This window comes from Arvicola amphibius, chromosome 4, assembly GCF_903992535.2.
Source record: "Arvicola amphibius chromosome 4, mArvAmp1.2, whole genome shotgun sequence".
In the NCBI taxonomy this organism is placed as follows: Eukaryota; Metazoa; Chordata; class Mammalia; order Rodentia; family Cricetidae; genus Arvicola; species Arvicola amphibius.
Window position 1 is genome coordinate 118,377,483 of NC_052050.1, and position 288,358 is coordinate 118,665,840.

The 288,358-nt window shown below is 42.9% G+C and overlaps 4 protein-coding genes across 5 annotated transcripts; 2 read left to right on the forward strand and 2 right to left on the reverse strand.

Annotated features, from left to right (window-relative positions):
- The first annotated feature begins 31,901 nt into the window (after positions 1-31,901).
- On the forward strand, positions 31,902-164,249 carry Galnt7 (polypeptide N-acetylgalactosaminyltransferase 7). 2 transcript variants are annotated; one of them, XM_038326729.1, is made up of 12 exons: positions 31,902-32,063; positions 94,239-94,699; positions 136,785-136,951; positions 142,576-142,706; positions 142,965-143,044; positions 144,802-144,984; positions 147,730-147,847; positions 149,417-149,539; positions 153,116-153,334; positions 157,333-157,431; positions 158,112-158,240; positions 161,912-164,249. In XM_038326729.1, exons 1-12 carry the CDS (start codon positions 31,938-31,940, stop codon positions 162,047-162,049), a joined length of 1,974 nt encoding a protein of 657 aa, XP_038182657.1. In that variant the 5' UTR covers positions 31,902-31,937; the 3' UTR covers positions 162,050-164,249. The 2 variants fall into 2 exon arrangements, with proteins under 2 accessions (XP_038182657.1, XP_038182656.1); XM_038326728.1 differs by lacking the exon at positions 144,802-144,984 and adding an exon at positions 145,123-145,305.
- Positions 164,250-170,599: 6,350 nt separating this feature from the next.
- Hmgb2 (high mobility group box 2) lies at positions 170,600-173,290 on the reverse strand. The gene is made up of 5 exons (XM_038327516.1): positions 173,161-173,290; positions 172,351-172,524; positions 171,819-171,964; positions 171,567-171,741; positions 170,600-171,098 (listed from the first exon to the last, which is right to left on the reverse strand). The coding sequence occupies exons 2-5, from the start codon at positions 172,498-172,500 to the stop codon at positions 170,937-170,939; spliced, it is 633 nt and encodes a 210-aa protein (XP_038183444.1). The 5' UTR covers positions 172,501-172,524; positions 173,161-173,290; the 3' UTR covers positions 170,600-170,936.
- Positions 173,291-205,610: 32,320 nt separating this feature from the next.
- Positions 205,611-210,761, forward strand: Sap30 (Sin3A associated protein 30). Its single transcript, XM_038327199.1, has 4 exons — positions 205,611-206,205; positions 208,030-208,155; positions 208,541-208,639; positions 210,431-210,761. Exons 1-4 carry the CDS (start codon positions 205,891-205,893, stop codon positions 210,551-210,553), a joined length of 663 nt encoding a protein of 220 aa, XP_038183127.1. The 5' UTR covers positions 205,611-205,890; the 3' UTR covers positions 210,554-210,761.
- Positions 210,762-218,554: 7,793 nt separating this feature from the next.
- Scrg1 (stimulator of chondrogenesis 1) lies at positions 218,555-222,633 on the reverse strand. Its single transcript, XM_038324703.1, has 2 exons — positions 222,395-222,633; positions 218,555-218,659 (listed from the first exon to the last, which is right to left on the reverse strand). The coding sequence occupies exons 1-2, from the start codon at positions 222,631-222,633 to the stop codon at positions 218,605-218,607; spliced, it is 294 nt and encodes a 97-aa protein (XP_038180631.1). The 3' UTR covers positions 218,555-218,604.
- Between the last annotated feature and the right edge of the window lie 65,725 nt (positions 222,634-288,358).

The window sequence follows — 288,358 nt, forward strand, 5'->3', positions numbered from 1 at the left end:
AAACTTGGGAGAGAGGGAAGGGAGAAGCAGACACAAGCCTCCAGAGGGAGCTGGGGGGAGGGAGTCTGTGCTCTCTTCCAGGGCAGGTTGCCCCAGGGTCCGCATTCACTCACCAGTTCAGATGGAATGTCAGGGCACAGGATCAGGGATTCCAGGCAGCCCAGGGTCGCAGCCCAGACAAAAGGGCCTTAGCCCATATTTTTTTCCTCATTTTTTTATTAAAGATTTCCATCTCCTCCCCTCCTCCTCCCCTTTCCCTCCCCTCCCTTCCACCCATACCCCCACTCCACCCCTCTCCAAAGACAAAGAGCCATCAGGGTTCCCTTCACTATGTTAAGTCCAAGGTCCTCCCAGCTCCCCCTAGGTCCAGGAAGGTGAGCAACCAAACTGACAAGGCTCACAGTGAGCCCGTCCATGCTGTAGAGTTCATGTTCATTGCCATTGTCCTTGGTTTCTCAGTCCTCCTCCACCGTCAGCCACATTCAGAGAGTCCGGTTTGGTCCCCTGTTCCATCAGTCCCATTCTGACTGGACTTGGTGGTCTCCTGTTAGATCTGTCCCACCATCTCAATGGGTAAAAGCACTCCTCGCGGTCCTGGCTTCCTTGCTCATGATCTCCCTCCTTTTGCTCCTCATCAGGACCTTGAGAGCTCAGTCCGGTGCTCCTATGTGGGGCTCTGTCATTTTCTCCATCCAATGCCAGGTGAAGGTTCTATGGTGATATGCAATCAATATTCATGATTATGGCAATAGGATCTGGACATTTCTGGCACCCTCTCCTCAGCTGCCCAAGAAACTAGCTGGGGGTGTCTTCCTGGACACCTGGGAACCCCTCTAGAGTCAAGTCTCTGCCAACCCTAGAATGGCTCCCTTAACTAAGATATATAATTCCTTGTTCCCATATCCACGCTTCCTATATCCCAACCATCCTATTCCCCCAAGCTCTTCCCATCCTCCACTTCACACTATTCTCTCCCCATCCCCCCATCCCCCATCCCACCCCACCCCCATGTTCCCATTTTTTGTCCGGCAATCTTGTCTACTTCCAATATCCAGGAGGATAGCTATATGTTTTTCTTTGGGTTCACCTTCTTATATAGCTTCTCTAGGATTTTTTACGAATTATAGGCTCGATGTCCTTTATTTATGGCTAGAAACCGATTATGAGTGAGTACATCCCATGTTCATCTTTTTGGGCCTGGGTTACCTCACTCAGGATGGTGTTTTTTATTTCCATCCATTTGCATGCAAAATTCAAGATGTCATTGTTTTTTACTGCCGAGTAGTACTCTAATATGTATATATTCCACACCTTCTTCATCCATTCTTCCACTGAAGGGCATCTAGGTTGTTTCCAGGTTCTGGCTATTACAAATAATGCTGCTATAAACATAGTTGAACAAATGCTTTTGTAATATGATTGAAATTAGCCCATATTTCTTATCTACACTCTATCACATGGTGATAACTTTTTTCAGCATGGCATAGTCATCTTGCTTCTCCCCACATCTCCTTGCGACTCTGCCCTTCTTCATCCCAGCAAGCTCTCTCCCTGTCCTCAAGTCCGGCCTAACTTCTTCCTACCTAGCTATTGGCCATTTAGCTCTTTTATTAAACTAATGAGAGCAAAACATCTTCACAGTGTACAGATGGAAGCCCTGGACAGTCTGTGACGTGGGCCTATCAATCAGTTCGAACATTCTACCCGAGACTCTTCAAAGACACTCTCGCAGTCGATCCTAACAGTGTGGGCAAGATGACAGTTGAACTCATGCTATTTGTGCCCAGGGGTTGCTTCTCTCCGGTGGCTGTCTGACTCCTTCTCAGACCTCCTGGGTTCCTCTGACTATGTCTTCTCTCATCTGTTTTCTTCCTTCAGAGACTGACTACTCAACAATCAGTTTCTGCATTTATCACTCTAGCTTCCTCTGTGAACTGAGAAATCTGGACTGGATTGAGTCTCTTCACATGCTGGGAACTGAGTGGAGCAGAGCAGCTTGCTTTAAATGGCTGGCTCCGGCTTCTCTGGGTCCACTCTATAGCCTTTATCGTGGCAAAAGAAAATTCCCATATGTCTTGGATAATTCTCAAGAAACAAGGGCAATGATCACCTCTGGGAAAGCTAGATGGTCAGATCTTCTATATAAAAGTAATAATCAGACCATAAGACATAACTGAACTAAAGAAATGGTTAGGCCTCCTTAGTCAAGGCAACATGAATATTGAACACGCTGCTAAGTATTAAAGCTGAGAGTGTTTTTTCTCCTGTGAGTGATGCAAGCAGATGCTAAACTGCCAGGAAAGGAAACAGAGCCTGTGGACTTATGGGATATATTGCTCTAGAAGTGCATTGCACCTACACCGAATCTGTTAGCTTTGCCATTATGGAAACCCAAAATCTGACTTTCGTCTTCCTGTTTTAAAGAAGCGGTCCATAGAGATGACCATAAACTTCAAAACTGAAGATACTAATATTTTGTCAATGATTGTCTATTAAGAAAGCATTTGTAAAAAGAGAATAGTATAGATATAATTGAAATAGCTCAGAAAAGAGAAAGACTGACCTAGCAGCAGACATCAAAAGGCTTAATAGGAGAGTCAAGACTGGGACCGAAACATACAGAATGGAAACTAGGAAGTAGAAGACAGAATCAGAGCATCACACACAAGCAACAGAGCAGGGACAAACACAGTGTGGGACTGAAGTAGAGGCCTCGATGGATCAACTGCCTTGAATAATTAAGGGAAGGAAAGGCTGAAGGCATAGATCCGCGGGAGAGCACTTGCCTGGTATATCCAGCGCTCTAAGTTCAAGCTCTAGCTTCGGGGGAAGGAGGGGAAGAATGAATGAATACACTAACCAACTGATTAAAACTTCAGAAAAGGTCATACTGCAGAGGGCCACACTGCAATAGTCAGAATAGTGTGTGAAGTCTGCTGGGTCCCAGAAGCTCTGAAGGGAGGACCCACATTTTTTGGAACATGAGCACTGTAGCGCCTTCTTTAACAAGCTAATGAAACACCAGACCTGGAGTCCGGAGACCGGCATTGGTACCCCTTCCCTTTATCTACTTTATATTTAAACTCTTTATGCTTTCGTTGGTCTAATTGCAGAGGGCTTAATACTAAGTAAGGGTCATCTAAAACTAGAATTATTTTTGTTACTTTTCATTTTGCTAAGTAGTTTTAGATTGTTTTCCATATACCTAATCTCATGCTAAGCCTAAGATTATAAAGTCAATCTTATTTTTTCAATGTTCAATTTATGCCATAATAATATGACTCTAGATTGCATGAAAGTAGTCACAAAGCAAGTTTTTTTTCTTACCAACATTTAGTTCTAGAACATGCTGAATTTAGTGTAGCTCTGACAAGAGAAAACGAAAGCACGGGAAATGAGGCAATGCTTCTGACATAATGTATTAATTGCTTTTAGGACTCACACACTTTTAGTTGGCTTAACCTGCATGGTTGTCGTTATCTATCTCCCATGGATCATTTCAATTATATTACTGCAGGCAAAAGAACTAGAAATGGCCTAAATATCTTCAATATAATGATAAATATATATAACACAACTGTAACAGAAGATTTTAATGTAATCACTAAGAATGATTTTTTAGAATAATTTCAATAAGGTGGCAAGTCTTATATGTCTGTGATAAAGAGGAAAAAGTAAATTCAATAAAACCAAAAAAAAAAAAAAAAAAGCGGAAGCACAGCCGGGCGATGGTGGTGCACGCCTTTAATCCCAGCACTCGGGAGGCAGAGGCAGGCGGATCTCTGTGAGTTCGAGACCAGCCTGGTCTACAAGAGCTAGTTCCAGGACAGGCTCCAAAGCCACAGAGAAACCCTGTCTCGAAAAACCAAAAAAAAGCGGAAGCACACATAAACTGAAAAAAAGAGGCTGTCATTTGATGTTTGATGTGATTTTTTTGAGGATCCAAATGAAAAGAAACATTAATCTAAAGGTTAGAAACTATTTTAGAACTTCTAAGTGGGTTGGTTTGACAGGTGGCTGATGAAATAAAATTCTACATCCCATTTTGTCCTAAAGTGAATTTGTTTTGTCATGTGTATTCCGATTCACATTAGAGAAGCCAGTAATCACTCTCCTGTTGCCGCCTGTTTTATTGTGGGAAGAACCTGCAGAAGCAGTGACTGAGCTTTTATCCAAGGCCGGGAATAAATTGCGGTAGAAACAAACAAAAGACTTAATTATAGCCTTTGAGTGAAAGCAGGAATAGCGCCCACGGAACTGAAATTTTATCCTGGTCAAATCTTAAAAAGAAACAGGAAAAGGGATAGAAGAACTGAAGTTAGATGGATTTTGAGCAATTGGAAAACAAAAAACCAAGATTTTGCCCCGTCTATACCATGATCATTGTGGAAACTGAGCTAACGTTTCAGGAAGCCTTGGAAAGGACTTGGAACCAATACTGAGTCTATCTTGTTAGCTTCGGGGCTGACAATACAAACTATTTCAGAAGATATCGTCTTCATAATTTTTATGAAATAAAGACTTGGCTTAAGCACAATTTATCAAATGTGGGATTCGATGTGTGGCTTATGCTGCGCATAAAGGGACACGGAAGGGGAAACACATAGAAATGATCTCTCAGCAGAAGGCAGGTCAGAAGGCAGCAGAGTCATTTTGTAAAATGAGCCGGCCGGAAAACGAGAGCGCATTAATCCAAAGGGCGTTTTTCAGCTCTGCGTACCAACGTGGCAAGGAAGCCAGCGTAATTGTTGCACTTCTATGGCACAGGGTTGCTGAGCAGGCTCCTGACTGGAACAAGGTTTTCAGCTAACCCTTAATTGTTAAGTCATTATAACAGCGACTGGTGTGTTATCCCTGCTATAATTGCTGCAGGCTCTTCCCAACACCTGCTTTGCATTTTCTGTTAGCATTAAGAGACAACGCGAATGTAAAATGAGTCTGTCATTTGTCAACTGTATGTATACATTTGTTACAAAGCATTTTTAAGTGTGTGTGCACATGTGTGCACACACAGAGCATGGTGGGATGTGTACCAACTCTTCATGGACAAGTCTCCATATGCTCTTTTGCAGAAACCAAAAGAATGACAAAGAAAATTCATGTAGTAGATTTTAGAGTAATTTCACTTTTAAAAAACTCCTTGGAAAGAGAAGAAAACAGTTTTTTCCACATAGCCATTTTTGCTAGGGAAGAGGATTTCTTCACCCTGGTGCCACCCCTCCCGAAGAGCATGATCCCCGCTGTGACTTATACAGCCAAAGCTGCTTTCATGCCAACTTCAGGACGTGTGAACAGGCTGCAGAATCAGAGAGTGGAGTTCTTGGATGCTCCTCTTCTCACCCCACCATGGATAGCAGGCTAGACACGTGAAGAAATGAAGTCAGCACCACTTCACATCCCTGTCGTCTCTTGGATTATAACTTTGGCTTTCATCTAAAAGGGTTTAAATTGAATCTATGAACAGAATTTATGGAAATGTTTTCCTCGCTCCTGATTAAAAGTTGAAGTTTATGGCCTCTGACTGTAGAACCACAGTTGTTAAAGCCAAAATATTGGTTATCAGTAGTGTTAGAGTAATCCGTTGCCATCAGAGTATTAAAAGTATATGTATCAGGATGTGGCTGAGACCACATATTTCCAGTCATCTTCTCTTCTCCATCTCTGGGGAGACAAAACTATATCTTCAGTCTGACTAGCAGGCCTTTGGAGAAGTACACACCCCGAGGCTCGCGGTGGCATTTATTATATTTCAGCTGGAGTGACCCACAGGACACATAGAGTTAAGTCAGGCCCACGCTGGTTGCCACCTTTATGTTGATGACCCAGTGTGAGTGTATGGCTCATCCTCTTTGGAGGGAAGGCCTGGGAATCCTTTTAATATCAAAGCTACCCAGAGGCTTGGCTGGTCTCCTCTGCCCTGGAGCTGAAGCTGACACGCTTTCTAGCTGATGTTTCAATTCTCTCTAACCCGAAGGCACAGTGGATGGATGGGGGTGCTGAGTCCGCCTGCAGACAGAGCTACCAAGGAGTCCGTGCCATCCTCTCCTGAGAGCAGTTTAGAAAAGATGCATCTCGCCATTAACAATCTAGGAAAAGAAGGGGTTAAAATGAACAGCTTTATAGAGGAATTACACTACAGAAAAAGACTTTTAGTGGCGATTTAGCATCCTTGGATTTTTTTAATATGGGTGGCAAACAATAATATGAAGTAGCATCAGTCATTAAAAGCCAGAGATACAGACACAGAAAATGAGGCCACAGCACAGCTGTTATCTGAAAGTCAATGAACATGGGTCTCTTAAGACAGATACTGAAGATGGATACAGAATGTTCATAACGCAAAGTTAAGAAAATTCTCTACATTTTTTGGTCTGTTCCTATTATAATAGATAAATGACAGGGTATATTTTACAGAGAAAGGAACTCCCAGGATACCTTGATAATAAGAGAGCTGCTAACGACTACAGAGCAGGGTCACTTTGAATTTTCTAACTGTATTACTGCAAGGTTGTTTTAGAGGTCACTTGACATGAAAGCATGGTTGTTTTTTCTGCCTTCCATATGCTGCCAAAAGGGGGGGAGTTTAAAGAATTCCACTAGATACACTAGAACAGGATTAAGGGTATGTGGGGAAGAAGGGGAGGTGAGCGCTGCTTGTCGCGGGCTCTAGCTAACTGAATGCCCTATAGTTTTGCTCCCTTAATGCTACAGGCCAGTAGAATGCTTTGCTCCGCACATCCCCAGAAGCCAGTTGGAAGAAAACAGAGGGTTTTCCAAGGGCCTTGATAGGGACTTTTTCTGATCTATGGCTCTGTGAAGGATGGGGTATAATCTCCAGCACAGGAATCTGATGGCCAAATCAGGTTAGAAAACAGAAACAGGTGCCGAGAGACAGAAAGATGTGGAGATCAAGCTACACTTGAAACAGCCTTTGAAATTTTTTTTCTCAATCGAAAGCCAAGAAAGGGGCTATTTCCTACAGAGGGGAGCTTAGAAGATGAAAATGCAAAATCGTGGATTTTAGGCTAGAACTGTTTCTCGTTCTAGAAAAAGCTTACAGCTTTTGGGAGACTCTTAAGAGAGAGACAGGTCTTTGATGAAAGGCATGTGAAGGATATGAATTGTTAGGACTGAACAGCATGGCAAATTCTTTTGCTCTCTGTGAGTGGCGTGGAAAGAGCTACATAATTCTGTATGTGGACTTAAAGGGCATCTAAAGATTTATAACTTAAGACAGATGCAAAATGTGAGTCGAGCTAGCAATGTCTGCCTTTTGCAGCTACTGGAGGGTCTGATTTACAAAATGCATCTGGTTGGGGGAAATGCACTTTGTAATTTATCCTCTACCTTTCTGTTCCATCCATTTCCTACACTGCTAACAAAATGCATTATGCTTTACTCCATGACTTGTATTTGGGGGCAGAAGCAGGTGCGTGGGCTGGGGAGATTAGAGATGGAGAGGGTTCGCAGTACTGAAGAGTGTCTTCTAGGAAGTGATGCTGCCGTAGGGCATGATAAAATGGGCAACTAGAGAAGGTGGCTACAGCTATTCCTGTTTGGTTTGCTCAGCCAAGTGCAATAATACTTGACGGTTGGCATTATCAGTACACATGCATAACCATACTGCGTTTCTCTTGGTTTTGCTCTGATCTTATTTAATATTCCTTCATAACTTTCCCCTTAAAACACAGCACAGAGATGTTGAAGGAAAATCATATGGGTGCATAAATAATTCATATGTACCTGAAGGCATGAAACTCACACAAGACAAAAAAAAAAAAACAAAAAAAAACAAAAAAAAAAACCAAGAAGTAAGATAGGCGAACAAGAAGTTAAATGTAAATGTTATTGAGGAGCCAAAATAAAACAGTGGGAATCTAACTGGAGGATTCTGAAAACTAATAAAAATGACACTGCTCTCTCTATGAAGATGTTTGTGTTCTCACTCTTCGGCCCACATCATGGCGGGTGAACTAATTCATCAGCAGTTGTCTTGAACCTGAATAACATGAGCATCTGGGTGATTGTCAGTGTTTAAGAGACAGAGCTGCCACCTCAATGCAAAAAGAATTCCAACTCTATTTACACAGTACTCTTCTTCAGGATGCTGCACTATGCCTTGGCTTCTTAGCAGCATTGGCCAACCCGCCACCATACCTCAGGCAGGCACCATACCCTGACATGGTCAATTCATAAGAGTATTATAAAGATTAATATCTTATTTGTCTTTGGGTACTTTTGAATATCAAGGATAATATAACATCATGCATAAACATTCAAAGCATAGCATGAAGAAAATTTCCTAACAGATTTCCTTATCCTCAAATGGTTTCTTCTTTGCTAATTACTAGACCAACCTCCGAGGACATAAAAAAAAAATGCCTACTCTCTCAGCCACAAAACATTCCCTTTACATTTGAAGGTAGTTATATACATACAGAATCTTTCTGTTTTGCCAAAAAAAAAAAAAAAGCTGCATAATATTGGCGTTCTGTCCTAGTTTATGGAAACTGGAAGAGGGTAGTAAGTGTAGTAAGCCTGCTTCTGTAATGAAAAAAAAAAAAGGAAATTACACCCATCTATAGTCATCAAGGAGATTAAACACGCTAAGAGATGCAGAATGTCTTACATTAAAGGTGCTCAATTAGCATAATTACTTTCATTGTAGCTTTAAGTCTCCCCTCTGAGCTGAGTTGTGTTTCTCTGGATGCAACCTGGCTTCCCAGGATGTCAGGCAAAAGGCTTTGTTTTCTGGGGGGCAGTGACCTTCGTGTACATGTGCACCACACATTTTTATGCTCTCTCCTGAGCACCGCACATCTTAAAGAATGAAAACAGTCCTCTTTCTGTTCATCGTCATCTACACCACATCCCTACATTATCACCGTTTAAGCGCCAGCTTGTATGGGAAGTAAAGGATCATCTAAGGGAAATTGGCTAGTTCCTTAAAATTTTATTTCTTTGTTTATTGAGTGTGGGCATGTGCACCATGGTGAATGTGTGTGTGTCAGAAGACAATATCTGGGAGTCTGTTCTCTTCTTCCACTAGTCTTAGGGAATAAATTAGGCCGCCACACTTGGCAGCAAGTGTCTTTACCTGCTGAGCCACCTCAGAAGCCCATGCTGTTGCTGTCACGTTAGGGCCTTTCCTTGAGTGTAACTTATGGAGGACTCTCATTGTTTAATAAGGAAACTGCCTTGGCTTTTTGATAGGGCAGGATTTAGATAGGTGGAGTAGACAGAACAGAATGCTGGGAATAAGGGAAGTTAGGCAGATGCTTCAGGCAGTCGCCATAGGCAATTGCCCTGCCTCTCCTCTCTGGGACAGATGCCATGAAGCCAGCCACCAGGTCAGACATGCTGAATCTTTCCCAGTAAGACACCACTTCGTGGTGCTGCACAGATTATTAGAAATGGGTTAACCAAGATGTGAGAATTAGACAATAAGAGACTGAAACTAATGGGCCAGGCAGTATTTAAATGAATACAGTTTGTGTGTTGTTATTTCGGGGCATAAGCTAGCCAGGCGGCCGGGAACTGGGCAGCAGGAACACAGCCTGCTGCTCTCACTACATGTAACCAAGAAACCTCCTTTTCTTCCTTTTTTTATTCATTTTTGTCTTACAAAAATTATTCATTTTCTGTGGCCACACTGTATTAAAAAAAAAACTTAGAGAAACATTACAAAAGAATTTGGTAAATATTTTTCTGTGTGTGTCCATGTTTAGCCAAATGTTACAGTCCAAACGACTTATTGGGATTGAGTTCTAGCCAAGCCTCTTGTTTCTATTACTATAGCTTAACATGCCATTTGCACTTTAGAGATGTGAATGAGTCTAGTAACTCGTTTTGACCTTGTAACTAATGAAAACCTATAGCAAAAATGCAGGTGTAATCAGTTCTTGAAATGCTCATTTTGATCCACATAGTGTATGTTCCATTCTAAGATATAACTTTGAATAAGAACAATAAGAACCCTTCTTTCAAAAAATAAAAACAATATCCCTTTAAATGGAGTCAATGGAATCTGCATTTGCATTTGAATTTTTTTAATGATAAAAATAGCTCCTTCATTCCTGTCTTGGTTGATTTTTGGTCAGGAAAATAAATATCAGAGCTGAATGGGAGAGTCATACATTGTTTTAAACAATAAACTAACATTTGTCTTGTTAATTTTAATAAAAGTAAGGGCAGAAGGATATGCCTTACACTGCCTGCCATGGCTAGCATTCAGCTACTGTGTGTTTTAACAATGCAACACCTGCCCTCCATCTCGCCCACCAAATCTCTGCAAATACTGTTAATTGGCACAGTTTGGCAATGTTTTTCTCATAGCAACTACTAGAGTTCCCTTTGCAAGGCAAAGCAGAATGGAGACAGAGAAACTGTCTTGACGTCGCCATTGATTGTGATGCTTCAGGAGTGATCCTTGCATATTTCCGGCTATAGGATTGTGACAAGGTAGGCTCAGTTATGACACCGACAAACTCTAAAATCTCGGTGGCTTTATGTGCAAATTCTATTTCTTGCTATGTTTTATTTCTGTAGCAGGTTGGAAGCAAGACTCTGCCTCCAGTAATCACTCAGGCATCTGGGCTGGTGAAGCCAGCTGCCATCTTAAATATTGTCAATCATGGAGCCCGAGGGGAAGGTGGATGCGACGAGAGAGACAGGTCTCTAGCCACAGAAATCACCTGCTACACCGAATTCCAATTGCACAAGGAAGTCTAATCCTACCATATACTGAGAAAGAGACAGTGTGGCATTTGCAAACTACCACACTGATTGCCACGCTCCTCTGGTAATCTTTACTAATCACATTCTTTCCCAGAGTGACATTCCTTTAAGGTACTCAGCATCTTCTTTTGACAATTATGCTAATGGGATCCATTGTATAATTTATAATAGTGCATTAAATTTAGGAAGTTCTTGGAGTATCTGTCATGTGCCATCATAAATCTGGAATATATTCTCTAATTAGATACTTCACTTTCCTAATGTCAAAGAAGTAAATCATTTTGTACTTGTAATAGAGAATTTGACATAAAATACTTTCTGGGCAAGTCCAAAATGATATGGGTTTTCTACCTAAGGTTCAGTGGCTAAACAGGGTGTTAATTAATATAAAGAGTGATTACGAGACAACCTTTGCAATTTCTCTAACTGACTTCCACCTGTAATCCACCTCCTCCATAATTTGTGGAGACAACCGTGAGGCAGCGTGCTTGTTAAATATATTACAATTTAGTAATTTCTTGATGGTAAGTGACTTTCACTGGCCTGTACAAACACAATAGCAGAACTTATGTGAACTCTTCCTCTTAGTGTTGTATATGGTATTTCGGGGTGTCGGAAGGGGAGAGGTGGAGAGTGTCCTCTTACTTGGACCAGTGTCTTGGTAAATCTTAATAAAAAACTGACTGGCCAAATCTATCATTTATCAAAGTCCATTACAAACAGCATCGTACTTCCTTTGTATCGTGCACCTCCGAAGAGCCTAATTTCGGCCCTCCTCCCCTGGTTTCCTGCAGGCTTTCTGGCTTGCACCTGTTTTGTTTGTATTAACGGTCTACTGGGTGCACATCGGGTAGGAGTGTGTATTTTGCTGCTGTTCTTTGTTTAATACAGAAGGCTGCACTGTGCACTCTCCCAGTCCTTGAATGCTTCTCAAACAGTCTCTCAGAACTGGCACACGAGAACAATGAAAGTAGCTGGTAACTGTTGATGAAAGCTTTGCCACATCTGCATCATACAGGAAAACAGAGTCGTGGAGAACAAAAGCTGGCCCTTCACTGTTCTTTGTATTCTGAGGAGGTTTACAGGAAACTCGGGTACAGCTAAGTGTGCTATTCTCCCAACTTAGCAAACACAATGTAAGATAAAACACAATAAAAATTAACAAGGTGATCTGACAAACAGAGTCTTGAGATGACTGCTGGGGGTAGTGGGGGGAATTAGTGTCTCCCAGAGATGAGTGTCCTTGCTGGTTGTCCAGTGTGAAATGGTCAGCCTTGAAACCACACACATACAAATAACAAAAACAGACCTACAGGATATATATGTGTATGTGTGTGTATACACACACACACACACACATCATATGCTATATGTTGTGTAGCAATAATAATCAAAGAAAAAGATGCTATCAACCCCGGGGTGGGGACACAGAAGGGGTTTGAGGGAGGTGATGGAGAAATGAGAGAGGAAATGGGGAGGGAGATGCTGGAGGAGGGAACAAGGAAAGGGAAAGTGACGTATTCCATTCTATTTAAAAACATAAAAGTGCTGTACACCTGGAATCCAACACTTGCGAGGCAGGAGCAGGTGAATCTCTGCATTCGAGGCCAGTTTGGTCTATAGACTGAGTTCCAGGATAGCCAGGGCTACACAGAGAAAACCTGTCTCGAAAACAACAACAAAACAAAGAAACAAAGACCACATATTTTAAAAGCCTCTGAAAAAAGAGAATATTATCACATGACTGGAGTTTTACTGTTGAGACTCTGGTGTTCGAACATTCCAGAACTGAACGGGTGAAAAAAGCTTAGGCCATCTTTGCAATGACTGATATCACAAAGTCCCCATAAATTTTGTTGCTTATTGCAGAATTTTTGTATTTCTAAATGCAGTTTGTTGGAAATATACCCTAAATCTCGTGATCTATTCAGTCTATTTGTTTATTCCCTGCTCCATCTGTCCATTTGTGTATGAGTCACAGAAATTCTATACCATACACAGTATTAACTAATATAATTTAGGATGAGAAAAATACGATTGACTAAAAATAAGGTTATGACCACAGTCAAAGGCATCTCAGAACCTGATGGTGGCTCTGAACTATGTAGGTTTGCAATGCCAATCTTTCCACAGCCGAGTTATGTCTCTCCTGCCTCCAAACTGGCATTTGGGCAAATGGAGAAAGGACTGGATTGTGCGATATGCTGAGAAATACTGAGTGAGGTTGTGGTGCTATTAAACTCACCGGCAACCTAGTCCTGGGGGTTGTAATAAATGCAAGTCAAGGTAACTCTATAAAGTATAAGCATGCAAATTCAGAATACAGAGTTTTTTAAAAATATCTGCTTGTATCAGGCAGGTGTGAATTATCATTCACAGCCACTTCCATCTCTACAATCCAACCTTTCAAAAATCCATCAAGTAAAACAATTCATATTTCAAGATGTATACATGTAACACCATAAATCAAACATTCTATCACTTAAAACCATCTGAGGAAAAGAGAAACGTAATGCGGAATCCTGATTTGTGATGCTGAGATCTCAAAACTAATGAAGCAAAATAAATCTAAAGTCTCAAAATCAGCTGATTAGCTCTACTATTCCCATTGATTGACTTGTTTTTGGTATTGAGCATTAAATGACTTGTGAAATCAGACATCGCAGATTGCTTTGCAATCATCTATTTGACATAGTCTTAGGAAATAAGGGTATTTCTAGTCACTCGGGAGATAAAATGACTGAAATGCTATCTAATGATGAGCTAAAGGAAATCCAATCAACTATCTCCTCTTGACATCATATCTGATTCAGGATGTTCACAGTTCTTGGGTTATGTAATGATTTTATTCAGACTGCATTGACGATTAACCTCCTATTTTCCCCAAACTTGGTTGGAAATAAATTCTGACTAGTTTGATAAATCTATCTACACACCTCCACACGCCCTTTTCCCTGTATTTCTGAAGTGTTTGTCAAAACTTTTACTTCTGTTTTTCTTTTCTCATTACAGATTGTCACAAAGAACTTTGGGGATATTAATATGGATCCCTCCTCCCCATTCTTTTCTAAACAGAAGAATTCACCACAGTAAATCTCAGCAATGGCTGTTTCAACAAAATTCATGATGTGAGACAGTGTATCATAAAACCGTGGGAAATACACCCAGAAAAGACACTCAACTCTGTAGTGATATTTCATTTGTATTTTAATAAAGCTTGCCTGAAGTTCCGAAAGTAAGACAGCTACACTGGTCAGCCTTACAGACCAGGCAGGGGTGGCACACACCTTTAATACTACTAACCACTTTAGTTTGCCATAGAAACTGGGCAGTAGTGGTGTATACCTTTAATCCCAGCACTAGAGAGGAATGTAACAGGGGAGGAAACAGCTCTCAGACATAGTCTCATTCTGAAATTCCTGGAGACAAGATTGCCCTCTCAAACTGAGGTAGAGGTAAGAGCCAGTGGCTGACTACTTTGTTTTTCTCACCTTCAGGTAGAACCCCAATATCTGTCTCTGAGTTTTTATTAATCGTGCTACACAATCCTACGTTTTAAACCATGGTAGTTGAGAATACTATTAAAATGTGACCTCAACTCTTTAAAATTAAAGATGTGGAGAACGGCAAAGAAAAAACTTTAAAATAGTAATATTAATCATTTCACGGAGAGTTCTCCAGACTATGAAACACCTTGGTATATGATTTAATTATTTTTTTTCTTTTTTTATGGTTTTTTTTCTCCCATGGTTTACTTTTTTTTTATATTTAAAAATTTCCATCTCCTTCCCTCCTCCTCCCCCCTCCCTCCCCTCCTCCTCCCCCTTCCCTACCCTCCCCTCCACCCATACCTCCCCTCCCTCCCTCTCAAGGCCAAGGAGCCATCAGGGTTCCCCACTCTATGCTAAGACCAGGGTCCTCCCAACTCCCCCCTGGTCCAGGAAGGTGATCGACCAAGCTGAGAAGGCTCCCACAGAGCCCGTCCATGCAGAAGAATCAGAGCCCAGAGCCATTGTCCTTTGCTTCTCAGTCAGCCCCCGCTGTTGGCCACATTCAGAGAGATGGGTTTGGTCGCATGATCCATCAGTCCCATTCCAACTGGAGTTGGTGATCTCCCATTAGTTCTGTCCCACCGTCTCCATGAGTGAACGCACCCATCTCGTTCCTGACTTTCTCCCTCATGTTCTCGCTCCTTCTGCTCCTCATCAGGACCTTGTGGCAGTTTCTCAGGAAATTCGAGATCAACCTACCCCAGGACCCAGCAATTCCACTATTGGGAATCTACCCAAGAGATGCCCAATCATACAACAAAAGCATATGCTCATCTATGTTCATAGCAGCATTATTTGTAATAGCCAGATCCTGGAAACAACCTAGATGCCCTTCAGTGGAAGAATGGATGAAGAAACTGTGGAATATATACATGCTAGAATACTACTCAGTGGTAAAAAACAATGATTTAATTATTAGTTGGGCAAACTAGTCAATGCTTGTAGAATAATTGCATCACTAAAATCATGTATGAATGATTATGATAATGTCTCATGTTTTAAATAAAACCAGGAAGTGTTTCATGTTGAAATATGAAAATCAGTGTTCCATTTAGGAAGCTGTGTAAGTGTTCTTATTACTAAGTGCTAAAAGCGACCAGAGATTCCAACAGTCTTCTGCACTTCAGTGACTGCTTGATTTTCTTGAACCTGCGCTGGCAGAGACCTGTCAAATCACATTAAAAATGTCTCTTGACTAGAACTTTGATTTCTGGAACATGATTTGCTACTTTGACTAAAGGATGATTTTTTTTTTTTTGGAATGCACCTTGCTCCTTTTTTTTTTTTTTTTTTTTTGAGTGACAGCTTAATTTCCCAAACAGGAAGTGGATCTTAATATTTATATTTTTATTAGGCATACACTCTGGAAATTTTAGAACAAAACAAGAGTCTACTGGACTTCTGTCATTTTATTTAAAATTGTGTCATTAGAGCAGGGGATACATACTGTCTTCTCAGCATTTGGAAAGTTGGAGGCAGGATGATGAGGTGGTCATATCTGCAACATAGCAAGTTCAAGGACAGCCTGGGTTGCATGAGTCCTCCTCTCAAAAACAAGACAAACAAGTAAAGAATAAAGCAAAGTTGTGTCATTAGAGAAATAATAGAGGTCATGAATTCCCATCCGTTTCCTGCAGAGGAGACCAGCTAAGAGTAGTTAATGGAGCTGTACACACTAACCCCTGGTCTTCAGCCCTCACCATCACTGTCTTTTTCCCAGTCTGACTGCAGGAGGTAATGCATAAAAAGATGCTTGGGACAAGGATCTCTGCTCTCTGCTCACATCAGGTTTAAAACAATATAAAGGGCTATGCTCTCTCTCTCTCTCACTCTCTCTCTCTCTCTCTCTCTCTCTCTCTCTCTCTCTCTCTCCTCTCTCTCTCTCACACACACACACACACACACACACTATTTTGGGGAGTCTGCTCTCCTTCCTTCCCAAGAGGAGCTTCCTTTCCACTCTTCCAAAGAGAGGGAAAAGGGTTTTAGGAGCTGAAACGAGTTTAGAAGCAGGGCCAGTGCTTTGGGAGGGGGGTAAGGTAGCATGAGAAGCCTCAGTAATTTGGAGGCTCAAGGTCACTCAAGGTAGATGTTGAATCTTCACAGGGATCTCGGGTCCCATCTGACTTGTGAGGTTGAATCCCTTTCTATATCACATGTTACTACAATGGATTTCCTCTTGTATCTATAGTTACCACTTGTTTGTAGGCCTCTCAGAAGCCAGGAACAATGTCTTCAATTTAAATCCACAGTACAACGACTGAATTATGGTGTTCGCACCTATTTTAAAGCAAAAAGTAACTAGGCAACACGAAATTGAAACTAGTTCTGAATATTTTTCAAACAACTAAGAAAGAAAACAACAGCCAAACTCTTTTATCTCTGGTTAACACCACATCAACTTGACTTTTTATTAAAACATTGAGCATATGCAAAATGTCTATTTGTTGACAATTCCAGTTGTGTCTGTTTGTTTTGTCCTAAATTCCCTGCCAGATCACAGTAAGCAAGGACCTTTTACCTCCTTCTGGTCACAAGTCTATGTAATGGGCAAGTATTCAGTCAATACATTGAACATACAATCACAAATCACACCTAGGGCAAAGTGGTACATACCCACATACATACTAGAAATTTAATAAAGGAATTTTGAATAAGTTGCAGGATAGCATCATATAAAGAATCATGAGGTTTACTTCCAGTTGACTTGCAGGAAATAAATATCTGTGTATTCCTGACAATGCCAGCTACAATGAGGAGAAGGAATACCATTGGACTCATGCATATTCTGGAGTGTTCTGTGCTGATGTTCTCTGTGACTCCTAACACAGGGAAGTTGATGGTCTAAGAAAATTGCCACTACTGTATGGGTTAAGTTATTTGGAAACAAAGTGTCTCTACACAAGAGTCATCTAATGAAAGTCTGATCTCCAGCCAGGATGGTATAGGGGAGATTCTGGAAACTTCTTGAAGAGGAGCCTAGCTTGAGGCTGTCTGGGGGTGGTTACACACACCCACTTCTGCTTCCTGGCTATCTTGAGAAGCTTCTACTGCATGCTCCTGTCGTCATGGTGTTCTGCCTTACTACCAACCTAGAAGCAACAGAGGAGGAGTCCTCCTCCATCTCAACATAGATTCAGAGATTTAACTGAGGCTGTCAGGTTTGCTGAGTAAGCACCTTCACCCACTGGCCCATCCCACCAGCTTCCCGTATACTGCCTATCCTGTATATTTTGTCATAATGATAGCTTCTAAAGCTCTTGGCTTAATCTAGGCATGATGGGCCAGAGCTGTAACCCAAGCACTTGGAACTAGAGGCAGGAACATTTGGGTTAAAGGTCATTCTTGACTTCATAGAATATATAGTGTGAGGCAAGTCTGAGCTCAGTGAGAACTTGTCTTGTCAAAGAAAGACAAACAAAAATAAAATAAAATCCTTGGCTCGGTTTGCAGAACTTATTCCGGACATATTTCTATTTCTTTATTTCTTCTCAAGCATTCTGTTTGTTCCTTAGCATCCCATCTCCTTCCGTGGACAATACCTATCTATTCATTTGGTAGTGTCTTCTTCAACACTTTTTCCAGAAGGGTTTCCTTGGCTGACCCTGAAAGAACGGGTATCATTAAGCACCTGTAGAAATCCTAGATAAAAAGCGTACATTGTAGAGACACTCCTGAATGTGACTGCTGTGATGTGAACTGTTCTTTTGTATATGTGTTACTCTTATTGCTTAACAAATAAAGCTGCTTAGGTCTATGGCAGGGCAGAAAATATCCAGGCTGGAAGAAATATATAGAGTAGGTTGAGTCAAGAAGATGCCATGTAGCTGCCAAAGAAGAAAGACACCAGATCCTTAGGTAAGCCACAGCCTTGTGGTGATACACAGATTGGTAGAAATGGGTTAATTTAAGATAGAAGAGCTAGCTAGGAAAACACCTGAACTATTGGCCAAACAGCGTTGTAATTAATATGGTTTTGTGTGATTATTCAAATCTGGGCAGCTTGGAAACGAATGAACCGTCTCTGGTTACACTGCTGTCCCTGTAACATGGCTGAAAATACCAACGCCAACAGTTTTTCCACAGAATTTTGTGAGGCCTGTCTCTGGATGCACAGCTGAAAATGATCGGAGTGTAATGGACCAGGCCTGCCAGTCTGCCTCGTGGGTGATTTTTCTAGCTCACTGACTGGAAGGGGCCAAGAGGTACAACTGTCTGTTGCTTTTTCTGCAGTCCATGCAAGACAGAATCATTTCTGTTATTTTATTTATGAATTCTAAGCATTACACTTCAGAGCCAAAATCACTGAGTTGTACATTTGTGGCTCCCTGTGGTTCATGTCTAATGAGGTCAATCAAAATCGAGGCCAAATCCACCGTCTATTATTTATAATTTATATCAGCTTCAGAGCAGATGGGGCATTATAGGGTAACACACGCAGGATACGGTATGTTTAAAGCATGTACAAAGACAGTGTTAGAGAGAACGGTATAGTATGGCATTCAATCCATGAAACTTGATATGGTGAAGAAGGGTCACAGTACAATGAGGAGGGGTCACATGTCTCACACATGTGAAACCTGAGGTAAATGTTACATTTCCTTAGGCCCTTGGCTACAGAGTGCTTCCTTCCCCTATTTCCTCATTCCTCCCCCTTTATCTTGATTAGTATAATCCAAAACACTGGGCTTCTTTCTGGGGCGGTCCCTCCCAATTTCACCTGGTCTTTCTTTCAATAAGTAAAACAACCCAAACATAGAATCATATGATAGAATGACCACACATAATAGAAACCCAGTTACAACTCACTTGCAATGATAATTTAGACAATGTGTTCAAGGTCATTAGTATTCACAAAAGGGCTCATCCTAAAAGGTTGTGTCCAAATAAATGGTAAGTGTTCACCATTTGGCTGCTGATCACTTACAGACTTTGTTGATGGGTTTTTTTCCTCAGTTGTTTTAAAAACAACTGGGTGGTGGTGGTGGTGCATACCTTTAATCCCAGCACTCAGAAGGCAGAAACAGGTGGATCTTTGTGTGTTCGAGGCCAGCCTTGTCTACAGAGCGAGTACCAGGACAGAGCTTTCCAAAGCTACAGAGAAACCCTGCCTTGAAAAATACAAAACAAATAAATAATAGAAAGAAAAAAGAAAAAAATAGGGGAAAACCAAATCTTACTGATTAACCCACCTAGTGAACTTATTAAGTCATTTAATGAATTCTTAGGTATGACAATGATTAAATTGTGGACTTCACCCTGTCCTTTCTGGCTTCCCTCCTTTCTTACTACTTGCCCGTAAGAGTAAGACTTAATCATAATAACCACAAAGCCAGAAATAACCCAGAAACCACATCCGTACTCTCAGACAACCTATAAATCATCTTAAACAAGTTGGTGTCTTAAGGTTTTTCCCAGACACTAAAATTTCCTCTTCTTTCTAAGTGCTCCTGAATCCAAAGCTTGCCTTGTCTTTGACAACCACAAAGAAATCTTCATCCAAAGTGTAAAAGAAATGATGTCTGTGGGATCAGGATTACGACCCCAAGCAGGAGTCCTTACAGCATTAACTTGACTCATCTAGGTTGCATACAAAGCAAAGAATTCTGAACTTAAAAAAATAAACGTCCTTGGGACTAGAGGGACAGCTCAGTACTTGAGAGTGCTTACTTCTCTTCCGCAGGACCAGGTTTTGTTCCTGGCACCCTTATCAAGTGGCCCCAAACCATATGTAGCTCCCATTCCAGATCTGATATCCTCTGGTCTCGGTCACATGCATGCATGTAAACTCATGTAAACAGTCAGCGTGCTTGCACACATACGCACACACACACACACACACACACACACACACACACACACACTTTTTCAATGTTTCAGGGAGCTGAGGAGATAGTTTAGTTGGTAAAGTGTTTGCTGGGCACTGTGTTCGCATCTGGAGCGGCTGCATAAAAGCTGGATGTAACGATGCATGCATGCAATCCGTGATGCATGCAAGTGATATAACAGGGAGGGAGAGACAGGGATTGCTGGAGAGCTAGCCCAGAAGAATTGGAAAGATGGAGATTCAGTGAGAAGACCTCTCATATCAACAAATAAGGTGAAGAGAGAGAAAAGGAAGACCCCAGTGTGGAACACATCGCCTCCACACATGCATAATATACCATACAATCATACATGCACACACATGTACCATTTTCATATGCTATCTAAACTACCAAGTGTTTCAGTAAGAAAAATGAAATATACATTTTATTAGTGAACTCCTACTGTATGTGGATGGTTGAGAAGAAGCGAGAAGCAGAGTATTGATTTGCTTTATTTTTTTAAGGCAGGCCACTCTATATAGCATTCAAATAGCATAAAACATTCATGTTTGTAACTTATATATAAAAAGACAAATCATGCCGGGCGGTGGTGGCGCACGCCTTTAATCCCAGCACTCGGGAGGCAGAGGCAGGCGGATCTCTGTGAGTTCGAGACCAGCCTGGTCTACAAGAGCTAGCTCCAGGACAGGCTCTAAAGCCGCAGAGAAACCCTGTCTCGAAAAAAAAAAAAAACAAAACAAAACAAAAAAAAAGACAAATCATGAGATTAGAGCCTAAGTCATAAAACCAGATGACAGTGGGCAGGAGGTCTATCTCAGAAATAGAAGGCTTGCCTAGCATCCACAAGGCTTTGGGTTTAATCCACAGCATCTCAAAATAAACAAACGAGAGCAAACAAACAAAAACCTAGATGCCCAAACAGACATCGTTTGTAATCCCTAAACCATGCAGGCTTAATTGAACTTAAGACACTAAGTAGGTAAATACAATATGTCATGTACCAGTTACTCCCAAGCTGTGGTAAAGTAGGGGATAAAAAGATGATCCTTAAGAACCCCCAAAACACAAATATCTTTAATTATGATAGCTATATGTATTTATTTATACATGTAGAAAAACAGTACCATTGTCTTGTTGTTTAGCATAGAGCTAAATTTAATACAAAGTTGTGTTATTGATCAAAACAATAGCATACTGCAATTTCAACCATGACAGAAAATGCTGCTACGAGTCCCAAACGAGCAATGTTCAGGAAATGCTACCATTACTATCTCACCAGCATCTCTGCCACATTTACACTGTGCTTTGAGTGTTACGAGACTCAGTTAAGGGCTTCGTGTAAAGATAGTGTGGTCTTTTTAGATGGTGTCATCAGGGAAAGCAGTGTCCCACAATGCTTTCCTTTTCAATCTTGGTAGCACGAGTCTATAGCATTTTTATTCAACGGGAGGGGGGGATTTATCAGGTATTTACTGTGTCTAATGCTCTTTCATGGGCAATTTTGAGGACTGTGAAAATCTTTTTGAATTACCCCATTGTCTTTTTAAAAAACGTATTTGGAGCCGGGTGGTGGTAGTGCACACCTTTAATTCCAGCACTTGGTAAGCAGAGGCAGGCAAATCTCTGTGAGTTCAAGGCCAGCCTGGTCTATAAGAGCTAGTTCCAGGACAGCTAGGGCTATTAGACAGAGAAACCCTGTCTCGAGAAACCAAATAAGTAAATAAATAAATAAATCTTATTTGGGTCATGGGATGCTGGAGAGATGGCACAGTAATTAAGAGAACTGCTCTTCCTGAGGACCCGAGTTCAGTTGCTAGCACCCACAAGGCAGCTCACATCTGTCTCTAACTCCAAATCCAGGACTTCTGACACCCCAACGTGCAAGTAAAACACCAGTGAACATTGAGTTAACAACAAAATCTGTTCTGAAATTCAGGCTTGCAAATTATTAACGTTAAGTGAATCCTCATGAATGTGTCAATTCAGGAAAATATTTAAAACCGAGGAAACAAATTCAGACTAATGTTTAAGTGACTCTCCCCTAGTAGAGATAAGAGAATCGAGAGTCTGAAACTGAGTGTGACTTTGCAAGATAGAAAGCAGGACTCCAGAAACCAACTGAAAAATTTAGATGATTCGAATCTGCAATTCAACCAATCCATAATCTTCACGATTTTATTTTTCTCTTCTGGAATTTGAGAATATTCTCAGTTTTCCTTGTATTTTCAGAGTTCTTTCATTTCTTCAAATGTCTTTCTGTTGTGTCCCTCGCTGTAAGGGCAATTTAAGCACAGTATCATCTTCCTGCCACCTGTACCTCTTCACAGGACACCGAGTGTTCAGGAACCATCAAATGTGACTTTATTTATTTAGTTAGTTTTTTGAGGCAGGGTTTCTTTTGGCACCTGTCCTGGAACTAGCTCTTGTAGACCAGGCTGGCCTCGAACTCACAGAGATCTGCCTGCCTCTGCTTCCCGAGTGCTGGGATTAAAGGCCTGCGCCACCACTGCCTGGCAAATGTGACTTTTTAAATAGACAAGAACAGTACTTTTTTTTTTCAAAGCATGGAGTGATGGTTTTTGAAGATGGACGCTTAAAAGAAATCCCACACTAGCTCAGAATTGAGACTAGAGCGTTATTTATTTAAGGGTAGACTCACAAATCACAATCCTCTGCTGGAATGGAGAACAACAACCGAATCCTGCAGCTGGAAAAGAGGCCATAGGCGCGCTTTACATTGGTGTAAATAGTGTAAGAGGCCACGCCCAAGTGGGAGGGTAACTTAAAGGCTACTGGCTGTACGCATTTCAACAGTTCTTTTTTTATTATTTCTTTGTATGTTTGCCTACACACACGTCTGTGCACCACATGTGTGCTGCCTGGTGCGTGCAGAGGCCATAAGGTGTCAGAGGCATAGATGGGTTTGAGCTGTCACGTGGGTGCTGGGAATGGAACCTAAGTCCTCTGGAAGAGCAGCCAGTGCTCTGAACTACTAAGTTCTTCAGCCCCGCCATGTGAGTTCTTTAAAGATAAATTTTAGTTGGGAGTGGGGGCACACACCTTTAATCTTTGCACTTGGGAGGCAGAGACGGATTTGTGAGTTCTGTACAGGTATCTGTAGGCAGGCACGCGGAAGCTACATAGACATTGTCCCTTACATAAAGGTCTGCAAGCTGGCTCAGTAGGGAGCGGCACTTGTAACCAAACCTGACTTGAGTTCAGTCCCTGAAACTCACCAAGTGGAAAGAGAGAAGCAACTCCAAGGTGACCACTGATCTCCACATGAGTGAGCACACATACTCAATTCTAAAGGGAAGGTTTTTACTGTAGCATGAACTCTAGTTGTCTTAATAAAAACTCAGAGTCAGATACAGGGGTTAGTGCTGAAGGTCAGAGAAGCAGAGAGACCAGCCACTAGAAAGTTCTTTTTACCTCTACCAACGCTCAGACAGAATGGGGGATCCTGTCCTCCGACTGCATCTCCAGACTCCAGCTATCTCCACCAAACCTGAGACTGCAATGAGTTCCTGTCTCCTCTGGTCTTATATTCCTCTCTCTGCCCAGCTATATCCCTCCTGTCACTTCCTTCCTAGTGCAGGATTAAAGGTGCGCACCACCCCTCTGGCTCCAAGAGCCAGGATTAAAGGTATGTGCCACCATTTCCTGCCTTCCAGTGGCTTACCTCTGTGCTCTGATCTTCAAGCATGCTTTATTTGTTAAAACCCAAACAAGATATCACCACACTTTGCTACTCCTATACAAGGTTCAGAGATCTAAGCAGAAAGATTGTAATTACTGGAGGTGGTGGGTAAATCCAAGGAAACGGTATTTTCCATACACAAAACAGCTGATGGGCAGAGACAAGCCTGCACGAATACAAGTCAGACAAAATCCCAGCCCAGAGAAGGGAAGTAGGCACCGAGTTCCACCTCTAAGCAAGAAGCTCCCTGCAACTGATAAGGAAGAGGGATAGTGGGCATCTCAACTGCGCTCTAGGGCAGGCTCAGGCTCAGCAGTTAGTCAACAGAGAACGAGTCCATGATGACTGTGCATGTGTGTTATTTAAGAAGTCGGGAGATGAGAATACATTAAAATACATTGTATGAAAAAACATGGAATAAGAAAAGCACGGAAAAGCAGATTAACTTTTCAGATGCCTCATATGACATTGGTCTGGAATCAATTTTAACTAAATGATTGTTTCTAAGGTGTTTCTAGCTGTCCAGCTGGCTGGCATGCGTGTTAATTGCAAAAGATCGTGAGAAGCAGTTTATGATTATGACTCCCTACATAACGGTGTGGGTGTGGGTATGTGCAGAGATAAGTTTCTCTCCAAGAAACCAGACGAACAGGTTTGTTCTCTCTCCTTGGGTGTCCCTTTGGCCTTTTGCAGACCTATCAAGTTTTCCAGTACGGGGTCAGCTTGGAATCTGCTTTCTTAAATCCATAAATGCAAACTAAATGTTATTCAGGCTAACTCATGTTTGGCCAGGACACTTAATGTAAAAGCAGGGAAGGGGTTCTTCCTTTGTTCAGTCTCTGGCCTTAAAGTTCTTTGTTTTATTATCTCGTGGGTGCATTTTTCTTAATTTAAAAACATATTTTGGGCTGGGTGGTGGTGGCAAACATCTTTAAGCCCAGCACTCGGGAGGCAGAGGCAGGCGGATCTCTGTGAGTTTGAGAACAGCCTGGTCTACAGAGCGAGTTCAAGGACAGGCTCCAAAGCCACAGAGAGACAAGAGAGAAAGCCTGTCTCAAGAAACCAAAACCAAGCGAAACGACAACCCCCCACAAAGCCCCTTCAAAACCATATTTTGCTGCCATCTTCAATTGTTTTCGTTAGCTTCGTTGAGCCTGGCATCTAACCCGCTATTGTTGCACGGGAGATTTAATTAAATTGTTGAGTAATTGCTTACACGGTTTCTTTAAATAATGTGTTTTGCCAGAGTATTTAAAGAGTTGCTTTACAGGTTATTAATTTAACTGCTTACACTCTAGAAGCAAAACAATAAACTAAATTATTTGGAACCATGATAGTTGAGAAAAAATTAAACCCATCCACGGTCTGAGCTTGTGCAATTCCTGCTGCTACAATCCCAGTCCACGCTTCTGCAGTCTTGCACCTGGCTTGTCAAGAGCCTACCTATATAACTTTGCCTTTAGCCTTGGTGCTTTGCATGCCAAACCCAGACGCCAGAGGCTGTGATCTGACTTAGATATGTTAACCTTGGCCACCTCACAGTAAACCTCCTCCGGCTTCCCACCTCACCCATACTGTGTGAGAAGAAACACTTCTGCCCCAGGGCCTTTGCATGTGCTATTCCTTGTGCTTGGTGCTATCTTTTATTTGGCTCTGTCTCCAATCCCCATTCAGGACTTGTTCAAATGTCATCTTCTCAATGAGACCTTCTCCAACTGTCTAAAATGGAAACTTCTCTCCACGCCCATCCAGCATTCTACAATGCAGTCCCCTGCTCTGTTCCACTCCACTGTATTTATCATCTAATACACTATCTCAGTCTGTGAATTAATCTTCATAGACTCTCGGCACACAAGTGAGGCAGCGGTTTACTTGGTAACAATATATAATGATTTATATATGCAGTTTATTATCTGACTCCGTGAGGACAGGGATTATTGCTCTTTTGGTTTATTATTATATGCCCAGTCTCTCAGACGAAGGGCTAACATGTGATGCATGCATAAAAGTGCTTTGAGTAAATAGAAATCGTTATTAATATACAATAAAAGATCACAGAAAAGAATTGTTTGTTAAAAAACTGTTTTCTATGGTTTGAGAAACAGAAGACATCCCAAAAGGCCAAGTCCTCAGTGACTGCTCTTCACAAAAGAAATGTCATTAAAATTCAAATTTTGAAAATCTTTGCGATATTCCACAAGGTACCTTTATCTGAGTGACAGCGTTTTGAACTCACTGCAAAAGCAGTACTTTTGGCCCACAAGCCCCCGGTGTGACTCTCCAAACAGTCATTTAATATAGATCCATGTGTTCAAACAACAGAGAAAATATACTTGTTCATTGTTCAGTTGTGAGAGAATAGCTGGAGAATAGATGAGCTTTTTGAACACCAGTGAGATACGGCCCAGCATACGAAAGCAGAAGGGTTGAATCAACAGATAATGAGTTCCTGTCCAGCCTCTAATTCCTGGATTTGGGATAATCTTCCTGCAGAATCTCTCTGCAGTCTGCCTTCAGATTTCTTCATCTGTATTCAGCTCTGTTTATCGCCTGTGAAATGTCTAAAAAGGCTTATAGGAATAGTTCATTACCAAGAATACCCCACTCTTGTTAAAACTAATCACAAACGTTGGAAAGGTGAAGGGAAGCACAAGTACTTGTCTGTTGTTTCCATCAGCTCTTGCGAAAGAGCACAGAGTTGACCCTCCCTCCTCTCCGGATCTCAAAAGTCTTCCCATCCCTCCAGAGACCTCCAGAGTATCAGGGCTCTGCCCAATATGGTCTAACAATAGCTCTTGTTTTACAAATTGCAAGCATGGGTTCTCTGGGCCTTTTACTAACGTGGTTTTTCTCCATTCCACTCACTATGGAACAGCTGTGCTCTGTATCTAAGAGATTATCAGTATTAACAAGACAGAGGCTAGTTTGTCTGCTAAGTATCAGATCTTCCCATTAAAGACAGCAAGGTTCGGGGCATAGCTGAATAAGCAAGATCTCTGGAGGATGGGCGAATAAAAGGACGTCTGTTTGAAGCCGCCTGCCTGCCCGCTCGCCCGGGCAGGTGTCTATAGGCACACACTGTAACAGGATTTACAGTAATACCTTGACAGAGTTCACTTGTGAAGCCTTTCTGATCACTCAGCCATTCTGCTGAGAACCTGAGTCTTCAGCAAATCTGGAAAAGGATATTAGAAGTTTAAATCTAGTCAACCTCTAGCTCTCAAGGGCAGGGTGGGCTCTCCAGCCTGCAAGTTTCTTTCCATTCCATGCATTATAAAAAAAAAAAACCCACGGTGATTATCGGTATCAGTAAAAATACAGGCTACTTTTTATTTTGTAAATATCAGGTTCTCAATTAAAGACCATAAGGTTCTGGGCAACGTATATTCATTTCAGCAAGCAGATCGTTAGCTTGAATGAACTATCTGTTTATCTAGGAATGACAACACATGTTAGTTGGATAAGGTACAGAACACTGTTCCCTTCTTTCCCAAGACTTTAAATAAGAGAAAAATAGAATTAACAAAATAGTTTTGCGAACATTCAGATACAATTCTTTTAAGGTATTAGTCTGTAAATATGGGATGTGCCCAATTTTTTCAGTGTTTTGCCAGCGAATGCACGAGGCACACGCTCTCCTGTCCACGCCTCACGTACTGAGCGTGTCTTCTGTGCAAAGCATTGCCATCATCCTAGGAACGCAATGCTAAATGACAACACAGTCCTTGCCCTTAAAAACTTGGTCTAATTGGGGTGACAGGTGAACAAACACAAAAGCTGAGCTCTGCTCAGAAAGGGACCTTCCAGGTCACTCTTTCCATGAAGCAGAAATTCTGAACCTAGCAAGGAAGCGAAGTGACTGTAAGAGTTAAGCTTCTGGGGGGGGGGGAGGGATGATGTACAAACTGAAATCTGAATGATTACGGAGTTTATGAGGGCAGTTGGTATAAAAACCAAGAGAGTTTTTTCACCAAAGGAGAAATATGCACGAAGGTCTAGACGTGAGAGAGAACTTGAGCTGTTGGGAAATGGCAGTCAGCATGGCTGTCACTGAAACGGGAAGAGTGGAGATAACAAAGTGGGTACGAAGCTACATCTTCTGGGACAAACCCAGGTGGACAGGATTGATTCTAAGAGGAGCCGAGCGCTAGTGAGGGGCTTCAAAGAAGAGACACAAAAACGTGTTTCGATGACCTTTAAACAAATGCTTAAATCAGAAGAGCCTCTGAATTTCAGATGCTACAAGCGGTACCCAGCTATGAAGAGGTAGCGCTCTACAGTATGAAGTCAGAGGGAGCTTTACATGATTATTTTAGTCTTCAAAACACTGTAGGAGACCATTAATCTAATCATATGACCGCCCTGGATGAGTTTTTTATTCCAGATGTGTACAACATATGAATTATCCATTGTTTATGATATAACTAGTAATCTATCTAGGGAGGAAATCTGAATTGAAGTTGAAATGAGTAGATACGGTAGACGATCAACAGAGTATCTACCTACTATCAGTAGACTATCCATAGAGTATCTACCTACTATCTGTAGACTATTTATAGAGTACCTACTATCTGTAGACTATCCATAGAGTATCTACCTACTATCTGTAGACTATCCATAGAGTATCTACCTATTATCAGTAGACTATCCATAGAGTATCTACCTACTATCTGTAGACTATCCATAGAGTACCTACTATCTGTAGACTATTTATAGAGTATCTACCTACTATCTGTAGACTATCCATAGAGTATCTACCTACTATCTGTAGACTATTTATAGAGTATCTACCTACTATCTGTAGACTATCCATAGAGTATCTACCTACTATCTGTAGACTATCCATAGAGTACCTACTATCTGTAGACTATTTATAGAGTATCTACCTACTATCTGTAGACTATCCATAGAGTATCTACCTACTATCTGTAGACTATTTATAGAGTATCTACCTACTATCTGTAGACTATCCATAGAGTATCTACCTACTATCTGTAGACTATCCATAGAGTATCTACCTATTATCAGTAGACTATCCATAGAGTATCTACCTACTATCTGTAGACTATCCATAGAGTATCTACCTACTATCTGTAGACTATCCATAGAGTATCTACCTACTATCTGTAGACTATCCATAGAGTATCTACCTATTATCTGTAGACTATCCATAGAGTATCTACCTATTATCTGTAGACTATCCATAGAGTATCTACCTATTATCTGTAGACTATCCATAGAGTATCTACCTATTATCTGTAGACTATCCATAGAGTATCTACCTACTATCTGTAGACTATCGGTAGGCAAATAGCAGCTTACCAAGTGATACTGACTACCATAAGGCAATCACTGACCTAATGAAATAAAACCTCCAAAATATTCTTGGAAACCAGCTTTTAGGAAGAGCACAATCAAAGCTGAAGTGCTCCTAAGCCCTCTTCTAAGCTCTATTTTCCCTTCGTATTTGGAATACAACTATTTACTCAGCGTTCCATCAAAAATATTAAACTCTTCGTACACATCAGATGCAGGAACACAATAAACTCCACAGACAAGTCTCCAGTATCATGTTCCTTTTTACTTGCAATTGGAAATTAAGCGATCACAACACAGCAGTAATTAGGATGAAAAGAAGTGGAGGACAGGCTACCTGGACAATGACTTCATGTAAAGCGACATGATAGGATTTGGGAACAAAACCTTTTGTGGCGAACATTGAAGCTTAATGTTAAGGTGTCAAAAGATAGTGCAGGTGGGAAGAAATCCCTGTGCAGAGGCCTGAAGGCAGGCAGTGACATTTAGCCAAGGACCTCAAGCTCGGATACAGGATGAGAGGGTACACTGAGACCCTCAGAGGAGTGCAGCCCCAAGGTGGGCTTAGTTCCTTGTTGGGGGTTCCTCTTTAGCAGAGTTCATGTGGGGATAAATTTCAGAAACCACCACACTTTTAGGTTCTGACCTGTGGAATCCTGACAGCATTTATATAATAAACATGAGCTGATTATACTGTTTGGCAAAGACTGTGCGTGTGTTGGCAAGATGAGAAAACCCGCTCTGAATTCTAAGGACAGTGGACACCAGTCTTGGGCACTATAAGGCTTAAATGACAAACGTGGTTCATTTTGCACAGAACACCGGCTCAGAAACGTTATTCCCTTGCAATCTTACTTCCGAGGCCCAGGATGGCCTTTGAGGTGAAGGCACCACGTCACCATTCACTTGTGACTTCCTAACCTCTGAGACCACTGCTTCTCTGGTTCTCACTCAGTACCTCTCCCACTAGGTTCTAGTCTTTATTCTCTTCAGGCTTGATAAATTGGAAATCGGTCAGAGCAACAATCCCTACATACAGTCATTCACAAGGATTTTTGCCCATAAGCACTGACTCACCCATCGCATCATCTGCACTTCATCTTTTCGCGTGCACTTGGCCTCAGTTATTCCTTTTGACAATATTGTGAAGTATTATAATCATGATTTTGGCTGATAAGGGCTCTAGGCTTCTAGAGGCTAAGCATGACTTTTCTTGTCCCAGTCATTTAATGTAGCTTCTCGTTTTCCCAAGAAGTCTCTAGGAAGGCTGCCTGCCAGCAAATGTGGCAGAAAAGCATGTTTTAAGGTAGGCTTTCAGTTTCTCCTAAACAACGTTAACAACTCAGAGGAACATGGGCTTTTCCAACCATATACCTGTTCGTCAGCTTCTGACTTTCTAGCCTTTCACACATATTCGGGGCGGAGAGGCAGCTCCCATCACTCCTGTGAGGGGGACCACTTCTCACTATGCTCACAAGCATAAAGGGTCAGCTTCCCATTTTCCTAATGAAAAACTATCTCTGACTGAATGCGAGTACATATAATAATGCAGAGGAACTAAAAAACCAAGTTTCACTTGGTTTAAAGCAAAACAGATGCATGCAAACAAGGCAATATTAGGATTTAAAAGGTCAGTTTACGCCGTCCTAAAACCTGCTATCAACAAGCATTTGTTAAACAAATTGGGTAGTTTAGGAGTATGGCACACGCGGTAGACTGCTATAATGTGATTGACATCTTTGGCACAATGTACAAGGGAGAGGCGTGTAGCTAAACATTTGCCAATATCCTTCTCCCGAAAAGTCGGCTGTGAGAGAAGCAATGGTGAGTGTGTGGAATGCTTTAAAAACCCGAAATCCCTTTCCCCCCGGAGTAGAAACCCACAAGTTAATCAACAAGGAGGGTACTGCGTATTAGCTAGTCCACTTGGCTTTCCAATTAGCTCAAGAGAACAGGTAATACTGTATTTCCAAGGGAGCCCTCTCCAGTTCTGTGGTATTTGCACATCTCACCTGGGCCTTTCGGTTACAAATCCACCTCCTTAAGAAGCCCTATGAAAAAAACAAGATCAATAAAAAAAAAATCCAGCTATAAATCAGCCACGTGGAGCTACTGCTGCAGCAGCGGTAGCTGACTTCCTGGTTTGCTTCCTGCAAGCCTCAGGCAGGGGAGATCGGGCAGTGGGCGTCAGGAAGTGAAGGGCCGCCTAGTAAAGGCTGCAGGTCCACCTGAGGGGCGACGGGTGGTGGCGGCATCCTGGGAGGGCACGGGCTTGGTCACGGACAGAGTTTTTAGTCCACGATACTATAAAAGTTTGGGGACCTGGAAGCTTTAGGAAGCCGAGCTGTAGGGCAAAGGCTAAGACCAGACCTGGGGGGAAAGTGTTGTTAGTTCCAAGGTTACTAGGGACTCGCGGGGGAGGGGGGGTTCTCGCGGTCGCGGGTGGAGTTGGGAGGGGGGACTGCGGAGCTAGAGCGGGCAGGTAGAAAGAAAGCCTGGAGAGCCAGCCACTCCGGCCGGTCGGAGCTCTGCGGAGGGCGCCGGAGGGGAGGGGGGTGCAGCAGCGGAGCGCAGAGGCAGGCGCGGGGAGGGGGCGGAGGGGGAGAGCCAGGGGAAGGTAAAGCCGAGGGGAGTTCCGGATCTGGAGCTGGAGAGGGCAGGCGGTGGGGAGGGCGGCGGGCGTAGCGATCCGGGTGGGGGAAAAAGGAGGAGGAGGAGGAGGAGGGCCGGGGGAGGGGGAAGAAGGGAGGGGAGAGCGGTGGCGGCGGCTGCGCCGGGCTGTGTGTCTCTCGCCGCCGGAGGAAGATGAGGCTGAAGATCGGGTTCATCTTACGCAGTTTGCTGGTGGTGGGAAGCTTCCTGGGGCTCGTGGTCCTCTGGTCTTCCCTGTCCTCGCGGCCCGACGACCCGAGCCCGCTGAGCAGGATGAGGGTGAGTGACCCGCCCGGCCCCCCTCCGGCAGCGGCGACCTGCAACTTGTTTTGTTTGCGCGCGCGTGTGGCGGGAGCGAGGGGCGGCGGGGTCGCGGCCGCGTGGGCGCCGCAGCTCCGCAGGTGGTGCTGGCCCGGCGCCGGCCGATCGGGGGCGCCTAGCCCCACACCGCGGGTACCCCCCTTGGCCGCCCGCCGGCCCGCCCCCTGGCCGCCCCTTCCTCCCGCGCGTCCCCGCCCCGGGTTCCGCGCCGTCACCCGCGCTGCTGCTGCTGCGGCGGCGACAGCAAAGGCGGACGCTCTAACGCCGGGACTGCTGGGACGCAATCGCGGGACAGAGTCGGGTCCCTGGAACCGAGGCTGCTCCGTGTCCGATTCGGAGCAGCGAACCCCGCGGTGGCGGCCGGAGGACGCGGGGTTGGTCCCAGCTGCGGCCTGTGGCGCGTGCAGGCCTGCAGGAGGCGAGATGCCGCCGCCGCCGTGGTCCGGTGGAGCAGGCCCCGCGGTCCAGCCTCCCCGGAGGTCCCCGCCCAGCCCGGGTGCTCGCCCCGGGGGCGCCACCAGCTTGTCCGCGTCGGGTTCCAGCCCACAGCGCCGCCTCCCCGCAACTCCCGTGGCCGGGAGCCGGGTGCGACATGCCGCTGAGGCCTCGCCCGGCACCCGCTGTCCCTTCGATTCCCGGACGGGAGAGACACGGGTCTCCACCCCGATCGGCGTCCCCGCACCCGGGCGCCGGGAACCCCCCCCTCCCCCTCCGCTCGCGGAGCTCTCGGGTTGTCCTGCGGATCCCGAGCGGGCTGCTCTCCGCCCCGGGCCCTGGCTGGGCTGCTCCGGCCAAGGACCTAACTTGTGCCGGCTGCCCGTCGCTGCCCCTTCCATCAACCTGACGCCGAGAGGCGCGCTCCGCTGGGACGCATCCGTCTGCCGCCCTCGGCGCTGGTGTTAGCCTTGACAGTGCTGGGCTTTGAGGGTTTAGTCAAGCTGCTGCGAACTTTAGTTACCGGGATCCGGCCGCTGCGCTACACTCACCCAGCAGTTGGAGGCGCGAACTGCCCTGCTCCCACCTCCCCAGGTTGACCCACCCCCACCCTTAGCCAAATGAACCGTTACAGCCCCCGCCCCCAGCCCTCAGTGCCCACTGCCTGAGTCCAGGTCAGACGCCGAAGGGAGTGGAAGACAACTAAGGGTTCCGGGACACAGAAGCTGAGCAGTCGTGGGAGGAGTCTAGTCAGGTGCCTTTAGCAAAATGAGCGTTGCATCTACGCGATGTGTTTGATTAACTTTACTTTTGGAAAGTTAGCGTCAGGAAGTTGAGTGTAAAAGCTTGTGACGACCGTCCAAGAAGACTCCCAGGAGGAGGTCCCCTTATCAGTTGTTGCTGACGTGGCAACTTAGTCTGTAAGTTGCTGTACTTGAGAATGACTTCACTGGAGGTGGAGCCCCACCTAAGTCACCAAAATTGATAAAACAATTAAATTTTCCTTTTCGGTGTGTTTGCAGTGATGGCTGATCTTTTTTTTTTTTTTAAATCATGGTTGCTCTCAAAGTGATTCAATGGGATGAATATTGAAATTTATTTTTTCTCAAGTCATCCAATACCGTTTTATAAAAGGGCTCTGTATAATATAATATATAATATAATATAATAGTGCTGAAACTCCTAACCCCCATTTTTATGAGAAGAAAAAAGGAAAACCTGCCAAAGCTAGTTATGTTCAAAATGTCCTGTAGCTCTGATCCTTTTAAAGCCAAGCTTAGGCCCAGCAAGGTGAAGCCTGCCTATAATCCCAGCGTTTGGGAAGCTGAAGAAGTCACTCTTGGCTATGTATCAAGTTCAAGACCAGCTGGGGCTCCATGAGACTCTAGTCTCAAGAAGCTGGAAAAAGAAGTGGAGGCATTTCATAGCACCCTTCTAGATAGCTTATTAGTGTTGATATGTATAAACTATCGTGCCCACCTGTCTGTGAGGTAAGCATGGCTCGATTTTTTTTTTTGCCCACTGTATTTGATAAGTTTGTCTGTGGATCTAGTATAACTTGTCATTTCTGTAATTTGCCAAAGACAAACTAAGAATTTTTTTCAACATTTACCTGCACATGAAAAAGAATGCTTTGTGTCAGGAGACGATGCCTTACTAGCAAATAGTAGCCTATTCAGTTTAGGGTGTCGATGTCACAAGCGTGCAAATCAGGGACTGTTACTTCCCTATAATAAAATCAACCTAAGGGTTCTTGAGATTCAGTGTTGGGTGAGGACCAGTTAGGGAAGACTCAGATGCGGACTCCAAGATTTTCCCTCTGCCTTCTGGTACTTTTACAGTGTGCCTGCAGGTCCTTCCATCCATTGAGAACCTGCTTCTCCTGGATGTAGGTCTGTACCTGCCCTCTTTGATCCCTCCAGAAGGCCTGAGCTAGGCTAGAATGACCTACCTACCTTGCCAAAAGAAAGTTCTGTCTATGCTGCCACCAGTTTTGCTGGGCTCTGTCCAGCCAGGGCCACTTCTGTCTTGTACTGTTGGTGTTAATGGAACTACAGAGTCCTTTAAAGATTCCTTTGTGTTCATTTTGAGGAACAAGTGAAGTGAAAACAAAATTCTTTTTGAGCCTCTTACTGTTTTTCTGGAGTGAATGATATTTAAAATGACCTAAGCATTTTAATCTGATTTGTTTTATTTTTGGAGGCAGGATCTCTTGTAGCTTAGGCTGGCCTTGAACTCTCTACATAGCTGAAGATGACCTTGACCTCTTTATCTTTCTGCCTCTACCTCCTAAGTGTTGGGATTACAGTCATGTATCAAGATGCTGGGTTTGTGGTGTGCTTTGTCAACTGAGTTATAGCTACAAATCTATCATATGATTATTTTTGCTGATATATTCCCAACGTATGGTGCTAACTAGTAAGGAAACACTTCTTGCTTTAACATTATGGGTCTTGCAGCCTAGAGAGAAATATACATGTTAGTCAAGCTGTCACAAATATACAAATACAACTGTTCCCTGAAAGAAACACATGAATACACGTGTGTTACAACGGAAAACCTTAGGAGGCAAGAATATGGAGAAGTTTAAGCATGCAAGTCTTATTTAATAACTGCCTTCTGAGCTGAACTCTAAAAATTTGGCCAAGAGTAGTTGTTGAACTGGGGGATGGGGCAAGAGGAGCCGCGCGTGTGCAAAGTTTCTGAGAAAAGAAGTAGCCAGGATAAGGTGAGAAGCTGGGGGGTCAATATAGAGGAACCATGGGGAGGGAGACTAGGCAGAGTGATGCTGCAAAGGGCTGGATTTTGGGGACCGTGAGAAGAGTTTACATCTTAAGTGTGGGAAGCCACTGACGGATTAAGTAGGGGAAGGCTTGGCAATATTTGTGTCTTGGGACAAGCACTGTAGCTCCCTGCAGGAAGTGTGCGTGTGCTAGTTTGCAGAGCAGATAGCAGAAGTCTCATAATAATAGTTCAGGTCATGTATGACATTGTTTGGCCAGGTGGTTGTTGAGATGAAAGAAACGGTTTCAAGAGCAGCTGAAGATGCAGACACCGGGAGTTGGTGGATGGATGTGGAAGGGGCCATTTCAGGAAGTCTAGGGTGACAAGTGTTCGTTACATCAGGACATTAGGGAGGCAAGGTTTAGACATTCTAGTTGTAGTTTACAGGAAAGCTTATTCTTAACTGGGTGTTTTAAGGTCGTCATTTATTAAGATCTTGTGTTTAGACTTGAAGAGAGCAGAACATTCTTTTAATTAAATAGAGCGAGTGTGTTTCAGAGTGACACCATTTTCCCCAGGTGTTACCCCTGACCGTTTAATGCTGGATTGTAAGCTCTGGAAAGAGAGGTTTGTAGTGGAAATGTTGACAGACCATAGCTTTAGAGTTTCTGTTCAGATGTTCAGTACTGGGCAGACCTGTGCGCAAAATGATCATTTTTTTGTACAGTGGTCAAGCACCCTAAATTCAGGGCGTTTGTGATAGGACTAACTCAGCAGCTATTTCTCTGCAAGAGGATTTGTGTGAGAAACATGGTGAGAAGATGAAAGTAATCTAGCTTACCTGGGTGTTCCTGGCTGGATTGACGGATCTCAGTGAGGTAGTGCCAGTCACTTCACCCCGTGATGATGCTCTTCACTGTGAGACCTTGTTCAAGTGCAAGTGCCATTTGCTTGAAACTGTCACTTAGCAAGAACAGAGCCTCCAGTGGCCTTCCTCCAGAGAGGCCTTATGTTTTTTTAGCCACTTTCCATTTCCAACTGCCCGGCTCCCACACAGAAATAAAACCTCCAGGTTATTAAGTCTTTGGAATTTGAGTTCACAGATTATCCAAAGGCTGACCTCCACATTGTGTGTCTGTGTGTGTGTGTGGGGGGGGGGGGAGTCAAAAACTTTTTTTTTAAGCTTCAGAACACTGACTGAGCCTGAATCTTGTTCCCTGATCATAAAGTGTCTCTGCTCTCTCCTTGGTGCTGAATTTATGGGAGACTGATTATTGTTGTTGTTGTTGTTACTTTTATTTTGTCAAATAACATAAAGTGAGGTGCTGCATTTATTTCTGACTCCTCTATAAACAGATCCCCAGCTCTCTGCATTCGTTGGTTCTGTGGGAATGGTTTTCTGTTGAGAGACTTGTCAGGGTCGGGTACCACCGCCCTTTCAGCTGTGCCCCCATCTGCCCCTTACTTAGTCCATAGAGGCTGCTCCTGGGATACAAAGTACAAGTCCCCCTTCTCTACTTTGCAAAAAGAAACTAACGAAACAAAGCTGTTCCTTAATCCAGTAGTCATATGAGGAAAAACACCAGGGCGTCTCAAGGAACTGTGTCCTGGTGTGTTTTCCATTGCTGTGGTGAACACCATGACCACAGCAGTTTGCAAGGGAAGAGTGTATTTCAGCGTACCCTTTACAGTCTGCCAGTGAGGAAAGGCAAGGCAAGAAGCGGGGGTCAGAAACTGAAGCAGAGTCTCGGATAAGGACTGCATACTGCAGCTGCCTCACTTACCCTCCTAGGATCAGGAACGACACCGCTCACAGTGGACTGGGCACTCCCACACACATTCATCCGTAATCAAGAAAACGCCCCATAGATTTAACTGTAGGCCAGCCTGATGGAGGCGTTTTCTCAACTGAGGTCAAGTTGACAAATAAATAGGTAAATAAGTAAAACAAAAACGTAACCGGCACAAAACGTTTTGTTAGTAACAATTGGTGGAGGCGGCTTAAAAAAATAGCCCTTTGGAGATTGCACAGTCTTTATAGTAAAGAAGGAACGAGAACTGTGGAACAGCAGTTGGATTGGGATCGCTACTTTGTCTGGTAGGCTGACCATGTGGAATGGGAGGTAAGAGCCGGAGAGCGTGGATTTCTGTCTAAGCTGCATCGTGCCAGGCTGTAGGATATTGGATAGAAAGAAATGAATGCATCAGGAATGGAAGGCAAAATTTTCAATTTGAGCCACTAGTGAACGAGCTGTTTGCAGATTCTAACTTAGTAGTTATTTAAAAAAAAAATGGTCAGCAGAATGTGAATAGCTGAGTGCAGGGAAATTATGATCATTCAGCTTCAAAGCAGATAATTGTCTTTGTTCATATTTTGAATGCTAATTCTTACTCCCGAAGATTGAATGTACAGTCTGACAACAAAAAAGTAGCAAAACAAAGAATTTGGATCTCTCGTGTGCAATTGATGAAGGCCACGAATGGAGCAATGGTATAATTTTTTTATTAAGGTACAAGAGGAGAAGGGTGAAAAAGTTGCAGGAATTGGGAGGCGCTGATATTGTAATAAGCAGGGATGGGAGTCTGAACTGCAGCCACCAAGGTGTTCCAGCACAGTGAACTGGATGAGGGACACACAAGTGAGGGTAGAAACAGGCAGTTTACTAAGGAAGAAAAAGAAATCACTCTTGGACGTTGAAGTGGGATAGCGAGCTGGGGCAGGCTCTCAGAAGCCCCGCCGCTGACAGTTGAGACCCTTTACATTATCCGCCTGGCAAAGAACCTTCTCCTCAGGACGCATGGCGTGAGCTCTTCTCCTACGAGCTGTTTGTTCCCTTAGCTTAGGTGGGGAAGAATTTCCAGTTTTTCTCTGCCAACTAACTGGCTTTTCTCATATGTCAATCTTGATACTCCTCTTGCCACACCTCTAGTCTCTTGCTATCATATTATACACATGGTACTCATCCAACATTTGTATATCACAGTTTTGAGAGTTTACTAAATGTTATACGTTGCTATGGGGGTTGGAGGTGATGTTTTTTTAAGTCTTGACCTGTGTCTGTATGCGTGCGTGCGTGTTTGCATGCGAGAAAGAGAGAGAGGGAGGGAGGGAGGGAGGGAGGGAGGGAGGGAGGGAGGGAGAGAAGGATATAGACATCTTAACACCTCCCAACCCTCAGCTTCCCATTTGCTCAAAATAATTTGTTGAGGCCTTTCTCTGTGCCACCAGGCTGTCCTCTGGAGATGCAGAAATGACAAGAACATTGGGTCTCTTCTAAGAGAGATGAGCCACGTGACTGTGTGGTTGACTATGTAGCAGTCACAAAAAGGAGGTCTTTAAAGTCCAGAAGGAAACAAAGGGGAGAGCCTTTAGATAGCAGCAGAATGTCAGTGGGGTTAGACCGGCTGGAGAGGCAAGAGAGAACCAGACTGCCTGGGCCTGCTGAGACCAGAAAGCAGGTCAGTTTTTATTGGTGAAGAACGGTGGGCTATGATTGGAGAAGAGAGTTCTGGCCACATTTCGAAGGCAATTCAATGAGCAGTTCAGGAACTGGGTGGGGTTTTGTTGATTTAGCCTTCAAAGTAACTTTGGAGGCTTTTGAAGTGAGGAGGAACAGACAGTAACCTTTACATATCAACGCTTATTTAACAATTTACTTTGAATATTTGAAATATCTACTAAGTTCTTTCCATTACTTCTTTGCTCTAGGTCTTGGTCATACTACACTGTTTTAAGTAGTAGCCACAGTAGTGGCTACCACGTATTGAATTCTTATTTTGGATCAGATAAATATTCTCTATAGTGTGTTAATCGTGACAACCTTTGAATGCCAATTTTTATGTAACCTGACTGTACAGATGAAGCTGTCTCAGTGAACCTCTCATTTGGGATTATTGTCCTAACAAGCGCTAGGCCAGGGTCAGCGTTACACCCTCTGTGTTGGTTAGCATTTTCAGCACTGCAATAAAACACCTAAGCTAAGCAACAAGGAAAGATGTATTTTGACTCACTGTTTCAGAGGTTTCAGTGTCATGGGAGGGAGAACAGATGGAGAAGACTAGCTCACACTGTGTCAAGGAAGGGGGGTGGGACGGCTAGGGTCAGGGCTAGTGGCCCCCAAGGGCATGCTCCTGTTAACCTGCTTTGCTATCTAGGTCCTACCTCCTTGTTTCTGCCACCCCCTCAGGATTCACTCACTTCTCCAGTTTATCAGTTAGTCACCAGCCAAGCTCTCGCACTACCCAGGAGCCTGTGCAGACACCCCATAGTCGATCGTCAACACTCACCCTTCACCACTGACCTTAAGGCCTTCAGATGGAGCATAGTGGAATTGATGGTCTGCGAACTATAGCAGGATTGCTGCAGACAAACACCGTGACAGCTAGTCAGGGAAGCCTGCCTTGGGAATCCGAGGTAAGAGTGTTCCCAGCAGAGGGAACAAGAAGCACAAAATCCCCAAGTTTGGAGTGAGAAACAGAAAGGTCAGCGCAGCTGAGAAGTCTCCCTTCGAGGGAGTATGGCACTTGATGAACTTAGAGGTGCAGTCTGAGGTCATGTGGTCTGCTATTAGAATGGTTGTTTATTTCAGTTTATAATCTTTGTCCTTTAGCCATTATTACCCTTTCGCTATCAAGTGTCCTGAGTGGCACAGTAAACGGATGACGATCTCACTTACAAGACCCGATCTTAGATAAATAGAATCACATACACCGGCAACAGATTTGCAGGCCAGATGTGAACAGCTGTACCGGCTGAGAAGAGAACTGTAGCAGCTGACCCCCTGGGTCTGGTGGGGTCACAGAGAACCCGTATCTACTTTCATTTGGACTGGATCTCAGCACGATGCGTGTTTTTTAAAAGGGGACAAGTTGGGGGTACCACAGAGGAACAGCGTGTTTAAAAGCATGAAAATCCATGGCCATTCTTGGAGATCATAGAAAAATGAACAAATCTGAGCCCTGAAAGACTGAGTTATATATATTGTTAGAGCTGAGTGGTAAGGAAAAATCTGGAAACAGAGTCCAGGCTAAATGCCAGCAGAAGATAATCGTCTCTAGAGACTAAGATAAAGTTTACCCAGGAGAGGGGCACAGAGGCTGAGTACAAATGAGGTAAGGTTGTGGGAGGAGAATTGCTCTAGAGTGGAGGACGGATACTTGATGAGAGAGGAGGCCTATGGATTTAAGATTCCAGCCAAAGTGTGGAAAAGGTGATTGTAGGGTCAGGGTCACCAGCAGACTCAAAGGCCACAGTATTGGCATGGGGCTGGCTAAGAAAGACATGCCAGTGGGCATGCGAGTGCTGCTCCCAGTAAACAACTTTCACTGCTTTGGCCATGAGACGCAGGGTCTGTGTAACATCTTCAGCAGATCTCAGTAAATGGATTGACTCGAGAACTGGCTCACATGAAGAAGTTCAAGTAGTAAAGAGTGCATCCTGGGAAATACAGAGGAGACGAGTATTATCAGAAAACTGTTACAGAGCCGGGCGGTGGTGGCGCACGCCTTTAATCCCAGCACAGAGGCAGGCGGATCTCTGAGTTCGAGGCCAGCCTGGTCTACAAGAGCTAGTTCTAGGACAGGCTCTAGAAACTACAGGGAAACCCTGTCTTGAAAAACCAAAAAAAAAAAAGAAAACTGTTACAGTCGTAGAGGGACAGAAGGGTTGCATCTGATAAGGTGCCTATCTCCCTCTGCATTCCACTGTGTACGTATAGACATGTTTATGTGTTTGAAGTTGATGTGTAGTCTATAATTATAATACCATGATAATGCATATACTAGATATTATGATAATATATATTATGCATTTTGTGCTTTTCAGTCAGAACTCCTGTGACTTAAAGCTGTCAAAAAAATCATTTTACTTTTTAAGTTAGAAAGGAAACTTGATGCCAAGAATATAAGGCCAAGTGTTAGCTTCTCATACTTTCGTTTGACTGCTGTGTATTTGCGGGAGGGGAGGGGGCAGAATAGAAAAATGTCCTCAGCATTTCAGCAATCTGGGTTTTTTTAATTATGATTTTTTTGAGATTATGATATAGCAAAGTGTTTTTAAAGCTGGGGTTTACCGTTTCACTACAGTTTAGTCCATTGGGCTTGAGAGCCGCAGGCAGCTTGAACTCCAGCAGCCCAGGGCTTCATAAACCCTTCTGAAGGAGGGAGAACTAACTTGCAGTTACTTCATTTGCTAGGAATCCTGAATATTTCAAAATGAGAAATGCTCCCCCTTCTACCCTATTATGCATTCCCCCGTGAGCTCCCCAGTCTTCCTAGTGCTTCTGTGCATCTCCCAGAGAAGCATTTGACATGCCAACAGGGAAGCTTGCTTCAGTTCACCGGATACAAGAACCCGAACACCGAAACTTGACGGAACAAAATTCGCTTTGCATTATCTAATTGGATTTCGAGGTTTGCTGCAGCGTAGTCCTGCTCCTCAAATCTAGAAGGTACAATTAACTGCAGTATAATATCAATACCAACTAGCCTGCTAATAGGCAGCTAAGCAGAGCAATTGGAATTTGTTATTACCAAGATTTTTTTTAAAAAACTGGTAAATTAAAATTAAATCACACACTACCGGGAGCCATTCTGTAAGAGAATAGAGCTCTAATCATTTTTTTAATCTTTTAATTTTTATTGATTCTCTGGGTTTCAGGATACATTTGACCTCAGGAGATATGATACTCTCTTCAATAGCAAGCTTGCATATTTAACAATTGGCTGGCCTGGATGTAATTTTAGCATTTGTAGAATTTTTTTAAGGGTGTGTGTGTGTGCCTGAATGTATTTATGTGCACTGCATGTGTGCCTAGTTACCTACAGGCCAGAAGAGGGCATCAGATCCCCTGGAACTGTAGTTGTGGGTGGTTGGGTGTTGAGAACTGCACTCTGTTCCTCTACAAGGGCAGCAAGCCCTCTTAGCTACTAAGCAAGCTCTCTAGGCCTCCATTAGTGGGGCTTTGACAAAATTGTTTTATAATATGCTGTAGTGTTTACATACTGACTTCCACACTGTGTGTCTGCATTATATAAGGGCTTGGTATTAGGTAGTCATTCGCAGGGAAGCTGCCTCTGATAGTTTTGTCAACTTGACATGACCTGAACTAACCAGGGGAGAGAGTCTCAATGACAGATTGTCTGGATCAGGTGGACATATGGGTATGTCTCTGGGGGTTATCGTGACAACAGTTTTCAGCCTGTGAGTCACAACTTCCATAGGGGTCCCACATCGGATATGTTGTGCATCGGATACTTACATTACAGTTCATAACAGTAGCAAAATTATAGTTATGTAGCCACGAAACAATCTCATAGTTGGGGGGGGGTCACCACACGAAGAACTGTATTAAAGGGTCGCAGTGTTAGGAATGTTGAGAACCTCTGTCTTAATTGACATGGGAAGGACCCAGCCTAACAGGGGGCCTTCGCATCCCCTGGGTTTGGTGCTGTTTTATGAGGGTGGAGGAAGCAGGCGGAGCATCCATGCCTTCCTTCTCGCTGTGACGCTGTGACATGCTCACTGTTTTAGGCTGCTGGTGCCTCGACTGCTCTGCTGTGACTGACAGACTATGCCCTGGTTTTGTGAGCTAAAATTAACCCTTTCTCCCCTGGGTTGCTCTGTGTCAGGGTTCTTCCTCACAGCAACAGAAACGAAGCTAGAACTCTACCAAACTTCCTCCCGGTCAGTGTGTAAGTGTGCGGCTTTTCTGTGTCCTGGATTGTTTGTGTGTCTCCTCTGACTTCTGATTTTCCTTTCAGTAAAAACACCAAAGAGGAAGAAGCAAGAAAGAAGGGTGGAAAGGAAGAGAGCTAACACTGCAAACATTAGCCCTTCCCTTTAATGATAGGAAGGTGTGCACTTAGCGTCCAGGTGTGAAGGCCTGCCTCCTCCCAGGAGTCCTTGATTTAAACTAACCCAGGGATGCTGGCTATTAAAATACAACAATAGTGGCAAACTCTTAGTGTAACAAAGGAGACACTTGGGATATTTTACAGAATGTTAGGAATTAACAGTTATAAGAGGTAAAACTACAGCCACATCAATGCAGTATCTTTATAGTTGTCTGAGAGTATACATTTTGGTACGTTCATTTAGAAGGCTAAGTAATTTTTTTTTTTAGCACAGACTAGTGAGGCACAGTTATGTATTATGAACAGAGTCCTAAGGCACGTGCTTGGAGTACTCCAGAAACTTTTGCGCATCAGCGTTTACTGTTGAATTTGAGGTAACTCTTTCATACACATCCCAAAAAGATTTTACCTTTTATGTATTCTGTGTGTGATTCTGTGCACGTGTGTACACAGGTATATGTGGGTGTCCTAGGAGGCTGGAAGAGATCATCGGATCCCCCAAAGCTGGAGCTCCCTGCAGTTGGGAGCGGCCCAGCTTGGGTGCTGAGAACTAGGCCCCAGTCCTCTGAAAGAGCTGCAAGTGCTCTTAATTGCTGAGTCAACATTCATGGGCATCTACTGTCTCATAGACAATCCAGCCACTAACTCGGGTGAAAGTAGGCGAGCAGTAGGCTGAAGTGAAGTGGCAGCTGTGTGCATTGGTAGGTCCCTGTGAGCACGTCCAGGTATCAGACGCGACAAGGGGAACATGAGATGGGAGCCTAATTCTTTCAGGCTTGTAGTTTGTAGTCAGTTATACAGACATTTTATAATCCGGTGAGGTTAAGTCAGTTAAGAAATTATACTTGTTTTAACGCCGCTGTGAAATGTGTGTTTGTGAGTGAACTTTTCTTCCTAGAAAAATGTACCCTAGAATGTTTTGTATTGTCCTGGAAGTCTTTGTCTTCAGCAGCCTGTATACGTATAAAGGTGCAGCCTGTATACGTATATATCTGTGTGGCCACTGTTTGTTTTGAGATGGGACTTTATGTATCTCACGGTGATCTGAGCCCCGATAGTGGTCTTGAATGCTGGTCCTCCTGCCTGTAACTCTTGAGTGCTGAGATTACCGACATGCCTCTACACCTGGTTTCTATAGCGCTGGGGACTGAACCCAGGGCTTCCTGCATCCTAGGCAACCACTGTGGGAACTCATCCGCAGCAGCGCCCAGCCCCAGCCCTAGGAGATGGGTTTTACTATACTGACTTGCAATGGTTGAAATGGGTACACAACCTCTACAATGAGTTCTCGTGGCAAATTCAGTGTTTTTGCCTTGCTGCTTGTGTTAGATAATTTGATTATGCTTCTTAAAATCCAACTAATCCTACAGAATTAATATTTTAATCTCTAATACAGCAAGGTAAGCTATGTAAGTCTTAGTATTTGTTTCCTTTACAATTGGGTTGAAAGGTTTTACATCTTTTCTTTGAAAGAATCCATTTAAAACGCCCTGTTCAAACATCTACTAATTCTTGCCAGAGTGATTTAAAATGAATAAAAAGTCCATTAGATTTTGGCAAATATGTTCTCAAATTATGATGTAGAATAAATGACTACAAAGTGCTTTTTAGCGTGGTGGACTAGAAATGACTGAAATGTTATTACTTTATACATTACAAAATTTTTTTTTACTGTGCTAGATGTTTAGTTTAAAAAAACTAAAAGATCACTAAGACTGTGGACTTTGGTAAGTTGAAATCCAGTTGTTTTTTTTTTTTTCAGCATTTTTACTATGGATTGCTAGAGTAAGGAAATGCAGGTATGTAGTTTAATTAACTGTAGTTCCTTGTATGATGCCTTCAGAGGAGACTCTAAGCCTGGTGTCTGTCTGAGAAGGCTGGAGGATGATGTTTCTATAGTAGTTGGCCACTAAACTTGCCCGTAGTGCAGAGAAATGATGATGGCTAAGAAAAAAAAATATGGTTAGCAAATAATTTACATATGTTTAGCAAGCAAATAATTTCCTAAAATTCTCTCTTCGAAAGAGGATAATTTTTAATCTTAGTATTTTAAAGAAATACATTTTCTGTGTGAATTGGTAACTGCTATTCTTTTTTCTTTTGTTTTCTCACAATGCTTTTTTTTGCCTATTTATTATATATTTTTTATTTTACATCCAGGCTGCAGTTTCCAGTCCCTCCCCTCACCACCCCTCTGCCATCCCATCCACTTCTCCATTTCTGTGTATGATTTTGATGGCAGGCCTCTCATGGATGTCAATAAAACGTTTGTCATATCAGGTTGCAGTAAGACTAAGCACCTCCTATTGTATTAAGACTGCTCAAAGTGACCCCATATGAGGAGTAAGGTCCCAAAAGCCAGCAAAAGAGTCAGAGACAGCCCCACTCCCACTGTTAGGAGTCCCACAAGAGGATCAAGCCACACAACTGTCACATATATGCAGAGTGCCTGGGTCTGTCCCATGCAAGCTCTGTTGTGGGTTCGGTCTCTGTGATCCCATGATACTGGATCCTGGGAGGTTTCTTGTGTTGTCAGGTGCCCTGACACATCTGGCTCCTACAATCCTTTCTCCCCCTGTTTCTACAGGATTCCCTGAACTCTGCCAAATGTTTGGCTATGGGTCTCTGTGTCTCTTTCTATCAGTTGGTGGATGAAGCCTCTCTGATGACAGTTGGACTAGGCACCAATCTGGTCACAGGAGATGGCCAGTTCACTCCTACTCTTCTTGTGGTCAACAAATTTAGAATCAACAAAGCACACTTAACATTTATGTCATAAAATAAGTGCAGAATACATGAAAGTACAGTACAATCTTGAAGGGTAGTATCAATCTGCAGGGTCAAAAATACCACACCCTTCCCCTGACCTTGGTGTGGTCTCAGTTTGAGAAAAGAGTTGATGGCATTATGACCAGTCAGAGTACGTTTATATCGTGTGGATTGTCTCACGTTGCTTTTTCCAAGGTTAGACTTGAAAATGGGAAGAGATTTCAATAAACATGGCTTCATTTTGTTTTCCATTAATTACTATCACAGAAACAGTGCAGGCTATTCCCCTGACTCCACTGAAGAAAATCCCAGCCAGAGTCTAATGAATAGATTCACTGTAGTACAATCATGGTTCATAAGAGATGGTTATATCATCCTTGACTTCTGTTCAATTAACGGGTTACACTGAGCAAACAGTGAATGTTAAAGTCTTCTTTATCGGCTGAGGAAAGGGCTCAGTGGGGAAAACGCTTGCTGTGCAATCATGAGGTTCTGAGTTTGAATCCCCAGAACCCTTGGAAAGCCAAGTATGGCAAAACCCACATCAGTCCTTATTCCCAGCGAGATGGGAGGCAGACAGAAGGCCTGTGGAGCTTGATTCAGCTATCAGGAGACTGTCTCAAACCAGGGAGAAGGCAAGGACTGACCCCTGACACTGTCTGGTCTCTATGTGCACCCTGCGATATGTGTGTTGACACAAGCTCGTGATCTCTCCCTCCTCCCTCACCTACACACACACACACACACACACACACACACACACACCACGTGGACATTGGCAGTAATCACATTCTAAAGATACAGCGAATGGCTTGAAACGTTCATTCTGATTTACATCCACTTTTAGCTTGTTTAACAGGTACTTGTGTTTAAAAGGGAGTATCCCTCATGTATGTTAAAAGACCTGATGAAATACAGAAAGCGGAAGGAAGCTTTTATAAATGATGGTAAGGAATAAACCCGTTTGGGGATATAGCAGAGATAATATGACGTTATTCAGCGCGGTTTTCGTTTTCTAACAGATTGAAACACCTTTCCTTCTGGTCCCTCAGTCGTCACAAAAACAACTGCCGTTTGTTTACTTAGTTCTTTGTTTCCATCCTTGGACAGAGGAATTTTTCCTCCATTTATGAGGTCTGGCCTGTGTTGAGTGGTCGATCAGTTTCTTTGGGTCCCAGTGGCTGTTAAATGTGAGAAGGATTCCTTCAAGGTCAGGTGTGAAGTGGAGGGACTTGGAGGGACACAGTCTATTCAGTAGAAAGTCCGGACTTGCCGTTGGGGCACACAGCCACGGGGGTACAGCCACGGGGGCACAGCCATTGGGGCACAGCCACGGGGGCACAACGTGCCTCTGGGCGCTCAGCCCAGCAGGTTCCTTACAATTGCCAGACAGAGAAGTTGCATTTTCGGAATATATCCAGCTCTCTCCCTTTCTCTCTTTTACCTGATTCTTTTTAATTAAAGATAAGTGAACCTTATAGCCTTGCTCACGAGCCAGTGCTAATGAGAGAATGCAGTTTCATTTCTCCAATTGAAGATAATGAGCCTGTTAAGTTTTGCTGTGTGGAATCTCTGCGTCCCCTCACACTCCACTCCTCTTACACTGCCCCTCTTTAAAAAAAAAATGAGACACAAAGCCTGTGAAATACCACGGGGTTTGCAAGGCCCCGGGTGAGTGATGGGAGCCCAGCATTGACTAGGAATAGGGGAACAATCAGAGGTGGTTTTTTTTTTTTCTCTTCACACAAATCCTTTTTGTCAAAGAACTGGATTTTCCTGGGTTGACAAGGGTTTAATTTTAAACTGCCTCACATATGCAGCAATGAAAATCAAATCAAATTTAAATTTCTAAGTAGACTGTCTTGCTGATAATATTTTTAAAAACTGACTTTGAATAGCGCTGTTGAAAACGAGATGTCCTAGCATTCTGGAAGCTGATCACTGCGGTTGAACCCGCTCCTGTCTCTCCGCTCCCCTCTCCAGGAGCGTGGCTCAGTTGCCACAGTTTCGCGTAGGAACTACTTGGGTGCAGAAAGATCTGAAAATACATGGTGTCCTCTCAAGTTCCTGTTTTATTTCTGACATTTTTTGATTAATTTATCTGAGCTACTTATTTCCAGACCCATGAGTCAGTATTGATATTTGCGGTCTTTATTTAGGATATTGCACGTATAGACTTAAACATATATTAGTTGTAGACATACAGAATGTACAAAACAAAACAGAGCCAGGCCGCTTTACTTTGTGGTGACACAAAACGCAAGAGAAATTTCCTGCCCTCAGTGGCAGCCACTGGAGTCGTACCTGTTCTGAATAGATGGGCTGATTAGCTTCTGACGCCTTGTGAGCATGCTGCCCCCTCTCCCTATGTGTGAAGGAAGAGTAGTAAGTATGTTCAGCGGCATTTGGACCCTGTAAGGACAGCCTTTTGGGTATGTAGTTTACTATAAAGGGTACCTACTGCTCAGTGTCTCACTTTGGAGAGTGTAAGCATTTTGGGTAGTGTGATTTAGGATTTCTGTTTGCTATAGTTAGTTCACTGACAGAAATCCCTGATCCTATAAAAATTGGTTCTATAGTTATTTGATTTTCTACCATTGCTAAATGCATCCAGTCCCAGACGGTCTAATGGTTTAAATGTGCTTGATAGTCAGCCAGAGGGACCTACAACTCAGGAATAATAAATTTATGATGTTAAGCTAGTTCCTGCTGCTGGGCAGGTTCCTTAACCCCTGGTGTAAGCCTGGCAGTGCTCTTGTGTTTGCTGCCCTGTGAACTCTACCCGTTTCTCTTATGGGAACCATATGCTATTCAGATAAGGGAGATGAGCTCTATGGGGGCTCAAGAGTCATAGCAATGCGATGATTTGAGAGTCACGTGACATTCTAGAGGTTTTTCTCATCACCGTTTTGCTAAAATTTGAAAACCTCAAACATGTCCATAATTACGTCAAACCGTCCCTCTGGCGTTTACATCTAGTGCGATGATAAGGGGCTTCTAGGTAGGGCGGGGAGAATGTTTTCTGTCTGCAGGAGTGCGCCGCTCCGAAGCAGGAGGGCTTTGCTGCACAGCACAAATTGCCAGTCATCTGGGGTTTTGTTTGGTTGGTTTGGGGGGTATTTTTCCTTTTTTTTATTTTTTTTTCTCTTATTTCTTCCAGTGGTGCCTGACTATATAGCTAAGGCTGGTCTGGACCTTGTTATCCTCCTGCCTCAGCTTCCCAAGTGAATACTAGAGTTTCAAGGCCGTCTCATCCCCCCCACCCACCCAGCCTTAGCCCAGCCATTTGAATGGGAGTTGGAAAGTAGGAAGATGAGGGGTCTACTATTCAGCATTTTTTTTCTCTTAAAAAAATAATTGGATCGGTGATTAGGAAGATTAACCCCCAGCAGTATTAACTACCATGAAGAAATTATTTGTGTTTAATTTCCCTCACAAGCTGACAGATGGTGGATGAAAGCTGATGTGGAGAGGTTAAAGTATCCATGGACTCTCACTGGGTTAAAGCGTGGCACAGCCGCTGTTACTTTATCTTAGTTATTGGTCTTCTCTGTCCAGCGCCTCCAGGACGTACAGGATTTGACATACAATTTCACCCATGCTGTTCTCCCTTCAGCAGCTCTTTTCCTCCTCTTCTTCCCCCTCCTCTTCTTTCTCTTCCTTCCGTTTCCTTTTTTTTAAGTGGGCTTTCCAGGAACCCAGGCTGGCCTCACCATGTTGGAGATACTGGCCTTGAACTCTTGATCCTCCTGCCTCTACCCCTAGGATTAGGCTCCCTCGGGCACACTCAGTTGGCTTCCCTCTTTCCTCTCTCTTCCTTCTTTTATAAGAATAATAATTTGTACAGAGTTTCAAGGGAAAATACTTTTCAAATTTATTGTAAAGTAATTCTTTGAAATTTTAGGTAAAAAGAAGATGAGTATTGTGGGTTTTCTTTTTTCTAGTTCTTTGCCTTAAAAGTAGTAATGTCTTTCATGATCCAGGGATCTCAAATGGGAAAAGAAAGAAAAAACTACTTTTTAATTTTAAAATACATCAGAATGTAAATTTTGTTTATTGCTGAAAGCGAACAAGAATCTAAAATGCACCTGTATAACTATGCAAAGATAGCTATCATTGACCGTGTGGCCTTGCACAAAGATATTTACACATGAGCGCACATCACGGTACATAAACTGCTTTATGGATTGCCTTGTAGAAGATTTCACAGTAGAAATGTTTTCATTTCAGACGTGTTTTCCTACTTAAGCTAACCCTCTTTAAGTACCGGTTTAGCAATGAGGTGCTTTAAAGGGAAGAGGACGTTAAAAAGAGAAAAGAGAAAGAAAGGAAATGGGGGAGGAAAGAAGAAAGAGAGAAGAAATGTGTGTATGTTGGGAATCACATCCGTACTACATTTGCAAAATTATTTGCATCTGCCCTTTTAAAAGTGCTTAGGTATGACTGTGCATTTTATAGGACTTAAAAGATTTTACGATTTACTAGAACAGTAGCCAGCCAGATATAGGGAAAGAGGAGCGGTGTGAGGGAGGGCCTGGCGAGCAAGGGTGTGGAAGTTACCGTTTTCACATCCACTTCCTCCTTTCTCACCCATCTCAGGCCACAGGGAACTTTGACTTGGAGTTCCTGTAACTCTGCGGAGTCGCTGTAGTGGGGTCAGCCATGAGGCCCAGTACATGACTGCCATCTTTATTTAGTCTGAGTCCCCCTGTTCCCCTCCCTTCTGCTGAGTTAACTTCAGCTACTGGGATTTTATGCAGTGTTTTCCTCCATAGTGTGAGTGTGTAGAACGAATCTGATGCCGCTCTGTAGCCAGCTAAACTGATTCCACTACACAGCCACAGACGGTCTTCCAAGTATTTCTCGTTTCTGTATCTATTTGTCGTCTTCAGAGTCTTATGTGTCTGTTTGTGGTACTGTGGTGAGATCTTGTTTGTAAAAATAAAGCTTGTCTAAAGATCAGAGGGTGGAGCGAGCCACTAGCTAACCATAGAGTTCTGGAGGTCTGTACAGACAGACAGGAAGTGATATGGCTGGGCAGAGAGAGGAAGTGATAAGGCAGGAGGAGAGAGGAGCTGACTCTCTTTTCAGCTGGGAGGCTGAGTTGGCTGTGGTTTTGCTCCTTCATCTCTCTGATCGCTCAGGGTCCACCTTCTCAGGCAGGATTTGGTTCGGCCAAGTAGGACTTCCTCAACCATTTCCTATGAGCCAAGATCTGTTAGCATGTTAGCATGTGCTACTTTATTTAAAAAAAAGCCCTTGAGCCACGAAGGTTGACAGATGCTGTGGATCATATCACCCCATCAGAGTCATAGTGCACACTGGCAGATGTGTTAGCAGCCACGGGGAGTCATACAGAAAAGGACCGTCAGCAGCGGAGCTCAGCTGTCACTCACTGACTGGTCCATCCACTTCTGACAAAATGCCTTGTCTTCATTGAAGGAGTTATGTCTCCCGGAAGGATCGTTCGCTGCTACCCAAACTAGTTCCAAGTTACTTGGGTATTATTAGCAGCTGGTGCTGTGGGGACAGATGGACTCTCTGGGGGAAGAATCTAGCTTCATTGGCTGGCGAATTGTCTGTTTAGAGTTTAGAACTCTCTTATGTCTCTTATGTCTGTATTCATGTATGCCATTCCTTCTTCTAACTTTCTCAGTCCACTCAGGGTCTCCCTCTTTCCTGATGCTGCCTCTATTCACTAAATTCCACAGGGATGGATCTGATCTCAGAAAGGCTCCCATGTGGCCCATGACGGTACCAACTGTAATGCTGTTATCTAGGAGTGCTTCCAGACTTGTCCCTAAGCTCCCAGAGGGCAGATGGGTGCTGTTTTTAAGCTGCCTTCCAGGATTCTCTGCTGACTAGTCCCTGGCGGAGGGAGCCTCAAGCCTTGTAGTGGCTTTTGTCTACTTAACAGACCCTCATTATTCTCAGCAGTTATTCCTCCTATATGGTGCCTCATTTGGATAGCACTCTCTGAGTTTGCTCTATTGTTGATTTTTTTTTTAATTTTTTAGTTTATATCCCCATTTAGAGAAGGTATTTCACAATTGCGGGAAAAGCCTACTGATCCATTAATAGGTTTCTTAAAATAATCATCTCTTGTGCGTCACTTCGCCTTTGTCCTGTTGCCATCACAGTTCATACGTGCTTAGTGTTTGTATTTAAGAATTTCTTTTGTACGAGGAACCTCAATGAAGGCTGGGTAGGCCTTGACTTTGGTGGGAGGTCAGGTGGTTTTAAGTATGACCCGTATTAGACCTCTGTTCATATAAACGTTAGGTAGATGTCTATTTCAAAGCATGGGAATACACTAAGCCACCAAACCAACCGAAGCATTTCAAGAATGCAAAACCAAAGCCCTGTAATGCATATTACATGGAAAAGGTTTTCTGCATTGGCAAGATTGAAGTATTAGTCTAATAACATTTGCTCTGAAAACACCACCTTCTCTTTTGGAAATTCCCTACAATAATCACGGGCGCTCTTTCCTGGCTCTGAGGAACCTTTGTGTACAAAATTAACACCATTTGTCTTTGATGCTTTGCTCAGTGTTCACTGTACATGCATGCCTCTGAAGTCCGAACGCTGCCTGATGTGAAACATTAGATGCACTAGCAACCTAGCCCTTCCGGGGGAAATAGATGCTGAGCCAACAGTAGATTCAGTCGTCAGTTGGCTCAGTTGATGTGTTACTGTTAAAGAATGGGAGCTTAAGTATTTGATGCCTAAATAAATTAGAATATAGTTCTGGATACTCTCAGACATCCAAAACATTAGCTTTTTTTCACCCTCCTGTGACTTAAACTGATGATGGCTGCCCCTCACAGTCCTATACCATGTCACAAGGACCCATGCCCGTGACCCCTTACGCTGGCCTTCCTATAGCTGTGCTCATCTAATGGTCCAGGATTTCACTTTTGTCTTAGTCCCTTTTCTGTTGCCATGGTGAAATACCCCTTGTAGAAAGAAGGGTTTATTTAGGGCTTATAGTTCCGTGGGGATAGAAGTCCGTCACCATCATGCCAGGGAGCAGGGTGGCATCTGGACAACAGCTGCAAACTCATCCTGACCCACAGACAGGAAGCAGAGAGCACACTGGAGAAGGCAGGACGCTTTCGAAGCCTCAGACTCTGCCTAGAGATACATCTCCTCCAAGGCCACACCCCCGAATCCTTCCCCTACAGTTTCACCAACTGGAGACCAGGTATTTGAGCCTATCGGGGCCATTGTCACTCAAAGCACAACTCTCCCATTCTCGTTTTCCCGTGGGTGAGTCAGGAAGGGAAGTTTGCTGCTTCACCTTACACATCACCAGATCTCACTAGTGAAGAAATAGTCACTCGGAGAAACGGGCTGGAACTTCCGTTCTGGTGACCATGTAGGTAAAGGACTGTCAACTCTCCCGCCCCCGCTCCCCCCCCCCCCCCCCCCGCTGTTGAGCTGCAGGGGAATGATCATGGAAATGGTCATTGGAGGTAAAAGAAATAGCATGTGAACTTCGCAAGTCCACACACAAAATTCCAGCATGGATAGGGGAGAGGGACACAAAGTACCAACCCTAGTTGAGAACCTATTGGCAGTTGGTAGCTACTGGGCGTTTACGGGTATGGCCTCTGATAGGGAGACCACAATTCGGGAGCTGTCCACTCACCCAGTAGCATATGGACAGCATAAATTAGACACTGGGTTTTACTGTGAGGATGCAGAGTTGGTTCTGTGGGGAAGCAGGGACCTACCTGGGAATAACTGGGAGAAGAGGATAAATATGATGAAGATATGTTGAGCAAAATTCTTGAAGAAGGGAAATAATGCAAAGTTTTAATGTGAAAAAGAAAATCAGACTGGTGGGATGGACCAGCTGTTCAAGGAGTGGATTTGGAGGAGGGGGTGAATATGATCAAAATATATTGTATGAAATTATCAAGTAACTAATAAAAAAGTCCTTTAAAAAGAGGAAGCTTGGGCTGGAGAGATGACTCCGTAGTTAAGAGCACTGGCTACTCTTCCAGAAGTCCTGAGTTCAATTCCCAGCAACCACATGGTGGCTCACAACCATCTGTAATGAGACCTGATACTGCTCTCTTCTGGTGTCCAGGCAGAACACAGTATACATAATAAATAAATAAACCTTTAAAAAAGAGAGAGATTTCCTTTTTAAAAAGAGAGAAAGAAATATATCGTGTGGGATATATTGATGCACTGGGGGAGAAAAAAACACACTGGAAACAGAGAGAAATGAGTCTTAATAGTAAGCCTGCTAGCTCTGAGGCAATAAAGGATAAGTGGGAGCCGGCTGGACGCGTGGCTGCCAGTTGTAGCTCTAGACAGCTGTGAGGCTGGTTCGGGTGGTTGGAAATCGGGTCGGAGGAATGCTGGAGCCTGGCCCACTCCGGCTGCTGTGCCCAGCTGCCTTTAGCTCAAGGACAAGAACCAGCCCTTTCCACCAGATCTCTTGTCTTTCTGTCTCTGGAGCCTCCTGCTCCTGACAGGGAGAGGCTGACAAAGGAGAAAAGCTTAGGAAGTTCCAAAACCACTTTCACAAGGCAGAGCCTGGAAAGTTGGGTGGGGGCAGTTTAGTAACTGGCACAAGGCTGGGGTAGTGCTTTCCTTGGAAAGTTGTGTGATTTTCTTTTTCATTGAACATTACCGTGAGAGAAATTTGAGGGGTGGACTTGGATTGGCATGATAGGAGCAAGAGGGCGTCCTCCTCCATATTGGCAGGAATAGACTGCATTTGCCAAGAGTCACTTCTTTGCATCTGAATAGGACAGTGTGGTCCAGTCAACCTTGTCTTACATCTTCAGCTCACTGCAATTCTTTCTGTGGAAGAAAGCCTATCTTCCAGCCTTCTCTTTGTGGCTTAAGGATGAGTCTGTTGTTACCTCCTTCCTTGAGGAAATTTCTGGGAGCTCTTATTGTATTAAAAAGGTTTTATTTTTAGCCAGACAGTGGTGGCACAAACCTTTAATCAGGCAGCTGGGTATCTGAGTTCGGGTGTAGCCTTGTCTACAGAGTGAGTTCCAGGGCTACACAGAGAAACTCTGTCTCGGGGTGGGGGTCGGGAACCTTTTAATTTTTATTTTTTTACATGTATATGTGTGTGCATTTACTTATTTTGGTGCTGTGATAAGATCCTGAAGATACAAAGTTAACTATCCTGTCCCCGGGGAGGCCACGATCTGGTTTTAATACAAGCTAAATGTGAAGGTATTGATATTATTTTATGTGGGATTAAAGTAGAATTTTCCACTGGGAAGCAGAGACCAGGGTTCTTGGAAGAGGATCAGCCTTTAAGGTCATCAACCCAAGTCGAGCATGGCCAGGCTGGCAGAGGAGTGGATGGAGGTGTGCTTGGGTGGAGGATGGAGTGGGGGAGAGAACCTAGAACTTAGAACTGTAATACAAATTGGAAATAATTATTAAGAGGAAATGCCATATAGTAACCGTGTGTTCATTTGTCCTAAAAATCTGTTGTTTTGGTTTAAGGGTTTCACATTCTAGAAATATGAGCATTATCCTTGCATCTGTGAGTCGTGCGGCTCTGTCCACCATTGATGTCCCCAATGGCCTGTAGATGTGACGTTAGGGTCAGCTGTTTAACTGCCAACTGCCCATAAGGTACAATTGTGGGGGAAGAAACCGTCTAAATCTTGTCAGGGAATTCGGTCTCTGGAGGGGATGTAAAGCAGACTTGGGGACAACAGATAATACAACAAGGGTTCAACTGAAAACAAACAGAAAAGACTCAGCGGGCCGTCTCATTCCCATCACCTGCTACTGATTAGCGTCCCTAATATGGGCCTGAGTTCCTGTAATAAGTGTCGTTTTCATTAAGCCAGCTTGCATACGTTCTGTAACATGCTCACATTGTTCAGGATAGCATCGATCCCACATGGACAGAAGCTCCTATTTTAACCTAGGAAATTCAGTATTACAGATACGTCGTGTGTTCGATAAAAAGGGAGAATTTTGAGCAGAACCCTCAAAACTGTACCTAAGGTTGCTGTGCAGTTGCCCTGTAGTCTTGTGTGTCTTACCCTTCTCCAGCTGCAGCTGTGTCTTGTTTATTGTGTCTTGCAGGTGTGACATGAAAGGAGACACAGCCAGTTTCCATGCCAGAGTAAAAGTCTAGTTTTATATAATTTTTCTTTCCCTATCTGACTTGCTGATCATCTCTTTTGACGAAAAAGGAGTCTTTAATTGTGATATGTGTTATGAGAGAAAATCTGTGTAGATGACTAAGTCGAAGGCAATGGAAGAGGAAAAGGGAATTATTATTAATGTCTCAGATTGTTGCTTTTCAGCTAGTATAGTTACTAAGTAGTGCAGTTGCCTTCTCGCAAACCCCGAAACTTTAATTTTTTCCAAGAATTGTTAAGTATCATCATTAGCCACCTTTCTAAAGGATGTGCATTTAATACATTTGAATAATTTTTTCATTTACCAAAGAATCGGAATAGTTTGTACAACAGCAAACTAAACTGTCGGGCCAGGCTAAGTATGTCCAGTGCCTGACAGTTCTAGGAATTCATTGGTTTTTTTTTCACCTGTCAGTTTTCAGTATTCATTTTGTTCATATGCTGTGTAGGTATAGAAAGTAAAAGCAATTAGACTTTAGTTTTCTCCTTTTTCTGTTTATAAATAGATCGAAAGTTCTTTTGATAGTCAAGGAATCAATTAAATATTTCTTTAATGGCTCAACTAATTGCTCTGTGACCATTATTTCACCATGCTTGCTTAAGGTACAGAAAGTAAAAAGCACTAAGAAATAATAGAGCGTTAAGGAGATTAGTGGTATAAACTAATTGGGGTTCTTATTGTCAGGTTTAATGTAACATGTTAATATATAGCACTTACAGGAGGCACAGTTTGAACATGCCTTGGGTGTTTAAAGGGACGATTTTAAATCTACTCTCATTGCCTGAGGGCTAGGATATAACCACATTGCAACTTTTTAAAAATGTTTGAAAAGCTGTTGGGAACTTTTTTTTTTTTTGCCAGTTATTCCACATTTGTAGAAATACTCTGTGGGTTTGGATGTAAACTGAGGAATTTATTATGTTCAGAAGAAAAGGGAAAGATGATGTTCACTGATAATAATGAAATGATTAACTCTCTCGAACCCAAGCCATTGTTTTGAAAGGTGCTTTGATGTGAATCCTTGACTAGTCTTTATCTATCTATCTATCTATCTATCTATCTATCTATCTATCTACCTATCTATCCATCCATCCATCCATCCATCCATCCATCGATTCATTTTTAGTAGTCTTTTGACTATTTGGTCTTATAGAAAGTTAGTTTAATGTGGCTTTCAGCTATAGGAACATTCAAGTCTGAATTTTGGAAATGTCCTCTGTACTTTTTATTGCTATTCAACATATCAGTAGAAGGATTTGTGAACCTGAGATCTTTTGGCTTGGTTTCCTTTAGCTAAATTTCCATTTGGAACCAGTGGGTAAGTGGCAGGTGTTAATTTCCGGTACTGGCTTAATAATAACTCAGTTTGTTCATGAGACTGTATTTTATATACACAAAGTATTTATAAAGTCACTTATTTCCTTTAATTTCAAGGCAAAAGTGCAAAACCTGCTGGTATGCTTTGGAATTAGTATTGAGGGTTGGACTTGATGAAGTGTCCCTAATTATCTGTCATGGCTCTTACACTTTTTGTTAGTTTTCTTATTCAACCTCTTCTCTAGACGTTTGTGACAACTTCCCATTTTGCTAAATTGAATTATTTCTTAAAAGACACAGAGCCTATCCGTGAAAACAGTTAATCCTTTGAAGACCAGAGGTGCCGAGTCTACATGCATTTCACTTTTGAACCAGTTCTCTGAACCTAATCCCTTCCCATGCCCCGAATGCTTGAGTGACCATCTAATTCCTCCAGAATCTTGGGCCCATTATGTAAAGGAACAATAGTGGCATTGAATTCAACCTTCCCCCTGTGCCTCAGTACCTGAATATAACCCACAAACAGATTTTCTTCTCTAGGACAGCAGAGCCTTCTAGTATGTTAGCTTCAACTCTCAACTCTTTGCAGCCCAGAGTTATCTGAGTGAGTCTCAGTTGAGGGAGTTGCCTTCATCAGGTTGGCCTGTGGGTATGACTGTGTGCATTCTCTTGGTTGATTGGGGTAGTTGTTGTAGGAGGGCCCAGTGGGTGGCACCAACCCCAGGCATTCGGGTGTGGACCTTATAAGAAAGGTGGCTGAGATTGAACCTTAGGAGAGAACCAGGAAGCAGCATTCCTCCTTGGTTTCTGCCTCGAGTTCCTGCCCTGTGGGAGTTCTTGCCCTGATGTCTCTCAAGGATGGGCTGTAATCTGTAACATGACATGAGTTCTTTCCCCCTTAAGTTACTTTGAGTCATGGTGTTTTTCATAGTAACTGATATTTTAATTTCTTAAAATTATGTTTATACATGTGTTTGTGTGGGTTTATGCACTTGAGTGCAGTACCTGAGGGAACGGAAAGAAGATGTTGGGTCCCCTTTCCCCTTGAGCTGGAAGTAACAGGTGGTTGTGAGCCTTCTAACATGGGTGCTGAGAGCTCAGGTCCTCTGCAAGAGCAGTGTGTACTTCCCATAACTGAGCCATCTCTCTAGCCCCTCAAAAAAGAGGAAAACCAGAGTCCATCATGATGTGACATTGATAGATCGACACTTTAAAGCCTAAAATTCAAATGTGCCCCTTAGTCATGTCTGTTAGGTGGTCAAGAATAGCCGCCTTTAAGTTAATATGGACACGACAACCACCTACGCTGGCTTTATTTACTTTCAGATGTGGTAAGTTAAATCTATTTAGTAATGCCCCAACTAACAGGTAGACAATGGGTAATCACTAGTTTCCTGGTTCAGATTTTAATTGTAAAAGGTTTCTTATGTTGAAGTGTATTTTTTATTGTTTAGAACGGAAGCATTTCATATGTTCCTTAAAACCTATAGAAAGGCCTTGGAATTGGAGCCATGACCATTTGGTATGACTTGGTATAGAGATTATCGATGTTTGTGCGTCATGAGGATGGAGTAGTTTTGCGTGACTGGTGCAGTAGTGTGGTAGCTACCCTAACCCCAGAGCCGCCCCCAGGGCCGCTGCTTGCTTTGTTCTGTAAGTGCTATCGTTATGAACTTGTGTTGTCTAACTAGCATGTTTATTCATGAAGAATTGTGTTCTTTGCTCAGACATTTAGAGGTTCCTTTGAAAGTTACATGTACTTCAGAGAAGGTGAAATTTTTAGATCCTGTTATTTCTCTTTTCTCTCTCCTTTCCTTTCTGTGTCAGCCCTCCTCCTCCTTGTTAAATAAAAGAAAGCTGTTCTGCAGGGTTTCCGTAACCCGGGTTTCTTAAAATACATTTCTGTTTCATCAAGATGGTGACTCTGGGACCATTGAACTCTGGCCTCTTTAAGAAATGGAAATAAACCCATGTCTGTGAGAGCAAAGAGAAGGTAAGGGATGGATTTGATGAACTCTGGACCAGATGGTAAAGCTGATTCATCCTTTAATCGGTTCAGCAGTATGGAGAAAAAGAAGCTTCCCTCAGTGTGCACTTCCCTCAGCGTGCGCTGTTAAGGAGTTTCTGGTGGCCCAGTGAAGGGGCTTGTGCCTAAGTCTGACGACCTGAGTTCCTCACTCCGTACTCCTTCAGACACCCCCAGCACACACAAAATAAATGCATAAAATGTCCTTCTCAAATTTTATGTAAGAAAGAGATTAAAAATAGTTATTAGTGACAATCAGAGGGGCTTCTACCATGTTAGACAATCAGGTTCCGTCGTCCCTCATGTTGGTGAACATTAGACAAGCTGTCACTATAGCTCATTGTCTTGGGATTGTTCATGCCACAGTGCCAGCACATGTAGGTGAAAGAAAATGCTGTCCTTGTCTCTGGTCCAGGTTGGCCATCTAAATCAAATCCAGACCCAGGATACTCAAGACTCTAGGTAGAGAGAGTGGAGGGACAGAGAGGACAGCAGAGGAACAGAGAGGACAGTGGAGGGACAGAGAGGACAGCGGAGGGATAGAGAGGACAGCAGAGGGATAGAGAGGACAGTGGAGGGATAGAGTGGAAGATGACTTTGGGCCCAGGCAGTTGCCGATTTGATCCTGCTGTTTCTCTTAGAGGCGACTATGTAATGGGTCAGAACCTCACCCCCTCATCTGTACAGTGGAAGCTGCCACCTGCACAGTGCTGCCTTGAAGGCTAGGGAGGCGGGAGCTCCAATACGAAGCCACACATAGATCACATTTGGTCCTCATGCCATCTTATGTCTTAGTTACTTTCCTGTTGCTACGATAAAACACCACGACAAGGCAACTTCTGTAGAAGGAAGGGTTTGTTGGGGACTTACAGTTCCAGAAGGATAGAATGTGGTAGGACAGGAGGTGGCAGGCAGGCAGGCATGGTGCTGGAGCAGTAGCTGGGAGCTCACAAAGGGAAGCAGAGAGTTCTGGAACCTCAGAGCTCACTCCCAGTCACATACTTTCTCCAGCAAGACCACACCCCTAATCTTTCACAGAAGCCACTAATTGGGGGCCAAATTTTCAAATGCCCGAGATGTATGGGATCATCACATACAAACCACCACAACCTGAGAGGGTGACTCGGCCTCCTTTGACCTGAGCCTGTCTTTCTTAAAACCATTTGATTAGTGAGAAAGACTGGAGAGAAGGACACTTCGTAAAGCTGTGTGTAGGCTCTAGTGGTAGTGCAAACATTACTTCTACTCTTAAACAGTTTCAGAGGATTCATGTGAGAGCCAATAAAAATCGAAACAATTCTCATGGCTGCCTAATTTCTATTACCACCTAAGTTTGGCGGAAGCTGTTTGTTACACTGACTCTTGGTGAGTCTCAAACCTGAAAACACTTAAGGAAATGTCCCTGCCCAGCAAAGGAAAGAGTGAAACATGCCTCGTCTATTTTTATCCATTAACTTTTCGCTGCCCTTCGGTCACTGCCCCGCCCCAAGAGCAAAAGATACTTTGTGATTAAAACTCCTGCTTGTCTCCTGAGTGGGGATGGTGGTGGCATTAGGATTAAATGCAGGATGGTGTAAATCAGGTTCTGCAGTGCGCATTTGCTGGGTTCGGTTGGAGGAGAGCCACAGACTTGTGCCGCCTCTGGAATATCCTAGCAATGGCCTTAGGACTCCAAGAGTTTCGCCCTGTTCTTTAACAGAAAGTGAAATTACCTGAAATTGTTTTCATACATTATTGGCTTCCGAGTTTTTACACAATTACCAATCTGAGTAGAGAACAAGACAATAGCAGTTGCTACAAACACTCTGAAAGAATCCGTTCCTCACTCGACCTTTAGACAAAGGAAAGCTTAAAGTCAAGGAAATTAGTAGCATGGTGTCAGTGCATTGGAGAAGCCATTTAGCTAGCCAGCTGCACATGAGCGTCTGCGGCAGCCCTCTGGAATTAAACTAATTGTGCTCTTTTAAAAGTCAGTCACCTTTTGCATATGACAACTTTATGCCAACAGAATGAAAATGTCAGGTCTTTCTATTACGAGAACCGCTTTTCCTCTAGATTGTCTGAAACAGAAAGACGGCCACCCAGATGAGTGTGTTTAGCTCCGTCATCGGTCATCTGCATGGGTCACCCTTGATGCTGCGCTCGAGGGCTGCCTTGCTCTGAGTGCTTTCTGAAACCAATGGGTTCGCTCTTCAGAAGTAGGCGAGTATTCCGTTAGTGCACTGATACCAGAGATCTGGCAGCCTCCTACAGATCATGGTAAGATGCTGTGCGCAGGGCAGGTAATTGGGCTAGCTGGCTGGCACGTGTTCTCCTTCTCTTTGCTAATAGAGTCCTTTTTTAAAAAAAAAATAGTTTTCTTTTAAAATTTTTTTAAAAATAATTTATTTACTTTTATTTTATATGTGTTGGTGTTTTGTCTGCTTACATCTCTGTATAAAGGTCTCAGATCCCCTGGAACTGGAGTTACAGAGTTGTGAGCTGCTATGTGGGTGCTGGGAATTGAACCCGGATCCTCTGGAAGAACAGCCAGTGCTTTTAACCACTGAGCTATGTCTCCAGCCCTTTATTTGTCTTTCTTGAACTCTGTGCCTCTTGGTCTTCAGGATATGCTAAAGAGTAGGAAGTGGATATGTTCTCACGAAGACTCTGCAAATAGATTTTGCAAGATTTATTTACTTCCCATTTTTTAGTGCTAAGATTCCATAGTCCTGAAATTCTGTATCATATATTGTGTTGTGTGTTGCTTTTTATTTCAGTGGGACCAGAATAATAACCTGAATGGAGCAGGGTTAGAACAGCATTTTCATCAACATCCATTTCTCAAATACCCCTTTTGAGCTCCAGCTTAAATTAAATTTATCATGGGAAGGGAAGCAAGGGCATTTCCGGAGCAGCTACTGTATGCTCTAGCGATTTGCTGGGTGTTTTCACAGGCAGTTCGTGTTGTTGCTAACCCTTCAAGGTTGGTGATGGTGTTCAGATTTGTAATGATTTTGTAAATTATTGTTTGGGTTTTATTTTGTTTCACCATCTATGAAGTTCCAATTTTAACCTATCTTTAGTAATTTATGAGGCTCTTTAGAATGCTTTCTGTCCCGTGTGCTTGCTGTTGAACCTTCAACCTGTGTAAGCTAGGCAAGCACTCTACCGCGGAGCTGTCTACTTAGTCTCTAGAAAACCTTCCGTAGCTACCTCTCTACCCAATCCTTCTTTTCATCCCGACATTTTGAAATGTGTATTTATCCTACGTCTTTTTAGGTATAGTGACCTCATAGCCTCCTTACAGTAAGATACTAGGTCAATGAATGGGCTACTTATAAACTTGGCTGAAGTCGTGCGGTGGGAAATAAAAGAGTCAGATAGAAGGAAGCTCAGGTTTCACTGTACTTGCTGATCCCATTGCATTTTGCTGCCCATAGAAGATAAAAATGAGAACTTTAAGTGCTTTGAAAGGGTTCACAGCTATTGTATGACTTAGAGTTTAATCTATTTTAAGCAAAGAGAACTAGGTTATATGCTATTTCTACTTTGAGCCAAATCCATATGTTTTCGGTCTGCAGACTCCAGTTCAATTCTGTATTAGCATTAATGAAAATGCCAGCTCCCATTTAGAGCAGGTGACCAACAGGTAAAATCAGAGAAGACAGCTTAGGAAAAAAAAAAACTTTATTTTGGTAACTGCTGATTGTGTCCTACGACTTCCTGAGCAAACTGTTAATGTTTCACCCGGATTGTCTAGAACCCCACAAATAGCTATAGATCACCTCTCATTAAGATATTTATATTGTGGCGTTTCCTTGTAGGAAGGTAAGGAGCTTGCCGCTCTGTTTTTCGTGTTAGATGTTGAAGTTTGAGAACAGTGGGAGCTGTCATAAGTAAGTGTACGCCTGTGTTCTGACGCCTGTGTATTCTGACGCCGGAAAAGTCCTCCCCAAAAGAAACCGGCAGATTCTGCGTGTGTGTTGTGCAGCAGGAAGTGCAGTTTGTATGAAAAGAGCCAGGTGGGGTTAGAAAAGTGGTAATACTGATTGCTTCTCTGTTTCCCAGGGACTGCTGCTGTTTCAGAGCCATCTTGATATTGTATATTAGTTTTGTTTTGCCAAAGGGAAACACATGCGTGTTTTTGGAGACGGGAAAGCAGCCAATATTTGGATTGCTGTCTCTGGATCTTTCCCAGTGTCTACCCAGCTCCTGGCTAAGGACGGGTGCTCAGAGCAGGATAAGTGAGAATTCTCCAGAAGAGTGTGTGGAACTCAGGCTCCACTCCAGACATCATAGAAGGCAGGAAGCAGGATCAGTAGGAAGAGAGGGAAGTTCCTAAACTTGGAGGACACGGGAAGGAGCCAGTGAAGCAGATTTCTGTTAAGACTCACGAAGTTCATAGAGCTGAATAAAGACAAGAAAATGTCAAGGAAAGGCGAGAGCGCTGACCTCCTCCTAATTTGGATAGACCTTTCTAGAATCACCAGTTCTCCTCTTTTCTGCTTTTTCCTCACCTGGTTAAGGTTCTACTTCCATTTGAAAGCCTTGCTGTCCAGCTGAAATGGATTTCTTTCTTTGGCCATTTACAGCATCTGTGTGGCCATACTACCTGAGCCTGAGTTGGGCTACTGTTTGATCGCTTTAGCGTTTGAGATTCGGTCTCCGCGTTGCCTGATGCACCAAGTTTTACATTTTATTGAGTAAGAACATGTGCTTGCTTTTGTTCTGTGGCAGCCCTGTCAGGTGCCCTGCTTTCTCAACTAGATATGTTCCCTGTCCCTTTAAGGCAGGAAATTATTTTGGTGGGTTTTGATTTCTTTTTCATTTTTAAGATTCGTGGTTTTAGTTCCTTTCGGGCAAAGAGGATACAGAGTAAGTTAGACAAAGTGGGAGCGAAGCTGAGCTCTACCTGCCGAGGCGGGCGGGTTCCCAGGGACTCCCCTGGGTAGCGTTCCCACCTCCAACAGTGGCATCAGTTATGGAACACATTAGGAGAAAGTGGTCAGGTATTGAGCCTATTGGGGATACTTCTGATGTAAACCATAATGCCATCATTGCTGCAAATTCAGTTTTTACTCTCTCTCCCTGAAAGCCTATTGTTTGCTTTATGTATATAGGTGCATGAACATTTATAGTGATAACCTCTTTATGGACTGTTTGCTTTATCACTATATGGTGACTTTGCCGCCTTCTTCAGGTTTTTTGCATAGATATTATTTGCCAGATACAAGCTTAAATACCCTTTCAATTTTTTTTTTGTTTCCATGTTCAAAGAATATCATCTCCCTGCCCTTTGCTTTCAATGAATTTGTGTTTTTAAAGTGAAGTGACTCTTTTTGTAGGGACCGCTCTATTTTAATACTGTAGATTTCAGAATTCATTTTAATACTTGAAAGGCAGATCTCCACCTTCCCCCATCCTTGTTCTTCTGTCTCAAATATTCTCAGCTGATGTTGAGATTGTTCACCCCCTCCACCCCCGCTACAAGAAGAAAGGTTTGCTGAAGAATGCCGTAGGGCCGTGGTCCTCAGCCTTCCTAACACTGCGACCCTTTAATATAGCTCCTCATGTTGCGGTGACCCCAACTTTAAAATTATTTTCATTGCCACTTTATAGCTGTAATTTTGCTTCTGTTGTGAATTGTGCTGTAAATATCTGCTACGCAGGATGTGTGACCCCTGTGAAGGGTCCTTTGACCCCCATCCCACCCTCCTGGCAGCAACCCATGTTTTTTTGAAAGGGCCACCAAATCTCCGAAGGGGTCACGACCCAAACTACCGCTGCAGCAGGGGTTTGACAAGACCGGCACCATCTTTTGGCCATTCTTCGGTGCTTTCCCCACCTGGACACTGGAATAAACCTCTGCTGTGTGGCTTCCTCTTGCTCCCAGGTTTTGTTCTCACTCTCTTCCAGATCCAGAATTGAAAAGCACAATACGGGCTGATTCTGTAAACACACATCTTCGCTGGCCGTTGTGTGTAGCTCCTTGGAGCCAAAGAAAGCTAATCGCTGAGCTGGATTTCGCTCTCAATACCACAGTCACGCTTCTCCTTCCCAGGCAGCTGCCAATACCTGCCTGTTCCTCCACGTCACCCAAGCTGATCCCCGATCTCTGGCAATCTGACCCAGCCTCCATCACTGCCTCCATCCATGTGTGACCAGCCTTCGGCCGTTTGTCACACTGTTTCCTACCCCTTTTCCTCTTCCTTCCTTGGCCTTCTCTTATCAGCACAGAAGGTTGCTGGCCTCTGTTGCCTCTGGCTCAGACTCAGATAGGGTCCTAGCAACTCAAGACAGACTTTTAAAATTATGCCTATGTAGGAACATTGAAGCTCATTTTATGACAGGTTCAAGCCAGAAGAATGAGTACTTGTTTTCTGGTAGGAAGCATGCCAGAAAACCCTAGCTGTGGATTCTCTGCGGGCGTGGAGCCAGTGTTTGAGGTGGATAGAATTTCAGCCATGAGAAACTCACCTTCGTTAGCTGTTTCATAAACATACTTAGAGCTACATGAAAAATGGTCACCTTTTGCATAATCTCCAGCAGCAACCAAGCAGAATGGCAGTCATATTTATATATTTATTTATTATGTACGGCCTATATTACTCTCAGTCCTTTTGACTCTTCACCAAAAATCAACGCTAGCATTTTCCTGAACCTACTGTGTTCATTAATAAACCGCCATATAGTTCACAATCTTTAAGTGAGCTATTTTGCGTTCTTTTCTGCTTGAAGTCTGGCGTGTATTGCCAGTGCCAGCCCATCCAGTGGCTCTAGCCACGTGTGCAAGCACCTCATTTCTGGAATGTGTAGCTTCTCTTTTCCTGTGTCCTATTTTGAACCTCCACTTCCACCAAATTTACTGAAGTAAAAATCTCTGTAGGAGCACAGGCATGTGTGCTTTGAGAAAAGCACACTGGGCATTCTGACGAGCATCTCTTAATTAAAAACTACTGAGTCAATACAATTTCTTCATCATTGATACGACTAACCAGCTCCAACGTTAATACTGTTAAACAGAGAGTGATAATTCAGACTGTGGCCTTCCATAGGGAAGCCTGCCGTGTTGCTTACTGTGCCACAGTTATTTCTAACACAGAAGGAGAAAACCAGGGCAAGGAATTGGTGCAGTTGTCTCTACAACAAGGGTTAGGGACAAGAGTGTTTTCAGGTTAATTTTCGGAATCTGAGAACATGAAATGTGTCCTGGCACGGGTCCCAGCTCATAAATAAGCTTTGCATACATAGTCTTCTTAGCTGAAGTTTCACTGTGATGATCGTGGCTGCGCAGGTTTTTCTGGGTTCTTCCTCTGTCTTGATTTGGTACCTTGTCCAACGTGCTTCATCAGTGCTTTCTGGAAACTGCTTAAGAAAATACTGTATCAAAGTAACAGTCAAATGGCCTAAACAAAGACGATGCCAATAGGCATGCTAAAATGAAAGGTGGGTTGTGGGGTGGTGGGGATTCTCCGGGTCTCAGACCTCCACAAAGAACGGCAGGCAGCTAAGGAGTACTGAGCGCTGGAGCAATAGTCTTCCCCTTGGAAGAGCCCACCAGTAGTTATCCAATACAAATGGTCAGCCCTGAGAACACTCATCCACTCATACAGGTAGCATTATCCAGACTGAGCAGGTTGTATTTATATATTTAGGACTCTGGGGGCGGGGCGGGTACAATTGGCGCAAAAGAAACCAGGAACTTGAAAGAACAAGGAATACATGATAGAGCTCAGAGAGAGGAAAGAGAAGGGGATGCGATGGAATCTGTATAAAGCTTGATATATATCAAAACCTCTTGTTAAAACAGATAGCTAACTGTCTAAGTAGAAATCCAATAAATTGTTTTAGAAACCTAAAAAACAAAACAAAAATCAAAGGCCGCTGAAGTCACTTTAATGGACCTCTAGATATCTGAGCTAACACAGTTCTCCAGCCTTTTTTTTTTCAAGGTGTCAACCCTGCACCTATCAGATTAACAGTTCATGTTTAAGTAATGACGACCTTGCTGGAAGCCAGCAGCACCATGGCTGCCTGCTCTGGGATTTGAAGGGAGCTCTGCACAGGCTGAGTCACACAATAGCTGCTCTTGGTGGAGCTGGGAAGGGCAGCGCACAGGCTCACTGAAAGGCAGCCAACCTCAGAAAGGTCATCCAAAGGTCATTCAAGACTTAGCCTGGGCGAATTGAAAACACGGAGGAAAAGGTTTGCTTTTTCACACTAATTTTGTGACCAGTGAGGATACTCATGCCCAAGAATAGCTATTACTAAGTTTGTATGAAATGATTAAAGTTTGGTTATCCCTGTTTAAGTCAAATGAAATTTAACAACTGAATATTTTCATGATTCTTTACACTCACGTTTATGAGATCCTGGTTAGATCTGCAGACTGTCAAGTGACGCATGGTCACCAGTCAGCAGGATGGGTATAGCTTCTGTTTAGAAGTCCTGGCTTGGATGGTCTAGACTGACTTCTTTGAAATGGAAAATTCACCCTGAAATAGGAAGGTGTGAGGAATCCGGGCTGGGTAGCCCAAGTTCCTTCCACCACTGGCTCTGACCGACTCTGCTGTCCTTTTTGTCTTTGGCTGCTACGTCTGTTGCTAGACTGTCGCTGTGTGAGCCATAATCTGCTGTTAAAAGGACAGTCGTATGTTGACTCAGAGTCTGCAGGATTTATCAATACACTGTGACAAAGGCAATATACGTATGACTTTGGTTCTGGGGTGTTTCCATGTGTCCTGTGGGCCACAGGGCATTTACTAGAGAGTAATCGTTTCTTCAAAAATAGGATTCTTGAAGATGAAGAGTCAGAAACTTTCAATAACTTTTATGGCAAATACTAATATTTGTAACCACTTTCTCACTTACATGCTCAGTTTTGGACGACGATTGATTTGGGCAAGTGGCTGTTACTGGATGCATAGTGCACAGGGGAACACGCTGCTTTTAGTTTCCTGAGGGAAAGCGTGGTGCTGTTCATATTTTACCGGTCGGTCGTATCTCAGTAACCGGATGGCTAAAATGGAAACCCCTATTGGGATGACTTTGGTTTTTTTTCTTAGCATCCAGTATCTTTATGTTAAATAAGAAAAGATAAATATACCTCTTCTTACATTCTCCCGTCCAGCTTTTCCTCTTCTCACATGGGACATTATTTTTATTGTGAAATTAAAACTGGGGAGCCTGATCCTGAGCTCTGGGTGCTATCCAGGTGGCATTAGTGGAGGCCAGCTCCCCTTGAACCTGAGTTTTCTAAACAGTACTTTGTTCTGGTGTCCGTTGGGCTTAAGGGATTGCTAGCCAAGACAGTTCGAGAACTAGGCTAGAAGTATGCAAGAGAAAGGATTTATTTCTATATTAATGTCTGTGGAACTTCTCAGGTAACAAGATAATGATCCTTAAGGCTCCTGAGCTGTGGTAAACAGTATGGCGCTGGCGGTACTTTGTCTGTAAGAGTCCTAGAGAGATATTTTTGTCACATGTTGTGCTTTGCTGTTTAACGGATGCCATTTGCACATATCCTGAAAACTGTAATTTGATGACTATATAGTGATTATTTCTGAGTACTTTTGAAGGTCTGTGAACTAAATGCTATAAAAAAATTCAGCTTTATGAAATTAAAGATTAAATTACAAAAATACTACTGCAGATAAATATTGAGAAACTGAGAAGCACACAGCATAGCGTATGTATTCATTTCCTGCCCGTTAGGCTTATACCAACTTTAGTTTTAAAAATCTTATTTTTTTTCTCCTGGAGAAAATTATATGAACACCTTTGCCCATTATTACTTGAAAGGATTCCTCGTAATTTTTCTAGCACATTTGATTTCAGACCCAGGGCTTTTAGGTAACCTAACATGGACTTTTCCACCACACTTATCTGAAAAGATCCCTGCAATCTAATGCTTCACTTCATAAAGTTAATGTAGGGGCTTTTCTGTTGCTCCAGACAAATTCAATAAACCCCAGACAATTTCTGATTTGCAAAACAAGGGGTCAGTACATTTCCTGGGTTTTTTTTGGGGGGGGGGTATGACAAGATGCTGTGTAACCCGGGCTGGCCTCAGATTTTCTTTATAGCTGAGGTTGGCCTTGCCTCTTAGGCCTCCTGCTTCAACTTCCCCTGTTTTAGGATTATAGGCCTGCTCTAAAAGTCTTATAACACAGGGGTCTGTATTGTGATGTCTCCACCTTTGGGATCTGATAGCCTCGGCTGTATTGTGAGAAGTCATTAACTTGTGCTTTAGTGGAGATCACATTGTTAAGGTCACAGAAGCTTCCAGTCTCTTATCTCTAACTTGCCTGCCCCTAGGGATGCAGAGTGTGTTTAAGAAGAAAGGTCAGGATCTCAGTGTGATTAAATCAAGCCTATGGGGACTAAGAGAACACAGAATTTTAAGAAGCCTTTGTAAGGAAAAGGGATTGAAAAACTCAGTTTAGCCCTAGGGAAAAGTTAAGTGCTTGGGGCCTACTCACCTTGGGCACCAACAGAGCCCGTCCACCCACTGGTCTCAGTCTAGGTTCCCAGGTCTGGTGGAGTCAGATGACTGGCGTTTGGCACCAAGAGTTTGCAGAACGCTTTGATGGAAAACCTGTCACCCCTGACTTCATTTTTTTTGCTCCCAGGCTTAACAGCTGTATGGATTTCTTTTTTAAGTTGGACGCTTTCTAACGCCAGCCGTTGGAGAGCATTCCCACAGTGTTCTTCAATACCTCTCAACTAGCAGAGGCAGTATCAACTCATCCTGGCGCACGGCCCGCAGTTGTATTTCAGGAATACACCCACTGCCTTGGTGATGGCCATATGCCAGTTTGTGTAGCCAAGTTGTGGTTTGGGCGTGTGGACCCGTTCCTTTCTGTAATCTTATCATAATCTGACTCCTTTTGCTCCACTGGAGTCCAAGCTGGGAGCAGATGCCGTGGCTCTGATTGCTTCTAATTCTATGGCCAGCTACGCTCGAATCGCAGTGGGTGTGCTAAAGAACTTGAAGGGGTAAATCTAATCATTCAAGCTTCTGAGTGAGTCCCCTGCCTCTGCTTTCCCGCTTGGAACCCTTTCAAATCCTTGGCGCAACTGGACTAACTCAGAGCTGTCCTTTGCTGACTCAGAGACCCGAGTTCAAGATGCAGAGCCTCATCCAGCTCAAGGAATCTTTCAAGGTGCACATAAAAACCACTGCTGTTCAGAAAATGTTCTAGTAGTGTTGACAGGTTTCTGTCCCGCCTGGTCCCACGGCTGTTCAGTCCCAAAGAAACACACAGAGGCCTTCATTAAATTGTTGGCTTGGGCGTGGTCTCTTATAGGCTATTGGCTGAGGGAACTCCCACAGCATAGTAGCTAGGATTGGACCAGATGATATCAGCTTCTCTTTACAGACATCCGGCTCCCAGAAACGGACTTTAAAGCAGACTGTCATGCTAGCTATACAGTGTGTCCACTCTGGATGTTGTTCCAACCACTAATTGACTCGAGACACTTTCTTCCTAAAAAGTCCACAGCTATACTTAAATCCCACAGATCGTCAGGCATTTCAAAGTAGAATATAAATGAAATGGTTTATGCAAAAATGCAAATGCTTAAATTCTTTAGTCTGTATCTCTTACTTGTGAAGATTTCGGGAAGGCGTTTGATATCAAAGTTGTCTATGTCTGAACCCTGGCTTTCTCACTTAAGAACTACATTGAGCTAGACAAATTATTTCACCTGCCAAGTTCCACCACCCTCATGTATAAAACTGTAGTTGTCAAGATTTCCGTGAGATAAGTATGTATGAAAATGCCTGCTAGCGTAGGTTCACTGGTAAGCACTTGGCATGGTTCCTCTTCTGACAAATCTGTGATGGGTGTTTTTGCAGGGTTTGGTTGTGAGGGCTCCTGAATCAAGATTGCCATGCCTCCTGGTTTTGTGAATTGTATTTCTTGTATGGTGTTCTTATTGTGTATTTGCACTCAGTTTAGGTAATCTATGGGAAATCTGATTCTCATCTTTGCTCACATTTTCGTATCTGTGAGCCATTTCCTCTGAGAACACTAGGAGAAAGACAGAGCCAGTTAACCCAGTTAACAGAGAATTGTATTTTTATGAAAAAAGTCCACGCAGATTGCGTAGGTGACACTCTTACGGATTAGTTTTTCAAGTGCCACGGTCAACTAGCTAGTGTAGTGTCATTCCCCTTTTTACATATGTGACTTGTAGTCGGGACAAGTGTGTCAATGAGGATAGTTTGGTAGAGTAACTTGCGAAAAAAGTGCTCAAATCAGAAATTATACATCTGTTATGATTTGAATATGAAGAGTCTCCTACTTGTCCTTAGCTGCTCCACTGTTTGGGGAAGTTGTGGAACCTTTAACACTATGCAAAGTTAGGAGCAAGGGGTCAGTTAGGTGTGCCTGGAAGGTGGTGCCTGCTTTGGTTCCTGTGAGCTCTCTGCTTCCATGGAGAGGTCAAGGGCCACTGCTGAATGCTTCTGCTGCCATGGACCAAGCAAGCCCTGGACCGTACCTTTGATACCATGATGTACTCTGAAACCTTCGGCCTGAAGAACGCCTCCCCTGTAAGTTGCTTCTGGTAGGTGTTTGGGCACAGCAGTAAAGGTAATGCAGCTCCGACCCTCTTTTGTCAGAAAGCATGTTTTGCTTCACATGACAGCAGCTGTTAGTCTACCCAACAAAGTTAGCACCTTGTACATTTTTAATATCTATGGGAGACAGAGCTGGTGTCAAAGTGTTTTTTAATTGGGTGGGGGCTAGTTTTTTTTTTTTTTTTTAAGACAAGGTTTCTCTGTGTAACAGCACTGACGGTCCTGGAACTCACTTTGTAGACCAGGCTGGCCTCGAACTCACAGAGATCTGCCTGTCTCTGTCTCCTGAGTGCTGGGATTAAAGGCGTATGCCACCACCACTGGCTAGTTTGTACATTTTTATTCGTTTTGAGACAGGGTCTCTGTGTGTAGTCCAGGATGGCCCAACGTGTAGCATTCTCCCTCCTCTGCTTCCCCGGATGTTGTCCTTCCGGGAATCACCGCATGCAGCTCAAAATAAGTTTCTGTTAGTCTGCCAACAAGTACACCAATTGCTCTGAAGACCTTTCATACTGCAGCTGGGCTTAGTGACTGTGTTTCTCAGAGGGCTAGTGGTTTGTCTTACAGATTTCCTTGATGGTAAGGGGAGGTTTCACCATTTACGATTTTCCTTAAACATCCTTTAAGACACACAGGAATATTAAGTTGGATTCTTATCAACTTATATGCAGATTTGGAGAGGTCGAGATACTTTTCAAGCCCACCACCACTCCGCAAGTTATTAAAGGGTTGGTAAAGGGTGTAAACTTAATTTGTAGATGAAGAAAAAGGAGGGTCTTGATGGGTGTTTATAAAATATTGTCATAGACCATTGAACTCCAAAGACTTCTCTGATTGGATTTCTTAATATCTTTAATTTTTGTAACCCTATCCCTTCATTAAATTTCCTCTTGGCATCAAGAGGCAAGGCAAAACAGATTAGATTCCAGTATCTCTTGCTGTTCGTTAGGTGAGTTGAATTGTTGTAAAATTTTAAATGATAGTACAAGCTAAAGCTTATGCCTTTGCTTCCTGTAAGGCAGAAGCCATTTCATTTGGTATGACACATGGCTTCTGATGCTCAAAATAATAAGCCTTACTTGATTGCCCCAGGCTTGTTTAATTTTTTTTTTTAATTTTAGGATTGAGTGGGTGGCTTTATTCCAATTACCGTTCTAATGGAATAAAGGTGAGAAGGAATGGAACCTAATGGAATAAGGGTCTCTGAAAAGCAAAAAGTTTCTAAGAAGGATTTGAGAAATTGTTATTATTTGGGATAACAAGCTAGTATGAGACCTAAAATTCTCCCTCATTATTCTGTATGTTTTGCCATGGAAACAGCATCCAGCAGTGGCTACTTGGAAGTTTGTGTATGCTCTTTAAAGTGTGTTCCATCCATAAACACCAGAAAGAACAACTGGCCAGCTTTCTCGGCCACTTAAGAGTTTTCTGTTTCTGTAGTTTAACCATTACCATTCATGTTATGTTGAGTGTAGAGAAATTAGCCATGTTGTCTAAATAACAACGGGGAAATGCAATTTCTCCTCGGTTAATTTTAGAATGAATATTAAAACGTCTTAGAGACAAGTGTATGTATTCTTTTCAGTGTTGGCAGTTGCCCAGTGCAGCCAGCCATTCCATTCATTCTGTCTTATTTTATCCAGCAGCATTCTCTCTCTCTCTCTCTCTCTCTCTCTCTCTCTCTCTCTCTCTCTCTCTCTCTCTCTCTCTCTCTCTCTCTCCTTCTCTCTCCTTCTCTCTCTCCTCTCTCTCTCCTTCTCTCTCTCTCCTTCTCTCTCTCTCTCTCTCTCTCTCTCCCTCTCCCTCTCCCCCTCCCTCCCTCCCTCCCTCCCTCCCTCCTGCAGTTCCCAGTTTCCAAACTGACTAGGAGAATGTGACATATGTGGTACGCCATGATATATGTATGAGTCATGGTTCTCCTCAAGCAGCCACTGCTTTCTGTGAGGGTTTGGTCATTTCAGTTGTTTTGTATTTTGTTTATTTTCAGCAATATTCTGTCTCCTCGCTGCAGAAGGTATAGCAGATAATAGACAGGGCTAGTCTTTTCCTTTACGACATAATTCTCTGGCTCAGTAAAAGTTACCATGAGTAGAATAAGCAGTGCTAAGATAAGAGTTTTCCAATGGGAGAGAGCTGTTAACTACACCTGTGCCGAGATACATAATTGGTCCTTAGAGTTTGTTTTTTCTTTAAGACTAACAGGTTAACCACCAGTCGAAAACTATGTTCTATAATTGCTTAACTGTTAGACTTGAATTCTTTTTATTTTTGTGCCAGGTATGTAACCCTGTCTCCAGCAAGCTAAGCATGTATATTGTCACTGAACTAAACTCTTTAAACTTAAAAAATGCTCTGTGATTTACTGAGAACATTAATATTTCAATGTCAGCTATATAAGAGTTATTGATATTTAAACCTTCTTTGAAAAATTAAAAAGTAGTAGATGTGACAAGTTTGTTTTTTTTAAAAATATGTTTTGTTTTGTTTTGTTTGAGACACGGTTTCTTTGTATAATAGCTCTGGCTGTTCAGGAACTGGCTTTGTAGACCAGGCTGGCTTCAGACTCACAGAGATGCGCCTGCCTCTGCCTCCCGCGTGCTGGGATTAAAGGCGAGCGCCACCACTGCCAGCTTTATGACCAGTTTTTATATATGACTTAATGCTAAGTTGCCATAATACGTAGTTTATGGCACAGGCAAAGATTTAAGGTAATTACAGTTCCCACAGTACAATGTAATTCCATCTTATTCAGCCTCTCCTGTGCTCTAATTCCTGCTGTTCAGAGGGACTGCTCTAAAGAGAGATGTGCTTACATTTTAGTGTGGCTTTAAAAAGGAGCCAGAACTTTGTTCTCACAACTTTATTCTCTACAGTGGTTCCCTCCATGAGCTGTTAAAGCAGCGTGTTGGGGGGAGGGTACCTTCAGTCACAAGCCGTTATCTTTACACAATACAATAAAGATGAATTAGTAGGAAGGTAACCTAAGCGCTCAGAGGCAGTGCAGAAGTCTCACTGGTGAGTCTGGCTTTCTGGGCTCAGTTGTCCCCCTCCCCTCCAGGAGCCATCACAGTCCCCGGGGCAGCCCAGCATGCTGAGACTCGGCATCTGTGGCCCCTCGGTGACACACACAGGAATGGAACACTTGTTTCACTGGAAGGATCTTGACATTGGCAAATAATCTATGCCACAGACTTATATTTGATACTGGCTAAAGGTCAGGCTTTTGTGAGATTACGGGTTTAAGTCAAGAAAGGCAGACTATTTCAAATGCTTCCTTTGAAGCTTAAACCCCTGCACCAGACTTTTAGGTAAGATTGCCACACGATCACCTCCATTTTCCAAGAGTCAGCTGCTAAACAATGGAAGATGGTGGTGGAACAGGGATTTGTGCTGACGCTTTAAAGTCCAGGTTAGCCTCTTTCTGTCGTTCGTACCATCAGATGATTTTAAATAAAATTGCCGCTGAGGTCACAGTAACACATAGTTATTGGTGAAAATCTGCTAGTTTCTGACCCTGAATCATTTTGGAAAGTAGCACAGTTTTTTTTTTTTTTTTTTTTTTTTTTTTTTTTTTTTTTTTTTTTTATCTACAGGATTATTCTTTTAAAAAACAAATCTCAGCTGGGCGGTGGTGGCGCACGCCTTTAATCCCAGCACTCGGGAAGCAGAGACAGGCGGATCTCTGAGTTCGAGGCCAGCCTGGTCTACAAGAGCTAGTTCTAGGACAGGCTCTAGAAACTACAGGGAAACCCTGTCTCGAAAAAACCCAAAAAATAAAAAATAAAAAAAATAAAAAATAAAAATAAAAACAAATCCCAAATCCTAACCTCAGCACTGTCTGAATCAGTGCTCAGAACTACCCCTACTTCGTTTCCTAAGGACAGTAAGTTACTGTGTTTTTATAAAAGATGAGCCCTTTAAGAGTTAGCTAACGAGCGTCTTCAAGAATTCCTGCTACTTATATTGACAAGAATCATCAAGCCCCCCAACCAGTGCCTGTACTCAGCACGGAGCCTCCTTTATTACATCTGGACTGCATTAGACTTCCCACCCACCCCTGTTAAGTACCATCCTGCCTTGTTCATTTTTTGTAAGATTTGTTTTTATTTTTAACTGTGTGTTAGTGCCTGTGTATGTGCGTATGAGAGTGCCTACCAAGGCCAGAAGAGGGCGCCCAACCCCCTGGAACTGGAGTTACAGGCAGTTGTGAGCCACCTCATGGGCTCCTGAGAGCTGAACTCAAGTCCTCTACAAAATCAGGAAAAGCTCTCTAAACCTCTGAGCCAGCTCCTCCACTTCCCTGCATTGTTCTGACATATTAAATGCCAAACAAAGGAATCTGATGAATAAGTAGTATTTGAAGAATATTTTTTAATAAATAAACCTTGAGTTATATATAATACCTTGCATATAAAACCACCCTATGATGTAACTCTGTCTAGTAATTAAAATGCTGTTTTTTTTTTTAATTTAAAATAACTGGATCCACGTTTTATCGTGTTGCTTTCTTTAGGAATTAATTCCTTTATTTCACGTTTGGAATAAACCTGTCTCTCATAAAGAAAACCCCATGCAGTCCAAAATTTGACAAGCTAATTGGTTATCATAATCGCCTAGAAAGCTTGTTTCAATGTTATTTTTTTTCCTGTAAGCTTTTGAAGGAAAAATTTGCTTAAGTTCCCATCAGACTGCATTGTTCTGACTACCGCGGTTAGCTGGCCTTTTGTAAAGGGCGGTGTTCCCTCATCAAATAGAAGTGTGTTACAATTACTTCTGAAAAGTCAGGGTAAATACTTAATCCTTCCCTTTAACTACCACATTTCTATTAGGTCTCCCCAATCAGAGTTTTTAGTACCATTTTCTTGCCAGCAGCCAGATCCACCTACCTTACAATTTTCTGCCTCTGACCTAAAATTGCCCAAAGGAGACTTTGTTCCATTTGGTGGGAGACAGTATTTAGTAACTGTAACCTGGATGCTCAGCAGACATAGCCTAGTGATGGCATCGCTTCTAGACTTTTCCAGTGTACCTAGCAAGAGAATATGTTTGGTTCCTTTTCTCATGAATTCACATTGAGATTGCGAATTAAAATACAGCATTAATTTTTAATATTTGTATCTCATCGACAATTTTACTTCTAACTAATGAATTTGTTTATTCGGTTTGAAAGTACAATATTGACATTATTAGTGCTAAGAATAAAACACTGAATAAAGCTTTAAGGTTTCTTTATGGTTTTGTTTAAAACAAAATGTGTCTGGGCTGGGCTGCAGCTCAGTTGGCAGAAAGCGTAGCACTTTCCAGCGCTGGGAACGCTAACCAGGCAGATGGAGCTTCCGGATTAGTGCCACCTTGGTTTCTCCATGCTCTGTGACTTGAATATGGGCTGTCTTCAACAGTGGGACCCTACCATCGAGTCCTGAGGGATGACCAAAAGCAGTGACCGTAGCCATAATTTCTGTGTCAAGAGTTCTACTGACCCACAAGTCTCTTACTGTTTTAACCGTAACTCCGGTTAAGCAATGTCATGAAGAAAGCTGAGCTGACAGAAGGTGGGGGAGGGGCTCAGTAAGGACCCAAGAATTTACCTTCTTTTCAAACAAACTTTGTGTTTTCATTTAAGACACTGTGCTGCACACCTTGGGTTTCTGGCTTCCGAACGCCTTATGTTGAAGGTTTCACACAGTGTCATTCTCTCTGTGTGCTTGCTTTTTGATGTTTGAATGATTAATAGCTTACTTCACAATATCTTATTTTTAGGCCTTTGAAAAACATGCTTAAAGAGACAAGATGAAGGCAAGATCAGGTCATCCTCAGCCATACATCCACTTGAGGCCAGCCTGGGCTGCAGGAGATTTTGTTTGTGAAAAGAGAAAGGCATGAGGGTATTTTTGGTTTTGTTTTGAGTTTTATTGTTATTTTATGGTGGTAGTTGGTTTTAGTGCTGCTTAATCTTATTTTCTTAAATAAAAAAAAAAAGAGGGGAAATAAAATTCCTCCCTATGCCCTGTCTATGAACTTTGAGCCAAATGCTTTCTTACTGGGCTCTTGAGACCTTCGTAATTGCTCATAGAATTGCTTTCTGCTTGGTCCTTGCATTTTGTAGGATGATCTTTTTGGCAGCCAATAAATTTTTGCAGTGTTCTGTGACAGAGAGCTTCCTTACAGGGCTGGGGAGCGGGGACCCTCAGGTCTTTATATAAACTTCCTAAGAAATTTTCTTCTCAATAAATATTTTTCAAACAAGTTCAACAATAAGCTTAGTCATTTAAGAGAGTTGTATAAGTGTATTAAATAAAAAAAGGAAAGCTGGGATAAAAGACAAAGAATTATTTGTAATCTGACCACTGGAGAACGCGTCAAACTTTGCTTCATTTTGTTGCATGTTTGGGGCCATACACTATCAGCATTATATGTAACCAAATATGAATTCTACCCTTAAAATTAACAAAGACTTTTAACAAAAATATTTTTTGCTTCAGTTTTTAAAAGTGATGTACTTAATTGTAGCATAATTTCTTGACTATCCCATTCTTTTGGGAACATGTATACATAATGTCATTTCTGAAATTAGAATTATCTTCCAAAAATATATTTCTAGGTCTACAATTTTATAGTCAAGAGGAATCAAGAGAGCAGAACAGTTAAGAATGTGAGCCCTGAAGCTGGTGACCTTGTGCTTGATTTCTGTCTTTGCTGCCTCTTGATAAGGCTTTCCGAGAGCTAAACTCTACCTGCCTTTTCTTACCTGTAACTGAGGATTTATGGTACCTTCGTCAGGGGGTATCTGACAGGGATGAGAAAAGATGTTATTGACTCTTGGGATGTAGGTCAGTGGGCAGAGAGCACTTGCCTACCATGACCACGGTCCTGGGTTTCAGCAGGCATGCACACACATGCACACTCAGAAGTTTGGGTGACAATAGTGCTGGTTATGTTGCCTCCTCTTCACCCTGTTCAAGCCATTTATGGAGCCAGCTTGTTTCTCCGAGTAATGGACGCATTTGTTCCTGTTGCTCAACAGCTAGTGTCTCTCTTAAAATACTTAGAGTTAGCTGGGTTTTGGTGGCGCACACCTTTAATCCCAGCACTCGGGAGGCAGAGGCAGAGGCAGGCAAATCTCTGTGAGTTCAAGACCAGCCTGGTCTACAAGAGCTGGTTCCAGGACAGGCCCCAAAGCTACAGAGAAACCCTGTCTCGAAAAACCAAAAAAGAAAAGAAAAACAAAATACAAACCCACAATACCCAGAGTTTCCTGGAAAGACTACTCCAATTGTGTGTAAGGTGTTCTAGAAAGAAATGTAAGTATTTTTGAATAGCATTAGAATAAAATCGAAATATTGCTTGGTAGTTAGTAAGGTTAAGGTATAGAAATTAATTTAAAATTTAGTGCAACAAAATTTTCATGTTCTGATAATCTAAATAGAATCTGTTTACTTCCTAATCAATTGGGGATTAAGAAAGCATCCTTTTACAGAACCAGTTTCTGTAAAAGCTATGTCTGGTTTTGTTTTGTTCTTGTTGTCTTGTGATGGCCTCGGATAGCTCCGGCTGCCTTTGAAGTTTCAACCCTCGTGCCTGAGCCTCTGAAAGCTGCCATTAGAGTGGTGTGTCCCTACACCCTGCAAAGGCGGTGGCTTAATGTTGTCTCTCACTCTTCCGTTCTTGTTCTGGTTCTGGTTCTCCTGGAAGTGTCACAGGGACCTTTCTCCCGTGAGGCAGAGAATGGAGGGCTGCTTGCATTTGTAGAATGCAAAGTATCCTGTTGGTCAGTTGGTTGGTTGGTTTGAGTCTTTATCTTTTTTGGGTGAGGGAGGTGCTTTTGTTTCTCTGCATTGATACATTTTACATTACCGGGGAAAAATAAGCAGAGTTTGTCTTTTTTTTTAATCGATTTAATGTGCATTGGTGTGAAGGTATCAGATCCCCTGGAACTGAAAATACAGGCGGTGGTGATGTTCTGTCTGGGTGCTGGGAGTTGAACCCCGGTCGTCTGGATAGATCAATCAGCCTGTGCTCTTGGCGTCTGGTTCTTCTCTTCAGTCCCCAGAACTCCAGTCTTTAGTACTGTTAGCCTGTCCTAAGAAACATTAAGTCCTTCAGGATCTTTGACCATCTTTGTGGAGCCAAGTATTTGATAAGTTCTCTCTTCGAGTAGAATGCAAACAAAGCCCCAGTCACAGGTACGGGCACACTCCTGGCCTCAGCAATCCTGCTGGTCATAGAAGGCTTGGGTGTTTTTTAGCTGTGGGTTGATAGCTCAAAAGTCAGCGTTTCAAAACAGTCAGCTTAAATACGACAAAAAAGACTTTAGTCTTTAATTCTCAGAAAGACTGATTTGCCTCTTTGTGCTGGAAATGTTCCCCTCCCCTTGCTTCGCATGCTGTCAAGAGAAATTATAACCTCACATGCTGGAGGAGCAAAGAGGCTTTGACGAGGCAGATTTCATTGCTCGGTGTCACAGTTGGCTATTTCTCTGGCACGAGTGTATGCCAAAGCCAGACTTTATAATGTAATTAAAAAACAAGACGAAAGATACATCAGTGGATATGCTAATTGGCTTTTAAGGGCTCCGAAAATTAATTATTTGTGTCAATTTCTCAGCTCCTAGAAGTCTTTTCTGAACTGCCTCGCTCTGTTGTTAAATGCTTATAAAAAGGAGGGTTCAGCCAGGCGGTGGTGGCACACGCCTTTAATTCTAGCACTGATGAGGTAGAGACAGGGGGATCTCTGTGAGTTCAAGGCCAGCCTGGTCTACAGAGTGAGTTCCTGGACAGGCAGGGCTGTTACACAGAGAAACCCTGTCTCGAAAAAACAAACCAACAAGAGGTTTCAGGTTTGGTCAGGCGCTTGCACTGTGGAAAGGAGAGAAGAAAGTGTAAGGTTTTACTCAAATAAAGCTTTTGTTCTGGTCGAGGAAGGAGAGACTAACATGAAGGGCAGTTTGGGAGTTAGAAAGGTGTCAAGGAGAGCTGGGCAGGCTGGAGCTCAGCTCTGTGTAAATGACACCTGGAGAGAGGACAAGGGACCTGGACCAAGAGGTGTTGTCTGAGGCTGGGCTGAGAGATAGGCGGGATCCATCATCTTTCTAAACAAATCAACGCAGAGGACTGAGCTTTACTGGGAGTCCCCGAGAAAGCTGGAATTCTCTGCCTGTCAGACCTTGGTCGCTTGGTTAGTTCTCCAGCCTGCTTTTTCTGGAGCGGTATTCATATGCTCATGTGTCCATTGGTTCCAGGTGACCTTTCGCTTTTGGAATAACTTCTTTGCTGGTCTGTGACCGCTGCATGGTCTCAAAAGGGAGATGTTGTCTACATATAGGAGGTGTGGGGTTAACTTGTATTTGCGTTCAAGGTGGAGCTAAATGCTGCTTGTGAAATGCTTGTCCAAGGGCGAGCCACAGCCTGAGCGCCTGCGTTTCACACAGATTGGAGTGACAGAGCAGGACACAACCCGAGGGCCACAGTCATGCCCAGGTTTGTTAGGCCCATTGGACCCGCATTTCTTGAAATTCTCCCACACTGTCTTCTCTAGCATTTTTTTTTTTCATTTTTCCCCCCTTAGGTCTCCAAAATCATCTCACTTATCTTCCCTTCCGGCTTGTCTGCCACAGTAAAGCGCTTGTCAGTGTGTGTCACTCATAGGGCTCCAGTATCTAAGGGTCGCGTCTGGACCCCCTGACACTCTGAAGGGGCCTGTGAGGAACTGTAGTTCTCCTCAGCTTCTGCGCTTTTGCCTTTATCATCACCCAAACACTCTATCCTCACTGTCTATCCTGTCTCCTTACCAGTGGACCCATCCATCTTGTGGTCCCAGGCCACAGGTTTTCCTGGCATAGGCCCTGCTTCTTCAGGTACTGATTCCTCCTGCAGGCAGAGCATCTGACCTATTGGAGAACTGAAATACATAATAGAAGTAAAAAGACGGTTCGTGTGTCTTTTAATGATGTATCTATTCTCACTTGAAGGCCATAGGACACTTGGGACAAGCTAGACAATAATTGGGCAAGCATTTTCTCCTGAGACCAGGCCTGTTGAGAGTTGAAAAAAAATATCAAGATGTTTATGACATAAACAACCTGATGCACGTTCAGATGTTTTGGTCTCCTCTGATTAGGTTACTGTGTCGTATTCCCCTAAGATGGGTTGTGGTCATAACGTGGTAGAACAGCTTTGGTCATCTGTCCAAATGAAGTATTTTCATTTTTTTTCTAGATTTGTAAGAGGAGATTATTTTACACCAATTGAAATGCACGTGTTGCTAAGTTCCTGTTGCAGGCTTTGTTCTTGATCTGTTGTGGAGCCCAGCATTCAGGGCAGCCAGGAACCTCAAAGCAAAGGTGCTTTACCCAGCCGCAGCTGCAAGAGTCCCTGGGTCGTGGGGCGGTGGGGGGGGGGGGAGCATTTTGTTCTGTTCTTGAATTTCTTCCCAGAGGGACAATAGGACATTGTTCTTTTAGTTTTCAAGAAGACATAAAACATTCTCTCCCAGCACAGTCACCTTTGACTTCGTTCTCCTCTCACTGGGTAAAGCGCTTTCCTAAATGTTGTAAGGAATTTTAAGAATTCTCTCGGTGTCATGATTTCCCTATGAGACTTTCAGGGAGATTGGAAATCGTTAGGTAGCTTCACTGGACCCTCCAGATGGGAAGGAGGATTAAGGGGCTAAATTGTCTGCTTGCCTTTTGGTGATAATAAGTTATAAAATTGAGTGTCGTATTGGCATTAAGAGTCAAAGGGCAGGCACGCGCGCGCACGCACACACCCACCCCACCCCTCCACCCCCCCACACACACACATGAGTATGGTCTCCAGGGATTAATGCTGGGGATAGGCTTTGAGAAGATCAGTTATAAAGTGGAGTAAGGGGGAATCTTCCTAAGCAGTTCTGGGGAAGAAAATAGAGTTGATTGGCACACGCTGAAACAAAGTTCTAACACACGATGTGCGTGGGCTAAACGGATGTGGATGTGGCCTCATCTCCACCAGTTCAGCCTGCAGTACTTCCTCCTTCAGGACCTGATGAAATGCCTTGATTGTTGCTAGGAAGGGTCTATTCAGCAGGGTTAATTTCTCTTCTTTCTAAACTGTTTGGTCTTAAAATGTATATTTCTGCTTCTCGTGTGCATACATAATATATATTCACACATACATTATTCATGTCTTAAAATCTTCACAGATTTTTATCTTAAAATCGTTTGCTTTGTTTTAAATTTTCCACTAGACTCTTCACGTTTTCTGAACATCTTTCTTACTTCTTAAACAGCTCATTCTGTCTAAAATAATCTGATAAGACCTATTGTCAACTATTGACAGCTTTACTCAAATAGTCTGTGTAGCTTCCGTATCATCTATAAAGTGAAAATTCTACTTAGAAGCTTTCCTTAAGATTCGACAAACACGTGGCTTCTACACATTGAGAGTTAAAAAATATCTATGCTACAGCTTTCAGTGCTTTATTTAAAAATGACAATTCTCTTTTACTACCGTAGATGAGGTTTTTGAATGACATTGGGATGCCTGGTCTTTATAGCCTTTCTCTAAGAATCTGTGTTCTCAGTGCCGAAACATCAGCATACTCTGGCAGATGCAGCTTTTGACATGTGTTGTGAGATGGCTTATTGATCATTTATTTAATACTTGTGTTTGACTCCTAAAAATATTAATATTAAGTATTCACAATAACATGTCTTCCAATATGTATATTTATGATTCATCTTAAAGCATGAAGTCCCTGAAAGTAAATATTATTGGAGTTTATAAAATATAGTGTATTTTATAGTGTATGTGTTCCTTAAGCTTCTTGGGTATTTTTATTTTATATTTGGTTTTTTAGACAGGGTGTGTGTGTGTGTGTGTGTGTGTGTGTGTGTGTGTGTGTGTAATGGCTCTGGCTGTGCTGGAACTCACTATGTAGACCAGGGTGTTACGGAACTCATGGAGATTGTGCCTCTGCCTCCTGAGTGCTGGAGTTAAAGGCATGTGTCACCACCAGAGAGCTAACTCATGGAAGTCCTCCTGCCTCTGCCTCCTGAGTGCTGGTGTCAAAGTCATGAACCACCACTAGAGAACTCGTGGAGATCCTCCTGCCTCTGCCTCAAGTGCTAGTATTAAAGGCATATGCCGCCACCACTGCCGGCTAGCTTCCTGACAGGTTTCCTTGATAATAACTTTGATCTTGGTCAATTAAATAGTTTTTTGGACACGGTGGAGCACACTTTTAATCATAGCACTTGAGGTTTGCCGGGCGGCGGTGGCTCATGCCTTTAATCCCAGCACTCGGGAGGCAGAGGCAGGCAGATCTCTGTGAGTTCGAGACCAGCCTGGTCTACAAGAGCTAGTTCCAGGACAGGCTCCAAAGCTACAGAGAAACCCTGTCTCGAAAAACAAAAAAAAAAAAAACAAAAAAAAAAAACAAAAAAAAAAACATAGCACTTGGGAGGCTAAGGCCAGTGGATCTCTATTGAGTTCAAGGCCAATTTGATCTACATATAGAGTTCCAGGCCAGTCAGAGCTACAGAGTCTCAAAACAAACAAACAAACAAACAAAACATAGTCTTTTATTGTTAAAAATATCAATTTGTTGCTTGTGGCGTTCCTGTCATAAAAATTAACCATATTTTAGTATTTCGTTTTCTCACTTTTTTTAAAAAAAATATATTTCCTCTTGAACATTACCCCAGAATTTTCTGGTCTGACTTAGAATCTCTGTTTGCAGTATAAAATTTAGCAGGGTGCCGCTTGTCTAGAAATCTAAGACAGGCATCAGTAGGTTTACTTTCTCCTCTTTAAATGACTTGCTGTGTGGCACACCAAGCTTTCAGTTGCAGAAAAGATTTTATCCAGAGCTGAACACAAGAGGAAACTTTGAAAAGGATTATTCAAATTTTAGACGTGGAGGGAAGACCCGTTTGCAGTTGTCTCTTTTAGCTTCCCAAAGCTCTGGCTTAAATCAAGCAAGCAAGCCTAGGATAACGCACCCGAGGTCAGTGTCTATTTCAGGAAGTACTGTAAAGGCAGACAATCCACGTTAGATGATTCCCGTGCGCTCAGTTCTCAGCAAGAATACCCCGGAAACAGCTGTCTGCCAGGTCCTGGGACTCCCAGATGAATACACTGACTTCTGCCTGACCAGGAAGAAACATGTCAGTGGATGCTAAGGCAGTATAGAGTGATGGATGTTTGTGCAAGTCCAAGCACAGTTTTAGCTTGGTGGTACGTGCCTTTGATCTCAGCACTCAGGGGCTAGAGGCAGGGGGATCTCTGAGAGTTCTACAGTGTGTGGTCCAGGCCAATCAGAGCTATGTAGTGAGACCCTGTGACTTTGTTTATTTGTTTTGTTTTTTGTTCTTAAGCATGACTTTCATGAATTTAAATTACTCCAGGTTTCATTTGTATATGCTAAGTTTTGCTTAGAATTGTAGTGTATACTTCTCAATAAATGAATGGATTTGTGGCCCATCATACTTATAGTGCTTCCAGAGATACATGTAAGCAATGCCCAATCACTGGGATAATATAACATTCCAAAATAGCAAGCTTAAAATTGAATTTAAAAGAAGTATGACATAGTAGCTCATGCCTGTAATCCCAACACTTGGATGTTGGAGGATCAGAAGCTCAAGATTCTCCTTAGCTACCTAGCAAGCTCACGGCCAGCCTGAACTGTGTCTCAAAAACCACCACCAACCACCAAAACACAAAATAATATTTTTATATCTCTAAAGGTTTTGCTGTTATTGTTAATATAAGCTGTTATCTCTGAAATATTTTTTAAATCCAATAAATTTATATTTGTCCATTAGGATTGGGTTCTGATAAAGTAATAATAATGATTTCTTGCCAGTTGAAAAGTAGTTTTCCTAAAGCCCAAGGAAGAGATGCTTCCCCCAACACACACAGTGTCACAGTGTTCCGTGCCGTGAGGGAGAGCGTCCAAACCCTACGAGGTGACTCTTCAAAGAGAGATGGCTCTTGAAGATTGAGAACAGCCTGATGTAAAGCTGGAATATAATCACAGCATAGTTATTATCAAAAGATAGGACATACAGAAATGTCAGTAATTGTGTGTGTGTGTATGCATATGTGTGCGCGCACATGTTGTTTATACCTGTTAATGTATATATGTACACCTGTGCACTTGAGTGTGGAGGCTAGAGGTCCATGTCAAGTACATGTATGTATATGAGTGTGGAGGCTAGAGGTCCATGTCAAGTACACGTATGCGCTTGAGTGTGGAGGCTAGAGGTCCATGTCAAGTACATGTATGTATATGAGTGTGGAGGCTAGAGGTCCATGTCAAGTACACGTATGCGCTTGAGTGTGTAGGTTAGAGGTCAAGTGTTTTTTTTTTATTGTTCCCCACCTTTATTTTTCTAAGATTCGTTTCTTTGTATGTTATGCATATGAATGTTTCTCCTGCCAGGAGCGCCAGATTGCCCTGGATGTAGCTACTTACAGGCTACTCTGAGCTGAATATGGGGGCCAAGAGCTGACCCAAGCCTTCTGCAAGAGCAGCAAGTGCTCTTAACCTCTGAGCCTCGCTCCCTCCCCACTTCAGTCTTCCAGGTCAAGGCTTCTCACTGAACCTAAAGCTCATCATTGTGGCTAGGGTGGCTGACCAGTGAGCTTTAAGAATTTACCTGTTTCCGCTTTTTCCTTTCCCACAAGACAGATTATACCTTGTTTTTCACATGGGTGCCAGGGATATGAACTTAGGCCTTTATGCTTGTGAGGTGAGCCTTTTATCCACTGAGCCATCTCCCAGAACTGATGTCGGGCTTAATGGGTTTTTGTACCAAACTGAGTAGTAGGAAAAAGCTTGCTTAACCCCTGTTCAGTTTCTTAGCTGATGATAACCGCTTAGAGGGAGCATCAGTTTTGCACTGGGAGCACCCAGGACTCGTTCACCTGGAGGAAAAGCCTCGGTGGATAAGGAGTTCCTGGGAACTCTGCACCCTTGTCATCTGCTAAGAAGGGGAGCCAGTGTCCAGGAGGAGGTAGCTAAAAAGGATGTTTGGACCAGCCATCAGGAAACGGAGATAATTTTAGATGACTTTAGAGAGTTTATCATCACTCCACTGGTTGATTCCCGAAAACTAATGGGCGTTTTCCTACTGAGTATGTAGTGTTTTCAGTACATTTGATTTTTTTCATGAAGTCAGGAAAATCACAAAGTTTTCTTATCCTAACAACAGAAAAGAAACTGTTAAAGCTAGCGCAAAGATCCAAAGCCTTTAAGTGTACCATCTTGGGCTATTTTGTTGTTGATGTGTGATTGATTACTCGGGTTACTTGAGAAAATGATCGTGTCAGTGCAGAAGGATGCCTCATTTGAGAACAACAAATGAAGCTGAGCTGATCACACAGGCCTATAATTTCAGTGACTCTAGAAACTGAGGGAAGAAGATTATAACTCAAGGCCCGCCTGGGCTCCAGAGTAAGTCCCGGACCCTGCTTGAGCAACTAGTGAGACTCTGCCTCAGAAAAACCAGGATCTCAGTGGTAGAGAACTTACCAACATGAGCGAGGCCCTAGGTATACTCCCTGGTGTCTTTTAAACAAAATAAAAAGAAAGGAATATCAAAAGAGACTTGGGTATACAAGAAAATGCAAAGAAGGCTGGACCCGCTGTATAATGGTGAGACATCTCGGGATGCTCTCATGACATAGCAGGCTTCGTTTTGTTCTGACATTTAAATGTTCAGAAATACAATTTGACCAATTTTGAGGCAGATACCTGTTTTTGTGCTTGTCACACGAAACAGTTTAAGACAACTATAAGACAGACGTTATAGGATGTGTTTTTGTTTTCCTTTGTGTATCTGGAAACTTGGTTAAAAAAAAAAAAACCTTCCCAGTGCTTAAACTGGCAACGTGGAGTCGCACAGTCCTTGGGACTGTGCTCTCTGTAGTGTGTGGGAAGTCTGAGAGAAAGTCAAGCGAAGGGTGTAATGTCTAGCTATGTAACATAACGGGCGGCTCTCTGTCAGGATCTTAACGTTTCGGTCTCAAGGTCACATTTGAGGAAGTGGCATAAGGTACTCAGCCTGGTTGCCCTGCCAAAGTCTTGTCACTCATCTTTTGAGTTCCTAACTGGGATTCTCTGTGGGATGTGATCACTGTAATGTCAACTACAGACTTTTCTCCAGTCTGTTAAGTCTGGTACCTTCACAACAACAAAAGTACACAAACACCCTCCCCTAAGGTAGTCTGTTCCTTTCTCAAGATGATTCTCCTTGCCATAAGGTCAGCCTTTATCTTACTACATCACACCCAAAGCTTGTATGGAATTTCTATGCTTACATAAGTGTCCTGAGTGTAGAAACACACCTCAGTTCTGCCCTAGCTCCTCACGTAGACATTGCCATGGCAACATGTCTCCCTGGTTCAAGAGTCCTGTTTGGAAATAGTCATTCCTTACAAGAGATGATACCATAGAGCCTTCCTAACACTGAGACCCTGTAATATAGTTTCTCATGCTATGATGACTCCTCTCAACCATAAAATTATTTCGTTGCTACCTCATAACTGTAATTACTACTGTGCTGAGTTGTAGTGTAAATATCTGATATTCAGAATATATGCTGTGTGACCTCAAAGGGGTCACGACCCCTTTGAGGGGTCAAGAAGCTAGTAAGTAGGATCTCTGTTTAATCTTGGAGTTATCAATTTTAAGCCCTGATTAAGCACAAATTATCCCCTGCACACACATGTGCAAGCATGCATGCAGATTCTCTCTCGCTCTCTCCCTCTCCCTCTCTCTCTCTCTCTCTCTCTCTCTCTCTCTCTCTCTCACACACACACACACACACACACACACACACACACACACACGCCATCCAACATCCAGTAGGGCCACCACCTGCAGTGCCACCAACGTTCAGTGCTCTGAAAGCAGAAACACTTCAAGGTCTGGTCAGCATATTATCAGATGGGTTAGTTTAGAGTCCAGCTGTTGTTAAGCAGAACACCAAGGCCTGAGCATCCTACATCCCCACTCACATCCGGCCACATGTGTATTAGAGACTGAGGGTCCCTTCCTGCAAGCATCCTGTTTCCTTTAAAACTGGTAGCACTGAGCTGATTTTGACAGTCTCCCTTTCCCTGTTTCTTCCGTTGTGAGTGGCGAGTGCAGCCCAAGAAATAATATGAGTTTTCCAGTTAAAGGAGTGGGTGTTCTTTGTTTTTTAAATTTTTCTTTAGTGTGCTTGCTTGTTTGGGTTAAGAGAGTTTTTAGCCACTAAATAAAGCCTACCGTGTGATACGTTTTAAATTCGCTCATAAAGGTGATGCCGTTCAGCAATGGCCATTTTCTCTAAACTGTTGCTTACCAAGGGGCGTGTGACTACATAAGCTCATTCTCGGGATTTAGGATTTCCCATCCGCTCTAGATTACTGTCATTTGCTCTAAAGACCATTTTTATAGTCCTTTTAGATTAGTGTCATCTTTGCTAAGGCGTGATCACCCGAGGAAAATGGCACACATTTGGATTTGGGGGTTCAGGGCAGGGAGCATTTTATAACGTAAGGTGGATTCTGACTAGTCCGACTTCACTTCTATTTCACAGTGCCGTCTTGTGATAAGTGGTTGTGTTTTTCTGTCCTTTTCCACCTTTGTGAATGTAACCGTCCTGCAAAAGTACCTTCTGGTTCTCTTTGCCTTCCTAGCCAACAGTGATTCATTGACGTTGGCTGTACAGTAAGTCAGCTGCTATTATAGTACCATGAGTCATGGAGGCTTCTGACTCTCATTTACTCCCTGGAAGAAGGAGTGCACAGCTTGCTTCTCAGGGGAGTTAAGAATCACACTGCTTTCGAGCCGCTCTCCGAATCATATAACATTAAGAGCTGACATGATTATTCCTAATTGACATGGGGTTTGACAGACAATTCTAGTATTTGATTCTACCTTCACAGTTAATGACATTCAGGCTTCGAGAAGCTAGTAGATTCCGTTTTTCTGACACTGTAATATATCATTAGAGCACAATATCGTGCAGAGAATGTAGTTACGTCCCCAGTGAATTCATAAACTGCTGCTCAGAAGGGTCTGCCTGCTGATACGAGCCTGTGGGTCCCGATTCTATATTCTCCAGTATGTCTTTTCCTTTTCTTCTCTCCCTGTCTTCCTACAAAAGCACAGGTTTTAGGACTCATTTATTCAGTAAATTTCTATTGAGAAATTCCATACGAAGAGATTCTGAGGACATGATAGACATAGCCTTTGTCCCTCACCAAGCTTCCAGTCGAGTGCAGGGGTCCGAGGGACCTGGTCCAGCCCTTCACCTGTCACTGCATATAAAGTTTTATTGAACATAATCATCTCCATCTATTTACTTAGCATTTGTGAAAGCTTTCACACTACAATAACTTGCATACCTGTAAGAGAGACCTTGTGGTTTGCAAAATTAAAAAAAAAGGTACTGTTTGACTCTTAGATAAACTCACCCCAGCCCCTGCTTCTTAGGTAATAATAGAGACGTTCCATGAATGCAGCCTGGGGTGTAGAAAAGCCTTGTCGATATGTTGGAGAATGTCTACTGAGAGCTGTGGCCACGGGTGAAATAGAAGCAACCAAAGCTAATATCTTCATAATTGATTTCAGGAAAATCTATCTGACGGTTGGGAAGGAACAATGATGAGGGGAGACGGTGTGTGCATGAAGAGGGGGAGCATGAGGGTGGCATGAGGCTCAGCCTCACCAGTCAGGGTGCAGACTCTGCTCTCAGATAATTTAGTCAGCTCGTCCTGTGTGATAATGATCATCCCTCGTTCATGCGATGACACAGGCTCATGGATGAGAAGCATGTGGAATACAGTGTGCACAGTCATCACTGATAACTACTATCGAAATAATATTTCCTAAAGGGGACTGGTCAAAATTAAGTAAGTCACAGCGAGGAAAGCGAAAGCCGTAAAATTCAAGAGCTACCCAGATGACAGACCTGGCAGGAGATCACGAGAGACTGAATGTCGGTGAAACAGATAAAAACAAAACAGTAGGTTGACATGAGTTGTGGCTTTAGACTTCATCGGCCCAATAGAGGGCGGGTGACCCGTGGACTGAAATAGGAAAGACAGCAATGTCGTGGGAGGCGAGCGACCGGTGCACCGCGGGTGTGTTCAGTGGAGAGAACGGAGATGAGTGGATAAGGTTGGGGAAACAGTGGTGTGCGAGAGCTGGAAGTCAGAACTGGGGCGTGGCCTGGGGAATGAACAGAAGCAAAACATCAGCGTAAAACTGATTACCGAGCTTGGGAGGAAGTGAGGTCACCAGGGACAAAGAGAGAACACCCTTCTTATAGAACCCTGAAAATCGCTAACAGCTTGAAACTTACAAATGACCATTGAGTCAAAGGAAAGAGCAAAACGCCTGTTAGTGGAGGGTGCACATGGAGTTAGAATCCTTCTCAAATTCATTTCATGTGCTGTTCCATTCTGTTCTGACACTGCTTCTTCCTAAGAGATGTTAGGTAAGTGTAGTTAGGGTTCCTTTGGCTGTGAAGGGATACCATGATCACAGTAACTCTTATAAAGGAAAACATTTAACTGGGGTGGCTTGTTTGCAATTCACAAGTTCAGTCCATTACCATCATGATGGGGAGTGTGGCGGGGCACAGGCAGACAGGGTGCTGGCTACATCTTGATCAGGAGGCAACAAGAGCTGGTCTGTGACACTAGGTGGTATCTTGATCATAGGAGACCTCAAAGTCCGCCCCCACAGTGACACACTTCCTTTAACAAGGCCACACCTCCTAATACTGCCACTCCCCTGCCCACAGTAAGTTAGTGGCAGCATCGCTCTCCAGAACTCTCCTCCGTATCCAGCGCCATATCCAGCCCCGTTTCCTTCCCCAGCTTTCGCCAGTTCTCACATCGCCAATATGAAAAGTCAAAGGGAGAGAACGCCTGCTTTCTTCTTGTGTTAAATTTGGTTTGATGTCAGAAACGTTCTCACACCCTACAGTGTTTTCTAGTGATTTCTGTTTTGACTCATCAACAATACTGCATGCTTTTGGAAAAAGTCAAGAAACAGATTAGAGAAAGTGGCACTCCCCTATCACACCGGGGCTCCAACGTTTGCCCCTCTGTGGCAGAATCACTCTTACTTAGAATGCGTTCTTCTGATGACTGGCTGATCCTGAGGTCCTCTCCAATCCTTCATAAACATTTTTGGCAACATAGCGTTCTGGTTATTTACTCTTACTGTTTTAAGTTTTATGTAAAAGTAGTGAGCTTCATTGTGGCATTTCTGTGCGTCTTATGTTCCCCTTTCCCACTGTCCTTCTGGGGCCCCTGCCACCCTCTGGCTTGTTCTCTCCCCGCCCCCAAAGTTCCCCTCTTCTGCTTTCTTTTTCCATTGCCCTTTCTTTTTCTAGTTGTTTGCGGCTGACGTTATTAGGGCTCAAAAGTTAGATTCGAGCTAATTCTCTCCTAAACCACTCTGGGGCTCAAAAGCCCTTTCTTCTGGAAGAAAGGCTCCACATTAATACAGTCGAGCTATATTGTACCTTATGTTTCATGTGTCAGGGACAACTGTGTAAAAGTTTAAAGCAACCCCAAATGATGACTGTTTTTTTTTATTATTATCTTTGGGCCATTTTCTAATATATACAAAGGATTCTTGTCCATTGAAATGGAAATTGTGTATAATGGGATACAATTGATTGCTGCCCTGTGTGAGCTAATCTTCTTGACATTTATGTACTTGTTTGTTCTTTGGTTTGACCCTTGAATCCATTGTAACATGTTGCAGGTTCTTGTTAATGGAGTAACTAACATCTGCGTTCCATGTTAATCGTTTGTTATATAAACACACATGTATGTTCATATGCTTCTCTGGAGAAATTCGTAAGCGGCTGGTAGCTATGCTTGCCTCTCAGAAGGAAAGGCAGAAAACTTTGCTTTTCATTGTTTGCCTATTGGATTGGTAGCGTATTGACTACTATGCTTTTACTCAAATAAACTGATAATTTAAAAAAACCTGATTTTGAATTCTCTAAAGTCGGTCCTTAGCCACTCCTTACCTATTCCCATGTGGAATAACTTACTACAGAAGTCTCTATCTCTAATAAATAAAAGTGGACATCATCCTAAACATCCCCCTTGCACCTAGAACTCTCATGTATTCTTTAAAATCAAGTTTTGAACTTTAATTCTCAGGGTCATTCAGTTTAAAAATTTGAGGGGGATTGTGCTAGTTCTATTACTGACCTGTTAGGGGAGGGTGTCATTGAAGTGTGCGGTGACCTGGCAGACGAGCTGGCCTACTTTGCAGTTCACAGGGCGCCTTGTTTCCTACCCAGCTGTGCTGGCCCCTTTATCTCCCATGCCCAATTACAGCTAACACTCTGCCTTTCAGCCAGTAGCTCTTAGTAACTCTCAGGCTTGGGTGCATATTACAACCTGGGGTGCTATCAAAACTCCACATGCCCAGACCAATTAAAACACAGTACCCGGTAGTGGGCACTTTAGTATTCTTTAAGGTCCCCTGAGATGGTGCTAATGTTGAGAAACATCACTTTGTGGAAAGAATGGCAGTGGCTTAGCAAGAAGTTAGCGTATTGTACCTCAGGAGTAAAGAAAGCACTGAGGATTTCTGGCCGAAAGATTTATGTAGGTGAAGAGGGTCCAAACTGAAGATACTATTCTTCCACGTCAGGCCTGCCTTTGCCATATGACCTGGACATGGCAAAGTCAAATACAGAGAAGTTTAAACAAACATGGTGGCTTAGTTACAGTTATTTGGGGTTTGTTTGTTTTTGTAGCTATTCAGCCAAACTCTGACTGAGCAGACAGTTCTGAACTGGGACCAAATGCACGAGTTTACCTTGTTCCTCTGCCATTTGGGGCACAAAGCCAGCTGGCTGATGGGTGACATCCATCTGATATCACTGCTACCATATGGCCATGTTGCTAACAAAAGGTTCTGCTTGTCATATATCAGCTAACTGAAAAGCACTGCTATACCAAAGACCAATTAAGTGTCTGTCTCAATCACTGGGAAATCTTTTAGAGAGTGTTGAATTTATAAAGAGACAAGTAAAAATGTGTTCATTTATTTTGAAATAATAAGGTGAAAAAATAGCCTGTTCGGGATCATACTTCCTTCCTAGTCTAAAAGATGTCTCCCAGTGCAACATCCTGATTAACAGCATGTCCCGCTTGCATTTCACACTTTAAAATGTTTTATACTCACCTCAAGCTTTTCTTGAACATGGTAGTGTGTATCTTGAATTCTGCTGTGGTTGGTGTACTTTTGTGTACTCATTGTATATCCCCTCCCTTTTGTATAGGAAGGCAGAGATGTCATTAACCCCATGCCTAAACGAGGAGGCAATGGATTAGCTCCCGGGGATGACAGATTCAAACCTGTGGTACCATGGCCTCATGTTGAAGGAGTAGAAGTGGACTTAGAGTCTATTAGAAGAAAAAACAAGGCCAAAAATGAACAGGAGCGTCATGCTGGAGGAGATTCCCAAAAAGACATAATACAGAGGCAGTTCCTCACATTTAAGCCTCAGACATTCACCTACCATGATCCTGTGCTACGCCCAGGGGTCCTCGGGAACTTTGAACCCAAAGAACCCGAGCCTCACGGAGTGGTTGGCGGCCCTGGAGAGAAAGCCAAGCCGTTGGTTCTGGGACCAGAATACAAGCAAGCAGTTCAAGCCAGCATTAAGGAGTTTGGATTTAACATGGTGGCAAGTGACATGATCTCGCTGGACCGCAGCGTCAATGACTTACGCCAAGAAGAGTAAGCACATATCCTCTTCTTTCTAACTTGGGGCAGCTACTGTTATTATAGAGCCTTAGACTCAGGGAGGGTGTCAGGAATGAAGAAAATATCTGTGCCTTTGTTTCAGTAAAATAAAAGGACCTTTGTCAGGTGGACGAGGTCTCTATTTTTATCATCATATTGAAGATATGAAGTATTAATTTCTGGGGTCTCCTACATTGGTAGTAGTCAAAATGTGGTCCCATGACCATCACTCTATGATATTTTGTTTCTAGTCCATAATACATAAGTGAGCTTGCACCAGAATGAAAAGAAACTATACTACTAAATAATTTATCTATCGAATGGCAGAACTTTCTCTGTGTGTTTTCATTCTGGGACAAGAAAGCTTCTCTCACGAAATAGTAGCAAATGCTGATGCTGCTTTGGCCATCTCACGTCCTTGATTGGATTTATGCTTCCCAGGACTTTCCCCCCAATACTGAAACAGAAATCCCAATAGTTGCATATATGCAAGAGGGGGTCCTCAGAGAAAACTGTGGCCTACACTTTTAAACTCTTTTCACGTGTTACGGTTTCTAAGTGAAGGATTTTCAGCTCTTAAGCTTTTGATAGACAGCGCTTATTGAGTGAATTCAGAGCTTTCTCTTCTAGTTTATTCAATAATTGGTTCTACTACTGTGGGATCTAAGTAGCTTTCATGAGTGTGAATGCAAATTTAATTCGCTATGACTAGAAAACTCTTAAAAGGTATTCCTGATGTGCTGTTATGGTAATCCTTATTTTAAAAGGTTAACGCAGCAGGTGTACACACCGCTATATCCACCCACAAACACGCATGCATGGACCAGCTTTCTTTACGACTGTGTGGCAAAATTCCCAATATAGTACCATTCCTTGGATTTTGACATTCATACACTTGGTATTTAGACTGAGAAGCGATGAATGAAATATGAAAAACTGTGGCAATGGAGGAACAGCACTGTGATGGCGAGAGACATCCATCTTATACAGAGAAGTGTCAGCATCTCATGGGGGTTATGAAGGAAGACTCTTTGGACAATTTGTTCCTACTGGAGCCTGAGTCATAAGATTGCCAGATTTAACATCTCAAAATACAGTATATTTAGTTTAAGTCTGAATTTCACATAAATAATTAAAAACATTAGAATAAATCGTTGTCAACTATGGGCATAGCTTAAGGTTTTTTTTTTGGTTTTTTTTTGTTTTTTTTTTGCTTATTTGAAATCTAAATTTAGCTAGGCATCCCATGGTTTATCTGGCAACCCTCCCAGTCAGGCATGAGGTGGATGTTGCAAAGGTTGAACCTGCAATGTAAATGCTCTTTATTCGGGTGACAGGGTCTGTAGGAAGCTTGAGTCTGTTCCCATTATCTGAGCATAGCTTTTATCCGTTCTCTGTATTCTTATGCCACTGTTGAAGGAAGGGTAGGGTGGGCGGAGAAAGTGTCCATCATTGTTGTCTTTCTCCTGCATGCCAGGACGTCCTAGTGTTCTGGAGCTGCTAGAATAGTTCTCACAACTGACCTGTGAAAGAGTTCTCACCTGTGTTTATAAAGCCTAAGCCTATAAACCCAAGAAAGTGGCAAAGGTACGACTCAACCAGTAGGCATTTGTGTGTGAAAGTGTGTACTGTGTGTTAAAATACGTGGTGTAAGACACCAGTGCAGCATAGTTAATTTCTGATATAAACTCATGGTAAGGAAATCACATCAGACACAGTTCACAGGAGAGAGGCTTTGGGTTGTCACCCCCGAGGACATATCTGAGCACTCTCAGAGCTATTTTTATATCTCTACCCCCACAGTCTCTCTCCATCAACCATGTCTCTCCTGAACTATTGCAGAAGCTCACTAACTGCTCTATTTCGTTTCTTTATTTTTTTGTTTTGTTTGTTTGTTTTTTGAGACGGGGTTTCTCTTTGTGACAAACCTGGATGTCCTGGAACTCACTTTGTAGACCAGGTTGGCCTTAAACTCGGAGAGCTCCGCCTGCCTATCTCCCTAGTGCTGGGATTAAAGGTGCATGCCACCACCAGCTGCTCTCACTTTTCTGTTATTGCCTGTTATTCACAAAGCCACCAGTGTGATCCTTTAGAAGCCCAAACAGGGTTATTCTGTGCCTTTTCATTGTAGTTGACATAAGCGCACACTTGTCACTTGCACAGCTCTCGCCTTGTGACTCCGCCTTGCAGCCCTCCTCTTGCTGCCCTGCCCCCACCTGTGCGGGCCCTTCTCAAGACCTCTGTGTGCTGTCCTCCTGCTTGCCTTCTCCTTTTTATCTTGCTGGATCCTTCCCGTTCTTTACACCGTACTTAATGGGACTTCTCTACCTTTGGCATCTAATTCTATTGCCAAGTTCTTTCGCTTACAGGACCCACCATATCTCCAAATTAGATGCTGGCTGATTTAGTGAATTAGCTCTCCTATCAGACGATAAGCTGAGATGGAGAACGTTGTTTCCTTCACTAGGTACTTCCAGGTCAGCAGGACCAAGCTGGGAAATACCTTTTGAGTGAGTGAGTGAATGAATGAATGAATGAGTTCTGCCCCTGGCTTTGTTACCAGACATGAGATATTTGATCTGCCATTTACCTTCTCCAACTTTAGTTATTGATTCTTAACACTAGGTTTGACAATACTGATCTCTCAGGGTTGGGATCAGAATTTAATGACATAGTAAACCAAAGATCTTTTGCTGCAGTCCTGTTGATTAAAACCTTAAGTATGATTGGCTCATTTGACTGCTGTGGAGTTTTCCCGGTACCTTATCATCACACTGGGGTGTCTTCAGTTACTGTTTAACCTCGATATTCTCCATCACTCTTCAGGAGACATCACCGTTGCCTGATCCGTCTTCCTTCTATCTGCAATGCCCCTTCCTGTCCCTCTTCGTGCCTTCCATAGGCCACTTGTTTCCCACGTTCTATTCTCTTCCACGTCTGCAGCAGAACCTAGAAATAACACATGCTTTCTTTTCATCTGTCATTCCTATTAAGTATCGTCGCTGCCCATCAAATAAATCTCTCTGACACTCTATCTTTGCATCTGCTCCTGAGCCTTTCCTTGAAGTTTTTTTTTTTTTATTAAGGATACCCCCTTCTTTGAAAATATATTTCAAAAGACTTAATATAATTACCGTCAGAAACATCTTAACTGAATGCAATTTATTTTTAAGATTGAACTCCTTTACACACAAACACACACACACAAACACACACACACACACACACACACACGTGCACACATGCATGCATGGACGCGCACATGCACACACACAATGTCAGAGCTGGGAAGATCAGTCTTCAGGGGACAGAGCTCAGGTCCCTAACACTGGTGTGAAATCCTAGCAGCTGTGGCAGCTTTCCTGTAACCCCAGCACGTCAAGGGCAGAGATAGGCAGGAGCAAGCAACTAGCCAGACTAGAGCTGGCGAGCTCTGGGCTCACCAAGAGAGATCTTGCCTTCATCTTCCATCGGTGGTGGAAAGTGACGGAAGAGGACACTTAGTGGAAACTTCTAGGTTCCACGTAGACACGTGAACACCACATATGTGCAAGGAACCAGAAAGAAAACCATAGCTTCTCTTCCTCTTTCAACACTGAAAACTCAATGTAAAGTGACAGACAATTTAGTAGATTTATGCTAAGTCAACTCTCTTAAGAGTGTTCTCTGTTAGTTCTTTATGTTTTTACAAACAGCATGCGAACAGCATGCATATTGTAGTGTGAAGCGGCGGGGCCGTGTCCTGCCACCCGGCAGCGGCTAGCTTTACACCCAAAATGATTACACGGAAACTGTATTCTTTTAAAACACTGTCTGGCCCATAGTTTTAGCCTCTTATTGGTTAATTTTTACATCTTTTTTTAACCCATATTTAGTAATCTGGGTAGCACCACGAGGTGTGGCTTATCAGGAGAGATCTTAACCTGTGTCCATCTCAGAGAGGAGCAGCATGGAGACTCACTATGGCGACTGCCTGAAGCGTCTCTCCCACTCTACTTCCTGTTCCCACAATTCTGTTCTGTCTGTCTCTTAAAGGGCCAAGGCAGTTTTCTTTATTAATTAACCAATGAAAGAAACATAGATAACTCTCCTCCATCATTTCCCCTTTTTCTGTTTAAACAAAAAAGAAATGCTTTAACTTTAACATAGCAAAATTACATATAACAAAACAGTTATCAAGCAAGAATTACAGTTACAATATTTAAATCTATTTTATCTTTTATCATAACTAAGGAAAACTATAACTATTGAACCATTCTTTAACTCCATCAAAGACTCCAGAAGGATATAATGCTACCTAAGTAAACAAGAAATAAGTAACTTATAAAACTCTAGAAATGACAGAGACAACTCGCTGCCTGGACAGTCACCCAAAGTTCCTCTGTACCGTTGGGGCATCCATCTTTGGGCTTCAGGCCCATAGTATCCAGCAGACATTTCCATGAAGCAGAAAAATTCCAAAGACAGTTCAATCATTTTCTGCTGTGTCCTGCAGAACGTCTCGCAGACTCTTTTACGAATCAGGAACCCTGAGAGACCATCTCACCTTTAGGCAAGTTCAGCAGTCCTCTCTCTGCGGGTTCTTTGTGTCCAGTTTATGCAACAGTCCAGCCAAGAGCAGTTTCTTGCCCAAATGGCTAGCAAACTCCATAAGTAGCCTCTTTGATGCCCATCTTCCTCTCGAAGTAGATTGGTGCTGCCAGGAGCAGACGTGTCTCATTGTCATGAAAAACCCTAAGTTATTAAAACATTAAATGTCATATTCTGCAGTCTTTGAAAGATATGAAGAATGTCTATCTAACTGAAATATATCTCTATATATCTAGAAAATCTAATAACATGACTACAAGTTTGACTATTATCAATGATTATCCATTAACAACCTATATTTCCTAATTATACATTACATTTTTAAATGAACTACACAATCACAATACCTTAATCAGTATCAGAAATACATATACATATAACAAAATTGACCTTAAAAATCTATACCAATGCAAATTATTCATATCTATATCATCTCCCCCTTTAAATGTAAAAGAACATTTATAAACAATATTTGGGAAAATGGGCGCAGTTTTTTCTCTCCAAACTGCTTTCTGCTGAATGGGGGCGTTGTTATTTAGGTCTTTTATGGTATAACCTGTCTGCTAGGTTCATCTCAGTCGGCAGTTGAGCGAAGTAATTTTTTGAGGGTGTTCACAGCAACCTTTCAGGAGGACGTGGTCTATCATACCATATTGGGATAGAAGCAATCCACAGAGTCTCGTCCTCTGTGAAAACAAAAGAAGAAACTCTTTTTTAAAGCATCATGTTTTTAGATCCAAATCCTGAAGTCATATCGTTAAGATGTCCATTTTGGTCTAGACTGGCAGCCCATATAATGAAATGTCTCTCTGTACTTAGCTCCTTTACAGTCAAAAAAATCAAAGAAAACACAACAAAATACATAATCTAGACTCTCTGTGAATTTTTTATTTTTATGTGGCTTATTTTTATTTTATCACTTTATTTTGTCTCTTTAAAGACTTTAGCCTTTTTTTAGGCATTAACTTTATTTTTTATATTTTTTTTCTCTCAAGCCTACATATATTTATCCAACACTGTGACTCATTTAAAAGTCTTTTATGTCTGAATCTGTCCTATTGTGAATCTGTAATTTTTTACTATCCAAGAGCATTTTTTAAAATGTTAACCACTTTTTAAAAACTTAAGTTGCGCCATGTAGAGGTAATACAGTACCGCATGTTTTTAGCCAAGTCTAAACCTTAACTGCGCTGTTATCATGGTAATTATGATAGATCCTGTCCGAGATCAGCACAGTTCAGCATGGCAGAGCAGAGCCAAAGCCGCTCCTGCCTCAGTCATTTGGTGCCCCTGAGCCGCACACAGTTCCAGGCACACAGCAGTCGACATTGGAGCCGCACTCAGCAGTTTAATTTTGAGACTGAGCATGTAGTACAGAAATTCTTTTCTTCCAAGTTACAGCCAAATCTGACGCGCAGAGCACCGTGAAGCCTGGAAACATCTCTCTGTATGGCGGCAGAAATCCGCCATGCTCTCCCGCTCGCCTAAGCCTGATTTTGTAATCTGCTCAGGTGCAGGCAGGGAGCAGGGAGCCATTGGCACTGTCTCAGAGCACTCTCCTTCCGATCCCAAGAGGGAACACAAATATCCAGTCCATAAAAGCCACTGAAATGCTTTAAAGCCAGAGTTTGCACTGGCAGCACAGCACCAGGAAGCCGCGTTTTAAAATGACTCAGCTTTTTTTTTGTCGCTATTGCAGAAACAGAAAATCTCTCTACGGCACGTCCAGGCAAACAGCAAAAAGCTGTGTTAAACTCTCTCTCCTTTATTTAAAGCCCTCTCAGGTTAAAAACCTGAGTGGATTTAGCCCCACATTGGGCGCCAATCTGTAGTGTGAAGCGGCGGGGCCGTGTCCCGCCACCCGGCAGCGGCTAGCTTTACACCCGAAATGATTACACGGAAACTGTATTCTTTTAAAACACTGCCTGGCCCGTAGTTTTAGCCTCTTATTGGTTAATTTTTACATCTTTTTTTAACCCATATTTAGTAATCTGGGTAGCACCACGAGGTGTGGCTTACCAGGAGAGATCTTAACCTGCGTCCATCTCGGAGAGGAGCAGCATGGAGACTCACTATGGCGACTGCCTGAAGCGTCTCTCCCACTCTACTTCCTTGTTCCCACAATTCTGTTCTGTCTGTCTCTTAAAGGGCCAAGGCAGTTTTCTTTATTAATTAACCAATGAAAGAAACATAGATAACTCTCCTCCATCAGCATATGGCACACACCACCCTCTTGCACCCCTCACAGAGAACGGGCTTCTTAATCCTGCCAGGGACTGTTGGACTTCCAACCCCTTGCGGCTGTACCCTTGCCTGTGCCATTCACATAAGCGAGCCGCCTGCAAAGCTTAGTGACCTGCTTTGGGTTGATGGTCCAGCTGTGACATCTAACTCTGCGGTTAACTTGCTCATCCTTGTGGCTGTTCCCGAGCCATCTCTGATGAATGTTCTGTACCCAAGCAGCCGGGGAGAGCTGCCCAGCTGCCAGCATGACTCATGGATGTAATGCTTTGAATTGCATTCGCTGGCTTGGTAATTTACTGGTTGTTGATAGCTTATTAAGAGCCTAACAGTATTTTGAGTGCTCTGGAGCCTCTGTCTTTTTTTTTTAAGACTTGAGCCAAAAATGACCTTTCTTGCCTTCTCATTTATTTTTAACAATGAAGTATAATTTATTGTAGTTCAGCATGTCTTAACTGGTATGTATCTGGTATATCCAGTTAGCCGGCCAGGGGATCCAACAATGAGAAAATACAGCCTCTCTCCCCAAGAGGCTCACCATCTGTCCTCAGGGAGGAATGAAGAATGTTGGAAAGTAAAAGAGCCATCAGAAACATGTGAGCAAAGACAGGGTTCAGAACAGGCAGTGCTCACGTGGGGAGAGGGCCGAGGATCCAGGGAGAGGACACTGGGGAAAACCTCGGAAGTGGGTAGAATGTTCTGAGGAAGAAGGTATGTTAAAACATCACAAATGAGTGGCCAGGCTTGCTTGAATCATGTAGAAAATAACAACAATAAGCAAAGCTGGTGCCGTTGGCAGTTCGTAATTCCGTTCACAGAGTTTGTTTTGAGCTTGGTAGTCAGAAGAAGGGTGATGGAGAGACTTCTAGACCAGAGTCTAGGATGGATCTGGAGCAGGGAGAGGACCAGTTAGGGGTTATTGGTAGTAGAGTAGTAACCCCAGTAGAGGTTGCAAGAGACTCGGAAAGGATGGAAGACTCTTCCATTGGCAGGTGGTGGAGTGGAAGGAAGCATCTAAGATAAACTCATGGCTTTCAGGCCCCATAACAAAGAAATGGAGGCAGTTAGAGATAGATCGGCTAGAACAAGCTGCTCTGTCCGCGGCCCGTTTGCCTAAACGAGTTTACTCCTCAACTCTAGGGAATTCATGCAGCCAGTTAATAAGAGGAACACATCTCTGCTAAGAAATGGAGAGTTCTACTTGTGGTTATAATAAATTATTTTCTAATGAAGTTTGGGATTTCTTTCCAGTACTGTGAATGGCTGATACAGACACATGAAAAAAAAAATTCTATCTTTTTTCTGTACAAGAAGGCAGCCACTCAGAGGTATAGAATCCAAGCTGGCTTTGTTTCAGATAAATGAATTAAAATGTTTTGACTTGAAGAAATTCATCTCCTTCTAATATTTAACCTTGCCTCCCACTTACACGTCTGTTGCATCTCAGTTTATAAAGCTATCTTAGTTGCACTGCGAAGTGTAATAATAGACGTAAAGTGCTCTGAGAACTTAAGAGCTACAGAAAAGTTAATATGATTGTTAATAACATTCTTGAACTTTTCTGTGGAACATAGGAGAGCTTTGGAAATACAATGATCCCCATACCTTAGACATAAGAATTCTTCTCTTACCAGATTTCAAAATAGATACTGATTTTTATACTCGAATTTCTATTTAAGGTGAATTGTATTCATGAGATTTTCCCATTCTCTAGCCACATTAAAAGTTTTCTTCTATCTACTAGGTTTTCCAGGATACCGTGGTGTAGTTTGGGAAATGGTTAGTATTTGAATAATGTCAGTTATTTAAAATGCTGTAGCTTTCTTTTTGAGTTCGAGAAGCAGGATCTCGTGTAACCAGACTCCTGCATCTTATTCCCTTGTGCTGGACTGGGGCAATATCTCCATGCCCAGCCTTGGGCTGTTGTTTTTCATTTCAGTTTCTAATTATTATGACTCATAAGTTTCAATGAGTGCAAACTAAAGTTTGGAGCCACTCATAAGAAATTAAAACGCACATTTTGAGTAACATATGTCACATACAGACACATATGGATGGATGGTTCATGTACATGAACACATTTCAGTACTTTGCCCCAGTTTGTATTAAGCAGAATATAAAATGGGACTATATGAACATCTGAATAGATTCTGAGTCTATATCAGAATATATGATGCATCTATACCAAGAACGAGCTCTCTTGACCCTTTTCTCTAGTAAACTCCAAAATATGTCTCATTTGCAAATTTTGGCTTGTCAGTCTGTGATCTAATATATAGCAATCTCGCTAGAAAGTGGTTTCAGATGAGCGGCAGTGGGTTTTTCCTTCTTTGAATCCGAAAGGTACTTTCTAACTAACTGCCTTGAAATGTCTCGCTCTTGGAAACTTTCTGTGTGCTTAGGGATTTCCCGGGTTAACTTTAAAAGCCCTGCTTCTTCTTTCTCCAGTAAACACACACGTAAAACTAGGAGACTCACAGGGACACACATTGCCCTCGGGACTTTCCCCAGCTGTGACCACAGAGCTGGTTTCTGTTGAAGGCTCTGGCTAACAGCAGGAGGTATGTTTAAGCAAACTTCAGTTGTTACAGAAATCAGAGGGTGGTCTCAAGTCACCCTTATTTCCACACAGTGAAGAAGGTACCAAGTTCACAGGATGAGGCTACAGAGACTAGAAACTGGTAATATGTTGCTCTGAACTCCCATCACCAGAGCACCAGAAATCTTAAATCCCCTTTCCCACTCCTGGCTCGCTTCCTCTTCTATTGCTAGGGCCTCACTAGGTATGCGAGCTTCTTCCGATTTGCTGCCGATGGTCCAGGTTGCTGGTCCAGGCTAGCTGGCTCTGTGTCTTTGCAGCTGGTCTCTTCATCCCAGCCTCCCATCATCCAGTGTGTCTGATGAAGAGTTGGGGATGCCCATTGCTTGGATTGGCTTTTCTCAACCCTCTGATCCCAGCCAGGTGTTTTTAGATTTGCTTTTCTAGAAAACAGTTAAAAATATTTATGGTAGGACTGGAGAGGCGGCCCAGGAGTTAAGAGCAATTGTTTTTCTTGCAGAAGACTCTGGTTAGGGTCCCAGCACCCACGTGGTGGCTAACCACCATGTGTAACTCCAGTCCCAGAGGATCCAACACCCTCTTTTGGTCTCCATGGGCACTACACACATGTGCACAAACATACCTGAAGGCAAAACACACACATAAATATTTTTAAAAGCTTTGAAAAATTATGTGTGTTGGCATTACTAGGTATCTGCATCATCCCACTTCAGTGACAGAATCTCAGGTAAACACTGGCTCTTTTTTCTTTCTTTTCTTGTTGGACTAAGTTTCCTAGTCTGGAGAGACAGAGGATCAAGTGCCTACTTTGTGACATGAGGACGGAGCTAGATCCCCAGCACCCAAGTAACCGCTAGATATGCCCACATACCCAGTTATAAACACACGTCTATCACTCAGGCGCTGGGGTCCGAGAAAAAGAAGCAGATCGCAGGGGCTTGTTGCCTGGTCAGGGAGCTGCAGGTTCAGTGGGTAGCAATAGAAGAAGATATCTGCCATTGACCTCTGACCTCTGACCTCCACATATACATTTACATAACACCCACAACTTTAAAAAGAAAACAGTGTGTTTCCTGCCTATCAGAAACACCAGTGAGACCCTGAGGGATGCCTTTTGTGCCTTCTCTTTCTAAAACATCTCAGACTGGGAAGCTGTCAATCTCTGCAAAGCGATCTGCCTTTGGCTTCTGCTCTAAGGTCAATTCCTCAGGAAAGAGAACCACTTCCAATAGATCCAGACATTCCAGCGTGTGAAGGGCCGCCGTTGTGGAAGCTCAGGGAAAATAGCAGAGTGTAGGCCTGTCCTCTGTGGTTTTTAACACGGTTCCTCTGGGAACTCTCTAGCCCAGACTTGGGAGCGGCAGCCAGAATCGTTAGACACAGCCTATTTACAGTGTGAGATTCTTGACTGTGTATTGGCTCTTGTGTGTTTGGGAAACAGGGAAGTGGCATCGAGTTAGTCTGGAGGACCTAGGGGTCCAGAGGTTTCCTCCTGAGGTTACCGTTTGGTGATCAGGGCCAGGGCCCTAGTGGTTTAAGAGGTGAACAGAGTATCTATGAAGACCTTAGGAAAAAGAGGACCTTACTTTTTGTGTCGCCTGTGGCTTCAGAACCCACTGCGTCTGGCATGCTGTCGAGCTTTCTAGGGAAACTACAAGTGCATCCAGGAAAGCTGGAAGGGAGGTTGATTGACGAGCAGTGCTATCCATAGTTGGGCTTAGCATTAAGGTAAGCCCTTAGTGCTCTGTACTAGAACCTAATGTCTCCCCTAATCTGCAGAACAGAGAAGACAAGCCTGCAGGGATGGGCAGTGGTGTGAAGTACTAATGTCTGGGGATGGGAACTTGTCTTTGCTTTCCTTCAGGATTTGCTCCCATGACTGGAAAATAAGGGGTTTTAGGTGGTCCAGTCCTGTCTGTCTTATTTCCTTAAGTCCAACGTTTTGAGTCATCTGATTTTATACTGGCTTACATTAAATCTTTTCTTCCTGTCTTTTGTCTTTGTTTATGAAAGGCTACCTGGTAATATTAAACACATCTTATCAGAAAGTACTTGACCGTAAAGGACAGTCAAAGCCAGACGACTGGGCAGAGGGAGGTCGTATGGTGCAACTGTTAAAAAAGGGGGGCGTTTCCCACCTCCTCATTTATGGAAGTGACTCCCTGTCACATGTCACACCTCTGCATTTGTTCTAGACCAAGCTCTGTTTCTGACGAACAAACAGCTCCCCCTGAGCAGGGTATTGTCCTTAACAGTTAGTGAGGGGCTCGCTGTGGCAGTGGGCTGAAAAACCGGTGCTGAGAGCCTTCGCCCCATACCCAATGGGAGTTTTTAAGACATTGGAAAGGGGACAATTTGTCAAAGTGGTTTGAATCCGATTAGAGTCCGTTAGGATGCTTTCTCTGTCTCAAGACTAAGTGTGCGGTCTGAATCCTGGGGGGGAAGGCAAGCTGCGGGGAGACCTGGAGGCAGACAGAGGCAGCCCTCTTCCTCAGTGGGGATGGTGGGAGCGGGAGCGCTTACAGGTGTGTACACCCCAAGTACGCTTTGAGTGAGTTAATTGTCTTTGCTCACTGGAAGCCAAACGTGTAGAAGATGCATCAGGAGGACTGTTGTTTTGTCATTCCTGCGATGTACAGAGCAAATGTACTAAAAGGTTAAAAAAAACTCAGCACCAAAGCTTAGCTAATTACACAAGTTACAGTCATAGAAATAACATACTTTAATTACATCTCAGCCGTACCTTTTAGTGTGTCACAGGAAAATGGCCCATAGCTATTTCCTCCTCACTGAATACTGTGGGAGATTCCATCTTTAAAAATGTAGCTAGCTTGCTGGAGGAAAAAAAAATCACAGTTTTAATGACCCAGTAACTTATTTTAGAGTGAGCACTGCCGTTTCAATCAGAGGGGAAATATCTGTTCAGAATAGAAAGTCCCAGTGAGAAAATCAAATACGAGGATAAAGGGCTTTGGAGAAAGATTTGAGGGTCCCAACTCCACATTTGCTCTTGACGCTCTGGAGAGGCACAGCTGTGGTAAAGGGAAGAGTTGTGAGTCCTCACTGAAAGGAGAGGGCGGCCTCAGCGGGCTCGCCTTCCTGCGAGGCAAGAGCGCCCCCCCAGAGCCCAGCGCTACTGAGCTGCCGGCCCTCGGCCTCCTCCAAAGATCTTTTCCCTGGAATGAGACGGCGCCCGGTGGGGTGGGGCTGAAGGAAGACAGAACACTGCAGAAAGCTTTTGGTAAAGCACAATGATTAAGGAAAGAGCCTATAGGCTTTCAAAAACTAAGTCTAGTTTAATCGGTTCGTCTATGCGCTCCTTACTAACAATTAGAATAAACACAAGATTTCCTTTTATTACCAATTTCTGAACCTCAGAAAATTTAATTATCTACTATAACCATTATATTATAACCGAACTACACAAAAATCCTATTTCTGGTTTTTCAAGTTGTTATCATTGTAGGGATAGGGTCTGTTCTTGTTTCCCATGTAACTTCCGACTTCGGATCCTCCTGTCTCAGCCTATTTTAGTTTATTGATAAAGAGTTTGGTGTGATGTTGTGAAGAGCCTTTGCAAAGAGGCCGCCGGCCTGCCGCTATGAAATCTTGTCTCCACACTGATGACATAGAAGTTGTGGCCGCCAGCATTGATATTCTTAGGACAGAAATGGTTTTAAGTGGCATAATAAAGTTGTTGGCCATTGTCATTAATAATTAAAATGAAATTCCTGAAGGCAACCAGGGTTCACCTACAGGATTCAGAGCTCAGCCTTTTGTCGCTTGGGCACTTTATTATAATAGTTAATGTTTTCTAGTGATTGCTTTTGGAAAGTTAACAAGAAAACTAAAAGTTATCCATAGCTCCTAAAGTCTAGAGACAGCAGTAGGGTAAATATCAATATGATGTAAGTATTTATATGATGCCACTTTTTATGAGACATTATTCTGTGACCTAAATTCTAAACTTTTTGAATTCATGGGCTCAGGACCCTGTGTAACTTATACAAGGCTTTCTCTTTTTAGCAAATTACTGAATATAAAAGGGAAAACCTTTTGCCATAGGTAGTATAGACACAAAATAATTTACATTTTTTAATTAATCTTAGCACCACATTTTCAACAGGAAATTTTCAACTGGATGGCATCTTCTCTTTTCATCCCAGGCAATGTTTTGATTTCCAAAGAAAAACATTTGTTGTACAGTTCCCAAGTAGGAAGGTAGCAGGGGCTACAGTCCCAGACACAATGCCGCAGGACAAAGCTAGCTCTGCGAGGTGGTGAAGTCATCCCTGCCCCCTCAGTGGCCGCCACAGAGTAAGATATGTGGGTGCACACACCTTGTGCGTTATGGATCAGGCTTGTTAAGGTAGAGTGCATTATTTCCCAGAGATTGTCTTTGAATCCCAGTTTCCTTATTTTTATTAAAAAGGGGAAGCTATAGGCATGTTCTGACTCAGTTTTATCCGCAAGATCCTTTGGTCCCCCTCTATAACGGTCCTTTTAGACAAGTCTGGACTTTCATTCTTTTTCTCTCCTTGGAATCCTTGTTCCTTAACCCAGTCTAGAAATCAATGCCTAGGTGATCTTCAGAACTCTGTCCTGTATCAAGAGAACTCATCTTCCTGTGTTCACATTCTTACTTAGCTTTTCTGCCACATTCCTCTAGATTCTGAAGCTGAGGAAACAGCAAGCAAGCAGCTTGCGTTCAGCTGAAAATTGCTCAAGGTTGCTACAGCGCCTTCTCTCTCAGTGTTTCTTTTTCCTATATTCTCAGAGGTCTGAGGGCAGCTGGCAGCAGCAGGCCCCTGGGCTGCTGCCAGCTGTCACAGCTCTTGTTGGAAAGCAGCAGTGGCTGCAGAGACTGGTAAGTAGGCTAGGCAGCACCCGAGCAGAGGCACGCACTGTGTCCTATCTGGCACATTAGCAATCCATGCTCATTGGGCAGAACTCACACTTGGTGCCCAGCGACTCACACTCGGTGCCCAGCCACTCCGCTCTGTGTGCAGTCTGACAGAGAAAGCATCAGTCTGGTAGCACAGAGACCAGGCTCTCCCTTCTTTAGTTTTCCCGAAGTAGGCAAGGGATCAGGCTGGATTAGCTAAGAAGACAGTCGCTGGTTGCTATTGCCAAGTTCAACCCTGCCTGCTTTTCCCTGTTAGGAAAACCTTCATGTGTGCCAGCTTGCAGGATGGAGGAAGACCCCTTTGCTCTGTAAGTGGAAAAGGGAGTGATTATCTCTCCCTTCTCCGTGTCCAGCAGCATCCGCTGTCTGGTGAACATTTGTCATGGTCTTCTCCCATGCATTTGTACATTCCTGATTTTCAGGGCCTAAGAACTAATTCGCTGTGCCGAGAGGGTCATCGTCGCTTATGTTTCCTGTGTTTAAGCCTCATCAGTCTTCCCTCCGCGGTGTCAGCCTGTGACATGGTTTGCAGACTGCCTAGCATACACAAAGCGCCCAAACAGACCAGCTCTTGATAGCAGTGGAGGTGGTGTAAAGCTGGTTACTTTCTGGCTCACTCTCCTTTTCTCTCCTCTTCTCCAGCGATAAGATATGGCCTTGAATTCCTTCCATGCTCCTATTCCTAGGACCTTCTGTTTTGTTTGTTGCCTTTTCTGTCTTCTTCCTCTGAGTCCACATCTTTGCTTCCATCCCACTTCTCAAATGCCCCAGATCATACTGACGAGACTCGATAAGAACTGTGCAGAAGAATCAATGTCACATAGGGGCTTTCGGTGGGAATGGCCTGGGCACTTTAAGAACATTGCTCGTAGTATCTTCCCTATGAATCTATGGATTCATAGACATTTAGAGGCTAAGGTGACCAAGAAATCTCTCCATGTTCCCATGTTCCTCTCTCATTTTGAGCACAGGGAATCTCCAAGTGACCACCAAAGAGTAGGTGGCTGCCCAGGGAGAATACAGATGTTCTCAGATCTTGCACCACATCTGCTGTTCCCACACAAAAAAAAGAGGAAAGGCTGTTTATGACAGTAGTTTCATGTGCAATATTGCAGTATTTGTGGCACGTTCACAAGGCATTCTTTTTTTTTAAAGTCTATCAACTATTTTTTTTTATTATTATTATTTATTATTTTTTAATCCTCATGGGTGTATTTTTTTTATATTTAAAAATTTCCATCTCCTTCCCTCCCTGCCTCCCCCCTCCCTCCCCTCCTTCTCCCCCTTCTCATTCCCCTCCTTCTTCCCCTTCCCTCCCTCTCCCCTCCACCCATACCTCCCCTCCACGTCCCTCTCAAGGGCCAAGGAGCCATCAGGGTTCCCCACTCTATGCTAAGACCAAGGTCCTCCCAACTTATTTTTTTTAATATTTAAAAATTTCCATCTCCTTCCCTCCTTCTCCCCCCTCCCTCCCCTCCTCCTCCCCCTTCCCTCCCCTCCTTCTCCCCCTTCCCTACACTCCCCTCCACCCATACCTCCTCTCCCTCCCTCTCAAGGCCAAGGATCCATCAGGGTTCCCCACTCTATGCTAAGACAAGGGTCCTCCCAACTCCCCCCTGGTCCAGGAAGGTGATCGACCAAGCTGAGAAGGCTCCCAAAGAGCCCGTCCATGCAGAAGAATCAGAGCCCAGAGCCATTGTCCTTTGCTTCTCAGTCAGCCCCCGCTGTTGGCCACATTCAGAGAGACGGGTTTGGTCGCATGATCCATCAGTCCCATTCCATCTGGAATTGGTGATCTCCCATTAGTTCTGTCCCACCGTCTCCATGAGTGAACGCACCCCTCTCGTTCCTGACTTTCTCCCTCATGTTCTCGCTCCTTCTGCTCCTCATCAGGACCTTGGGAGCTCAGTCCAGAGCTCCAATGTGGGGCTCAGTCACCTTCCCCATCTGTCGCCAGCTGGAGGTTCCCTCACGGTCCTGACTTTCTTTCTCATGTTCTCTCTCCTTCTGCTCCTCATCAGGACCTTGGGAGCTCAGTCCGGTGCTCCAATGTGGGGCTCTGTCATTTTCTTCATCTATCGTCAGGTGGAGGTTCTATGGTGATATGCAAGAAATTCATCAGTATGGCTATAGGAACTGGCCTTTTCAGGCTCCCTCTCCTCAGCTGCCAAGGAACTAACTGGGGGCGCCTCCCTGGAAACCTGGGAACCCCTCTAGGGTCAAGTCTCTTGACAACCCTCAGGTAGGTCTTTAAATTAAGATATATGCTTCCCTGCTCCCATATCCACCCTTCCTATATCCCAAGCACCCCATTCATCCGAGCTCCCCCCGTTCTCCCCTTCACACTTTTCTCTCCCCATCTTCCCTTGGCCCAGTCTTGCCCAACCCTCAAGTTCCCAATTTTGCCTGGCGATCGTGTCTACTTCCAATATCCAGGAGGATTACTATATCCTTTTTTTGGGAGTTCACCTTCTTATTATCTTCTCAAGGATCCCAAATTTATAGGCTCGATGTCCTTTAATTATGGCTAGAAACCGATTATGAGTGAGTACATCCCTTGTTCATCTTTTTGGGTCTGGGTTACCTCACTCAGAATAGTGTTTTCTATTTCCATCCATTTGCCTGCAAAATTCAAGATGTCATTGTTTTTTACCGCTGAGTAGTATTCTAGCATGTATATATTCCCACAGTTTCTTCATCCATTCTTCCACTGAAGGGCATCTAGGTTGTTTCCAGGATCTGGCTATTACAAATAATGCTGCTATGAACATAGATGAGCATATGCTTTTGTTGTATGATTGGGCATCTCTTGGGTAGATTCCCAATAGTGGAATTGCTGGGTCCTGGGGTAGGTTGATCCCGAATTTCCTGAGAAACCGCCACACTGCTTTCCAAAGTGGTTGCACAAGTGTGCATTCCCACCAGCAATGGATGAGTGTACCCCTTACCCCACAACCTCTCCAGCAAAGGTTATTATTGGTGTTTTGGATTTTAGCCAATCTGACAGGTGTAAGATGATATCTCAAAGTTGTTTTGATTTGCATTCCCTGATAGCTAGGGAGGTTGAGCATGACCTTAAGTGTCTTTTGGCCATTCGAACTTCTTCTGTTGAGAATTCTCTGTTCAGTTCAGCGCCCCATTTTTTAATTGGGTTAATTGGCATTTTACCAGTCTAGTCTCTTGAGTTCCTTATATATTTTAGAGATCAGACCTTTGTCAGTTGCAGGGTTGGTGAAGATCTTTTCCCAGTCAGTAGGCTGCCTTTGTGTCTTAGTGACAATGTCCTTTGCTTTACAGAAGCTGCTCAACTTCAGGAGGTCCCATTTATTCAATGTTGCCCTTAAAGTCTGTGCAGCTGGGGTTATGCGTAGGGAAACGGTTCCCTGTGCCCATTTGTTGTAGAGTACTTCCCACTTTCTCCTCTATCAAGCTCAATGTGTTCAAATTAATATTGAGGTCTTTAATCCATTTGGACTTGAGTTTTGTGCATGGTGATAGATATGGATCTACTTTCATTCTTCTACAGGTTGACATCCAGTTATGCCAGCACCATTTGTTGAAGATGCCCTCTTTCTTCCATTGTGTACTTTTGGCTCCTTTATCAAAAATCAGGTGTTCCTAGGTTTGTGGTTTAAGATCCGGGTCTTCTATACTATTCCATTGGTCAACTTCTCTGTTTTTATGCCAATACCAAGCTGTTTTCAATACTGTAGCTTTGTAATAGAGTTTGAAGTCAGGGATGGTAATGCCTCCAGAAGTACCTTTATTGTATAAGATTTTTTTTGGCTATCCTGGGTTTCTTGTTTTTCCATATAAAGTTGATTATTGTCCTCTCAATCTCTGTGAAGAATTTTAATGGGACCTTGATTGGGATTGCATTGAATCTATAGATTGCTTTTGGTAGAATTGCCATTTTTACTATGTTGATCCTCCCAATCCACGAGCAGGGGAGATCCTTCCATTTTCTGTATCCTCTTCAATTTCTTTCTTCAAAGACTTAAAGTTCTTGTCAAATAAGTCCTTCACTTCCTTGGTTAGAGATACTCCCAGATATCTTATGCTATTTGTGGCTATTGTGAAAGGTGATACTTCTTTGATTTCCCTCTCTGCTTCCTTATCCTTTGTGTATAGGAGGGCGACTGATTTTTGAAATTGATCTTGTAACCTGCCACGTTACTGAAGGAGTTATCAGCTGTAGGAGTTCTTTGGTGGAGTTTTTGGGGTCGCTTATGTATACTATCATATCATCTGCAAATAATGAAAGTTTAACTTCTTCCTTTCCAAATTGAATCCCCTTGATTCCCTTATGTTGTCTTATTGCTATTGCTAGAACTTCAAGCACTATATTGAAGAGATAAGGAGAGAGTGGACAGCCTTGTCGTGTTCCTGAATTTAGTGGGATAGCCTTGAGTTTCTCTCCGTTTAGTTTGATGTTAGCTGTCGGCTTGCTGTAAATAGCTTTTATTACATTTAGGAATGACCCTTGTATCCCTAATCTCTCCAAGACCTTTATCATAAAAGGGTGCTGAATTTTGTCAAATGCTTTTTCAGCATCTAATGAGATGACCATATGGTTTTTTTCCTTCAGTTTATTTATATGATGGATTACATTGATAGATTTTCGTATGTTTGGACCAGCCCTGCATCTCTGGGATGAAGCCTACTTGATCGTAATGGAGAATTTTTCTAATGTGTTCTTGGATTCGGTTTGCCAGTATTTTATTGAGAATTTTTGCGTCAATGTTCATGAGTGAGATTGGCCTGTAATTCTCTTTCTTGGTTGAGTCTTTGTGTGGTTTAGGTATCAGGGTAACTGTAGCTTCATAGAAGGAATTTGGCAGTGACTCTTGTGTTTCTATATTATGAAATACCTTAAGGAGTATAGGTATTAGGTCTTCTTGGAAGTTCTGGTAGAATTCTGCATTGAAACCATCTGGTCCTGGGCTCTTTTTGGTAGGGAGGTTTCTGATAACAGTTTCTAATTCTTCAGCGACTAACAGGACGATTAGTAGAGCATTTACCTGGTCCTGGTTTAACTTTGGTATATGGTATTTATCTAAAAAACTGTCCATTTCTTTTACATTTTCCAATTTTGTGGCATACAGGCTTTTGTAGTAAGATCTAATGCTTCTCTGAATTTCCTCTGTGTCTGTGGTTATGTCCCCCTTTTCATTTCTGATCTTATTAATTTGCGTGTTCTCCCTCTGCCGTTTGATTAGTTTGGCTAAGGGTTGTCAATCTTGTTGATTTTCTCCAAGAACCAGCTTCTTGTTTCATTGATTCTTTGGATTGTTTTCTGTGTTTCTATTTTGTTGATTTCTGCCCTCAATTTGATTATTTCCAGTCTTCTACTTCTCCTAGGTGAGTCTGCTTCTTTTTTTTCCAGAGCTTTCAGGTGTGCTGTTAAGTCACCAATGAGTGCTTTCTCCAGTTTTCTTAAGTGGGCACTTAGTGCTATGAACTTTCTCTTAGCACTGCTTTCATTGTGTCCCATAGGTTTGAGTATGTTGTGTCTTTGTTTTCATTAAATTCAAGAAAGACTTTAATTTCTTTCTTTATTTCTTCCTTGACCCAGGTGAGGGTCAGTAGTTGACTGTTCAGTTTCCATGAGTTTGTGGGCTTTCTGGGGGTAGCATTGTTGTTGAATTCTAATTTTAATCCATGGTGATCCGATAAGACACAGGTGGTTACTAATATTTTTTTGTAATTGTGGAAGTTTGCTTTGTTACCAAGTATATGGTCAATTTTCGAAAAAGTTCCATGAGGCGCAGAGAAGGTATATTCTTTCCTATTTGGGTGGAATGTTCTATAGATGTCTGTTAAGTCCATTTGGTTCATTACCTCCATTAAGTCTTTCAATTCTCTGTTAGGTTTCTGTCTGATTGACCTGTCCATTGGTGAGAGAGGAGTGTTGAAGTCTCCAACTATTAGTGTGTGTGGTTTGATGGCTGCCTGAGTTCTAGAAGTGTTTCTTTTACATAAGTGGGAGCTTTTATATTAGGTTGCATAGATATTCAGGATTGAGACTTCATTCTGATGATTTTTTCCTGTTATGAGTATAAAGTGTCCCTTTCCATCTCTTCTGATTGATTTTAGTTTGAAGTCAACTTTTTTGGAAATTAGTATGGCCACACCCACTTGTTTCTTAGGGCCATTTGCTTGATAAACCTTTTCCCAACCCTTTACTCTGAGTAGGTGTCTGTCTTTGTGGTTGAGGTGTGTTTCTTGTAAACAGCAAAATGTTGGATTCTGTTTTCGTATCCAGTCTCTTAGCCTGTGCCTTTTTATAGGTGAATTGAGTCCATTGATATTAAGTGATATTAATGACCAGTGGTTATTAACTTCAGTCATTTTTAGTAGTAGAGTTTGTGTGTTTCCCTTCTTCTAGTTGTGCTGGTGAAGGGTCGCTAGATGCCTGAGTTATTGTGGGCGTTGTTGGACTCCTTGGTTTGTGATTTTCCTTCTATTACTTTCTGCAAGGCTGGATTTGTGGCTGCGTATTGTTTAAATCTGTTTTTGTCCTGGAATATCTTGTTTTCTCCATCAATGGTGAATGCAAGCTTTGCTGGGTATAATAGTCTGGGCTTGCATCCATGTTCCCTTAGTGTCTGTAGCACATCTATCCAAGCTCTTCTGGCTTTCATGGTTTCCATTGAGAAATCAGGTGTAATTCTGATAGGTTTCCCTTTATATGTTACTTGACCTTTTTCCTTTGCAGCTCTTAATATCTCTTCTTTATTCTGTATGTTTTGTGTTTTGATTATTATATGGCGTGGGGATGCTTTCTTTTGATCCAGTCTATTTGGTGTTCTGTAGGCTTCTTGTACCTTCATAGGAACATCCTTCTTTAGGTTGGGGAAGTTTTCTTCTATAATTTTGTTGAATATGTTTTCTGGGCCTTTGAGTTGTAATTCTTCTCCTTCTTCTACCCCAATTATTCTTAGGTTTGGTCTTTTCATGGTGTCCCAGATTTCCTGAATGTTTTGTGTTAAGAATTTGTTAGATTTGTTTAGTTCTTTAATCTGTGAGTTTATTTCCTCTATTGTATCTTCAGAGTCCGAGATTCTTTCTTCCATCTCTTGTATTCGGTTGGAAATACTTGTCTCTGAAGTTTCTGTTCGTTTACTCAGAGTTTCCATTTCCAGTCGTCCCTCAGATTGTGTTTTCTTCAATACCTCCATTTCATTTATCAGGTCTTGTACTGATTCCCTTACCTGCTTGATTGCTTTTTCTTGTTTTTCTTGTTTTTCTTGGGTATCTTTGAGAGATTTATTTATTTCCTCTACCTTTTTGTTTGTCATCTCCATTTCTTTATGGCAGTTTTTTTACCTCCTGTTTAAGGTCCTTTATTATTTTCATAAAGTATTGTTTAAGGTCGGTTTCTTCTATATCTTCTGTGGTAGGGTGTTCAATTCTTGTTTTTTCGGGATGTCTGGCTTGTGGTGATGTCATGTTGCCTTTCATGTTGTTGGAGGAGCTCCTGCATTGGCGCCTGCCCATCTCTTCCTTCAAAAGGAGCCCGGAGGCGTTTGGTGTCCTAGACCAATCTTTGCTGTGACTGAAACTGGTTGGATCTCCCCAGTGCCAGAGGAGGACCTATTCCTTGCGTCACAATCTGAAGAAGCCCGCACTCCCTTGCAGGAATCCTCAGAGGTGCCTGGAGGCCAGAGTCTGACTCCTCTGGGTGGATGGCCTTAGAACAGGAGCAGGACACCTGAGAACACTAGGGAAAGCTTGGGAGACACAAGCCTGCAGAGGGAAGTGGGGGTAGGGGGTCTGTGCTCTCTTCCAGGGCAGGTTGCCCCAGGGTCCGCATTCACTCACCAGTTCAGATGGAATGTCAGGGCACAGGATCAGGGATTCCAGGCAGCCCAGGGTCGCAGCCCAGACAAAGGGCCAAGGTGGGGGCAGGGCGGGATGGAATACCACACAGCGAACCTGCAGCACAATCTGAAGGAAGCCTGCACTCCCTTCCGCAGGAATCCTCAGACCTGCCTGGAGGCCCAGAGTCTGACTCCCTCTTGGGTGGATGGCCTTAGAACAGAAGCAGGACACCTGAGAACACTAGGGAAAGCTTGGGAGACACAAGCCTGCAGAGGGAAGTGGGGGTAGGGGGTCTGTGCTCTCTTCCAGGGCAGGTTGCCCCAGGGTCCGCATTCACTCACCAGTTCAGATGGAATGTCAGGGCACAGGATCAGGGATTCCAGGCAGCCCAGGGTCGCAGCCCAGACAAAAGGGCCAAGGTGGGGGCAGGGCGGGATGGAATACCACACAGCAAACCTGGCAGCACAATCTGAAGGAGCCTGCACCCCTCCGCAGGAATCCTCAGACCTGCCTGGAGGCCAGAGTCTGACCCCTTTGGGTGGATGGCCTTAGAACAGAAGCAGGACACCTGAGAACACTAGGGAAAGCTTGGGAGACACAAGCCTGCAGAGGGAAGTCCACAAGGCATTCTATAGTAATAAAGAGCAGGACCAGTGAAGACGGGAAAATGTCTAGAGGCTCGGTGGGTAAAAGCACTTGCCACCAAGCCTGGTGATCTGAGTGTTGTCCCTCGGAGGCACATGGTATAAGGGAAGAGCCAACTCCCACAGTTGTTCTCTGACCACACACACACATGCATGCCCCATCCCCACACACACATGTGCCATCCACTCACAATGGAAAGGTAAAGCAAATGCAATAAAACTGTTTTAAAAGCATTACAACATTGTGAAGGAAAATGCTACATGACCCGTTGCATTGGATGCTAATGTAAGAAATAAGTTTAATTTTTTTTTAACATCAAAGCAAAGTAAATATGATATCAGTCCCCACCTGACTCTCTTAAAGTGTGGGCATAAAAGTAAAATTCTAGTTGTAGGTTTAAGGGCTTCTGCTTAAACATAAGGTGAAGAACTCAAACCAAGAAGAGAACAGAAAAGTTCCCCAAGAGCAGAGCCCTGAGGGACTGGGCCAACATAACTATCATGTCACACCTGTCACCGAGACCCCAGATGCTGTGCTGTGGGTCACATATGAGGCCACATAACTAAGTACAGGAGTTGTGAAAATTTTGGCAGTAGCCAAAAAAAAAAAAAAAAAAGTTCTGAACCTGCAACAACCAAAAATTAATTCAGAACTAGTCAATGCAGAATGAGTCCCAAGTGTTTCTGCAGACAGAAACATTCTGTATCATGGGACTTCTCTGCAGCCCTGGCTCTAGACGTGCAGCACGTACATGTAGCGTTCTACACACCATCTTGCAGTGTCTGTCTGGAACATCTCAGCTGTCCCAGTGTATGATGTATACATGTATCATACGGTGTATGATGGATGACCTGTGTTTCACAATACATATGATGTTTTCTGCTTTCATAGAGACAAAATTAAGCTGCAGGAAACAAAGCCAATATCTTTCTGTTGTCATTCATCACCTGTTAACTATCAGATTACCTGGATGGATTGTGTCCAAATGTTTGATTTTTAAAATTGCTGTTTGATGCTGGGAGAGCACCTCGTGGGGACCTAAGTTTCAACGTCCCAGGAACAGGGGAAGAGAAACTTACTGTTTGGTTTTGAGTAGTGGGCGAGTTTCATATAAAAAAGAAATACAATAGACTTTTGTTTGGGGATGAGGATAGAATTTCCAACAGGCTTCTGCCACCCTGTGCTGCAGGCTTCTGTTAAGCAGCTTCCATGGCCTTGGCAACTGTAAAGTCAAGAGTAAAGGTGTGGAGCCAGGTACCTCCAACCCCAGGCCTGGGGTGGCAGAGGCGGGCAGATCCCTGGGAATAAAGAAAGCTGCAGAATGAGTCCCTGCCTTGAAACAAAACAGAACCTTGCAAAGCAGCAATGCTTTGCAGCGGAATTACCACCTTAGCAAGTCTGAGCCTGAGAACAGGGGGCTTGGGGTTCACACACCGCAGAGTCCCATGGAGAGCAAAAGAAAGCAATCAGCCTGACAGCCAGCATTTAGAGATCTTTGATTTCCTCTTCTAGCAAATATGGATCATCAATATGGCTCCTAAAGTTACTGTGAGGAACAAATGTAATAAAGAGCTCAAAAGGTGACTATCCCAGTAGGTAACAGGAGTCCCACTGGTTGGAAAGCAAGATGGTTAGGGACCATCTTTTCCTCCTGTGTCACAGAGCAGGGGTTCTTGCCTCTGAAAAGACCCCCCCCCCCCATTGCATGGCATTCACCCTTATCCTGGAGTGTGTTAGCCTCCTCCTCATCTTTCATCCTTCTTTCCTACAGAGGAGAGTAGGAACGCTCAAGACAAGGAGAGAACACAGAGAGCCTTTGCACCAGCAGAGGGTAAAGAGATGCTTGCTTTTCTGTGTGAGAGATCAACCTCCACCTTGCATCACAAGAGTGAAGAAAATGCATCATGGTGTAGGGCTTAGCATTTCAGTAATATTAAATAAATACTTCTTAGTAAAGAACACCTTTGTCATTTCTGAATACCTAACCCTATAATCTAGCCCTAGAATTCTTTCGGCTAAGCATCTTTGTAGGCTAACCTAGCATCTTGTGAAGAGAGCACATTGTCCTTGCAAGGGTAGGCTGTCATAAAACAGGCTAATTTCCCTCTGACTGCCTCTTGGTTACTGCTGTTGCTAAGTGGCAAGGCCGCCCTCCTCATCTCTTGCTGTTCGTTTGGCAGCTTCAGCTTGCAGGGCATTTTTATGTGTTGTGTCTTTAAATATTTCCCTGAGTGTTCTTGACTTACCCTGACTTCTTTGAAATGAGTCTATTGACTACTCTCTGGCATCGTTTAGGTTCTTAGCAGAGCATACATTTAATTTTAATTGAGAAGATGTAACCCCATCTCTGTCTTTCACATCCTGCATGTAGAAGCATGTGCCTGTGGAGTGGAAATCTGTTTGGCCAGCACTCTTCATCTTTTAGTAAACAGTCAAGAGTGACAAATTCCATAGCTGAGCCCAACTCCCGTTCCTCCCTCAATACAATACTAGGAGTTGAACCAGAGCCTTGATAGTAAGAACGTGGTCCCACCTCCCAATACATGGTTTCAATAACTGCCTGCATGGATGAAATGTCATGTCTGCGCCCTGCATTTTGATGTGTAATTAGTTCATCCCAGGGCTGCTCTATAGTGACAATACTGTCTTTCGGTACTGAGCTATTGCTCCAAGGTGTCGTAGTTAGGGTTTTATTGCTGTGCAGAGACACCATGGCCCTGGCAGTCTTAGAAAGGAAAGCATTGCATTCAATTGGGGCTGGCTTACTGTTCGTCATGGCGAGAAACATGGAGGCATGCAGGCAGACCTGGTGCTGGAGAGATAACTAAGTGTTCTATGTCTTGATCCATAGGCAGTAGAAGCCACGCTGGACATAGTTTGAGCTTGTGAGATCTCAAAGCCCACCTCCACAGTGACACACTTCCATCAACAAGGCCACATCTCCTAATAGTCTCTTCAAGCTATTCAAGCATTCAAACATATGAGTCTCTGGGGGCCATTCCTATTCAGACCCACTCACAAGTGGAAAATACAGGGTTAGGCTTTGCAAACTTCTGGCCACAACATTTTTTCAATACTTCATTTTATTTTATGTATGTGACTGCTTTAAAACACCTCCCACTCCTTCTTTGTAGACTATTGAGTATTTGACAGAAACTATGGCCACGGGGCCGTAACTCATGCCTACACAAACCTTATGGAACAGGATTTTCTTCTGTAAGGCACAGCACGGTGTCTTTGTGCTTCAAAACGCTAGCTAGCACTTTGGTATTACACTTGGGGCCATTTTAAACAACGAACTCCTCAACAAAAAGTATAAAAAGGAGAACAATGGGGCATTAAATAGTCTACACAAGGATACATTCTCTGTACAAAAGCAGAAACAATGAGAGCATCATCTTGCCTGTCAGATAGCTACAGGTTCCATCCTCATTGTGGACAAAGGCTGAATAATGAAGATCCACTAATACAGTAAATATTTTTACTTGACATTTTGTGCCAAAATAAAATCTGATAATGACGTATAGAAATGTCACGAACGAAAAAAGCATAAAATATTAAATTTTTTCCATACGAAGAACAGAAATAAATTGACCTATGATGATGATGATGTCACCCATATGTCATCTTTTTTTCTCTACCCCACCCACCTTTCTTTGTTTTAACATTTTTCAAATGTTTCACTGTTAAAATGGGTTTAGGAGGAAGTTGGAGTCCTCCCTAGCTGTGCTCCCCAGAGGCTGCTGCCGTCTGGGGCATAAGCGATGGAACACTGGCAGCTTTCTGCACTGTCTGGAACATTACTAGATTTTGTGTTGCAGTAGTCTCTGTTGATTAGACTACCCAGTCAGAGTTCCACAGGTGCTGATGGCTGTGTAAACATAGCAGTGCCCTCCCCCTCCCAGGCACTGGGCCCATCACCTTTCCTCAACAGGTGGCTGCTTGAGTGAATCATTCTTGGCCTCAGATGTGACATAGTTCAGCTGACGATGAAGTCTGGTCCTAGGGATGAGGGCAACAATTGGAAAGTCTTATGGCTTGTGTAATACGGAGAACTTGATTCCTGGGGTGAAAATATGTATTTTTGTTTTGTTTTTTAACCTATGACAGTGAGCCTTACAAGTGTCTGTGCTCTCAGAGAAAAACGACTTAGCAGAGAGACATCAGCTTCAGGAAGTGGTCCATACAGTATTCAATGGATCTGACCAAATTACCCATCACTCTTTAAAAGCCAAAGGCCACATTATGTGTTACAGGTGTTTAGGGAAATTACAATTTAGTAGAATTGGTGTTCAGCGTTGTGATGTCTTCGGTACGGAGGAAGCTTCCGAACTGATCTCTTTTCATGAAGGTTTTAGTGTGAATTATGACCACAAAGAGTAATGATGTGGGGCTCGCCCCAGTGGTCATCAGTGCCTGCCACAAGCAAGCTGGCTTTGATGACTGGACTATGAGACAAGCATTCAGACAGCAGAGCTCTGAGGAATCGGTTAAATGCTTTCCATGAATACAGTTGCTTCAGTTACCACAGCATTTTATCTACTTGCAGACATTTAAGGAATTTCAGACTTCCTTACCCATGACATATACATAATGGAGCCCATCCCAATTACTTCAGAATATTAAGGATTTCCGAGGTGTACGCACAAGGTATAATTTTTCTACTGCATGAAGTACTTTATTTCTAAAGTGGTGAAAACTAAGTAGAATTACTGGATAATATTTGAAACATGATAGTGGACCCCTAGTGCTGGCTTTCCAGATTGGATTTAGAGATCAGCAAATGTTAGGACTGGCCCTACGTAAACATCTCTTTCTTCAGAGTTCTGTTTTTGTTTTTCCTTTGTACATGAACACGTTTTTCTTTTCTTTAGATGACATGATCCTTACAGAAACGGCCTTCTTGTGGTTGTGTTGTGTGTAATGGATCTGTTGCATTAGTGCATTTAGCTTTGCAAGGACTATAAATTACATAGATTTAGACAGACAACACTTTAAGCAATGAGTTATTACATGCTTAGTGGCTTCTCCAATCTGTGTGCAAAGGCCATTAAGAAATCCAAATATGTATCAATTGTCACATGCACATATCTTAATTTGCCAAATTCTGCATTATAAGTAACATCCATTTGCCATGAATGATTAGGAAGCAGGCCTGGAGGATTTACTCCCAGATGAGGTACACAACTAAATACTGTGGACATTTTATATCATTGCTTAACAATCTAATGAGCAGTTTCTCTTGTTAACCCAAATTGTTTTCCTAAGCTTTTACTATGTTGATGATATAAAGCATGTGATCACTGAGCAAGCTCAACCTGAGATAAAGTGATCAGTTGAGTAAGTTTTGTAGGTCCTATACATGCTTGCCAAAATTGATTATGATTAATATCATGTACCTGCTGTTTCTGCATTGCGTATTCCACCTGCTCTAGCACCTTTCTAACAGCGTCTGTAAGGTATCTGGTGGAACTGGGGCCACTACTCCCCTTAAGAATTTCACTTAGTGGCTCAAGGTCTCCCATGTGGAACTCAGCCACTGAATATTTCCTAACGATCTCTGAAAATCATTCAGAGTCTGTAAGCTATCTTTTCTCATTTCCAATTTCTGAGGTATAATTTCTTTAGGATATAGCATATGACCTAAATACTGGAAAGGTGGCTGCCTTTGCACTTTCTCTGGGGCGATAGCTAACCCTGCATGCCCAAGACTCTGCTGAAGTTGCCCATATGTCTCAAAGAAAATTTCTTCATTTTTATGGGCAAGCAAGGTATCATCCATATAATGAATAATATAAACTTGTGGAAATTGATCTCTTACATTTTGTATAGCCTGAGCCACAAATTTCTGGCATAACGTAGCCCTGTTTGCCATACCCTGAGGCAAGACACTCCAATGATATCTTCTCATTGGCTCTTTGAAATTAACTGATGGAATACTAAATGCAAATCTGTGACAATCTTGTGGCGCCGAAGGGATGATATAAAAACAACCATTTAAATCTAAAATATTTTTTCTTTGTGTGTGTGTGTGTGTGTGTGTGTGTGTGTGTGTGTGTTTTAAAGACAGGGTTTCTCTGTAGCTTTGGGGCCTGTCCTGGCGTTGGCTCTTGTAGACCTCGAACTCTCAAAGATCTGCCTGCCTCTGCCTCCCGAGTGCTAGGATTAAAGCCACTACCACCTGGCTAAATCTAAAATAATCTTATAGGTGTCTTTTGGTATGACGGTAGGAGAAGGCTACCCAGGTTATAATCCCATTGACTGTATGGTCTCATTAACCTCTCTGAAATCTGTATCAACCTCCATTTTTCTGATTTCATTTAAATCACAAAAATAGGAGAATTCCATGGGGAATTGTAGGGCGTAATGTGACCATTACCCAGCTATTTCTGCACTAACCGCTGGGTAGCTTGTAGTTTTTCTTCTGTTAGAGGCCACTGATTTACTCATACAGGCTTGTCACTTTTCCAAAAATTGAGTCTGCATGGGGTGCAGGCCTTTCAGTGGCCTCTCCTAAAAATTCTCTAATCCTGCCCTGGGAGGCCTTTTGTTTGGTATTTTAGGATCAGTCCTTCCCTCATTCACCTTGCCAAGCCCTTGATTGGGCAACATCCCTTGTTGGAACATTTGATTAAAATAACTGTGTTGGGGGAATATAAATATGCCCCCATTTTGGTCATAATGTCTCAGCCCCACAAATTTACACATAAATGAGGAACAATGGATAGCCGAAAAGTTCCTTAATGCCCCTCTCCATCTCTCCAGTAAAGCTCATTGCTGCTTTGTTCAGGATTTTGAGTCTGACTGATCCCTTGTAACTGTGTAGTAGTCTCTGTTTTAGGTCACCTTCAAGGCCATTGACTGGCAGCTATAACAGAAATACCACCAGTATCCAGAACACCAGAGAAGCTTTTTCCATGTATAAGCAAAGTGAGTTGTGGCTGCTGTGGACCTACGGCTGTAGCCAATAGTCCCTGTCAGTCAGTTGTGTGGGTCTTGTTCTGATGGTGTCCCTGACCCATTTGATTCTTCCTCCCCATCCTCTGCAGGACTCCCCAAGCACCAGCTAATATCGGCTGTGGAACTGTGCCTTTGTTGCCATCAGTTGTGGATAAAGTCTCTCCGGTCTCTTTTATGGCTTTTTCTAGACTCTGGTCCCAGAACACTGCAGGCAGGACAAACTGTAGGTTTTGTGGCTGGGTTGGTTTCTCAGTCCCTCCACTTGAGGCCTTGTCTGGTTACAAAAGATGACTCATTCAAGGTCCGTGCTCCCCATTATCAGGAATCTTTGCTAGGGTTACTCTGGTAGAGTTCATGGAGTTTCCAGTGCCCTAGGCTTCCACCTCGCCCCCAATTCCAGTTGTTTCTCCCAGTTTTTTCTCCCTCCCTCCCCTGCCACCTGCTCCCTTCTTTTCCTAACTCCACCTGCTCCAAGTCCACCCTCAAAATCTATTCTATTTCCCCTTCCCAGGGCATCTTTGCCACCTCGCCCCGCCCCTTAAGCTTTCCTTGTTACTTAGCGTCGCTGGGTCTGTGGACTGACAATATCATGATTATCTTTTACTTTACAGCTAATATCCACTTATAAGTGAGTACATACCATGTTTGTCTTTCTGGATCTGGGTTATCTCACTCAGCATGATTTTTTTTCTAGTGCCACTCATATGCCTTCAAATTTCATGAAGTCATTTTTATTAAGAGCTGAGTAATACTCCATTATGTAATATACCATGTTATCTTTATCTGTTCTTTGGTTGAGGGACATCTAGGTTGTTTCCAGTTTGGGGCTATTATGAATAATGCTGCTATGAACGTAGTTGAGCCTAGTGTCCTTGTGGTAGGAAGGAGCATCCTTTGGGTATACACCCAAGAGTGGTATAGTTGGTTCTTGAAGTAGATTTATTCCTAACTCTGAAAAACCGCCATATTGATTTCCAAAGTGGCTCTACAAACTTGCACTCCCGCCAGCAATGGAGGAATGTTTCCCTTCCTCTGTATCCTCGACAGCGCGAGCTGTGACTTGTGTTTTTAATCTTAGCCATTCTGACAGGTGTAAGCTGAAATCTCTGAGTCATTTTGATTTGCGTTTCTCTGATGGACCCCTAAGGGTGTTGAACATTTCTTTAAGTGTTTCTTGGGCATTTGAGATTTCTTTGTTAAGAATTCTTTTTAGATCTGTACCCCCATTTTTAAATAGAGTATTTAGCTTGTTGATGTCTGGTTTCTTGAGTTCTTTAAATGTTTGTTTGTTCTCTTTGAAGCACTGTTTTCTTACCTGCATGCTAGGCATTCCTCTCCCTGCTTGGCTATAATTCATTTTGTTGACCCTTTATTTAGGGACATTTGGAAATATTTCTAGTTTCTCACTATTGTAAAAACTGCGGTGATGGACAAGCCTGGGCCTTGGTCTCTGTGCCCATTATTAGTTATCTCAGGAGGACAGATTTCTAAGGGAATGTCTGCCAAAGAACCGCTGACCTTCCTTTTACTCGGTAGTATCTTTCAACTCCGGAGCCTCTCTTCCGCTGTCCCTCGTGTTCAGGTTCCATGTTGCATCCACACCATACAGAGTGGATTTGCTTTTCTCTTCGATAACTATCTCCTTCACATATTGGCTTGTCTCTAATTCTGTTAAAAATTCAGGGACTTTGAGGAGAAAACACAAATCCATGGTCTACTGTTCCATGTTGCAGTGGCAGAAGCTCACTTGTAATGTGGACATGCCTTAAGCCCTTGGGTCCCCTTCGAGGTTTTCAGTGAACTAGAACGCTTTCCAGAAGTCTTGAGTTTGAGCCTTCCTGTCACCTGCCTGCTTCCGGGTGAGAATTTACATACCGTCTCAGGTCATAGAATCCCATGCAGCAAACCACTTGACAACCAGCATCAACTCCATCCAAGTGGCTTGGCTTCAGAAAGTGTTCTGCAAAGTTCCTGCAACAATGTAAAAGAAAAATAAACATAGGAAGTAGGAATGTACCTGAGTAGAGTGCTTACCTACCTAGGTTCAGGCCCAAGTGCTGCATGATCCTGGTGTGCTGATTTAAGCCTATAATCGCAGCACTCCACTGGTAGAGGCAGAAGGATCAGAAGTTCGAGACCAGCCTGGGATACATATGACCAGATCTTGGGGAGACTGGGTGGATAGGAAACAAAAGTATAAAGACTCAGTGCCAGAAAAGAGGTAGACTCATGACTTCTTGAAACAGTATTATTAGATTTTCTCTTCTTTAATAGTTACTAAATACTATACACATATATATGTTTATATATTACATGTTAAGTGAACTACTTGGACTCTAATACTTTTAATCATGTAAGTCACTAAACACAGTTAATATAGTCTTGCTAGCTGCAGAAGCTGACTGGTCTGTGAATTGATAAATACTAGCTGTTTTTATTATGTTCTCGTCTCAACATCTGTAACCAAAGTTTTGCATTAGATTCGTCAAAAACTGATGTAGGGCTTCCCTTCATTTTGCAGTTATGGGATTAGTGTGGGCCATGGTGGAAGATTCCATAACTAAGCATTTCACAGCCTGCACTAGCTAACAATTCTCTGTGGGGGAATTATCCACTAACACCAACCTGAAGTTGCCATGCTACCCCTATGAGCATCTACCTCCTCCTCAGCTGTTAACAGAGTTGAAACGTGCTTTTGGAAGTGTGGGTCCTCCCTCCGTATGGGCGATGTGATTTCCACACTGTAATTAGAGCACTAGGAAGTGTCTTGTCGCTCACAGAGTGAGGAAAGGTGACGTGGGAGATGTCTCAAGAAGCAGCTGGAGGGATGTTTGCAAAGTGCGATCTTCAGACTGTCCTCTGCACAACTCTGTTTAATGAGTTGGTATGATGCCACTCATACGGTCGCCGCTGAGACCTTCATGAAAATATAGCTCGGTGAAGCTCATTACTGTTTGTCCCTGCCATAAGGACACTGCACATTTAAAAGTAAAAAATATCTGCCATCTGGACTTCACATCAAGAACATTAGTCACAGGTCTAAAAAACTCTAGTCAAACTGGCAGCCTCATAAACAGCATCTAGAGTAGGGGTGCACCATTAGCAGAATCCAGGCTAGCGCCACTTATTGTGTGTTCTTTGTGGGCAGTACCCTAGAACTGTGCTTGTCCAAGCCCTTCACGCTCTCCCATGCACTTTATAAACTGCATTCTTACTTCTTTTTCTATGCCTTTTTGTTTTTAAAAAAATCCATTTCTTCTATTTTTATTTTCTATAATGTTTCATTCTTTGTCTTCGTTTGCTGCCTGAAGTCCTTCACAGAGTGAGGCAGAGCATTAATTAACTAGCTCCAAGGTGCAAGCCTTTCTTGGCTGCTGATGCCTTCACAACTGTGCGTGGTCCACAGTGGGCTGCTGATCCTTAACTCCTCTTAGTGGTTGCTGCTTTAGCTCAGATATATCGGTGTTTGATAAGGTGGTCTCTCTATAAAATCAGAATATCCTGTGTAAGCACATATGTGGAATGAGAGTCCGATATAGCTATAGACATATGGCTCGCACTGTGAAATGTCCTCTTTCTCTTTTCTTTCCCAGGGGATTTTGAAGAAATATACAAGAACATATGTCCTGTCCTAGGACTCACTGCCAGATTTTTTTTCCCCAAATTGTGGTTTGAGATTTCAGATCATTAACTGGACACATCTGTCTGAGTATGTTTTTCTTTAAATTAAAGAAAAGGGGAAAACTATCCCCAAAACATAACTCAGCATTCTTAGTTTTTTAAAACATATTTAGTATCATTGACCCTTAAAGCCAGGCAGAAATCCTCCACGCTGCGTGCAGTCCTTTGTGTTAGTAGCCATGCATTCCTTGTGTATGGGCAAAAATATGGACTTCATTGGCCTATTTGCTCTATAAGCATGTGTGTGCAAGTGATACTTAGTAAATTGTAGTTTAAGGGAAAAGAACTTAAAGCTAGAACCGAAGGGTTCATTTTTAGACTCACTGCTGTTATTAACTGGCTGGGCAGGACGTTTAACCTAACAGCCACAGTCCCTGTGTGCAGTAAATGAATGCTAAAAGTGTCTCCCTAACTTGCAAGATTATAAGGAAGCTTGGATAAGATCATATGTGTGGGAAAGAGGGAAAGCTCTTAGAACCATATTTCCTGTCTGGGGTCAAGCAAGCCGTATACTTGGTGGCAGAAGTACCAGTTGCCTGGCTCAAACATTCTCCACCCTGCAGGACTGTTAGCGCCCTCCGATTCTTCACGGTGAGTTCTGAGAGCCCGAGCCTGTTGGACCCGTGCTGGGAAATGGATGCGTTAAGATTCCCCACGGGCACTCGTGTTTCTGCTTCATGTTCAGTGCAGTGCTGCCCACTCAGCTAGTGCCCCCTGCTTCTAGCCTGTGTGTCTCTGATGCCACCTGCTTCCTCAGCAGGCAGGCGGATGGCAACCATGTTTCTCATCAGCCCTTTGTTCCTGTCTCTCCCATGTCTTCTTGCACAGTTCTCGAGAATTCCGGCTCATGAATTCTGCTTCTTGTCCGGCTTGCTGGGCACTTTACCAGAGCAGGAGCACCAGCTGGGTGGCTGAAACGCAGCCGCTCTCATTCTTGGAGGTCCCCCGACCCAGGTTACTACAGAGAACACAACCTGAGTTCTTCGAAGATGACACCATATCTCGTTCCTCTCACTTGTTAGGAGCTCTGAATTCTAACCATACCATGAGTTTGACGCTGGATGGGGAACTGAGGGAAAGGGAAGGTGACATCATGGCTAATCACTGGACAGCTGTATTGCACTGTGGGGAGACAGGACACTGCCTCACAAAGAGAATGGAAATGGATATATACAGGATTTTTTTTCTGTTCTTCATTGTATTTATTATTGGGGGCTTTGTGTGTGAGAGAGGGAGGATGGTCATGTATGTTGCACTTCCTGTGTAGAGAACAGGAGTTGTGAGGCTGTCTCTCTCCTTCCACCTTTACGTGGGCCCTGGGGAATCTTACACTTGCTGTGCCATCATGCTGGCCCCCATCCCTCTCAGCAGAGGTCACAGTATTCCAGTGGGGATTCTTGCTCTTGATGTGCACGCTGCAGACGGCTGTGGCTTATACTGCTTTTTCTGTAGCTCTTAGCCCGGGATTCAGCCAGGAAAGGTTCTAGGAACCCTGCTTTGCTCAAACAGCCCCCTCTCCTCCAATCCAATGTCTGAGCATGAACTAACCCTCAAAATCTTAGCTCGGCCCTAGAACAAGACTTTAGTCCCAGGAATTGATGCAATAACCCAGCTATGGCTGCAACACAGGCCTTAAATCTTGTACACATGACAGACAACTGTCATTTGTTGAGATTGAACTTACCTGAGGGGGCAGGCCCAAAGCTGTCCACGGGCTTCACCTTCATACTTGCTCTGTTTTCCAACTGGGGTATTATAGAGTACACCCAAGCAAGGACGACTGTTAGCAGCTGTACTTTGTCCATTGCTTAGTTTTAATATGACAGGGTGATATACTTGAAATTTTTTCCAGGCACAGCCATTAATTCTGTGTAAACCGACTTGATTTTCAATCTCCCCAAAGAATGTAAGATTTATTATTCTCCCTGTCAATAATATTTGATTCATTATTACAGAAAAAATGGATGGTATTCGGGCAACACTGGAATAGAGTAGACCTATAAACATTTTGAAATCAAATCAACAAATATGTACTCAGAATTGACATAATCATGAAATTCTTGCTATTTGAGCAGAACTGAGCTTAGCTTGTCTGATATTTTCATTTTGCAGATAATAGGATGAGGGAGTTCTATTACCCCGGACTCGGATTTGACCTTCCAGGGAGGACTGACTAATAAGAACATTAGGGAAAAGTAATTAGTGTCTAGCAGAGAAGGAAAAGGGTACAGGCTCTTCACGGATGGAAGTCTGAGAAAATGATTAGGACGAAAACCAACTGCAGCTCGATTCCACTGTGCCTCGTCAAAAGGAAGACCGTATTATTAGTAAGGAAGGGCCAGTCTACATGGAGGCTAGACTAGGGGATCAAAGACACGGTGGTCACTGTACCCCACCCAGCTGTCTAGAATTATACCTAGACTCAGTTTGAAGCTCTGCACCCTTAAGTGGACTAAGAACCGTCAGGTCTTTCCCAGGAGCCACACTGATAAAATGCACGTCCAGAGAGGGCTAATGAGGAAGTAGCGCTATAGTTTGTTGTGTCCTTTGGTTGGTTGGTTTTGGTTGGGATTTTGGGGGGTTTTTCTTTTGGCTTGGTTGGTTTTTTTGTTGTTGTTGTTGTTGTTTGTTTTTGTTTTTGTTTTTTGAGACAGGGTTTCTTTGTAGCTTTGGAGCCACGCCTGGAACTCGCTCCTGTTGGTGCCTCAGGGGTCACGCGAAGATGGGGCAGACCACCAAAGCCTGTTAAACCAGAAACAAACTGTACTCCAAGAAAAAAAAATTAAAAAAAATAAATAAATCCCCATGGGGCACAAAAAGCTTATCAGCTAGCTGAGACCACAGCCAGAGATGTGGCTCTGGACTGTTCCCAAGCTCCCCTTCTTAGGGGCTTTATATAAAGAAGCAAGCATTAGGCATAAACAAAATAATTTTTATAATCTCAAGGTAAAACTCCGATACAAATTGCTTTTATTTTATTCTATTTTTTTACACTTTTCATTAACAGAAAGTTTCAGTTAAACTAGTGTTTGCATCTAGCCCGTTTTTTCTCTCTGGTACTTGCTGATGGTGTTTCCCGAAGCTGTGCACTCCCCTGATACTGCCACTTATGTGTAGCAGGGAAGGAGACGGGACAATGCAAAACCAAAACGTCACGTACACCCCATCGTTTAAAAGTTAACTCAGTTCACATCAGTTGCTGGTCGCGAGTGGCCAGGGTGTTATCTAAAAGCGAACCCTCAGTTTGCAGAGGCCTCTTCATCCTTGCAGACCGAGCGATGGGTTGTAAAACAAAGTAACCCACTATTACTAGTTAGTCCTGCTGACGGCCTGCTCTCATTCTCCTAGGTTTACAACTTTAGAGTTCTTTATTTCTACATTCTTATTTTTGGAGTCTACGTTTCTGTATTCTTAATCTTGGACTCTTCAGCTCTGTAGATCAGGCTGGCCTCGAACTTGCAGAGATCTGCCTGTCTCTGCCTCCCAAGTGCTGGGATTAAAGGCATGCGCCACCACCACCCAGCCATTATAGGTATTTTGTTTTGTTGGTGTTAAATTCTGTATTTTTCTGCATATGACACATTTGAAGGAGTAGCATCTATATTCTCCGGTGCTGGCACTGTACCTTTTCACCCAGAGTGCACTGAAACCACGCACTCACACCCCCTCCCAGTCTGTTGAGGTTGATGCACTGGGGTTAAAGGTTATAACTCTCGCCGGGCGGCGGTGGCGCACGCCTTTAATCTTAGCACTCGGGAGGCAGAGGCAGGCGGATCTCTGAGTTCAAGGCCAGCCTGGTCTACAAGAGCTAGTTCCAGGACAGGCTCTAGAAACTACAGGGAAACCCTGTTTCAGGGAAGAAAAAAAAAAGGTTATAACTCTCCATTTCATTGAAAATGGCACAGGCCTGTAATCCCAGCAGAGGCAGGCAGATATCTGTGTGTTTGAGACCAACCTGGTCTACAAAGTTACTTTCAGGATAGCCAGAGTTACACAATGAAACCCTGTCTCAACATCCCCCACACACACATCCGCAGAAAAGAAAATAGATATTTCTGTATGCTAAGTTAAATTTTATGCCTGCATTACTAATATGTTTGGGAATTTGGTGTAAGCGCCATTTCAAGTAGATTCTAAGCATTTTTCTCTTTCTTTAATTATTTAACTAAACAGTAATTTCAGCTGGAGGCTGGGAAAGCTCCATATTTATTTTTAAATGAAAGAAGGTAGTTAATAAAAGAAAAAGTCATTGGTTCTCAAATTATGGGTTTAATTCCTGGGCCTAAAAGTTCTTCCCTGTTAGATTTAGACTTCCTGCAGAATTAACAGGTGAGAGTCTAAAGGTGCAGCTTGTCAAAGTAAGGACTTGAGTGAATAATACAGAAATAAGATGTGGCTCTAAAAGGACACGAGTTGAGCCCCGGGCTCACACAGATACACAGGTGCATGCATGGGGTGCAGTGGATTGTTGACAGTGTGTAAATCACAGCAACTTAGGACCTCCGACTGCTGAGGTTTCCGGAGTCTGCTTAGCTAAGTAGTATTTATTGACAGTCTAATTACAAGGTTTTTAAATTATTCTATTTTAACTATGAGAGAGAGAGAGAGAGAGCACAAGCGCCTGTGTGTGTGTGTGTGTGTGTGCACGCGCGTGTGTGTGCACGCGCGCGTGTGTGTGTGTGTGTGTCTTATTAAGGAACACAGTGTGGGTGTCTGTGGAATGCCAGAAGGCATTAAATTCTTTGGAGATGCAGTTATGGGACATTGTAAGCCACCCCCACGGGTACTGGGGAACCTCACTGGGATCCTCTGGAAGAGCAGCAAGCACTCTCAACTATGGCACCAGCTCTTAGCCCCTATGACAAGGGTCTATATCAAACTACAAATGATACTAGAACTATAGAGATAGCGCAAATACATATTAATATGTGTTTCATTTTTTGGATTTGAAATCTACTTTTGTAAATTGCAGCTGTCATTATAAAATGCCTGGGGCAGGGGGATGCCTGGGGTGAGAATGCCTGCCGCACAAGTGTGAGGACCTAAGCTTGAACGCCTAGCACTCACATTTTTTGAAAATCAATCGTGACCTCACATGCCTGTACCCCCAGCACTGTGTGAGGCATTCTGGACCTGACATAGCTCTCCAGGCTCAATGAGAGACTTTCTCAAAGGAGTGCAGTAGAGAGCGCTAGACCAGGAAACCTGATGTCCTCCTTTTCCTACACAATGCATCCAAAGACGCTTTCTGCATTTTCTCCTGCTACCAAGCACTTGTCTCAGAAGTTACCATGAAAACCTTCCCTAGGATACCAAGGATCACTCCATGTCCCAAGCTTCTAATCTGAATATAAATACTTGTGATCAGAGCAGCTCCACGTAGCTGAGCTACCACTGTACTGTCCTTGTTGCTAAAAGACTGGAGCCTGAGATGCTGGAGAGCAGAAATGAGTCAAACGCACGCAACCAGACCCGTCCACCCAAACGCGGCTTCTTGCTGCAGTTAATTTTCTTTCCTTCACAGCTCCCAGTAAGCTATCCATGAGCATATGGTCAAGACCCCTAGGTAGCTACCTAGATGCACAGATAGTACCAGTCCTGTGTGTGTGTGTGTGTGTGTGTGTGTGTGTGTGTGTGTGTGTGTGCGTGTGTGCGTGTGCGCGCGTGCCTCATCTTTTCCTAAAAGTGTATTCTTCTGATAAAAGGTAGACTGCAAATTAAGTATCCTATAATCAATAACTGATCATAAAATAAGTTTTCGAATGTGCCTCTCCTGATATCTTAACTGTATAGTACTCTGTTACTGAGCCACAAGTAACTAGAACCCCAGAAAGCAAAAACGTCAGATAAAGGGAGGCTACTCTATTACACATTTTCCAGCAGTAAGGTAAGACATGCTGCAAACCTTAGTACCATGGATGGTTCTTTTTCTTCCTTTTCACATCTGTTTATTGTGTGCGGAGGTCAGAGTTCAGCTTGCAGGCGTCAGCTCTGCCTTCCATCGTAGGGATCAAACTCAGATCTTGGGGCACAGTGGTTAGGCACCTTTACCCACTGAGCCTTCTTGCCAGGCCAGGGTGTCGCTCCTTCCCTGGTGTTCATGTAAAAGTATTGTGGATGATGAGCATTCAGTGATCACTGTGCTGTGGCTTCTTCTCACCACAGCAAACCAGGAAAGCTGCCCAAGAGCTAAACTTTGTCAAGAACCTGCATTCAGTCAGCCTGCTTGTGGCAAAGGGAAACCTGTGGTTAAAGAAACCACAATCTGTGTCGCCCAAAGCTCTGGTTGGGCTGGCTCCTTAGCCCAGGCTGCACGCTTCCGTGGGATGTTTCTGTGCTGTGGAGGTCATGTTTCTCTCCTGCATCCAGTGATTGAAAGGCCATGCATTCTTGAGGTGCTGCCTTCTTCGGGCTCTGAGAGAGGGATCCCCTGTCTCCTTGAGTACACTGAAATCTTCATCAGCTTCTGAGACACTGGTTTTAGCCCGTTTTGTGTGACTACAGCAGACCTCAAAGTGAGAATTGGGAAGAAATGTAACTTCTCAAAATTCTGAGGGCTGAGAATCTTTCAGATTGAGGGTCAGGCATCGGCATGGATCTCCCACATCTAATCCCGGGGAAAGGTTTAAGAGCAGAATTGTTCCTGTGTAAATAGATGAGAGGAAGCAATAGGGGGCGCTAAACTCGTGGCTTTGAGAAACCCACTGTGATGGTAACTTTACTCACCCTCAAGGCTCCACCTCCCAACACTAAATGCCAGAGCATTTAGGGGTCAGGTTTGCAACACCTGAGCTTTGGGGACACATTCTAACCACAGAAAATCATGCTGCAGTGGCCTGGTGACTTTGGCAGCCATTGTGACTGGTGGCTCCTTCCTTGCCACCCTTACCCGGTAGCATCTCCAGCTTGGTCCTCACTGGATCCTCTGAGCCCTGCTTGTCGTCTAGAGCCAAACCTTGGCTTCAAGCTTCCGTGCCATAGCTTCTCTGTACGCTCTGATACCGCCTACCACTCTGATACCCAGCAAACAGCAAGCTGTGCACTCTTAGCTACTTTCTCTGCTCCCTACTGAAGTCCTGTGGAAATGTCTGGCCCTTGGATGTCAATCTAGAGCCAGAAGAGGCTGTAAGGAGAGGTGAGATAGCGACGAACCTTTCTCGGCCCAAATACACCTCTGCGGTTAGAGTTCTGCAGTGCAGACACCCCACACTGAGCTGTCTCCTGAAGCTCGGAATGAAATTGAGGCAAGCCTGTTCCGTCATCTACTAGTTTTGATGCTGCTGTGGTTTAGTTCGAGACAGGATCTCACTCTGTGGCTCAGTCTGTCCTAGAACTCACTCTGTCACTGAAGTGGCCCTTGACTTGATCCTGCCTCCACCTCTGGGGCAGATTCCTTACAGGCGTGAGCCACCATACTGGCTCTTCATCTGCTTTTGTTACAATCTGTCCTCTTGTTCTTTCCAGATTTTTCCACCGCTCCATACTAGGAGATCTGCTTTTTTTCTGGAAGGGGAAGGACTCCTCTTCCACAGAATATGGGCCATCAGGACGCAAAGGCTTCTCAGAGTAGGAATATGGTTTGGACATAGAAAGAGAAGAAAATACATCAAGTGGCTTTCAAAACCACCCTCCCCAACCATGGAGCAGCTCCTGTATGTTAGCTGCTAGGAACACGGCACTGAATGGAACGAATGACGCTCTGTCCTTAATGAATTAAGGTCCTGAGCATCTAGAAAGACAGATTCCTAGATAAGGACATAGAGCCAAGTGAAATGGCCATCAATAAGAAAATAATTAAACCCCTTAAGGAACAGCTCATGGTGTGGAATCTTATACAATAATGGTTTAAAGCCATGTCAATACACCCACGCTCTGTCTTCCAGCTGGGTTCAAGGAATTTAACCAGGTTTGCTCAGCAAGTGTCTTTACCCTCTGGTCTGTCCCACAGGCCCAGGCCCAAGATTTATCCTTTCCGACTTCTGTATCATGAACAGTTACCCTGGAAGAACGTGAGGCTCAACTTTGGCTTACCCCGTTCGGATGTGCTCTTCAGGTCTTCCTGACTCTGGAGTCTTCCTTAGACCCTGCTCTGAGATCCTGCTAGGAAAAGGCTTCCAATAGCTTTATTCCCGCTGTCCCTGTCTCAAACATTCTTTTTGTAGAATAACCAAAGGTCCATCTTTCGTCAATCCAGGAGGCCCAGACGATGTTAGAGCTGTACTCATTCACGAGTAAATTTCCCAAAGACTCCCATGTGTTCCTGGTTAGCCTGCTTCATTTTTTCCTGAATATTTCTTACTGTCATATTAGACAACAGGATAAATCTCTTGCACTTACAGCTCAAGTTTCAGAATGGACTATAAAGTGCTCTCTGTGTCGTAGAAAACAAGCTGACAGCTGTAATAGTATCTTCAGCATCCTCAGCATTGATTCATAAACTTTCTCTTTTCTCACACAGTGTGCTGTTACCAAGGAGCTGTATCTAAGAGTAACTTTCAACAACAGCCTCTCTCTTTGATCTTATGTTTCTGCTGAGATCCAACGCTCTTCATACTGTTCCTTAGATAAGGCAATAGTATTTAATCCAATCAGAAAAAGTCAAATCACAGAGATGTGAAGCCAAGTGTTATAGATTCCCTTTAAATATAGATGATGCAATTTTCTTTTTACAGATGCAAGTATTGGCATTATGATGAAAACCTGCTCACATCAAGCGTTGTCATTGTCTTCCACAATGAAGGATGGTCAACCCTCATGAGGACAGTCCACAGTGTGATCAAAAGGACACCAAGGAAGTATTTAGCAGAAATTGTGTTAATTGATGATTTCAGCAATAAAGGTAATAATAATGGCTATAGGCTTGACATCTTAACTATAAAATTCTGGCTAGAAAGTAAGTTAATCAGAAGTAATTGTTAAGATGGTATAGCAAAATAATTAAGTGTTTAAAATGTTGGGTATCTACTGTTCTGTTACTGTGTTCTCACTGTGCCAAGCACTGTATGTGGATCATTTTGTCTAATCCTAACAGCAACCTTTCCGGTATTATAATTACCTCTATCTTATGCAGGAGGCTCAAAGAAACCATGTGACTTGCCAGCAGTCACAGATGTAGTCATTAACTGCTGGATCCAAATCCTTGAGTTCAAGACTGTCATTAAGCATTGTCTGATGCTGTACCAATTCCGTGGGACTTGGATTTCACAAATTGGGTCATAGGAATCACTTACTGACAGATTGAACAGCAGGGTCATGTGTATTTTGCAATGCCAACCACCTGAAGTTCCAGCCATGGCTTCGAAGCTGAAATCCATGTACCCATCTCCCAGTCTTCACTTTACACTTGACCAATGATACACACACTGAATTTGGCCTGAAATGGGGTGGATTAGTCACTTTCCTTGGTGCTGTGGCAGACTACCTGACAAAAGCAACTTAAGGAGAAAAGGGCTCTTTTGACCCACTGTTTGAGGGTGCATTGAGTCCATGGTGAGAAAAAGGGAGATTGATGTTGGTGTTCAGCTCATATTCTCCTTCTTTTCAGTCAAGGACCCAAGTCCATGGGATACTGCCTCCAGCATTCAGAGCTGGATCCCACCAGGCTCCTCCATTAACCATTACACTGGTCATTACACGGGCTACTTCTTAAATATAGAACACATCTTCTGCCACTCATTTTATTCTATAGTTGATTTAAAATAGTAAACAAAAAGAAGTTATGAAGGTTTTTTAACCTTTTTTATTTATTCTTTGTGTCTTTCACATCATGCATCTCCATCTCCATTCACTTCCCCATCCCTTTGTATCCGCCCTCAGCCCTCGCAACTCCCTCCGCTGCCCGAAAATAAAAGAAAATGAAATTTAAGAAAAAATAAAAGAAAAAACCAGTCTCCTCATGGAAGCTGTAGTGTGACATAGTGAATCACGTGATAAACCCCCTTACCCACACATCTTTACTTGCAAGTGTTCATTGCACAGAGTCATTGGTCTGGTTTGAGGCCCTTGGTTTCTGCTACACCATTGGTGTGGAACGGGAACTCCTCTGGGCTATCCTGCTGTTGCCCTATGTTGTGGAGATCCTGCAGCTTTTGATCTGTAGATCCCATGTAGGTTTTTTTGTTTTGTTTTGAGAGGTTGAGAGGGGAGAGAGAGAGAGAGAGAGAGAGAGAGAGAGAGAGAGAGAGAGAGAGACAGAGAGAGAGAGACAGAGAGAGACAGAGAGACAGACAGAGACAGAGACAGAGAGAGACAGAGACAGAGAGAGAGAGAGAGAGAGAGAGAGAGAGCACAAGCGTATGTGTGGGAGACCCAAGCTAGCCTTGAACCCTTCGTGTAGCTAAGGATAGCCTTCAATTCTTGTTCCTGCCTCCACCTCGCAAGCCCTGTCATCACAGGCTGCACCTGGCTTGTCCTTCGTTCTTTTAAAGGAGACAGTTGCAGTATGTAGGCAAGTGTTGGGCCATCTTGGTTCAGCTTGGCAAGAGACTGGTCAAGCGGTGATTTTCTAGAGAAGTGAATTTTTAAAGTTCATTGTGAATAATTTCTTTCAATACATTATTGTAAGTTAAATATGTATTCCTAATTACAGAAATGTGGAAACAGTCCTGTGGCCCAGGTCCTAAGTCAACATGCAAATGAAAATGAATGTTGCTTCTTCAATGCAAACCTGCGTGTTTGTTTATTTTTGCTTGTCACCAAGCAGTTGAAGTGTTTGGAACTGACGGAAGCGCTCAGCTACTCAGTAAGAGCAGGTTGCTTATGCTCTGACAAACACGTCTCAAGGTTTTCTGCATAAGGCGTGACCATTAAGTCTGACGTTAGGTTAGGGTGGAAGGTAGGACAGGAGTACCGTGACAACACCTTCCCGAGTGGCTTTATACAGCTCCCTACATCGAGCTTCCTCCAGCGCAGTTCACAGCTCTCCCAGTCTGCGTGAACTTTCGCTGCTTCTCCAAGGACGGAACTAGAATCGTGATGTGCTCACATAGGCTGGCACCAGAAAAAAGGAAAATTAGGATCTCTTTCTTTCTCTCACTTCTTTGCAGCTGATCACTTTTTTCAGCTCATCATTTTTCATGACGACTCTAGGTGTAGAGCTTTAAATGTTTTAGCTAAATTCAATATATTTAACTTAGCTGTCTTAGCTTGGTTGCAGTTTTCTATGATAGACATGCTTGCTTTTATCAAAATATTTCTTTCTGCAAGACAAACATTTGTAAATCTACTGTAGGGGACTGGAGATGGATCACCGTCATCTCTGATCCTGCAGTTGATCCTACACCCTCCTCTGGCCTCCAGGGACACAGAAGCAAACATACAGTAATTTCTAAGTGCATAAAAAAATCCAAATCTACAAAAATACTTTCTGAAATCTCTTGCCTTGGTACTGATGGTAGGAACTTTATTATTAATATATAATAGGCATTATAAAAGGAACACATACTTTACCTTCCTAAAATAACTTTTTGGCCCCCAAAAGAACAGGGACCCTGAAGCTTGTGGTGTTTGTGCATCTCGTTCCCCTCTTGCTGTCAGTGTGTCTGTCCACACTCTACTCTTCTGTCTCCTCTCAGGCAGGATCTACTTTCCTGACAGTAGGTGGAAACTTTTAGACTCTCCTGGAACCAGAGTCCAGAAGGTCTAAATAGTGTTCCCGATCTCAAGACAACATTAAAATCTTTTGCTACTAACTTCAGGGAAATTGTAGTATTTGGTTCATCAGGCCCAAATAAAAACTTGCTTTGTACTTTACCCCAATAAAATATAAACCTTGAATTTATAACTTTTATTTTAGAGACAAAATAATAGAAAACCCCTAAAAGGATCTAACTACTTTGCATAACCTATAAGGCTTCTGGAAAAGACAGTGTTCTCTCTTAGCAAGATCTGGGGACTTTAAATAGAGCTGGCTTCTCCCACGCGTGTGTGCATCTTCAGATGAGGCTAAGGTTGCTTCAGATGGACCAGCCCCAGACACTTAGAGGTCTGCAGTGACCCAGGGCTTTCTCCACCCTGCCTTACGGTCTGCAGCAGCTCTGTCCTACAGTATGGTCTCCAGCAGCTGAGGGTTTTCCCTGTCCCGCCGGGTCTCATTCAGGGTATCCCTGCCCCTGCTTCTCTGCTGATGCACCTTCTCAGTGGCCTCTGCTGTGCGCTGCCCACACAGAGGTAAAGAGAGGAGCCGATGATGGAACACAGTGGACCGACTCTTAAGGCTTCTGCTCACAAGTGACCCACGGTCTTTCTACACGAGCCCAGGCCATGGACAGTCACAAACCCAGCCTGACATACATGGTTTGTAGGGAGGCAATATTCCCCCTAGAAAGTGACAGTTGGTATTTTGAGGCCTAAATAAATACAGTCTACCACAGTGTGAGGTCACTAAGAAGCCATTTGTCTTGACTGAGAGGCTAAATCTGAAAACACAGGTCACTCACTGTACATTAAGATGTATTTAAGATATGTTTTTGAGTAACATGCCCCAAAGAAATCCCTAAAGGAATTAAGAAAACCTTTAGAAATAGTAAGGTAGGACTGTACCAAGCTTTGGGGAAAAAAAAGGGCAAGACTTCTTTTACAAAGAAACAACTAATTTTGAAAACCAAAAAAGAAAAAAAAAAGAAAGGGAAAATTGCCAGTGGTGGCACATGCCTTAAATCTCAGCACTCAGGAGGCAGAGACCAGCCTGGTCTACAGAGAGAAAGAGTTCTAGGACAGCCAATGCTACACAGAGAAACCTTGTTGAAAAATAAAAAAGCAAAAACAAAAGGGAAAATCACCAAATATTTTGGCAGGAAAATAAAATTAAGCATGAGAATTTTATTTGTAAGATTCATTAAAAGTTGGTGCCAAAGTGTGTGTGTGTGTGTGTATCTGTATGTGTGTGTGTATCTGTGTGTGTGTGAGAGAGAGAGATGGAGAGATGTCTTAATCCTGAAAACCCATATGTCTGGGTATCTTGTTAGTAAGAACCTCTCTGGTTCAGTTACATACATCTGTAATAGTTGTGCTTCAGAGGCAGAGGCAGGGGATCAAGAGTTCAAGTCTAGGAGCTGGGAGAGGTTAAGAGCGCTGGCTGCACTTCCAGAGGACCACAGTTTGACTCCAGCAACCACATAGTCACAACCATTTGTAATTCCAGTCCCAAGGAGTAAGATGCTGTCTTCCGGCCTCCTCCATGAAGCAGACACACAAGTGGTGCACAGGCATCTATGCATTTTTCAATACATACAATTTTAAAACAATGTTTTAAGAGTTCAGGTCCAGCCGGGTGGTGGTGGCACGCGCCTTTAATCCCAGCACTCGGGAGGCAGAGGCAGGTGGATCTCTGTGAATTTAAGGCTAACCTGGTCCACAGAGGAAGTTCCAGGACAGCCAGGACTGTTATATAGTCCAGCCTCAGGTAAATGGTAAATTTGAGGCCAGCCTTGGCAATATGACACTCTATCTGGAAACAAACAGAAACATTTAAAAAGCCTCCTAAACAAGCAAACTATTAAATAGATGGTCTAGCATATCCATTTTACCACCAGCTCGTATCTAGATGCAGCAACTTTTTGGTGGTTTTTTTGTACTGATGAGCCAGATTTTTAACAATTTTAGGGCAATTTCTATGTCCTGGGGAAGCGTCTCAGCGGGATCGGGATTCTAGCTGGCGAGCCAGTTTCCTGGACTCGTGGTGATAGACAAAAGCTGTTACTTTCCAATGGGAAGCCAAGGTGTAAACTTTGCCAATTGTGCCTGGTTTTCGCAGGATAGAATTTACTCTCCTAAATTACAAACATGTATGCTTATGTGTGTGTAATTATAATCATTATAATTTAATTATACACATACCGGTAATGCTAAGCTGTAGACAGAAATGGGTCTTTTGATTGTTCCAGGCTAACTTGGTGGCTAGCCTTCCTCACAGCAGGACTGCAGTTTTCAGTACCTGTTATGGTTGGGGAACGATGGCCCGGAAACAAACTGTTAAGCCGCCTGTGCCCCTTGCAGACTCCAGGAAGTCACATGACATTATCAGTCGATTCTGTATCTTCAGAGATCCTCAACCACAGCTTCTTTCAGCTACAAAATATTGCGTGTTCTTTTTAATTTTTAAATCTGACATTTTCTAAGTTTAAATATTTACTCAAACTTAACAGGGATGCTTGATAAATTTCACACTACTCATTCCTCTGTAGATATACTAAGCTTACAACTTAGCTTATAACACATTTTGCTTTCCGTCTTCCTTTTGTGTGATGGCAGAGGACTGAACGCAAGGCCTCAAAAATGCTTCGCACACAGCCTACCGTCGATTGACACCTCCAGCCTTTATGTTCCGTCCTAATAGATTTAGCCGTTGGCCTGATCCATGTAAGATCAGTTGGCACATCTGTAGCCAATCTTTGTTTCTTGGGAGAGAAAAAAAAAGTTTCTATGTAAAAGTCCATAATGGATTTTTTTTTTTTTAATTCGTAGAACACTTAAAAGAGAAACTGGATGACTACATAAAGCTATGGAACGGCCTTGTGAAGGTGTTTCGGAATGAGAGAAGAGAAGGCTTAATCCAGGCTCGAAGCATCGGCGCCCAGAAGGCTAAGCTCGGACAGGTAGGAGGGGTGTCCTGTTTATAGGGTCAGCACTTCCTTGTTGGCAACTGAAAAGTTAGATGTGCTTCGAATTACCCTTCAGTTTTGTTTTGCTTTGCTTTGTTTTAATTTAAATGAGAATGCGGGTTTGAACGGATAATTGACGTGGCAGCATTGACTAAAATGCTAATGTGTATCAGCACCTAATTTTACATTGTGTGTGATATGTGATTTACCGTCTGTGAGGAGTATTCTTTCACCCTGCCTCTTTTCTTTAAGGTTTTGATATACCTTGATGCCCACTGTGAGGTGGCAGTTAACTGGTATGCACCACTTGTAGCTCCCATATCTAAGGACAGGTAACATAACCTTGCTTTTTTTTTTCCTTTCCTAGTTAAAAAAGTAAACCTTGTCCTAGAAGGACAAACACTATTCTCCCCGTCACCCCCCAATTCCATCGTGTTTGCCAGCTGTTGTGTGAGACGTGTTTTCCTTTGAGCCGTTTGCTTCCTGGGTGGAGCTAGGTGGATGCTTTGGCCTGTTCAAATGTAGCCAGCTTGTATTTGGAAAAAGCTAGGTGTCCCCCTGCAAACTTGTCTTTTTCTCATGGAGTGATACTGATTGCTCCCTCTCCTCTGGGTAAATGCTCTGAAGACTTGAAGAAGCTTGCCTTGGAATTAACCCTTTGGGTTTCTTGCGACCTTTTCAGTGATTACATTAGATAAGGGCCACCTGTGACTCAGGCCAAGCCTTCGGGTTCCTATGAAAGCTTCCAGGGTTGGAAATAGACAGCTGTGGGAAACAGTCCTCACCATTAACGTAAAGAGATCTCTAAAACGCCAAAAGAGAGCTTCAGTCCTTAGTTCCCAAACCTTGGTTGCTTCCTGTCCAGAATTTTATTTCAGAATCCAGGCGAATGCAACATATTCTTGTGACAATTGGCAGACTTTCTCCTCAGATTTCAGGGGAAGGCCCATGGTAAACACCGCACGTGCTGTCTGGCTTTATCTCCACAGCAGCCCTGTGACAGAGATGATTTGCGACACTATGCAAAACCAGCACCAGGCCTAGAAAAAAATGAATTTACCATAAATCTGATATTTAATGAACTGTCAGACTGATGTCTGTGCTTCTCTGCATGCCAACGTGTATTCTAAACTCTGAAAAGAACATGGCGAGAGGAAAGATAGCTATCCGGGAAGCCAGCCCCTGTCTCCAGGGCAATGTGGAAATCCTCCCAGCACCAAGGAAGTGGCTTTCCACTGCTTCCAGCGGGAGCTCCGTGTGTCACACAGTGGCCCTCCTCTGAGGTCACGCTCAGGAGAGAAGGAAGTTCTCTTAGAATCCACTTCTAAGCAAGGCTCTGAGTTCCACGGATTTTTGTTTTTCTGTGATCTCCATGCTCAGCCCTTTCTGATGCGATTGAACAGGGTTCCTCCCCATCATTGGAGCAGCAGCCCCGCTAGCATTTCACAGAACCCAGACGCAAGGGATTTCTCTCTCCTTGTCTCCTGCAAACCTCAGTTCATTCCCGACATGCCCCTACAGCTACTACAGGCTCTTTCTTGCCTTTTTTTTTTAAGTGAAATAAAATACAGAGTGTGAGGTTTTAGTTTGGGTAAGAGAGTTGTTCTGCTTTGTAGTAAAAGGAGGGAAGAAATTTAAGTAAAAACACAGAAGGATGTGTTCATAATAACCACCTTTGAAGGGGCAACGAAAAGTTGAAGCTGTTACAGATGTGTTTTCGGTGGCAGTGCCTACACAAGACCTTGGAGAAAACAACAGGCAGAAAAGTCCTGTAAAGACCACAGAATCACTCTAAGATAGCTGCCCGTAATGCCAAGTACAAGGGAGAAAGCAGTTAGCAGGCTCAGTGGCGCGGCTCTTTGCCCAGGGTTACTTGGGACAGCTAGGATAAACTCCCCTTCCATTCTCCGCTCATGCTGGCCTTGACTTTCCCAAGACCTTATTTAGTCTCTGCCCCCATTAGACTAGACCATAGGTAGTCTCCCAATGCAAATGAAACCGAGTACAAAAGAAGCCCACGTAGTTAGGCATGCTAAACTAGTCAGTTTGGGGTTCTTAAATGCGTTTTCATTTTCTGTAAATGTTTCAGAGCTACATGTACTGTGCCTCTAATAGATTACATAGACGGGAATGATTATTCCATTGAACCACAGCAAGGTGGGGATGAAGATGGTTTTGCCAGAGGGGCCTGGGACTGGAGTATGCTATGGAAACGTATTCCACTAAGCCACAAGGAAAAGGCGAAAAGAAAACATAAAACTGAACCTTATCGGTAAAGACTATTACTTTATTTTTCTATGTTGACTGTTTACCTAAGTCCTTTTTTTTTCCTTCCCTATGACCTCGTATAAACATATGGGTCCATACATACGCTTCCATTTGATCTTGCTGCATCATCAATACAACACAGAACCATTTGCACTGTGCCGATTATAGATGTCATAAATGGCAACACATATGCAATTGTACCCCAAGGGGGTGGTGATGAAGATGGGTATGCCCGAGGAGCATGGGATTGGAGTATGCTCTGGAAACGGGTGCCTCTGACCTCTCGCGAGAAGAGACTGAGAAAGACAAAAACTGAACCGTATCGGTAATCACTAAATCACTTACCTCCCTCCTTTTCTCTGGTTGCTGTTAACCTATTAACCTCTTGCCATGCTGAAAACCCGCTGTAAGAACTGGAGCTGACGCCTCAGATCCTGACAGCCCTTGGCTCCTTGCAGCTTCAAGGCTTCGAATTCACATTGGCTCCTGTAACAGCTTTTACCCTAAGTGCAAGCCCCACTAATGTGAATTATATGCTTTCATTGGGGAAAAAGTATTGCAAAAGGCGTTAGTAATTTGAAGCATAGCAGGAAAGAAGGAAACAGCCTTTTGCTGCTGTCCTAGGAGACCAAATGGCAGAGTGTATTCTATATATTCATACGCCAACTGCTGGCAACTCAAGGCTTGCAGCTTGCACCTTGGAGTCTTGGGTACAGTACTGACAGTGAGCACACTAGCCGGAGACTTTGGGGTTCTCCCTTTTGTAGTGTATGCTAAAGCTCTGATACTAATTCTGTATCCGCTAAATGTGAATACGAATACACAGCGTTAGAAAACGTATAGAATCCTTTGTTGCTTGGTTCTCAAAAGAATGCTTGATTAAAAGAAAGCTCGATCCCCAAATCGGCTTTTGACCCTTCTTTTGGTTCTTCAAATACAACAGCTGTTCCTTTTAATCTTTTAATTGGAACATTTTGCAGTCTTTCAAAACATGACCCCCAAATGAAATGTTAGTGTGACTATGTCCATTGTATGTTTACTGTTTGTTGATTGATTGATTGATTGATTGATTGATTTGATCCCGCAGTTCTGCTTGCATTCCCTTTCTCCCTGTCTCCCTGCTCATGTCAGAGTTCATTTGGGGACATGCTTCCGTGTGGTGGATTTGGGTGGGTTGTGATCAGGACACTGAATGGCAAACATGAGGAAATTACAGGACGTCCAGCTTTCCCAGGACACCTTCCAAATTTTCATTCAGAAACTTAGGGTTCAGAGCAATCCAGGAATCTGTTGCTGACCTGCCCACAGATCGCCTAGGAGAAAAAGAAAGGGTTCGCTGCCGACCTTGGCTTGTCCAGCAGTTCTGTAAAGGTACATTTTAAAGGAAACTAGGAATGTGTAAGGGCGCTCTGTTGAGTTATCTCACTAGTGAGCGTGTTAAAGCTGCACTGAGGTGCGTGGGAACGCATTTGAAGGGCAAAAAGGTACACCTATAATGAAATAATATTGAGTGGCAGCTAAGTAAATATGACATGAATGTATAACCAGAATTTTGTAGCTTAGTGATTTTGGCAGCATATTTTAAGAAAGGCGTAAGAGAACAGCTCTTGATGTGATTTCCTGTCAGGACTAAAAATACTAGCCCAGCTCTATCTGCTCAGTGTATGCTTGTTGGCTGCTTCCTGTGCACCAGCCTTTATTGTAGAGCGGAGTGACCTTTAAAAACAGGTTCTCTTGCTGGACGTGGTGACGCCTGCTGTTAATCCCAGACCAGGAAGGCAGAGACAGGTGCATCTGTTAGCTCAAGGTTAGCCTGGTCTACGTAGCAAATTTTGGGGTAAGCAAAACTATAGAGTGAGGCCCTGCCTCAGAAAAATTAACGTATAAGTAATTAAAATGTGTTCCTGCGGGATTTCTGCTATGGTGAGTGGTGCGCAGATTACACACACAGCTTTTCAAGGTGGATCAGTGGGAATCGGTGATAGACAAACATTAGTGTGAGTGAGGAATAAGGAATTGGAACAGTACCGAGCTGTCCCGAGCTCTCGAAAGCTGGAGTCATAGTGCCTTGGGTATTGCTTAGTGGTCAGGAGGAACGCCCAGGACGCCATGAAGTTAGTCTGCTGTCATTTCTCCAGTAGTGGAAGTGACGTGAGAAGTCATAGACTGGGTTTTCTCTTTCTCCTAGAATGCACTGAACTTAAGGTCTGTGCACGAAGCCCAGGGGGCACTGTTGTGCGCTCTCACCTCTTGCTGTAGGGAGAGTTGATGCCCCGTCCTGTCCCTTTTGGCATTCTGTGCTGTTTGCAAACTCAGCGAACCCTACTGTTCCCGGGCGACTTACACCATGAAGGCCTACTACATCCTGGTGTGCAGTTCCATTCCTCCTAGAATGACTCACAAATCACTGAAGGAGTAGTTAATACAAAGTGTCAGGTTGCCCTGTGTTTCAGGAGAGAAAGAGAAATGCTTGTCTTAATTACGAAGAAACGTTTACTCAACAAAAGAACCAAGGCACCCTCTAGTGGCAAAACCAACACAGTTCTCTAAAGAAGTAGTTCAGAAGTTTTGGTCGCTTCATGCTGAGAACACATTCTTTTATGAAAGATGGACAGTTTCTTTATGTTTGGCCATCAGTCTTGCCTCTTCTATGCATTCTTACGCTGTCCTCCCCAAGGCTGTCTGTCTGTTGGTGAAGGGATCCTGGGGCTTTGTTTCTACAGTTACTACATGTCGTGTCTTTCTGTAGGTCTCCAGCTATGGCTGGTGGATTATTTGCCATTGAAAGAGAGTTCTTCTTCGAACTTGGTCTCTATGATCCTGGTCTCCAGATCTGGGGTGGTGAAAACTTTGAAATCTCCTACAAGGTAACATTTCACTCAAACAAATGCTGTTTTCTAACTAGTTTTTTGGGTGGGTTGTTTGTTTGAGAAGGGCATGTCTGCGTCTATGTAGCTCTGGCTGTTCTAGAACTCGATATGTAGACCACAAACTCGTAAAGATCCATCTGCTTTTACATGCTAAGTATTGGGACTAAAGGCATGCGCCCTCGCACCCTGCCTCAGGTTTACTAACTAGTTACCCAATTTTTATGACTTTTCAAATAAAGCTAGGTTTTTTTTAAAAAAAGTGTATATAATGAATTTTTCTAAATTATTGAGAATGCCTCAATAAAGCATAACTCTTAGGATAATAAAGTAAAATGATTACTTGTCTCCAGTACATCAGCCCAGAATTACGGCCAACAAGCTTCAGAAATGGAAATAGCCTCTCTCCTGCTCGCAGGCTGCCTGTTCGTTGGAGCGTTGGTTAATAGTAGCCCTTTGGAGGGCTGCGTGTTGACTGTCTACTGACCCAGCATCCTTGGCCGCTGTAGGACATGGTGATAGAAGATAGGATACTCACATAGTGACTGACAGCCTCCTGCTGGCAGTGGGGGTGTCCTGCTCGGTGCAACTCTGTCTCAGTCCCGCCTCAATTTCAGAGATCGGGACAGGGAAAAGATTACATTGATTAGATAGATATCCAATGCTTCTTGCCTTAAATATTCTGTGTTATTCTGTGTTTTATATTGTGAGGGTTAGACTAGGGACAACTAATCCTTGCTATCATAAAAAAAAAACTTATAGATTAGAAATATTTGGAAATTCATAATATAGTAAATGTAGAAAAAGGCAGAGGCATTCAGTTGGTTGAAGAAAGTGCCACCGTGATGGAGGTAGAATTTGAGGTAGAAATCAGATGCGTGATTTCACTAAGCAGAGAGAAACGGAGGATAACAGGCCTCCTAGGTATGGAGAATAAGGGTAGGCACAATATGTAAATGTGAAGAGCGCATTAGCAAGTGCAGAAGCAGGCCGATGGAATCGAGAAGCCTGGTTCAGAAAGACTCTCAGGGTAAAGTGAGCAAGCACAATTAGAACCGTACTAAAGAGTCCTTAACGCTGCGTTAAGACATTCCCACTGCCTTATTCAATAAGCCGGTGGCAACCAGCGAAGACACTAAACAAGAGGGTAACATGACCCAAAGCTGCAGTAATCTCTTGCTATAAATAAGGATAGAGTTAAGTAGAGAAGAGTTCAAGGTGATGAAGCCAGTTATGAGGTTATTACAGTAATCACCCAAGTAGGACACAGATCAGAAACAACAGGTGATAGGAATGAAGGATTTATGTTATTTTGGAAGGTTATATTGAGGAAGGGTTCCTGGATCTACATGTACACAGAAGGGAACTATTAATAGTAACTTATTATATACATTACCACTGCCTTCCTTGTTATCACGTGTGTTTCTAAAGTAATTGTTTTAGAATTTGGTTAGCTTAGAACCTATTATGTCTCATTTAAAATTTATATTTACAGAACACATGTCCCGTTATTTTTTTTTTTTTTTGCGTGTCTAACCACTTTCACAATATACATTTTTTTCTTGATAGATCTGGCAGTGCGGTGGTAAGTTACTCTTCGTCCCTTGTTCTCGTGTTGGACACATCTACCGCCTTGAGGGCTGGCAAGGAAATCCTCCACCCCTATATGTTGGGTCTTCTCCAACTCTCAAGGTGAGGTTTTGTTGTTGTTCTTGTTGTTGTTAAAAGGAGAAAGGGAAGAGAACTAAAATTCTGACCATGTCACTCTCAGATTATTGGCTGAGGGAAGTCTCTTCCACAGTCACGTTGGCTCTTCACCGAAAGCCAAGGCTAGACTTGACTCCTGAAGGACCTTACTATTCTTTACTACTATTCAGTTTAGCCCTATTCCTTTTCATTTGCCTTTTGACAAATAAAGAACAAGTGTATTTATAATGTATAACAATATTTGATATACATACATTGTGGAATGCTTGAAGTCCATTTAGTTTCCCTACTTCATGACATGCTAATCGCTTTTTTACTAATTGCCGTAACTCATGTACAGAGATCGCCACAACTTGCTTCTCCTACGGTAGAGATTTTGTGTCTTTGGCCCAAATACCTCCCCAGCCTTCCCCCTTCCCAGCCTCTGGTAACTGCCATCCCACTGTTTCTACACACTGGTTTCTTCCACATCCTACCTGTGAGTGGGCACACGCATTTCTCTTTCTGTGCCTAGTTTATCTATCTCATTTACCATAAGGTCCTGTGTGTTGTTGCAAATGACAGAATTTTCTTTTTTAAAGATTGGGCATTCTATTGTGCATATCACATTCTTTACTTATATACCAGTTGGCAGTCACTTAGATTGATCCCAAATACTAGTCATTCTGCACAGAGATTCGGGCATCTCACTGGTAGACCAAGTCAACATCCTTCAGGATATTCACAGACAACACAGCACTGGGTCATGGAGTTTTTTTCTCTCTCTTTCTTTTAATTGTATTTATTACTTATTTTTCTTTTATACACATTGATGCTTTTTGCCATGGGTGTCAGGTGCCCTGGAACTGAAGTTACAGGCAGTTAAGAGCTACCATGTGGTTGCTGGGAATGGATCCAGGGTCCTCTGGAAGAGCAGGCAGTGCTCTTAACCACTGAGCCATCTCTCCAGCCCCCTATTTTCATTTCAGTGAATGAGCCTCCATCCTGATTTCCATGACTGTAATAATTTGTATTCCTGCCAACAGTTTGAAAGGATTCCATTGTACCTGTATCCCTACAGGCGCACTTCCCTTTTATCTCTGGACCGTAGCTGTCCTAGCAGATATTGAAGCAACGCTGCCTTCTGGCTTTCACGTGCATCTCCTGCGCGGTTAGAGACACTGCGCCTCCTGGCACATATCGGCAGCCGTTTGTCTGCTTCTGAGAAATGTGTGTCGGGTGATTTGTCTGATTTAAAAATCAGGTTATTTGTGCCGTTACTCTTGAGTTGCTTTGCGTTTTCCCTACGTCGTGGAGATTAGCTCCTTAGCAGGTGTGTGGTTCGCAGGCCCATTCTCTCCGTGAGGCGTTTCTTTTGTGCAGCGCAGAGGTTCTTAGTTTGCCCTTATCTCGTTGGCGTAGTTTTGCTTTGCTCGTGTGTGCAAAATATGTCAGAAAACTTTTCTTACATTTTTTCCCAAGAGCTCTTTGGGGGGAGTCCTCACCTTTAAGGCTTTAATCTATTTTGGGTTGCTTTTCATGTGTCCTTGAGAAGAAGGTCTAATTTTTTTTCTTTTGCGGGGAGTTAACCAGCTTCCTCAACACCAGTATTGATGGAGACTGTCTTTTCCCTGCTGTATGTCCTTGGCACCTGAGGTGAAAATCAGTTGTGTGGGCTTGAATTTATCTCTGGGCTCCCAGCGGCTGTTTCTGTTTTTATTGTTTTTATTACCGTTCTTTGTAGTAGATTTTGAAATCGGGTAGTGTAATGCCCCTGGATTTATTCTTTTTGATCAGTATTCCATTGGCTGTTATAACGGCCTCTTTGCTGGTACCATATGAATTTTAGGGTTGATTTTCCCCTTTCTCTCTTCTGTTTTCATTCATCTGTTTTAGTGGAGGTGGGGGGCACATGGGGTTGTATGGTGACATGAGGAAGCTGGAAGTCAGCTTGTGAGACTTGTGAGTTCTCTCCTTCCACTGTGTGGATTCCACCAAGTTCATTCCAGAGACCAAGACTTGGGTCCTCAGGGCATGGAGGCAAGCGCCTCTCCCCCTTGAGTCATCTCACCAGCCTCGAATTTTTCAGTATCTATGAAAATTATAATTGGTATTTTGTAGATCACTTTGGGGAGTGTGGTGCTACCCAAATAAACAAACAAACAAACAAAAAACTAGTATTCTTGAGGAGCCTCTGATATTTGATATCAGCTCTTCCCATCCACGAGCATGGGATGCTTCCACACTGTGTCTTTTTTAGATGACTTTCAGTATCTTTAGCTTCCATCGTTAAATTTATTCCTAACGATTTTTCTCTGTTTATTTGGTATGATGACCTGTTCCCGCTTTAATAACTATATTTTAGCCTAGAAATCAATTTAATCTGAACACCAAATGTGCCTACTCTTGATGTAAAACAGAGACCAGTAACTGGTCCACAAACCATACCCAGCCTCCTGGGGCCTGGCCACAGCTGTCACTTCATAGCAGGCCTGAAGAATTGCTGCAGACACGAAACGGATTCCTTGCATCAGTGTGTGGTGTGCGTGAATGTGTGTCTGCATGTTCACATGTGTGAGGGTGTACCTGGGCCCAAGACTACCTTTGGGAGTCTCCTCCACGGTTTTCCACCTTCTTCACTGAGGCAGGGTCTCCCAATTGAACCTAGAACTTGCCTGTTCAGCTCGTCTAACTAGCCAACTCACTCCAGGGATCGCTATCTTGTCTTCCTCGGAAGTGCTAGAATTGCAGGTAGGCTGCCACTCCCATCTGGCATTTGTACAGGTTCTTGAGATCCAAACTCTCGTCTTCACACTGGAGTGGCAAGTGCTTTATCTACTGAAACATCTCCCCAGGCCCTCACACCTTTCTCTATGGAGAAATTGCTACTGCGTGATGCAGAAGGTCCAAGGGAACTGGGGAGAGTAAACACCCGTCCAGTCATACATTCGTGCAAGGATTCACTAATCCTGTCAAGCTCTGCGGGTTAAATTTTTGTCGGTAATGACAGTGTCAATTTATTGTATTGGTCGCTAGCTGTTTTTCCTCCTTGTGAACCACCTGTGGAAGATGTACATTTAATTTGAGGTTACAGTGGAATGATTCTGTCATAGTCATGAAAAGATTAAGAGAGTGAGCTGCAGAGCAATTCTTTGTAATGATGGTTTCTCAAATGGGATTTCCCTCCTATACATGTCAGTACCATGGTTCTAATAGAAAGGAAGTGAGATGAGAAGGAACACCACTGGCCACCCAGGCTCTCAGAAACCGTGTCTGGGCTTCACTTTCTTCATCTGCTCTCAGAATCAATTGCATTATCTTAGAATTTATGAACTTCCAGCTCAGGGATGTCTGATTTTATGTATCTCACTTTTTAAATGAATATACATGAATGGCATTTCTATACTTGGAAAATGAGATACTAGGGTTATTAGATCACTTCTTATCATTGTTTAGTAAATGTCAGGCCCTCTCTAGGTGCGTTCACCATAATTTGGGTTATTCTGCACATGTAAGGTGGGCTGCTTATGCCGTTACAGTTATTTCTACATCTCAAACCGCCTGTGGTTTTTCTTTTCGCAGAATTACGTTCGAGTTGTCGAAGTTTGGTGGGACGAATACAAAGACTACTTCTACGCCAGCCGTCCTGAGTCGAAGGCACTGCCATATGGGGATATATCGGAGCTCAAGAAGTTCCGGGAGGACCACAACTGCAAGAGTTTCAAGTGGTTCATGGAAGAAATAGCCTATGACATCACCGCCCACTACCCTCTGCCGCCCAAAAACGTTGAGTGGGGAGAAGTAAGTATCAGCAAATACTTAGATAGCAGAAGGTGTATATTTGGACTCGGTGTTTGGAAGAAGGCAGAGAAGAATGGGAAGGTGCTCGTGGAAGCAGAGAATGCGTGCAGAAATGTTTGACTAGAAACCATTCGGTAGTATACACTACCCTTCTAGCAAACCATCAGAGCTGCCCTGACCACGAAGCCACCCTGCCCCCTCCCAGCCGTTATGCACGTGGCTGAGGGTGAGGCACTCCCCATATCCAGCCCCCACCATCTTCCTGTCTTGGCCGCTTCCAGTGTCACTGCTGATCTCTCATGAGTCCTGAGAATCATTTCTCTCGTCTCCATCTCAGCAGAGCCACTCAGGTCTGATGTCCCATGGGTCTTCGCAGCACCCCACATCCGCCCACCTTCCACGCAGTCCAGTTCTGGGCCTACCCCTCCCTTGGCTCCAATAGACTACTGCAGAGACCAGTGCAGTGCTGTTCACATAGCACTTGTCAGATGAACTGGGCAGTGGGGCTAGAGTAAAGCAAAGGCCTTGATCTCGACGGCCATCCCTGTTTCTTCCGACTTGCCTCTGCGGCATGGTTTCTGGTTGTACTCACACATGTACAGCGCATGCCGTCAGCTTCCAGGATTGCGTGCCTTTGTTAATGTGCACATTCAGTGAACGTTGACTGATGGCCTGGCGTGTGCCAGTCATTTGTCTGGGCAGAAACCAGACAAGCCCCCTTCAAAAATCTTTTATGCTGGTGGGGGTGGGGAGAGAGACCAGAGTCGTTGAGGGAAGCAGAGAGCATGACAAGATGACAGTGAGCACAAAGGAAGCTAGCATGAGGCGCCATCTTGAGGGAGCTTCCTGAGGCTGTGACATTTAACCTGAACTCTGGATGATGGAGACCCAGAGCCAAGAAAGAAAGAGCAGTACACACAGAGAAAAGGGGGGGTCAAAGTTAGGAAATCGCTTCAGTTCTCTTTCTGGTGCTGTGCTGACAACTGCAACTTGTCAAAGAGGCTTTGTTTGGGCTTACGGTTCTAAGGGCTGCGAGTCCGTCAAAACCGAGCAGGGATGGCAACGACTTTGACGGCTAGAGTAGCAAGTTGACAGCTCGCGTCTTGAACCGTGAGCTCAAAGCAGAGAGAGTGCTGGGAATGGAGAGTCGTCTCTGGAAGCCCACAACCAGGGACATACATCCCCGAAGCCTCTCTAAACAGTGCCAGCTCCTGGGGACAGAGTGCTCATAGGTGAGCCTCTGGGGAGCATGCTCATTCAAACCACCACAAAAATCCATTGCCCATTTGGGAAACAGACGAGAAGAAATGGGGTGAGGTGGAATGGCAGACGTGGGACATGAGGAGGCTCTCATCCTGAAGATGGAGAAAGGCCCATGGGGGATTTAAAACAGAAGGGCTGTGAGATTTGGTTTATGTTTTAGTTTGAATTGCCTGCTGGGAGCGTTTAGAATAAGTCAGGAGGGGAAGGATGGTTCTAGTGAACCTGATGGTGGCAAGAGTAGAGGTGGAGCGCATGGGACACATTTGAGGGGCACACTTGTAAGTCACGGGTGCGTCTTCCAGGCACAGGGACATCACGGGGAAGACTAAAGTGTGAACGACGAGGGCTGGCATGGTGAAGCTCTCTGACTGACTAAGAGGCAGCTGCGATTGTGAGCCCAGGAGACAGTGAGTGTGGAGGTGTTGAGGAACAGCACTCTGCCTGCTGGAGGTGGTGTGCGCACACAGGATCCCTTCTAGACGGCCAGGTTCAGTGCTCAGCTCCTGCTGATTGGCAATCTTAGGCTGAAACCCAGAAAAGAGGCTTCTCTGGCGATGAGCATCTGGAGGCCATTGGCCTGTAGCTTGAGGGCACCGCAGCCCTACAGGGAGAAATACAGGCCATTCATAAGTCTGCAGTGTTCTGAGTTTGGGAAGGAAAAGGGGGGACACAGTGGCCGTGAAACTACTGCCTGTGTGTTGCTTGTTTGGATGCCACTTTCTTTTTTCTGTGCTCTTATTTCATCTTCCCTGTTACAGCAAACTAGCTAGAAACAACCCACTAGTAAATAATGAATTGGGGGAGTCTAGACCAGAGTTAGCTACATTTTAACCTCCCAAGAGCCCTCTGTGTGGAAGGAAGGAATTCTCCTTTGACCTTACCCAATCGTCTGCCTTTAAACACATCTTTATACAAACGACTATTAGATTATGTTATCAACTCAACCCTCCCTCCCAGAGCCTAGATAAACACATCCCGCCATCCTCATGATGTCTTTACCTGAATATCATTTCGAACTCATCTCAATACGTGAGTTTGAAATTGAACTCCTTTCTCTCTCTCTCTCTCCAGCCCATCTCGGTTCATTGCTCGTACCAACACCTGAGTAGTCCTCTGAATCTATTTCTCGCGTTTTCATCTGTTTCAGAGCCCAGCCCTTCCTTTCCTTGATTGACTGAGTCTCCATCACCTCTCAGCAAAAACTAACTCGCCCTTACCACAGCCGGTTCTGAACACAGCAAGCAATCAGTGTAGCTTAGGAAATACAAGTCAAGTCGAATCACCTCTCCTCAAGAAAACCCACAGTGGCGCCCAGTTGCTGGGGTGAAGGCACAGCCCTTTCTGGCGGCCGCGAGACCCTCATTCCTCTCTCACTCACCTCGCCTGCTCCTGCTTGCCCGGCTCTACTTCAGCCCCACTGCCCCACGTCACACTTACCGCTCACCGTCCCCCTGCCCACAGTGCCTTCCTGTGGACATCCGCATCCATGACTAACGCAGACTTCTTTCCAGCTTATCCACCCGTGTCCGTGATAGCTCTCGCCTACATCACTCCCAACTCCCTAGCCCTTTTCTCCCCACACACCCCCATGGCCTGTATTACTAACGTGGCAGGTATCGTATTTGTCCGTCACATGTTTTGCTTCTTTTCTGCCTTTCTTTTGCTGTAAACTGTGAGTTCACTGAAACAGCTGTATTTATTTTGTTCGCTTACATATCCGAGACTGTAGCATGCCCGCCACATGGTAGGTACCTGCCTAGTATTTCGTGGATGAATCAACACTTGCATGCAGGAAGGAATGAGTGGATTAATGAGGGATTTTTCCCCTCCTTTTACTGCTTCTCTTCTAAATACATCTTCAGAGGAATTTCTCCAATTCCATTGCATTCATTCATCAGCTGAACATTCCAGAGCAAACCCCTATTTAGAAGATGTCCACCTGGAAGTCTGAGCTTATCCCAGGCAGTAGAGGCTGCTCCATCTGCACATTCGTCTCTTCTGCGGACCATCACACCCCTTTGTCCCCCCGTATTTTGATGGTCCTGAGGATCATGACTTGCTCATCTTCCTATGTTCAAAAACTCTAATCCTTCGCCCATATCTTCAGAATCAGGCACTTTATCTAAATACTACAGTGGCCTATAATTGAGATGGATACACAGTTCTTCTAAAAGTAGTTACTTTAGCACGAAATTGCATTCCAAACATGGAAACCTCTGTTTGCTTCTGCTTCCACTATTGGTAGTTAGAGGAGAGCCCCACTGCAGGGGCCATGTGCCATGACCCTTGCACTGAGAAGCCTGGAGGCAGCTACCCCAAAAGTGCTGCATAGCCACTGAGAGGAGGACTGGGAAGCACGGTCTGCTCTAGACGTCTGAAGCTGGTGCCTGTCCCTGACATAGCTCTCCTCTGTTTACTTCATTCCCATGGACGCTCTGGTCCTAGAATTTTCCTTAGGGTATCTTGTACTTTGTTTCTCCGTTGTATTTCCTAGCACATGGTAGGCTAGTGCCCTGAAGTGGAGTGAGCTCATTTAAATATTGGCCTCAGCTCATGATTTCAAATATGATGATGGTGACGGTGATGATCATGATGATGGTGACGCCAAGGACAGCCTGGCACTGCAACCGTGAACTCTCCGTGAATTATGCATTGCCCTTGAGAATCTTTTACTCTGGTCCTAGTTTATTACAAACCAGACTGTTTCCTGTATGTTGTTCACTTCGTACCTTTAGATCCGAGGCTTTGAGACTGCGTACTGCATTGACAGCATGGGGAAGACAAACGGAGGCTTTGTTGAACTAGGACCCTGCCACAAGATGGGCGGGAACCAGGTAAGTCTCCGTCTCTCGGGATTGGTCAGCCCTGAGAGCCAGTGGACTTGATCACAGATGGAGAGGGTTTAGTTTGGTTTTTTAATTTTCTCTTGATAAATCAGAAACATTCAGTAAAGTCTGACTGCTAAAGCATCTTCTTTAAATAGGGAATATTGTCAGTGTTGATTTTCACATAAGAGTGTAGAAATGTCTGCACAGAATTAATAATATATTCCTATGGGAAGACAGATTAATCAGGACTAAGAAAGCCTAACCTTTGCGGTTTCACAAGTGTAGTTAGGAAGCCACACTTCTTAATAAGCCGAGTGCTACTGCCAGTTCCATATATTTTATGCATGGCTTCCTTATATAGATATTTTTCATGTCCAATTTCAGCTGTGAAACACTATTAGGTCTACTACTAATTTTTAATTTTCTTATTGTTGATACGTGGTAAATATGAGTTAATTACCCATTCTATGGATTAGAGGTAAAGAATAAAGAATGTAAATAAAGTGTTAAGAGAGGTCTTCAGTAATTTCAAAATGAGTGTAGCTCTTGTCTGTGGCTAATGGTTCTCAACATGTACAAAATTTATAGAACAGTAAGTTACTTATTCAATCTAATTTTAGGAGTTGTTTTCTGCGAAACATATACAGGCAGGAAAGTTATCTCTATTTTATTTGTTTGTTCAATAGCTTTTCCGAATCAATGAAGCAAATCAGCTCATGCAGTATGACCAGTGTTTGACAAAAGGACCCGATGGCTCCAAAGTCATGATTACGCACTGCAACCTGAATGAATTTAAGGAATGGCAGTACTTCAAGGTATGCTGTGTGCCAGCTCCTAGGATAATGTGTGCTGTCCCATTGTCAGGAACAATTAGCTTGTAAGATTTAGACGGATGAATTTTGAAGACGACATGTTCGTGTCCGTGACTTGGGTGTCCTGCATTAGGTTTTTGTGCAGGTTTGCCTGGGCCCTCGGTGAGTCACTGGTCTATAATGAGCCGTCACTTCTGTTTCCTGGAGCAGTGGCATCACGCAGTGAGACCGCTGTGACAGGCATGGAGCTCAAGGATGTGGGTGGTGTTGGAGGCAGTTCCCACATTGTTTTCAGATCTAAATCCAATGTTAAAAATGTAAATGAGTCATTCACTAAAATATCAGCAGTGTTCTTAGATCTTACAAAAGAAAGGGGTTGACTCCTCGTGCTGTCCAGCAGGTGGCAGTACAGACAGGCAAATAAGAGTTGGACATGGAGCCTTCAGGCTTCCTCAGCTTTCCCTGCTAAGAGGAGGAGTTGCTTGTTTAGTCTCATGGTTTCATTGGCCTGGTTTATTCACATGACCCTGCTGGCCCTTAGGCTGCTTTTCTGTCTCAGCTGTGCCTATTTAAAGCATTCTGGCAAGATTCAAACATATTAATGGATTAATGTATAATCTTTGTTTCCTTTTGATTGAAAATAGGTTCCCATATGTTAATTACAGTTTCCCCTTCCTCTGTTCCTCCCAGCTCTTCCCCACTGTCCCTCCCAAGCAGATCCACTCCCTTTCTGTCTTGCATTAGATAACAAACAGGCTTCCAAGGGATGATAATAAAATATAACAGCAACAAAAGAGAGGAAAGAGAGGCCCTATCATATCGAAGTGCGACAAGATAAGACCTAAAGAAGGGAAAGAGCCCTAGAGAAGGCGCAAGAGTCACTTGTCCACGCACTCAGGAATGTATAGTTTTTAAAGTATACATTTGCATGAGTCAAGTTATTGTTTTATGAACTACAACACTGGCAAAGCCTTTTCAAACTGAAAGGACCCAGAGCAGCCCTCAGCTCCAGCCATCTAATACTTGCTCTCCCTCCTGTTGTAGAGGCATTATTCCCCACGCAGCACCGTCTTCCATGGATAATTACTGAACACGCCAGGTGCTGGATTTTATTGTATTTATTGTTCTTATTTGTATAGTGTGTGGGATATAGGTGAGGAGAGGGGTACTCGCAACCATGTTGTACAGGTCAGAGAACAACTCTGGAATTGGTTTCTCTTGCCACCTTTAAGTGGGGCTCAGGGATCAAACTCATGTCTTGAAGCTTTGAAACAAAGCCAGTTCACAAGGGCTGAATCTTTTGGGTTTTGTTGCTGTTTTATAACAAGTTGGAAAGGACAACTTGTTATTAACAGGATTAATAAATCCTGACAAAACAGTGCTTATTTTCCCAAGTAAAAATGAAGAGGAGTAAATGGTAGAGACTGTGGGAATGATAGTTTTTAAACTATAAAAGAGTCTAGCAGACCAAATACTGTCAAGTCATGAGTAGTTTTCTGGAGGCTGAGGCAGAAGGATTGTGAGTTCAAGGCCAGGCTGGACTACATGAGGCCTTGCCCCAAAAGAATGGAAGTCAGCTGGGGATAGAACCCAGAGGTACAACATAATAATGAATTCAACCCTCAGTACCAATTCCCAAATTAAAGAAAAAATCTCTGTGTTTTAGATATTCTTAAAGACACGTTTGTGCATCATTCCACTGGGACCCAGTGATGTGACAGACTGACATCGTGAGCATGTGGAAAATATCTAAAACATGCTTTCTATAATGTAGAGAAAACATAGTTAAAAATAAGCAAAATGCTATTAGAAAGGGAAAAAAGAGAATGTAGTTTTTGATGTTTTCATAGAAAAAAACTAATGCAAAGATCCAGCATGGAGACGTAGAAAAACCTGAGAACTGCTTTTAGATTACTCCTAATTTGAAGGGGCATTTTTTTTTTTTGAAGTAGCCATAGGAAACAGTGGATACTTTTAGGAAAATTATTCATAAAGGACTGTGAAAAATAAATAGATCAATGATAAGATCGGCTTGAACAGAATTCTCAAACTTTCTAGCTTCTGCATTCCCCCACCCCCCTAGGCTTAAGGATTATTGAAACTCACTCAGTACTGTTGGGCTAGCCTGTAATCCCAACCTTGTAAGGCAGAGGTAGGAAGGTTGTAATTTGAAATAAGCCTATACTAAAATATTGAGAACCTGTTTCTTTTCTTTTTTTCCTGTTGGCTATGAGAATTATTTTTCTTTTACTTTTACATCCCAACTCAAGTTTCCTCTCCCTCTTCTAACAATAGAAAGATACTTATGCTCTCCCCAGGAGGCTTCCATATAGGTTATTACTAAAAATATTTGTGAAATTTGAAACTAAGTAAGAATTTATAACTTATGTTTTATATTATGCTAAACTAATACTAAATACTATTCAGTAAGTTATGAAGATCTCCCAAATGCTGATATGTTCCATTGCATGAGATGCAAAAAAAAAAATCAGAAATAGAAGGATTGTTCCTTTAGAGAAGTCTAAATTTTGTCAAGTCTTCATAGTGGTGAAAACTTTTTCAAAATTCTGATTTTTTGCTTGAAAACTAGAACAAACACTGTTGAGTATTTTTTTTTCATTTATTTTGTTGTTGTTGTTGTTCTGACATCCAAGTTTGGATAATCACAGTTTGTTGAATTGAGTAAAAATAACAGGGTATGAAAAAGTAGGTAGTTACTCCTTTCTCGTGTGCCTTTCTCAAGATGCCACTGTGCTCCTCCGTGGGGAGGAGCACTTGATGCACAGTTTCTGTTTCCTCTCAGTGGTTTTTAAGGGATACATGAGGATCAGGTTATAATTAAAAATTAATATAAGCTTTGACAGGCAGCGGTGGCGCACGCCTTTAATCCTAGCACTTGAGAGGCAGAGGCAGGCGGATCTCTGTGAGTCTGAGATCTTCCTGGTTTACCAAACAAGTTCAGGAACAGTCAAGGGCTATACTAAGAAACAGCCTTGAGCCCTCCTCCCCACACCTTCATTGTGGATGTCCTTACAGGAAAGTGTGGTGGGGTTGAGCTGAGTCCGTGGCGGTGACAGTAAGACTGTTGGCAGTTTGTCACACTCCACTGCTTGCTGATGCTGGGACTTGATGCTTTTGTCCCAATGGAGCAATGTCAGTACAGCGCAAAGGAATCAATTCTTTTGCATTTTAAGAATGAGTTTTGCTGAACACACCCATTCTTGGGTAGTCTGAGGACCTTTCTTTGAAAAGCTGTGAGCCTAACTGAAGGAATAAACAGCATACGATGAAAACTGTATTAGAGCAGAGGAAATAGGAGTTAAAAAACGTAAGCCAGAGACTGACAATATTAGCCATGGAGAACTGATACATGAATGAATGAGAGAGAAGCATACAGTTTCCTTAGGACTGGAAAGCTGGGATTGTCTTTAGCCAGAATAAGAACCAAAGACAGAGGTTTGAAGGGACGGAACTTCAGTTTGTATGTATTGAAGTTGGCATACCAGCAGTACGTAGTGACATAATAAAAGGAAGGGCCAAGGAAACTGACGTTCAAGGTCTAATGCAAGCTGGTCCGGTATGCTTGCACTGCCTCTGAGAAAGCCAAGTAATAGCTTCCCATGTCAGGATCTCAGAGTCCGCATTTCCCACCTTTCCCTCGCCGTTTTTTCCAGAGCCTGCACAGGTTTACTCACGTCCCTTCAGGAAAGTGCTTAGATCGGTCAGAGGTCCTGCATCAAGTGTTCATCGCCAACTGTGACTCCAGCAAGACGACTCAGAAGTGGGAAATGAACAACATTCACAGTATTTAAAAAAAAGAAAAGAAACCAACAATCTACCTACTGACAAGTACATTTATGGAGGACTGAAAACCGCCTGGAACCTGCTGCAACCATTATTATTAATCCTGTACAGCTCCAAACACGGAACCTCTGATCAGCTTGAAGGACGTTGATAAACTGTGATTTTTACAATAACATTATCATCTGCAGTTACTGTTTACAAAACTGCTTTTACCTTAAACTCTGTAGATGTTTACATCGTTTTGCTTTTGTTTTAAGATGATGTTGGTAATTTGTGCCTTTAACTCAGTTTTCAGAACAGAGTTAAAGCATATGTTGTCTTCTTTGGGAATACACTCAGGGGTCTGAAAGGCAGTTTGGTTTTTGTTGTTGTTGTTGTTAACACACTTGAAAAAAAATAAGGTTGAAGTAACCAGACTCTCCTATTTGACTTGGTGGTTGTCAACCTGCTGTCTTTATTTAATTCCACATCTTTCTGAAGCACTGCCACAGGTCGTTAGCCATGGTGGCCTTCCTTCAGTCATGCTGCTTGTTTGAAAGGTGAATTTCAACACATTTAGTGCCTCTTTCATTTCTCAGTATATTTTTTGAGAGCTTATAGTGAAATTGTTATGATGGTAACAATGGATGAAATGTCACCTGTGTGGGGATACTTCTGCCACTCAGAAATGAGTTTCCGGACTGCCATTGACTATGAAGTTGAATGACGTGTGGCTGGAAGAATGACAGTGGGCACCATCTCAAGGCCATCCCATTGGGCCTGAAGATGCTGTGGCAGACTCCCCTGTCTGCTGGTATTCTCGATGCCCTCTGCTCACACCACCTTCTAGGCTAGCAAAGGGATCTTCCTACTAAAGAACCATTGCCCACCTACATTTTGCCTCTACATTCCCCAGGATCTGTCACTGTAGAAAACTAGAAATAATTCTCAGTTTGAAACTTGAAAAGAAGGTTGGGGGGCAGGAATACAACACAATAGTCTAGTGTGGACAACATAAGGATGGTTCTGAGCTAAGGATTCCCGAGCCCTTGTTAGATACAAAGCCTTAGAAAACTGCAGTACAGCCCAAGCTGTGAACCGGGATGAGCTGACACTTGTCTTCATCCAATGAAATGCCATGCACACTTTTTTAATTTAAGACAATTAGCATCTAAGAACACAGATCAACAAACGTGAACTACGTTGTTACGTTAGGTGTTAGTTCTGTAGGGTTCCTTAATTTCTATTTTAGGAAATGTATTTTCTTTTAGTATATGCCAGTGAAAAGATTTAATTTGAACATTTATTAAGACAATACCTGCTTTAAGAGAACCGAATGTTGCAAATTTTAATTTCTAAGAAGTCTTCTCTTACCCAAAAAGATAAAAATGTCTACATTGAGTGCCAAAAAAGGAAAGCAGTGTGATTAGATGGGACAAGTAAACTAAGCATGTTTGATCTTGTAGTCATCACAATGAGAGAATTCACAAACTACTGCCAGAAGCAAATATTTTTAATTAAAGCTTTAAGAAGAAAAAAAAAGTGCTAATATGTATTTAGAAAAAAAGTCTACAACTTTTTCCCCAACCTTAGTTCTTCGGTTTGGACAATAAAGCTTACACATCCCGAATGGTTTATTTGTAATTTTGAGTTGTCAATTTGTATTTTGCTACTGATCTGTGATCCACTATTTAAACTTTCATCTCCAGGAATATTTAAAAAGAAATGCATTTATATACTCATATAATTGCAAGTAAATCAACTCTAAAAAGGAAAGCAAGCGAATTGGTAATAACTTGTGTTTGAAATCACCACTATTTCCCATGTTGAATATAGTACCCTATATCTATGCATAGGCTGAGAAAGGTGGCACACGTACTGTGCATGTCATTTTATGGGCAAATTAAGTTGTTTTTAGTACAATTTGTTAGGATATTGTACGAACATGATTCTATATATTGAAATCAGAAACCTTACCACACGTGAAAACATCAGAAGCTGCCGCCATAATGACTGTTTTGTACTTTAGGCTGCTTTGAAAATAATCCCCATATCCTTGCTTTGTAAGTTGATAATATCACTATGCATTTCTACACATTTTATAAATTTGATTTATGCAGATTTTGATACACTGTATGTTTCTGTAGAAATTGTACAAATACTCAAAATTTTATTAGGGTAAACTTGAGAAGCTTATGTATATCTTAATTCTGGGTTGCTTGTTTTTTAGGTGAGAAAAAATAAAATGTATTTTAATCCATAGCTTTTCAGTGCTTGTAATCATTTCTATACATAACTGCACACTTAAAAATTTACTCGGGCTTTTTATTTACAGAATATAGCTGAAATAATACAAACTATAGTTATTAGATGAATGTGTGCCTGAGTGTTGTTTAGAATTCTGCTGTTTGTGACAGATGCCTACCTATAGAAACATGAATATTTCTTTTTACCTTTCAGGTTGCTGATCTCTAACACTCTGGTAAGTCACTTAGCTAATGATAAACTACAATCTCAGGAATGAGCATCTTTTTTGAGAAAGCTGTGCTACAGAGTTTAAATCACTCACACAAGGTGATCTGTAGTGGGAGTTCAAATGAATAAACACTGGACTCCACTATGCGATATTACCATTTAGTCCAGCAGACTTTCTCATTAAAGAGCTTGCTTTTAGGGTTATTAGGATTAAATAAATTAATGTGCCTAAAGTTCCCAGCACACGATCAAGGTCATTAACATACATGTTAGTAGTTCTGACTTTTAGACTACAGTGTAGACCCCAATAAAGGCAATGTGTGAATGAATATTTATTTTTCTCATTATGACCCATACTTTACCCCCCAATAAAACTTAACAGTAAGCCGGGCGGCGGTGGCGCACGCCTTTAATCCCAGCACTCGGGAGGCAGAGGCAGGCGGATCTCTGAGTTCGAGGCCAGCCTGGTCTACAAGAGCTAGTTCCAGGACAGGCTCTAGAAACTACAGAGAAACCCTGTCTCGAAAAACCAAAAAAAATAAATAAAACTTAACAGTAGAAAATTTGGTGCAGTGATAGGTAGAGGATTTAACCTGCTATCCCTGAACAATCTTAAAATAATAACAAAATACACTGTGGTCAGGCAAAGCATGCTCTACTTAAGAAACAATGGGGCTGGAGCGGGCTCAGCAGTTCACTGCCCACTCTCCAGGGGGTGCGGGTTCGATTCCCAGCACCCACAAGGCAGCTCACAGCTGTATAGGCTCCAGCTCCAGGGGATCTGGTAGCATCACACATACAGGCAAAATACCAATGCACATAAAAATTTTAAAATTTAAAAAAAAAAGAGGTGAACCCCATGTTTCCCATGTCTGTCTACCTGAGAGAGGAAGAACGGCAAACAAGTTTCTGCTGAGCAGAAACAGTGGGAGTTGGCCATTGCAGCAGAATGGAAAAAAAAAAAAGCCTAAATGCCTATTGGTAGAATGAGGAAGTATAACAATGTTTTGTTGTTTTTGGTTTTCTTGAGACAAAGTCTCACTACACAGCTCTGGCCGTCCTAGAAGTCACTATGTAGACCAGGCTGTCCTCCAACTACTCTGAGATGCCCCTGCTTCTCTGCCTCCCATGTGCTGGGATTAAGGGTGTGCACCACTATACCCAGCTGGTATAATCATAGAATGTAATGTTATACAATGAAAAGCATGAACAAACTCAGTCATAAGTTTTAGTGATACAATCTTAAGTGAGAAGGGCAAATCCTAAGAGACTTTTATAAATATCAAAAATAACTAAGACATACAGCAAATTGCACACATATAAAGTTAAATCATTTGTCCATGTTGAGTTTCCTGTTGGAGTTAAAGATAAAACTCTGCACAGGATGCCACGTTATCAAAGATTGGCCTCAAACTTGCTATGTATATAGTACATTATGACTGAACTTCTGATTTCACATGCACCAGTGGCCCAAGGGCTAGGATTCTAAGTGTGTACAACCACACCTAGTTTAAATTTTACCAAGAGACTACGTGCCTTGTCTGCTCTTAATGAAACCAGTAAGAACAGAGCTGTTGACAAATCTAAGCTCCACACTAACAATTTCTTTTAGTCTCGGTTTTATATAAATTTTTATTTTGTTAGGTTCTTGTTTTGTATATAAGTCACCTCTTTTTTGGTAATGTGGAAAACCAAATAAGGAATTGATGAATGATTATGTTGTCTGAACTAGAAAGTAACTACAGGCTTGGCATGCCAGTACACACCTTGAACGCTACCAGGAGGCAACCTCCTGATGTTAAATTAAAGCCAGGCTGGTCTAGTGCTCAGGCCAGCCAGAGCTACATATAGACACTTAGTGAAGAAAGGAGACTAGACAGGTGATAGACCATTCCCAGTTGTAAAATCTGATGAATCGGTTTGAAATGCAGTACTACTGAACACCTGAGTTCTTTATAATTTTTTAAATTATTTTATTAGTTTTTACGTATATGTTTTCCCTACATGTATGTCTATACACTAGATACATTCCTGGTACCCAAGGAAGTCAGGACTAGAACTGGAGTTACAGATGGCTGTGAGTCACCATAAGGGTGCTGGGAAGTGAACCCGAGTCCTCTACAAGAGCAGCCAGTGCTCTTAGAGCTATCTCTCCAGTCCAATTTTCACTTTTTTTTCCTTGATATTTATTGAGCTCTACATTTTTCTCTGCTCCCCTCCCTGCCTCTCCTCTCCCCACTTCAATCCTTCCCCCCAAGATCCCCATGCTCCCAATTTACTCAGGAGATCTCAATTTTCACTTTTAAAGTGAACATTCTAATTGTGCTAGTCCACAGATGTTGTAACATGAAGAATGAAGCTTACCAAGAGATAGTGAGGTTCAGTGAACCCCCAGAAATGTCTTTTACCTTTGCTGCACAATAAGAACCACCATAGAAGTGACAAACTGGTGAGCCTTGGATAGGACCTTATTTACAGCTGTTTTCTTTGACCCTAAAATGTGAATTGCCAGTATTTAATTCAGATTTCAGTTTTAAAAAACTTAAAATTTCTGATTCTACTTGAAAATCTACATGGGAGATCTATGAATTCTATACCATTTCTACCCAAGACAGTTAAAAATAGTGCCCTCCCATTTATCCTAACATTCATGTTTACAGATAGGCACAGAACATTTTGCCAGTCAGATACAGCAATACAAAGGCAGTTAGTGTACAGGCCTTCACACCTCGTCACTTCTGGCCCTTCCCCTAGTTTCAACACTTCTTCCCATCAACCAACTAACCTCTTAAAACGGTTATCTCCACTAGGAATCATATGGAAAACTAGTCTAAAACTAGCTCATTTCTAGAAGTATTTCTACCTTTAAAACTAAATTTTATGAAATACTGAGTTACTTTCCTTTTATAAGAGTGTAAACTAAACAATAAATTTTAATATCTCAGAAACCAGCAAACTTTTATACAATATAAAGTAGCTTCACCCATTTTGGGACCCTTATCCCCACCTCTCCCCCCCCCCCCCAAATCTCCTGAATGTCTACTCACAGGGACCACAGAAGGGAAAACTTATAGTTTAAATTTAACACTAAAAGAACAGTCTTGATAAAATTACAACCGCAACCTGTTCCTCTCTCACTTGCAGAATCTTGGGAGTCTAAGACACAAAAATAGGGCATTAGGAGAGGAAAGATACATTGAGAGTAAGAATAACAGAATCCATGTGACATTAAAGTTTAAGGGGAATAAGCAAAAACAAAAGGTGGATAGGGACCTTTTATTTGGTCCCTATGGGATGACAATATGCAGACTAAAAACAAATGTGAAACAAATGAAATTTTCATATGAAAACCCATTGCTTTTATTCTCCCTTAAAATTAGTGTCACCATTAGTTGTGGCAGGGATTCCTGAGTCTAATACATTATGACGTTCCTTTGCTTTTTTTCCCTTTGCTATTCTGAGAAATAAGACTTTTGTTAGGTTTGATGGCACAAACCTTTAACCCTTTTAAGGTAGAGGCGTGTAGATCTGTCAATTTGACACCAATCTGGTCTATAGTGAGTTCCAGGATAACTAGGTTATACAGGGAAACCCTGTCTCGAAAAACCAATATATGTATGTGTGTTGCAAAACATTTCATGGCATATGAAATAATGGGAAGTCAGATTTTCTTTTCTCCAAGATGAGGTTTCTGTTGTCCTGGAACTTGCTATGTAGAACAGGATGGTCTCAACCCGAAATCCACCCTCCTCTGCTCAGGATTAAAGGCAGGTGCCACCAGGCCCAGCTGAGAAGTCATATTTAAGATGTATTTATTTACTACTTACAGTAATAATCTTAGAAATGTTTTTGGCCAGTGTGATGGCACAGCAGGTAAAGGTGCTTATTGTGAACCAAGCTTGACAGCTGGAGTTCAGTCCTACATGGTAGAAAGGAAACCAACTCCTACAAATTGTGGATATTTATAAGCACCCTGTGCCCCACATACATGACTGAGTATACACACACTTAAAAATGTCTGAGTGGTCATGACACATGGAGGTCAGAAACAACTTTCTCAGCATTCTGAGAATTGAACTCAGATTAGGCTTGGGCAGCAAGTATTATTTAACTATAGGAACGATCTCCCCAGCCTTCAATTTTTTTTTTTTTTTTTTTTTAAGCAACCAAAGGACAATTGCTTTTGGTCTTTGGCTGAGATAGGTTTCAAGAGTTACACATTTGACTGTAGTCAAATAAACCTGTGCTTTAAAAAAAAATGTCAGGGTTGTAGAGATGGCTCAGAGGTTTTAAGCACTGGCTTCTCTTCTAGAAGTCCTGAGTTCAGTTCCCAGAAACCATATGGTGGTTCACAACCATCTGAGATCTGGTATCCTCCTCTAGTGTATAGGTATACATGCAGGCAAAATACTACACACATAATAAAATCTTTTAAAAACCAACATTTAAAGATGTCAAACAAAAACCTGAAAATACATACATATATATACACATACACACACAAACATATATACCAAGTGCCACTTCCCCAATACACAATTTCTTCACAAAAACCTAAAAGACAAAACATCACAGCAAACACCCTAACATATAAAAAAAATTATTTTGGAAAATATGATACATGTGAGATATATAAGAATAACAGACTATGAAACGTGAGAAGTTTTACACTGATGGAACAGAACAAGCACTGCAAAACTGTTGAGGCATATACTGCTTACTACTTAGAGCAGTTTTGCCAGGCTTGAGTTAAAGCTCAAGAGCAGTTTCTAACAAAGTACAGGTTTGGAAGAAAACACCAAAAAAACCTTAAATGATGCCACTGAAATTAGTTCAGGGGTACAGCACTTGCCTAGCATGCATAAGGCCCTGGCTTCAATCTCCAGCACTGCCAAAAAAAAAAAAAAAGTTTGAATTATTCTAAGTAGCAAATTCTATATTATCCGTACCTTTTAGCTCAGCAATTCCTTATATTTTTCACACATAAAAATAGTCATGACAATATTTTTTTTTTCCGAGACAGAGTTTCTCTGTAGCTTTGGAACCTGTCCTGGAACCAGCTCTTGTAGACCAGGCTGGCCTTTAACTCAGATATCCACCTCCCTCTGCCTCCCCAGTGCTAAAATTAAAGGCCTGTACTACCACAACAGGGTTTGGTCACAGCAATGTTCTCTAAGTGGCATAAGGGAGTTACAATGATAGTGAAAGCAGCACTTGTCAAGAGGGTGAATTTTTAAGGAACTAGTTAAAAAAATTATGACCTGTTAAGTGGAGTATGCAGATATTTAAAAATCCAGCAACTGCTTTAAGAATTTACTTGTGTAATACCAATACACAACAGATTATGCTCCCATAGATTGTTGCTAGGATTTAGTCTAGAAAACCCAAAACTGAAAGAGATGTAACTATGCTTATTATTACCTTTTGTACCACAGAAGCACTTACTTTCTTTGCAGGCTTTCTCCCCACATACAAGCCAGGGTAGGCCTTAACTTCCACTCCTCGAGCCTCTACCTTCCAACACTGGGACTAATTACATATACCTGCCACCACCCAGCCTGGCAGACCTACATGTTTACACACTTGAAAGTAGTAACTGGTCCAGAATGGAGTCTACTCCCTATCCTCATTCAAATCATCTCATAACTTACTTTCAGGACTAAGTTTTGGTACAATGAGCTAACACCAGATCTATCCACCTCAAATCTGTATTAACATTCAGTAAATCAAAATAACTAAAATCCCACACCTCCATATCTAATACATTATCCAAAACATTTTAGTATACTAAAAGAAAGACCTAAGTCCTGAAAAGACCAACACACTCCTCCATTTGAACGGAAAATTTTTAGACTTGTAATTAACACAATAGAACAGTATGAAAGTCTTATGTCCCTAATACTAAGCTTTAACCTGTTGCTAATAACTATGTCATAGAAATTGACCCTTCTCTAAAAACAAAACAAGGAAATTAATAAATCAGCAAAAAAAATGAACACAAAACTGAAAATGACTGACATGGCCCCAATCTGCACTTAAGGGAAAATTAAACACAATGCAAGTAATATACATTATTTTATTACAAATTTTTTTAAAAAAAAAAAAATAACAAGAGAAAATGCAACATCCTAAAAAAAACTTACTGGTAATACAAATTCCTATGTATGTTTGCTGGGCTACCATAAGAAATTAAAGAAACCATTAAATATTTAGGAACATTCAACATCAAAAGCTTTAAGTCTAACTGTATGTTGTAGCCCCTCAAAAAGCTACAAACTCCTTTTTTTTTAAAAGTATTTTCTCTACAAAGAATCTCATCAGCTATACAAAAATCTGTACAGTTTTTATACTGAAGCTAATGTTGAGCTGCACTTGAATTTCACATTCTTAGCAAAATAAGTTGCCTGAGCACATACACTCCACACATTTTAGGACAGCCATTTATTCTTCATCCTCATCTTCCTCCTCATCATCTTCATCTTCTTCTTCTTCCTCCTCCTCCTCCTCATCTTCTGGCTCATTCTTCTTCTTTGAGCCTGTTGGCCTACCAGGACCCTTCTTTCCTACTTCGCTTTTGCCCTTGGCACGGTATGCAGCAATATCCTGAAATATGGTCAAAGGAAGATCAGCATCTGGTATCATTGCTCAATGTGAAAAACCACTTAAATGTAAACAACCTAAAATTGGCCAATAACCTTACGAGCTAGGATTCAGACTACCACAGGTTTGAGATCATTTGTTCCATTTAGGCTTCAGAAATCAAATCAGATAAACTCATGGGATCTACCTTAGAGCAGTGTTAGTGCTTCTATGTCACCCTCCCCACCTTACAGCTTTAGACACAACTACCTAAAACACAGCTGCCACTTCTTCCAGATTTACATAACTTTGCATGTATAGGCAGAATTTATGAGGGCTACAAACACTAAATCAAAAGAAAGTTTATCTCCTTCCTAGTGCTAGTTTCCTTAGGCCTTTTCAAAAGCTGACAACCACCGACTATATATCTCCCAGTTTCTACAGGTCAATGTATATGCAAATATGTTTTTAAAAGGTAAAATGGCACCATACCTTTTCATATTTCTCTTTTAGTTTAGCTGCCTTCTGCTCATAGGGTTGTTTATCTTTGGCAGACTGTTCAGACCACATCTCACCCAATTTTTTTGCAGTATCTCCAATAGACAGGCCTGGGTGTTCACTTTTGATCTTTGGGCGATGTTCAGAGCAAAACAGGAAGAAGGCAGACCTGAAAGGAAGCAATAGAGTTAACAAATGGAGAGGGGGGAAGGAAAGAGGCGGTTTAGCTAATGGAAATCAACTTACGGTGGTCTTTTCGGAGCATTAGGATCCTTCTTCTTTCCTTTCTTATCACCTTTGGGAGGAACGTAATTCTTCATCTCCCTGTCATAGCGAGCTTTGTCGCTCTTGGCCAAATCTTCGAACTTCGACTTTTCCTTTGCAGACATGGTCTACAGGGGAGGGGAGAACACCGAGTCAATTTTTAAGCTCTTAGCCGTACATAGAAATAATAAGTTTTAAGCTCTCAGCCGTCCCAAATAAATAATAAAAAGCAAACGAGTAGACCAGCAAAATTTTTAAGCTCTTGGCTATCCCAATAAATAAAGCGAGTGAACGGCCGAATCCTTAAGCTCTCAGCCTTCCCAATCCACACAGTTTCATCAACAGAGCTGCTCTCGGGGCGTCTTTAAAGTCCCCCTCCCGTCTCCAGCTCTAGAACACTAATTTTTCCCCAGGTCACCAGCAGACTGGGCAAAGCCCGAACTTCCCGGTCACCCGTCGCCAGAGGGGCCCCGCCAAAAGCACCCCGGGACCCCACCCCGCCCGGCTCCCTCACCTTCCATCTCTCGGAGCACTTCTTGGAGAACTCGGCGAAGTTGACCGACGAGTCGGGGTGCTTCTTCTTGTGCTCCTCGCGGCACGTCTGCACGAAGAAGGCGTACGAGGACATCTTGCCCCGCGGCTTGTTGGGGTCTCCCTTGCCCATCGCTGACGGTGGCGCGGCGTCTACCTGCCGGAGGAGAGAGCCGTGTCGCCGAGGCCGGCGGGGGGGATGGGAGGCTGGGGGTGGCGCGGGTCGTGGGATGGGGGGGACGGCTCGGCCCGCGGATGGGGAGGACGGAACGGCCCACGGGATGGGAAGTGGGGAGAAAAGCACGGTTCGTGGGATGGGCAGGGGGAGACGGCGCGGTCCGCGGGATGGGAGGCGGGAACGGACCGGCCCGCGGGGGTTGGCGGGGATGGGGGGGCAGCGCTCCGCTTCCCGCCCAAACCCGAGCCGCCGAGCCCCTCCTCCCCGCGCGCGGCCCGGCCCACCCCGCCGCGGCCCCGTAAGCCTCAGCGACTCTTCCCGGAGGCCGAAAATCCGCCGTCCGCGCGCCCTCCTGACAGGAAAGCCCCGCGCCTTCCGTGCCGCGGGCCTCGCGCTCAACTCGTCAGGAAACTTCCAAGTCAAAACTAAACGGTGCGCGGTCGGGCCCAAGGGCTTCCCGCCTGGCCCCCCCAGGCCCCGGCTCCGGCCCTCACCCGAAAGCCGGCCAGCCCGACTGGGCTCTCCCCGAAGCCGCCCGGCCGAGACCCGGCCGACGTCGCCCTCTCCGCCGCCAGGCCCGGGCCGCCAAGCCCGAGGCTCTCGGCCGACTCTTACCTGGCGCGAGCGCGTCCCTCCGAGGCCGACACGAACACTTCCTTCCCCAAGCTCCGGCGAGAACTGGCTCCTCACTACCGCAAGCCGCAGCCTCTTGTTTTGCAGACTTCTCCGCGCCACGGCAACTTGACGAGACCCGCCGCGGGCCACGCCTCCTCCTCTCCGATTGGCTGTGGGGATTATTCAAACCTGGGTAGTCCCCGCCCTCCCACCGGGAGGGCTTCTGATTGGTCGGCGTCCGAGCAGGCCCGCCCCTCCTGCCTCGGCCTAGCAGGTTCGGTGGGTCTCCCAGGTCGTTAACTCCCAGACCCGTTGGAACCGGTCTGGGGAGGAATGTACTGCTCGACCCTGATTGGCGGCAGGAAAAGCGTTTGAAAAATGGCGGGCCGGACGCTGATTGGCTGAGACCGTAAACAGGGGTGTGGCTAGCCCCGGCTCGGCCCCGCCAGATTTAAAACTACGCGGGGGCGGCTCGCACGAGCTTCAGGTGTTAAAGATGGCGGCCGCTCCTGCCGGCCCGGGGGTGACTGGAGTCGCCGCTCCCGCCGCCGCCGGCAGCCCCGGTGCGCTGTGTCTGTCGTCACAGCCGGGGCCGCACCGCGCCGCGGCCGCCCGGGAGCTCGGCTATGAGTTCACAATAAACAAACGGGGTGACGGTTGGGGGCGTGCGGCGCGGGGCCCGAGCGTGGCCGAGCCCGCGTCGCACCGGGGGCTTCCTCCCTCCCTCCCTCCGCCCCGGCTCCGGTCCTCCCCAGCGGGCCCGCCTAACACGGGGTGCGGCGCGCTGCACCCCAGCGCCTCACTGCCAGTCTCGCGGCCGGGAGCCCCCGAGGCAGCCGCCCCTCACCTCGCCCGTCCGGTGGCCGCGCCCGAGGAGGGGGTCCGCCCTGTGTTTTGGACGCTAAATGCTCGCCTATTGGTCCATGTGTAACACCGCTCTTTTCGCGGATTTTAAATATTTTTTTTTCTTTTTACCCCGGCAGCTTTGCTTGGCTCTTGCGGGGCTGTCCTCCCGCTTGGCTCGTATACGGTGGTCACTCTCGGTAGTGCTGCAGGACCAGCAGTTGTTTACCTTCTCGATTAAAAATTAGACTCGAAAGCTGTGCTGTCCTTGCAAGTGGGTGATGGATGAGCATTGCGAGTATACCGAACGCCAGCAAACGGTGCTCACAGCGGTGGTTTTCCTGTTTTACCGCGATGAACATAGGTGCCAGTTCCAAGGGAGGGGCGTGTTTTTCTGTTTAAAAGGATCCTTTGTTTGGTTTTGGGTTTTTGTTGTTTGGTTTTGACTTTTTAAAGACAGGGCTTCCCTGTGTAGCCCTGCCTGTCCTGGAAGTCTCTACATAGACTCGACTGGCCTCGAACTCGAGATCTGCCTGCCTCCGCTTCCCGAGTGCTAGGAATCAAAGGCATGCGCCACCATGCCTGGTTCAGGTTCCAGAATTTTAGTACCGAAAATGCTTTACAAATTTTTGTATCAGCTGGGCGATGGTAGCGCACACTTTTAACCACAGGACTTGGGAGGCAGAGGCAGGCGGATCTCCGTGAGTTCGAGGCCAGCTTGGTCTACAGGAACTACTTTCAGGACAGGCGCCTAAGCTACAGAGAAAAGAAACTCTGTCTCGAAAAACACACACACACACAACACACAAATTTACCTTAACCAAACCTGAGTATATTATTCAAGTATCAACGTGAGATCACTGATGTTACACTTTTAGATCGTGTTTTTAAATTTTATGTGATTCTCTAAAGGGAATCGGTAGAATGAATCCATATATAGGGGACTTATTAGAATAATAATAATAAAGAGGCTGTGATCCAATTAGTCTAACAATCTACCAATGGAAGTTTCAAGAAACAAGTTGTTTAGTTCACGAGGCTGGATGTCTCTGCTGCTCTTCAGTATCTGCAGAATCCTGAAGTAGGCCAGTGAAGGGACTTGCTAGGGAGAGCTAGAGCAAGCAGGCAGAGAGCAAGTTCCCTTCTTTCTAGTCCTTCAGATAGGCCGCCAGCAGAAGGCATGGCCTGGACTAAAGGTGGATCTTTACACCTGATGGTTAAAAGTGGGGTCTTCCCTTCCCACTTAAGATGATTTAATTAAAAAAAAAGTCCCACAGGGGTACTTGGAGTTCAATTTCAGATGTGGTCAAGTTGACAACCAAGAATAGCCGTCACACGTGGTTCAGTATTTCTTTTAAAGGACTACTGTGTCATGAGATAGTGTACTTATGTAAAAGTTGGGCATTTATTCAAGAAATGTTGGTTGGCTATGTCAAGCATTCAGTTCAACAGTGGCCTTTGCTCTCAGAAAACTTAAGTGTAGAGAGACAAAAATAAGACACAGTACATAGTGATAAAATCGGCTCAAGAACACGGTCGCCTGAACAATGAGGGTGTAAGGAAAGAATACTGTTGGAGTGGTTGTATAGCAAGTTTTAAGTAGAGGAAGGAAGGGGCTAAGGAAGAAAGACCTTCGGGAGAGCAAATACAAATACAGTAATCCAGGACCTTAAGTCAGGAGCAAGGATGCTGAACTGCAGCTCACAAAGAAATCCAGTCTTCATCCTTTAGGCAAGGGAATCACTGGAAACTATGAGGAAGGGTGCAAATGGAGTTTTGTCATGTAGTCAGCCACATCAGTGGCATGGCATAACAAGGTCACAGGATTTAGAAGTTGGTTCACCATGTTCGTTCTTTCCTGTGACTCCACCGGGTAATGGTAAAAGATGTGAGTCACGTATTTACATACACAACCTCTACTTAACCCGTCTTTTCATGTCTGCTGGTGGTTAAATCACTGATTTTGAGGCTGAACTGCAAATCCATGATTATATAACAAAAAATGTTTCCAATTGTGCTGGCACATGTCTGCCCTCCCAGCACCTGGGAAGAAGAGGCAGGCAGAACTCTCCACCTAGCTTGTCTACAAATCAAGTTCCAGGACAGCCAGGCCTATGCAGAGAGACCCTGTCTCAAAAAACAAAGCTATGACAGGTGGTGGTGGCACATGTCTTTAATCCTAGCACGTGGGTGGCAGAGGGAGGCAGATCTCAGTGACTCTGAGGCCAGCCTGTCTACAAAGCAAGTTCCAGGACAACCAGTGCTACACACAGAGAAATCCTATCTCGAAAGACAAAAAAGAAAAAAGAAAAAAAAAACCTCAAAAAATAAAAATATTGACAAATAGAAATTCCAAGATGCATTTGCCAACAACTCCATTTAGGAAAAATTATTCTAGGTCCCCAAGAGGGAAAAAAAAACCCACAAGGGTAATTATTATGAACATCTTTATTTTTAAACATGGGTGTCTCTATGTGTACAGGTGTTCACATGTGTGGAGGTATACGTGAATGTAGAGGACAGAGTCTTCCCTGATTGTCCTCTACCTCACTCTTCGGGCAGTCTCTTCACTGAACTCAGAGCTCCCTGCTACAACTAGTCTGCCTAGCCAGCTCGCTCTGGGGATACCCTGACTACACCTTCCAAGCACTGGGATTGTCAAGGCCCCCACTCAGCAATGACTGTTTAAAACAACATAAATTAATTATATCTTATATGTTATTTTTTCCCTTTCCCCTGTCTGTCTGTCTGCCTGCCTGTCTGTCTGTCTTGATGATCCTGGATATGAACACAGGGCCACCTGCTAGACAAGTGCTTCACCACAGAGCTACACCCCAGCAAACTTCTGCTTTTCTTGCCGTTGTTTTATGTGTATGTTTACCTGCACATATGTGCACCATATGTATCCCATAGAGACCGGGAGGGCCACTGAGTCCTCTGGAATTGAAGTTACAGAAGTTTGCAGGCAGTCACGTGGGTGATAGGGACAGAACCTGAGTCCTCTGCAAGAGCAGCAAGCACTATTAAGTGCTGTGCCATCCCTCCAGCTGGCCCCGTGGGATTTTATAATGTGGGATTAAAATAACAATAGCAAAAGAATAAGAGATGAAATGTTGTAAATGTCTTCGTTCAGAAAGTGGTAAAAGTAAAAATTTGCATTAAACTATAAACCAAATTCCTTATGCTTTGTTTGATGTCCTAGTTACATGTATATATACATATGTACATCTACAAAAGTGTATTTCCTTGCACATAGGATATCAAGTGTTAGTTTGTGGTAAGAATCAGGTAATTAATGGCGACTAGGCATGCAAAAAATGTATCTCACATCATTAGTTATTACAGAAATGCCAAGAAAAAAAACAGTCGATACCATTTACTTCTTAATAAGATGACTATAATTTTAAAAGGTAAGTTGCTGTGGAATATTATTTTAAGATGCATTGTATTTGTTTATGCCGTGGAACATTTAAGTTTGTTTTAATGATGCAAAGATGTGTTGCATTCTTTTATGTTGCTTTTGTTTAACTCTGTGAAGCTGTGTTATGTTGCCTATCTAAAACACCTGATTGGTCTAATAAAGAGTTGAACAGCCAATAGCAAGGCAGGAGAAAGGATAGGTGGGGCTGGCAGATAGAGAGAATAAATAGGAAGAGAAATCTGGGAAGAGAAGTGACAGATCAAGACGGAACAAGAGAACAAGGAGAGGAAGACCTGAGGGGCCAGCCACCCAGCTACACAGCCAGCCAAGGACTAAAATTGAAAGTAAGATTACAGAAATAAGAAAGGAAAAAAATCCCAGATGCAAAAGGTAGATGGGATAATTTAAGAAAAGTTGGCTAGGAATAAGCCAAACTAAGGCTGGGCATCTATAAGAAAGAATAAGCCTCCAAGTATGACTTATTTGGGAGCTGGGTGGTGGGCCTCACAAAAGAGTAAGTTAAAAATCATCTACAGTGGGCAGTAGGAGCATTGGGAAACATGTGGAGAAATCAGAGCCCTGTTGTTATTTGTGAGACATTAAAATAGTTATTCACTATGGAAAAATTTGGAAGAGTCTCAGGATTAGACACACCTCATCACCTACCCAAAGTATATAAAAATCAAAGTCTGCAAAAAGACAAGTTAGCCATAGGGGTGCACACCTTTAATTCCAGAATAAAGGAGGCAGAGATAGGCAGATCTCTTGAGTTCAAGGCCGGTTTGGACTACATAAATTCAAGGTCAGCCAGGATTACATAGTGAAACACTATATTAAATAAATAAAATATTTAAAGCAGCATTATTTGTAATAACAATATCCCAAAACAGGACACAATCAAAATATCTGTTAATTGTACATAGACATATAGCACATCCATGTGCTTGATTGCAATTTATCTAAAGGAATAAACACTGATGCTAGCTATTAATATAACAGATAAATCTGAAAAACATTATGCTAAGTTATAGTGGTCAGTTACAAAAACCAAGTTTTGTATGATTCTCTCTATATGACATTTTGAGAAAAAAACAAGTGTGTAGAATCATAAGGCAGAAGAGTGGCTTCCCCATGCCTTAGGTAGCAACAGGGACTGAGGGCATGATTGCAATAGACATATTCTAAAACTATATGGTAAAGATTGCATAACTATAATTTACTAAAATAATTAAACACTTGCAAATGAATAAAATTTATGGCATGTAAATTATATATCAATAAAGCTGTTTCTTAGAAAACCAATGGCTTAGTTTTCTTTTTTGTAGAACACTGTATTCAAAATGATTAAACAGGGATGCATGGATCTCCCTGGAAAAGGGACACATGGGAGAGAAAATAGAATAGATTTGTGCGTGGACTTGGGTTGGATGGGGACGGGAACAAAGGGATCAAGTTGGGGAGTAGAGGGAGAGACTTCTGGAATTGGGGGTACTTGGGAGTGATGTGGAAACATAGTATAGAGGAAACATCCCAGAATCTATGAGGGTGACCCTAGTAAAGACTCCTAGGAATGAGGAATCTAGAACCTGAACCAGCCATCTTCTATAATCAAACATCAACCCAACCACAAAACCTTCAATCTGCTAGATGTGCTGGGGTAATGGCGGCACAGGACTTGTAGGAGCAGCCAACCAATGACTGTGCCAATTTGAGGCCCTACCCACAAGAGGGAGCCCACTCATAATACTGCCTGGGTGGTCAGGAACCAGAGGTTGGATAGCCAGAGATCTATAACAGAACCAAACATGACTGTCCAAATAATAATAATAATAAAGTGATTCCTAATGGTCCTCTGCTATACTCATAGACTGGTGCCTAGCTCAGCAGTCATCAGAGAGGCCTCATCCAGCTACTGACGGGAGCAGATGCAGAGGCCCACTGCCAGAGGCAAACATTAGGTATAGCTCAGGGAACCCCAAAGAAGAGGGAGAAGAAGGATTGTAGTATCCAGAGGGGTCGAGGACACCATAAGTAGAGCTCACAAAGGGTCATAGAGACTGAAGGGACAATCATGGACCCCCATATGGATTTGAGCTAAGTCCTCTGCATATGTGTTGTGATTGCACAGCTTAAGATTTTTGTAGGACTCCTAACATTGGAAGAGGAGGTGTCTCTCTTTTGCCTGCTCTTAGGACCCTTTTCCTCCTAGTGGGTTGCCTCGTCCAGTCTTGATATGAGGGTTTGTGCCTAGTCCTATAGTAAGTTTTTAGGCCATAGTCAGTGGATACCCCTGGGAGTCCTGCTCTTTTCTTAAGGGAAACAGAGGAAAGGATATGAGGGAAGAGGGGAGATAAGGCAGGACTAGGAGGAGTGGAGGGAGAGGAAACTGCAGGCCGGATGTAATGTGTGAGGGAAGAATAAATTCAAAAACATATTTAAAATAGTTTAAAACAAAACATATAAAACAATGCTTTCTTTCAAAAAACAAAAATGGCCAAAGACAGCTTAGATTTTAAGAACAAGAACTGCATAATCCTTCTGTACACTGTGAATAAATATTACTCTCATTGGTTAATAACGAAAAGGCTAGTAGCCAGCCAGTAAGTATAGGAGGGGCTGGTCAAACTGAGAAAGCTGTGAGGAAGAAGGGCAGAGTCACCAGAAAATGCAGAGGGAGCAGGACATGCTGGAGGGAAGATAAAGCCACGAGCCACGTGACAATACATAGATTAATAGAAATGGATTAAATTAACTTGTAAGAGCTAGTTAGTAACAAGCCTGAGCTGTCTGTCAAACATTTATAATTAATATTAAGCCTCTGTGTCAGTTATTTGTTTTTGTTTTGTTTGTTTGTTTGTTTCGAGACAAGGTTTCTCTGTAGCTTTGGAGCCTGTCTTGGAACTAGCTCTTATAGACCAGGCTGGCCTCAAACTCACAAAGATCCACCTGCCTCTGCCTCCTGACTGCTGGGACTAAAGGCCTGCGCCACCACTGCCTGGCTTTTAATGTCTCTCTCTCTCTCTCTCTCTCTCTCTCTCTCTCTCTCTCTCTCTCTCTCTCTCTCTCTCTCTGTGTGTGTGTGTGTGTGTGTGTGTGTGTGTGTGTGTGTGTGTGTGTGTGTTGGTTATTTGGGAACTGGTGGGCGGGACGGAAACTTCTACCTATGTACAGGATAAAAAAAGATAGGCATCATTTGAAAACTACATCCATGTTAAGGAAAGACAGTTACACATTGGCAACTCTAGAGTAGTAGTAGATTTACTAGTATGGCCTATATTCAGCTGAGTATCTTGCTTTCATACAATAGGAAAATAATTCTTTTGAAAAAGTAATTTCATATGTGTGTGCATGCTTATGCATGTCTGCCACAGAGAGTGTGTGGCAGTCAAAGAGTATAGTGTCAGCCCTTGCCTTCTACTTTAAGGATCACACTTTTGTTGTTTGTTACTATGTGAACCAAGCAAGCTAACCCACAAGCTTTCAGAAATTCTTCTGTCCTCAAGTTTCATGCCATCATTAGAGTACTGAGATTACAGATATGCACTATCAGATCCAGCTTCACATGGGTTCTGGGCATTGATTCTCAACTTGTAGGTCAAGACAGACACACCCTGCATGTCAGATATTTACATTACAATTCATAGTAGTAGCAAAATTACAGTTATGAAGTAGCAATGAAAATAATGTTATGGTTGGGGTCTCCACAAAATGAGGAACTATATTAAAGGTTTGCAGCATCAGGAAAGTTGAGAACCACTAGATCTGGGGATTCCATGTTTGTGTGGCAAGTGTTTTTACCCTGAGCTATTTCCACAGACCTAGATAACTTTTATCTATGCTTTGTTAGTGTTTCCAATTAAAAGAAATATTAATGCATAGTTATTTTATGTCAAAAATAAATATTAATTTTATATTGAGGAGCTGGAGAGAAGATTCAGTGGTCAAGAGGAGTTCGGTTTGATTCCTTGAACCCATATGGTTAGTCACAAAAATACGTGACTTTAGATCCAGGGGATCTGATGTCCTTTTCTAACTCAATGGGCACCAGGAATATACTGATGTTTTGACTGTATTCATGTCTGTGTGAGGGTGACGCGGAATGAGTCAAGTGGGGGAATGTGAATTAAATAATCCCACACTAGCTCCAAATAGGGTATACTAAGGTTTTTCTTTATTAAAAGGGAAACTCACAAAACAAGAATGGGGGTCCAACATCCAGGTGTGGTCAGTTTGTAATAGAATTATCCCTAAAGACTGGATAGAGTTGGTTAAATGTGTTTTAGAGCCTGGTTCACAATTACAATGGAGTAGCTGGTTCAGAAAAAAAAAAAAAAAGGCTAAGTGAAGACAGATGTTAAAAGAAATTCCACACTAGCTCAGAATTGAATATAAGAAAGGGTTATTTATTTAGGGGTAGACTCACAGATCGCAATCCTCTGCTCAAACAGAGAACAGCAACTGAATCCCACAGTCAGAAGAGAGAGGGAGTGCATGCTTTACATCAGCATAGCATAAGAGGCCACACCCAAGTGGGCAGGTAGCTTTATAGCTACTGGCTGAAGAATTTCTTACAGCAGCTAAGACCATTGAACAAAGGAGTAAACTAGAAGTATGGAAATCTGCCAAAATCAATTTTTTTTTCAAGACAAGATTTCTTTGTAGCTTTGGTGCGTGTCCTGGAACTAGTTCTTGTAGACCGGGATGGCCTCCAACTCACAGAGATCCGCCTGCCTCTGCCTCCTGAGTGCTGGGATTAAAGGCGTGCGCCACCACCTCCCAGGCAAAACCAACTTCTTGGCTAAGGAAATTATGCTACTGTAGAAAGGCAATCCCTTTATGATGGTCACATCCTGTCTTTATGCCATGCAGCAGCTTTGAATGCTTGGGACAGAATTGAAGAAGTACGACAGAAGATTGAATCATTTACTAAGGTTAGAGAGGGCCCAAAATAAACCTTCACGGATTTCTTACACAGATTGACATCAGCTGTAAATAGAGCAATACCAAATTCAGAAGCTAGACAAATAATAATTGAATCTCTGGCTTTTGAAAATGCTAATTTTCAATGCAAAGGGATAATTAGGCTGTTAAAGGCAAGGTCAGCACCTTTGGAGGAATGGATCTGAGATCCAATTGATATTGAACCTCATGACCATGATAATACTTACGTAGGAGAGGTGATTTCCAGAGGCTTGATGAAAAATCAAAATGTCAAGTGTTTTGCTTGTGGCAAACGGGTCACCTTAAAAGATATTGTAAAGAGGGCATTTCTAGAAACAATGTTTTTTTCTAAGCATAATCCATTCAGAATGCTCCTTCCTCCCTATTGGATTATGCCAAAGATATGGCAAAGGCAGGCATTGGAATAATGAATGTAGGTCAACAAGGGATATTCAAGGTAATCATTTTCATTAGAAAACTCTTTGAGGCTCCTCTCGCCGGCCCTATGCCAAATCCAGCTCAGTTGTTTCCTGTCAGCATAGAGGAAACACCTTCCCAGAGCAATTAAGGAACCTAAACCCTGTAGTAAGAAAGCATACTGCTTTGAATAAGAGAACAACTATAGCAGAGAGAACAAAAAATTCAGAAGATACTGTGAAGCAAGTATTTTGGCAAATGTCTATAAATGAACAAAGACCAAAATTAAAAATACAAATAAATGAAATTGACATCAAAGGCCTAGTAGACACAGGTGCAGATGTAACCACAATTTCATCAGAATCTTGGCATCTACATTGGCCTCTTCAGGACATTTATGTCCAGTCTAAAGGGACCAGAACTTTATCTCAGCTAAAGCAGACTGCAAGATGGTCAAATGTATAGGGCCTTCAGGACAGAGAGGAAATTTTTTTCCCTGTATGTAAAAGCAAAGAGCCTTTATTCTTTTTTTCCATGATATTTATTGAGCTCTACATTTTTCTCTGCTCCCCTCCCTGCCTTTCCCCTCTCTCCTTCAACCCTCTTCCAAGGTCCCCATGCTCCCAATCTACTCAGGAGATCGTGTCTTTTTCTACTTTCTACTTCCCATGTAGATTAGATCTATGTAAGTCTCTCTTAGTGTCCATATTGTTGTCTAAGTTCTCTGGGATTGTGTTTCTTGTAGGCTGGCTTTCCTTTAAAAAATATTTATTTATTTAATTATTTAATTATTATGTATACAATATTTTGTCTGTGTGTATGCCTGCAGGCCAGAAGAGGGCACCAGACCCCATTACAGATTGTTGTGAGCCACCATGTGGTTGCTGGGAATTGAACTCAGGACCTTTGAAAGAGCATTCAATGCTCTTAACCTTTGAGCCATCTCTCCAGCCCCTAGGCTGGCTTTCTTTGCTTTGTGTTTAAAAACCACCTATGAGTGAGTACATGTGATAATTGTCTTTCTGAGTCTGGGTTACCTCACTCAAAATAATGTTTTCTAGTTCCATCCATTTTCTTGCAAAATTCAAGCTGTCATTTTTTTCTGTGTGTAGTACTCCACTATGTAAATATACCACATTTTTTTAATCCATTCTTCGATTGAGGGGCATTTAGGTTGTTTCCAGGTTCTGGCTATGACAAACAAAGCTGCTGTGAACATAGTTGAGCACATGTCCTTGTGGCACAATTGAGCATCCTTTGGATAAATACCTAAAAGTGGTATTATTGGGTCTTGAGGAAGGTTGTTTCTTAATTCTCTGAGAAATCTCCACATTGACATCCAAAAAGGTTGTACCAGCTTGCATTCCCACCAGCAATGCAGAAGTGTCCCCTTTTCACCACACCCTCAGAGAAGAATACTAAAACCATAACTAACATAGCCATGAATTTGTGGGATGTGTGTTGTAGGAGGCCACTAGTTAGTTTCTGGCTGCTCAGCCCTGAAATAGTCACACAGAAACCATATTATTTGCAATACTGTTTGAGAAATAGCTTAAGTGTATTTCTGGCTAACTCATATCTTAAATTAACCTGTCTCCATTAATCTGTGTATCACCACGAGGCTGTGGATTACTGTGTAAAGTTCTGGCGTCTGTCTCCTGTAAGGCTACATGGCTTCTCCCTGACTCCGCCTTCTTTTTCCCCATTTGAGCAGAGGACTGTAATCTGTGAGTCTACCCCTAAATAAAAACCCTCTATTATACTCAATTCTGAGCTAATGTCGGATTTCTTTTAAGTTTCCTTCTTCATCTGGCGCCCCATGTGGATCTGAACTCCACACCTACCGGGTGGAACAGTTTAAAGGCCTAACCAGACCACCCCTGCCAACTTGGCTTGCTTTTTCCTACTAAGCGGTTAATTTTTTTTAAAATCCTCGACACAGCAAAGCTAACTGCGTGTGGCAACTTGGAAACTTCCCAAGCTCGAGCACATCCCCACCCCCCCCCACTGCCACATTCCCTGTCACGTTCCCTGCCACGTGGTGACTTGTGCAGCTTCTGGTTCATACTCCCAGCTCCTGAGTTCTGGGCTTCTTGCTCTGTGTATGGAATTGATTTAATTGCTTTTGATTTGTCAAGCAAATAATTTTTTCTCAGTATTTAAGCAGCATCAAGGTGGGGAAACCAAAGCAGCTCAGGACTGTTTGTGGCACCAGGTTGTACCACTAGTCGCGACTCTGCAACCACGACATCTGCTGGACAATAAAGATTATTACACCTGAAACAATTTACCGGACCTCATACCAGGTAAATATTTTATTAATTAATAAAAATCAATAAACTTGAAAGTTATATAGTGGCAGACAACATTACCATAGAGAATTTTAGTAACTTTTTGCTAATGCTATGGATTGTTTTATGCGAGGCTTATATGGTTATTGTGATACATCCATTTATTTGATATTGGTTACTCAGTTTTTTTCTTCATATTATATCCTTAAGAAAATGGTTTGATAACTGAGCCAAGAATGAGGCACCTTTAGGAATAATACAAACTTTACAGACTAAAAATGAACAGCTAGCTGATGGAATTAATACCATTGAAAATCAAAAGTTACTTGAAAAGGTAATACTATTGAAAAGGGTAACATTAGTTTGACAGACAAAATTGAATCCATGTCAAAGGATACAGAGAAATTATCTGAAAGAATTTATACTGTTGAATTTGACAATCAAAATTTCTTAAAAAGTTATGATATGTTAGCAGACAGAGTATCTCTCCAGGAAGGCAATCTGCACACTATCCAAATAATGTCCAAGGATGAGGTGTTATCTTTAAAGGAAAAACTTCATACCTTAGAATCACATGTGCAGAATGAGGACCAGAAGCTAGGTGCCTCAATGGAATTACTAAAAATATATACAGGCTAGGAGATTGGGCTTTACAAAAGACAGTAGTAAAATGATTTGAAACAATTAAGGAAATTATTGGAGCTGATGAAGGGAAAGAAGGCACAAGGACAGGATTTAACATTGCCAGTAGCTGTCATAAATGACTTACCCAGGGTTTTAGCTTCCTATCCTGTAATCTACTCTGACATAGCATCAAGTTCTAAAGGCCCAAAAGGATCCAAAGAAGGCAGATGAATATCTATAGAAATGAATAATCTAAAAGAAATTAAAATAGTAACGTATGGCTTGCATTCTGCATTTGTTAGGGAGATGATAAAGACATGGGCTTCAAAGCATTAAAGCAATGCCACACAACTGACTTTAATTTCAGCAGTCCTGGATGATGGGCCTCAACTGATATTTAAATGTTATTTCATGGAAGAGACTAAAATTTTGGAACAACAGGGAAAATCAAAATGACTTGATACTTCTAAAGATCAAATTCTTGTTGAGGGCACTTATGCTGACCCACAGGCTAGAGCTCTTTATGATGAACAAATTGTGTCCCTATGCCGTAAAGCAGCCTTAATGCTTGGGACAAGATTCAAGAACTAGGAAAACAAATTGAATCATATACCAGGGTAAAACAGGGCCAGAGAGAATCCTTTAGTGACATTTTACAAAGATTAACTAAGGCTATAATAGGAGTAACAGGCCCAGATGTTAGACGAGTACTTATTGAATCTCTGGCTTTTTAAATGTCAACTTAAAACACAAAAAGATACTTGAGCCTTTAAAAGTTAGATCAGCACCAATGGATGGATGGATCCTTCATACAATGAACATTGAGACATTTGACTATAATACTGAATCTTGGGTAGGAGAAGCAATTTCCAAAGGAATGAGGAGACAACAAAATGTCAAATGTTTTAATTGTGGTTGAATAGGACACCTGAGAAGGGATTGTAGACAAGGAATTCCTAGGAATAATATCTCCTCTGGGAATGGCAAGAATAAGAGGACTCAGCCTTCAGGCATATGTAGAAGGTGTGGCAAAGGCCGACATTGGACCAATGAATGAAGATAAACAAAAGACAGGCATGACAACCTGATACCATCAGGAAACTCCTTGGGGGCCCAAAAGTCCAGTTATTCCCAGTCACTGTGGAGGACATGTCTCACCAGAAAAATTAAAAAATCCAGAGCCTTCTGTAAAAGAACATACTGTTCTGGATGATGGGATAAACATGGAGAATAAATCAAAAATTCTAATAGGAAATGTATATTCTGGCAGACTTCTATAAATGATCAAAGACCAAAGCTAAGAGTGCATATAAATGGCATTGCAATTGTGGGTTTGATAGACACAGGTGTGGATGTGATTATCATTACTCCAGAATTTTGGCATCCAAATTGGCCTCTTCAAAAGGCAGATGTTCAACACTAGGAATTGGAACCCTATCTCATGTGAAACAAAGCATGAGATAAATTAAATGCATAGGGTCAGAAGGACAGAGAGGAAGTCTGAGGTTGTATGTGGCTAATATTGCAGTGAATTTATGGGGTTGTGACCTGCTGCAGCAATGGAATACCAAGATTAATGTTTCTGCAGTCCCAGAAACTCATAATTCTGGGAAGTGTCAGGGGCCATTTCAGGCCTCTCCTTTCTTACAGGGCCTTGAAGCAAAAACCTTGAGACAGAAAACTTAAAGTTAACTGAAACATTGGATGTTAATCTTAGAGACTCAAGGTCTGAAAGGCACCATAGAGTGCCCCCATTGTTCCTTGCTTATCGCTAACTGCAGGTATTCTAACCACTGACCAAGCAACTACCCCACGTAGCTGCCGAAGCTGCTGAATCCCTCCTTCCCCTCTCCCGTCCCTCTTCTCAAGTTCCTCTCTGAATGACTACTTAAGACTCAATGCTTGCTTCAATAAACGGAGACCTTGACAAGTGCATCCTGCTTGGTCTCATTCCCCCCCCCCCCCCCGCCCATGTCTCTTGCAGATAGTGCTCCTTCAGAAACCCTGAATAGCTGACCCGCTGGCAGGGTACAGGGAAGGACATTATAAGGTACTATACACGAAGGTCACCAGCCATTCACACTATACAAGAACACAAAGCAACTAGCAAAACTTTAGAGGTACCAACAGCCCTACCTTTAAAATGGTTAACTAAGAAACCAATATGGGTTAAATAGTGACCATTAACAGAAGACAAACTGTAGGCTTTCGAACAGCTGGTACAGGAGCAACTAGATGCTCAAAATATTGAAGAATCAAGCAACCCTTGTAATTATCCTGTATTTTTTGTTAAAAAAAAATCTGGCAAATAGAGAATGGTGACAGATCTAAGAGCTGTCAATAAGGTAATTCAGCCTATGGGCCCACTACAATCTGGAATTTCTCTGCCTTCTCTATTACCAAAAGGTTTGCCTTTCATAGTTATTGATTTGAAAGACTGTTTCTTCACTATACCTTTACAAGAAAAGGACAAAGAAAAATTTGCCTTTAAAGTGCCTACTTATAATAATTCTCAACCTACTAGGAGATACAAGTGGACCATCCTTCCACATGGAATGCTCCGTAGCCCCACCCTATACCAATACTTTGTAAGTCAGCCACTGGAAATAATACATAAAAAATTTCCTAAATCTATAATTTACTATTACATGAATGGCATTTTGCTATTTGATTCAAACATAGATACTTTAGAAAGAATGTTTGAAGAAGTAAAGAAAGTTTTGCCAAAATGGGGATTACAAATTGCTCCTGAAAAAAATACACAGAGGAGATTCTATCATTTACCTAGGTTATAAAATAGGTTTACAGAAAATTAGAATACAAAAGGCACAAATAAGGAGAGGCCAATTGCAGACTCTGAATGACTTTCAAAGATTGTTAGAAGACATTTCCAATCTATGACCAGCTGTTGGGGATAACACCTGGTCTAATAGTTCAATTAAACAAAACCTTAGATGGTAATAAAGACTTAAATAGTCCCAGAGAATTAACAACTGAAGCACAAGAGAAATTGATTGTTGTTGAAGAAAAATTATAGGAGGCATATGTGGACAGCATGAATGCAAATCTTAATTGCATTCTAGTCATATTGCCTTTCAGAGTTTTTCCTACGGGAATTTTATTGCAAAGAGAAGATATTATCTTAGAATGGACATTTTTACCACATAAACCAAGAAAAAAATTAAAAACGTATGTGTAAAAGTCTCTGAATTAATTATAAAAGGAAAATTGAGGCTTCATCAACTAGCAGGTTAGACCCAACAGATAGCGCCTTTTAATACTGGTGAAATTAAAAAATTATGGGAAAACAATGAACCTTGGCAAACAGCTTGTGCTAATTTTTTAGGAGAGATTAATAGCAATTGTCCCAAAAGTGATAGAATTAACCTTATAAAGTATACTACTTGGATCCTTCCCCACATTGTACAGGACACACCAACTGGATCCCATACATTCTATACTGATGCAAATAAATCAGGAAAGGCAATGACAAATCAGAAGATTTAAGTAAGGTGGAACAAAACACTATAATTCTGTCCAAAAGGCAGAATTATATGCTATTCTCATGGTGTTAAGGGATTTTAAAGAACCTCTTAAAATAGTTTCTGATTCACAATATGCAGAAAGAGTTGTCTTGCATATTTGAAACCACTGAATTTATACAAGATGATATAGAATTGACTTTATTATTCATACAGGTTCAAGAAATAATCAGGAATAGAATAATAGGTCAATAGTCATCCATGTTTGTCATACTTATAGTTAGACTAATCAGGTTCTTTAGATACATAGAGATTGTATTCTACACAGATAGGTAATCTTCAGCCACTTCAAAAAGTTGTAGAATATATGTCATTTAAATAACTTAGGGTTCTGTAGATGTGAGACATGATTGCTCCTGGCAGTACTGATCTATTCCCGAGAGAATGTTGAGCACTGAAGACACTCCACTTGGAGCTTGTTTTCTTCTTGGCAAACTGGCCTTTGGGCAAGGAACTGCCCATGCATCAACCACTGACAAAATGCACCATGTCCAGACAGGACAAGTAGGATACAAGAAAAAAGACTGTCAAATCCTACCAAGACAGGGTAAGAGGGTTTTGAAAGATTTCCTGCCTCTGAAACTGGTCTGTCAGTTATTCTAGGACTTAGCCAAAGTTGGTTGTTCCAATGTTGCAAATGAGACTTTGGATGATTGCCCAGGTAGCCAGTTGTCTTTGTCATTTGTTGCACATTTTGGAAGTTGCTTGAGTGCACTTCCTGCTTACTCAAGTAATGTTATTTCTCAGGACTTCGATGAGGTTGAAGACTAGATACTTGTAGTTACTTTTCTCTGATGACTTGGCCAAGTTATTTATAATACAAGACTTAGACTTCTTAGGATAGGATAATTATTGAAACATTTATCACATGTTTCTTGCTTGATATTGTTTATAAACAGAAAGGGGTGATAAATACCCCAGAAATAGATTGCATAATGCTTTATCAATTTTGAATTTTCTAAATGTTAATAAGAAAGGAACAACAGCTGCAGAAAGACGTTAGATAGTAGAAAAACTACAGAATTAAATCAGATGATATACTTTAAAGATGTACTGACCTCATAATGGAAACCAGGACATGTTCTACATTGGAGATAGGCTTTGTGTTTGTTTCCATAGGAGAAGAAAAGCTATGGATACTATCAAAATTGATAAAGGTTCAGTTTGAACAAGAAACACCTCTTAATTAGAAGAAATGATAGTTCAAACAGCATAGGTGTTTAATCTAAACTAACCTATGACACTGACAAAGGCTTTTTATTTACTCAGAAATAACTTGCCAAAAGAGAATCTTCCCAAAATTAGGGTTGAGGAAGGATTTTGTTTCTGTCTTTTCAGCAGAATAAAGGTATCCAACTAGGGAATCTGAAGACCCCTGGAAAATAAGACATCTAAAGAAAAAGGACAAATCATCCAGAAAAAAAAGTCTCAAGAAAAAGAGTAAATTGGACTATTGACATGTCACATTCCAACAGGATAAAATTTCTTAAATCTTCCCAAATATTTGTTTCTGTTGTTCTCTACAGACATATAATGCAAATAGTCTTTTTATAGTCCCAGTCTAATTAAAAATTAAAGCTGACTTTGGAGCTGGAGTGTGCCTTTCTCCTCTAAATCTAGGCTAAGGAATAAAATTTATAAGATTAATGTATATATATTTTAAACTTAAACTTTTTGTTGTGATGTTAATGGTCATATAGAAGACTACTTAATTCTAGAAAAGAGTTTCATCTACTTTCCTGTACATGATTTCAGGTTTGAGTCTCTATCAGTTTTCTGCAGTGAACCATGAGCATGCCTAACAGTGACCTTTGAAGTCTCCAAAAGGAGGATGGGCCCATAACAGTGATTCCTCTAGGACGATGATAACACCACTAAGCTGAAGAACACCACCTAAAGATCAGCTTTGTACTACAAACTGATCAGAACAAATTTGAGGTGGCTAGCTGAGATGATGCAGTCTAACAGACTACTCTAGCCAAGACTTGAGACAAGCCCTGCACTTTCCCATTATGCAGAGACTGGGCAATAAATGATGCAGCTACCTCTCCCAGGACTTAGAATCCCCTAAGATGCCATACCTCCAGACAGCAGGAAGTAAATGTAAGAACATGATGATCACATCCCAAGAGGTGGGGTGGGTGGTTTTTGGTTTTTCATTGGATTATGGATATTTGTTGTTGTTTTGGTGATTGGTTACAAATTGTTATTGGTAATGGTCAGGTAAATAACTAAACAAAGGAAATTAGATTCAACGTTCTTGTTTTGAAAAGGAAAAAGGGGGTTATAGATATGATAAGATAAAGAGGCAGATTATTTTTTATTTATTTTTATTATGTACAACATTCTGCCTCCATGTATGCCCGCATGCCAGAAGGCGGAGCCAGATCTCATTAAAGATGTCTATGAGCCACCATGTGGTTGCTGGGAATTGAACTCAGGACCTCTGGAAGAGCAGCCTGTGCTCTTAACCACTGAGCCATCTTTCCAGCCCCCAAGAGGCAGATTATTGAATTTACTTTTAAAAAGCAACCATTAGTTTTAAATGTTTTACATTGGATTGGACTTTTGTATATTTTATACAAATTTTGTATATTGATACAAATTTGAAATTATTTTGTTAGAACATACTATACACACATTTCTATTCTTTTCCAAAGGATTGTACCTATACAACTCATTTAACAATGTAATGCAAATTTCCAGTCCTTGAAAATTATTACCAATGGTTTAGGATAATATGGAAATGCAGGTTCGTAGTTAATCACCTATTATAATTGAACTTGTAATCACATTAGGTATGTTTTCAAGGTCAAACAAAGATATATTTTAGATAGATCATTTTCAAACACTTCAGAGATCAATAGAATATGGCATTTAAGATGTTTTAATAACATAAGTTCCTTTTGGTTGTTTATGACAATGAGACATGTCTGATCCTGGCAGCATCAATCTACTTCAAAGCAGATAATGGGCATTGAAGAAGCACCACATGGAGTTTACTTTCTTTGTAGCAAAAGTAAGCCACTGGGCAAGAAAATGCCCTTGCCTTGACTGCTGACAGTATGCTGTCCCTAATTGGACAAGTAGGACACAAAAGAGAGTGACTGCAAAACATTGTCAGGACAAGGAGGGACAGCCCTTCAGAATATCCTGCTTCACAGAAAAGTCTTTTGAATATTTTAGGCCTGTAGGCCGAAGATGATGCCCCAACATTGTGGAGGAACTGTGGGTGACTATCAGGGCAGCCAGTTGTTTCTGTCATTTCTCACATTCTTTGGAAGTCACTTGCTTGCACTTCCTGCTTACACAGTTAATAATATTTCCTCCTTGGGTCTCTGAGGGAGTTGAAGACTAGATATTTATAGTTTTCCTTGTTTACCAGACTCCGAAAAGAAATTCACTAAAGAAGTGTAAAAGGTTGAGAGACATTAAAAGATAACTTGATATTGCAAATTAGAATAGAAAGTGAATTAGGTTCAACTCTTTGGACTCATCATAATAGGCTAGATATGGAGTATTTTCTCTGAATTTTTCAAGTGCAAACAGATTAGACATTGTTGATGTATTTATTGCCTGTATATATTGTATATAGTTATTGTATATAGTTATAGCCTTTATTTTTGACAAAAGAGGGGAAATATAGTGGAATATTATTTGTTTTTTAATAAATAAGATTGCCTGAAGATCAGAGGGCAAAGCAGTCACACTGTAGTCATCCCTACAGGCCAGGGAATAGTAGCAAATGCCTCTAATCCCAGGACTCAGGAGACAGAGGCAAATGGACCTCTGTGAGTTCAAGGCTACCCTGGGCTATACAAGATTGAAACAAATTCAGATGGAGCTTTGCTCACATCTTTAATCCCAGTGTTTGGGAGTCACACACTTTTAATTCCAGCACTAAGGAGGTAGAGACAGGAGCAATAAGGCTGGATGAAGAGAGAAATATAAGGGGGAAGAGACAGGAACTCAGTGGAGTGTGGAGTCTGAGGATTCGTGGAGACAGGATCTCAGCTTTTCTGTCTGAAGATTTGGTAGAGGTAAAAGATCTGCTTTGCCTCTCTGATCTTCAAGTTGAACAAAATTATCTGTCTCTGGATTTTTATTATCCATGAAAAATGTAGAAACTCAAACACAAACCTTTGGTCTACAGTGGTGCCCTATCTGCAAGACATGCTAGAACAATGAAGGCATGAAGCTTGTGGGAGCATCCAGACAATATCTGATTTGACGTAAGGCCTATCCCACGAGATGAAACCCATAACGCCCATTGCTTGGTGACCAACAATCTGAGACTAGACAGCCCTGGGACCTACGGGGAAACCAAATACTACTACTCTTTAAAAAAATGTAGCCAGGGGTTGGAGAGATGGCTCAGAGGTTAAGAGCATTGCTTGCTCTTCCAAAGGTCCAGAGTTCAATTCCCAGCAACCACATAGTGGCTCACAACCATCTGTAGTGAGGTCTGGTGCCCTCTTCTGGCCTGCAGACATACACACAGACAGAATATTGTATACATAATAAATAAATATTTTTTTTTAAAAAACGTAGCCATAAGATAAAATGACTCCCAATGACAATCTGCTCTACTCATAGATCAGTGCCTTGCTCAGCTGTCATCAGAGAAGTTCCCTCCACAGAAGATGGGAACACATACAGAAACCCACATGCAGACATTATGCAGAGAGTGAGAGACCCTGGACTACTCAGCCCTAAATCGGATATTCCCATCAAACCCCTCCTGTTAGGGCTCAGGGAACCCTGAAGGGAAGGAGGCAGAGAGAATGTAAGAATCAGGGGTGATGGAGGATACCAAGAAATCCAGGTCATCTAAATCTATATGACCAAAGCTCATACGAACTCACAGAGACTGAAGCAGCATGCATGGGGCCTGAATGAGTCTGCGCTAGGCCCTCAGCCTGCATAGCATGGCTTCCAATTAGTGTCTTTTATGGGATTCCTGTGTGTGCAAACAAGTGGGTCTCTGATTCTTGTGCCTTCTCTTATGCTCTTTTCCTTCTGTTTGTTCTGTCCAATTCCAATGTGTCAGTGTTGGTTTTTTTTTTTAATTTTTAAAATTTTATTATTTCCCCCTTAGAAGCCTATTCGTCTTCTAGTGAGAGACAGAAACAGAGTGGACCCAGATGGAAGGAGGGGGGTGAGGAGGACCTGGGAGGACTAGATGGTGGGGAAACTATATTCAGGATATATTACATGAGAGAGGAGGGAGAAAAAAACAACCTACTTTCAATAGAAGAAACAAAAGCTATCTTTTGCTGCCAAAGCTGCTTTCTGTGTTATGTAACCACCGCTACAGCATCCCCACACACAGAATGTCATGGAACACTTGGGCCCGCAGACCTCCAAAGCACCCATCGTAGGTCTAAACCATGTGAGAGGACATTGGGCACTAGACAGGCTGACTTAGAAAAGAAGAGCGGCGTGAAAGGCTGGAGCCCAGGAGCACGCAGAAGCGATGGCAATAAAGGCAGTGATGGCGGTCAGGGCAAATGGCACAGAGTTGACCACGCACGAAGGCACGCTTTAGATTTTATAATCCAGCCAACACTACACCCACACATTTAGTAACGGAATGACACACAGTATCAATTATTTAGCTAAGGACCGTGTTTGCTTTGTACTGTTTTAAGCACTGGAAGCGGTTGCTCACTCAACCCTCATAAAAACACCTATGAGATAGGAAGGGGTGCGCCAATGCCTTTGTTTTCTAGGAGTCTAGCGAAGAGCAAGCGCTCGCTCAAGACCACAGCATTAGCCTGGCTTCACCTACAGAAATAAAAGTCTAATGACCTTGATTACTGGTGGAATCAGAACAAAAGAACTGGAAGGGCCCGAGGAAAAGGGAGAGGAAGCTACTGTTACTCAGAGGTGACTTTTAATTGCTGATGCTCACATTTGATGCTAGAGTTGATAGGCAGCAGGCACTCCCCTAGCACTAGGAAATGCCGAATGGAACACTGGGATCCAGACCCACAAATCCGGAGATCCCGAGGTTAGCTGAACATAATTGTGTCTTCAGAGCGCCTCTGGCAGCCCCTTTGCAGGAAGCCAGCAAGCCGTCACCCTGCTTCTGCCACTGGAGAGGCCACGGTGAAAGAGCCCAGAATGCCCCCCGAGACTGCTGGAGTCCGAAGGGAAAACTGTCTCCTCTTTCCTGCATGCCTTTTATTCCCCTATCATCAGAAGTGACCTGGAAAGCAATTAACAAGTGTCGCTTTGGAGGACACCAAGAGTCCTACAAGACTGGAATGGAAGCGATAAACAATGGCCGGCACAAACAGCTGGCACGTGTCAGAGAGTAAATCCCAAGCAACCTGGTCCCGCGTCTCTGCTTCTAACTATGGTCACAGGCTATGCCTCTGTGGTGTGCTGAAATAACAGGGTTGCATAACCTTTAAGTCTACAGCTGACAACCTACGCAGGTTGGCAGCAGAGACATTTCAACAATTTATTTCATTAACTATGAAATACTACGACGGTTAAGTTTCTACTTTGGGCCCGCAGTGGTCCGTTGGATGGAGAATGAATGGTGCCTAAATAAAACAGAAAACAGAAAAGAGAGCCGAAAGCTCCCTCTTCCAGATTGGCAAAATTCCCTGGGAAGGATTCCAGCTGGCTTTTCTTAAATCATGTGCCCACACACTCAACTAAGTATTTTAGCTAAGGGGCAGGTATTAGGGGAAGAACGGAGTGGAAACGCCCTGTAGAAGCCCAGACAAGGATTTTAGTGCAGTAGTTTATCTACGGGATTCAGGAAACACCAGTGGAAGGTGGGGAAGCAAGACAAAGGGGGGAAGGCAGTCAATAAAGGGTGTGCCATCAAGCTACCTACTATTGCTAATGACCTGAACATAGTCTCACGGGAGAGAGCTGGGAACCAACAGGAGCCTCAGAGGTATCCCCCCAAGAGCCAAGAGAGACGGATTATCTGTTTAATAAATCTTTTACTGGAGGAAGGTTGCCAGCATGGGAGGTAGTTCATTCTTAGACATTTCCAGATTGCCCCGACTTGGAGCATGGAGCTGCCTTCTTCCACTTAGGAAAAAGAACTACTCCCAGCCCCCTACTCCCCGGGACAGAAATGAACATCGAAGTAGAATAGGTTAGAGACACCTAGGCAAGGGTAAGCAGTAGTATGTTTACCTCTCTCTTTCTCTAGCAGATGCAAAGTTCCTCTGCCTAAAGAAGCTTATGAATTTCAAAAGAATTAAAACCCCAAGAAGCTTTATGAAGGAGAGTGTGTGGTAGAAAGAATTCTTGTTGCCAAGTTTCTTGAAGGCTGGGAATATCTGCAGTTCTCAGGACAGCGCCCCCAAATGTCAATGACTAAATCAGTGGGTGAAAATTTCAATTTGAAAACTGAACACATTATTTTCTAGGTTAACAGGTTGCTTTTAGAAGCTAATTAAGGACAATAAATCATTTCTACTAAACTAAATACTTTCAGCCTCTTTGAAAAATCTAGGGGCTGGAGAGGCAGCTCAGCGGCTAAGAGCACTGAGTGCTCTGGCACAACCGTCTGTAACTCCAAGATCTGACCCCGTCACCCATCATACCTGCAGGCAAAACACCAATGCACATAAAAATAAGAATAAATACATTATTAGAAAAATGTGAAGTATCTTGTTCTATCCCTTTACCAGTCTTCTTAAAAATCTAGATCACTGGGGCTGGAGAGATGGCTCAGCAGTTAAGAGCATTGCCTGCTCTTCCAAAGGTCCTGAGTTCAATTCCCAGCAACCACATGGTGGCTCACAATCATCTGTAATGAGATCTGGTGTTCTCTTCTGGCCTGCAGGCCTACACACATACAGAATACTGTATACATAATAAATAAATAAATATTTAAAAAAAAATCTAGATCACTGTAAAGAGCACTCTTAATTGCCTGTTTAATAACCACGGTGTTCTTCATTCCTACTTTTAAGAGTACTTGATTCTACAAGCCGTTGGTAGAGAATTCAGTATGAATGAGAATGGTGCTTTCAGAGTCATGGGAGAAAGGAAAGAAAATCAGCAGTCTCACCTTGGCATTGTCTACTTATGGACCCAGTAAGAATAGCTCCTCAGAGTTAGGGATGTAACTCAGGGGCAGACTGATTGCCTAGCATCAGCAGAGCCCTGGGTCCAAACAGGAGAACTGGGGTGGGGCTGGGGGGCAGGGAGAGTACCTTTCCTAGTCTTAGTATTTCAGAAAAAGAATGTAATAATACTTTTAGACGAGTGCTGTTGGAGGCAGCCAGTGATTCATAACTTCTTAAAAAGATTTATTTATTTCCATGTTGGGTGTTTTGTCTGCATACATGTCTGTGCACTACATATATATATCTGGTGCCCTCAGGGACTAGAAGAGGGCATTAGATCCCCTGGAACTGAAGTTTCAGACTATTGGAAACCACCCTGGCAGCGTTGGGAATGCAACTCAGATCCTCTGGAAGAACAGTATGTGCTCCCAACCTCGGAGTCATCCCACCAGCTCCTGATCTAATCTTTTAAAGAGCATATTTCTTTTTCTTTTTCCCAGCATAGCAACCCCAAGACAAATCATTTTCCTTCTTGAGTACATTATTTCAAGATAACTCACAAGAAATTAGATGCAGGGGCTGGAGAAATGGCTCAGTGGTTAAGAGCACTGACTACTGTTCCAGAGGACCCAGGTTCAATTCCCAGCACCCACATGACAACTCACAACTGTCTGAAGATTCATTTGCAGGGGATCTGACACCTTCACACCAATGCAAATAAAATAACGTTAAATAAACCATAAAAATATTAAAAAAAATAAATTAGATGCAGCCAGTGTCACTTTAATTTTTCCAGATTCTCCTTTGTATAAACTAAGCATGGGTTCTCTCTCAGGCTAATGTCTGAGGCTTAATGAAGTCGGTCCTGCAATACCACTGAGTCCTCTACTTTCCTAGGCTCTGATACAGATCCTACTGGCCAAATTCCTGCAAGGGCTCTGATTCCATGGCAGACTTCTATCCAGTCTTATGGGACCTCCTCTGCATTGCCCATTGCTATGATGTCATAATTCCAGCCCAGGGTGACATCACTATGGTGGCAGGACTTTCAGAGCACTTCAGGACACACAGAATCCCAAGTGGGTCCTGGGCTCTGAGAACATGAAAGGTGACCTCATGCTCATTCCTGAAGCATTCTGCCCCAATGAGCTAGCTAGTCTATGAGCTACCTAGTCTATGAGCTAGCTAGTCTATGAGCTAGCTGTGATGGGAGAGGCAGTCTCATGGCTTCCTGCAGCTCGGGCTTACTCTTCTTCCCACTGAGCTGGATGCACAGTGCCTGCTCTCTTTTATCCCTGCTAATATTTTCAGCAAGGAGCATCACAGCTGCACTGATACATTTTGTCTCTTGCCACACTTGAAAATGTATCAGGAAGCACATAGTCAAAACCTTGCTACTGTTTGCTTTTGCTCCCAAGTCCTATTATAAATCTGACCAAAATCAGCCATCAGTCCCTTACTGAGCCTGGCAGTGGTGGTGCACACCTTCAATCCCAGCACTTGGGAGGCAGAAGCAGGTAAATCTCAGAGAATTCAAGGCCAGCCTGGCCTACAAAATGAGTTCCAGGACAACAGAGAAACACTGTCTCAAAAAACCAGAAAAAAAAACCCACAAAAGACTCTTTCTGAATGCTTTGATACTTTGGGGGTTTTTCCTAATGAAGTAACCTTTCACTCTTAGATTGCACCTTAAAGCTGTAGGTTGTGGACACATCACAGCCAACTCCGTTCCAGCAGGGTAAGCAGTGTGACAAGGGTGGCTTCTCATTGCTATACCTCGCCAGCATCACGTGTAAATCTCTCACAGCACTCTAGGCCATCCCTAAGCATCCCTCCTTTACATGCTACCGAGGTCTAAAATATCTTCCATATCTTCAAGTATGGTTGTAGCAATGACTTAGTTCCACAGTAATACCCTCCTGGAGGAGCCCCCTTCCTAACAGTGGAGGCTAAGTCCACTATAAAGGGAAACTTTATTTAGAAGGTTCAAGAGCATACAGAACATAAGTGTGTATGTTCTGGTGAAGACCTCATGACATCACAATGGCAGGAGCCATGCCACGATATAGGAAGCAAAAGAAACAAAACAGGGCAACCCTGTTCTTTTTCTAACAGACCACTGGCAAGAGAACCCACTTTCTCAAGGCAGTGGCCTGGTGGCTTCTCGCTGGTCTCCATATGCTGAATGTGCCACCAGGTGCTAACAATTGCCACACTGGAGACCAAGCTTCTAACACATGAATCTTGAGAGACAAATCACATTCGAAGTAGAGCACTGAACTTGATTCAGCTCCCCTTGCACGTGTTCTGAAGACATGGAGAGTCTCTCTGAAGTGCTCTGATTATCGGCTCCACATAATGAACACTGTAATTCTAAGTGACTGAATTGGAGTCAGTTATATGGACCCGCTCTGACCATAAAGCTATGTCAGAATACACCAAAAGTAGATAATATAAAGATTTGTTAGCAGCATCATAGCATAGGTATTTTTGAAAAGTTAGATTGGGGCTCTTTAAGATAAAGCAACGTTTTGTTATGGCACTGCAAAAAGATTTGTCAAATTCTTTTCTTTTGAGCCCAAGCTACTGGAATACGAAGCAGAAATGTTTAAGAGGGCCTCATTTCAATTTAATTGAATTATGGGTGGGAAGATATGATGGTTAATATTGATGGTCAGCATGACAGGATGTTAATTTACCTGGAGGGCAAACCTGTGGCAGATTATCTGAAGTAGGGTAGGCTCAGGACATGCCTGTAAGGTATGATCTAGAGCCAGTTAGTTGAATGAGAACACCCACCTGTGAATGTTATACCATTCTAGGGGTTGGGATCCTGGGCCTAACCAAAAAGAAGAAAGTGAGCTGAGAACACTTTCATGGCATTCTTCTTCCTGACTACAGATGCAAAGGATTGAGCATCCTCTGTACCCTGCTGCCGTACCTTCCCCATTGAGCATCCTCTGGACCCTGCTGTCATGCCTTCCCTACCCTCATGCATTTCCTCTATAACAGGAAGCCAAAATAAACCTTTCCTTCTGTCTTGATCACTGTTCTTTGCTGTGAAGAGACACTGTGACCAAGGCAACTCTTTAAGAGGAAAGCATTCTATGTGGGGCTGGCTTACAGTTTCAGAGGGTTATTAGTTCATTATCGTCACAGAGGGGAGCATGGTGGCAGGCAGGCAGGGATGGTGCTGGAGAAATAGCTGAGAGCTTTACATTCTGATCCACAGGGAACCAGCAGAGAGAAATACTAGGCCTGGCATGAGCTTTTGAAACCACAAAGCCATCTGTCAGTGACTCCTATATCTCCTAATCCTTTCCCAATAATTCATCAACTAGGGACTGAGCCTGCAAATAGGTGACCCTGTGGGGACCATTTTCATCCAAGCCACCACATCTTTCTTAAGTTGCTTTGCTCAGGTATTTTGTTATAGCAGTGAGGAAAATAACAAATACATGGAATAGTCTCAGAATTCTTGGTTTGGGCCTTTTAGATTTTCCTCTTCCTTTTTATTTGATTTGCATGAGTATTTTGATTGTATGTACATCTGTGCACCTCATATATGCAATGCCTGGAGATACCAGAAGAGGGCGCTGGATACCTTGAAACTGGAGTTATAGAAGGTTGTGAGCCATCCTGTGGTTGCTGGGAATTGAACCCAGGACCTCTGTGAGAGCAGCTAATGCTCTTAACTGCTGAGCCATGTCTTGAGCTCTGGTCCTGGGATTATTTTTTTTTTAATTTATAACTGGGAATAGTGGCACATGTCTTTAATCCCAGCACTTGGGAGGCAGAGGCAGGTGGATCTCTGTGAGTTTAAGGCTAGCTTGGTCCACATAGTGAGTTCCAGAACAGATAATTTCCATAGTGAGACTCTGTCTCAAAATAAATAAAACTGCAGATATGACTTTATTAATTATTTGAGAATTGCATGCATTGTATTTTGATCATTTTCAACTGTCATTCCTCCCGTGAACTCCTCTCAGATCCACCTTCACTTCCCTAGCCCCGCCTCCCCAACTTCATATTCCTTATTTTTCTTTTTATAGCCTTTCGAGTCCATTTTATGCTACCCACATGCTCCTGGGGGTGGGGCCTGTACCACAGCATGGCTGACATGTTCTGAAAGAGGAGGGACTCTCTGTCCCTCGGGAGCCTTCAACTATCCACATTGCCTCAGCTAGGGAAGGAGGCTTGTGAACCCTTTCACCTTTCGTGATAGAACCCTGTCTGGCTTGGTCTGGTGTAGGTCTTGTTCAAGCGAACACAGATGCTGTGAACTCTGCTGTGGTCCTGCCATGTACTGTAGACACTGCTAAACACTGTCGGTCCAAGTCAACCTCGGGCTTTTACGGTCTATCTACCTCCTCAACTAAGATGGTCCTAAGTGCTGTGTGTGTGTGTGTGTGTGTGTGTGTGAGAGAGAGAGAGAGAGAGAGAGAGAGAGAGAGAGAGAGAGAGAGAGAGAGAGAGAGAGAGAGAGAACAGACAGACAGACGGACATCCCGTTTCTGGCCGAGTACTGTGCCAATACTTATTTTCTACAGACTCTGGTCACCCAGCAAATAGGACTGACAATCAACACGTGGGACATCATGAAATTAAAAAGTTTTTATATCACAAAGCAAACGTAACTGACGGAAGAGACAGCCTACAGAAATGGGAGCATTTTTTTTCCTGCATCTTTGGCAGCTAAGCATCTGACAGAAAATGCATGTTTGACATACACAAGGAATTCAAAAATCTAAACACCAAGAAAACAAACAACCCAGTTTTTTTTTTTTTATAGAACTGGACAGAGCTCTCCAAAGATGAAATGCAAATGGCTAAGAAATATGTTTAAAGTGGCCCCCACCCTTATCCCTAGAAATACAACTTAGAGCTAATCTGAGATTTCATCTTTGCCCGTCGGAACGGCTTTAGATTAAGAAAACAAAAGATACTAAACGCTGGGAAGAATGTGGGGAAAGAGGACCCTTGAGGCACTGTTGGTGAGAGTAAACTGGTACGGCCATGATGGGAACCCCTGCACAGGTTCTTCAAGAAAATGAAAAATAGGTCGACCCTCTGAGTCAGATGGTCAATCCTGGGCACATGCCCCAAGGACTCGATTTTTCCGCTGCGGAGGCTACACGTTTACCGTGTTCATTGAGCTGCTAGGACATGACAGCCCAAATAGTCACCAACTGGTGACAGATAATGAAAACGTGGTGTCTATGTACAATGGAATTTTAGTCAGCTGGAAAGAAAAATGAACTCATGAACTCTGCAGCTACATGGATGGAGCTGGAAAATGTTACACTGAGTGAAAACCCAGACCCAGAAAGACAAACACTGTTATCCTCTCACTCACAACTGTATATCTTAGCATCAAATCTTTACATTTGTGTATTTAATTTGGGGTCCTGGGCATTTTAAGTCACGTTAAGTTTTTTTCAAAAAATTAATAGTTTTGTGATAGTGATAGCCACAATAATTTTAGGGCCAGAGCAAATTCCAGCACTAGGTGACTTCATATTGGTGGGAACGAAATCACGGTAGAAGCCACAGATTTAGCTGAGCAAAATGTTAAACTATAGATTGCATCAAAATGCAGGTGCTGCTTTAATGTATGCAGTTACCGGCACATCCAGGTATATTAGTTACTTCTCTCACCATGACCGAGAGCAGCTTGGGTAAAGGGTTTATCTGGTTTGCAAGTTACAGTCTATCGTCAAGGGAAGCCAAGGCAGGAACTCAAGCAGAGACCCCAGACAAACACTGCTTACCTCCTGGCTTGCTTCCCCCAGCATCTTCATCCACCTTTCTCACAGTCCAGGCCCACTTCCACATGGCTGGTCCCAGCCGCGGTGGCCGGATCCCTCCCTTATCAATCAACAACCCCGAAAATGCCCCACAGAAATGCACATAGACCAATCGGAAGGAGGGGAGTCCTCGATTGAGATTCCTTCTTTCCAGGTGTATCTAGGTCTGTGTCAGGCCGACTAATCGAACACCGACACTTGAGAAATTAGGAAGAGCAAAACTGAGCGTTTGCTGGTCACTTAGAGGGCGGGACTTCAGTTCGCCCTAAGGAACTATAGAAGGTCTTTCTTGGGCTGGGACTGTAGTTCAGTTGTAGGGCAGTCACTTAGCACGAACAAAGCCCCGGGTTCAATTCCCGGCACTACAATAAGCAAGTAACTCACTATAGAGCAAGGACCGTAGCCCCACAATGGGCGTATGAACTAGAACACCTACTTGTATAGGAAGCCCACAGGCTTTAATTGGTTAAGGATTTTTAGCCCCACAGAGAAGGATTGGAAGCTGTTCTGTAGTAGCATAATTCAAATTATTCTATAATTATTTCTTTCACATAAAACGAAAGGTGAGCAGAGACAATTGGAAGAGTCAGGTGTGAGTCATCACCAGAAACAATAGACAAGTGAAACAGACTTAATAAAAAAAGAGTCTAAAAATCATTGTTTTTAATGATTTTTAAACAGTCAAGCTTTATTGAAGAAAAAGTCAAACTTCTACATTTTGTCAGAGGACTGGAAAATTGGTGACATTTAAGATTTGGGGGAAAAACAACATAGGAATTATAAGACTAAGAAGTATAACAAAACCCCCAAAACTATGGTGAATTTTGGAGCAGATTGGGTACACCTAAACAGACAATGTGAGACTAAGATCGGGTTAAAAGAATTAAAAGGAGCCGGGCAGCGGTGGCGCACGCCTTTAATCCCAGCACTCGGGAGGCAGAGGCAGGCGGATCTCTGTGAGTTCGAGACCAGCCTGGTCTACAAGAGCTAGTTCCAGGACAGGCTCCAAAGCTACAGAGAAACCCTGTCTCGAAAAACCAAAAAAAAAAAAAAAAAAAAAAAAAAAAAAAAGAATTAAAAGGAAATTCAAAGCAAAACAAAGCCACCAAGATAAGGTAGGAAACGCAAAGGATACAGTGGGAGACCTAATGTGTACTGAATCCGAATCCCAGAGACGGAAGAAATGACGTGGGGGAAGGCACGAGAGCCTAGAATTTTCGAATAATTGACTAAATATATTAATCTATAATTTAACATGTACGAGATAAAAATTACCATCAATAATAAAAGTGTATTCACCAATTTTCACTGCACTATCTGAGGACAGAAACTCACAGATAACATGGATTGCTTTGAGTTTCTCGGTAAATGTTTCAAATGTTAGGAAACTGACTAGGTCTAAACGGGCTTTCTTTCAAAACTCCTCTACCTGAAATACAGTATTTTTTTTTAAATATTTTTTATGGTTTATTTAACTTTTATTTTATGTGCATTGGTGTGAAGGTGTTAGATCCCCTGCAACTGGATCTTCAGACAATTGTGAGCTGCCATGTGGGTGCTGGGAATTGAACTCAGGTTCTCTGGAAGAGCTGTCAGTGCTCTTAACCACTGAGCCATCTCTCCAGCCCCCAGTATTTTTGTTTAATCGGTGGGATTGCTAAATAGTCCAACAATTAGCAGAGGTGCAAAGCTGGCATGGCCACGCCCATCCTTCCACCCCGCCCACCACAGGGCAGGAATACACGCTTACGCGAGCACACACACGTACCCATGCGCGCGCGCGCAGACACACACACATCCGCGACACACACAAGCATACGTGTACGCATGTGTATGACTCAAGAAAGGTTTCTCTCTCCTTGTTCCCTATAGCCAGAGCTGCGAAGTTTTTGAGAAGTCCTGCAGCGAGGTTCCTCTAAATGATCTTAGTTAGATCCGTTTGCAAGGAACTCAAGGGGCAGTAGAGGGAAAAGCAGCCAGGTGCCTGTCAACCGGTGGGCACACGGGTGTGCCTAGGACCTGCCGTGCTCCAGAAGTCCGCTGGGGCGAGGAGGTGGAGATGCAGGACCCAGCGCCTAATGAGCGCCAGATCGCCCTAGTTTTTAATATAAATATGAAACAGACCATCAACTTTTTCTCGCTTACTCCCTAGTACCCCACTACTGACACACACAATTTATGCTTCTTCCCAGGAGTCGGCTGGCCGTCTAAACACTAACTTTGCGACATAACAGGAGCTAAAAACAGCCCTTGCTCGCAGGAAAGAAAAGCAAGGAAACAGTGTTAAGCCTGACCTCATACTCGGATTAGCCCGGTGCTTGGAATGGAAAAAAAAAAAAAAACTCTCATGGGCTGCTCACCGCGCGGTGCGCGCTGGGATGAGTAGTTCATCCAGCCGGTCCACACCGTAATCAGAACGGAGATTAAATTGGCTCCGCTACTGAGAACTACTATTCCCGTGGGGCCGCGCGGCAGTGGAGGGGCGGGGCCGGAGGAGGGGCGTCTCACTCGCGCAGGTCCTGGGGCTGGAAGAGGCGGTGGAGCCGCGGTCCAACTGCTGAAGTCTCCATGTGACAGTGAGTGAGGTCCCCTTTCTAGGAGCCACTCCACTCCTGATCACAGTCCCAGGAACCGGCCACTATTCCGGCGCAGACAGACCGACAGACCCGGGACTCTGGGCGTCGGACCGTGTCGCCACCACACTTGGGGTGCCGAGTGAACGGCCGCCCCGAAGAAGGAGGCGGAGCGGCGCGGCGAGCGGGGCTCTGTGGCGGCGCCGGCGCCCCCGAGCTGGCAGACATGAACGGCTTCACTCCGGAGGAGATGAGCCGCGGCGGGGACGCGGCAGCTGCGGTGGCCGCGGTGGTCGCTGCTGCAGCTGCCGCCACTTCGGCGGGGAATGGGAACGCGGCGGGCGGTGGGGCGGAGGTACCGGGTGCTGGTGCGGTCTCGGCTGCAGGACCCCCCGGAGCGGCCGGTCCCGGCCCGGGACAACTCTGTTGTCTGCGGGAGGACGGCGAGCGGTGCGGGCGCGCGGCTGGCAACGCCAGCTTCAGCAAGAGGATCCAGAAGAGCATCTCGCAGAAGAAGGTGAAGATCGAGCTGGATAAGAGTGTAAGTGGCCACGGGACCGCCCTGCCCTGCCCTACCCTGCTTGCCCAGCCCGGTCGTTGGCGGGGTTCATGAGTCCTCGGGTCTGGGCTGCAGGTGGGATTAGTGGGTTCTCCGATTGAAACAAAGTCGCTGCAACTCGGGCCACCTCCCCCAGCGCGCGCTGGCGCAGTGGTGCGGGTCCCCTCCGCCCCTCACTCGGACTCCCGCTGCCTCGCGTCTCTCCCACGCCAGGCTTCCCTCTTCCTCCTTTGCTGCGATCTGGAAACGAAACAAAGGGGACCGCGGCAGCGAGGGCCCAAGTAGTTTTCTTGTAGCCGGGCAGCCCCTTCTGGAATGGAGGCGCCTTTGTTTTGCTGCCCGAGCCAGCGTTTGGCCCCAGGGAGTAGCTCCGCTCCTTTAGGGAAAGTAGTGTCTGGCAGGACCCCACGACACAGAGAAGGGAAATCCTTTCTCTTGTACACAGAGAGGGAAGCAGAGCTCAACAGTGCCTTGGTGGGAGGTGGTTGTAAACGGCGTTTGCGGTGTCAGCTCCTGGGGCAACTGCTCCGAACCGAGGCTGCAAATAAGCCTCCGCGGTTTTACAGCCCGCTCGGCAGCCATCGGGATTTCTTTTTTTCCGTTTCCATACCCGTCTGCTCTTTTGGCCAGCTGTGAGGTTTCAGAGCGATCCATTGCTACTTTTCAGAGCTCTGACTGATGGCAAATGAAGAACAGGATACAGAATCTCCATACGTAGTGTATATTTTTAACTTGCCCTTAGCTTAGAAGTTAATTTAAAAGTGTTCATTCTGCCCTTAATTGTAGCCTTAAAGGGGGGGGGGGGGGGGGGGAGAGAGAGAGAGTATTCAGCTCTGTGTTCCCTGTCTCTTGCTATGTAACTATTTGTGATTCTGTTTAAGCAGTTTTTCCGTAGGGCCCATGAGAAACTTGGCAAATGAACGTGAATAGTTTCCGTTTGCTTTAACTGAAAGCAACACGATAGAGATAAATACATTCATTTAATTCTTAAAAAAGAAACTTTAGCACTTGAAATTTAAACATAATTAGGATATGAATTCAAAGCACATTTTAGAAAATGCATAGCCTGCCTGTTTTCTCCAGTGGTACCACTCACCTCTTCCTGACGGCCCCCTCACCCACCTGCTAATGTTAGAGCCGGGCACCCGTTTTAAAATTGGAAAGGGACATTACATCGTCTTAACAGTGGCCCGCTTAGACTGTATGTTCAGTCATTCACTTGGGCCTGTGAGGGCCAGCCATGATGATCTAAGTCTGGGCAGAAAGGAAGTTCTTTACTTCCTCCAACCATTATCACCTGAGACTCAGGCCATCTATGAATTTCGATGGAGGCTGGAGTCTCCCTGTTTACCCTGAGACTATGCAGGGCTGCAGGAGAAACCACTAGCTGAGATCACCCGACCCCGACCCAAGAACAGACCATTCAAAGGAAATGCCTGGCATTCCAAGCACTGTAGATAGAAACACCTGCCAGCGCACAGTCACCAAGAAATCCTAGAGGAATATCAGCCAATCAGGGGTCTTAAAACCTCAGAAACCCCCTCACCTTTACTACTATAAAGTGGGGACCTTTACTACTATAAAACCCTATTCTAGTTGAGCCCAGGACTCTCCGGTTAGACCGAGTTTGCAAACTTGATTAAAATAAAGGCTCTTTGCTTTTACATGTGTGACTCCGTCTCCTTTGTTGGCTTTTGTGGGGACCCACAGATTCCACAGATTCGGGCATAACAGGTTTATGCATTTTACTAATTACAGAGCTGCATTTTTCTGTACTCAAAATCGACGAAACTTTTTCTGTTTCAGGCAAGACATCTTTACATTTGTGATTATCACAAAAACTTAATTCAGAGTGTTCGGAACAGAAGAAAGAGGAAAGGGAGTGACGATGATGGCGGAGATTCTCCTGTCCAGGATATCGACACTCCAGAGGTAGACGAGACTTCTGCGGGAAGTGTCAATCATAGGTGTACTGACGATTCCAGAACCTTTATGTCAATATTTGTGCTAAGTATTAAATGTTTAAAGCATCTGAGAAATCTCAAAATTAAATACAAATACTACAGTCAGTTTACATGTGTTTGTACTCATGTTAAATCTCAGGTGACAGTTTTCATAGCCCTTGGCATATAACTTCCTTTTTTGTTCTCTAAAAGTTTATACTATGCATCCCCAAAATCTGGAACTGTTTAATAAACTATAGCTCTGGTTATGCAAATGAGATTGTTACGGTGCTGAGATGGAAGTGCCCTTTGCCATACAGATCAGTGATATCCTTCCAGCAGAGTGAACTAATTTGTATATTAATTTTTTCTAGGTGGATTTGTACCAATTACAAGTAAATACACTTAGAAGATACAAAAGACACTTCAAGCTTCCAACCAGACCAGGTCTTAATAAAGCACAACTTGTTGAGGTAAATGTAAGTTTTATACAGTTTAAACAAACCTGTTCGCACCAACAAGGGGTCAGTAAGTGATGGTGTTCTAGGTAAATGTTGTACATGGAATAGTACATTACACATAGGAGAGTCAAAGTTAATAGTCTATTGTGGGAGAATAGAGTTGTTTGGAAACATCTGTCTGCCACCTAGAAAATTTATTCACAGCATCTTTTTATAGTGATTTTTCAAAATAAATATTCAGTGAGTTTTTATTATTCCGGTTTGAATTTCTAATTATTCAGTGACTATTTATTGAACACCTAATTGAGGCATAGGAAATAAATAAGCATTTATCAGAATTCAGTTTGCGAAGTTTCTTTGGAATAGGCCTACAGGATGAGCCTTGAAGCAGGACTTCCTAACTTTCTGATTTCACTTTTGGGTTGTTGTCAATAGTTGTTGTTTTGAAGTAGAGGATGCTTTCTTTACATCAAGAGAGAGCAAAGATTTTATCCAAGCTTTTGCTTAAAGTTTGCTTTGTATAGGACTTTGCTTCCTTCAGTGTGCTTTGGAAGTTAGCTCTGTGTGTGTGTGTGGCACAGGAAGGGGGTGGTTCAAGAAGTAATAGAACCACAAAATTTGTGCACTTTAACATATTTGCAGATTTAAATAATTATACTTTATATCTAAAGTAAAAATTTCCACTGAATAGACAGGACAGAAATCTCTCTCCCTTTGTGTGTGTGTGTGTGTGTGTATTTGCATGAGTTTTCTCATTCTTCACCTTGACTTTAGGAGTTAGCCTACATTTCTAATGTACATAGTAAATAAAAGGTAAATCCAAGTTAAAATTCTTTGCAGAAAGCTCTTTAACATTGTTAGAATTCAGTATGCTAACTAGCCAAATTTTCTCCTATATTTCTTGTCTAGGCAACAGAAATACAACTTTCCTTTAAAAGTGGCACCACATAACTATAAAGACATCCCCTACTATGATGAAATATGCTAGACATTAATGAAGCGTAGTCATCTGCTCTTTAACAGAGGAGCCGAGAACTGATATATATTATATATAGTAAATAACTCAAATCCGGTCTTCTAAAACAGTTGTATTCGTTCAGAGTTATTTTCTGTTCTAGAAGAACAGGCAGCCTTCTAGAATCTGAACACACACCTTAGCAGCCCAGTTTCTTACTCGGGTGTAGCTGTGTCCACATTCAGTATGTGTAGTGAGAAGACAAGGAAGCAGGAAAGCAGTCCTGCCGAGCATCCCTCTAGCTCCTCTAATTTTCCATTCTTAAGTTTTAATTGGGAAATTTTGTAAGAAACATATAAAGAACGAATACTGACTGCACCAAGATATTTATAGTATCATAGTTCGTTACCAGCGTTTGTTTTGTTTTGTTTACTTTATATTAATCTTTTCCTGGGAATACAGTCTAGACTCTCCCTCGTATGATGTACGTCAGTTCTTATCTCATTGATATTTAATGTTTAAGAATATGTACTTTCTAAGCTAAAGTTGTAAAGTTTAAAGGGAAAAATACGTATAGCCAATGCCACATGAACTGAGTGGACCAAAGCAGGCAAAATACTTAGAGTATATGAATTGAGTAGACTAACGGGTCCTTTGAAATCAGACTGTCTTTTGTTTATCATATTTTGTTTTTTATGTGCTTTGGGGATTATTTATATTTTGTTAAAACAGCTTAATTTTCAGAAGAGTATCTCTTGGGGTTCTGTAACTTTGACAGAGTGGCAGCTTGTACTCAACTCGCGGCATCTGTTACAGCTAACATTGACTCGGTTCTCTCTTCTTTGCAGATAGTTGGTTGCCACTTTAGGTCTATTCCCGTGAATGAAAAAGACACCCTAACATATTTCATCTACTCGGTGAAGAATGACAAGAACAAATCAGATCTCAAGGTCGACAGTGGTGTTCACTAGGTGGCATTCACACTAGCACATGGGTGTCTGGCTGTAAAGAATGTTTACTGTTTTTCATATGTAGAAATGTTCTTGTGTATTTTTTCTACAGAGGATTTTCTTTGGCTTTTTTTTGTTTGTTTGTCTTTGATTCTAATAATTAGTTGGAAACTCATATAAACTGAGCTTCCTAAATTAAAACTATTTTAAATAAAGGCTATTACTATTATAGCTGCTTCCGTGTATTTATTTTGTGAAACTTAGTTTTTATTTTAAGCTTTCAGGGATTGATATGAAGGTTTTAGGTAATGATTCTTATTTTGTAAGCCTTTCTTGAAAATTCCAAGTAATTAAAGGTAAAGGAGAAATAACAGATACAGATATAAATATAAGCCACATGCTTTCTCTAGGCCAATTTGAAGCATTCTGTGTATGTACGTGTGTGTGTGTGGGTGTGTGTGTGTGTGTGTGTGTGTGCGCGCGCGTGCGTGCCTGTGTTGGGGAGGGCGGTGTTTGAGACAGGGTTTTTCTGTATCCCAGGCTGTCCTAGAACTCAGAGATCCACCCACCTCTGCTTCACAAGTGTTGGAACTAAAAGTGTGCACCACCACCACCTGCGGCTAGCAGTATTTTCTTGAAGTGCTTTACAATGTATGTTAGCAGATCTGAAAACTAGACTTACATTGATTTTCAACCACTTTTAAATTTCACTTTATGCGTTATTATTATTCATTGAAAGTGTATTAAGAAAAACAGGTAATGTCTGTGCCTCTCTCTTCCCAAAACCACCCCAACGACCCAGCAAAGGTAAGCGCGGTGCTTGCTGGGAGGGCGTGAACATGGAAAACGACTCACAGCCCGTGCTGTTTGCTTGGCAAATTCAAACCCTGTTGATAAATCTGATGTGTGCTGAGTGTTTATAATCCAGCTCTCTGGAGGTTGAACCAGGAGGATCGCACATTCGAGGCCATCCTGGCTACATAGCAAACCTTGTCTGGGGTTGAAGTCTAGATGTGTAAGGAGCTCTTTGTTTGAGGTTGCTTTATACATTCTCAAGTTTATTCTCTGTCAGTGTTCTATCAGGTTTGACTACTCATTTTCAAGTGTTGTGATTGTATTCACAACTAGAAAGTAAAGCAGCTGGTGTTTGGTTCTTAGTGGCATTTAAAACATCCGTAGAACATTATTGTTGAGTAGAAGCTATGATTCTAGGCATTTTGGAAACCTTATTTGCGGTGTCCTAGACACCTCTGGGACAGTGTTTATTTGTTTGTTTTTCTTAGCTGTACGAAAATGAACCACATACCTGCAAGAGGTCAATGTATATTTGAAAACAATATTTCCTTCCATATTTTATTTTTTTTACCTAATCCATACAGATTTCATTTTTGAATATAGCAGCTATATGCTTTTCCCTATAAAAACTTTTCTTGTGAAAAGAGCTTGAAATGATTTTGACTCGAGTACCCTCACAAACTCACTACTAGCAGTTTAGTTTCTTACACATATTTGCATAATAAAATAATAAAAAAACCCTGAAGAATAGAGTTCTGAATGGTGATTAAGCAATTCCTTGTTAAAGCAATATTAAAAAAACAAAACAAAACCAGGGTGTGTGTGTGTGCATGTGAGCTGGCTATAGTGTGCTTATGGAGGTCAGAGGACCTCCAGTTTTCACCTAGTGACAGTGTCTCTTTTTACTACTACAACACAGTATATTCTAGCTAGCTGTCCCCCGGGGCTTCTGGGAGATTCCCTATCTCTATTTCCTATCTTGCTGTAGAGGTGTTTGGATTACACGCGCTCACCACAACATCCAGTTTTTCACAGGAGTTCAGGGGATCAAACTCAGGTCATCAGGCCTGTTGGGCTAGCATCTCCACACACGGAGCCAATCTCCTGGGCCATTGCCAGATCAACTAAAAACATTAAGAAGTGGGTTTATTTCATTGAAAATTAGAATCTCACCAAGGTTGCTGTAGTATAAAGAGGTTTCTATAAAGATGTTATTCCTGTGCTGTTGAGTTTTTAATGTTATGAATTCACTAGCCTTCTTTTTACTTGTTTGTCTCTTAGTGAAAAGTAGGCTGGAACGCATCTCTACACGGGTGCAGGTTATTTTTAACAGTATCACAAGAAGAATCCAAATTTGCCATAAGAGTTGGATAAAGAAAGAATATTAAATTTGTAGAGGGGCTTTAAAAATTACTTAGAAACCAAAACAAATTAGGAAAAGGCTAAACTTGATTTTCAAAACCCCCAGATGTTATGTAATTTTTTTCACTAAAAGGGGAATTTACATAATTCACAGTCAATCGATTTAAAGTGCGTAATTTGGTGGTAGTCAGTGTGTTCACAATATTATGCCATGTCTGATTTCCTAGTTTTCCCTCACCGTCCAAAACCAGTCCGAGCTAACCACGCCCGTTCCTCTTATTGTGTCTATCATTGTATCTGCGCGGTAGGTTTATTCATTCACTGAACATTGAGTTTCAGCCTTTGGCTAGGATGAACAGTGCTACTGTAGGAATGTTCCTGAACTGCTGTCTTTGTGGCCACATTTTTTCATTTCTCCTGAGTGTGCACCTAGCAGGAAAATTGCTAAGGCATAGACTAATTCTCTATTTAACTTTTCAGTGGACTGTCAAAATTTTCCAAGTGACTGGGACATTGGTGACATATAGCACTTGTACTCTCTCTCTTTCCTTCCCTCCTTCCCTCCCTCTCCTTTTGAGGCAGAGTCCTTCTATTATGTTGCTCTGCTTGTCCTGGAATTCACTATGTAGAACAGGTTGCCCCCCAAGTGCTGGGGTTAAAGGTTTGGGCCACCACACCTGACCTGTGCTTCCCCAGCTAACTGAAGCCATGCTACTGGGTATGATACTGTAGCTTTGACTTACATAATCTTTTTTTAATTTTTATTTATGTGCATTGTTGTACTTCCTTGTCTATCTGTGAACCCACATGCATGTAGGTGCCATCTGAGGCCGGAAGCAGGCCTAGGGAGCCCTGGAACTGGAGTTACAGGCAGGTATGAATCAGTGTGTGGGTGCTGGGAGTTGAACCCTGGATCTTAGAAAGAACAAGTGCTCATAACTGCCAAACCATAGTTCTAGCCCCCGATTTATATTTATTTATATAAATATACTTATCAATGATATCAAACATTTTATAGGCTTGCAGATAACATACCATCTTTGTAGAAAAAGTTACTTAAGTCCTCTTTTTTTTAAACTCAGCTGTTATCTGTGCTTGGTATTTAACCTTTATTAGAGATTTCCAAATGTTGGCTTTTTTTTCCCCATTTTTGGTAGTGTTCTTCGATGCACTAATAGTGTAAGAAGTTTTTCTTTTGTGGCTCTACGTTTGGCATTGAGTCTGCAGTCCAGTGCTAAGTACAACATGGTAATGAGTAATGCTCTTTTTTACCACTAACCAGTTGTCGAAGCATTGGTTTTTTTTTTTTTAAAGATTTATTTATTTATTATGTATACAACATTCTGCCTCGATGTATGCCCGCATGCCAGAGGAGGGTGCCAGATCTCAGTTCAGATGGTTGTCAGCCACTATGTGGTTGCTGGGAATTGAACTCAGGACCTCCGGAAGAGCAGCCAGTGCTCTTAACCTCTGAGCCATCTCTCCAGCCCCCCGAAGCATTGTTTTGAGAAGATACTATTTCTTTACTGGTGTTCTTAGTTTCCTCTTTGAAAAATCACTTAGCCTTGATTATTAGAGTTTATTTCTGGGCTTTCAATTCTTTTCCCTTGACTTATTAGATTTATTAGCTCTGCTTTAAGTTTTAAAGATCAAGAAGTGTTGATTCTTTGTTCTTATTTTGATCATTCTTGGTCTCTTGAAATTCCATATGAATTTGAAAAAAGATGGCTTTTCCAATGAGATGTCATTGAATATGCGCACTGCTGGAAGATTTCCATCTGAACTATGTCAAGCATCCCAACCAATGAGCATGAAGTCCTTTCATTTGCTTAGGTCTTCTTCAATTTATTTTTGTAGAATTGTAGTGTTTCTGTTGCCTTTAGCTTCTTTGGTTAAATTTATTGGTAGGCATTTTAGTCTTCTGGTGCTATTCTAAGTTTAATTTAAGAATTGTGTTCTTGATTTTCTGTATTGCTCATTAGTGGTATAGAAACAACTGATTTTGTGTGTTGACCCTACAACAGCTGTGCCGCTTACTAGCGTAAGGTGTGTGTGTGTGCGCGCGCACGCGCGCGCGCATGCAGGATGAGTTATTCTAGATATAGTCATATTAAATGTAAATAAAGACAGTCATTTGCCCTCCCTATTAGCATGCCTTTCCTTCCTTTCTTTTTTCTTTTCTTTTCTTTTTATTTTTTTCTATTTATTTATTTATTTATTTATTTATTTTTGCTAAGTTGCTCTGGCTGGGACTTTCTCTGGTAGGTTGATTATCACCAATGAAGCACATTCTTGTTTTAGTCTTTTTATTTGCTTCTTTTTGTCTTCAAAAGTGATACTAAAAAGAACTCATTCATACCTATTAGCAATTATAGAGTTTAAAACTGCGAAGTGACCTATGAATCCTGCCGCTTGCCCTTCCTCCTGAGAGACCCTGCTTGTTATTTTGGTTGTCTATGTTGCTTGTAGCTCTCCAGTAATCCTGTCGGATCAGTAAGTACTCCTCTGGCAGAGCAAACTCTGGAGGAGCCCCTCAACGTTGCGAAGAATGGAAGAATTCTTTGTTTTTTTTTTTTAATTGTTTTTATTGAGCTATACATTTTTCTCCACTCCCCTCCCTCTCCCCTCCCTTCTACCCTCTCCCTTGGTCCCCATGCTTCCAATTTACTCAGGAGACCTTGTCTTCTATTTCCCATGTAGATTAGATCCATGTATTTCTCTCTTAGGTCCTCTTTGTTGTCTAGGTTCTCTGGGATTGTGATTTGTGGGCTGGTTGGGAAAGAAGAATTCTATCAGGAAGTGATGAGCTATTTATGCATGATTGTCCACTTTGTCCTCAGCAACATGGGACTAAGAGCAGCAGAAACAAGGGTGCATACTGTCAAAGACAAAAGTGCAGAAAGCATTTGGTGAAGCTGAAATGTGCAAGCCTGTGTCCTGTCGAGAAGAAATTGCTTTTCTGGAAAGGAAGTAGATGAAGCTGTGTTTTGAAACAGTGTAGCGGGTAAGACTAGATGTCAGGCTAAGATTGCCGCTCGCAACAGTTTCTGTAAACCTTGGCCATTTTGCCCACAGAACAGGAAGAAAGATGCCGTCTATGTCCCTTGTTAGTGCAAGTCAGTGTTGAGAGCAGTAAATTGTAAATAAAAACCCAACTAAAGTCATTAATATAAGTGAGTTAAACATTTGCATTTCAAGACATTTTGACCAAGTCAGAAAATGTTTTGGAAAACAAGTTGTGTGAGCATTGATGTCATTGTTTCCTTGGTAATATAAAGGAAGGGGTATGGTTTTATAATGCGTTTAGTTAATGTCATTGAATTTCCTTTTCAAATAGTGTTTTGTTATGTCGAAAATTTTTTTTGCATGCATATATGTTTATGCATTACTTACATGCCCGGCTCCCTAGGAGGCCAGAATAGGGTACCAGATTACCTGGAACTGAGGTGTAGATGGTTGTGAGCCATCTTAAGGATGCTAGGACTCAAACCCAGGTCCTCTGAAAAAGCAGCAAGTGCTTTTAACTGCTAAGTCATTTCTCCCTCTTTTTTCCTTTTCTGCCTTTGTTTTTAGATACAGTACAGCCGAGGATGACCTTGAACTTCTGATTCCCCTGCCTCTGCCTCCTGGGGGCTGGGATGAGTGGTGGGGGCCACCCCCTCCCCTGGCTTATTCAAATGGTGTTTTCTTGTCAGGTTTAGATTGCAGTAAGGAAAGTCTTGTTTAAAGGACTTGTTGCTTCATCTGCTTTCATTCTGATGTGTCATCTTTCCAGGCCGTGGATTATTAATACTAACCTGTCAGAACAAACAGAAAATTAATCAGATGACTTATGGTTTTCTTTATTTAGCTGTCTGATAGTTAGCTGGTCTACAGAAAGGAGGTAGGACATCCCATGTTGAGTCTGGTTTTATTACCAGTCCATTCAGTGAAGAAAGGCCAATAAAATCGCATGCTATTTAGACAACTGATATTTTTTTCTATTGAATTTCTTCATGCATTTTTAGTGATGTGATATTTACAAACATGTTCTGGCAGATATATGTAAAGGCTTTTTAGGAGGCACAGGACTGAGATTACCCGAAAATTGTTTGACTCAATCTGGTAATGCTCGTATTGAGTAGACAGCAGCTACTCTTCTGGATGGGTCTTAACAGGACATCAATGCATAGTCTTACTGCTTTGTCACGAAATGGTACCTCCTAACCTGCCTTCAGGACGTGCTGTGTCTCACACTTTCCCCCACAGCCCTTTGACAGTACCCTCTGTTTCCCTATAGCAGGCTTCATGTTTATGAATAGTAACTTTATTACGATGACAGCTTTGTTAGAACACATGTTCTGAGAAGACATGCCTATCTTACTCATTACTAAGAGCCCAAGAATCTTAATAATGACTTGCACCTAGCCAGCATGTAATATATTTTTATAAAATATGGAAGTTTCTGAAATTAACTTTTTTGGTTATTATGAGTCAACACTTATATTTTAAAACATAAGGTTATAATAGCTTTTTAAAAGTCTTTTTCTTTTTTGTTTGTTTGTTTCCTTTCTTTTTAAATAATGTCTCATGTAGCTCAGGCTGGACTCTAACTTACTACATAGCTGAGATTGTCCTTAAACTTGTGATCCTTCTACCTCTCCCTTCCCAGCGCTGGAGTGAAGGCATGTACCAGCATATCCTGTTGTGGAATATTAATTAAGACGTGTTGCATTCGTTTATGCTGTGGAACATTTGTCTAAAGATGCAAAGACGTGTTACATTTGTTTGGTTAAATCAAATTAACGTGGGTCAGGAGGCTGAGTCAGCAACTAGCTGACAGGAAGTGGTAGGGAGGAACCATGTGTAGCTAGGATTCTTGGGGGGGGGGGGGGCTAACCAGAAGGACGTCCTGTATTTCAGGAGACAAGAGCAAGGAGAGAAGGTGAGCTAGCTACTTGCTATTCAGCCTCTCTGAGCGAGCAGAATTTCACCTCAACCTTATTGAATCCTGAGCTCTATAAAGGGAAAGAGATCTAGGTAAAGTTTCCTTTAGCCGTTGCCTGAGGGAACAGAATTGCAGCCTGACTGCAGCCAGTGCAACCAAAGAACTGGGAGCTGTGGAGTGGCAGTTGCCGATTAGGACATCAATTAAGGTGCAGCCACTGGATTAAAAAAAATCCAGTTTTTGTCATAATGGGGCTTGAACCTGGGCCTCTGTGTGCCGTCAGGCATCTTTCAAATGAGTCACATGCCAGTTCTTTCTGTGTCTTTTAAAGTGCACCTTTTTATTCTTAAAAAAAAAAAAAAAAAAGATACTTCGGGCAAATGTATCATGGTCTTAAGGATACAACTGTGTGTTTGAATGGTATTCAAATTCTGCTTTGGCTTGTATATCTTAGACCTGAGTAGGAAAAATGGAAATAACAATCTAACAATATCACCTTTAAGGTTTTTTTTTCAAAACAGCAAAATTAAAATGTACTTAAAGATGTGGCATATGTAATAATATACCTAAGGAAGGGTTCTTCTTTTCCTTTTTAACAGAAAATGTGTAGCTTCCCTTCCAGTAGATTCATTTTATTACCTGGTTCTCTCTGTTCAATCTGCCTGATCAAAAGTCACAACCAACAACTGAAATTTTCTATCTTGAATCAGGATTGTGGCTATCCATTAGGGGACAGGACCCTTACTGGATGTAGTGAACTCCTCCTAAATAAAAGTCCTCTAGCCAACCATTTTAAGCAGTACTAACAACATTCACAGAGACAAGCTGAATGGAAGTGACTTTTATTGCTGCTTTAGCCAGGTTTACTAGGGCAAGTGAGACTTTATACAATCTGGGCTTTCTTACACGATGGAAATCACAACTGTAGCTATACTGATGCAGTTTGTGGGAAATTAGGGACTGCCTTCTCCAGAACGCATGCAGATCCTCAGGGACTGTTGCAGGGGATCACAAAGGAGATCCTTGGTCCGAAGAAGACATCCCTGAAAGGAAGAACACAGTTAAACTCAGCTGAGAACTAAGGCACATGTTAGTCTTTTCTGGACTGAAGATGGAGGGTGTTTCCCAGGGTTTCATCTCATTTCATTGTAGGCAAGTCAAATCTGTCTATCTATCTCTCTATCTGTCTATCTATCTATCTATCTATCTATCTATCTATCTATCTATCTATCTATCTATCTATCATCTATCTATCTATCTATCTATCTATCATCTATCTATCATCTATCTATCTATCTATCTATCTATCATCTATCTATCATCTATCTATCTATCCATCTATCTACCTATCTATCTGTCTGTCTGTCTGTCTATCTATCTATCATCTATCTATCTATCATCTATCTATCTATCTATCTATCTATCTATCTATCATCTATCTATCTATCCATCTATCTACCTATCTATCTGTCTATCTATCTATCTATCTATCATCTATCTATCTATCTATCTATCTATCTATCTATCTATCTATCTATCATCTATCTATCTATCCATCTATCTACCTATCTATCTGTCTATCTATCTATCTATCTATCTATCATCTATCTATCTATCTATCTATCATCTATCTATCTATCTGTCTATCTATCATCTATCTATCTGTCTGTCTGTCTATCTATCTATCTATCATCTATCTATCTATCTATCTATCTATCTATCTGTCTGTCTGTCTATCTATCTATCTATCATCTATCGTATCTTCATACAGTATCTATCGTGTCTGGATGTTCTGTCGAGTATCATCTAGGATGAGCAGAGAGCTATGCTAGCGATCTATCTATCGAGCGATAGCGAGCAGGGCCGAGCGAGCAGCGAGCGAGCGAGCGAGCAGCGAGCGAGCGAGCGAGCAGCGAGGAGCAGGAGCGAGCAGCGAGCGAGGGCGAGAGCGAGCGAGCGAGCGAGGCGAGCGAGCGAGCGAGAGCGAGCAGCGAGCGAGCGAGCAGCGAGCGAGCGAGCGAGCGAGCGAGCGAGCGAGCGAGCGAGCGAGCAGCGAGCGAGAGAGCAGAGAGCGAGCTAGCGAACGAGCAGCGAGATAGCAGCTAGCGAGCGAGCTATGAGAGGCGAAGCGAGCGAGGCGAGCTAGCGAGCGAAGCGAGCGCGAGGAGCGAGCATCGAGCGAGCAGCGAGTCTAGCTAGCGAGTCGAGCGATCAGCGAGGCGAGCGAGCGAGCAGCAGCGAGGAGGCATTCTAGCTAGATCGATCGATGGATCTATTATCATCTATCTATCTATCTATCTATCATCGATAGCTATCATCTAGTATACTCGATCATCTATCTATCATCTATCTATCATCTATCTATCTATCTATCATCTATCTATCTATCTATTTATCATCTATCATCTATCTATCTATGAGTAGGAGGACTTCCCAAAGAAGCCTCAAAGACCAAAACGGTATCTGTGTTTCCTTTCATCCACTTACCAACCATTGATGTTATGCTATTATTTGTCTATAAATAAAAGGAAAAAAATAGATAATTTTAAAATCTTATACAAAAGAGTTCACTTTGATGTGGAGATGGGTTATGAAGTTTAAATTTGGGGGGCAAGAGACAGATCGGTAGACACTTCTTTAAAAAAATCATCAAACAAAGTTTAAAATATTTATCTTAATTTAAATATTTATTTAAAATATTTTAATTTTATTAAATGTATTCTTATATTTAGTTTATTATTTTATTATATTTAATTTAAGTATCTCAGCTTCCTAGATTTTATGCATATGGAAGTGTTCTAGAAGCGACTACCTTTTTGGGTCGGAAAAGGTAGGATAAGGTAACACCAAATGCGTGAAATCATATAAAATTGTATGTACAAGGAGGTGGGATTCTGATTGTTAGAAACACACTTCGCATAGTTTTTCTGTTCCTACCGAAAAAACATCTCAAAGTTACGGAGACACGGTTTCTGTATATTTACACCTCTGTTTAAATGTGTTAATAGTCATAGTCACGAAGTTATACAGAAAATAAATATAAGCCTACTGCATTATGTTGGCTTAATAGTCCAATAATGAGAAAAAGCATTTTAATGTTGATTGGCATTTAATTTCTACAGTACAGAAACGTGTTCCACGGGGTTAATAACACACGTTCTTGCATCACGTAATACAGTGCTTCTGAAACATCATCCTGTTTGAGAGCCACCTGAGGGCTCCTTGAACGCTAATGGCAGGGCCTGCCCTGCACACCTGGTCCAGTCGGTGCGCCCTGGGGTCTGAGGGCAGGTGCGCATTGAACAGGCACTGCTCTGGAAGCCTCGCTTTGGGAGCCAGCTGGGTCTGAACCGGGTTGTCTCCATAGTAACATTAACTAGTTATGCGAGGTGTCACCTGTCCCTTCAGTCAGCCTTCCCCGTGGTAAGAGGCTTCTTAGAAGGATGAAAATATGATGTCAGATGTTGAAAGCAATTTGAAACAGTATTAAATATCCAAGATCGAAGTATTTGAAATAATCCTTAATCAAAGGAAAACAATCTTAAAATCAAGGGCTAAAACTTGATTTAATCTCCCATTTTTTTGTTTACTTAGTATATACCAAAATGCGAAGTATTAGTATTTTCCAAAATGTAAATTGTTTTAAGCATATTTCATTTCAAATTAACTTATGCATGGAGCTGGAAGACCCTCCCATGGCCCTTACTGACATTTTCTGTCCCAGTTACTTACCCCATTCTCTTAACTCATCTAATCTAAAAAAAAAATATCAGTTTTCAGATGAGTTACAATGCTGACTTTGAAGTTCATGTATACTACCAATAGATGTTTGTTGTTGTTGTTGTACAGGCTAAGGTATTGCTTTTCACATTTTTGTGTAGGTTTTGCTATTGTTGTTTGTGGCAGTCTCACTGTGTAGCTCAGGCTAGCCTCCAGCTCCAATCTTCTGGCCTGTGCAGCTCTATTCAACAAGAACCCTACACAGCTTGGATAGTTCTGAAAACAGCTGGGATCTAAGTCTACTTGAGAGCCGTTCATTTCAGCAAACCTAGCTCTGAACTTGCTCTAAGCCAGGTCTGGTGCCTCATGCTGTGGACCCAGCACTTAGGAGGCTGAGGGAGGAGGATTGGAACAGGTGAGGTCTCAAGGTCAGCCTGGTTTATATAACAACAGCCAGCTTGAGCTACAGTTGAGATCTTGTCAGAAAAAAAAAGATGGTAGAGGCAGGCGGATCTCTGAGTTCGAGGCCAGCCTGGTCTACAAGAGCTAGTTCCAGGACAGGCTCTAGAAACTACAGGGAAACCCTGTCTCGAAAAAACCAAAAAAAAGGAAAAAAAGAAAAAAAAGATGGTAACCGAACCACGAGTCTATTGAGTGGATGGAATATATTAATACCTATGAAGGATTGATTGCCATCATGGCACATAATAAACCTTCGTTGAATGTCACATTTCTACAACATTCAAAAAATGACATAATGTGTTTCTGGGTTGTTGTTATTATCATGATAAACCTTATAAATAAATAAGAGTAGTGCTAAAATATGTGTCAGTTGGCTATATTGTGTTATGTGCATTTGTGTGGATTTTCAAAGTCTGTGTCTTAAAGATTTGCATAGAGAAATAATTGGGAAATTTATCTTCATACCAGCACTGAAAGGTGGAGATACCTAATTATAAATTAATCATTTGGAAAAAAGCGTAAGGCGATAAAAGCTGATCCTTTAAGCGGCCTTTCCTGCAAGTACAGCAGTACGCCGTGAAGCTTCGTTCCCTTACTTTGGGCAGCAGAGCAGTTCGCTGAAATTGCAGTAACAGATCATCTCGCATCCCTTCCCATGCCAGAAATGATGCTGGACGTTCGGGTCGATCAGCGTCAGGTCGGCTCTGCCTTCTGGAAGGCTGTGACAGTTACGGTCTTTCAGCATCTTTCTGTAGCAGGAAAGGCGACTCGAAGGCATGGCTTGGGCTCCTAACAGCAAAGTTAGCCCGAGGGCGACAAGCACCACCAATTTCATCGTGGCTTTTGTTCCTGAGATAGAGTGACAAACGAAATAGGTCAGCGTTTGTTTTCTAATAAGTGGGATTCATCTGAGCATAAAGTTTCTCACTGTGTAACTTTCTGACCATTTACATTGTTTTTTTATTTGAAATACTTGTCTGACAATTCAAATGTCTGGACACCACTTTAAAAAATAGTGGGGGTCCAGGGAGTTGGCTCACTAGCCACACAAGCCTGAGGACCTAAGGTCAATCCCTGGGAGCCATGCTAAAAGATGCAGGTGTAATTCCAGCATTCGGTTGATGAGATGGGATGGAAAGAAGGGACAGGCAGGCAAATGGCTCAAAAGCCACAGGCCAGCAGCAAGAACAGCAGAGATCTGTGCCAACGTGGTAGACACTGAGAGAATAACTCCTCAAAGAGAACCTCGGGCCCTCTGCCTTCTACACGGGTGCCGTGGTGCGCGTGTGTCTGGGCTCACTCACAGCCGCACTCACGCGTGCATGCACATGCGCACACGCGTGGGCACACACACACACACAAAACAATACTGAAGGGACTAGGGATGAGACTCTGCCTTTGGTAAGGGACCCAAAGTCACTTGTCTGTGTGTAGTCTCTCAAGAACAGCTGCTTTTAAGACAATAAACTCGCAAGAGTTTGTAGAACAACCAGCGCTGCCAAATGAACTTGACATCTCATATGCTATAAAACCATATCATCGTCAAAGAGCCTAGATCCCACTCTCACAGGGACAAAAAGCTTATTTATGTCAATAGTCACAAGTAATAGTCTATAAATATATTTATAGTCCACTTATTTTCAAATATCCTGGAATTATTCTTTGGACTCATTCTTGCTACAAAGTTTTATATATATATAATTTTACCCACATAGACTACTAATCTGTAACTGAAAATGGAGGCTTGGATTCTTCTCTTTTTTAAAAAAAAGATTTATTTATTTATTTATTTATTTATTTATTTATTTATTATGTATACAACATTCTGCCTCCATGCCAGAAGAGGTCGCCAGATCTCATTACAGATGGTTGTGAGCCACCATGCGGTTGCTGGGAATTGAACTCAGGACCTTTGGAAAAGCAGGTGGTGCTCTTAACCACTGAGCCATCTCTCCAGCCCCTTGGATTCTTTCTTACTCCTCTAGCGTGGCCATGAGCACCTACTTTGGGGAGCTGCTACATGAACCTGTGAGCATACTCTGTGGATGGACTTCTAACACTGCACTTATTGTAAAATAATCTTCCTTACCTTCTACCCATCAGTCTCCGTCTGAACAAAACAAGTGTGGTACCCCAGGAGATAAATTAATCGTGGTCATACAGGACTAGACTATTCGCCATGTTTGTAATCAGTCTCCTCTGTGTTAGTCCTGGAGGGAGTAGAGCTTGCACTTCAAGAATTTTATTTATTTATTTATTTATTTACTTACTTACTTACTTACTTATTTACTTACTTAATTTGAGACAGGGTTTCTCTGTGTAGCCCTGACTGTCTTGGAAATTACTTTGTAGATAAGGCTGTCCTCAAACTCATAGATCGGCTTGTCTCCCCAGTGCTGGGATTAAAGGCTTGTGCCATCATTCCCCCTTCCCCCCCACACCCCCATCCTGACCAATCAACGCCTGGGGCAACTGGGAGAACCGGCCCTGAGGTCATAAGACCAATGGAAGCACTGTCCCTGCCCCTCGGCAGGGCACAGCACTCAGGAGAGTGGCCCCTATGCCACAGCCCAGGCAGCACAGTAGAGCTGACCCTGAAGCTGCAGGTGTGGGAGATCTGACCCTGAGGACAGGGGAACTGCCCCTGCCCCTTGCTCAGTGCTGTAAGGGATTAACTCCCCAGGGCAATGCTGGAGAGCGCACCCTGGTGGTGAGGACCAGGGACTGCTGGCGGGCTGACCAACCCCCGCAACTACTCCGCTCACGCCAGCATCCACGCATCTGTGATCTGCTGGAGCACGCGAGGGTCCGGCCCCGCAGAACCAGAGCTGCAGGAGCTCCACAACACAAGGAAACATCAGGATAACCAAGAGGAGTCCCATTGAGGGCCCAGCATCAACAGTGTAGCAGAAACCAGAGGCCTCGAACCAGACCAATGGCTCTTTGCAATAAACACTTGTAAGTAAAGTTATGTGGACGGAGAGTTTACTGCGTGACTCACTGGGTCACACTACAACTTCCCTGACAAGGCTGATTTTTTTCTTTTTCTTTTTTCTCTTAAATTGTATTATTATTTTTTATTTGGGGGCAGGTTGCAAGGGCAGAGGGTGGATATGAAGGGACCGGGAAGTGAAGGGGACAGAGAAGCGAAAGACACAAAGAATAAACAAAAAGAAGGAAGGACAAAGAAACATTTTAGACTATGATGCAGTACTGTCCATGAGTCTCTTCTACAAAATAAAAATATGATAACTTGGCGAGACAAAAGAACAAGTAGGAAAGAATATATGAATCTTAGAGTGATTTCACTGAATGGACTGTGAGAACAATCCCAGGGTCTTGAACAGGAGGGATTTAGTCACGCGCAAATTTTAATAATTAAAGATATCCACTGTTTTTTTTTTTACTACTAAGTCAAATAAAAATTAAAAAACTGTTTTTAATTAAGATACAGAGCAGTTGGTTTCAATGTGATATTTTCATACTCACTTGCTTTGTGGCCTCCTGCTCCCATCCGGGTCCCCCAGTACACTTCCATCCCCCCAACTCCTGCACTCTTCTTCCTGAGTCCCCTTTCTGCTTTTATATCGTTTTTTTCCTTCTTTTTTCCCCTCCCCCTTCCTTCTGACTTCTTTTTCCTCTCTTATGCTCCCCTTATGGTCTCACCATCTATAGTCATTTACACACACATGCACACGCACACACACACGCACACACACACACACACACAGGTCAAGAGTGGACATGTGTCTGTTTTTTTTCTGAGTCTTGCACTTTGAAAGGAAACAATAGTACTGAAAGGAAATTCAACTCTGAGACCTCCCATGACCAGGGACAGCTTACGAGTGACTCATCTTAGGTAAAATATGAAATGTTGAATAAAGTCTGATATTTTAAGTTTAGAGAAGAAAGATATTTCATCATATTCCTAAAAATTTCAAGTTTTATTTCATATTCTCATTTGAGTTTATCATCTTTGACCCAGCTTATAATTTTTTTAAATTGGGCATACCTAATTCTTATCTATAAACATTACTAAAAGAAATGACAAAAATGAGGTATATATATATATATATATATATATATATATATATATAGTCTCTGATTTAGTAGAACAAAACATTAGTTTTACAGTGTATCACAATCTAGTATTTATGTATGATATATATGCATACATACACGATAACCTTAAAATGAACTTTTCCCAGATTGTAGACTATAATTCATACTTATTTTTTTCTTTTCGCTTTGTTAGTTTGCGTTTTGAAATAGAGTCTCAATTAGCGCACGCTGGCTAGGATGTAGGGGCTTGAAGCCCTGCTCCTCCTGCCTCCTCCAGATAAGTGCTGGCGTTGCGCGTGCGCCGTTACACCAGCAGTATTCCTAGGGTGAAGACATTAATGCTGTGAGGCATTCTTGTTCTCAGCTACTTCCTTAACACCAACCAGATGTGTTTCTTCAGAAACAAAACCACATACTGTTGGCAGAGGCCACTTGTTCATTTCCTGGCCCCAAAGACCGAAAATAATCGCACAGGAATATTAATTGCAATAAAGTGTATTTCTGGCTAACTCTTATATCGTAAACTAACCCATCTCCATTAGTCTGTGTATCACCACATGGCTGTGGCTTACTGGATAAAGTTTCATCCAGCGTCTGTCTCTGGCTGGGCTACAGAGCGTCTCCCTGACTCCGCCTTCTTTCTCCCAGCATTCAATTTAGTGTGGGTCCCCCCCCCCTGCTCTACTCTGCCCTATCACAGGCCAAAGCAGCTTCTTTATTCATTAGCCAATAAAAGCAACACATAGACAGAAGGGTTTCCCATGCTACCTGTCCCCTGACACTTTTTGCCTTTCAAGAAGACTGGAACCACCAGATGGTGAACCTTTGCTATGTGGTAGGAAAATCACAGCCGTCAATCTTTACTTGTGTAGAACTAACAGGCTCCACTCATTGGGTAAAGATTTCTTTTTTACGGCTTTTTTTAAAAAGTGAAATTGACATACGATAAACTGCAAATACGTCAAACATACAGCTTGTTAAATTTGGGTGTGTTTTTTTTCCCGTGAAGCCATCACTACAATCAAGACATTATTCATATAATTTCCTTATTCCTCACACCCTTTTATTGTCCATCCCTCCCCTCCTTGTTACCTATTCCATTCAGCAACCACTGATTTGCTTTCTGAAGCCATAGATAATATTAATATTCTAGAATTTTATATAAAATATATGTGAAAGCACACAACCTTTTGTGTGGGCTACTTCAGTACAGTCGTTTTGAGGTTTAGATGATTTTTTGCTAAGTAGTCCACTTGTATATCCCATAAATTGTCTATCCACTTGTCTGTTAATGAACATTTGGGTCATTTTTCAATTTGGGATAGTTACAATAAAGGAACACTTCTGTGCAAGTCTTTGTACGATCAGGACATTTATTACTCTTGGGCAAACATGTACATGTGGAATAGCTGGCTGGGCTGGACGGTGGAGGTCAGAGGTCAACCGTGGTATCATTCCTCGGGAACCATCCAGCTTGGTTTTTTTTTTTTTCTCAAATTTACTTTATGTGTATGTTTTGCTTGTCTGCCTGTATGTGTACCATGTGCATGCCTGTTGGATGCCCTGGATCTGTGTTTATGGATGGTTGTGAACCACCATACATGTGCAAGAGCACCAAGTGCCCCAGTCCTAGTGTATTTTTACTTTTAAATAAGCTATCAAATTGTTTTAAGCAAAGTGGTTATGCCATTTCATATTCCTACCGGCTGTGCGGTTTCTACACAGTCTTTGACTCTTGATCACTTTTTACATCTTGGGTATTTTAATGCATATATAATGGTTTCTCATTGGTTTTTATTGCCATTTCTTATTCATTGTTTGATGTGGAAAGTCCTGCTATATGTGTTGCTTTTATTGGTTAATGACTAAAGAAACTGCTTTGAGCCTATAGCAGGGCAGGACAGAGTTAGGCAGGGAAAACTATACTGAATGCTGGGAGAAAGAAGGCCGAGTCAGGGACACCATGTAGCCACCAAGGACAGATGAGCCAGAACCTTGCTGGTAAGCCTCAGCCACGTGGCCATACAAATTAACTGAAATGGGTTAAATTAAGATGTAAGAGTCAGCCAATAAGAAGCTAGAGCTAATGGGCCAAGCAATGATTTAATTAATACAGTTTCTGTGCAGTTATTTCGGGTCTAAGTGGCTGGGAACAAACAAGCAGACTCCCTCGGCAATTGCTGATGTTGAGTCTCTTTCCATGCAGTAATTTTTTTTTTCTGGTGTGTTTTCTTTGGTGAAGTGTATGTTCCGGGGCTGGTACGATGCCTCAGCAGATAAAAGTGCGCGTCACCAAGCCTGATGATCTAAGTTCAGTCCTTGGGACCTACCTAGTGGAAGGAGAGAACTGGCTATTGCGTGTTGTGCTCTAATGGCCCCACCCTAATATAAATCAATAAATGTGATTATAAACCGGGCAGTGGTGGCGCACGCCTTTAATCCTAAGACTCGGGAGGCAGAGGCAGGCGGATCTCTGAGTTCGAGGCCAGCCTGGTCTACAAGAGCTAGTTCCAGGACAGGCTCTAGAAACTACAGGGAAACCCTGTCTCGAAAAAAAACAATAAATAAATAAATAAATGTGATTATAAAAATTACGTTTCAGGATGGTGGTAGCACATGCCGTTAATCCCAGCACTTGGGAAGCAGAGGTAGGAGGATCTCTGGGTTTGAGGCCAGCCTGGTCTACAGAGGGAATTCCAGGACAACTAGAGGTAGCTATTACATAGAGAAACCCTGTCTTGAAAAACAAAACAAATTACATTTCAATTCTGCTCCTCGTCTAAAAAAAATCATTGGATTGTGACTGGGCATGGTTGTGCATGCCTGTAATCGCAATACTAGGAAGTCTAAGATAGATGAATCAATACATTATTAAGGCTAGCGTATGTGCGCTACACAGCAAATTCTAGTCCAAGCAAAAAACAGTAAAATCCTGTCTTATAAAAAAGTATGCTAAAACATTTTTTACATAGTTTTTCAATCCTTTGATTTTTAACAAAGTATAGGAACAAAAAAAAGGAAGAATAGAAAGAAAGGAGGACACAGAAAAAATAAATAAATAGAAAAAGATAACTGAGCCGGGCGATGGTGGCGCACGCCTTTAATCCCAGCACTCGGGAGGCAGAGGCAGGCGGATCTCTGTGAGTTCGAGACCAGCCTGGTCTACAAGAGCTAGTTCCAGGACAGGCTCCAAAGCCACAGAGAAACCCTGTCTCGAAAAACCAAAAAAAAAAAAAGAAAAGAAAAAGAAAAAGATAACTGGGTTGCTTATCATACTGATTTGTTAGGCAATGTGATATAAACCAGAGTCACCTGGGAGGGAGCCTCAGTTCAGCAAATGCCTCCTCTAGATTGGCCCGGACGTACATCTGTGTGACATTTTCTTGATGGCTAATTGATGTGAGGACCCAGCCCATTGTAGGCAGTAACCTTCCCCTGCAGAAGGTTCGGGGTGACAGCTCACTGTGGGGCTCGGGCAAGCCAATAAGCAGCATTTCTCAGAGGGTCTGCTTCAGTTCCTGCTTGCAGCTTTCTGCCCTGCTAGCACGTGCCCTGGCTTCCCTCAGGGATGAACTGCTATGTAGATGAAATAAACCCTTTCCTGCCTGAGCTGCTTCTGGTGATGGTGCTCGCCACAGCAAAAGAAAGCAAACCAGGACTGATTTTGTCAAATTTTGAGAGTTCTTAAAGGCACAGGCTAACAGACTGGATACGAAAACAGAATCCATCCTTCTTCTGCAGATAAGAAATACACCTCAACCTCAAAGACAGATATCATCTCAGAGTAAAAGGTTGGGAAAAAAAATCCCAATCAAATGGACCTAAGAAACAAGCTGGTGTAGCTATCCTAATACCTAACAAAATAGACTTCAAACTAAAATCATCAAAAGAGACAAAGAAGGATATTTCATATTACTCACAGGAAAAATCCATCAAGAAGATATCTCAATATTGGATATAAATTCCTTATTAGATATAATTGCTTTTGTCTCTGCCTTTCAATGTAATCTTAGCAATGGTTTCTAAAGAACAGAAGTTCTCAAAATCAGTGAAGTATAATTTAGTATTTTGTTCTTTTATGGATTTTTTTTTTAAATCTAAGAAACCATTGTCTTTCCAAAGTTCACAATGGTTTTCTCCTATGTTTTCTACAAGCTTTCTAGTTCTAGGTTTTATGTTTGGTTCCATGGCCCGTTAGTTCATTGTATGCAGGTCATTCATATGCCTCATATGAATTCAAGTTCTTCCTAATGTAGTTGCTTAATAATTTCTGTACCGTGCATTTAAAAGGTTGCCTTTTTTCCCCCATCAAATCTCCTTTGCCTTTGTCAAAGGTACTGATATTTGTTAGTACCAAGTCAGAGCTCAAACTGCAGGCGGGAACTGAAGGAGAGCCTCAGAGGAAGGCAGCTTACTAGCTCAATCCCAGCTTCATCATAGCTGTGAGCCTCTTTCCATGTCCATTTTTTTCCAATTCATCTGCTTCTGTGTTTTTATTCCAAACTAAAGTTTTAATTCCTGTCACTTTGTAGCAATTCTTTAAATTAGGTACAGTAAGTCCTGCAACCATGTTTTTAATAACCTTTTTTTGTTTTGTTTTGGTTTCGATTTTCTTGTTCATCTTTTTTTTTTGGCAAGGCTAGGTCCTTTGTATTTGTGCATGAATCTACTTGCCAATTTCTGCAGAAACAGCCTGGTGGAATTTTTGTTGGAATTGCATTGACCCTTATAATATTGGATCATTAGATTCATGAAAATATTTCTCCATTCTTCCATGTTTAATTATTTGTAGCTTTCTATTTCAAATGTTCATTCTTTTTTATTATGTTAAGAATATTTAACATAAAATCTACTCCCCAAGAAGGTTTTGTTTTGTGTGTGTATGTGTGTGTGTGAGTGTGTGAGTGTGAGTGTGTATGTGTGTGTATGTGAGTGTGTGTGTGTATGTGTGAGTGTGTGTGTATGTGTGTGTGAGTGTGTGAGTGTGTGTGTGTGTGTTTGTGAGGATGCCTGTGAAAGCCAGCATAGGGTGTTGCACCATCTGGAACTGAAATTACAGGAGACCATGTGCCGCCTATGTGGGTACTTGGATATGAATTCTGGTCCTCTGCATCACGTACTCTCGGCTGCTTCTGAATTAAATCTCCAGCCCTCTGATGGCTATTTTAAATTCTCTGTCAAGTCATTCATATATCTCCCTCCCTGTTATTATGATCAATTTCTAGTTTTTCATCTTGTTCTTAAGTATGGATTCTGTTTCTTTATTTTTCATTTTTATTGATATGTGATGTAGGAGAATTGTCTGTATTCTGTCAATCATGTATTTTAGTAAAATGCTGATTGGCCAGGCAGGAAGTATAGGCGGGTCAACCAGACAGAAAATAGAGGTGGGGCTATGAGAACAGGAGAATGCTGGAAAGGAGGAAGCCCATTCCTCCCATTCCAGCCCAGACCACAGAGAAGCAAGATATAATTTCCTGACTGAAAGGTACCAAGAGCCATATGGCTAACATAGATAAGAATAATGGGTTAATATAAGCTACAAAAGCTAATAAGAAGCCTGAGCTAATGGGCCAATCAGTTTTATAATTTACGGAGATCTCTGTGTGATTTTCTTTGGGGCTTGCTGGCTGTGGGGTACTGGGTGGAACGGAAACCCCAACGAGCAGGCCCCTCATTGTTACAGATATGCGTATGAATATGGATATGGATATCTGCACATTCGATTTAAACAAATGAAAGAACCCCTATCGCCTTTCCCAGTTGCACAGCAAAAGAACTTCACTTGTTGCCGGGCGGTGGTGGCGCACGCCTTTAATCCCAGCACTCGGGAGGCAGAGGCAGGCGGATCTCTTTGAGTTTGAGACCAGCCTGGTCTACAAGAGCTAGTTCCAGGACAGGCTCTAAAGCTGCAGAGAGACCCTATCTCGAAAAAAAAAAAAAAGAACTTCACTTGTGAGTGCTCTACCTTTGTGCTAGTCCCAACAACTGTCTTTGCTCTACGCTGTCTGTTTACCAGTGCTTCAAGACAGGTGAGATAGGAGCCAAGCGACCAAGCAATTACCTCTCAGGGAAGGTAGCAGGTTGGATGTGTGGCCTAACTCTCCCTGTCTCCAAGGAAAAGCTGGCTGCTGGATCATTTTACCTATTTATTCCGTGTTTGGCTGAGGACAAAAGCCACAGTGATGTGCTCATGGTTAAATTTCAACGTTTTCTTCGTAGCTGTGAATGTAATATGTGCTTGGCCCGGTCACTCCTCAAAGACAAGCATAGCCAAAGCCAGTCCATCGATCGCCCTAAGAACAGATGCAAGGTTATATACATGGTCTAGCTCTTGCCTTCCCCTACGAAGTGTGCTCTGGGTTTCTCTCTCCTGCTCTGTGATTAACGACTCCGTGTTGCTTTGTTTTGTATGGCTCCCTGGGAACTAGTGCATACTTTCCCTGTTAGTGTTCTGAGCAAGAAAGACAGAAGGCAGCTCCCATGGTAGGACCAGGAAAAGCCGAATTCCTTCCTTTACTCTTTGGGGTAAAGCTGAGCTGGGGGTTCCCTACTGATTGCAGGGCGGCACCCTGTGCTAGGCTTGGAGACTACGGTGGGGGCATGGTTCCACCTTTCCTACCCGTTCTCACCAGGCCGTAAGAGCCTCTCTGCTGACGGGATTTCTCACAGAGGGAAGGTAACCCAGGAGTCGCTGACATTGGTGTGTCTATGAAGGGAACAAGGTCCTTTCCATGCGGCTGACATCATTGTCACTGTGCCTCCATGGCGTGGCCTGGCCTTCTCGTGTGTATTTAGACCTCTTATTCATGTGGGTGCTATAAGCACTGCAGTATATATTTTTCTTCTTTTTTAAGAATTTGATTAATGAGAAAAGAATACACTTATTCATGCAGTCATTTCAGTTGCTGGTGCTTTCTGTTCCTTATGAGACCCATAGTTCTACCTGGTAGAGTTGGGCTGCACGAAGCGCACCTTTTCATCTTCCAGTAGGATCAACTTTGCTATTGATTCTTTCGATTTGTGTGTATCTGAAAATGTTTCCGTTTTACCTTTGGTTTTGAAAGATATATCTACTGACTGTGGTTTAACAGGTGGACAGACTTTTTTTCAGTACTTTAAAAGGGCACATTTAACATCTTGTCGACTAATCCTGGTGTTTTTTTTTAATCTGTTCTGTTTGGATTTCAGTTGGTCGATTGTTCTCTTGTGAGTTACAGTTCCTCAGGTGGTGGTGCTGGGGTTTGAACCCAAGGCCTAACGAACACTGGGCAAACACTCTGCCGCTGTTCTGCTTTCCAGCCCAGGTGTCTTGCTTCTTTGCATGCTTAGTAGTCGTCCGCTGAATGTCGAACATCGAAGACTACTTGGATGATATATATTTTTATATTCTTAAAACTATCCCTATGCTTTGTTCTGGGAAGTAGCTGAAATATTTGGAAAGAATTCTACTATCTTAGGTCTTACTTATGGTTGTTAGATGACCTTAGGGCAGTGTTCACTCTGAAGATAATTATTCTTCATTGAGGACAAATCTTCCCAAGTGTTCATCTCAATGCCTAATGAACTATTAATATTTTTTCAATGTTGCCTTGATTATTCTTAACCTTATGTGAGTAGCCAGCTGCCCTATTTCCTAATCCTTCTAGATTTTCGCCTTTGACCTTGGAAAGTTTTCTCATGTGAATACACTGATCAGTTTTTTGCCAACATCTAGGTGGTGCTCTTTGAAGACCCCCAGAGTTTTCTCTCTGGGCCCCTGTCTTGTGTTTGGTATTCTGGTGTATGATCTATAGCCCCTATGGATGGTTTTCCTGACTCTAAGTTCAGGGCTCTTGAGTTTTCTTTCCCGGAGCTGCAGCCTAGGACCTGTCTTAAGGAAGAGGTGGGGGACATTTTAGGGCTCTCTTCTTTTGACTAAAGGATCAGTAGCTTTCCTGACTCAACACCTATTATCTCCACAGATGTTTGTTTCATATGCCGCCCCCCCCCCGCTTTGTTTTGGTTTTATTTTGTATTGTTTTTGTGGAACAGGTAAATCTGGTTTCTGCTACTCCACAGTTTTCCCACGATATTCACCCATCTTTAGGGAAATGCCAAGGGGACACCCACATCTTACAGATTCTAAACATCAGCTGTATTCCTCCTGAATTTCAATATTTAAGCTAAATTATCAAAGTAGTGCTTTGTCTATTATTCTCGCATAATTGAGGTATGGTTCCTCCGGTTCCTGTCACTTGCATATGATTAGTGGATGTATCCCAAATATAAATAAGAGCCAATAAAGTCTGCACAATGAGCCATGCAGGCTACTCTTTTTACTTCTGGCAAAATCCTTTTCTTTTTTTTGTTCTAGATAAAATAAAGCTGCTGAAATATAACCTGGGATTATTTTCTCAAAGACCTGATTTTTATATCTTTGTCAGGTAACTGCAGCTTCCCAGATCAAGAACAAGCTAGCGAGGCTGTTCACAGGCAGTACCACCAACACTGAGAATGGGGAAAGTCACAGGATGGACCCATTAATACAGTTCCTGGATAATTATGTCAGAGGAAGGAAAAGAGAGGCAAGCTAGTTTATTTTGTTTAACCTAACCGACATTTTAGTGTTTCCTTTATATTCTGTTGGGAGAACCAAGAATATCAGATGAGTTCAAGAAAATAAAAATAAAATTAATAAGGTAGCCTTTACCAGTATCTCCACTCAGTGAGGGGTTGAGTGTTGATAATAACGAGACATTACTTAGTTAAGTTCACAGCTCTTGGAGTACAAATTAAATATGAGAGTTACAGAAACACAGAGCAAGGGAGCTATCTGTGAGGTGGGTGTGTGACAGATCATAGAAAGCTCTGTATAAGATGCAGATCCGGGCTGGTGAGATGGCTCAGTGGGTAAGGACACTTGCTGTCATTTCTTTCCTGGGGATAGACAACCTGGCCTGAGTTCTGTCCCCAGGATGCACATATGGTACAAGGGAAGAATTGGCTCCTATAAGTTATCCTTGGAAGTCCATGTGGAACACACACACACACCACACACACACTACATGCATACACGTGCACGTGCACAAAATGTAAAGGAAGATGTGATGTTGAAGTTTGTCTTTAGTGAAAACCAAATGGACATGACACTGGGGCATAGGTCAGTGGGAGAGCATTTGACTGCAGAAATGAGCGTGAACATGCACACACCTGTTTTTGCTGTTTGTGTGTATGTGGTTTCAGGACGCTTCACTCTGTATTGGATAACCAAAAGCAGGCTTGTCTCTGGAACAGGCTAGTTCCCCTTCTCACATGTAGCAATAATAGTCAAAGAAAAAGATGCTATCAATTGGGAGTGGGGCAAGACATGGGAGGGGTTAGAGGGAGAAAAGGGAAGGGGGAAAATGAGGCGATTCTATTTTAATTAAAAATGTATAACAAATCAAATAGGTTTAGCTAATTAAAATAAAAGGTCAATTGGGACCTGGGCGGTGGGGGCGCATGCCTTTAATCCCAGCACTTGGGAGGCAGAGGCAAGCAGATCTCTGTGAGTTCAAGGTCAGCCTACAAAGTGAGTTCTAGAACAGCCAGGGATGCACAGAGAAACCCTCTCAAAAAACTAAACTAAAAATTAAAAAAAAAATCGGTTGGGTTCTAATAAAAACAATCTAAAGGAAGGAAAGTTTGAACAGTCATAAGGTATGTCCAGGAACAAAAGTAGCTAAGAAAAGAAACAGAGGAAAGAGAAGAGGAGGAGGGAGCACGGGAAAGAGGAGGAGGAGGAGGAGCATGGTGGCTATAAATGAGAACATAGTTTCATAGTAAAATATTAGGAAGCTCATTCTGGGTATTGTAGTGCTCACTTTTAATCCCAGCACTTGGGAGACAAAGGTAGGCAGATGAAGTTCAAGGCCAGACTGGTCTACATAGCAAAATCCAGGCCAGTCAGGACTATACAGTGAGATTCTGTCTAAAAAAAAAAAATTCTTCAAATGCATTAGTTAAATAAGAGAGATGCGTTTCCTCTCTAGCCCGCTCACCCACCTTCCATCTGCAGCCAACCTTTTGACAGAAATCTATTGAGATTAAAGTCCAAATGTTATTGCTATCATTGACTATTGTGATAAACACATAAATTTTAAATTTTTGCATTCTTACATTTATTTATTTATTTATTTATTTATTTATTTATTTATTTATTTATTGTGTGTTAGCAGGGAGAGGGGGTGTGCGTGTGAGTGGAGCTCTGAGCAGAACATGTGGGAGTTGGAGGCAGTTCTTTCCTTCCGCCTTGCTGGCTCTAGCACACAGAACTCAGACTCTCAGGCTCAACCCTTGCAATACAGCCCAACCTGCCTTGAGCTCTCATCACCCTTCTGCCTCTGCTCCCCAAGTACTGAGCTTATGGGCGAATATTAACCACATCCAGATCTTACCATTCATTTTGATCATTTAGACTTAGATAGAAATTTTCCTTCTCACCTAGGCCCTCTGCGCACGCTATTGCTGTGTAGCTTGGTCTTCTTGTGGGACTCCTAACAGTAGGAGCAGGGCCTGTCTCTGACTCAGGTGCCTGCTTTTAGGACCCTTTTCTCCTATCGGGTTGCCTCCTCCGGCCTTAACAGGAGAGGAGGTACCTAGTCTTACTGCAACTTCACATGCCGTGGCTGGTTGATAACCATGGGAGGCCTGCTCATTTCTAAAGAGAAATGAATGGGGGAGGAGTGGATTGTGGGAAGTTGGGGTTACTGGGAGGAGAGAATGGGGGAGAGCGTAGTTGGGAAGTAAAAATAAATAAATGGATAAAGAAAGAAAAGGAGAGAGAGAGAGAGAGAGAGAGAGAGAGAGAGAGAGAGAGAGAGAGATTAAAAAAGAAAATAACCCATCTCACCCATTTGAAGTTGCACAATGTCTAGGAAATTTTCTTGCAATAAAATAACATCTCAGTTCTCTAACTGTGGACTCTCAGTGTTGAATAATACAAGCTGTACATTATAGATATAATTTATATTTGTTATTCCCCGCAAACCAAAAGCTGTAAGAGAGCTCGTTAACTCAGTTACTCCTACCTGCTGAGGCATCTCTCCAGCCTAAAGAGTTTATTTTCTTTACTGTCTCATATCTGTAGATAAAGCAGTGCTTGGCTCACAGTTTTTGAAAGAGTGATTCTCTAAAACCACATTTTATCTTGGGCAAATGTCCGTGGAAGTTTCGCATTATCTCCCGCTTGTATGTGTGTGCATGCACCTGGGTACATGACCAGGGGCCAGAGGAGGACATTAGACACTCTGTCCCACCACCCTCGGGATTGCCTTCTCAAGACAGTGTCTCTTACTGAACCAGGAGTCTGCTGTTTGTGGCCAGCAGCTACCAGGCTCCAGCAATCCTCCTGTCTCCCATCTTTCTCCCTCTGTCCAGCTCCTTGCCACAACAGCTCTGCAGTTACAAGTGTGCAGTCATGCCTGTCTTTTTAGATGGGTACTGGGGAAGCAAACTCAAGTCCTCATGCTTGGAGGTGCAGTAACTACTCTTACCTGGTAAGCCTGCTAAGCCGTCTCCCCAGACCCAGGTTCCATCTTGTCTAAAAGACCGTGTGAACTTCTTAGGGTAATCTTGAGGCCTTCCTTCTACTTCTTCATATCTGTCATTCATTACTGTTGAGCTATCAGACAATGGGATCATCTCTTTTAATCATATGTGGTATATAGGAATGTAAGTGCATGTGTACACATGAGTGCACACACACATACCCCTTTTAGAAAAAAACACAGATATTTCTTTGTTTTTGTTTTTGTTTTCTTTTGCATTTTCAAGGTAGGGTTTCTCTGTGTAGCTCTAGCTATCCCAAAACTCACTCTATAGACAAGTCTGGCCTCTAACTCAGAGATCCACCTGCCTCCGCCTCCTCAGTGTTGGGATCAGAGGCATGTGTTGCCATGGCACAGCATTAAAAAAATCCATTGTTTTAGCCAGGCAATTGATGTGGGAAGTCCTTCTGTATATGTGTTGCTTTTATTTGTTAATGAATAAAGAATCTGCCTTGGCCTTTGATAGGGTAGAGTAGAGTTAGGTGGAGAAAACTAAACTAAATGCTGGGAGAAAGAAGGCGGAGTCAAGGAGATGCCTTGTAGACGCTGGCAAGAACAGACTTGCAAGAACCTTGTCGGTAAGTCATAGCCATGTGGCGACCACACAATTTAATAGAAATGGGTTAAATTAAGAGTTAGCCAATAAGAAGCTAGAGCTAATGGGCCAAGCAGTGATTTAATTAATACAGTTTCTGTGCGATGATTTTGGGACTGAGAAGCCAGGAACAAACAAGTGGCCTCCTACATCAGGCAATGATGGTGCATGCCTTTAATCCCAGCACTTGGGAGACAGAGGCAGGAGACCTCTATAAATTCGAGGCCAGCCTATTCTACAGAGCGAGTTTCAGGACAGCCAGAGCTGTCCCCAAGAAAAGTAGACGACCTAAGTTCAAAGGATAAGTGAATGGAAAGCTGGGGACACCTGTATTGAATCTGATATTAACTGAAATTTGCTCCTTCAAGTGTCTCTATTACACACACGCATACAAACAAATCTTTTATAAAGAACACAAAGGTGCCAGAGAGATGCCTACACACTTAAGAGCATTTTCTGGTCTTACAGAAGACACTAGTTTAGTTCCCAGCACCCATATCAAAAAACTCAATGCAACTCTAGGAAATCATACTTGTGGTGTACACACACACACACACACACACACACACACACACACACACTTTATTTAAACTGGAAGGAGTCAATTACATAGAACTTCAAGAACAATACTTTGATGATAATTAAATTTGGAATGAGTATAGTCTTCTATCTTAGTTGACGCTTCTATTGCTGTGAAGAGACACCATGACCATGGCAACTCTTATAAGGGAAAACACTTAATTGGGGTGACTCGCTTACAGTTTCAGAGGTCCAGTCCATTATCATCATGGTGGGATATTTTGGCAGGCAGGCAGACATGATGCTGGAGAGGTAGCTGAGAGTCCTACTCTTGCAGGCAACAAGAAGTGGAAGTAGCTTGAACATAGGACACCTCAAAGCCCGTCCCCACAGAGACACACTTCCTCCAATAAGAACACACCCCCATTAATGCCACTCTCTTCGGGGGCCATTTTCCTTCAAATCACCACACTGTCTGAGGATGTTGAAAATTCAGGAATATGATCTTAAAAAGCCAAAGTTGGAAGTGGAAATGTGAGAGTAAGCAGGGTGTGACCACCATGCACCTGACCAGGAGAGAGTGTAGAGCAAGGAGAGAAGAGGAAGAGGAGAGCTGAGGGGCTCTGTGGCTTGAAGAGGAGACACCAGCAGCCTGAAGGCAAGGACTGAAGTTTAAAAACAATGCTGTTTTTTACATCACTCCAGAACTCTATTCAATGCTTGACTCAGAAAAAAAATGGAAACATTTACTTAAGGACTGAGCAAATACATTTCTGGAAAAGCAGGTATGTTGCCATACTGTGCACCTCACATTTGTGCCAGAGCACAGCTTAGTGCTTCTGGCCAAGGCTCAGTCTACAGCCATGGAAATTTCCACGCCTGGCAAGCACCTATGGTAGGCTTTTTTTAAAAATATGTTTTAACACTTTATAAATTTCATGTTGTAGCTGAAGCCTTCTCCTTCACTTAAGTTCAGATAAATAGCTTTACTTCTTGCATAACAAATGGAAAGTGTCCAGGCTGCTTTGTTCCCCGGGCACGCTTGTCATTTTTTTTTTAAACCAAGAAACACCAACCATGATCCTTGGAAATCCACCAAAACTTTATCTTTTTCACATCCCAGCCAGAGTGAGAAGACTGGCCATTTTGAAGAAAACTGCTCTCCAGTTTTTCTCTTTTAGGTCACACACATGCACTTAGAATTCTCCCTAGAGAACATTCAACATGCAGGAAAGCCCAGCGAAAGCCTGTTGGTCTGAAGGAACAGGAGAACCTTTGAGACTGGTTATGCCCTCGTTTTCTAAAAACTTCAATATGATGACCTTAATATTTTTCGTAAAGTTGTATGCTGCCACTCATACCCCAATATTGGCATACTTTGAAATTTGCATATACCTGCCATACACTTTGTTAGAAAAACAATCACTGCAGAGAATGCAGAAGTGCAAAGAAGCTGTTTCCACGTAAGCACTAACTCGTTGCACTGTCGTTTGGAAGGGGGTTGCAAAGTGTAGTTCTGTGGGAGTTTCTGGCAAGCTTTTGAATGGCTGGAGTTAAATGGGGCTGCAAAAAGAAAAAACGAAATCGTCTAATGGCCAAAACTAACAGGGAGATGTAGTTGAAGCATTCAGATGGTTGCAGTGCTGTGTTCTTCCAGGCAGCTGATGTCAGTTCTGGGAACAGTGTTCGGAGCAGTGGAATAAAACAGAGTTGATGAATTAGGCTGAAAGAGCAGTCCATTTTCAGCTGTCTGTCAACAGCTAACAGGAGAGAAGCAAGCCTGCAAAACCAAGGCACAGCTCCAGCCCCGAAGGTTTGGCACCGGACATTTCAAAATGATAGTTGGGAGAGATTAAAATTGTTGTCCTAGCTGTGCTTTCTTGGGCACTGAAAACAACAACCACAAAAATAAAACAGATATTTGAAAATTTTTCTCCTTTTCTTATCAACTGTCTTAGAGGGGGGTTGTGCTCGAACAATTAAATTCTGAAGTGAAATATCTCAAAGTACATGCAAAAGAGCAGAAATGACATAGGTAGTAGATAAGCCTCTCAGAAATCCTTGTAGCGGACATGGCAGCTTGGGTCCTGAAGACATCGTCGCTCTTGGGAAAGCAGTCTACATAATCACCTGAGGCCATCTGCTTTCAGACTTCTCAGAGCGTGCTACAAGATACTAGTACCCAATCTCGCATCATTTTAATTTTTTCTGACCACAAGAACTCACCAGAGGAGAAAAGTCCCAACAGTGGGGAAAGGTTCCCAGGGGCTGTGCAAGAAACTGAGTCAAGACATCTTAAAGAGGTGTTTTTCTAGGTGCTGAGGAGAGAGTGTCCTCTCCACCCCCAGCGAGGCTCTGTGCTGCCTTCCGTGGTGAGAACACCATGGTTGCGGTCAATGAATTCCCTCTTTGTGTCGCACGTGGCGACCCGTTTCTTCTCAGGAATCCTAATTTCGCAAAGCAAAGCCATTTGCTTCCTTTGACACTGCAATTAACTTCGTGTGCAGGACTGGCAGCAGTCTTACCTACTCTGTCTCCCACATAATTCTGATGGGGGCGGCGGGGGGGGGCACTAGATGCAGAGTTAGTTTGCATAGTAAATGAAGGTCAGTCTCTTTCCCGAGCATTTGGTCAAATGACTTTCCCCATCAAGGTCCCACATTTGCTTCCCTGTTTTGATCAGACTCTGTCGCCTCACCTCAGGACTCATCTCTTTCAGAGTGCATGTACCATTCCTCCGAGGACTTCTCAGTCTCCACAGCTTCCCCTCCACAGCAAACCCGAATGTCTACTCCAATCCACAACAGCAGTTTAGAAAAAGAATAACTGATCTAAAACGTTTGCATAGAGAAAATTTCATACCTTTTACTTTCTCTTCAGTCTTATTGGCAGAGGAATCTTCTTAAAGGCTCCAGCTCACTGGGTAGTCTGGGCGAAGGAGGAGAGAGGAGGTGCTGGAAGGCGGTTCCTTACAAACGAACCTTTGTCTGCCTTGTGTCAGCCTGGGATTGACAGCCTTGGCTCCAGCCAGCAAGGAGGGGAGAAGGGGAGTGGAAAGAGACAAGAACGGTCTCTCTTGGGCTCTTCCAAAGCAGAATGAACTAAAGAGTTTCTTCATAGAGGGACATAACTAGTCTATACAAGAGCCTCAGTGGTGCAGAGTCTTGGGGCAATAAAATTTGAAACCCTGGGGATTTAAAAAGAATACAGAGTGACTTTTACCTTAGAAGTTTGGGGGTGTGTGGAGGGAGGAGAAGAGACAGGGCAGAGGACATGCTACTTAGACAAAGGTAAAGGTCTCTTGCCCTTTTACGGTGTCTCTCACCATTTGTATAACTTACGACATTCTGAGAAAAGGTATTTTCAAATTCAAATTCATATTTTATCCCTCCATCATTTATCCATGTGATGAAAGCAAATATAAACAATTAAACAGAAAATTATTGGGTCTCAGAAAGAAAAAAAACTCAAAAGGAATTGACCATATTTTGAACAAACAGTAAAATTCCAGAAATTCTAACCTCTATTTAACTATCTGTTAGTTTGTTTGTTTGTTGAGATAGGGACTCACTGTGTAGCTCTGGCTGGTCTAGACTTGGCTATATCGACCATACTGCCCTTGAACTTGCCTCAGCCTCCTGAGTGCTGGGATTATAGGCATGTACCACCACACTCAGCCTTCATTTAGGCCTTTGACACTCAGGAGCAAGCTTACAGGAACTAGAGACATTATGGCAAAATAGGCATTACTTAGGAAAAAAACAAAGAAAAGGGCAACCCAGGTTATATTAAGAAAAGCACGACAGTGAAGAACAGAGTACCAGCTTTGGGCTTTGACAAGTAGCTTTGCATGGTCGAAACCAGCGATCTGGGAAATGGCATTAGAGAGGCAAGAAGAAGTAAGTGACGGAAATGCCCCCAATGACAAACAAATGCTCTAGTTATAGTCCATGGTTGGGATAAAATACCCTGACAAAAATCAACTCAGAGGGGGCTGGAGAGATGGCTCAGAGGTTAAGAGCACTGGCTGCTCTTCCAGAGGTCCTGAGTTCAATTCCCAGCAACCACATGGTGGCTCATAACCATCTGTACTGAGATCTGGCGCCCTCCTCTGGCGTGCGGGCATACATCGAGGCAGAAAGTTGTATACATAATAAATAAATAAATCTTTAAAAAAAAATCAACTCAGAGGGGAAGAGGTCGTTTCAGTCACCAGTCCAGGTTTCAGCCCATAAAACATTCAAGGCAGCAGGGACTTCAAACAGCCACTCACATCACACCTGCAGTCAAGAGCAGAAAGAGAGGGCGCACACAAGCTCACTGTGGCTTGCTTGTGTTCAGCTTGATTTCTCCGCTCTTGTACAAGACTCTCTGCCTAGGGAGTGGCGCCACCCAAGGTAGACTGTGTCTTCTCACATCAATAACTCAAGATAATTATACACACATATGCCCACACACCAACTTACTGAGACAAGTACCGATCGAGGTTCTCTTCCTGGGAGATTGTGTTATGTTGACAATTAAAGCTAAGTATCACATCCAAATGAAAATCTGGGATTTTATTATGGAAGCTAGTGAAAAATGATAGAAACGTTAGAAAAGTTGACACCCCCCCCCCATTGCAGTGTAGAGGAACTATAGTGTGGGAGGAAAGACAGCTGAAGTGAGGATGGGGTTGGGAACAGAACTCTAGCGGTGATCCACAGAGAAAATAGGTAAAACCGATTTAGCAGGTAAGGGGAAACTGAGTCACTTGGTTGGCGATTATGTTATATTTGAGACAGGGCAGGTGAAAGAAGAGAACATTAACTTTCAAAGGCTTGGGCCTTGATGGGCTGTGCTGTCATTCATCTGGAAAAAGAATCTGAAAAGAAGAACTGTTATTTAAACAGGAAAACAAATATAGAAGTTTTGGCTGAAGCAGGAGTGGAAAGACAGAAATTAGTTCTGCCGAGTAATTTGTTGGTAAATGTTGAGTTAAGGAGCATTTGGGAACTTTTCATTGGCAACCGGTTGGGCAGACCTGGAGCTCAGGAGAAAGTCTGGTTAAAGAGTTTACTAACTAATCTACTAAATGCAAACAACACAACTAATGACTTGTAGGGTTTTTCAAGTATGTGATAGCTGGAGCCATGGTGGTGCCGCCTAAAGCTTACTGTGTTGTGTGCTATGCTCATTGCATGTGAGAATATATCTCCCTTCTTTATGATACTCAAAAATGGCTTCAATTATAGGATCTCTTAACATGAGAGGAAGCATCAGAGGGGTTAGATAACTTACCCAAGGTCACACAGCCAGAAAACAACAGGATTGGTGCAGTTCTAACGTCTTTGCTTTCCACGCTTCTTCTAGAATGCCTCTCATAGGAGATTCTAGAGGAAAAAATAGTGCTAGGACCAGAATCTAAAGGATCATCAGTCTCTGAGGGACAGGTAAACAGCGCAGAAGAAAAGTAACAAAGGTCAAACAAAGGGGTACCCTGGATATTAGGAGAGCGGCAGAGGCCAAAAGGAAGACTATTTCAGTAAGAGCAAGGGCGACTCTCAATAGTAGCTTTGGGGAAGCTACACATGCCCACCATGGCAGAGAGGTAGTAAGGAAAAGCAAGGTTCCTGTTGGCCAGTATGTATGTGCTGAGATACTTAGTTTTGTCCACTTTGCACAATGTTACAGTCGCCTGGGAAGAGTCTCAGTGAGGGATTGTCTACATTGGGTTAGCCTGTGGGCACATCTGTGGAAAAGTGCATGAATAAAGATAACTGGTATGGGAAGATCTAGTCCACTGTGGGAGGCACCATCCCCTAGGCAAAGGGTCCCAAACTGCATGAGAACAGAGAAATCAAACTAAGCACAAGCCAGTCAGCTTGCCAGCCAGCCAGCCAGCCAGCCAGCCAGCCAGCCAGAAGGCAAGCGAGCAAGAGCATGTATGTATTCATTTCTCTTCACTCTTGACTATGGATGTGATGTGACTAGCTGTTGGCTAGCTGCCTTGACTTCCCCACAAACAATGGGCTATAACCTGGAATTGGAAACTAAAATAAATCCTCCTTTTCTCTAAATCTCTTTTCCTTCCTTTTTTCCTTCCTTCCTTCCTTCCTTCCTTCCTTCCTTCCTTCCTTCCTTCCTTCCTTCCTTCCTTCTTTCCCTCCTCTTTTTTCTTTATCTGTCCCTCTTTCTGTCCCTCTTTCTTTTTTTTTTCTTTTTGAGACAGGGTCTGTCAACAAAGCCCAGGCTGTCCTGGAACTCACTATGTAGAACAGTCTGCAGTCTGGTTTCGGACTCACTGAGATCCACCTGCCTCTGCCTCCTGAGTGCTGGGATTAAAGAAGTGCACCACCATGCCCAGCCTTCATTTGTTTGGTATAAGAGTGTTGAAATATGAGGAAAACAGGAAAGCACCTTCCACTATATCTGAAGTGTTACCAACCTTCTTCAGTTTATGTAGGTCTATGAGAAGCATGGTGCTAAACTGGTGTTCCCTGCAGTGGGATCCTCCCTTTTCTCTTTCTTTTTCCTTATTGTGCTGCTCATTCAGTCTCCTTTGGGTTCCAGTGCATTTTATATTCTCCTTCTATATCCAGCGATACCCAAGTACCCAACATTCTTGGCACTGCTTTCTGCTTGCTGGCGTCAAATGCTATGCAGCAGTTCCTGGTATTGGTCTCAGACTCTGGATCACATCGGAGTCACTTACGTAAGAGTTCTCTGAGGACGCACGTTTGGACCCAGGCTTTCTAGCTCCTAGTTAGGTCATCGAGCATTTACTTATTACTACCTAGGCTTTCCACTGTGTCAGGTGGAAATCCTAAAGACTGCTATGTGTTGAAAGACTTGCTGTTACCTCAATGTCCGCTGCACAGGGCTGGCCATTTTAAGAAGCAATTGAGTTGCAAACCAAGACCGGCAACTAAAGAATCTGCCCTTGTGATTTTTATTTTGGAATTCATTCAAACCTGGCATGGTGGTGCACATTATCCTAGTACTGGGGAAACTGAGGCACAGGGATCTCAGGTTTGAGACCAGCTTGGACTATGTAGTGATAATCCTGTCTCAACGAGACTCAAAGTTGAGATCAATATTGGTTGTTTTGTACAGAGGCCTTTTTTTCCTTTTCTAATGAGTTGTTATTCAGACCTTCTAATTAACCTTGCTTTATGTTTCCCTGGAGACTGACCAATTGTTTCTGAGACAGGAGAAGCCTCACAAAGTGAACATTTTACATGGCAAAAAGCAAAGTCACTCAGATACACTGTCAGAGTTTTAAAAAATATATTTAGTTCTGCTTTTATATTTTATATTTAAATGATGACTAAATGCGTTTTCCTCTATTTTTATTTATACACATTATCATTTCTAGATCCAGTAAGGTTTGCTACAGATAAAAAACCTCATAAACTAGTGACAGATGATTTCAAAGTAAAATATTATTTCGGATAGAACTCAAATGGTTACATTAAAAAAAACCTGCATTACATCTGAAAAGTGGTCTAATTTGTATTTCTTAAAAACAACGGCAGCAGCAGAAACCATAAAATCCTTACAGCCAGGTGTAGTCTCAGATAAGAATAATTTCAGTCATCATAAATCTTAGGCTTGTAAAAAAAAACAAGCCAAAATAAAAACCAGAGCATCTATCAACCCTCACCCTGATGCCCACCCCGGAGCTCAGGCATAGGCCCTGATTCAGAACCTGCTTGTCTGTTCTACAATTGACCTCTTATTCTCGCTTCCCTCAGGCTCCGGTCCCTCCTGAATTTCTGAGGTTGGGAGTCTGTGGAGAAGCAGCAGCTGGTTTCTCCCAGCAGAGAGGCAGGACCTGTCCTACAGGAGCGTTCTTGACAAAGAAGTCTCAGGGACACCTTACAAACTCACAACAAGTTTGTTGAAATAATAAGTAGCTACAGAGAGCGTACTGTCTAAACTACCCCATAGTCTCGTCAGTTAAAGATAAACATGCTGTCGCCTTCACCTAATTGTTTCTGTTTTGTTTTGTTATACTTAAAACTGTTTAAAGTTCTGGCTGGTGATTTCTGTAGAACCCGGGATGCTTGTGCCTAGAATGACTTGTGCAACTATGTTAAACAATGTAACTTCTATTTCTCAAACTTAGCTTCATGACTGCGGAAGTAAAACCTAACGAAAGCAGACTGCCCCAGGAGTCTCCAGTGAGGCCCTGGAAAGGAAAGCAGAATTATCAACTCTTGGTGGAGTAAGCTGACGACTCCAGGAAGAACACCGCTTCCGGGAAACAAAATGATACTGCGATGCAATTTGGGCAGCATAGTGTCCTGGGGCTGCCTCCCGTGGTTATAACCGTGACAGGAGAGTCTCTTCGTTAGAGCTGCAAGCCTTTTCCCCGGAAAGAGACAGTACAATGTCCTTTGCGCTTCCTCACGGAATTTATACCTACAGATCACTAGCACTGTCCAAACGAGTGAGAAATGATGTCCAAAATGGGCATCAAGACAGAAGGGTGCCACCAGTTTTGGTGGCGCATTCCTTTAATCCCAGCATTTGAGAGGCAGAGGCAGGCAGATAGATCTCTGGGTTCGGGGCCAGTCTGGTGTACATTCCAGGATGGTCAGGACTACTCAGAGAAACCCTGTCTTAAAAACAGTAACAATCAAAAATAAAATAAAACAGAGAGAAGTGTGCTAAGGTAAGTAGTTTTCAGACTCCATGGAACATGGAGAAGAGCAAAATTAGTGTAGCGTACCCTCTGACCAGAGGCCAGAAAGGAGACCTAACAGCCGACTTTTTAGTCTCCCAGGGTCACTGAGGGTAACAGACTCACAGCGCAGAGAGTGATGTTCCAGATCCCAGCGTGATGTGTGTGCTCTGTCAGAAAAACCTAGCCTTACCAAACCAAAACTGGTGGAATGAATAAGTGTTCTGTGACAGGCCCCAAGTCACTGTCCTAATCGTCTAAGGTTGTTTGACAGGTACACGCATCTGATTGGCTGGCAATGTTAATAATAATGATATCAACGCTGGGGGTATAATAGCATTGAATGTCATTACTAAATGTATTCAAAGTTCTACCCTCATCACGTTTAATACGAGCAAATTACTTTCATGGTGAGCTTTCAGCCTGGGTGTGGGTGGGGGGATGATTTCTAGGGGATCAGGCAAGCTGGCCAAGTTCACACATTTTGAAGTCATGGAACTCAAGCATGGCAAAGGCATGCTCTTAAACAGTTTACCTCAATAAAGAGACAAATGAACAGAGTGGGTGACCGAAGAAATAATACGGGCTGGAGAGAGGGCTTCGTGGTTAAGAGCATTGACTACTCTTATAGAGGACCTGGGTTCAAATCCCGGTACCCTCATGGCAGCTCACAACTGTCTGCAATGCCAGTCCTAGGGAATCAGATGCCCTATTCTGACCTCAGGGCACCAGGCACGAGTGTGCTACATAGACATACATGCAGGCAAACTACTCACACACACAAAATAAATACAAAAAAGATAATACCCTCTTCAAATCTGTAGCTCATAGTTTGACTATGAGTGAACCAGGCGTGCTTTCTGTGAAGCACAGACCTATCACTGTCTTGCTGGTGTCTCCTCGGGCTATTTTCTGTCAGTGCTTGTCTTGAAATGATTTCTTAAATCAGTTCAGTTGCATTTTCTACAAGTCAGACACGGAGCGTTGTCAGAAGGCCAGCTCTTCCCAAATGACTGCAAACCGAGGAGTAAGATTATAGTGCCGGGCGTTCGTCAAGTATTTGTTGACAGGATGCCTATTCTACTGGCACTAAAGGAAGTCCAGGCGACGGTCACTTCTCTTTTGTCAAGGTCCTCACCAGAGAATAAACCAGGCACTCTTATTGAGCACCACTGTAAAGTCTCAGTTTATCTTGTGCAACATGGGGTTAAAGAATGATTTTTACAGCCCCTTCTATTTCCCACTTTATATGAATGCCTGATACTCAATATATAAAATCCATTTTTTTTGTTTTTTTGTTTTTCGAGACAGGGTTTCTCTGCAGCTTTTTTAGAGCCTGACCTAGAACTAGCTCTTGTAGACCAGGCTGGCCTCGAACTCACAGAGATCCGCCTGCCTCTGTCTCCCGAGTGCTGGGATTAAAGGTGTGCGCCACCACCGCCCGGCCCTTTTTTTTTTTTTTTTTTTTTTTTTTGTTTTGTTTTGTTTGTATCCATTTTTTTTTTTTTTTTTGAGGCAGGATGTAGTCCTGGCTGTGCCAGGGCTCGCTATGTAGACCAGGCTGGGCCCCAATTCAGAGATCCGCCTGCCTCTGACTCCCGAGTACTGGGATTAAAGGTTTGTACCACAATGCCTAGCTCTACACCTTTTTTTATTTTACTTTTTGTTGATTCTTTATGGATTTCACACCATGCCTCTCAATGCCTTTCATCTTCCTTTCCCTTTACACCCGCCCTCAGTCCTTGCAATGCTCTTCAAGATAAAGCAAAATAAAATTTAAAGGAAATAGAAAAAAAAAACAAAAGAAAAGACAAATCTCACAATGGAAGCTGTAGTGTGTTGCGGAGGGTCACACAGTATACCCTTTAGTCCACACATCTTACTTACAAATGTTCATTGCCACGAGTCGTCATTGGCTTGGCTCCAGGCCTCTGGTTTCTGCTACACTATCAATACTGGGCTCTCACTGGGACTCCTCTTGGCTACCCTCTTGTTATCCTGTGTCATGGAGATCCTGTAGCTTTGGACTGCAGGTCTGGCCCCTTCATGTGTTCCAGAGGATCATAGGTGGGATGGATGTTGGGGTGGGCGAATTCATGGCCCTGGTTCTGGCCTGCCAGCTTTCCTTCTCAGAACTCTCTCACACTGACCAGGCCAGCTCAGTCTATGCAGTAGGCAGCAGTGGGCAGGTCTGGTTCTCCCACTCTCATGGGGCCAGCTCACCCTCAGCCCCACCACCAGCGTCAGCTCTGTTCTGCTGTCAGGGTGAGGTGTAGGACCCACTCTCTCAGGTGCTTCAACTGGTGAGGGGGCAGGGCCAGTCAATGAGAGGCAGGATCAACTCTGTGCAACCCTATCCCCTCAGTCTTTGGTGGTAGCCATGGACAGCAACACAGACCTAAGCTGTGGCAGGACCACAAACCCAGACATGGCTCTTGGCAGCAGTCCAGACCTTGACATCACCATGGCCCTGGGTGGCAAGTAGGGCATCCATCTCAGTCCATTCCTTGCTCTTTCACCCCTTCAGATCTGCCTCTCATGAACAATTATTCTGTCTCTCTTTCTCTTCCATACCACCCTATATTTGCTCACTATAACAGTGATGGCGACCCCTGTTGTCTCCTCCTGGCCTGGGACAGAGATCTCTGGGTAGGCATGTGGCTCTTTGTCTCCCGTTCAGTCTTCATAAAGATGGGCTGGATAAGCAGCACTTGGTAACCCATCCTAGACTGCCCCTCAGAACTGTGACAGACTGAGCATTATTCATTTTCTGGTTTTTGTTCCTTCTATGTTTGAGGTGATACACATCCCAGTGGTGGGGAGGTAAGGCAGAAGCGGGGGAGATCTGTGTTTGAGGGGATACACATCCCCAGTGGTGGGGAGGTAAGGGGGAGGTAGGGGAGACTGGAAAGGCAGCTCTCGGTCACTATGTGTGGTCAGATTCTGGGCTGGAAGTGACTTCTCACCCTAGCCTGAGCCCAGGTACCTATCATTTCCCCAGGATGGAATATGAGAGGAGCAAGGGCAGCTAGAACAGGCGGTAGAGGCTGAGTGGGGATCAACACAACTCAAAGGAATTGCAGGTCAGCCAGCTCTGGGGACTATTGTGCTGATGGAAAATCGTGCGTGCACCCATGAGGAACTGAATCTGACTGATTTCAGGAGAGGGAAGGGGACCAATAGTCCATAGTGAAATTGAAGGAGTCCCTGTTGTTTCTCCTAAGAACCCAAAGGGCTTGCTGTAGTTTTCTGTTGTGATCCTGCTAAGAGTGCCACTTTTTATGTGCCACTTGGGTTGTATGCCCTAGCTAGGTGCTGCTGGGTAGCTGGCAATAAAGGACTTCTTAGAAACTTATCATGGCTAGAAGTCATAGGACACTTTGTGTAACACAACACCGTTCTCCCCATTAATTCTAAACTAGGTCTTTCTTTGTCTTTCCCTCCTGCTTTTCTCCCCTCTCTCTTGCTCCCTCCCACCATCTTTCTTCCCCCTTTTCCTTCCTTTTCTCTCTCTCTCCCTTCCTCCCCCTTCCCTCCCCCCTTCCCCACCTCTTTGTATATATCATGGTTGTGGTGGTGGTGGTAGTGATGGTGATGGTTGGGTTATAGATTCCTCCATGCAGCTTGATTCATTTGTTCCCTTTACTCCAGGCAACAGTGTCCCCAGGAACTCCTTCCTCCTGTCCCTGGGGATTTGGGCCATGTAAATTTCTGTTGCCTGAAAAAGGTAGCAAAGGCTCCAAGACCCCTGTGCTTAGACGACTTGAAAAGGCAGTCAGTGCTGTGGCTAGCGACCAGGCCTCCAGGACTTACCTCTGACCCCTCCACAGTAGTTGGTTCCAAGCACACGGATGAGGAATGTGTATTGCTGCACTAGAAGGCAGTAAGATGCTCATGAACCTTTGTTCCAGCACAGTTGAGAAAAGTTGGTGATAGTCTCTACACGCTAGAAAGTTGTCTGATGAAATTTAAAATTCATCCCTTATTGATTTTTTTCTAAGTTAAGACTAAAAAGAAACATCCTGACCTAGATAAAAGCCTCTATTAGAAAACAATAATCAAAGGCATTTAACATTAAGTACTGCAAGCATTCCTATGAGAGTCAGTTGCTAGCCAGGAGCACGCTAATAGTTTCCAATATCCTGACATTATTAACCCATCCCCTAATGTGTAGACGGGTGATGTGAGGAAGAATAGCTGTCATGACTCACAGGGAAGTCGCCTACCTGAAAAACACAAGAGGATCAACAGGGGATCCAGTCAGTTGTACATGTCTCCGTAAAGAGTTTTATCTTCCCCAGACTGACCCACATATTCAGTGCAATCCCAAAAAATTAAAGAAAATAAAAATGTGTTTACCATAGTATGAGTCTAAAATGTCCACCAAAGGCCTAGGTGTTAAAAGATTGAAACCCAGGGTGTGACGTCACTGGGGAAGGGTGAACGGTAAGAAGCAGGGCCTAACTTGGAGGAATTTAGGTCACTAGAGCCAAGCCTATGGAGGGTATTGGAACCCTTCCTCTCCTGTGCTTCCTAGTGTCAGGTACTGAGCAGGCCTCCACCACACACTCCCGCCATGGTGTTAGAGAAGGAACAGGTTCCTACAACTCTAGACTGAATGCAAGAACCCAAATAAACTTGACCCTTCTTCGTACTGATTTCGTTTAGATGTTTAGCACCAACCTGAAAGACTAAGACAATGCAATACACACTCCCATGTGGGCTTTGTGCAGCAAAGGTTGTTAAGTAAGTTTGTCAAATGTAGTTTCACACTTATTTATCAATTGGGTTGAAATTATTGACTTTACATGGCTTCTTGAATATAGCAATTAATAAAAAAAATAAACAGGTCATCGAATAGATCTGTTCAGAACAAAGTATGGTATTTTTAACTAAAAGGAGAATCAAAGTAACCAGAACTATTTTATGGGACAAGAGAATTTTAACTATAGGGCAATTTAGTCCTATTTCCATTTAATGCTCTTTGAAATATGAGCAGGTTAGTGGTCTGCCAAGATCATTTCTTTTACGTCGCAAACGGAAATTGATGAGTATTAAATTAGCTGCAAAACTGATCTCACTAGTAAAACATATTAAAGATCATAAGTTCTTTCCCCCGGTACTGAAATAAATAAATGTTATATTAAAATCCAAATAAAAGTATTTGTACATTGAAATAATAAATTCAACAAGACTAAGAATATGTCTGTATGTCCATACAAATAAAGGTAGATGTAGGGGGAGCGGAAAGAGGAAGCGATAGAGCTTCCCCTACATAGTTCACCTCTAATTCAGGGAGGGAATTAAATTACAATCTAATTAAAACATAACTGGCTGTTCAGCCGGGTTGTGGGTATGCACTAGAGTGTCAAATACGCTCCCTAAAATCCAAAACACACTAACATTCCTGCAGGAAATAAAAGAAAGAAAAAGCTCCATCCCTTTCTGTTGTTTTGTTTGTTTGTTTTCCGCAGACTGAGCTTCCTGTAGTCCAGGCTGGGCTAGAGCTCTCACTGAAGCTGCAGAGCTGGGCCTCGAACTTCTGATCCTCCACCACTGTGCCTCCAGTATGCACACCACCAATCATTTTTCTATAATGCCATCGATTAAACGGCAGCTTTGCTTTTGCCTTTCCAGTTCTAGAACTGTAAAGGAGCTTTCTAGAGAGGACTCCTTTTTAGGGCGTAGAGGGACAGATTAGCAAAAATTTGTCCCAGGTTGTGGCCAGTTTAGAGAATGTTCACTATATATATATATATATATATGGAGAGAGAGAGAGTCTCCCTGCACTGTGTTGGGGATCCAAGTATGAACATTTTAATGTCAGATCCAAGTGTCGTAGGACCTATCTTACTATCAGAAAGCCTCGAGAACATTAAATGGTGTTGTGGGATAATCTTTTTTGTACCCTGTGAAGATGTATCCTTGTGACTGTTTTTAATAAAAAGATGAATGGCCAATAGCTAGGCAGGAGAGAATAGGCGATATTTCCGGCAAGAGAACTCTGGGAGGAAGAAAGGTGGCGACTCTGTCACATGCAGAGCAAGTTGGACATACAGAACTAAGAAGAGGTAAAAAGTCATGTAACAGAATGTATATTGATAGAAACAGGTTAATTCAAGTTATGAGAGCTAGTGGGACAAGCCTAAGCTAAGGGAGCTTTCATAATTAATAAGAGATGTCTTCCTGTTGTTATTTAAGACCTGGCAATTCATAGATAGTCTGATAAGAAAAGTTGCTACAAAATGGTTTATTTTGTGTCTTCATTAATCTTGTGTCTGGGACTTAAGGATTAAGTTACTTTAGTATAAAAATATCAGAAAAGAAGGGCCAGGTGTCAGTGAGAGAGAGGACTTAAGAATTTCATACTGGTTCAATGTGTTTCCCTCTTCGTGGAAATCAAAACTTTTAAGTGTCAAAATAAATCTAAAAGCATTTCAGTCAGTGCAGGTAAATTTCCCCCTTGATCTAAAAGTTTCCAAGCAGTTTCTCCACCTGCCTTGCTCTGATAAGAAAGCTAGTTTTCCAAGAACCCTAGAAGGTGTTGATGACTTCGTTCCGAGTAAGGAGTTTAGGAGAGGATTTCTGACGTCCAGCTCTCCCTGAAGCTGACTAGGATGTGCCGCACTAGATAGGAGCTTGTAAAACACACCACGTCCTTTCTAATACACAGAATCATAAGGCGGAGGGGGAGCTTCCCCTGCCTCATTTTACATCATCGCTTTTGTGAGTTCTCCGGAAGCAAATGCCCAGGTATCTCCAATATCGTACACTCTCTGTCTTTTGCTCTTTCTTCCCCCCCTCTCTCTTTTGTTCTCACAATACTTCATTAGTACTGTGCTTTGGATCCTATACCAGACTTGATTAATTCTCAAATAGGAAGAAATTAGATATTTTTAAGAGCATTAACTATGGCATTATAGGGTGGCTAGATACACGTCTCTGGGTAAAGAACTTTATAGCTTTGCATACATTGCTTTTTCCAATATCACCTTGATGTACCAAAATAACCTTACCAAGGGCCCAGGAGCTTCCAGAGGAATGGGGATAAAGTCTATTTTCTCTCTGCTTGAGATCCGGTACAGAGACAGCCCCGACTTGAGATGCCCCAAAGAAAGAGAGAGAGAGAGAGAGAGAGAGAGAGTCAGGCTCAGTGCCAGGACCTTGAGGTTTATGGGGGACAGCTTGTTCTAGGTACTGTGTGTGGCTGTGGTTTGAAACCCAGTTATAGCTAGCCACCGTGGCAAAGCAGTCATGTTTGGGAAACAGTAGATGATTGTGTGAGTCCAATAAGCTGTCATGCTGGGCTTCTATGTGCTCAGAGCTGCTGCTGCCTGCCCAGGGCTCTGCGGCAGCAAAGATGTCCTTATAGCAGGGCACTGGATTCTGTCAGAACCAGCTTATAACAGTGTCACTGTGGAGACATGGTTAAAGCTAGAATGTGTGGGCTGAGCACAGTAATCCAGCAGCAGAAGGCTGGATCCAGTCCCCAGCACCAGAAAACCCAAACCAAACACAAACACGTGTTAGCGAACCGATAGATCGGCTCTTCTCATAGGGAACACTGAAATAAGACTATTGCTTCTGAAAAGTCAACTTCCAGAATTTCCAGTCAATTTCAAGAATGAGGATTCTTTAAGAAAAAGACTCTGCCTCCTGTTGTTGAGGTGGGAAGACTCAAAGATCACAAAAAGGAAGAGAGATGGCCCAAATTTGCATCTACATTATGTTGAATATGCTAGTTCAAGGGGAGGCGACAAGAGACCTGCTTTTCTGACTGAGTGTGTACAAAGCATGGATGTGCGTGTGTGTGTGTGTGTGTGTGTGTGTGTGCTTGCTCATGCGTGTTGCTGGGAATTGAACCTAGGGCTTTGTCCATCCTAAACCTATGTTCTACCAATAAACAGCATCTCAAAAACTGGATTCCAAGAATGCTCAGCATACTTTCCAAACAGTAGACGTATAGGTGCTCTGTCATAATGGTTGAGGGAAGGAATTTCTGGCTTATCACTATTTTTGCAGTCTCTATAAACCTGACTAGTATGAGCCAGTGCATTTCCTTAGGGCTGTTTACAGGATCATGAGTAAGGGTTTGCCTGCAGGTGCCAAAAAGCTGTTTCCTCCCCAAAAACCATATACTGAGTGTAAAATCTTCAGGAATAGTGGGCCTGTGAGCTCCTCCCTGGTTCATGACAGGTTGTTAGTGACCCTGACCTTGTGGAGGTCACCAGAGTGACGGAGGGCCATTCCCAAAGTTTGGTAGGCCCATCCTCAGAAACAAATGATAAGTAGCATGTCACTTGTACATTAGGTGAAATCCATATTTTCCCAAATTAACCAGCCTGAGATGAATTTCTGGCTTCTCTCACCACCCAGCTCCACATGGCCCAATGTGAAGATGGTGTGTCGTGTATTCAGCAGCCTCTATGACCGTATGCACTTTTTTTTTTTTTTTTTTTGGTTTTTCGAGACAGGGTTTCCCTGTAGTTTCTAGAGCCTGTCCTGGAGCTAGCTCTTGTAGACCAGGCTGGCCTCGAACTCAGAGATCCGCCTGCCTCTGCCTCCCGAGTGCTGGGATTAAAGGCGTGCGCCACCACCGCCCGGCTCGTATGCATTTTTATAAACAAATGAAATAGGTTTTTATTTGTCAATCAATCCATACAAACTTTAAGGAGCTCAGTTCTATTATCTAACTAAACTAACCTATGTCTCATGAATTTGCTTACACTGTAATCTGTCTGCTAAAACCAATGTTCATTAAATCATCCTAACATTTTCTAAGACGTTATTGAAGTTTAGGAATGACTTGGTGCGATCTTTCGTCTAATATGTTTCTATTAGCTTGGAAGCATAAGGACGGGGCTTTTGCTCCTGGGGGCTGAGAGGAGCGCTGTTGGGATGGCCAAGCACCAGAGGCAGCCTTTGAATGGGGCTGAAGCATGAAGAAACTAAACAGCTCCCCAATGAACGAGGGCTGCACCCCAGGTTGAGACTCTAGTTCAGGAGTTTTCTTCTGGGTCCTCATCAAGTGCTCAGTCTCCATCTTTCTGAGCCACTGTCCGATCTGTATAAAGGCTCAAAGGACTTCAGTCTTAGGAAACTCCCATGCAGCTGAGATTTCGGCTCTGGGACCCCGGACACTATACGCTCCATGGACTTGCACAGATAGTTTTCTTAAGGTTGACTCCATGAGTTGTATCTCGGAAAAGAAGGCCTGACATCACAAGGCAACCGCTTTGAGTTGCTCCATTTCCTGGAGCCTACAGCTGGCAACCTGCCTAGGACAAGATTGCATTCAATTCTAGCCCAAAGCAACCTGGTTAAGAGAAGCAGATGGCCCACCTGTGGTGGGAAAATTACTTTCTTGTGTGGGGGGAAGCAGGTCGTTTGTTCATTTCTTCCCTTGGAAGGTGGGAAAGTAGGGAAGCAAAAGAAAGAAAACACGTTATAAATGCATCCCACAGATGAACAGAATCGTTGTTGCTGAACAAGGCCATGGGAGGCATCCTCCTGCCTCCAGGCATGCTGGAGGCATTTGTCACATATTAAAGAGATCTTGAAGACCATTCCATCAGAACCATTAGAAAGAACCAACAGGCAACTAGAGACCAACCATTGGTAATTCTCACCAAATGGAAACAGAGAGGGGAAAGCCTGTGGTTCACAGGAGGCCATAAAGTTTAGGAAAATGGCCTGGCATGTGGCGGAGTCAGAGCTGTGCTCCATCTGCAGAGCTGGGTCTCCCAGGGGGAGGAGGAGCAGGAATCAGCCCATTCCCACCTGCTCAGGACAGGGAAATTAAACAGCCGCGATTTAATTGGGTCTTTCTCCCCACTCCCCACTTACATAGTGCTGTATGCTGACCCCAGGGCTCCATGCACATTGGGCAAGTGCCCTACTCACTTAGCTGCACCCCCAGCCTGGCAGCAACAGTTTCTTGCTAATTTTCTGGCACTTTCCCAACCAGAGGGAAACTTCTTACAGTTGCTGATGTCTAGGTCACCTGGGGAAGCATATTTCATCAGAAGTCTCTTCTGTCATGGGTGGGACACACCCGGAAACTATCTAATTGTTTGCTCTGAATCTTTGTTCATAAGCTGTTCTTATTTATGAATTTAGAATCATATGCACCTTGCTGGTAGGTAGAATATATCTTTGCTTAAGAAAACAAGTTTGGAGGTCACTAGCAAAGTTTATTGTATGTATGTTACCAACAAATAAACCTACAACTGTCAATGTTTTGATTAATTAGCACATTTATTATTATTTTTTTTCCTTGCAAGTGTGCCTCAGTTCAAGTATGGATATCCGAGGATGACTCGTGGTACTCAATTCTCTCCTTCCATCATATGGGTTCTGGAGACTGAACGCATCAGGCTTGGCAGCAAGCATTCTTACCCACTTAGCCATCTTGCCAACTTAAATAAACCAACTTACATCTTCTTTAGTACATCCGTTTCTTCAGGGTTAGCTAGTTAAGGTTAGACCTGGGGCCTAATCACCCAGTGGTGCAGATATCATCCTCTCCAACATTGACCATTTTTTCATCTTGCTTTCCCATGAATCTCCACCCCAGAGTCCCCAGACCTTCTTCCCTGGCTCTCGTTTCTCTCTTTAGATACAGCACAGATAATCCCAGAAAGGTATCCTCCTACTGGCTTCTATAAAACCAGCAGAGGATCATCCTGAATTATTCTCATGACTCATTGCTGTGCCTCATCTCCCTGGACCTTCAGAAAGTTGCATCTTATAGACTCTGACCATACAGTTTTGCCAAATAGCGACCCTATGGTTTCTGCAGGGGTCATTGTTGTCCTCTGGACCTCGAAAGAGTGAGCTGCAGGCAGCCTACATAAGGTATTTGTAAATGAGGAAAGGGATAGAGGGGTTGTGTTCCTGGCTATAGCACCAACCCAGAGCCCCTCACTGCCTTGCTCATACAACTCAGGAGAGGAATCATTAGGCTTATATAAAGTGTGGAGAGCTCACATCCACAGGGTAGAGCTCCGGTGACAGTTACTCTATGGCCAGCTGTGTTGGCTGTGGTTGTGGGTGAGTGTTCCGGTGTGCCTGCCTTCCCGCCATTGGAGAAAATGTCTTGGGGTGACTTGCCTAGGTGTTCCATCTCTGAGCCTTCCAAAGTCAGAGTAGCAACATTTGAAGCCCTCTCACTTGGTCATCATATTCCTTGTGAATAAATGGTGACACTGCCTTACTCCGCAGATACTGCACTCTTGGTCATTACGGGCCAAACTTCCACTGGCTCTGTGGTGACTGTGCTGGCTAGTTTATTTTATTTTATTTTATTTATTTATTTAGTCAACTTGGCATAAGCTGGGGTCATCTGGAAAGAGGTACTATCAATCGAGAAAAGCTTCCAAAGATTGGCCAATGGGCAAATCTGCTGGTCATTTTCTTGGTTAATGATTGATATGGGTGACCCTGGTCCATTATGGGCAGTGCCAGTGACCCCCAAAAGCAGGTGGTCCTGGGTTGTATAAGAAAGCAAACTAAGTAAGCCCTGGAAAGCAAGCCAGTAAGCAGCGTTCCTCCATAGCCTCTGCTTCAGTTCCAGTCTCCAGCTTCCTGTCCTGACTCCCCGTAGTGATGGTCTGTGAATGTGACTCCCCACTGTGATGGTCTGTGAGTGTGACTCCCCACTGTGATGGTCTGTGAGTGTGACTCCCCACTGTGATGGTCTGTGAGTGTGACTCCCCTTGTGATGGTCTGTGAGTGTGACTCCCCACTGTGATGGTCTGTGAGTGTGACTGCCCACTGTGATGGTCTGTGAGTGTGACTCCCCACTGTGATGGTCTGTGACATGGAAGCATGAGCTCGAATAAACCCTTTCCTTCCCAGGTTGCTTTGCCCACGGTGTTTAGCACAGCCAATCTGAAAGCAAACTAGGGCAGTGGCCAATAATATATTTTGACTAATCACAGAAATGGATGGAAGTAATAGGGACCCAATTACAGAATTACATTCCAGATACTGGCCTGTATCCCTTAAAAGGAGTGGATGATCTCCATTCGATTGCAAAACAGAAACATCAGAATCATGTGTTAACATCCCTTTCCTGAGTATAGAGACATGACAGAAGCATTAATAGTGACTATAAATATCTTCTCAAAATACTCCATAAGCAAGCTAAAACTGATTTATGGAAGTGAGGTGGCGGGGCGGGCTCTGCAATCAGGATGTTTGTTGCTCCTGTGGCTGTGGCTAACCTTTGTGAGGCAAGTGTTCGGTTGGGTAGAGATGGAGTAACTGGAGCAGAGACACGTTGTGTAATTGTTGTTCCTTTTTGACGTTCCCGTCTCAAGCTGTACACTGGCTTCACAGATTGAATTCGGAGTGTCTCACATTATGAGAGGGCACCATTTCTTACAAAGCGTGGTCACAGGTCAACATAGAATTTGTATTTGAAACATAGATGAAAGATTCACACAAAGACATCTTACTAGCTTTTTCTTTGAAGAGAAAGATGGGGAAATTTTTTTGGTGACATTTTACTGTTGTGTGTGCGTGTGCGTGTTTCTGTGTGTGAGGTTGTGTGCATGCTTCTGTGTGTGAGGTTGTGTACATGCATCTCTGTGTGGGTGTGTGTGCATGTGTCTGTGTGCGAATGTGCATACATGTGTCTGTGTGTGAGTGTGTGTGCATGTTTCTGGTATGTGTGCGTGCATGTATCTGTGAGTGTGTGTGTATGTGCATGTTTCTGTGTGTGAGTGCAGGCATGCCTGTGCCACAGAGCATGCATGGAGGTCAGAGGACAGCTTCGGGTGTCATTTCTCATCTTCTCCCTTGCTTGAGAACATTTCTTGTTGATCAACATGTACATGGGGCCAGCTGGTCCCAGGTTTTTCTCTGACGCCAACGCCCATCTCATCTCGTGAGACTGCTGGGATTACAAGTTTGAGATTGTCTTAATACATTTTTATTTGTGTGAGGAGGCACCCTGACCAAGGCAGCTCTTATGAAAGAAAGTATTTAATTGGAAACTTACTCATTCCATCATCGGAGGCTTGGTCCATTGTCATCTTGACAGGGAGCATGGGGGTACACAGGCAGACTTGGTGCTGGAGAAGTAGCTGAGAATTCTCCATCCTGATCTCATGACAGCAGGCAGAGAGAAAAATGGGCCTGATATAGGCTTTTGAAACCTCAAAGCCCTTCCCTGGTGACATACATCCTTCAACAAGGCCACATCTAATCCTTCTAATCCAGCTGTTCTCAACCTGGGGTCATGGCCCCTTTGGGACTTGGCATATCAGATGTTTACACTGTGATTCATAACAAAATTATGTAGCAAAAATACAGATATGAAGTGGCAACAAAATAATTGTATGATTGGGGGTCACCACAACACAGGGATCTGTATTAAAGGGTCGCAGCATTAAGAAGGTTGAGAGACACTGTTGTAATCTTTCAACCAGTTTCAGTGCCTGGTGACTAAGTATTCAAACACATGAACCTTTGAGTCCTTCTTATTCAAACTGCCGCAGCTGCCACAGGCTTTGCCTGGATTCTGGGGATCTGAACTCAGGGCGTGGCCCTTGTCCACCAGCACCCGCTGAACCATTTCACTGGTCAGTTCCTTCCGATGACATTGACTGATGATGCGGCCACCTCTGCCTTTATGTATCGTCAAATTTGTGGTAGGTAGGGTATCTCCTAGGTTGTGGGTAGGATGGAGGTGCAGGGAAATTAGGTTACTTGTTGGATGTGAAAGTGAACACTAATAGCTTAAAACAAAGGCGCCCTGTTCTGGTGAGTTTTCTTTTCTTTTTTTTTTTTAAATATTTATTTATTATGTATACAACATTCTGTCTGTGTGTATGTCTGCAGGTCAGAAGAGGGCACCAGACCTCACATCTCAGATGGTTGTGAGCCACCATGTGGTTGCTGGGAATTGAACTCAGGATCTTTGGAAGAGCAGGCAATGCTCTTAACCACTGAGCCATCTCTCCAGCCCTTCTGGTGAGTTTTCTTACAGAGACGTGCGATCATACTGAAGAGCTAAATTTTAATGTGTCTCCAGCACCAAAGCTCCTTCCATTGTGCCGAGTTGTGACACCAACATACACAAGAGAGCGGAAAGCTGCCACAATACTTTAAAATACCACCAGCAAGATGGCACAGGAGAAACATTTTCTTGAAGAAAATTCATCCTAGCTGGACCCACAAGTGCCGGCTGTCCTACATTCAACAAGCACATCCGTGAAAGATGAGTAAGAAAAGCGTTTGTCTCTTAGGCCAGGGAGACAAGGCTGACGGTTAGTCAGAATTAGTCATTTGGATCATTCCTAGGTTCTCCACAGCAGCCTAGTGCCTACAAGACATTTTTTTAGAGTTGTGTTTGAGCACCAGACGGTAGTCTCCGTGCCAAACAGGTGGGTGCAGGGTTGGTGTCTTCTCAGCGCAAACGAGACCTGCAGGGACAACAGCAGGCAGCGCCACCCGACGTCTCCGTGTTCTGTGACTGGGCCAACTTACCCAGCAGTGCATTTCGTAATGAGTTCTACCACTCGAAGCCCTTTGTTTAAAAGTGTATCAAACCATCCCTTTAACTGCTTAGCATCAAAGTCATGGCTACTCGCAGTGTCTGAGGGTTGAGTCTCTTGCCAGCCACTCTGGCTCCCATCGCACGGTAGGTGGACGTACCACCCACCAGCGCTTCTCAGACTGCTTCACACCTCTGTCTACAAAAAGAAAGCGATTTCCGAGTTTCAAAGACTTCTTGAGCCCTCTTTTCTGGGGCAAGGCCATACATACACTGAAGTTCTCGCTTCTTTTGTTTTTTAGTTTGTTTTAGTTTTATTATGTTTACTGAAAGTAGATTCTTAGGAACTATCACACACAACAGTCCTTCTTTATAAAAAAAAAAAAGAAAGAAAGAAAGAAAGAAAAAAAGGGAAGAAAGTGAAAATAGCCCTGGTCTTTTAGGTTGTTGTCGAGCGCCACCTGCTGTTCATATGGAATAGAGACTCTGGGGACGGGGAAGTATGTAATAAACTAACCCGTTGACAGTTTTACCATGGGAAAGAACCACGGTGATCCTTCAGACGTTTGTCTGATTTTATACGGGACTTAGAACAGTACCTCAGCTTATATTTCTTAAATCCCAGGTTCCTCCACTCTCCAAGATGTCCCCACTGTCCGTTAGGCCTTCAAAAGAACTGAGCCAAGGTGATGACCTCCCTGAAGAATACCTTTGTCCTTACAATCCTGTCTCACAGCTGAACTGATAACTTAACACCAACTACTTTCTCTCTGTGTCTGCACAAGCTCTATTGACCAGTGTGAGCTGCCATATAGACAATTTGCTGGTGACGACTGGCGCCAATCATGAAAATTACAAGGCAGTGAGTAACTTATTCAATTTATATAGAATTATTTGTTCTAAACCATTCATTCACCCCTTGCCTTCGCTTCCCTTGCCCATATATGCCAAAGGCAGAGTAAGCCTCTTGGCTCTGGGTGACTTTGTATTGACCAATAGGGCTTTCTTTGGTCAACAGAGAGAATCTGGAACAAATATTCACAGTGTGGAAGCTTGATTAGGACTGATTTACCCTTGACTGTCTCTACAAGAACAATATGCCTGAGGGGGTGACTGCGCCTTCAGCCCTGCCTCCTGGAAGATGAGCGGGCCACTGAGATGAGCCCCAACAGCTGAGTTGAGCCCAACACTCCCCGCTGACCTATGGTGGGCCACCAAGATAAACCCCAACAGTTGAGCTGAGACCATCAGTTCCCGCTGACCTATGGTGGGTCACCGAGAAAAACCCCAACAGTTGAGCTGAGACCATCAGCCACAGCTGACTATGGAAAACAAGGGACCTCATGAAATAAAGACATGATTTTGTGGTTTTAAATTTTTTTGTTTGAGATTTTATTTTAGTTTTTTTTAGATTTTATGTGTATGGTGTTCTGCCTGCGTGTGTGTCTGGCCATCACCTGCATGGTGTGCCCGAGGAGGTCGAAAGAGGGATCAGACCCCCTGGTAGTGGAGTTATAGATGCTGTTGGCCCCGGTGGGAGGGGGTTTGGGGTGACTTGGGATCTGAGCCCAGACCTTCTGTTAGAGCAGCTATGAGCCATCTCTCCAGTCCCTAAATGTTTTTCATGTTTCCCAGCTACTTCTGTTTTTCTAATACTTAGAAGTCTTTAAGTGTGGTAGAAAGAGACACATAAAAGTCTACCATCCTATTCATTCTTTAAGTGTACGGCTCAGAGTCAGCTTATCTCGTGGAGCCATCACCGTCTACTTCCTCACTGCTTCCTCTTGTGAAGCTGAGATTTGGTACGCTTTAAACAGTAGCTCCCTGCTTCTCCTCCCCCTAGCACCCGCAAAGTTCCGTCTTTACTGTCGCCTCCGTCAGTGTAACTGTTCTCACACTCCGTACCCTGTTATGTAGTATTTCTCTTCCTGTGGTCAATTTATTTACTATAACGTCCCCTTAATTATATTCATACGGCAGTATATTTGATGAAGAACCATTCTGTTCCAGGCGTAGACTGTATTTTGTTTAAGCCGTCATCCACTGATAGACATTTTGGTTGTTTCCTCTTCTTAGAAACTATGAGCAATGTTGCTGTGAACATAACTATTCAGAAGTCACCTCAAGTTCCTGCTTTCAGGTCTTTGGCACGGTCACCCAGGGATGGAATTGCCAGATCATATGGTAATTTTCTTTTTTTTTTTTTTGTTTTGTTTTTCAAGACAGGGTTTCTCTGTGTAACAGCCCTGGCTGTCCTGGAACTAGTTCTGTAGACCAGGCTGGCTTTGAACTCACAGAGATCCACCTGCCTCTGCCTCCAGAGTTCTAGGATCAAAGGCGTGTGCCCAGCATGGTAATTTCATTCTTAGTGTTTGCAGGAGCAGCCTATGTTTTCTCTGACTCTATCCCTTTCCTTCCCACGGCTAATGCTTCACCCATCCCCACAACCGATTTTATCCGTTTCCCTTAGGAGTCATCCTGACATGTGTGAGGTGCTACCTCATTGTGGTTTTGTACAGATTTTTGCTTTTTAAACCCATGAGGATTTTTTTTTTCTGTGACAAAGGCTGACAGAGTTTGATCAGTCTTCCTGATTGCAAGATCTGTAGAAACTACTAGAGAAAAACACTGCCCCCTGGATGGTGCACTGTTTAACCCACTGAGTGAATCATGGATGGGATCTGTTAGGATTCTCACCTCCTCATTCCGTTTACGCAGACCTCCTTTTAATCGTTGTAAAAATACGTATTGAGTCAGATGTAGTGATGCGTGCCTGTAATCCAAGAACTTGGGAGCAGAAGGTGGGCGAATCAGAAGTTCAGGGCTAGCCTGGGTTACATGAAATTCTGTCTCAAAGAAACCCAAACGAAAATGTATAAATCACTAACTACCCTCTGATACACTAGGCAATGGGCTTAATTTATGATGTTTACAGTATACATGTCTCTCCTAAAAATTTTAGGACAGAAGACATCTACTCTACTATAATTCCTATTTATAGTGCCTGGGAGATGAAAAAGCATTTAAGTGAATGCACAAGGGAGCATTATCTGGGGAAATAAGGAAACCAGCCAGAGAGGGGCAATGGGCATGGGGAAGGGAAATAATTGAGAACAAAGGACAATGACATTGCATGTTTTAAAATGTCATAATGAGCCTATCACTCTGTATGCTATCCAAAAATGAATTGATACTGTTTTTTTTAATTAAAAAAATAAATGGATGGAAGAAATAAAAGAGCATTTCTGGAGGTTTGCTGCTGTATTTTAGCAGCATGGCCAGTAGAGGTCAGAGATGAGTTTTTAAATATCATGGATGGCAAATAATTTCATATCTGTGTTTACACAAGAATTTGTTCTTTCTAGGTGTCTCTTGATCCGTATGGATTGGGCAGTCACATTTGGCATAGATCATGGAAAGAAGGAAGGAAGGAAGGAAGGAAGGAAGGAAGGAAGGAAGGAAGGAAGGAAGGAAGGAAGGAAGAATTTTATTTCTTTAAGCTAGGCCAGAAATTTGACTTTAAGGCTATCCACAGTTGTATGAATTCTTGCTCGTACATAAAAGTTACATTCACTAATACAACCAGAGACAGCAATAATAATTGCAAAGCTATTGACCTAGATTAACAATATCTCTCGCAGTTTGTGTGTGTTTCTCTGTGTGAAGATATAGCAGACTGGGTAGTTAATGCTGATCATTAACTTTCCCGGATCTGGCGTTACCTAGGAGATGTACCTTTAAACATGTCTATGGGCGCACTTAAAGAGGTGTTTAACTGAGATAGGATGATCCACTCTCAACGTGGGGTACCAGTTCATAGGCCGATGTCCAGGAAATTTATAAAAAAAAGAAGTGAGTAGGGTACCCATGGCCACCTTGCTTTGTCCCTTTCTATGACCCCATGTGACCAGCTGTCTCAGGCTCCGGCCACCATGCCTACCTGCCATGGTGGACTATACCCTTGAGTCAAATAAACCATCCCCTCTACTTGTTGCTTTTGTTAGGTGTTTGGTCTTGACAATTGACACAAAGCAGTCACTCTATCTGCTGACACTCGGATACCTTACTAACGCTTTCCCTTTTTACAGCAATTAAAGAAATGATGAACTGAGGGTCACAGACAGTGATGCTGACTAAGTGCGACTTATTCTCCTTGGTTTGGTAGCTCGTGCCTAAATGTCACAGTATGTAACAACATGTAGAGGGCCTTAGGAATAATGGCAATGGATCAGACATAGGTCATTTTCTTTTGATTAATTGTTTTTGTTGAGCAACTAGTTCAAGGGAAAATATTTGAGAAGTGAAAGGAAATTTGCTTTTCTTCATGGCTTTCCATGCATGAGACATTGTGATGTGCACGTTCACACACTTTCTCACTCCTTGAAGTGAACCGTGTCAAGACAGCATCATCTGAAGTCCATGGAAACATCCGTTCATCCATGGACTCCAACTATGGAAGGAGTGCCCGAGCAAGTAAGGAGTTGTTGGAAGAGGGTTTGTTTTTGGTTTTCTTTTTGTTTTGAAGAGGTTGATATATTGCATTTTCTTGACGGCACTAAATCCAATTCAGCTTCAGGATTTGGGTAAGTTTACATTCAGCAATTTTTGGGGAAGTTTTATGCATCAGATGTCCTTTTGGGGAGACACTGAAATGTCTTTCCTCTGAGGAATACCAGAATGCAAGACAGAGAATTAAACCAAGGAGGGTGTTAATTCTGTACTTCTGGAAAGTGGTCCTTCCCTTTGGCTCTACACAATAACAATTAGAGAATTACTCTAATAGCCCCCAGTTCACATGTCATGAAGCCAATATAAAAGGCTGGGTTTTGTTGTTGCTGTTGTTGTTAAGTGGGGAATAACTGTCTGTGGTGCCTATTGTGGAGGGAGTAGCATGAATTGCTGTGGCTGGCTTTGTCTGAAAGATGGAATCAACAAAGCGGACAAACACTGTCAATCTCATGCTTGCTTCCTCCTGTTCTACCTCAGAGGATGGAGTGGGCCCCTAGACTGGAGCCTCTGTTGTGTCAGAACATTAGAGACGCTGGCTTGAGCTTAGTGTTGCTTAAGGAGCCAGAGGGCGTAGATTTTGCTCAAGCAATGAGGCGGTTGCCAGGGAAACGATTCTCACTTGAGATGGTGGAGGGGAGCGATGCAAGTTACTCACTCACGTTCTCAGTGTGAGGCCACCAGAGGAAGAGGATGGGAGAGTCACTCCTGGACCAGCTCCCTGGAAGAGCTCACAGGACGTCAGCCCTCAGGAGCAACTGCTCTCTCTCTCTCTCTCTCTCTCTCTCTCTCTCTCTCTCTCTCTCTCTCTCTCTCTCTCTCTCTTCTACTGCTGCTTGGCACTTTAATCAGCTGTCGGACACATAATATATAAATTGCAGTCATCACCCAGAATGAAAAGATGCCAAGTGTACATGAACAAATTAGAGGGTCTTAGTCAATCAAATCCAACAAATATATACTTGATAATGGCTTTGGCTAAAATATATTTTTATATATTTTTTTAATATGTTCACATTTGCCTGTGGTTAGCAGGGAATAAGCTTGCCAAGCTTTAATGTGGTACAAATGCCATGTTCAAGGCGAAGTAAGTAGACTGTTAGAGGGTCTGGCAAATCAAAAGCAGTATCAACAGCTGCGGCTTTTCAAATACTTTTGAGGCTAAAATAATATAATCATGCTGGGCTAATGTGGGCACTGATTCCCCCTCCCTTTAAAAAAAATAGAATGTGATCATTGGTAATTTCACCTGGTGTTGTAATTTGATTAGATACGGTAAAGGCCAGAAGGCAAGAGTGGATTGGGGACCTAATTAATTGATTAAGGGTTTATTGAGGAACTACTGTGTTCAAAGCCATATGCTTAATGCAAACAACAACCACTTCACACACCTCCCCACAGGCAGTGCAAGGACCAATCTGCGTCCTCTCTGTTTCCGTGTGTTACTACTAGTAGACAAGTCTTTTAAAAAGGAATGGTCAAAATGAGGAAGAACTTACAGAAATAATGAAGAAGGGCACTGATTCCGTATTGTTAAGTAATTGGCTTCTGAATAGTGCAATTCAATATTATGGTTCCGACCACTTGACATCAAAACACATCTGAAAAGTGACGGATGGGCCACAGTTTGTCTGGTAACTTGAAGTAATACAGTTTTGTCATAACTAGGGCCATGTCTGGTATGTATTGCATTTTTAATATCTCAGCTTTCCATTTTGTGACTATAGTGTATTGTGTACGAGTGGGCATGAATGCCCGTGTATGCACGCGAAAGGGGCGGAAGTTGACATCAGGCGTCTCTCTCTATTGCCCTTCACTGGTCTCCCCCTGAACCTGGAACTCACCATTTTGATTACACTTGCTGGCTAGCATACCCCTGGATCTGCCTGTTTTGGCCCTCGGGTTTAGATGCAAATACTGTACCCAGCTTCTCTGCAGGTAAATACTTTACCTACTGAACCTTATCCCCAGCCATCTTGGCTTTCCATTTTATATTTTAAGAGTCAAAAGCCTTTACCATAGTTACCATCCTAAACAATTTTAAATTACCCCCTCAATAAATTTCAGAATAAGAAGCGAGGGGGAAGGGAGGGCAGGAAGACGCTTACTGGCATTTATCTAAAGTTCAGATTTTTGTGTAGCTAAGAATTGACTCAGTTTTGTCTGGATGTGATGGTGCACACCTTTAATCCCAGTGCTTGGGGAGCAGAGGAGGATGGATCTCTGTGAGTCTGAGATCAGCATAGTCTATATAATGAGTTCCAGGACAGCCAGAGGTGTGTATAGAGACCTTGTCTCAGAAGAAGCTGTTTTAACCCAGTTTTACAAAAGAACAAACTTGAGTCTGACATTTGAAGCTGGTGTTGGCTCCCATTGCCCTCAAGGATGAAGAGATTCATGTTTCACTAGCATTCACAGAAATACTGAAGAGAAATTGCCTTGATCCTCACACGCTGAATTGGTTGAAAAGAGAAAAGTCTAAATTATGATTGCAGTAGCTGCATACTTAAAAACTGAAAACATACATATATACACACAAGTAACATTTTATAGATGGAACAGGTTGTACTTAGGTATGTAGTTATATATATATATATATGCATATATATGTACATCTGTATATATGAGTTCAGTTAATAGAAATGAAACAATGCTCCAGAAAAGAGGTACTTAGCCTTCTGAGTACTTTAACTAGTCTTCATGTGTAAGTTTAATGTGTAAATTTGTTGATTTTAAAACAGGGTCTTGCTCCTATTCCAGGCAAACATGTAGCTGACTTGCTAAGCCAGGCCAGCTAGAACCCACAATATGTGTGTGTGTGTTTGTATGTGTTTGTGTGTGTTTGTGTGTGTGTGGATGTGTACATGCATATATGTAACAACAAATAATGAATATAGAGGGCCATGAATTTGAAAGAGAACAAAAAGAGAGGTATGTGGGAAATTTTAGAGAAAGGGAAAGGAAGGAGAAATGATATAATTACATTATAATCTCAAAAAACAAAATAAATATTTTTAAAAAGTGATCATTAGTTTCAAATATTTTCACAAGGTACATGATCAAGTTGGCTCCTTACGGACATGCCTGACTAGTAAAAGTCCTTTATCAGTGTTTCTTAATGTAGAGATGAGATACAACCCAAGACTTAAGTTTCTACTAGATGTTCAAATTACTTTTCTCCTAAAAGCTAATAGCATAATTGACCCCATGGATGTTTTGTGCTCAGTCCACTTGCTCATTTCTTGATTATATTGTTTGCTGTTGTAGTGTTTATGTTTTAAATCCTGTGTAGTCTAGATGTTATAATTTCTAGACATTACTCTCCTGTCAGACAAGCGGCTGGTCAGGGTTTTGTCCTGTTTTGTAGGACGCCTCTTCACTCTGACAATTGTTTCCTTTGCTGGGAATCTTTTGGATTTGATTCAATCCCATTTATCAATCCCTGCTATTATTTCTTCAGCCATTAGAATCCTGACCAGGAAGTCATTACCTAAGCTCGCATCTTGAAGTGTTTCCCTTACATTTTCCCTCCAGTCATTTCAAAACTTCAGTCTTCCCACGAAGGTCTTTCATCCGTTTTGAATTAATTTTTATGCGGGATGAGAGATAAGAATCTACTTTCACTCATCTCGGTGTCTCCCCAGTTGTCTGCTCTTCAGAGTCTCTTCCTGACATCTTTATAAGGACTCCTATGGGCTTATCTCTGGGTCCGCTGCTCTATCCCATAGGGCTGTGTCTGTTTCTGGGCCAGGACACGTTTGTTGTTGTTATTCCTGTGGCGTTGTTGTATGACTTGAACGTAGGCATTCTGATACCTATGGCATTGGTCTTTTTGCACAGAGTTGCTTTGGCTATTTAGAGTCTTTAGCACTTCCGTATCAACTTTAGGGTTTTCCCCCTTCAATTTATGTAAAGTTAAAAAGTCATGACTTTTTAACACAAATAAAACGATGTTCCAACAAAGAGGTACTTAACCTTCTGAGTACTTTAACTCGCCTTCATATGTAAATGAACGTATGTTTAACATGTAAATTTGTTTGTTTTAAAATAGGGTCTCACAGCTGAGCAGTGGAGGCGCACGCCTTTAATCCCAGCATTTAGGAGGCCGAGGCAGGCAGATCTCTGTGAGTTTGAGGCCAGCTTGGTCTACAAGAGCTTGTTCCAGGACAGGCTTCAAAAGCTACAGAGAAACATTGTCTTGAGAAAACAAAAACAAAAACAAAAGAAAGAAAGAGAGAGAGAGAGAGAGAGAGAGAGAAAGAAAGAAAGAAAGAAAGAAAGAAAGGAAGGAAGGAAGAAAGAAAAGGAAAGAAGAAAAAAGATAAAAAGGGTCTTACACTTAACCCAGGGCAAGTAGCCTAGAACTCACAGCAATCCCCTTGCCTTGGTCTGATTCTCTTGCCTCAGTTTACCAACTCCTGAGATAACAGGTGAGTGCTACCTACCCTAACCCTGACCTCACTCTCCTGTGCTAATTTGTACGGTTGATGGGAAAAAAAGTTTGCTAAAAACATGAAGTGTTAGGTAATCTTGGAAAATTATCCTAAATTTGAAATTCAGTTTGAATACTACTAATAAGAAAACTTTCTACTTCCATACTTACTGTTAATGAAATATTTTCACCCAATTAATCTGGTTTTGATTTGAGTACTAGCCTCCTTGCGGTGTTTTCCTGTGACGCCGGAACCTTGGCACACAGTGAGTTCATTCTGGTGATAACTATGAAGGACAAACCTGAGCAACCACTGAAACTAGACATCTGAGCACAAACTTCATAGCTTTAATTAGTTCTATGGCACCTCAATGTTAGTCTTCCTTTATTTGGCAGAATAAATAGTAAGCTATTTTCTAAAAGCGAGACAGCTCACTCTTCTGCAAAGAGCGTCCTCGTTTTCTACCAAGGTGTCACACTCGCTCTGGGAGAGGTGTATTAACACCTCTTTTCGCCCTCTGGGAGGGCGAAATGTCTAAGGCAGCTCTCACCATATCCTTACCGGCTAAAATTCTAGTGATTAAAGCCCGTAGCCTTTCACCTGCGGTGCAATTCCATCTTTTCAAACAGCTGATAATTCATGGCTTTTACATTAATATAAGGACAGTAAAACTGATCTTTTAAACTCTATGTGAATACGTAATGGGGAAATACATTGAAGAGTTCAAGATTCATCTGAAATAATAAAATGTTGGTGAATACAAACCGAATCACTCAGAAGTCTATTTTTGTAATAACACTAAAATGAACTTACAATACTTTAGGAGGATTTTATACTAATTTAGGAAGAGGAGCACAGGGGAGGGGGAAGAAAAGAGGAGGGAAGGAGAGAGGAGATTGAGGAACCAAAAACTCGGGAGCTGAGGATGTACCTCCACGACAGAATGATTGCCTGACATGAAGGAGGCCCTGGTTTCCATATTCAGCAACGTAAACAAGCAAACAACCAGTCCCCAGCAGGCGATGCTAACTTCGGCTCTGTCTAATCAGCATGCTTCTGACTGGTACAAAACACTGCCATAAAGAGCAATTAAGTCAGGGCTATCCTGCAGGACCACCAGTACTGGAAGCCGTTTTCTGTATACACTGAATCTAAGAAATCTGGGAAGCCTATCACATTGAATAATTGTGTTCTGTGAATTTGTCAAATCTTTCTGACACTTGTCCAAGTTTCTCTGCTAATTACCATGGGGAAAAGCACACACACGCTTAGGAGTCCCTAAGCCCGAAAGTCTTTGCTTCTGTGAAAATAATTCCTCATGGTTGCCCAACATCGGTTCAACACTCCAAGACTGAGCAACCCAGAAATAAAAACAGACTTTTAAAGGAAAAAGAAAAACCACCACAAAATAAACTACCAGTAAGTTGCCAATTTTATGATCACCATTTTGATGTTTTAATTTGATCTTCTGTAATTCTTTTTATTTTCAAAAAGTTCTCATAAGTTGGGCCGATGTCACCACAGATTCAGAAGGTAAAAGTCTTCCAAAAGGTACTTTATGAGTTTAACTTCTTGACTTGAACTCAACAGCAAGGAATTTGTTCCTTTCAAAAAACCAATTGCTAGCCGGGCAGTGGTGGCGCACGCCTTTAATCCCAGCACTCGGGAGGCAGAGGCAGGCGGATCTCTGAGTTCGAGGCCAGCCTGGTCTACAAGAGCTAGTTCCAGGACAGACTCTAGAAACTACAGGGAAACCCTGTCTCGAGAAACCAAAAAAACAAACAAACAAAAAAACAAAAACAAAAAAAAAAAACAATTGCTAACTAGCTTTCCAACAGGTTTTTTGTGCAGTAATGTCCTCCACTTAAGTTCAAAAGCACCCAGGCCGCGGAGTTGGCTCAGTTGGTAGAACACAGTCCCCAGCACTGCAGAAACCAGATGTGGTGGCTCCTGCCTATCACCCCAGCTCTGGGATGCGGCAACAGAGGATCAGAAGTTCGAGGTCAGCTTCATCTATATTGGGAGACGAGAGCCAGCCTGAGTTACGTGAGACAAATACAAACAAACCACAAAATTACAACAAACCCCCACTTGCCTCTGTGTCTCTTGTGCATCTACCGCATCTTACCTTGTTTCCTCTAAGGATGACATACTGTCCCTCTCAGCCTAGAAAGTCTTGTGCCGTTAGCCCTCTATATTATTTGTTTCTATTGTCCCATATTGTCCCAGGGACTCTGCAAACAAGGAAGGCCAGTCCCTTCTCTAAGCTTGCCAGCGCTAATCTTTGGAAACTACACTTTTGACTGCTGCATTTCCATGGGTCTCTTGACCCCAGAATCTTCCCCAGGACTTAAAAACCACAATGATACAAATAAGTAATGTCTATTGGGAACTTGCGGAGGGCTCAATGGTCCAGGAACCTCAAATGTGAAGCATACATTCATTCTAGAATCAAGGTTTCAACACTCCTGCTGCCGTATCTATGTCTTCTGTTCCATCCTGTGGGACTGAGACCCCAGTGTAAAAGGCCTTCTTGGATAAGTCTGCAAGATTTAGCAAAGAAATATGCAAGAAGCCTGATTAAATTTGAATTTCTAATAAAAATGAGAAAAAACCTTACTATATGTCCATAGATGAAGTCTAGTGTTTACATTGGAAATATTTGCATAAAAGTATTGTTCTCTGTTGATCTGAAATTATCCAGAATTGCTGGAGATTATCTGGCGATGCTATCTGGGACACTGTATTCCATCTGTGGAAATGAGGTGCAAAATTTCCATTTTCCCCTTTTGTTTTTGCTTTTGGGCCACCATGAGGTGAATCATAAAGTTTCCTTGGTTAAACAACCCTACCATGCTAAGCTGCCTCGCCGCTTTCCCAAGAGCTGTGCGGCTAATCAACCGCGGTCTAAAACAACAGAAACCGGGATTGAGATAAACCTTCCCTGTTCTAAGTCCCTTGTTTCTGACGCTGTCTGGGGCTGGAATGAAAAGCAGGTGTCGTACAACAGTTATAGGGCTCTGTCCTTTTCCACATCCCGAGAGGCAACCACAAATGCTCCAATCTAGAGATGAGGGCGTCTTCCAGCGGGCTGGTGTAGGCTCCGAGACAGCTTTATGAGAAGAGGCACCCGTGGCTCATCAGGTACACCTGTGGAGGTCAGAGGATAACTTAGGAGAGGTGACTCTCCTCCCACCGTGTGGATTCCAGGGATTGAACGCAAGTCATCAGGCTTGGTAGCAAGCGCCTTTGCCCACTGAGCCATCTTGCTGACCCTACAAACAAACCAAAAGCAGTACTTAATAATTAGTACTGTTATGAGCTGGGCAGTAGTGGCGCATGTCTTCAGTCTCAGCATTCGGGAGGCAGAGGCAGATGGATCGCTATGAGTTTGAGGCCAGCCTGGTGTTTAGAGCAAGTTCCGAGACAGCGAAGGCTAGACAGAGAAGCTATTATGGTTTTGTCTTCTGATTCTTTGGTCTTTGGAATGGTCATGTAAATGCTGAACTTCTCTCTGGAATTAAGGACATATGATGAGAGGGTACACTTGGGAGAACTGAAGTTGAAAAATAAAATATTAGAAAATATCACAACAATGTACTACAAATGATGAACAGTTTTACTTTAATATATGTGTTTGCATAACGTTGTAGAGCGAGAAGGGATATGGAACAGTAATGAACAGAGGAGATGGAGTTAAAAGATACATGGTGAGCAATTTTCAATGAGCATTCCATTTTACTTTACTTTGGAAACAGAGTCTGAGAGAATGATGAAATTGGAGTTTACCCTTGAACGACATAATTTATGCCAGAAACAGAATTAGTTTTTGGAGTTAAAGGGCCATTGAAGAATCAACCATTTAATTTTGATGACAGAAAAGCTCACGCTGTAATTATACCATAAATAGCGTTACTTGGAAAAGGCTTGTTGGAGTAACCTCTTCGGACCTCTGCGGGGTTTAAAAGTGATACATTTTCCATGGCACCTTTGACTTTAGTGTGTTATGTAAAGAGGAATTCTCGCCGTTCATAAAAGTAGAAAGGGGGAAATTACATTTGTTAGTTTGCGAACAGAGACATCTCTTTTGATCTTGAACTTTTCCCTTCAGGATATCCTCCATGGCAGCCTGTAACTAAGACAGAGCAATGGAATGCGGGGCTTCGAGGAGATGAAGGGTTGTTCCTAAGAATCTGGTCTCCATTAAGAATAGAGAAAGAGGAAACGTGTTTGAGTTGCCGAAGGAAGACTCTAGACGACATCCAAATACTCTCTGGGCGTGTTGATGATCAGTAAAATGCATGTCCAAGAGAGAGTAAGCAATGCCATCCCCAGGATCTTTAAAATTACGGCCGGTAGTACAAAGTTAGCAGTTCCCAACAAGCATAAGACCTTCCAAATAGTCAGCCTAGCACATGAAGTTTACATGACTTTCCTTTCTTTTCCAGTAGCAAGCCCCCTTATGTTTTTCTAAACGATCTGTTATTTCTGAAGAATTGGAGCGTTATTACTCCATCCAATAAAATACCTCTTTTAAATGGGTTGCTGGATTAAATTAAATTGGTCAATTGGAATAGTAGCTTTGTACTTATTATAATCATCATACTGTAAAAGCAAGATGATTATAACACATAAATATAACATAATACTGTCACTTAAATATTTCTATATTTGTCAAGACAAAGAAAAATAGAAAATGAGAAAGTTTCCAGTAATAGACTGAAGGCCTAAAAGCCTGACTCTGCAGGAAAGTCTCAATTTCTCTGAGAACGCAACCCTTGCCCGTTGTACCTTCTGTGGCTGGTTCTAGAAAGTGCCATTTTTTTCCTGTGTGGCAGCCTGAAGAGTCTTGGGAACCCTTTTAACAATGGCTGAAGAAGCAGTTGTATTCTCCAGGCCGGTTGCTGCCGCTGATCCAGAGAAGCAGATGCTTGATTCAGATCTGTTTCTCTTTGTCTAAGAATACCATTTTAATGGAAATTTCCAGGAGATCTAAAACTGGCTGTAAGGTAAGTTGTCTTTTTTCTTCTTTTCTTAGGAGATAGGGTCTTGCTATGTTGCCTAGATAACTCCAGAACTGCCCTGTCTTAGCTTCCTAGGGAGCTAGGATCGTAGCATATACCACTATACTTGACTGAAACGAACCCGTTTCCAAAGTGGCTTCGCATCTAAACCTGACCAGATTTACTCAGAACATGACTGGTAATGTTCAAAGCAAAGTACACAGAAAACAACATGAAACAGATTTCTACCAGTGTTGCTGGCTAAATAACGGGAAAGCTCTCTTACTCCAAACCTCTTAGATAAATAGGCTGCACACAAATATATGAAACCTACTGTAGAGTGCCAATAAAGGTAGGCAATGCCCTGGAAGCTATTGCTTAACCAGTACTGCTTACTGGATTTACCTCTCAGGAAGTCTGGTTACGAAGACTTCGGGCTTTAATGATCATGCAATATGAGTGACAAGTCTTTGGGCCAAAGAGGGGCATAACACCCTCAAATAAAGAACCGTTGAATTCCTATAACTACGAGAGCAAAGGAATGAAAGCACTCAACTTCTCCCAAAACAAGACTTAGAGGAAACACTCAGCTTTGGCCTGATCTGCTGAAGAGGGAAAAGGAATGGAAGCCCCAAGAGCATGAAAAACGTAGGTTCAGGCAGTCCTCACCTAGATTCTAAAACAAAAGAATACCAAAAGTTGCCTCCTGATCTCAGCATTCCTTAGCTGTCTGAAGTTCTGTTCTGAGAGTCAGATCTCTGGGAAACTTCCCCCTTCCGTGGTAATGCGTCTGTTGGTGTTGTCCTTGTTCAGGATTTGTTTAGGCAGCCATGTTGCTGCGACTTCACGGGTGTAATTTCTCCGACATTTCTAGGAGACACAGTTCCACAGAGGACTTCCTGCCCCTCTGGCTCTGAAGCCTTCCAGTCCCCTCTTCTGCGATGTTCCTTGAGCCCCAGGCACAGGAGTGGAGTTGTGGATGGATCTGCTGGGGCTGGGTACCACATGATCACTTGCTCTGCATTTTGATCAGCTGTGGTTTTCTGTAATGGTCTCCATCTGTTGCAGTGAAATTTCTTTGTTGAGGGGCGAGGACCACACTTATCTGTGGGTAATAAGGATACGTACTTAGAATGCAGTAAGGGATTATGCTGGTTTAGTAAAGCGGCAGTTGTAGGTTCTCCTCCAAGATCCATGACCTCACTATACTCAAGTAGTTGGGAAGGGAGTCAGTCCCCAGATTGTTTAAACAATAGCAAACCATATGCATATAAGTAACTTTATACAGACCGAGCAGTCTGTATTTGTTTTTTTTACATTTATAATAAATTTATATGTACATATATATTGTATATATGTGTGTGTGTGTATGTGTGTGTGTACAAAATTTGTAGTTATATATTTAGGCCTTGAGTGTGTGTGTGTGTGTGTGTGTGTGTGTGTGTATGTTTATGAGTGTGTGTGAGAGAGAGAAAGAACAATTAAAGAAAGAAGCAAGAAACCATGAATTTGAGAGAGAACAGGATGGACATGGACATGGGAGAGGTCAGAGGGAAGGAAAGAGGAAGGGGAAATGATTTCATTGTATTTTAATTTCAAAACTTTTTCTTTCGTTCTTTGGTTTTTGGTCTATTGAGACAGGGTTTTTCTGTATAGCCTTGGCTGTACTGGAACTTGCCCTGTTGACCTTGAACTCACAGAGTGCTGGGATCTAATGTGTGTGTGTGTGTGTGTGTGTGTGTGTGTGTGTGTGTGTCACCACCTCCCAGTTCAAAACAGTTTTTAAAAGTAGGCTCAAGCTGATCACATGCTGTTTCTAGGAGGAGCAATTCAAAACCTTCTCCAGAAAGATGCATTTCCAGCTTAGGCTGTGTAGGATCTTTATAGACAAAATCCCATTTCATATGTGCTCACAACTCTAAATTGCGAAATATTTGAATAGTTCAGAATCATTCTAAATAACAATAAAATTAGATCCTATTTCATAAATGTTTATAAAATAAGCGTGTTTGGAACTAGTAAAGACAAAAGACAAACAGAGCCAAAGTATTTAGCAACAGAAAGTTTTCAGGATTTCAAAAGTGTGTATTCCTGAGGTGGTTTAACTTATTGAAGTAAGCCAGGACCAGAAGGCAGCTCATGGTGCTTGTAGAGAATTCCTTCTTATGTTGGCTGAGCTTCAAAGAAGTCAGTGGGGCTGTGGGTGTTTCTGGCCTTCAACTGTAGGCTACCGAGCAAAGGAAATTTAAATCTGCATTACAAATGAAGCTGAACTAGAGAAGCAAAACGATCAGTTTCAAAAGGGCAGAGAGAAACAGAATCGAGTGAGACAGAAACAAAACTAAGTCAGCAAACCCGGAAGGTGGGCGCTGTGGTATTTCCCTAGTCGAAATAATCCAAATACAAACCACTGCTTACACCTCCTCTTCCCTAGACAGGTCTGTGGTTGGGGGTTGGCTGGGACGACATTCAGGAACACCGCTCTGCGTATGAAGAGATCCAATGAGAGAAACCTAACTTCTGAGAGAAAAGCTTGAATTCTGAATTGGGGTGGGAGTTAATAGCAGCTATTAGACCTGGTGGCTCGGATGTTAACTGGGCCTGGCTACCCCAGGAACTTCTGTCCTTTGCTACGTGAGTGTCGCCGACAACGGTTGCTGTCTTTCTCAGCTGGTCACCATCTAAACGAGTGGACCAGAGGGTTCTGGCAGCACAGTTAGTCCCGACTGCTTTCTTTTGTACAAGTTTAGAGTCCCATCAGGACTGTAGGTAATGCAGCACCGTGCTAAGGGGAATGGCTGGAGTCACGTGATGCCTGCCTTCACCCACATTCAACGGTTCGAAACTTTTTGATTCTTGCGTTTAGAGTAGGAAATGAAATTACCACAGAAGCGCGTAAACCCAAAGTGCCTTAGCTTTGGAAAACTCCTGCTCAGCATGGTGATGCATGCCTGCAATCCCAGCATTCAGCAGGGCGCGGCGATAAACTCAGAAGCACAAAGTCCTCCTCAGCTACATGGTTTGTTAAACAGTTTCATACTTGTACATAATATTTTGGTTACAGTCACCTCCATTACTCCATCTTGTTCCCCTTCTTCCTCCTAACTCCTCTTTCTACTTTCAGGTCTTTTGTGTGTGATCTACAAGTTTAACTAGGGCTGTTTCCACAGGCATAGGTAGGGAGTTACCAGATTATGGCTACTTCACCCATGGCTCCTGAAGAAATGTATTCAGACACCTAGTTCTTCATCTCTTTCTTTTTCTTTCTGCTACCTTTAGGAGTTATCTTTTACCTAACAGAGAAAAAGCAAATGATGTAGACTTATATAGTATTTTTTTGAGGATAGTATTTACAACAATGTTGAAATTCTGAGGCAATGAGACAAGGTTCAGTTAGCTGGGAAAAGACAACACTATATAAACTTTAGGAAGAAGAAAGAAAAATAGAGCAGGTTCCTTGACCGCAGGACTTCCAGGATCTTTTAATATGCTAATAGTCATTGGGCTGTACCCAGAATAGAGTACATTTCTAGATTTCTTTAACCAGCGTGATACAGTCATGGGAAAAAAAGTTTAACCTTGTTCCTGCTCATGCAGCTTCTAATGCCATCCTGCTCCAGGAGTTGACTGACTCTGTACGTGATGAAGATGCTATCTCGCAAGCTGGGTCTGGTGGCACATGCCTATACCCCAAATATTCAGAAAGCAGCTGTGGGAAGACTGGAAGATGCTGTCTCCCAAGCTGGGTCTGGTGGCACACACCTATACCCCAAATATTCAGAAAGCAGCTGTGGGAAGACTGGGAATCAAAAGCCAACCTACATCACCTCAGGAGATCCAGCTCACAAAGAAATCTGAGGGGGCTGATGAACTGTGTGGATGGTAAAGTTGCTTTCATGAAGCATGGCTGACTCAGTTTCCTCTCCGGGACTTACATGGTTGAAGCGGAGAGTCAACTGCTAAAAGTTGTCCTCTGACTTCTTTATGCAAGGTGTAGTTCAAGTGTACCCACACAAATACACACTCGAGTGCAACTACGCAAAAATAATAGTAGTAATAATATATTAATATAATAAATAAATAAATGTTTTGTTTGTTTTCGAGACAGGGTTTCTCTGTAACTTTGGATCCTGTCCTGTAGCTTGCTCCGTAGACCAGGCTGGCCTCAAACTCACAAAGATCCTCCTGTCTGTCTCCAGAGTACTGGGATTAAAGACGTGCGCCACCACCACCCAGCTAAATAGATTTGTTTTTTGAAGAAAAAGAAAACAACAACAAGCAGTAATTATCTCTTAACTGCTAATCCTCACCATGCCCTCTGCTTCGTGATATAGGAACCAAGACTCTGAAACTATGTTTTGTGCTGGTCAGCGGCTTCCACTTAGAGTATCCTGGAGGGAGACTCTGCAGCAGGCCGAGACATCGGGGTTCACGACTTCCTGTTGTGCTGATTTCTCGGGTCCCTCTCAGAATGGTCTTCCATCTCAGCAGTTACCTCCTGCCTGGAGTTTCTTTGCTTGCCCCTGGGACCTCACTCTAAGAGGTTTGAGATGGTATCAGCACTTGGGTAGCGCCCAGTCAGAGGTCGGAAGTCTAGAGTCAAGCAGTGGCTTTGTAGTACCCTAACCCTGACACCTGGGTCCCTAATCTAGGCGGCACTAATCCAACTTTAATTTCCAGTGATTTCAACCTAGTCCCCAAATGTAGTACCCGCTTTCTGCGTACCTGTATTCTCATAGAATCTGTCTTTGCTTTTCTTGTCCTCTGACACCCATAACACATTTCCCAAGCCAAGCTCTCCTGTTAGGATGTCTAGGGCGGCCTTGGTTTTTCTGACTGGGTCTCAGGGTCTGCGTATGACAACCTCTGTGCTCCAGGTGTGACTCAAATGTGCAGGACAGGGCAAAGAGTGGGAACAATAGGCAGATTTAGGAACGTCTCGGATTCTTTCCCTGTCCTTCCAGCCTAAGCCATTGAGGCAAACCCAGAAAAGTTTAATTTTAAAAATTTCACAGCATCCCTTGAGATCATAGGTGGCAACCTTGAATATTCTACAATAGAATTATGAATTCCTTTCTAATTCAAGGAACCATTAATTCTTCACCAAGAGACATTCCCAGGAAAGGTTAGGGGGGAAAATCAGCCCTGTAAGCTGCTAGCTGCTTCTGCAGTGCTGACTTTGCTATATGTGTAAGCCAAGGTAGTGGAAAGGAAGCAGTGTGACTAAAAGTACTTTTAAAATAATAATAATAATAATAATAATAATAATAATAATAATAATAATAACAACAACAACAACAACCTGGGCTCTTGCTCTCAAATATGGCTGCTCATTGCAATTATCTGGAACTCTTAAAATCACAGACTGCAAAGTCTGACCCCAGGCGACAGCACTCAGCCTCTGAGCTTGGGATCACAAAATTGATTTTTTTTTTCTTTAAACCTCCTCATGTGATCAAGGGATTCTGATGATCAACAGGTTTCGGGTCCATTGTTACAGGGAATGAAGTTCAGCTTTTCGTTTTTCTCCATCAGAAGTGCGCACTTGGAGCAGCGCCGTGATGACAGTCCGTACCTTGGCAGGGGGCAGTGAGAGAAACACTGGGCGGGGGGAAAGACAAAAGCCGAGGCATCTTCCCCAGGAGGCTGCTTTCTGAGGGGCTTTTGATCATCCTCCACCCTATGTCAGGACCAATCACGTATCCTCAGCCTAGCAATCTGGCTCCAAATGCTGCATCTCTGGGTGCAGGGGCTTGGAGGCCAGACAGGAGAGTCTGTTGTTTGGGTTTGTTACCTTTGTGGGATTCTAAGATACAGTGACCAGGCACCTGACTTCACGAAACAGCCAACAGTGCCCACAGAGCTGCCAAGAGTGTGTGTGTAGGCATTGAAATGAGCTAAAAAAAAAAAGAACCCAGCCTTTGAGCAGTGAGCCAGGCCCACTTAACGTTACCCAAGGTCACATTTCTTGCTGAGTGACTTTGAAGTGAAATGCAGAGCAAAGGGTGGCATTAGTGTTCTTCAGAAACTCATGGGAAGACAGTAAGAAAGGGTCACCCAGAGGACCTGTCACCAAACCTCCCCAAACTGAGGAAGCCAATGACTTCCTGTCAAGGGACAGGATGCGAAATCCATCGATGATCTTGAGTTGGCAGTGGAGGAACTGAAATGAACCAGAAACACTTGATTTAGATGTATTCAAAATAATAATAATAATAACAACAACAACAATAATAATCAAAATTAATTCCAGCAAATTAAATTAATTCCCTTATTGTTTTACCAAGGACAAAAGAGCCACTTGTTTCCGATTGATCCAGTTGGCTAAACAAACACCCTGTGGAGCCTAGCTTGGGTAATACTACTGGGTTCCTTAGTGTTAACTTTGTGTCCTGGATTTGATCAGGAAATTTGCCAGGCATGTGGCTTTTCCATCGTGGAATCTGTTGACACGAGAAACCCTCAGCACTTTGGGTGTTTCAAGTGCACTTTCGTTATTTGGCCCCTTTGTTGTCTCCACATTGCACCGGAACCCATCGCTTCTGTCTGAATTATGTGCTGTTCAGGACGGGTGCCGGTACCACCCACTCAGCAAGGGCAACCTCAGCTTCTTGAACTCACAGAACCTATTGTTCCGTTCCTTCCTTACCCAGCCCTGTCCCTCCAGCTGGGAGGGCAGGGAGATGACTCCCTAGGGAACCGTTGATCGTGGAAATAAACGCTCTGAGTTTCAGTAAGTTCCAGCAAAGTTCACCTATACACCAAAGTCAAACAATTGCTCTCTGTACACCCTTTTTCTCCATCCTGTTTGCATAAACACAAACACGGCCCATAAAAGTTCATAAATCACTGGTATTTGTGCGATGGATAACCATGATAACAACTGTGATTTTTGTTTATGAAGATGTGTTTTAAGGAGGACAGGGGTCCCCTTGATGCCTGGGTGAGCCCCCAGTTTTAATATTCCACACAATACAACTGGGTTTTAATTGCTGCTTGTTCACTTAAGCATCTCGTAAGCCTTTAAGATATTAGGTAACAATCTAAGCCTTGTCTGGCTTTGCCCTGTTCTCAACCCCTTTGGTACTCACACACCCAAATTAACTGGAAATACTCCTCTTCAGTAATGAGCACTCAAGAGGCTGAAGCAGAATGTTCATGGGTTCAAAGACTGTCTGGGCATCATAATAACAAGGTTCTCCAAAAAAAGGGAAAATATTAGAAAAGTGAATTCTGACAAAAACAGCTTTTGCAAACATTTAAGTGCAGCTAGCAGAAGGTGTTTTTCTAACGTTTCCTTTGAATATTTTGTTATTAAGAAGCCTATGAATAATATATTAGATACTGATTAGACACAACATATTTCTCAGATTCCATTATTCCTTTTCTGCTACCACATAAGGATAGGAAAGGGAGCATGTCCTTATGCTAACACCAGCTCTTGCTTTCACTGACTTCATGGTGGTCTATGCTTTCTGGTGACTCCTATTTTAGAAAAGACGTAATTGTGACCCCAGCTTCTCAGAGCACAGAGGGGCACTTCATTCAGCCATCTTAGCACAGTTTACTATGGAAGGCTCTCAAAGACACACACACACACACTCACACACACACACTCACACACACACACTCACACACACACACACTCACACACACACTCACACACACACACTCACACATACACACTCACACACACACACACTCACACTCACACACACACACTCACACATACACACTCACACACACACACTCACACACACACACTCACACACTCACACACACACTCACACACACACACTCACACACACACTCACGCACACACACACACTCACACACACACACACACACTCACACACACACTCACACAGACTCATGGAGAGAGGGACATTCAGGACTAAATGAAGCAATTCAGGCATCCCTTCCTTATTTTAAAGCCTTGTTTACTCAATAGGATATTGAATAAAGCACACAGTATCCATTGTAATACAATAAGTTATGGACAAAAGAAGGCGCAGACATTTAGCCACAGATGTCATCAAATAAGAGAGATTTTGTAATAATGGCCAATAACTTTACATCTGGAGTTCAAATGATGCCTTGGTAAGAAAAACAAAAAAAAAACTTTATTAATTCACATACTCATCTTAATAGCTCTACTTTTTTTTAACTGACCAAGGAAACATCCATTTAGAATGATAATGTTAGGGTCATTCATCCATTTGCTGAAAAGAGAAGGGAGGGTTACAATGTAAGCCAGGAATCACCAAAGGCTCGCTTCATTGAGTTTGGCATGCTTTCCTTTCTACTGCCAAGCTGCTAACTGTCCACACCCCTTTACATATTAAAGACGAACAACTTCGTGTCTGGAGGACTTGTGTTTGCATTTCTAGCACTCACATGAGTCCATGTGTGGCTGTGCATGCCTGCAATCCCAGAGCTTGGGGTAGGGGAATGTTGAGACAGGAGGATCACTGGGGTTTGCTGACTGACCAGCCATCCTAGCAGGAAAATAGAGAACTCCAGACTCTATGAGGGACCCTGTCTCCAGGGGATAAGGTGGAAAGTGATGGAGCAGGACATCTGATGTCAACTTCTGGTCTCGATGTGTGGCAGGGTGTACATGCTTGCAAATGTTTGCACATCCATATGTATACACACACACACACACGTTTGCACATCCATATGTACACACACACGTTTGCACATCCATATGCACACACACACACGTTTGCACATCCATATGCACACACATTTACACATCCATGTGTACACATGTGTTCGCACATCCATATGTACACACACATGCTTACACATCCACATGTACGCACATTTTTGCACACCCATATGTACACGCATGTTTGCACATCCATATGTACACACACATTTGCAGTCCATATGTACACACACGTTTGCACACCCTATGTACACTCACATGTTTGCACATCCATATGTACACAGAGAAAGAAATGGTTGCTGCTATATTTCTATTACTTAAAACTCTAAAGTTTGTTTAAAGATGAGAGTATTTAAAATAATGGAACCTGAGAAATATGTTGTGTCTAATATCTTATTCATAGGCTTCAAAGGAAAACATTAGAAAAACACCTTCTGTTAGCTGTACTCAAATGTTTACAGAAGCTGTTTTGTCAGAGTTCGCTTTTCTAATATTTTCCTTTTTTGAGAGAGAGAGATAGAATCTTGTTATGTGGCCCAGATAGTCTCTGAACCCATGAACATTCTGCCTTAGCCTCTTGAGTGCTAGATTACAGGCATGCACTGCCAAACCCACTTCTCCTCACTTTTAAATGCAGTTTTATGTTTGGTTTCAACTATTACTGCTGGACTTTTAACAGTCTTACCTAACACCTAACTCTCACTAAAGACACTTTGCTGTGTCTAAGATTCTTTACAATGTTGGGGATACTTTAGCAGGTTGTAAAATAATTTTTATGTAGACGTTGGTCCTTGTTTGTTTACTGAAATTTTTCCTCCTTCTCAGCTCCCAGTTGGTTTCCTAGACACAGTTGTGATTAGAAGCAGCCGTGAGCCTGAGCCACAGTCAATGGAAAGTAGATGTAGACTCCTGTACACTGTACAGGAGTACACTGTACACTCTTGTACACTGTAAAGATTTGTCACTCGTGTTGGTTTAATAAAATGCTGATTGGCCAGTAGCAAGGGAGGAAGTATAGGTGGGTGACCAAAGTAGGAGAATTCTGGGAAGAGGAAAGACAAAGACACAGTTGCAAACCAAATGCAGAGGAAGCAAGGTGAAAATGCTGCACTGAGAAAAGGTACCAAGCCACATGGCTAAACATAGATAAGAATTATGAGTTGATATAAATTGTAAGAGCTAGTTAGTAATAAGCCTGAGAAATAGGCCAAATGAGCTATAGTTAATATAAGCCTCTGTGTGTTTATTTGGAACTGAATAGCTGTGGGACTGGAGAGGACAGAAATTTCCATCTACAGTAGACCCTTCTTGTTCCATCCCTAGAATAACCCCCATCAGTGATTCTCCATGCTCTTTGTTTCCTCTTCTGCTAGGTGAATGCAGATAACCTCAGGATTACTGGAAACCACATGTTCAGTTTCTATTTTCTACACCTACTAAATGGTAGACCTACATTTGGGTTGGTTTGTTGTTTGTTTCTGACATGCTGTGGTTTTGGCTAGGGGTTTCAAAACACTTGCCCTAAGGAATTCCATTTCTAACTCCCCCCTTTAACATATGTAGGTAGGAAGATTTCTAATCTAGTAAAGGCTTGTTAAGGCAGTAGCAAATTTGCATTCCCAGTTTTCACTACCTTTTCTTACTTCTTACTCTGGAATAAGTGTCACTGTTGGTGACAAGGTAAGGTGGGTTATTGGGAGTTTGGAATTTTGTCGAACAAAATGGTGTTCTAGTTACATTGCTGCCGTGATGAAAACATTCTGACCTAAAACAATTTAGGCAGGGGTGTGGTATGCATACTTGTATAATCCCAGTATTTGGAAGACAGGGGCAGTCTGGTCTACATAGTGAGTTACAGGACAGATAGGACAATGTAGAGAAGCTCTGTCTTAAAAAATATGGAAAAGAAATAAAGAAAGAAAGGAAGGAAGGAAGCAAGGAAGGAAAGAAGGAAGGAAGGAAGGAAGGAAGGAAGGAAGGAAGGAAGGAAGGAAGGAAGGAAAGAACTTAGGGAGTAAAGGGTTTGTTTGATTTGTACTTCCAGTCACAGCCCATCACTGAGGAGGGTCAGTGCAGAAACTCAATCAGGAACATGAAGCAGAAGTCACAGAGGAATGGTTCATACTGGTTCATACTTGGCTAGTTTTCTTGTACAGCCCAGGACTACTTGCCCAGGGAGTGGTGCTGCCCACCGTGGGCTGGACCTTCCTATATCAATCAAGACAAGCCCCCAAAGACCTGTCAGCTAGCCAATTCAATGTAGGCAATCTTTCCTTTGAGATTCCCTTCTAAACGGTGTCAAGGTGTCAATTGTCAAATACATGACAATTTTAAATTTAGTTGGACACAAAAAATTGCTTTTATAGCAGATGGTGTTAAGGCTATAAAAATGAATAAGACATATTCTGTCTTCCAGAAATTGTAATGTGGGAAGATAACAACAACAACAACAAACCTCAAGTGTGATGCAGTAGTGTTGGATGCAGATGGACGTAAAAGAAAAGGGCCTTTCTAGGGATATAGCTCTTTTGGTAGAATGCCTACCTGCATTAATGAAACCCTGAGTTCAATCCTCATTGCTGAATAAACAGGGATGGTAATACACATCTATAATTCAAGGACTCAGGAGGCAGAAGCAGGAGGATCAGAAGTTCAAGGTCATCGCTGGCTACATATCCAGTTGAAAGCCAGGCTGAAATATAAGAGACTCTGTCTCAAAATAAATAAATAAAGGTGAAAAGTAAATAAAATAGAAAAGTAAATAAATAAGTATTTGAATTTCTTAGTGTTGCTGTGATAAGTTGCTTAAATTTATTCTCTCACCATCCTGGAGACTAACAGGCAAGATCAGTGTGCTAGCAGGGTTGTGGAAACCCCAGGGAAGCATCCTTACTTCTTCCAGATTCTGGGAGCTGCTAGCAGTCCCACAATTCATTGGTAGATACACCACTCCAGTTTCTGTTGCTGCCTCCATACAGCCTTCTCTTCTGTGTGTGCACCTGAAATTATTCCCCCTCCTTACAAGGATACTGGTCATATTGAATTTAGTGGCCGTTGTAATCACCTATGGTCTCATCTTAATTTGATTCCATCTGAAATGACCACTTTCAAAATAAGGTCACCTTCACAGATTCCAGATGGATGTGAATTTGGAGGGAACAATCTTCAACTTACTATGGGTGTCAGCCCCAGGGAAGACGATGCTGAGCTGCATCTTGAAGAAGGAACGAGACTCCGCTTTACCTAAGTGTGGGGCATACTGGAAAGCAGGTTGAAGATGTCTTTTCACAATAACTTTCAGTGCGCTGGTCATGTCACCAAAGCTCAAATTCACCTTCAGACCTTTGTCTTTTCACTATAAGAAAGCATCCTTCATGTGTCTGATCCTGGAAATCCTTTGTTCTCAGCTTTGAGATTTTTTCAGAGCCATGCCCTAAATATATTTCACACTAACACATCCTGCTGAAAGACTCTCCCTGTACTCCCAACCTTGCTCCCCTTTGGCCTGATTCCAATTGTGAACACGGAATACTTGGAGACTTCTCATTCTTCTTTCTCTGATTTGGGCGATGTGAGAGTCCCCTCTGTGTGCTGTGATTACCATTAATGAATAAAGAAACTGCCTCGGCCTGTTGATAGGGCAGAACTTAGGTAGCAGAGAGAACTGGACTGAATGCTGGGAGAAAGAAGACGGAGTCAGAGGGAGATGCCATGGATCCATTGCCGGAGATAGACATGCTGAAACTTTGCTAGTAAGCCATGACCTCGTGGTGATATACAGATTAATGGAGATGGGTTAAATTAATATGTAAGAGTTAGCCATTAAGAAGTTAGAACTAATGGGCCAAGCAGTGTTTTAATTAATACAGTTTCTGTGTGGTTATTTCAGGTCTAAGCTAGCTGGGTGGCCGGGACTAACAAGTGGTTTTCCTCCCCTCCAACATTTGGGGGCTAGAAATATTCTCATTAAGAAGTATGAAGGATCACTGCTTTAGTCTCAGAATTGAGTTTATTCATTCAGTCAGAT

Bases quoted from the DNA above. Each gene is read 5' to 3' on its own strand.
- Galnt7 (XM_038326729.1), top strand. From the start codon at position 31,938: ATGAGGCTGAAGATCGGGTTCATCTTACGCAGTTTGCTGGTGGTGGGA. The intron at 147,848-149,416 runs GTAACATTTCAC...TTTTCTTGATAG, and splicing joins ACTTTGAAATCTCCTACAAG to ATCTGGCAGTGCGGTGGTAA. The intron at 153,335-157,332 runs GTAAGTATCAGC...TCGTACCTTTAG, and splicing joins AAAACGTTGAGTGGGGAGAA to ATCCGAGGCTTTGAGACTGC.
- Scrg1 (XM_038324703.1), bottom strand. From the start codon at position 222,633: ATGAAATTGGTGGTGCTTGTCGCCCTCGGGCTAACTTTGCTGTTAGGA. The intron at 218,660-222,394 runs GTAAGGGAACGA...TCTTCCTTTCAG, and splicing joins GAACTGCTCTGCTGCCCAAA to GGATGTCTTCTTCGGACCAA.
- Sap30 (XM_038327199.1), top strand. From the start codon at position 205,891: ATGAACGGCTTCACTCCGGAGGAGATGAGCCGCGGCGGGGACGCGGCA. The intron at 206,206-208,029 runs GTAAGTGGCCAC...TTTCTGTTTCAG, and splicing joins AGATCGAGCTGGATAAGAGT to GCAAGACATCTTTACATTTG. The intron at 208,640-210,430 runs GTAAATGTAAGT...TCTTCTTTGCAG, and splicing joins ATAAAGCACAACTTGTTGAG to ATAGTTGGTTGCCACTTTAG.
- Hmgb2 (XM_038327516.1), bottom strand. From the start codon at position 172,500: ATGGGCAAGGGAGACCCCAACAAGCCGCGGGGCAAGATGTCCTCGTAC. The intron at 171,742-171,818 runs GTAAGTTGATTT...GCTTCCTTTCAG, and splicing joins AATGCTCCGAAAAGACCACC to GTCTGCCTTCTTCCTGTTTT. The intron at 171,099-171,566 runs GTATGGTGCCAT...ACCATATTTCAG, and splicing joins TAAAAGAGAAATATGAAAAG to GATATTGCTGCATACCGTGC.